General features: G+C 44.1%; 7 protein-coding genes and 2 long non-coding RNA genes across 20 annotated transcripts; 6 read left to right on the forward strand and 3 right to left on the reverse strand.

Moving 5' to 3' along the window:
• Positions 1 to 12209: 12209 nt before the first annotated feature.
• FAM210B (family with sequence similarity 210 member B) lies at positions 12210 to 17076 on the forward strand. Its single transcript, XM_052683389.1, has 3 exons — positions 12210 to 12424; positions 13632 to 13801; positions 14656 to 17076. Exons 1-3 carry the CDS (start codon positions 12251 to 12253, stop codon positions 14870 to 14872), a joined length of 561 nt encoding a protein of 186 aa, XP_052539349.1. The 5' UTR covers positions 12210 to 12250; the 3' UTR covers positions 14873 to 17076.
• An 803-nt stretch (positions 17077 to 17879) lies between these two features.
• Positions 17880 to 24429, reverse strand: AURKA (aurora kinase A). 2 transcript variants are annotated; one of them, XM_052683387.1, is made up of 9 exons: positions 24345 to 24429; positions 24061 to 24145; positions 22719 to 23004; positions 22052 to 22130; positions 21185 to 21376; positions 20495 to 20633; positions 19989 to 20137; positions 19195 to 19369; positions 17880 to 18597 (listed from the first exon to the last, which is right to left on the reverse strand). In XM_052683387.1, exons 2-9 carry the CDS (start codon positions 24112 to 24114, stop codon positions 18439 to 18441), a joined length of 1233 nt encoding a protein of 410 aa, XP_052539347.1. In that variant the 5' UTR covers positions 24115 to 24145; positions 24345 to 24429; the 3' UTR covers positions 17880 to 18438. The 2 variants fall into 2 exon arrangements, with proteins under 2 accessions (XP_052539347.1, XP_052539348.1); XM_052683388.1 differs by having other exon boundaries at positions 24061 to 24119; positions 24345 to 24410.
• A 165-nt stretch (positions 24430 to 24594) lies between these two features.
• Positions 24595 to 33798, forward strand: CSTF1 (cleavage stimulation factor subunit 1). Its single transcript, XM_052683386.1, has 7 exons — positions 24595 to 25585; positions 26131 to 26301; positions 26897 to 27092; positions 28339 to 28616; positions 29442 to 29639; positions 30184 to 30574; positions 31689 to 33798. Exons 1-7 carry the CDS (start codon positions 25466 to 25468, stop codon positions 31946 to 31948), a joined length of 1614 nt encoding a protein of 537 aa, XP_052539346.1. The 5' UTR covers positions 24595 to 25465; the 3' UTR covers positions 31949 to 33798.
• A 1969-nt stretch (positions 33799 to 35767) lies between these two features.
• CASS4 (Cas scaffold protein family member 4) lies at positions 35768 to 54399 on the forward strand. Of its 5 annotated transcripts, none has more exons than XM_052683391.1 (7): positions 35768 to 36832; positions 45354 to 45779; positions 48265 to 48369; positions 48769 to 48912; positions 49568 to 50899; positions 51706 to 51765; positions 52500 to 54399. In XM_052683391.1, exons 1-7 carry the CDS (start codon positions 36809 to 36811, stop codon positions 52911 to 52913), a joined length of 2505 nt encoding a protein of 834 aa, XP_052539351.1. In that variant the 5' UTR covers positions 35768 to 36808; the 3' UTR covers positions 52914 to 54399. The 5 variants fall into 5 exon arrangements, with proteins under 5 accessions (XP_052539351.1, XP_052539354.1, XP_052539352.1 ...); XM_052683392.1 differs by lacking the exon at positions 35768 to 36832 and adding an exon at positions 39375 to 39508; XM_052683394.1 differs by lacking the exon at positions 51706 to 51765.
• Positions 54255 to 77503, forward strand: RTF2 (replication termination factor 2). Of its 2 annotated transcripts, none has more exons than XM_052683401.1 (9): positions 54255 to 54395; positions 56064 to 56158; positions 56252 to 56345; positions 56536 to 56675; positions 57405 to 57483; positions 72513 to 72626; positions 74282 to 74336; positions 74415 to 74507; positions 77131 to 77503. In XM_052683401.1, the coding sequence occupies exons 1-9, from the start codon at positions 54327 to 54329 to the stop codon at positions 77313 to 77315; spliced, it is 924 nt and encodes a 307-aa protein (XP_052539361.1). In that variant the 5' UTR covers positions 54255 to 54326; the 3' UTR covers positions 77316 to 77503. The 2 variants fall into 2 exon arrangements, with proteins under 2 accessions (XP_052539361.1, XP_052539362.1); XM_052683402.1 differs by having other exon boundaries at positions 77134 to 77503.
• LOC128080787 (beta-1,3-galactosyl-O-glycosyl-glycoprotein beta-1,6-N-acetylglucosaminyltransferase 7-like) lies at positions 62075 to 69234 on the reverse strand. 5 transcript variants are annotated; one of them, XM_052683399.1, is made up of 6 exons: positions 68690 to 69234; positions 68319 to 68430; positions 66157 to 66284; positions 63922 to 64953; positions 63487 to 63582; positions 62075 to 62687 (listed from the first exon to the last, which is right to left on the reverse strand). In XM_052683399.1, exons 4-6 carry the CDS (start codon positions 64895 to 64897, stop codon positions 62461 to 62463), a joined length of 1299 nt encoding a protein of 432 aa, XP_052539359.1. In that variant the 5' UTR covers positions 64898 to 64953; positions 66157 to 66284; positions 68319 to 68430; positions 68690 to 69234; the 3' UTR covers positions 62075 to 62460. The 5 variants fall into 5 exon arrangements, with proteins under 5 accessions (XP_052539359.1, XP_052539357.1, XP_052539360.1 ...); XM_052683397.1 differs by having other exon boundaries at positions 66157 to 66289; XM_052683400.1 differs by lacking the exon at positions 68319 to 68430.
• An 18995-nt stretch (positions 77504 to 96498) lies between the features above and the next one.
• On the reverse strand, positions 96499 to 99714 carry LOC128081075 (uncharacterized). Its single transcript, XR_008206971.1, has 2 exons — positions 99488 to 99714; positions 96499 to 99410 (listed from the first exon to the last, which is right to left on the reverse strand). It is a non-coding gene; the product is annotated as an uncharacterized LOC128081075 (long non-coding RNA).
• A 254-nt stretch (positions 99715 to 99968) lies between these two features.
• On the forward strand, positions 99969 to 108841 carry TFAP2C (transcription factor AP-2 gamma). The gene is made up of 7 exons (XM_052683987.1): positions 99969 to 100188; positions 101312 to 101788; positions 101981 to 102032; positions 103225 to 103447; positions 104125 to 104243; positions 105569 to 105710; positions 107195 to 108841. Exons 1-7 carry the CDS (start codon positions 100141 to 100143, stop codon positions 107478 to 107480), a joined length of 1347 nt encoding a protein of 448 aa, XP_052539947.1. The 5' UTR covers positions 99969 to 100140; the 3' UTR covers positions 107481 to 108841.
• A 4047-nt stretch (positions 108842 to 112888) lies between these two features.
• On the forward strand, positions 112889 to 238211 carry LOC128080930 (uncharacterized). Of its 2 annotated transcripts, XR_008206926.1 has the most exons (4): positions 112889 to 112990; positions 120467 to 120542; positions 194115 to 194186; positions 237937 to 238211. It is a non-coding gene; the product is annotated as an uncharacterized LOC128080930 (long non-coding RNA). The 2 variants fall into 2 exon arrangements; XR_008206925.1 differs by lacking the exons at positions 194115 to 194186; positions 237937 to 238211 and adding an exon at positions 127113 to 128037.
• The last annotated feature ends 46416 nt before the right edge of the window (positions 238212 to 284627 follow it).

Consider the following 284627-nt stretch of genomic DNA (forward strand, 5'->3'; position numbering starts at 1 on the left):
AAGAATCCTCTGCCTCTGTTTGGTACAGGAGTAGCCACACAAAGAGCTAGTTCAAGATGTCATCAGTGGGAGAATTAGAGTTGAAGAGGAAAATGAACTGCAAGTGATATGAAGGGGAACTCTTCATTAATATTAAACTTCAGATTGAAATTGATTCAGATCCAGTACATACATATATTTGGGGGTTGGACTCGATGATCTCTGGAGGTCCCTTCCAACCCCCTATGATTCTGTGATATATATATATATATTACAGATTATATATATAATATAATATATATATTATATTATATATATATATAAGATTATACATATGTGTTATATGTTATATATAACATATATATATCATATATATATATCATATATATATATATCATATATATATATCATATATATATATAAAACATAGATGTCAAGTTACTGAAAAAAAAAACCCACTTTGTTACAGTTATCTCTGGCTCTCCCCAAAGCATACCATGTTTCTCATCAATGTGCTCTTTTTAAGATTATGGAATTTACCTTCAGCATATGTAAAGCCAGGAAACAGAAGCCATTTTGCAGGCGATTTCCAGACTGCATTCTTATCCGGATACATGAAGTGAGACACGAAACTTCTCTTCTATTACTGGCAGCTCTGTCAGAGGGAAACATGATTTATTCAGTAATGCTCTGCAAAACTCTGACATCTTCATGGGAAACTTGGGACTAAATATGAGCTCTGCCATAAAGAGTTGAGGATCTGAAGCTCAGCTTGTTTCTTCCCTCAAGATATTGTAGATGCACAGAATATCAATACTTGAAGCACTTTTTCTCCTTACTTAGCTCATTGTTGGAGGACTGGCCTTTTTATTTTTTGATTGCTGACAGGATGAAAAAAGCAAAACACTAAAAAAAATTAAACACAACATTTCTATTTAAAGACAAAAGCACTGCAAATTCTTCCTGATTTGTTTTCACAGCCCAAAGCTGACAGATTTTCATCAACAAATTTGACTTGGTGTTTTCTTAGGACAAATTCTATTCAAACTTATTTTTCATGTTAGTAAGACCAGACAAGTGAGGCAAACAAAGCATTACCTGAGAGCACATTGGAATTTTACACTATGGCTAATGAAAGAAAGAGAAGAATTCTGAATCTTTTGGAAATCATTAGCAGATCTTCTCCTGCAGTCACACACGTGCACACAAACCCAGCCACTGCAGACTGCTGGTCTACTTTTCAGATTACCAAGGACCTTACCCTTTGAGCACAGAAATGTGCAGCCTTTAAGTCCTTTCATATTAAGAAAGATAGAGGGATGGTAATGTTACCATTTCTGTAATACTGATTAAATTTACAACTACCACTGATTTTTAGAAGAGAAAAATATTCAGTTCTGTTCTGTGGTCCTCAACAAATTCCCAGGAAGCCATGGAGTTTCTCTGAAGGACATTCTGGTGCCCTTCTGATAACAAGCAGCACATCAAGCCGGGTGCCTGGCAGCCTACAGTAGGCAACAGCAAGTTGGACAAGGTCATTTTTTCAATTATCATCAGCTTTCCTAACAACAAAGATTTCTTCCTTCATTTGAAGCATTTCTATCTACAAAAAAAACAAGTGTACAATACATGTCCTTATTTGTGAGCACATATGGCTGCTTCAGAAATGCTATTCAGATGTCGATAACAAGCTCAACATAACATAAGTTCCAGAGGAAATGATTTCAATTTTTACCTCCAGTCTCATTTAGAAGATTTCATGTAGTGCTTCTAAAGTATTTTCTTTAGCTCTGGTGGCATATACGACAGCACCTATTTATCTAGATGGAAATCCTATTTCTAGCTAGCATTTTACATCATTTTAAAAAAGTTATTGTCAAGCACAAATGTACAGCTTAGAATTTCATTTTGATTGGTATTGTCCGCTGCAGCACACTCTGTGAACAGATCATCTCTTAATCCCTCTATATAAAAATCCAAAAAGCCCCAAGGTTTTTGAGGCATTTCTCACAGCACATGCTGTTTGCCACGAGGTCAGGCCCTAATTGCCCTGTTTGGCAACCCATGCTGAGCCGAATGTCAGCGTGTGCCTCCAGCAGCAGGTTTCTATATTTGCTCCACAGAAACGGGGTAGGTTATGAGTGGGCGAATTCCCACTCAGCCAATTCCACCATTCCCAGTGATAGTGGGCAATGCAGAGCTGCTTAAAGTAGCCAAGGCTGCAGCTCTGCAGAGGCTTTCCTACAAGTGCGACCTCTGCTGCCTGCTGGGAAGATCCTTTTCCAAGAGAACGGGCTGTCATAAAGATGACTTCTTTCCAATCTCACACATGCAAAGTTTCTTGTAGGTGGCTCAGAAAGTGTATCAGATAAGCTATTGATCTGGGGACTGTCAGCTCTGGAAAAAAAAAAGTCTGGCAATGGTGTGTGAGAAAATATGTTTATGTATCACAGCTGGAGAACACTGTCACCAATGCTAAAAGACAGCTGACCCAGTTCTTAATGAATGAGCCTGGTTGCTACTAGTTTCATCATATTCAGCACTGATGATGATACCCCAGCACTGGGCAACAGTGACCTGATGCAAAATGACACTGACGAGGTGTTTTCAGATCTCACTGAACTCACCATTTATATTCCCCCATCAGCCACCCTTCCCTGGCAGCCCATAACAAGATTCTGGCTCTTGAAGCAGTTCTTCCCACTGTTCCCAGCTTCTTTCCCTGCCTTGCTGCTCCCAGTTTATCTGCTGTAAAAGCAGAGCTGCTGGGAAGCATTGCACAGCCTGGTTTCATTCCTCATGTTTTATGTTGGTTTTTTATTCTAGGGTGTTATGAACACCCTAGAGTGCCCCAATTTGCTACTCTGATGATATCCATGATATCTCAGAGCTGCAAAAAGACCAAAGGTTTTATCTTCTATTTTCCTTCTAAATTCATCACTTGATTCTAATAACAAAAAGAAGGAAATAATAGAAGAGGTTTACATTTCAATACCCTACCTTAAAATACCTTCACCTGAGACAAGATCAGAAATTCACAGCCATCCTGGCAAAGAGATCTCACCACAGTGAAGACACAAGGGTTTTTTCCCCACAAGGTTGCCTGATTCAGAAACACTTTCTCTTCCTACATTCCCAGAGGGACTGCACAGCTGGCAGCATCTCCTCCTCTGCTGCCCCCAGGAGCAGCTCCAGGAAGAGGAGCAGACAAAGTCACTGCACAACAGCCGTTCCAGGCTCATATATATGCTCATGTTGCTAAAATGTGGAGCTTGGAAATGTCAGTCATCCCAGGGGTAATCACTGAGAAGCAAAGAGGATAGAAACATTTCTGCTCCCTCTGATCTAAGCTTGAGAATACCAATATTGAATACAGCTGCAAAGGGCTGCAGTGTTCATCATACAATTCATCCTCACACAGAGCGGATAGAGAGCAGAATTACAGATGTCTGTGCAACTTCTGCCTGTGCTGCTTTCCAGTCACAGGTACTTGTGAGCACTTCAACCCTAACAGAAGCAATATTAACCACCTCTGTGCACCATTTTGTCAGTGTGTGAAATGCTGCACACTAGCTTTCAGCATCAATTATTCTGGTATGAATAATTCCAAAAGACATGTTTGTTTTTCTTCCATTCTTCAGGTCTTTTATTACAATTCCCATGGAAACTGTGCTTACAACCCCATGCCTAATGTTTGTGGGCTCAAGCATTATCCAGCAACAACTCCAAACCCCAAAGGCTGCGTGGAAAGGATGAGCTCATGTAGACCATGATCAGTAATTGCTAAACACCAGTGTTTACTTGCTTTATGAATGAGAACAAAACAGAACTGTTTAACCCAGTGGAGTTCATAGCAAACATATATTGTTAGATCTGTTTCTCCTGTACAGTTCCTTTGCCTGCAGTCCTGTCAGAGGCAGCTGAAGGCTTCCCTATAACATAGGCAAAATTGGGTTTTGTAAGCTGAAATATGAGGACAAAGTATCTTACCTTCAGGTCAACAAAATCTCACTTTGGCAGCAGAGCAGCTTCCTCAGAATCATCCTTGCCTGGTTATTTGTGGTACATGTAGCATCCTCTAAAGATCTGACACTTCACAAAGAGCTAAGAACAAAGCAGGCAGTGCTAGGATGCCAATTAGCAAAACGCTCCCATTTCCTACAGCTCAGTAATTCTGAACCCTATTAAAAACAAAAGGGACTACCAATTTATGATTATTATTATCTCAAAGGTATTTCCAAAAGGCAAGTGACCAGCCAGTATGTGGAAGCTCATGAACCACAGAAACCACTTTGGGTTTCAGTACGAAACTATGTAGCATTTCAGAGGGGTAATGAAAAAAGCTGGAAACAGTGCAATCAAAGGCTTTTCTCCCTCTTTCTCTCTAGTGCTGAAGATATTTGGTGTGCCTTCCTTCCTCCAGTGATTCTGGAAAATGCATTTTGGCAGTTGAATGCACATCTAAAGGATGAAGAACAAACATTCTTGAGCAGTAAGAAACAGTCTGCAATTCAGTTGATATCTGTCCATATTCCCAACAGATACATGCATGCATCAGGCCTGAAATCGTAGTGCTTTTTTCTCAGCGGAGCTCATTATTCCAGCACAGAACTGTTACATGACTTCAGGTTATTTTGCAGCTCAAACAGGTTGAGCAGTAAAACGTGCCATAGGCCTTCTCAATTGAGGAAAAAAAATAAAAGCCAGCTGACTGTGTTGCCACTATGTTCACAGAATGAAGGGCAGCCAGCATTTCTGTAAGAAGAACCGGGGAGTGATGCATGAGAACTGCCTGGAGACTCAGTTACATTTCCCTTACAAGCTCCTTAACGGCCCACATCTACCCCACCTTCGGTCCAGATCAGTTAGCTGCATTGTTGCCATTGAAACAACCACTTTGTAACAGCAAGTTTTCAGACATGGTTTAAACTGAGCAGTGAGTCATAAACATTGCACAAGCCTGTTCCCAAAACAAGCCCAGCTGCGAAAAGCCAGCAGTGCCATCCATTGACTGAACTTCATAAAGCACGTTCTGGGCAGGGGAAAATATCTATCAATGAACTGATAACACTCCTGTATCCTGCCTCCTTGCAATTGCACATAGTTTGCCAATGTCTTTCTACATTGGTTTCTGGTTCCAAACAAGTTCTTACAATGCCTGCTCTCAAATAACAGCTGCCAGATATGTCAAACAACTTCACTCCTCCTGGCAGAATGTCTGCGTTCACATTTGTTGGCTCCTGATGGATGGGTGTTTGTGCCAGCTAACGAGTGTCACAAGAAGAACATGACAAGTCACAGGGTGATCACATGCCCCGAGCCAAAGAACAGGCTCTTTTCTTTTCTCTTTCTGAGATCACATAATGAGCAGCACCACAATGCATGAACAGATCCAGGTACAGTAACATGGCACTGGCAGTACAGTGAGTGCTGGGCACAAGAACAGGCTCCTTCTTTTCCTTCAGGATCTGAAGGCTGACAGCTCTATACAGCATCACTCTCTTATTGTGGTCCCACTTTACAGAACAGCACTTGAAAATGTGACATACATTACATAAATGTTTTCTAAGTGACAGGTTATAGGCTTTACAAGGATATTCCTTGTTTTGGGATTGTTAGACATCACAACAATGTTAGCTGTGGTTTGCAACCTTTAATGCCTCTCTAGCTCCCCATATGAACTACTTGCATCTATTCAATGCAAATAATATTTTTATTTAAGGTTTGGGCATTAAAAATAGTTACAAATTTGGGTGTATCCTAAATTCTCTACTGTTCCCCAGTGCTGGCTCTGTAGAGCTGGCAAGACTTACTGGCCATCTTAGCCCCATTAACAATGCTTCTGAGGAAGCGTACTCTTTTCCTTCCTTATGGTCAGTCATATCAGAACCTCTTCAGCAAAAAACAGAGATTTATATTTATATTCAGGAGCAAAAAGGTAAACTCACTTGCATGTATTAGAGCACAAACTGGTTGTGCCTCTCGCTTTGAAGGGCTGTGTCTCAGAGCAGCAATATATAACCAGTTGAAAGATGTGAGGAGAATTGCCAATAACCTCATACAAACAGGGACAAATGGCTGTGTTGGGTCATTCATATCAGCCTTTCCTGAGTACACTGCAGATTGAATATTGCATTGCACTGAGTTCTTTGGCCAGAATCTCATTATGGCATTATGAAGCGAGGGGTAGAAAAGAGGGTATCTGGCCTTGACTGTTACTTGTTTCATCTAAATAAGCTGACAATTTGCTTTATAGCAATACAGGTAAGGAGCAAAGGGCAGGAAATCTGCACTTGAGAATCGGAATCATGGGCTGCAACAGCAGAATGTTATCATCTATTCATATAGCTTTTAAGCCTGAAGTGGAATAGAACAACCTTTTTTTGTATGTGTGTGTCTGTGGAAACAATTTGATGTTGCTGAACATTTAGAAAAACAAAGACAAAACACACCTCTTGCATGATCTTTCCTAAGTTAAACCATGTTAATCTGTGAGTCAAATCCAAATGTAAACCTAAGTCTGTGCAAACCTGACGGTCTGCGGGAATCAGCAGGGCTGTAAAACAGCTTGAGGAGGAGTTAGCAAAGCAATTTAGATATTGGGCTTCCAAATTTGGCCCTACAGTTTCTGACCTCACAAAATATGATTTATCTCATTATAGCAGCAGCAAACACACAAAACATCACTAAACAGTAACATTTCACATTCCCCTGTGTTACATTCAGAAATAAACGCACTGTGCTTTTCCTGGGCTAAGTGACTTCATCTGCTTTATAAGTTTGAGGGCTCCATTCCAGAGATGTGGGTTGCATTGGTAAAATGATACAGTGACAAATTAAATAGCCATGGATACCCGATCCCAGCGCCACACCCCAGGTAGCTGAATTAATTGCTTACACCTAGCTGCAAAATAATACCAATCTAAGGGCAGAAGGTGGTAAGATTTCCACAGACAGTGCACTCCCCAGCAATAGAAATTTTGTGCCCATTTAGGGTCATCCAGATCAGGGATCAAGACCTGCCTCGCCTGTGAAACTCATCTTTGTGCAGAGATTTACACAAAAGCTGCCATGTACTCAAATCAGCTTGCAGTGAACTTTGGGCTGAAGATACGCTTTCCTTTGCCTGGATGATCAGTGCTCTGCTTTAAAGTGTCCCATGAATTTCCAGGGAACTGAAATGAAATGGGGCCACACAGCCACGTTCTTCAAGGATCTGCAGAGAAATCATTCCTTCTTTGCTTGCCTGTTTGGAGATGTTCTCACCCCACATCACCCCACTTTCCTGCCTCACAGGTAAACCTCCCTGGGCTGGCATCCTTTGCTGTAGCTGCCCCAGCAGTACAGTGTTCTCCCATTAGAATAGAAGACTACTGTCTTCAGTTTTAATGATTTTGCTTTTGAAAGATGGTGGCCTGTAGTATTCGTGGCATGAGAAATTTCATACTAAATGTCTCCATAAACTGTTTTCAGATTTCTCAAATAATATCCATTGTGCATATTTCACATACACACATTTTAGCCTTGATGAAACAAAATCTTGACTGATATTACTTAAACTCATGCTTATCTTATCATCTACCTATATTATCTCATTTTCATAATCTAAGATGATGTGAAAATGCCAGTGCATTAAAGAACTGAGCCTCTTAAAACTCAACTTCACATGCCGTGCCCTTCGTTTACTGAAATGGAACAAAATTTGCTTTAGCCTCTTTTCTGAATGAGGTTCGTGCTCAGTTCCCAACTTGTCTCATTATATTTATGACCCATGGCATTACTACATCTATAATAATACTAAATTATAAGCTTCCATCATGCATTAGCAGCTGTCTCCCACTCACACAGGAACCAATTCCTACTTGCCCATTAGAAGCCATTATACTTCGGAACTACCACATTCAAAATCCCTGAATTACAAATAGATAAAAAGATCTGAAAGACATATAATAAATTTGCCTCCAAACCATATATAAAACTTGGAAGACTTCTAAGGTTTCTTCATCACCATTTGACTGATCCATCATCAAAGGTTATCTGCTACTCAACTACTAATCACGTTTACCCTTACAACTGAGCTGAACTCCTGAACAAGCTCCCTTAAGTGCCCGTGGCACTGTTTACCTTATACTGTTGGAAAACCAAAGGTTGAGCAATGGATATTCAGCATAGATTCTTTTTTAGCATGAATTTCTAGTTACAGAAATTGCATACCACAGAATACTTCAATTCTGCCACTGCTTCTTTCTACAGCACCATAAAAACACCAAGAAGGATTTTTGCTTCAAAAAGTTAAATTGTGGGAGGGAAAGTATGAAGGTTCTTAAATAGATATCCTGATACAGGACATTCCTACATTACTTCATTATACATTTTCTGATAAAAGCATGACAACCAATTCTGAAACAAATCATGTGAGAATTACATAATGGAAAAATAAAGGCTCACTGACATTGAAATGTAACTTCTGGTGAGTGGAAAACTCGTGTTTTAGTTCATAGCTTCACTTCTCCTCATGACAAACAATGATGATGAAATAATAATGTGAATAACACAAAGCCAGTGCACCTGCTCATCAAATCATTACAAAAGGAATGTCATAGTAAATCTACAAAGCAAAAAGCTGAGAGAAGAAGCGTGTCACAAGTTGAGGCATGTCACAAATACAGTAGATCAATTAAGCTGTCAAATCAAGTCTAGTTTTCAGTGGCAGACCCCTAAGCTATCTCGATTTGGGGTTCACATCTTGGCACTCTGTGGCCTTACTTCTCACTGCTGTGTGTTCCTGTTAGTACCTCAAAGGGACCTGCACCTCCAGGATGGTGCAAGACATGCGCCTGTGCTGAAGTATATTCATGTTCATGAGCTGCCATTGAAAGTTCAGTTTCTCTTTTTCTTAGCTTCTCTGTGCTCATAGACTCCATTTATATTAAAATATCATAAGCTGGAGTGTTTGTTTGCTTGTTTTTCAAGGAACACGTAGGGTTTGATGTTTCTGGTGTTGTTGGTTCCTGCTTCTAAGAAAGTCTCTCACTAAGATTTTGGAGACAGTGCACATAAAGCTGCTAACTCATCTGCTTTTATTCCTCATTAACCAACCTATTGCTCTTTTCTCCACTTGCCCTGGGTTTCTAGACACCTAGCAGCAGCATGACACAGACACTGCAGGACAGTAACTCCATGCTCTACTCATGCAATGGCTCCAATGAGTCTGCCAGACAGAGGGCAGCATCTGTGCTTATAAGTACAAACAATAGGTGAACCAAGGTTAGGCTGAGGAGGATTATTGTGGTGGAAAGATAATAAACAAAAAACGCTCACCAACATTGTAGGCTCACAATAAACACCACAAGGAGTAATCTCAGTGGTAGTCAGCTCTTAAATGGGATCTAGGAGAGGTGCAGCCAGGCTCCAACCCTTCTGGTAGCAAAGGAGAATTGCCTTCACCTGTGCAGCTGCAGCTGACTCGTTGCTTACCTCAGGTGGTCAATCAGAGGTTCAGGCCGTGATCAACAGTTCCCATGCAATATGCCTTGGATTGGAAGAGAGCTGAAGGACCATCTAGTTGCACCTTCCTGCTGTGGGCAGACCACCTCCACGTTGCATGCACCAGCAATTCAGAACGTGTTGGACTATAACACCTTTTGTAGCAACTGCCTACGTATTTCTTACAGGAAAATCTCAGGTAGAAATATGGCTCTCAGAACCTTCTTCATGTGAAAAACTTGCAGCTATGACTCCAAGTTACTCAGCAGTTATTAGGTCTCTCTTGAAAGGAGCTGAGAGTTACTAACCCCAGGGGTAGTCCATACTGCAGGAACTTGAATGGCATCTCCTTTACTGGGTGAGATTACTCAGGATTTATTATAATTAGGGGGAAAAAGTTCAAAACTGATGCGCTGTGATGACAGCACTGCTGTGCTGGTGTCATCTGTCTGCTGGGATCATGGTGAGAGGGTATAAATAGTCACAGAAAACACAGTAGCAAACAAACTGCTTTGGAACAGTAACAGAACAACATACTAAATAAACAAAATTGCACTGGGAGAAACTACTCCCCTGCAAAGCATTCAGGTTGAAATTGAATCTATGAAGAAAGAACTAAGGAAAACACAAATCCCCAGAACTGGCAGCGCTCTTTGTTATGCTCCGGACAGACTCTGTTTTAATGCATGCAAAGCTCTCTCTCTTCCTGAAAGACTCTCCTCGAAACCCATCTGTTCCGCGGTGCATCCTACTTAACAAAGCCTCCCACCATGCTGTCTCAGCGTTGTACCGCTCAGTGCTGTCCTCTCCACTTTCAGCTTGTGCTCCCCACTGCACTCTCTTCCGGAGGGAAAACCTCCTATTTATGTCTCACAGTTCTCCTATTGTACTGCCCTGTATGCTTACGCCACTGTAACAGCCTGCCTGGAGAAGAGAGGCTCAGTGAGCAGGAAAAGAAACGCACTTTATTGCCGGAGCTCAGCATCCAGACGTGCCGTCTGTGCAGTGATAGGCTCACACAACACCTGCTGTCCCCTGGCAGTGTGCAGTGCACGCAGCCGCCATTTCGCATCGCTGCTGTGTGGTTGTGAAAAGCCCTGGCTCTGTGCAGGCTAATGCCAACCTGCAGGCACGAAACCACCTCTGTTAGCACTGACGTTACATGGCTGAAAAACCTCAGAAGGTCCAGAAATCACCACGGTGTGTGATGAAGATGAGCAAGGACCTTTCCTGTTAACCAAGGCCCTTCTGGTTAAAATAGAGGACAGTGGGGTCGCTGCCAGGAACATCGCTCCCCACCAACTACAGTTCTCCCTGGCACTCTCCTCTCTACTTTGATGGTACTTTTAATTCTTATTTTTCCTGTTAGATTAATGATGCAGAAATGAGGCTATGCATGAGACTTCAGCATTTGCTGGAAGGCCTCAGGAGGTCTCAGAGCTGCTGTGAACCCTCTGAGGTTGGAAGAGCTCTGCAGTTACACTCTGCCCCGCATGATGAGACTTGGCAAATGGCTGGGACTCATTAGCATAAAGTGAGTGATTAATTAAGTGATGGGCACTGCAAGCCCATACATCAGAACTGCAAAAGCAAGGCTTTAACCACATCCATGCCTGGATACATGCACAGACCTTGGGAGCATGGCAGCACTGTGAGGAATGAGAGAAATTACCTCAGCGTACAGCCTGGTGTGCTGGTTTCAGATGGGACTGAGGTGATCTCCTTCACAGTGCATGGAATGATGCTTTGTTTTGGCTTTAGGAGAAAAGCAGCACTGATAACACATCCATGTTCTAGCTGTTGCTGAGCAGTGCTGCACAAAGCCAAGGACATTTCAGTGTTCCAGCTTGTGGTACTGCCCTGCAGTTGGTGCTATGAGCGACTACTTTGTGCATGCCTTATTTTGTAAATATGTATACAAGTGCTGCTCCAAAAGTAATGCCTTACATTTTTTGATGTTTGCTCACAATGTCAAAGACAGATGTTGATGGTGTGGCAGTAGAACCTTCCTGCCAATATCCTGTTACATTTTGTTGCCATGTGGCAGCTGGCAGCAGATGGGCAGATTGACAGATTGGTGTCTGACATGGAAGTGCATACAAAGCAAAGGCATGGAATTGAATTCCTCCATGAGGAAAAAATAGTACCAACTGATATTAATCAACTCTTGCAGAACTCTTAAGGAAACCAAGCAGTGGGTGTGAGCACAATGAGGCAGTGGTGGTGTTACAGCAGTGCTAATACAGACAGTGGTCACCTCTGCAGGAGCACAGCATGCAGGCTCCTGTTCACTGCTGGTGAAAATGCACAGCTAATGACGGTGACTGTGTTGAAAAAATAGTGTTTTGTGGCCGAGAATTTGCTTTATCAAATGGTGTTATTGTGCTCTTTGTACCTGCCATAGTCTCCATGGAAATAAATAGGAGTCATTATTTTTGGAGCAACCTACATGAATGTGTGTACGCACGTATAATCATCACAACCATTATCCTGGGGGGGAACTGCAGCCACCTGAGGCAGGGCTCTCCCTCATGACATCCCAGGTGTGGACGCAGCACCCGCAGAGACATTTTTCTCCTTCAACCCAGGCCGCCCCTGCATCTCAGCGGTGAGCGCAGTGAGTGCAGTGCCCTACACCGCCCAGCGGGGGGCGCCCTCCCCCCTCACTGCGAAGGCGCCCTAGCTGGGCTGCTGTCCCTTTAAGGAGGAGGGCGCCCGCTGTCGGAGGCCGGGTTGTTCGCTCTGTCAGGTTCGTGCGCCCTCCCGCCCGCCCGGCTGTGCCGCGATGTTCCGCCTGCTGCGGCCGGGCCCGCTGCGGCCGCCGCTGCTGCCCCGCAGGTCTCTGCCCGCCGCCGCTTTCCGTCCTCCGGGCAGCGAGCAGCGCTTCGGTCGCCCTCTTCTCTCGCCAGCGCCGCCGTGCCGCGTAGCGCTGCGCGCCGCCACCGGCATCCCCGCTAAGGTAGGGGGCTGGGCTCGCAGCCGGAGGAGCCGCCCGCCCTGGGGCGCTGCGCGGAGCGGGGCTCGGCTCGGGGCGGCGGGGCTCGGCGCTGGCTGTGCGTGCTGTCCGGGACGGCCGGCTGCCGGTCGGTGCCGCTCCGTTCGGCACAGCGCTGAGCTTCGGGCTTCCGCGGCAGCCGGGAATCGCCGGCACGTGAGCGCGGAGCGCCGGGTTGCGGTGTGCAAACAGCGCTGTTCCTCGCATCCTTTCCTGTAATGAAACTGAAGAGTGGGAACGACTTTAGAAGTATTGCTGTATCAGGGCTGGAAATAATTGGATTGTCTAATTGTGAATGCTGGCTTTTGCTTAAAGAGCTTGCTTTAATATACATATATAGAATGAAAATTGTTTCCTCGCTTCCTTTTTAGCATTAAATCTGGTTTAAGCAGTGAAGGGCTTGGAGGTGTTTCTGTTTTTTTCCTGCTGGACGTTTTTTAACTTTCAGTTTCTGTTCAAACATTGCTTTGGTTCATGAGCCAAAGCCTAACAAAAGAATAATGATATTATTCCTTATGTTAGAATAAATAAGGTTGTGCTCCATAGTTCCTTAATACGTGTTTATGGATCTGTGTGACTTTTCTCGAGATGAGATAAAAAGTAATGTAAATTCCAATGAGGGGGGCAAGGCAAACATCATTTGTTTGCTTTGGGTAACGGGAAGGAGTGATTAAAATCGCTGGTTGAAGTGGGTTTGTCTCACCGTGAGCACTGTAAGATTGCACTGTGTGTTTTGTACCCTGGTGACAATCCTGCCAAGCGCAGGGATGAACCAAAAGCAGTGGATATGGACGGAAATCTCTTTGGCACCTCAACCTCATCTCCCCAAAACTATGTGGGTGAGCTTTGGCATTCTTTTGTATCAGATAGAGTGCTGGAACCATAGCAACTCCTTTTTTTATGATGAAACTTAGGTTGTGTAAGAATATGCACCAAGATCAGCACATCTGTTTAATGTGAATAGCTGGAAAATGAGAGCTTTTATGAGCTTTGTTATGGGCCTCAGCAATCCCAATGTAAAAAAGCAGAACAGTGTTGCTCTTTCCCAAAGCTTTCCAAGCATCACTACACATGCTAATTGTTTCATTCTTTCAAATCTGATTGGAATATTATATGGTACTTAATTCTAATTAATACTATTGTGTTTTGTTTTGTTGGCTTTTCTTTTTAGGATGCGGGATCCCCTGAAAAGACAGCCACAGATCTCAGTGGTGAGAACAAGAAACTCAACAAATCTCAGCAGCTGAAACAAGTTTTCAAACAGTATGGTGCTGTAGGAGTTTCGTTCCATGTTGGAATTTCGTTAATATCTCTAGGGATCTTCTACGTGGCTGTGTCAAGGTGTGCTTTGTACAGTGTCTGCAGACTGTAATGGTTTAGACAAGGGAAATATCTGACCATTGTGCTCGTTTCTAAGGAGGTATTCTCTAAGCTTGTTGGATTTATATACAGGAAACCTCTGCTTTTTGTGTATAAATGGATCTGTAAGTTGGTCTAATCTCCAGTCAGGCATGAGTGAAGATAGATATGGTGGGCTGATGAAAACAGAGCAGAGACTGCACCAAAGTGACTGACAAAACCAGACGAAAGAATTTACTTTTCTGCAGAGGTATCTTTTGTTCTCAAACAGGAGTGTGGCATGTAGAGATAGAGCCGTATGAAAGTGCTGGAGCTTAGAGATAAATCTGTTTTTCTGGGAGCTGAACACAGCTTAAACTGCAGAAGGCACCAGCAAAAAAAAAAAAAAGAGGATTAGACTATCCAGTATTTTCTGCTTTAACCTTACAGAAGAGGTGTAGGATATTGTGTATATGATTTCAGGGGGAAGGGCAGCAGCTTTAGATGCCTCTGTTTTGTGAGGAGGAACTGATGATTTCCTCCAGGAAGGTGGTGCACGGGGCTGAGCATTCTCTGTGCTGCAGTTGTGTGACCAATAAACTAAGAAGATATTTGACTTTGTAGGGATCTTGTCAATCAAAACCGAAATTTGTATCTGAAAATAAGCATGTGCTGTTGTCACAGAAGTAAATCGTGCTGTTAGTCCTGGAAGAACTCATTTATTATTTATCAAAACTTAATAGAAATTCCAGAGTTGGAAGTTATGCCATGTTAAATTCCCTGAGTAAATAGCACCTCCTATTCTTTAGTGTGCCATTTTAAAATAAACTGACAAGTCTTGTTTTCTTTTTCCCCAGCGGTGTGGATATGACTCCAGTTCTCATCAAACTTGGCTTCAGTGAATCATCCCTGCAGTCTAAGATGGCTGCTGGTACAAGCACGTTTGTGTTGGCATACGCCGTTCACAAGCTGTTTGCCCCGCTACGAATCAGCATCACTGTGGTTTCTGTGCCCTTTGTTGTCCGGTACTGCCGGAAGATTGGTTTCTTCAAACCTCCTGCTCCAAAGCCATGATAATTTCTTATTGTTTCTTATTATTATTTGTTAAATGTTTAATATTCATATCGCTCTTCAGATATTCCTTTGAATTCATGTTAATGCTGATCTTCTCTTGCATTCCTCTGGCTGATTCTTTCAGGTAGATGTGGCGGTAAAAAGTGCTGTCCTCATCTTTCCCTTTATAGAAAGCTCTTGAAACAGAGTCTGGTTTCCACTTCAAGTGCTCATATAAATGCTTGACAATGTGCCGTCTCTCACAAAAACCAGAAGTACAATTCTGGGTCTTTATTTTCTGGATTTTTGGATCATTAATGGTTCTCATGCCAAAATGCAGTTGCAGTTTATTACTGCGCAGTTGGGAAATAGAGTAAGATTCCTTTCCCAGTAGTGGAGTGCTATTTCTTCCATGGACCATGTAAACAGATCTGTTGGTAAGTAGGTGTACTGGGATCTAAGGTGCTACATGAGTGTTTCTTTTGTTGCAGAGGGCATTTTTATGATCCCACTCCTGCAATCCAACACACATGCCAAGCTAACTTTAATGAGAGTACCTGTATGCTTAATTATTGCAGTTATAATTGTTTTAGCTGGAAGAGGCAATGCACCTCTCTGAAATTATGGCTCCTTTGTGGTGCTTCCAAGATTTTGTTGTTTGTAACTATGTTTTCTGACCTTTCTAAGGTCTTTTTTCTTTTCCTTTCAGTTTTAAATGCTACAGACTCATACTGAGTCTAGTGAAATCATTATAACCAGAATTACCTCCTGTGTGAGTGAATGTGTTCCAAAGATAAAGTGAGAGGCAAAGTAACTGTGGTGTTGATACCTAGCTTTGTTACTGGGGACATCCTGTTGGTCTGTTTTGGGGCTTTGTTTTTGTATTTTAAGTTAGCTGTTAACATGGGGGCTCCTGTGGATGAATCTCTGATCCTCACCTGAAGTCCAGACGTTACAGTTTAGAACTTCTCAAAGCAATACATGTGCTCATCTGGTAGACTGTTGAGCATACCAACTCAAGGTGTAATTCACTTCCTTATTTGGGCAGTATTCCTATTAAATTGTATTTGCATATAACCACTTCTCAGTTAACCTAAAAAGCGGATTTCAAATCTAGGTATTCAGCTTAACATTCTGTGCTAAACCTGGGTTTCAGACTTAGGACTGTGCTTCTGTGAGATGACTGAAGCCACATCTGAGCCTTTTGGACCTGTTCTCCCTTCCTTGTCAGTTCTTGTGACATTGTCTGCCTCTGTGTTTGTGCTTATCACTTATGCCATGGTGGCTTTGACACAGATCTATGAATATACAGGAATCTGAACTAAACTGGCAGAAAACTACAGTGACCATCAATGTATTTTTTTATTTTATGTTTTGCTGAGTTGTCTTTCTGAAAATAAATACTGCTCAAGTGAAGAGGGAAAAACGAGGCATGTCTTTGTCCTGAGCAAGTTGTTAACACTGCTCAGACAATGTTAAATTACATCCTCAGTTAATCAGCACGAATATTATATTTGGTACTGGGATGGAAGCTTATTGCTGGCTATCCAAGAGCTAAAAACCTCCAGTGTCTACACAGCAAAGGAAGGGATACTGTGCAGTAACAACATGCAGCCTGCACTTCTATTGTTTTCTGATCTTCTGCAGTCTGGGGCTGGATACAGATAATTTATGCTGTCTGCCTCTTTGACAATTGAAGTCTTACTTGGGCTCTTCTTGCTTCATTTTCCAAGAAACGTTCTTTTCTACACGTTCTCTGGCTGTTCAGGTCATTGTTCTGTTATCCAAGGGTAACAAAAAGGATTCCATTATAATCAAATAATGACAGCCTTATTTTGTTTGATCAGTGATTTCTAGCAAGTAGGGCTTGTCGTGAAGTTGATAAAAGGAGTCAAACTTTTCCTTTCCTGTTCCTAGAGTGTTTCTATAAACCAAGACTCATTTAAAGCAAATGTACCTGAAGTTATTAAGAGGTACAAGCAGTATAGATTTTGTTGTGGTAATAGAAAATCCCTTCATTTTAAATTGTAACTGTAAGATAAAGATGGCTGTATGAACTACTGGCACTTTTAGATGAGTTTTTGCTAAATATTTTACAGTGATTTGAGAATATATTTTGAATCCTAGAATCCTTGCTTGTAAAAGATCTTTTTAAAATAGTTTGTAAGATAATAAGAGACCTTCCATGGCTCCTGATAATGAAGAAAATAAATTGCTTTCTCGTAGCATTTGCTTGCAGTGTTTTACTGGAAAATAATTGCTTTACATGTTTTGTTTCTCTGATTGCCTTGTCTAATTGGAGGAATGAGAAAGCACTTAATGACAAATTACAAGCAAGTTTTACCATGTTTCTAATTATTTGTAATTAATTAAAAAAACCAAACACCACTATCCTTCTTTTCAAAAACGCAGAAAACCTTGTGATTAAAACAATGAAGCTGGAACGAAGCATTTTAATACTTTGCCAACTATGTCTATGTTTGTAACTATGGAGCCTAGGCTCTAATCTATTGATTCTGATATTTTGTAAATAGGGGGAAAAAATTTAGAGCCTAGGGTATAAACACCAGAGAATTGGAAATGTAAACTGGTAAGCATGCTTTGTTTTTTTTCCTTGTTTCTGATGTGTGTGTATATATGTATAGACATGTATATATACAGATGTATATCCATCTCCTGCTTGATAATGACTTTCCAGGTCTTTCTTGAAGTACTTTCAAACCTTGCTTATGACTATTACACTTTAACTGCAAGGGAAGAAGCAGATTTAGTTTTTAAGTGACTGTGGAACTCTTGTAAGGTATTTTTGGTACTTAGCTGAAGAGTAATAGCTATATGTACTTACACAACACCAGCACTTAGAGGAAAACTTATTTTATATCAACTTATTTTTGGACAGAGCTAGTGAGCTTAGTCTGTGACCATAGATGAGCAGTCAAGATGTACTCTAGTAGTCTGACAGTAATGACAGGTGGTTGGAGGTGACCAGCATATAATATCATGTATTGTAAGGAACCTTCCCATGCTCTACAATATATAAGCAATCTTTATTTAGAAACTTGAGTGCTCACATTTAAGACAAAAACTAGAAACAAAAATGCACACACATCATTCATTTTTAGGACACAAATGCATTCACCTCAGTTTCAGATTACACCACAGGTATGATACCCTTTAGCAGCCCAGTGAGTTCATAGGCAGGTATCTCTGGGATATTGCACTGTTCAGTAAGATAGAACCACCACTGTCTCTTGTTATTGGAACAATGAGCTATAATTATGACAGACCATATCATAAAGGCCTTGAACAGACCTTGAATACTTACATCAATAGAGCTGGCCCACATGTAGTTATTTTTCAAGTACGTTAAGTATTCCACAACACCCAGCTAGAAGTCAAATAGATTTACGTTGCAATTCAAGATCAGTTCAAGATGATAACCAACCCAAAGGCTTTGTGTTCTTAATTGCCACTGGATTCCAAGACCTGCTCCTCCTTATTGTGTTACAGTAGTCACAGTACAAATCTCCTTGTTAGTCCAATGAGATTACCCTTGTTAAGACTGTATTCTGGATGGGGCAGCAACATCACTTTCTATCGTTGGGCAGCTTTGTAGAATTTGCTGTAATCCAGGGATGAACAAGAACATCCTTCAAGGGCAGCCGATGGAATGGGTTATGTTTCAGAAGCTTTGAAATTAAATCCCTTGCACCTTCTGTTACAAATAATGGATACTTGAATTCCACCTAAGAAAACAAGATAAAAGATGATGCAATATTCTTTGGCACTAATCAAAACTGGAGAGCAATAGGGTTCTGCCCCAAGGTACAGAGAGCAAAGAAAACTGTCAGCTCTGTGGGCTGTGTACCTTGTACCTAGTGAGTAATTTCATCACAATCCTGAATAAAACTGAAGGTTCTCACTGCTTGCCAAAATTCAGCCAGTGTGCTTTTCTCTGTGCTCCCAACACAAAACCACTTTGATGGAACCTCTCAAGTTTACAGAACACTTGTAATCTAGAAACATAATTTATGTTTTTCCTAATGCCTTGAATGATTAATATTTTATATACCAGAAACATGAAAGTAGTGAAGGATAGTGAAGAAGAATAGCTGCTATATGAAAAGGTAGGTGTTCAGATGCAGGTAGAAACAGGAGAGAACCAAGCAGCCAGGAAAGCCATCCTACTCTTCATTGTAATTCAACTGGAGTGACTTCAGGATAGCTTTAGGGATGTAGTTTTGCGTACATCTCATTATGTCTTTCCTTCCCTCAAGAGGAATATTAACCTTCAAGACAAGAAGTGAAACCAAAATTCACCTAGTTGAAGTTACAGCACATACCCTGGAAATAGCTCTGTAGGTTTCTTGATATGTTTCTGCTTCAAAAGGTGGCTTTCCTACAAGAAATTCATAGCACAGAACCCCCAAGCTCCAAATATCCACCTTCTCATCATGTGTTCTTCCCTCAATCATTTCAGGAGGCAAGTAGTCAAGTGTCCCACAGAGAGTTGATCTCCTGAAGAAAAGCACAGAGTACAGTGTATCATTTACCCTTTATGGCAGCTAAGATCTGTTTTAACTGCTAGTATTAGTATCTGGATTCAAGTGCTCTTATCTGTATCTCAGTGTAATCTGCCCCAGATAAACTCAGTATCACTGGAATTTCATCAGTCACTTTTCTAGCTTTGCTTTAAAGTATTCTTGTCACTACAGGCAGTCTTATTGTTCCTTTTCCTCTCTCCCACTGGCTTACAAGTCAGTGGGACTTTCTTTGTCAGGTACAAATCAGACTAAGGAAATATTCCAATTATAGTGCTAGTGTGAGCTATTTGGACAGAAGTTCTGATCTTCATCTCAGGGACCACCATAACCCTAAAACAGTGTGCTAACGCTCTTGTTTCAGGTTCAGCAAGTTTTTAAATACACAGAGAAGCAGGACACTCTCTCTACGCTACATCAGTCAACTATTAAGACCTTGACAGCAGTGGTCCAATCATTGAATGCTCCCTGCCAGTATTTCAGCAAGTGGACATTTACCTCCATTACTCACATTACTCACAACTGTGAGTTTGGCAAGAAAGCTAAAGTTTTCATTACAGAATAATTTCTGTATAAGGTATATACTGCACTCTCACCTAGAGGATGGAGCATGCACGGACCACCCAAAGTCTGCAATTTTTAATTCTCCATTTGAGCCAAGCAGCAGGTTTTCCGGCTTGATGTCCCGGTGAATCACACTCTTTGAATGACAGTATGACAGGGCATCTGCTAGTTCTGTAATGTACTGCAATTAGAAAGAAAACAAAACTATCAGGTATGAAGACACTGACGCTCAAGCTTTACTAGCACAATTCCCTAGGCATAATTAGCAGTTTGGAGTAGAAAAATTGTTCCTTACACTCTCAAGCAACAGGTGTTGCTTGAAGTGACCACACAAATTGCAGTGCTGGGCAATGCTGAACATTATCCGTTAACACTGCAGTAGTTTGTCCTCCCAGCATATTCCTAAATAGGTTACAAGTGCACAAGCAAACTAGCATCTAAGGAGTTGGTTTCATGCAACTGAAAATGACTTTTTCTTGAAGAGCTAGCTTTATACTTCAGGTATGCTACACAGCAGCAAGCAGTCAGAACAACCTACAGTTGCAGTTCTTTGTTCATCGAATTTGGTAAGCTTCTGTAGTTCCTTGAAGACTTCTCCACGAGGTGCATACTCTAGAATAAGGTAGACTCTTGTAACGTCATGGAAGTAGCCGTACAGCCTGAGTATGTTGGGATGCCTGCAAGAAAATTGAAATGCCTTCCTGAACAAGGTATGCGTACAACTAATTATACATATAGGGCCTATAATTTAACATTAATGCTACACAAGACAGCGCAGTTCCAACTGCCATGTCCATTTCTATGAGAGCTTCAGAGCAGACAAAGGGTATTTATCATAGAAGTATCAGACTTGCTAGTAGCAAAAACCTAGCCAAGAATTCAGCTCATTTGTATTTTCTCATAGATAGCTTTCTACACACAGAACAGATCACCATTCAACACGCAAATATCTACAGTTCTCTGAACTTAAGCTTAAATACTCCAATTATTTTCTGTGAAACAGAATACCAGGGACAAGCCTAGACTGAGAAATTGCAGTCATCCACTTGTAAGAACTGGCCAGGTGCTTGACTTCTGTTTGGGTTCTTTTGGCCCATGGGGTGGTGGGGCAGAATGACAAGAAGCAGTTTCAAGTTGTCACATACTACAGAATTGCTTTTCTTCAGGAAAGATTACTTTGTTTTTTAAATTGAGCACAAACTAAGCAAAGGTTAACTGCTCACATTACCTGAGATGAGACTGTATTTCAACTTCTCTTCGTAGTTGATGTTCCACACCAGCATCCTCAAGCTGTGCTTTAAACAGCACCTTCAGTGCAAGAATAAATTTACTCTGCTTTTCACGTGCCAGGTACACATTTCCAAATTTTCCTTTCCCCAGAGGACGACCAATTTCAAAATCATCCAGAGACCACTGTCTTCTGCAAAAGGTAGAATGTTACAGAAGCAGAGAATGTTACAGAAGCAATGCTTGGGTGTGACAGCAACGTTCCAGCTAAATACATAATTAGTGATCTCAGCTAGATTTTAGTCTTTAAAGGCACACCACCAAGAGGACAAAATATGCATTGAGATTTCTCTAAAGGCAGTTTTGAAAGCTTCTCTCTTGCTTCTAAAGCACATGCATTGAGGTACAGCTACTTATTACAACAAAACCAAAACTGTAAAACAAAGTACATTTCAATATACTTGATACAGACCTATTCTAGACTGTCAGAACTGTTTCAAAGCAGCCATACTACAAGTGAAACTTGACTCAAGCCTCCTGCACACATGAAGAACACATTTTTCCAAGTGAACATCATGTGATTACAGCAGTGATTATCAGAGTTCTCTCATGGGAAAAGTTGCTCCTTGTTGAGCCAAAAGCTTTTCTTCAGATTACAGTAATTTATTGTTTCTGAAGATTACCAAAGCAAAATAACCATTCCCAGAGTTTCATTAATAAATATTGTCACCATGAAGTGAGAAGGCCACTGTTCTTAGCAATTAAGAGACTAAAGACAGCAGCTTGGCTGCAACTTAGCTGTAGCATGAAGTGCTAAACACTGAAAGAATAACTAACTTGCTATAAGTTTTATAGGTGCACAACTTACTTTTTAGTCTCTTCCTTTTTCTTTTTAGTAGGCTCTTCGTTTTTCTGTTTAGAGGTGCTGTCTGCTTCAGAACTCTTTGCTGAACACAAACAAGTAGAACAACTTTATAAAACAGACCAGTGAACACAACACATTCACATGAAGAACAAGTCTGGGTTGTATCTACAGCAGTTTACAGTCCACCATCCATGATATTTAAAACTTAGTGTAGTTCACCATTGGCAAAGCAGCACAACAGTTAGGGCTACTTCATCAAAGCGTAACTTCAAATGGTTTTTTGAAATCAATGAAAACATTAAGAAAGCTTCCCCCCACCTCCTCATTCCTGCTCATACAGTATCCTTGTGTATCAGATTACCATAAACACTGGAAAAAAAATGTGCTGCAGGAACACCAACTCCATTTATCAAAGTTGACTAATGTGCATCTGTAAATTTTCAAGATTGGAGAAACACTTATATGGGCTCTAAATCCCTAATCCTAGCAACAAGGACAGTACAGTAACATCTAAGATGAACTATGTGCTGCTTTTCTGTTTCTGGGTGCAACCAGCTATTTCTCTACAGGACTGCCCAACATAGCATGAGCTTTACATTTTCTGCACTGCACTCTTGTTTGAAGTATCCCAAGTGTCACAAACACAGAAAGATGTCATCTTCAGAATTACCAGGTACAGGAGCTTGTTGAGGTTTTTCATTGTTCTTGCTTGCAACCTGAGGCCCAGCAGTTGGTTGGACTGGGAGTTTCGGCCGGGGCTGCTGTGTTGTCTGACTGTTGGACAGTTTTTGGTTTGACAGTGAAGAAGATTTTTGTGATTGTACAGGAACTCGCTGGGCAAAATTTGAAGGACACAGAACACGCTGTGGTTGAACTCCACTGTTCAGTGGCCGGCTCTGGGCAGAATTCTGAGACACAGGAACACGTTTTGGGCCATCTACAACAGGATTTGCTACCTTCAAAAAACAGTAATTGTACATTAGTAACAGAATAGCACACTATAACCTTTATGTCCCTGTACAATAGAATTAGATTTAGGTTGTGAAAAAAAGATAGGCAGGAGAAAAAAAAAAAACAAAACAGAGTATATTAAAAGGAGATCTTAAAATTACTCTGATCTTATATTTTAAGAATTCAATTGACCTGTAGAAAACTGCTGTCTTGTTAACAACGTACTTATTCATAATTAGTCATGGACCCAAAGTCCAGATATTGGTGGAAAGTTTAGACAGGTCTTTACTACAGGAATTCTATTCACATGCACTGCTTTGAGCCACTGCTCCCTTGAATGCTGTGCATTTTAAGATGCCTTGCACTGCAACAGGAGTTCATCAGACCAAAGCAAGTTTGGTAAGGTTCCTTTATCTGCTTTTAATCCCTTTCTTTCAGTTGAGGAAGGTAGTTTAAATTTATTTTTAAGCAATTCTTAGTTGTTCCAGAATACTTTGCTTAGAATTAAAAACAGGCATCGCTGTTAAGTGATGCCTTGACTCCCCTAAGAACACTCATGTTCTAGTTTTTTGATTCAATGCGTTGAAAGCCAATTTTAAATTATGCTTTACTTCTGCTACTCTAAAATCAGACCAGGACCTGTTCATACTGAAGTTGCAAGAATGAGAATGTCCCTGCTTCTGTATGCAAAGATATGCAGTCTTAGACACGTGAATAACAGCATGAAGGCAGCATTTCCTTTGGAAATCACAGCCAGTTCCCTGCACGCATTTGCTATCTAATTAAGGGATTATGGATAAAAACTGCACTATTAAGACTTGCCAATTAAAAAACTGCATGCTAATAACGGCAGTAAGAAGTTCAGACTTGGACATTGTCCTCTGCAACAGAGAGGCTGAAAGGCCATGTTGATAATTGCTCACTGTGCATAGAAAGCATCGCTCAGAGCTTCTTCCTCCTGCCTGCCACTTAGCAAAACCAGTCACCATCATCACACCTTGAGACTCACAGGTTTTGTACAGCCGCAAAAAATACACCCATAAACTCTGTCAGCCCCTTACCTTAGCAGCGCGAGACGGGTTTCCAGGACAGTTTTCTTTTATCTTCTTGTCCATAGCGCCTAAGAAAGGCAAGATGCAGTTTCGCCTACGGAGCGGACAGAGGACGGGGTGAGCCGCGCAGACAGCACCATTCCCCGGCTCCACTCTCCCTCTGCCCCCTACGCCATCCGCCATCCGCCACAGCCCCGTAACCTCCCGCACCTCCCGCCGGCCGGGCCGCCCCCGATGCAGGAAGGTCGCTCCACGCCGCAGCACCGCCCCGAACGCCACACGACCCCCCTCACCTCGGCCTCCGGCCGCTCCGACTGTTTGAATTCAAACCTCCCTCCCTTAAATACCCTTTAAACTACCGCCCCCTCGCCATTGGCCCCTCTCCCGGCGTCCGCGCCCGCCGATTGGCTGCTTTTCAGTCGACGCGCCCGCCGATTGGCTCTCCTAAAGCTCCGCTCGTCGCGAGGCCGAGACTTGTCGCCGTGAGCTGGCGGAGCGCATGCGCAACGGCAGCCTGCTGCGTACCCGCGTCAGCCCGACCCGCCCGCCCCGAGGGCGGTGTTTGCGCTACATGCGTATTTTACGTACCGTCTCTCCGCCGCTGGCTTCTTCCGTACTCCAACTGCGTGGATCGAGCCCCGCTTACACACTTTTCTCCGCAAGTCTCTGCCCGGCCGGGTCTCTCGTTACGCAAATCGCGTACGTCCAGACCACCCACCTGTGGCAACGCTACAACTACCGTTCCTTCCTCGCAGCCGCCGAGGCCTTGCAGCGCGCCGCCGGCGTCGGGGGGAAGGGCTCCAGGTTAGTCCCGCATCTCACCGGGCTCCGACCTCGTCCCTCTCAGCTACCCGCACGCCCACCCGTAGCCCGAGGCCGAGGGAGAGGCGGTGCCGCCGGCTCTCGTGAAGCCGAGCTCGAACGGGGGCTCGGGGCCATCGCGTCCTGCCGGCGAGGCAAGGTGCGACGGGTGGCAGCGCCGAGGAGCAGCGGGAGGGCTGCGGCAGGCCTCTGCCTCGCACCGGCGGCACTGTGTGGCACTGCTCCACGTGCCCTCGGCTCTTAAGGACAAGCGCGAAGGGGACGGCCGCCCGCCTCGGCACTAGGGGACGCCCGGCCGGAGCCCGACGTCGTGTAACGGCGCTGCCGGCTCGCAGCTGTCAGCGGTACGCGGCGCCCTGAGACGGGGCTGAGCGCTCGGTGCCGCTCGTGAAGCGCGAAGGAGCGCGGGGCGCTGCGCTGTCGCGTGGCCCCGCTCGCTGCGGTGCCGGGATCTCCGCCGCTCGGTGCGACACGTGCGGCCTCTGAAGAAGTGTGATTGAAGGCAACTTGGCTCTGCGTCCTTAACAACCAGCGCGAGGGCGGTCCCGGTGTGTTGGTGTTTGACAAGCGGGACACGATAGGTAAAAAGAAGATGTCGGGTCGTCGTGTGGCTGCCGCGTGTGACCGACGCCAGCTGCCGCGGGGCATGGGGAGCATGGCAGCCCCGCTCCTCGACCCGCGTCCACTTCGGCTGCCGTTTCTGGAGGCTGACGTGAGTAGGGCAGGGCTGCGGGGAGGGCGGCGGTGGGGCAGGAGCTCAGCCTGCGGGACCTGGAAGCAGGGCGGCCGGCCGTGCCGGCGGCCCGAACCGTTCGCGAGGCCTGCGGCACCGGGCGGCGGAGCCAAGCGCTCGTTTCGCAGCCCCGCGTCGGGTGTTGCGGTGTCCCGGCGGCACCGGGCGGGCGCCCCGCGGCCCAGACACAAAGACCCTCGGCACCCAGCCGCTGACGCTCGTAGCAGCCGGCCCCACACTCCGACGGGCGGCACGGGGCGGCCCTACACGCGGCCGCGGGCCGCTGTCCGCCCCGCCCGAGCCGCCGCTCCGCCGGCTGCAGCTGGGCCCGAGCCACGCGGGGAAGGGGCGGCGGACTCCCGGTAACCCCGCGGGGCGCCGCGCCCGCAGCCCGCCCCTTCCCCGCCGGGCGGGGGCTCACTTCGCGCGTCGCGCGTCACGTGACCGGGGAGGGGGCTTGCCAGCGGCGCGGCGCGCACGTTAGGCGTCACTGCTCACGTGACGCCGCCGTTCTCTCCCCCAAGAGTCGCCTCCAATCGATTTGCGGGCGCTCGATGCAGCAGCCTTCGCGGAGGAGCATTCTTCGGTCTCGGCCGCCGCCGCCGCCTCCTCCCTTACCGCCGCCGCCGATCGATGCGCTCAGAGCTCCGGTCGCCATTTTAGGGGGAGAGCGAGGGAGGCAGAAGGAAGGCTCGGTAGGTACCGGGCGGCCTCGCGCCGCTCTCCGCGTTCGGCTGCGCGGCCTCGGCAGCGCCGCGCCCTCCCTAACGGCCGCTCGGCGCCGCCCGCGCTCCCCTGCCCACGGCGCTCCCGCCGGGCGCCGTGCCCGCCCTCATTCGGCCCCGTTCCCACACGCCCCCTCCCGCTCCGGTCGTCGCTCCCCGGGCCGGGCGGGGTTGCCGCTGCCGCTCGGGCTTCGCACGTTGCTCGTGCCCCGCTCCGTCCCCCTGCTCCCCACCCACCTGCCTGCTGCCAGTGGGTCGCGATGGGCCCTACCGACCCGATAACCCCGCTCACCGGAGCTGCTTTTTTTTTTTCCTGCTTTTATTTTATTTCATTATTTCTCCATTGCTCCTTAATATAACTCACATTCTTTTTATTCGTCGGGTTTTCGTTTCTGCAATAAAGCCGCACCAGCTTTCTCCTGTTTTTTGTCTTTCGCTTCTTGGTCTCTGTCTTACCTAAACTTTCGGTGCTGTTAGCACTGATACCCTGCAGGATGCACTTCAATTAAAGGCTTTGTTTTGTGCAACTCTCTTGTGTGTGACTTTTCCCATTTGTTTATTTCAGGCCCCTCCAAGGCATTCCTTGCTCACAATGTATAGGACAAAAGTCAGCTTGAAAGACCGTCAGCAACTTTATAAACTAATCATTAGTCAGCTACTGTATGACGGATACATAAATATTGCCAATGGCTTAATAAATGAGATAAAACCACAATCAGTGTGTGCGCCATCTGAACAACTGCTGCATCTTATTAAATTAGGTAAGCTGACATTAAAAGCAAAATAATTCCTGTAAAGTTTGTGCTCCCGAATGTTTGGATTAAACATTTGTGAATAGTGTAGTATTACTGAGAATGCATCTCTTCTGTTTTCTACGCCTTTGTAGTAAATCACAAAGCTTTTATATCTTTAGTCTGTTCAGTGACTCGCAGGATCACTGCACATTTAATAGTGTTAGATCCATTACTAAGGCACAGCTCTCTCTGGTTGCTCCTGGACGTGTTGGAGGGGAGGGAATAAGTCCTTCTGTTGGCCCCATTCATTGGTCTTTATACCACTCTCAAGAAAACAAGTTTCACAGTCTATGATCTTGGCAAAGGCGTGTTTCCTGTTCCCTCTATGCATCTTTCTGAAAGTACATATGTGCTGCAGAAAGCCCAGAGTTCCTGGGCTGCTGTTGAAACAAGTCACCTGGATTACTGGAACAGTCCTAACCATGACAACGTGTTTTCCCTGTATTGTAACTGAACTGGTTCTGCTGCTTGAACTAGTTGATTTCTATGGGTATAAATGTGGAGCCTCCTCTGTCTGAAAGAAGAATACTGGGCTTTGCAGTCTGTAGATGAAAGCAGGAAAAAAACTTTTCTGTGAAAGTCGCTAACTGCAAGTAGGCACTTAGCTTAAAGCTTGTGTGCCTTGGTGCAGTTTGCAGTGCTAAATTGGCTTCGTCATGTAGATGCATGTTGCAGTCAAAATGATTCTTTAAGGTGGGTTTGAATTAATAATTTTTGTGAGTAGTGTTAGGATAGGAGTTTATGTGTTGTTCTTTCAGTTCAGTTAGAGAGTAATTCAGTTCAGTAAAGAGAGTAATTGTTAAATGCTTCTATTTTTTCCACTTTTAATCTCATGTAATAGCACTGAGTCTTCTTTCACCCTATTGTAACCTGATTATAGGCATGTCAGCGACTTCTGTATGTGATTGTTTAGCTGTTAATAAGTAATCAGTACTTAATACCATCCTATATTTACTGGTTATCTTGCCACAGTTACACCAGTGCTGAACACTAAACAGCTGTGTTTAGTCAAACTGCCTTTCACTCTTAAGGATAGATATTGCTGTACTACAACTAAATCTGTTCTGCTAGCTTAGCTTTGTTCAACGTGGGCTGTCTCTTAAATCCTGAACTTGAGAGCTGCCAAAGAAATCTGTAGGATAGGTGTGGGCATAGCCTGCCTGTCTAAAGAGGAGGTAAGCCTGGTTTAAGAATGTCAACTTTCTCTTTTCAGGGATGGAGAATGATGACAGTGCTGTTCAGTATGCAATTGGGCGGTCAGATACAGTAGCTCCAGGCACTGGAATCGACTTGGAATTTGATGCAGATGTACAGACCATGTCTCCTGAGGCCTCTGAGTATGAGACTTGTTACGTCACGTCTCATAAGGGGCCCTGTCGTGTAGCAACATATAGCAGAGATGGACAGCTAATAGCTACAGGATCTGCTGATGCCTCAATAAAAATTCTTGACACGGAGAGAATGCTGGCCAAAAGTGCTATGCCTATTGAGGTAAAATATGACTTGAATCACAGTCACTTTGTCAGTTCTTGGGCTGCTCTCTCTGTTTCGTGCCATGTCTGTGCCTTGTGGCTGGCTCAGTGGGTTAGACTAAATATCTGTCTCGACGTATTTCTTATTCCAGCAGTGGCTCATAAAGCACCCTTGAAGAAAAGGAAGAAAAAACAGGGCGAGTATACCAGTGTAACTCCTCACAGCATTCTAGAGAGCCGAGACAAAAATTGCTTCTAATAGTCGTTGATAATCTCTAAAACCATGCAGACAGTTTGGTTATGGACCTACCTTCACATCTGGCTATACAACGCATGGCTCTGCTTCAGTACTTTTTCACGGAGTTCATATTTGCTTCCTTTACTTTTTCTCTAATACACTTATCTGGCAACAGCTTAAGAGTTCTGGGTTTGTTGTTTTTTCCCCACTGAGTGCACACCAAATTCCCAGCAGTATGCAACATGAGTGAAAGCTGCAGTTTTCCCAGTTGGTACCTGCTTCCCTTCATTAGTGTGGCAATCATGTCTTTTGATTTGGACTGTTCACAAAGGTGATGCATGTTCAGGCATCAGTTCTCTGTGGCTGACAGTAGTTTGTCCTTGAGCAAATCCAGTAACCTTTGTAAAGACACAGGGACGTTATTTCATAAGAATTTGTAACTGTGTGAAGGTATCACATCTTCAGATAATTAAGATCAGTGATAATGTGCCAAGTCATATGTCAGAAAAGGTAGCGATACGATCACGGGTACGAGTGAAAATGGTAAATTTCCTGTCAAAGGAGTGTTCTGCCTTTTAACAGTGACTTGTTCAATGTTCTTTGTAGGTCATGATGAATGAGACAGCACAGCAGAACATGGAAAATCATCCTGTTATTCGGACTCTGTATGATCATGTGGATGAGGTTACATGTTTAGCTTTTCATCCTACAGAACAGATCCTAGCATCTGGTTCAAGGGACTACACGCTTAAATTGTTTGACTATTCAAAGCCTTCTGCCAAAAGAGCCTTCAAATACATACAGGTTAGATACAATAGTTCAATTCAGAGCAACCAAATCTTGCATGTGTGATTATTGAGGTATCAGTGAGCTGAATTGCATCTGGGTACATAAGTGTATGTAGTGTGCAGGAGTATGCAGCTACAAAATGTTCAGACCTGGTGATGCACTGTGAGTTTGTAATGGATAGCTATAGTCTTAGAATCTTGTGCCTGTTGGCTTTTTGTTAATTCAGACCTAATCTAAAATGGATGACTCTGAAGTCAGCTACATTTTCTTGGTTCTGGAGGCAAAGTTTGTGATTATGTGGTGGCTGACAAAACCTCCTGCTGCTGTTGTACAGTATCCAACAAATAGGCACAGCAAGCTGCTCTAGGAGAGAAACTGGTAGATTTCAGCATGGCCTGTCACTTAAATAATACACAGGGCATTTTCTATTCTGTGAAAATAGAACAGGTTGTGCTAATTGATAAGGCAGTTTTATTTTTTAGTGCCACCACGATTGACGCTTCGATTTTTGTGTTTTACTTTTAACCTTACACCAATTACGTCTTTTTTGCTCCAACAGGAAGCAGAGATGTTGCGCTCCATCTCTTTCCATCCCTCTGGAGATTTCATACTTGTGGGTACCCAGCACCCTACTTTGCGACTCTATGATATCAATACTTTCCAATGTTTTGTGTCTTGCAATCCTCAAGACCAGCACATCGATGCCATATGCTCAGTGAATTACAACGCAAGCGCAAACATGTATGTGACGGGAAGCAAGGATGGATGCATCAAACTGTGGGATGGTGTTTCGAACCGCTGCATCACTACTTTTGAGAAGGCACATGATGGAGCTGAAGTCTGTTCTGCTATTTTTTCCAAGAATTCAAAGTATATCTTGTCAAGTGGAAAAGACTCTGTAGCTAAACTGTGGGAGATATCTACTGGTCGGACGCTGGTCAAGTACACAGGTACGTGGCAGCTGAACTGCCAGGGACCACCTTTGTCGTGTGCTGATCAGTGAGCAGGTGGTGGTGTCTGTCTGAAGAGTAAGATCTGTCACTGCTGAATATTAACTCGTAAGGGGGGACTGCTTTTGTGAGGATAAATGGCCCCAAATTTGAAAATGTAAAATACTTCCAGAAGAAGAGCTATGTCAATGTCAATCTATTTACTCTAGCTAGAGCTTGGACGCGTAACTGACATCATTACACTTTTGGAGGGAAGTCATCACCAGACTAGAGAAAAAGTAAATAGGAATGTGGATCCCTTAAGGAATAGAATGCTTGTGGGAAGAATTTCATTTTCTAGTTTTTCTTGAACATTATTTTTTAAAAAAGCATAATTGCTTTTCTTGTTAATGTTCACTTTAGTTTGGGGGCTCACCAGTTTAAGCTGCACGCCTAGTCTAACCAAAAAATGGGAAAGTCAAAAGTACTGTGTAATCCTTTTGGAGTTAGAGGAGTTCACTTGCCTGGATTGTTGCCCAGACTGTAGGGGAATTGAACTCGTACCACTGGTTTGGATGTGTGCAGTCTGTGTGCACTGGCTGTGTTTGCTGCCAACCAGCAGGGTGCAGCACCTCCTCAGTAAACCCTTGCAGACACCAGGTAGGATGCAGCAATGTATTCCTTGCAAAATAAATGCATGAGTGGGTAACACGTCCCCTTTGAAGGGAGGAGGAGAGGTGTGGCTGAAGTACATGGCCTGCATATTAAAAGAAGAAGTTATTAATGTTAACAGGAATCTGTGTTTACCAATAACTGTGGTCTTCAGTTAGTTAGCTGTAAGCCTTGTACAAAAGATGTAAGGTTATACTGCTCTTAATGTTTGCATTCATACTGACTGGCTGAACTTCTTACAAGTGGAATGCTTAATCCTTCTATTCTCTAACATGTTCTGCCCTATACAGTGTATATAATTACAAGAGGATATCTGTAGTTGCTTTACATGTGTACTAACTGAGGAAATAAGGCTCGGTAATAGACTTCCCATAACTATCAATTGCTGTAGTTTACTTCTGGATCCTTGGGGAAGAAAAACCTAAAGATCTTACTTGGCTTGTATTTCACTGCATGTATTTAGGAGCTGGTTTGAGTGGACGTCAAGTGCACAGGACACAAGCAGTCTTCAACCACACAGAAGACTACGTGCTGCTGCCAGATGAAAGGACCATAAGTCTCTGCTGCTGGGATTCAAGAACTGCTGAGCGAAGAAATCTCCTTTCTCTTGGGCACAACAGCATCGTCCGCTGTATTGTCCATTCGCCCACCAACCCCGGCTTCATGACCTGCAGTGACGACTACAGGGCTAGATTTTGGTACAGGAGGTCAACGACGGACTGAGGGCATCCTGATAAAAGAATGGTTATCCAGATTCCTTACATCATCCTGTATTGATTGTACCGCCGACAGATGCCTAAAGGAGAGCTGTGTCTGTTTTTTGTTGTTTTGTGTTTTAATTCTGTCAGATGGCAGAAAAATATTGAGATACTGAAACTTCAGTTTTGCCCCACGCTAATTTTTTTTATTAGTGTGCGTGGCATTAATTTTTTTAAGTCATCTCTGATTTTACTCGAGGAGCTGGGGTGCGGAATAAAACAATCCTTGCAGGAAGGATTAAACTTACTCTCCTGTCTTTCTGAATCCTGCGAAAGATAATGTGACTAAATCTTGCTCAAACTGGGCAGTGTGAGCCAGTTTTGCTCTGCATTGTATCTGTGCAATCCCCCTAAAGTCTGTTTAAAGAATGGATTACACGAGCAACGGTAGAACTCAGTGAATGTTTTAGTGAAGCCTTAAGCCGTCTTCAGTTCTGATTCATGCTTTGAAGCTCTTTTATATCTTTCAGTCTCCTTCCCTCAGTTGGCCAAGCGGGCCTCTGATTCTGAGTCAGTTTGGTGCCATAAGAATTTAAAACGTGGTTTTAAATTGTTCAGATGAATTGAAGAAATGGTGTTCTAGTTCTGATATTAAAGTTCAGACTTGAAATCTTGTCTTCTTTACAATTTATCTTAAGTGTAATCTTAAAGTAAATTCAAGGAATATTCACACTGAAGCTATTAAATGTGGCAGTGCTGCAGCATATGAAAGTGAGAATAACCTGGCAATAGGAACTGTTTAGTAACTCCTCTGAGAAATGTCAATTTTCTTCGTATATCTACATCAGAAATGTCAGTTTGCTTCATTTAGTTCACATTCTGTCAGTGTGTCACACAGCAATTGAGATACTTTTTTGAATTTAAAAACAGACTCATTGTTTCTTCTGCCTGCTGTGTCTGATAGTCTGAGTTTCCCAGATCTTACTGTATTCATAGAAGTACAAATCAGCAAGAAATCTGTGGTTAAAACTTCTATACATTTGAAAATTCACTACATGTTCTTGTAGGTGAGGTTTGATATCCGGTCTTTGCAGTTTTAAGAGTGTTCATTCAGGCATTCTATCTGCAGCACAGTGGTGCAGTGCTGTTCAGATTCACTTTTGGGAATGAATTTCCCTTAGTCATAAGCTCAGCACTTGCTTTCATTAAATGTATGGTTGTTTATTAATGTTGGGTTAACTTTCCATTGCCACTGAGTGTCTTGTCAAGGGCTGATGAGGATGCAGGTTTTGTCTATATATAAATAAAGATGATCTTTTAAAAAATTATTTAATATATAAAGAAGGAAATGTATTAGTTTTCTATATAGAAGATAGTAAAAGTACCGGAAGGATTTGGGATGTATTACAGCCTGAATTGCTCTGTTGCACTGCATTCGAATCAGGCAGTTGCAGACCTGCAGTGTTGAATGTTTCAGTTTTGTTGTTCTAAATTTAATATTCTTCTTAAACAGTACAGCAGTACAGAACCAATTTATTAGACTCAGTGATTTTCTACATCAACTGTCTACAACTTCAGATGCACGGGAGGCAGGAGGTGGTGGGTTCTGCTGGCTGCTTTGGTGAAGGAACAAGGAGAGCCGGTGGGAGGGAGAAGGGAAATCATGACACAGCTATGAACACGCTGTCCTTGCTCAGCAGTCAGCCCTCTGGTACCAGCACCAGTGGGCTAAACTGGGAGCAGTGGGAGTTGTTTATTAAATTGAAGTGTTTCTGTAAAGCAGCTGTCTGTAAGTAACTCATTCGCTGTGCATCTTTGGGCTCTTCTATTTTCGAAGCAGTGTTTTGTATATTAAACCATTGCTGGAGTTGTTAAGTTAGCAGTGTTGTAGCTTTCACTTCAGACTTCCTTAATTCTGTACGAGGTTGGTTTCCTTGTTTTTCTCTTGAAACAGAAGTAGAGATGTAGGAGAAAACATCCTGAAATGAGCTCCTGTGCTGTTGTCTTTTAGCAGTACTGTAGTGAGAGATGATGCTCACAGAGAGAAAACTGGCATTTGGCTGCAGGATGTTCGTATTGATTTCATTAAAATAGTTTGATTTCCATAGGTATTTACAAAAAGTGGCCTTGCTTTTCCCAGTAAAAATAAGTTATTTACTAAGCTAGTTACTGTGTTTTGTTACTTAAGTAGATTACTTGAAAAATCCAAGAGCTATTGGAGTGAAGTGGCTCAGGGAGCAGCTTGGATCTAGCATGACAAAACATAAAGAAAAAGCAAAACCATTTTGGTTCAGGCTTCAGACTGAGTAAGATGTCTTCTACCTGAAGTAAAAATGTTTGTTGTATCCTGTATGCAGGATATAATTATATAAAAGGGCAAGTGGCCTGAATCAAACTTGAGTTTGGGGAGCTGAACCAAGAGCAGGGAAGTAAGATCTTCAGTCTGAATCAAAAGTTTAGAGTCAGCGAGGAGGCAGTCAAGGTTAGGATAGATAATCTCTAACTGCTTCTGTTCCCCTTCCATCATCCAAGGACAGGAATGTTTTTACTCAAGTTTCAGAGCACTGAAGTTGACCAGGCAAAGTGAGCTTGGGTCTTTCAGAACCAGTCCTGCCTGAAAGCAGGCAAGTTCACAAGTGTGTCCAGAGGAATGACCTTTGCACGGATGCTGTTTGTTGTTGCCTTGGTGCTCTTAAAATTCTCTATTAATGAAGTTGGGGACAAAAAGAAGCAACCCTGCTCCAATATTTGGAATGCTCTTAAAATGAGCTTTGTAAAGGAAAGCAATTTTTAGCACGTTACCTACTAAGTGTTAGGTAGTACGGGGCTTTTGCTGTACTCAGCACTGCTGAGAGTAGTCAGCTCAGTGGATCACAGTTCTTGCTAGCAGCTTCAGAACAGCTCTGTTTATTTTCAGAAGGGGAAGAAAGATTACAGCCCAGTTCTGCAGCTGTCTTTGACCTTGGGGGAACCTGTTTTGAAACTGCTTTTCCCTGATATGTTCAGACAAGTGTGAAGCAAGTCTCACACTTGTGGGTTAATGCAGTAGGTGCAGAGAGCATCCTTGCTGCTGATTTTCCTTGATAACAAAATGCAAGCTTGGTAAACTTGTTCGATTGGAGAAAGCATCTGTTTCTGACTCTCTTAGCCATGCATACTCTTCCACTTTTCTACTGTTTATCTGTTTTTTCCTTGAGCTGAGTGCAAATCCATGGGGGTAGCATGAGATACGGTGGGAGGGGACGTGGGTGTTATGGGAAAGCCCTCTGTGGTGTGCTGAGTGCTGCTGGTGCTCAGATAGCAGAGTGCTACAGCACACGGATGCCTGCCTGCTCCAGGTACGGGACATACCGTGTTACCAGCACAGTCATTACTAACCATCCTCCTGTGGTTTTCAGATATTCTTGTGAGACTAGCAAACTTTGCTATTGCCCCGTTTTTAAGCTCTTTGTTCCTCAGAGATTAAGGGCAGCTCTTCTTTCACCTGAAAGAGGAAGCAAATGTATAAGCAAGCTCTTGGCAACCAGAATTCCTGCCTGAGATTGTGAGCTGCCCTGGGTTCGAGCACTTGCCAGTGAGAAAGCAGTGACCTGCTGCCTTTCCGAGGAGAAGGGATCTTTCCTTGGGCAGATAACTTCTGCTGGAGGACATTGCTGACTGATGGATGTTGATTTCTTCTCTTGCTCTTGCAGTTTGGGCAGCCCTTCGTTTGACAAAGGAATGCTTTATTCCCATCTGTAGCTCTCAGTAACTATGTCCTGCCATGCTCTTCCACTCAGACCCAGCACTGGTTGTATCTCGCAGGAGAGCCTCCATCCCCTGCTGAAGGTCAATTTATCCACCTGCCCCTTCTGTCTGTCATGGACAAGTGCTGAGGTTGTACCACTGCACTCCTGAAAGCAGAGCAGATTTAGAGGCAAGCCACAGTTGTGGATTTGTACCTTTTGGGCTTTAGCACTGCTTGGGGTGCTGACTTGGCGACCAGCAGCTGACACACGGCTCTGGGAATGGCCTCTCCCACAGGGATGCTGCTGGAAATCTGGTTTGCCAAGCGTTGATGCTTCCCACTTAAAAGAGGGTAGTGGCCTGGGATGAGCGTTTCTCCTGCATGCTGTCTTTCTGCTAGAAGTACCCTATGAATTCCAGTAAAACTGGGTAAGTTTGGGGTAAACTATAGCTCAGGGTGGGAGGTTGTGTATGTGACTGAAAAAAATCCTCCAGTGCTGCCACAGAACAACTCTGCTCTGCCCAGCATGGTGCAGGACAGGATGCTGTTTGAATGCACCAGGCTCTGGGCAGTGAGGAGGAGTCATCGCCATAGAATTCACCCTCACGTAAGGTAATGCTTAAGGTTCTCTCAAAGCCACTTTTATATGACAACAAAAATTATAATGGGGTGCTTTAAATACAGAGACAGCCTTGAAAAGCATGAAAACATTGGCTTAGGAATCCTGAACTGGTACGATTGTGGCAGCCTTCCTTCTATCACGGGCTGTGCAGCCTCTTGTGGCGTGAAGTATTCTTGTGTTTGTTACACTTCTAAACAAAGAAATACGGGAACAGGCAGCAGAAAAGGAGGGTGACACTTCTGGCTGTGGTTAATTGCTGCAAGCTGGTGACAGTTCAAGGAAAATTCCGCTTGCAGACAGACTTTCTCTCAGTTCCTGGTGCTGGTCGACTTTTCCTGCTTTGTTTTGTTTTCTTTTCCACCTTATCTGCTGTCACAGAAACCGTATTTCATGAGAACTGCCTACACACATCATTGCTGGGTGCTGTAAGGGCAGGGCGGTCAGAGCTGCAGGTCCCACACGCAGTGACTGCACAGCGCCGGGGCTCCTCTGCACTGCGCTGAGAGCTGCTGCTGAGTGACAGCACCAGTGTGAGCATGAGAAGCAGCCAAACTGCAAAGGTACGTTGCTTTGGGTTGTCTGAGCAAGGAATAGAAGTGAAAAGATAGGGTCTAGTGCAAGGTTTGATGTTTGGTCTCAGCGTGAGGGTTGGTGATGTTGGAGGTGTTTGATGCTCTCATCTTGGGCAGAGCGCGTTGGGAGGTGTTGTGCTGGGTGTCTGTGCTTTCATTGTGTGACAAAAGCATTAATGGGAAAAAGGTTGTCATGGGGAGAGCTCCAAAAGAAGCAAGATTCCCAGTAACGACTGCCTGTGAATAAACTGTGGAACAATAGATTCCCCTGCTTTGCTGCTCTGTGATAAGTTGTGTACACTGTATGTTGTCATAGCTGTATGGGGAGCTCCAGACATCCTATTGCAGATCATTTCCCTATGTTACAACAAAACAGAAAAAGATTTGAAGTGCTCTCTTTGGGTTTGGTTTCTCGAAAGAAACAATCTACAAGGTTTTTCACGTGTCTCTGTGTATTCATGTTATCCTAATACGTTTTTAATAGACATGGATAAAAGTTTGCTGCTGTAAGGTCAGAGTGCTGAAGTCTTAATTCCTTATTTGGTGCTTTGATTGTCTGACAAGCGGTGTAACAGAAGGATCTTTCAACTCCTGACGATGGTCCCAGTGTTGACTCTAAATAAACTGCAGCCTGGTACAGAGAATAGCAAGGGAAGGAAGTTGGCGAGCAGCTCAGTGAGCCATGGGCTGCGCTCAGCATTTCCACTCAGACATGCAGCGGTGGCAGAACCATTTCTTATGTGAAGTCACCAGAGACTGCTGCATGACATCTATTCCAAGAGCGTTTATTTCTGGGTGAGTTATTTTGAGGTTTCCTACATGGCCTGTTGAAATCAATGTGATGGCAGCACAATGATTTCCAGTGCTGTTCAAACTCCTTGGACACAACCACAGCATACCCAGCCAAATCCAGGGGAAATAACAACTAGAAGTTAGATTTCTTTCTGCTATATCATTTATACACTATTTATAAGGGAGCATCAGGCAGAACTGTTCATTATAATATCTGAATGCCATTCTGAGTACAGAAGTGGTGTTTTTCCCACTCTCTAGACATGCTGAAGCACCAGCAGTAGTGTTCCTTTGCCTGGCAGCGCTCCATGCTTGTTCTGTGCCCTGGCTCTTCCACCTTCACATAGATGATCATTCCTGAAGATGGATTCAGGGTAGGATCACACCCAGAGGAATGTGGGATCTCTCTCTCGTTGCACCTGCAGCATCATCCACACAGGAAATATTGCACATCTTGGTGCAACTTACAACGCAGTTAGCATGGTAGGCTGTGCTTGGGAAATAGCTCTCTCACTGCTCGGCAACATTTTCTGTGCTTTTGCCAAAAGAAAACCAGCGGCATTTCTTAAACACGCATGAGGTTAATCTGAAATCTGCCCCTCCATCTGAAATGCTCAGCTCGTGTCTTCCTGTGTCATCCACAACCAGGTGCACGGAGATTGGGTTCTGGGAGCTCTGCCACTCAGGAATACAAAAACCCACAGCCACACATCCCCATTTCAAACCTGGGAGACCACCAGGCTCTGCTCACTGTCCTGGGGCTGCACTGGGCTCACTCATGGCCCCACTCCTGGGGGTGCCATGCTGACACCACACAGACCTACCTGGCATTGGCTCCAGGCAGTGTTCAGTTCTGTTTAATATTTTGTGGCTGCAAGTTGCAGCACTGCTCTGTGTATTTCTGGAACCCCAGGGCAGTAAACGAGCAGCTGCTCTTTATTGCCTGCACCGAGTATTCAGAGGAGGTACAGATGAGTTACTTTGTGCCAGGATTCCCTCTCCTTGGGATAACTGCAGCAACTGCTGCTCTGTTCCAAGCCCCGTCCAAAAGTGTAAATTTTGTTGATAAGGCATTTTCAATTCAACTTTTTCTATTTGAGATGTGTGGCTTTTCTAGTGAAGTCATTGTGGCTGTAGGAGTGACTGGTTTTATTTTGAAGCTGCTGTGGAAGGAGGAAGGAGAACTGCAGCCAAAGAAAAGCAGTGATGTGAATGAGCCTGCAGCAGTGAAACCTGTGTGTTTGCTTGGGCACAACTTGCTGAGTGAATGGCGGTGATGGATGATTCTAAACAACACTCCTGTTTGATAGCATTGAACAGCTTTTAATAATTAAAGAATCATGCCCTTTCACCCGCAGTTAATGGTTAGCTTTGATGGTTAGTTTTGCTCCTCGCCTTTTCTGCTTCTAAAGAAGCAGGTGATTATTTTGCAGCCGTTTCCCCAGTTGTAGAGGAGATCTCAGGTTTTGAGGAACACAAACTTGAAAATTACAAAGTAGATGGAGACATCTGGAAGTACACAAGAGCAGGAGGAAAAGATGACACTACAAAAACACCATGAAATCAAACAAATCCGTTTCTGGTTCATCCCCGCTGCCCCCGTCGACCAGTCAAGATTCAGCTGTAAGGCAGAAAGGCATTTCCCAGGGGATGAGGGACATCTGCGTGCCCTGTGCCAGGCCCCATTACAGCAGCAGCTGCAGGCCAATAGCACATGCTGATAATTGTGCTACGTAATTAGCTCCCTCCACTCCCAGCAGTGCTGTGCTCGGGGCTCCCAGTGGTGCAGAAGGAACAGAGCTGCTTCTGGGCTCAGCAGTTTCAGTCCTGCTTAGGGGATGGAGTAGTGGAGGTGCCAAAATGAAGGTCAATGTAAGTACTGGATTATCGTATTTCTGGGGCATTTAATTTAACTGTGTGGTTTGTCGTATTGGTGGTGGAAGTGCGTTTATCTGAGACCTGCATCTGGCTTCTGCTTCTCAGTGTGTGCTGCTGCTCCTGTTTCCAGGTTACTGTGGAAGTTTGTGGTTTGAACTCTTGAAACACAGTGTGAGTTGCCTGGTGCAGTGGTTGGCAATCCTGCTTGGGGCGGGGGTTGGAACCAAATGACCTTTGAGGTCCCTTTCAACCCAACCATTCTATGATTCCATGAGTTCAGCTGAAGAAATGCCTCTGAGCAGCAGTAAGGCTGATAAGAGTGAGGTTCTGTACCATGAATACTGGGCAGTAATGTGCCTTGCTGAAAGGTTACATGAGTAGGGGCTAGAGGGCTGTAAGGATGCCCTTTGCCCTCGTTGTTTCCTTGGAAATAATTAGCATGGGGAACTAAAAGTTGAGTATTACTTCAACAGAAGGAGGATGCTGCGATTCTTATGGTGATTACATGCTGATCACGAGGGTTCAGGTAACAGAAATGCTATAACAGCTTGAGTCACTCTGCTGAAGCAGTGTCAGCAGGGCTATGCTCTCTAGGATAGGGACTGACCAAGTTCTACACTGCTTCTGCAAAGAGAGCTGAAGCTCCAAAGCAGAAAGGAGCACTGGTGCTGTTTGCTTTTAAGAAATACTGCTCTGCTTTGAAACAGTGAATATTTGAAATGTTTGGATGAATGCACCGACACACCGGGTTTCATGTCAGTGTTTTGCCCCAGTGAATGAGCAGACGTGGCGTAGGAGCTTGTTTTGTGCTAAGCAAGGGCTGTCTGGCTGTGCACAGCAGTGAATCTCTGCATCCAACTGCACAGCTGAGCTCCGGCAGCTGCGGCTCCAGGCAGGAGCTGCAGTCACTGAGTGCCCCATGTTAAAAAGCACACAGTGCAGCATGTGGTAGGTGTTGGGGCGGGTGGGAGCAACATCTCTTTCATTTCCTAGAGAATATTTTAATTTTCAGTGGAGATCTTGTCCAAAATCTTATCTTACCACGTAATCATAGCAATATTTTTGAGCAGACGACTGCAGTGAGGGAGATGGAGGAAGCTGGAGTGCCTGGAAGCTGTGGTGCTGCTGTGGTTCATTCATTATGAATCAGAGAGAGCAGCCTCCCCTGGGCCTCTGCCATCCTCACAGCATCAATAAGAGCTCTGCTGCAAGGTGTGGGTGATGGACTGTCCACGTGTGCACCCGAGTGGAGAGCAGGCAGCAGTTGCTGCTTGTGGCTGTTCGTCCCACTGCGACCAGTGATTGGTGGTTGCTCCAGGCAGCTGCTCCCATAGGGACTTCTGTCCGTGCCCTAAACAGCTACTTTAGGTCCATGTGTGGAAATAAGTGCTGTGCTAAAATACTATTAACATGCTAAAAGATTTAGAAAAGGCTCAAAAATATAAATGAATCGGAACATACAGGCAAATCCTTTAGACAGCAACAGGAACCAAAGGCCAGAAATACATACATTCCTTCTTGAAATGTCAGGAAATGGCAGTTTATTTTTCCTCCAACTTGGCTTGGGAGTGTTATGCATGGGAATGAAATCCTGTTTGTGCACAGATGAGGGGGAGATGTGTGCTGGCTTAGATGTAGCCAGGCTTTGGTCAACAGCTAACATGGAGAAAAGAGGGCTTGGGGAGAATGAGCAGTGCTGCCTGTAATCCCTATCACTACACTGAGGTTTTGGGGCTTTGGGTGCGTTGTGTTTTTTTGTGTGTTGGGAGCAGTGCTGGGTAACCAACTATAAAGATGGGAATTACAGAGAGTGACTGCCTTGTATTAGACCAATTGGTCTAAAATTCAGTACAAGTGGGTACACAAGAAATTTGTTCACACCTAACTTAATTGAAGCTGTGCTTCCGGAGACCTTACAGTATAAAGCTGTTTGATATGGTTGATTGTGTACGACCAACTAACACTGCAGTGACGAGGTCACAAACTCCCATATGAGGGAGAGCAGCACCTTAGAAATAGGTTGTTGAGGATGCAGCCTCTGCCCTCCAGGTCTGTGCTCCATCATTGCTTCACTAAGTGAGCAGAGGGAGGGGGTAACTTCAGCAACCTCCAAAGTGCTTTCCCATGGGGTGATGAACAGCCCTTTAAGATGTGCTTCATCTCAGGATAGTTTTATAGGGCTGCTGATAGGGAAAAAGCAACAAATGCCAAAGAAAAACACTTTGATCTCATCTGCTTTGCTTTAGTGCTCGTTACGTGTTGGTCACTGTAAGGACACATTAATGAGGTGACACAAAAAAACAAAGAGCAATGCGCAGCATTCTGCAGATGATGGTGTCAGTCTGCTTCTGCTCTTCTGGTGATAAAGGAAACATTCAGATCCCAGTGGCCCCAAAGCGCAGCTTCCTCCCAGTGAAGTATCCCATCAAGTCTCTGCAACCCTGGGAATGCAAAGCTTGTTTAAGGTTAATGGAAGGTCAGGGATGCTTCTGCTTACAGGATGGGAAGGGGCTGCCACAGTAATTCTTTACACATGTCCTGGGCAGCTGAAAGCAGAGCTAGGGCCTGATGTGTGGCACACAGCCTGGTTAGGTGAGCTGAGCTGCACTGCAGGTGACCTTGAGCAGCACAGGAGAAAAGCAGCTAGCCCACAGAAAGCTCTTTGCTGACAGAAATACAGCACTTGCCAGTGCCAAAACTAGCTGGTTCAGTGCCTTGTATTTCCCATAAGATGAATTCATCAGTGCCTGTGATGTTAGGCACTGCTGTGAGTTTGCTGCATTTTCTTTTACTGATATTAGGCTGATCTTTAACAGCAATTTCATTATCCTGAGCTTTAACACATTGAAGCCATAGCTGGTGCTCCTGGAAACCAACAGAACTTACACTGTTTCCGCGCTGCCTTTGGTAGTAGCAATGCATGAAAGAAATGCTGCATGGGTCTGTCTTACAACAGAGGAGCAAAGAGAACACAGAACAAGATCCATTTGATCTTTCTTTCTTTCTTTTTTTTTTTACACGTTGTGAAAATGTTCCTTCTTCCGTGTTCTTAGAGATTTCAGCAGAAATTCAGAAATGATTTCAGCGGTGTGCCAGCACTTGGGTTGGTTTTGCAGTGAGTTGCTGCAAATTTATGCCTGGTTTTGGGCACTGAAAATGAACTGAAGAGAGTCCCTATGAGGATAGAAATTGATGGTTGTGCGTCTTGTGGTTTGGTTTTCTTGTTTTAGTTTCTGTGGTGTGATATAAGGATGCAAAAAGAGGATTGAGTTCAAGAGTTTTGCCTGAGACCTTCCTGTAGTTCAGTGGTTACAAATTAGGGATCTGTTATCTTACCTGTTTCTGCCTTCTGTAAAACTCTTCCTGAGATTAGTTTCAAGGAGAAAGGATAAGAAAGCTTCAGCAAAATACTTTCCTGAGTTTCTCTGCCCTCCTTCAAATATGCTGAAGAATGTCTCAAAGGGACAACACGGCCTTAAATGCAATCTTTCCCTGTCAGTAAGGTTGCTGCAGCAGCAAAGATGGGGTCAGCTGGAATAAATCCTCTCACCAATACCTGCTGAGGTCACGTTTGGGTGATGCTGAGTAGCACTGAGGGTCATTCAGTAACTGAGGCCAGATGTGCTGTGATGTGTGCAGGTCAAATTCCGACCTGGTGAAAATCAGCATATTTACTCAATAACAAGTGCAATTTGCTATTAGACTTCTGTGATTTTATAACTTTTATACGCTAGCTTGGGAAATGCTGGCACCGAGACACCCTTTACAACCCAAAGTTTCCTCCTCCTTCTTTTGCTGGAGCTAGAAAGAAAGTTTTGTTGTTCAGTGCAGCAGAGAAGGGCTCCGTTCCCAAGATCAGCTCTCCTGCATGAGCTCGGATAAGGCTCTGTACCTCAGCTGCCTGTTTGCATGATGAGGATGGTTCCTCTGTTCTTGTGCCCATCCCTTTGGAGTCTTGTGAGGAGGGCCTATCTTTCAGTGTGTAGAGTGCTCAGCAAAAAGGGAGCAAATGCCAAGAGAGTTGTAGAAATGTCTGTAACTAACAGCAGGAAAAGTTGGGTGAGGTGTTGGGGTTTTGGTTTAGTTGTCCATTTGAGATTTTGGGGGGTTGGTTGGCATTTGTTTTGTTTTTCCTCTTAGCTGTAACAATGTGTGAAGTGCAGGCACAGCCTGTGCTGCTCTCTGATGAGATTCGTGGCAGGCTGACTTCAGCACAGGTGGATCAGAGAGAGCATTTGGCAGTGCCCAAAGAGAAAGCGGGCTGCCGTGTCCAAGGCAAGAAGGCTGCTTTAATCAGAACATGCCATAAGGTAAATGGGACTGTTGTTGTCTGTCTCTGACAGCTGCTGATGGACAAGTCCATGCATCATAACAAGGCCATTGTTCACGGCCATTCTCCTGAAGGAGAGTGTGCTGCTAACAGCAGGCTGCTTCCATCAGCTGAGCTGACAAATGGGTTTGCTGCTGCTTCAAACCAGCTGTCACTTTGCAGCAAATGCTCTGCACAAAAATACAAGGCATCATGTTTCCTATTTGGGTGCTATCTCTGTGGACGTTACTTGCACTTTCCGCTAAGAAAGGGATGCTGGAACGTCCAGTGGGAAGCAGTCAGTCACATTGTAAGCTGAAAGCAAATGGTATTTGTGGAAGTACTGCAGCTACAATTCTTTTCACCCTCTGCAAAAATGCTTCATATGAATGAAGCTACCTGCTGCAGCTGCTTTTCATTCTTTCGCCCCATACGGAGTAAGCAAATATCCAAAATCAGTATGCTAAAAATAAAGTGTTATCACTCAAGATTGCCAGGCTATATATAAGCTCAGCTGAGGCAGGTAGAGCAGCCCTGTGGTGTTGAAGCTTGGAAAGTATGAATATTTGCTTTCCTATGGATTTCCTGTGATCTGTCAACTATTCTTCACTGGCTTTCTGTGTGTATGTATATATATATTTATTTATTTATTTTTTTTTTTAAAGAGAGAGAGGTGAGGTGATAAGAGCACTGTTGGAGTTGCTGAGAGATACTGAATGTTTCAGTGCACGCTGATGTCTGTGTCATGGAGAGGAACAAGGGCACTGTTCCAGTTGCTCTCACCTGAAGCTCAGTTCCTGGGTGCGCTGCCCAGCCAGCGGAAAGAGCAATGCATGTGGTGTCACTGTGCACAAGGCTGGGGGTTTCTCCCCAAGCTAAATGACACACGGTGTTGGCCTGGGATCTGTGATGCAATAGGAGGCAGCTCTCCAGCCTGATGGAGGGCTGAGGTGGGCACCACTGGAGCTGCTGCCTTCAGTGCTGCTGCCCCAGCACCACCAGGAGACTGAGCTCCTTGGCACTGCTGCTGGGTTTGCCTTCATGAGGCTTGGGGAGAAAAGAAGTGTTTAAGGGAAAATAAGTAGTGTGTTTATTTCTTTTTCTATTAAGAAACAATTAATTACTAATGTGCAGCTGAAGCCCTCAGATAAACGAGGCGGCAGACAGGGAGGACGAGGCGAGGTTTATTTTTGGCTGGGTGACACATTTCCTCTTACTTCTGACAAACAATTCACAGAATGCTCATGGGGAAAACCACCGATTTTTCATAGAACGATGCTCATGAAGTCCAGGTAATGAATGCCAAGAACCTCGGTGGGAGAGCAATGCAGAAACATACAGCAGAGTTATTACTTCTGTACAACATAGCAGACAAATGTTAGAGGCAGTTGATGCTCTGAATCCAGTGCTCCGAGATAGGGTCTTTAATTCAAGCCCATTTTGTATCAAATTGAGATGGCAGTGGAGGTGAGCGCCACGCCGGTGCCTTGCTCTGCTGTCGGTGTGATGCTGCTGTGTTCTCTCCTTCAGAACGCGCTGGCGAAGGCTCTGTATGACAACAAGGCAGAGTGCTCAGACGAGCTGGCCTTCCGTCGAGGGGACATCCTGACAGTGCTGGAGCAGCACGTCGTCGGCAGCGAGGGCTGGTGGAGGTGCTCACTGCATGGACGGCAAGGCCTGGCTCCTGCCAACCGCCTGCAGCTCCTGGCGGGCCCACAAGCCCTGCCGCCTCCTGCCATCCCCAGCGATGCTCCAGAGCCACCCGTGGCCCCGCAGAACATCTACCAGGTGCCATCTGTGCCCAAGGGCACTGCGTCATCCTCTACCTATGAGAAGATGGAGGGGTGGGTGACGCCGCCGGCTCGGGCTGCTACCCTGCCTGCTCAGGGGGTCTACCAGGTGCCGGCTTTGGCTGCACAGCTGCTCAGTGAGAGGACACGGAGCTCCAAGCAGCAGGTAGGGTGTGAGCAGCACGGGACCAAGAGCTGCCATTGAAGTGGCGACTGGGGGGCGAGGGGATCCGAACGGCTGCTGGGTGGAAAATTCCAGTGGAATTTGCAGCAAAGCCGACCAAATAAAGAGCGTTTAGGGAATGAGTTCCATCACAGCACAATGAGAGAAAGGCTGATCTGGGCAATGTATGATACTCCGTGTTCTGTAGTGTTTCACATTTTTTGACAGTTTACGAAGGCTGTAAAGCATGGCAGGAAGTATAGAATAAACCATTTGTTTGCAGAAATCTCAAAATGATTCGCAAACCCACCCCGAAGTCAAAATAAGAAGAGACAGCACCTTCCTGCTGCTCACCAGCATGCATCTATTCAGAGCCTCCTGGTGCACACTGGGGGTCTTTGCAGCCAACCGCACAGGAAGAAGATTTCTGACAAACAAAAGTTATCTTTTGCCAGGGCTGTCATTCAGCTGCTTTCTCAGAGAGCCATTGCTTTGTAGGCTGTCACTACGCTTGCACGAAGCAGCAGCTCTTCTTCAGGCGTGTGGGAGGACGCGGGGCTGTTCAGCTGTGAGCATGGCTTCAGCCAGATCCTTTCCAGATCTGTTCTTGCTGCTGCTCCTGAGACAGTGAGCAGAGTACGTGGAATGAGAGCAGTCACCAGTCTCCTTAGTGCTGTGGGATTATAAACCCTGTTTTGCAGGACTTCATTACTACTGCCAATGTGGTCTTTTCTTTCTTCCTGTTCCTTCCATTCGGGTGAAACATCTGAGCAGGAAATGTATAATTTGATGAAATGTCACAGTGAGTGTCATCAAAACCTTGTGCTTTCTTCAGCACGAGATTAATGAGGAATCTTTTATTATAAAAGATAAACAGAGCAGGTGTGGAGGGAGTTCCAAGTGCAAGCTTTCGTTCAGTCCCAGGAGCTCTTCAGCTCTGGGTAGCTCTTTATTCTGCGTACGAAAATCACATTCAAAATGTTAATTGGCATAGGAAAGAAGTCCAACCCCAAACCATACAGCCCTTTAGTCTGAATTAATGAGCATTTGATCTACAGGACGCAGCTGGCCGGCTTTCCTCCCGCTGTGCTACAGAATGAGGAGCTGGTTCCTCCTATGCAGCAAATAGGTGCTGGAAAACAGGCATGTTTGGTGAATTTCTGGTGACTGCAATTTCCACAATGTTTCCATAATGGCAAGCTCAAACTGGGCAGTAGCTGCCAAAGACCCTTGTGCACTTGCTGTGATCTGGTTTCTCTGCATTCTTAACCACAAAGTGGGCAAGGCACATGCAAACTGAAGTGAGATCAGCGCAATTTTCCACGTTGCGACAACGGATCAGGCCCTGGAAATGTCATTTATTTCTTCATTTGTGTGAGTGGCCCAACATTAGAGCTCATTGGCTTTTCCTGTCTCTGTAATTTCGTGAGTCTATGCCTTGCTTACTCTACCAGAGAAAGGGGGAAGGAAGAAAAAAAAGAGGAAAAAACAGAAGTCCTAGCTGCTTTTACTACTTCAACGTTCAGCTTTGCCTGAGCTGGCTCTTGCACAACATCCCAGCTGTTGCCACAACAACTGCATTGTGGTGGTCATGGGCTGCACACAGAGGCAATCAGAGCTGCCCTGCGTAGATCCTACCAGACAACTGGCAAAGCTGCCAACGCACTCAGCTGTTCCCCAAGCAGCTGAGTAAAGCCACTGGAAGTCTTTGAGGGAGATGACTGAAAGCAGTAAATCAAAGCCAGCCTGCTTTCACCCTGTGTACAAACGTTGTCGCTTCGCTTGTCGCCCAGGCTGTGTGCTGAATGAACAAAAGTCAGTATTTTCAAGGTTGATGAAAGGCCTTTCCCAACGTTCATCTTGGTGCCTTAACTACTGGTGCCACATCTCTGATCTCAGCTCTTACAACAATGTTTTATGCACATAGAATTAGTCTGTAATTAGCCTAAATACTGTAATTCCTATATAGGCTTCTCTGTTTAAGGAGCTGGATAGGACATTGAGGTAATTGTGTTTATTTCTTCCAAATGAGTAAATGCTTCACGACTACAGAGTAACACATCTCAGCCTGTATCTTTTTGCTGCTGTTATTACCAAGAATCATGGCTTGACCTGATGGCTCTGTGAGAGAGAAGTAGAAAATCCCCTGCTTTCTTTTTTTAACAGTTCTGCTTTGGAGAGGTCAAAAGATTTAAGTGATAATAGAAGCTGAATTTTCTTCAGATCTTTTCCCTCCCTGGTTAATAACACTGATTCCCTTTGATTCATATGCGCCCGTTCTTATCTGAAATAAAGCAGAAATGGTAGCAAAGGAGAAAATACCAAATTTATCACCATCAGTGAAAAAACTAAAGGTTGTGAATCACTGAAGAGTTCCTCCTCTAGCAGTGACCTGTTCAACAAGCTGAGCTTTCAAAGATGTCCTGAGCTTGTTGCCCACTGCGGTTTTCTCATCATTGTTTTGCTTTGTTTTCCCTTCTCCTCTAAGCACCTCTTTACTCTCCCGAGGGCGTGCCGGGCTTCAGTGCCAAACATCACCAGTGAGGTGTATGATGTCCCGTCCATGCAGAGCCGGGAGTCCCTGCTCACACAGGTACGTCTTCCCTCAGTCCATCAGACACCACTGGGCCCCCAGCCCGTCTCCCTCCCATAGAGCCTCAGAATACAGCTTAAGGTTTAGGGTTTTAATTCTAGCGTTTTCCTGTTTTTGTTTTTTTGTTGTTTTTTTTTTTTTAATTTGGCAGAAAACCATGTATTTTTGGGAAGTTCAAAACAAAGTAGTTCTGTTTTGAATTGGTTAGAAATTCAAAGAAATGTCATTTAAATCTGCTTATGTTTCTTACAAACACGTTCAGTTTAACTACCACGGTCCTGATCTAGACTGTGGAAATCAGGAGCTACGCAGTATGTGACCTGAACATCTCTGAATATCAAGGCAGCCTTCAGAGGGCTCTAAAGTGGGTTGAAACCTGATTCTTTTCCCTTTGGCCAGAGTGGTGCCACTCCACCTGCAGCACGAAAGGGCTCTGTGCTGATCAGATCTCCCAAGTGCTTCCAGGAAGAGCAGCAGCTGTACAGCGTCCCATCCAGCTCAGAGAAGGCTGGAGCTGTTATCCAGGATTCAGCAGTGGGCAACGTGAGTAAGACTTTTTGGTCATGAGAGAATAGTCTCCCATTAGTGCTCTGATGTTAGGCATGTGTGCTGAACACTCTCCGAGTGCATTTGCAAGCAAGGGTCACAGGGACAGCATCAGCACATCTTCAGTGCAGCACTTTGTGCTTCGTGCTAAAAAGAAAACACTGCCTGTGAATGTCTGCTTGTTTGCAGTATTCAAGCAGACAGAAGCAAACACTTCCCACTGCGTGCAGGCTACTCCTGCCACTCTTTGGGAGTACAGCACACCTGCCTTTGGGGGCAGTGCTGAGGGGTGAGGTGGGCTTCCCCACCTTCCAAAGATCATCCTTGGAGAAAGGGCTGATCTCAAACTTCACAACAAAGAAAGTACCTCAATGGAGACTCTTCATTAGTCGAGTGCCAAGCATCTCAAGTTTCCTAAACAGTTTATGGTCCAAGAGAACTTTGACATGGTTTAATCACCTGTGCCCAAAATATTTTAGCCTTCACATCTGCAGGTTGCGCGTTGTAGAAAGGTAGTAAAAAGTGTGGACTAAGCTTTTTGTGGCATCATTCTGTTGTTATTACTGCATACATGTGCACACTGAGAATTTAGTTTTGTTTCTTACTTCTTTTTTGAAAATACTGTTTCTAAATCCTATGTGCTTTGATGCAGTTGTATGATGTCCCTCCGAAAAGAGAAACTGATGCTTCAGAGAAGAAATCTCAGAAGAAGTTCTGGGGTCACTGTAACACCTTGCCAAATCCTCGGAAGTCAGAATGGATTTATGATATTCCAATATCACCTGAAAAAACAGGATTAAAACAAAACTCTTCTGTCCATTCCGTGGAGAACCAGGTGCTATATGATATACCCCCAGCCAGGTACAAGGCACTAACAACAAATGCTGAAGCCAACGTTGTAAATCCAGAGTTGTATGATATTCCACCAACACAACGGAAATTAACATTTCCAGATGTCCCTCTTTATGACGTTCCATCCTCAAAGGATGTTCTCTTGCAGCAGAATGGTAGCTGTGATGTACCCCCAAGTCTCCTGGCTCCAAATGCTGAGAATCAGATTTCTGGAGGAAATGTCTATGATATCCCAAAATGTTTGCCCACTGCTACACAATCCATGAAAGAGATGGAAAAAAACAGCAACTGTTCTGGAAACCAGGCATACCATGTTCCCCCACAGCTCTCGAGAGACACCAAACCAGAACACGACAGATTATCTGTTTCTAGTGTGGACAGCAGAAACAGCAGCCTTTCTACGTCCTCAAACTCTTCTTCTGAGTCTTCTTCTGTGTCATCATCAGAAGAGCCTGCCAAAGAAATTAAGCTGGACCTTGAGGTGGCCATAGAGACGCTGACTAGATTGCAGCACAGTGTATCCAGCTCAGTTGCAAGTTTAATGATCTTTGTGAGCAGTAAATGGAGATTACAAGAGCACCTAGAGAAAAACATTGAAGAAATCCATAGGGCCATTGATCACATAAAAGTGTCACTTGGAGAATTCTTGGCCTTTGCTCGAGCCTTAAAGGTAAATGCATCCTACCTCACTGATAATAACCTTCAGATCAGAATTAAAAAACAGCTAGAAATTCTGATGAACTCATTCCAGATCCTGACAGAAACAAGAGAAGCTCTAAACAACTGCAATTGGTCCTTAGAGGTTTTGGTCCTCAAGAAACCCTACAACAACCCAGATGACCTCGATCGCTTTGTTATGGTTGCCCGCACGATTCCAGATGATCTCAAGAGATTTGTATCCATCATCATTGCCAACGGAAAGCTTCTCTTCAGAAAGAATGAGCAGGAGCAAGAACTGAAGCAACAAAGAGTGAGCCCAGAATACAAAATGCCAAAACAAATCACGGCACCAAGAAGAACAGGAATAGATTCGCTTCCAGTAAATGCTCCTGATAAACCCAACTCAAGTCAAGGCAGTAATGAGACAACAAAAGAAAATGTCACTGAGGACTGTGAATACGTTCAGCTACAGGTTAGTAAAGTGGGATTCTATCATTACATTTGCAGGCATCTGCATCATTTGCAGACTTTGTCATTTTTCTTGTTCTATCTTTGTATCGATGCCAACTTCAGTTTGCACTGCTATCTATTTTCCAGACCTTATGTGGACTCAGAATTTCGATCACGAAGGTACAGTGATCAATAATTACAAGTAACAAAGAGAACTTGTGTTAGAGAGTTTGTCCACGCAGCCAGCCAAAACTGAGAAAGATTTGCAGCTTGCCCTTTTAAATTCATTTGGGAGACAGTTTTTGTCTGTAGGTTAGCTTTTTTTCTTAGCCTAGTAGAGCTCTCCTTGCCCATACGTTTCACTTGTTAACTCTGACATCATAATATGCATAATACTGATTTTCTGCTGTAAGATATACTGTGCTTCTGTAGACTTTTTTTTAATAACAGATTAAACTCTTACTCTGAATTTTAAATTTATTTGCTAGAATACCTTTGGAGTTTTGGTAGAATTATTATTTTTTTCTTATAATTACTGTAATGTCTGCTAAGAGCTCAGTCTCTTTGGCTTTGCAAAGGAATGCTGGATGTCCTTAGGATTTAGGAAATGTTGTATTTTGTTGATGTTTATTTCAGTCGTAGCTCTTACAGGATTGCACAAAAGTTTAAGTAGAAAACAAATGCAATTTACTTCAATACATGCATCGATGTGATCTGTAACACAACCTGGACAGCAAGCACTTCCCTTGACAGAAGTGCAAAGCACATTTATATTTAAATATTTTATGTAAACCACTTCAATTTTCCTTTCATTTTGATTTTTAACAGGCACAGAAAATAATTTCTGGCCAAGAAGTGTCAAAGAAGAGCACAGATTCAAAACCAAAGGTATTTCTGATTTTGAAATCTATGGCATACAAGGAGTCCCAGTCCTTCATTTCTGTGCCTGCTAAAATTCAAAATAATTTCTGTGTTTGAAAACCCACCTCTACACATAGAGTTGTATTCGTTTTCTCTGTTCATTTTCCCACAGCTGGAGGTTTTTTAGCTAGTGCTGTAGAGCTGTGCAAAAGATTTATTTCCCTAAATGTAATTAACCACTCTAAAGTCCTGTGGTTCTTCATCTTTTTGCTTTTGTGTCTTGTTTGGGGAAGGCTGTGACAGGTAATATTTCAAAGCAATGCACTGCTATAAGGACTGAATCTCATTATTGTGTAGTTTTAATTATTCATGCCCCTCGTGAAGTCATTACCATTAAAATCAAATCTAAATGCTTTCTGCTATCCAAAAGCTTGGAGCCCAGACTCCATAAAGGATTGATGTTTAACTACAGAACGTTGTCTGCTATCCATTATGACAATGGTGTTCAGTGAAGTTTTCTCAGGGAAAAGGTAAGTGAGTGAAAATACTGTTTTGAAGCCCAGTACTTTGTGGAAAGTAAATGATGGCAAAAAAAAAAAAAACCCATGCTGGGCTGTCTGGGGCAGCTTGGCATCTGTTAATCAATAAAACTCCCTGTAAGTGAGGAAACATGGTAAGAATGGAAGAATGTGCTGTAGAGCAAGTAGGAACAAACCCAGCATGCCAGAACCTGAATCCATTCTTTTGAACCCTCCTTCTAGGTGTTGCCATCTACAAAAAAGAATGCAGTTCGAAGCCAGCAAGATTCTGCCAAAAAAATTGTTGTTCCAGAGCAGTGCAGGCTGTGTTTCGGTGCCCTTCACAAAGCCATTGCTGTGTTTAATAACAGCCTGAGCAGTAACCAGCCGCCTGAAGTCTTCATATCCCACAGCAAATTGATCATTATGGTGGGGCAGAAGATAGTGGATTCTCTCTGCCAGGAAACACAACTGAGAGAGGCTCGGAGCGACATTCTCCACAGCAGCAGCCGGTTTTGCAGCCTCTTGAAGAACCTGGCTCTCGCCACCAAAAATGCTGCAATCCAATATCCCAATGCAGACGCAATGAGGGAACTTCAGAATAAAAATGATGAGCTGTATAAATACACACAGCAGTTTAGAGCAATGTTAGAATGAGAGTGACTTCAGTTCTTAGAACTGTTATTAGTGTTTTGAACAATGGTCAAAACTTGAATTTCTGTGTTGTTACAGTTCTTTCTTCACTCCCTTGGCAGCCAAAGGGCACCAGCAGCTCAGTGGTGCCGACCCTCAGCCCTCCCAAGCACCCCTGCCAAGCAGTTTCCCTTGGGCACTTCTGCATCTCTAGCAGGTTAAGACCCACACAACAGCAGATGCAGGAGGGATGTGTAGAATTAAATGTGTGCTTCCTTTCCTGCCGTTCAGACCTTGTCTAGAAATGTTGTCCTCTTTCTGTTTGGGTGGGATTTTTTTGCTGAGTATTTCAGCAAATTATTAACTGTTGTTTATTTTTTATTTTTTATTTTTTTAATTTCTACACAAGTCAAAAATATATTTCCCTGTTCTTTTTTTTACTGAGCATGTAAAGCCTTTCTTTATCTGCACACCTTTCTGTAAGCTGCGATATATTACTGTGTGTACCATCATCAGCAGATCCTGCAGCACTCGACTCGAATCTGTTTTTGATTTTTTTTCCCCAAGAGCCTTACCTTTGCAGCTGTTCGATGTTCAACGTAATGAACACATCACAGGACAAACCACGTCTCACTGCTGTTAATCAGAAATGCTCCGGCTGCTGTCTGAGCACGGATAGAAGGCGTGCAGAGTTCTGCTTCTCCATTCCCACAGCTCTGGGATTGCAGCTCCATCACTGCCCGAAGCCTCCAATGTATCCCACCGTCTCTCTAATGTCTGTCATCGTCTGTCACCTCCTCTGTCCCCAGACCTGCTGCTCTGAAGCAGCAGTGATGTGAGCCCCGTGAGCATCCATACGCGCTGTTCCTATTCCTGTGCTGCTTGTATTTATCTTGACTAATTTATTTAAAAGTTTTATCTGAATTTTTAAAGTCTGGCCTTTCTTGGTAGCTGTGTACCTGTGTATCTGTATTTTCACTCTGACACGGGCTGGGTAGATTTGTATTTGCTGCTATCATTTGTGTATGCGCAAAGAACAGCTCCATCGCTGTCACGCTGCAGTCGTGTTTTGTACGGTTATTTAAATGCCGGTACAGAACCGTGGGAGAGCTTGGGTTGGAGGGGGCACGTCTGGTGTGGCCGCGAATTCCCCGAAATGTGCGCCCAGATTTCTTCACGTAAATAAATAAACCGACGCGCAGCTCAATGAAGAAAAGCGGCTTCGGGCACGAAGGGGGCTGAGGGCGCCCCCTGCTGGGTGCGGCGATGCGCTCTGCGGGCGGCCCGCTGTGAGTCCCGCCCTCTGCTGCTGATTGGTGAGCGGCCGCTGTGACACTTTCGGGGTAGACCGGAAGTCTTCGGCCGGAAGTCCTCAACCGGAAGTCAAAAACCGGAAGCTTGTGGTCTATCGGGAAGAGAGCACGGAAGCGTAGCGAGATGGGATGCGATGGCGGCACCATCCCCAAGCGGCACGAGCTGGTCAAGGGGCCTCGCAAAGCCGTCAAGGTTGGGGGGTGCTGCGCGAGGGCGGCGGGGATGTCGGCGGGCGGCTTCCGGGCCGGTTTTGTAAGGCTGGGCCCTGAGCTCGGGCCCACGGCCTGTGGGAGGCAGGGCTGGTTCGCACCTGGGGGTCGGGTCTGGTGCTGGGAGCGGGGCGGGAGCGCCTTTCTGTACCTGGGGCGATAGTGGGTGCTGTGGTGAAAGCCGCTTTATATTCTGGGAGGGATTACAGGCATGCGCAGCCTTTTAATAGCACGGGGTTGGAGCGTGCTTCGTTAGGGATGCGGTATTTGCTGCATCTGGGGACGCATCTGGGGTGCCATGTGTAGTGGCACTAGGCAGCTGGTGTGGCTCGATTTCTGAACATGAGCCAGCAGTGCGCTCTGGCAGCTTGAAAGGCAAATGAGATCCTGGGCTCCATCAGGAGAGGGGTGGTCAGCAGGGAGAGGGAGGTGATTGTCCCTCTCTACTCGGCTCTTGTGAGGCCCCATCTGCAGTACTGTGTCCAGGTGTGGAGCCCTCAGTACAAGAAAGACATAGAGATTTTGGAAAGGGTCCAGAGGAGGTCCAGACTAAGATGATCAGGGGGCTGGAGCACCTCCCCTATGAGGACAGGCTGAGGGAGTTGGGCTTGTTCAGCCTGGAGAAGAGAAGGCTGCGGGGTGTCCTCATTGCAGCCTATCAATACCTGAAGGGAACCTACACCCAGGAGGGGAGTAAACTCTTCAAAAGGGCTGACAACAGCAGGACTAGGGGAAATGGATCCAAGTTGAAGGAGGGAAGATTTAGGTTGGATGTTAGGGGGAAGTTCTTTACAAGGAGAGTGGTTAGGCCCTGGAACGGGCTACCCAGGGAGGTTGTGGATGCCCCGTCCTTGGACGTGTTCAAGGCCAGGTTGGACGGGGTCCTGGGCAACCTGATCTGAATGTGTGTGTTTGGTGGCCCTGCTAGGCAGGGGGGTTGGAACTACATGATCCTTGAGGTCCCTTCCAACCTGGGTGATTCTGTGATTCTGTGATTTCATTCCATCTAATTGCATTCTTGCAGCATTGGACACGGTGCTGTCACCGGGATTAAAGTTAGGAAAAACATCACAGCAAACATCAGAGCAGTTATACAGATAACCTTTAATAATATAAGCAAATAAATAGCATTTCTGCTCCATGTCAGACTGTGGCCATACTGCTACGTTATGCCAACTGAAGTAGCTTCAAATCTCAGCTTTTCTCTGTGGTCAAATACTTAATAAATTTTTGCTTTAAAACTGAACTTTCAGCTATCATATCAATATCCCTAGATTTGTTTTTCTTGTTACTTTTGCTCCTTATGAGGACTGAAATTTGGATCAAGTGGGTCTGAAATGTGGTTCTGTGGAGATGCATCATAGATAACATGAAGTATAAAAAACAGTAAATGAGGGAAGTGTAGAGATGGAGGTGTCAGAAAGTGAGAAAACTGACTTAGAGTTAGCAAGCTGGCCCCAAGATGCAGAAACATTTTCAACAGCTCAAAAGTGATCACGAGTTTTTGCTAATACTTTATGGAGCAACAGAGGGAGTAGTTTTGGTGAGATGCCTGGGGATTTGATTAACGCTTCAAGTGTTATTTGAATTTAATGTATAACTTGTGAATAGAAAAGCTGTTTTAAAAGTATTATTATTTCTTTTTCTTTAGGTTGACAAAACTGCTGAATTGGTGGCAAGGTGGTATTACTGCACTCTGAGTCAGGAGAAGTTATGTCGCCCCATAGTGGCCTGTGAGCTGGGCAGGTATGATGTTCTCTGTGTTGAAAGGTGCTGATTTGTGAATAAAAGAGAATGTTATGGGCATTAAATAGGATTACTGAAAATTTTATTTTGTAGGTTGTATAATAAAGATGCTGTCATTGAATTTTTGTTGGACAAGTCAGCTGATAAAACTCCCATGGAAGCTGCATCACATATCAAGAGCATTAAGGTAAGAAGGTTTTACACTAAAGAGTGCCACAGAATTCAGAGTCCTGTGAGACCTCAATTGGCTTCTCATCTCACTACCAGCAAATTTGCTAAAGGAAAAAATTGCAGTGGAAAAAATCTCTGGGAATCTGGTCATGCCTGAAAAATCATCAGTAAAGCAGCTGAAGTCTTATTTGCTTTTTATCTTTCAGAATGTAACAGAACTAAACCTTGCAGATAATCCAGCTTGGAGTGGTGATAAAGAAAGTAAAAAAGGTGACACTTATGATGACATGCAGTCTGCACGCTTCATATGCCCTGTGGTGGGGTTGGAAATGAATGGAAGGCACAGGTCAGTAGTTTACATTTCTGAATGTAGGTTATAAAAGTGGCTGCAATGTAAAGTGGAATCTGTAGCAAGTAAAGAAGTGTAAATGATGTAGGTCGTGTATGTCTTTATGGGGAATAGATGTCCTGCATTCTTTTCATCTTTTCCCCTTTAAGGATGAAAAGTTATCCCTTTCTGGAGTCAAAGTATGTGTATGATAAAAGAGTTAAGAGTAATGTTTACAGTGAATGAGAGACTTCGAGGTTTGAGGGCTAAACCGTGGGTGACTGACATGGATAAGGGGAGAAAGGTTGAGTGAGACCCCCCTCCTCCCCCACTTGTAGTAGAGCAAATTGTATTGAAATGCTAGTATCAATTTTTTATTATTATTATTTGGCTGAAGAAAGGCTTTCCTTTGCATTCAGTTTGGGCACATTTGGAATTTCTTTTTCTGTGCGTTTTAACTCTGATAGATGAGAGGGGTTGGGTTCACAGCTTAACAGCTGCAAAGTGTTTCTTCCTTAAGTGAATAATTACAGTTATTCAGATGGAATTCAAGAGAGAACCTGAAAAGTAAACCCGTTTTCCTCAGGGCCACCATAGGACAGTTTTTCTTCGTGTGAGGATGATGGAGAGGATTAAGAGTAGCTCTCCCTAAAGAGTTTGAAATGAAAAGGGTGACATTGTGAGCTTGCAGATACGTATTTTAGACACACAGTTTATTAAAAATGATCTGTTGCCTTTTCTTTAAAGGTTTTGCTTCCTGAGGAACTGTGGCTGTGTGTTCTCTGAACGTGCTCTCAAAGAAATTAAAACAGAAGTTTGTCACAAGGTGGGTTTTTCTTAGCTTTAATAGCAATGGGGTTACAGTGACCCTCAGAGACAGACGGACGTGTGTGTGTACATATGTATTTATATGTATGCATGCAGAACTGTGTTCTTGTCTACTATTTTAAAGTGTTCTGGTTTTTTTCATTTCAATATGCAGATTAGTAGCTGCCAGTTTGTGTATATGTAGCCCTAATTACCTGAATTTCCCCAGCACATGCTGTCTTTATACGGCAATGCAGTAAAGTGAACTGGAAAAAAATCACAGAGGAAAAGTAGTGTTGTGTATTGTGCTAATGCTAGGATTACAAATTGCTTCTTAGCAAAGAAGTGTTGCTGTCAGGTAGGCATTCTTTCAAAATGCAAAAACTCTCTGAGGTGCAGGGTTTGAATATTGTGGTTGCTGGATGCAATGTTTCTCCTGCTGGCTTAAGAACGTTTAGTTTGGAACCAGAATGGATCCTGTGGGATCCATGTGGGCCATGGTGAGTCAGATGTGTGATTTGATGAGTGCTTCAGAAAGAGCAATCCTGTCTTTGTCTCTGCACTCTTAGCACCCAGGCTTTCTTTTCATATGTTAGAATCTGATCTTGCTTCATCTCGAGCTGAGATTTGTGGTATAAATGCAAACTGGGAAATCCAGATGGATAGCAGCTCTTTTTTTCTACTGCTGTGAAATTCAGGAAAGGGCTTTCAAAACAAGCTGTTCTTGTGCATTAATCTCACCTATAAGCCTGCAGACCAGGTTTGAAAGCCTGTTAACATGTAAACAACTGTTTCCTAGAGGACTTTGCGAAGAGATGCATCAATGATGCAGGAAAAACATTGCTGAACATCTCTTCTTCAGCGAGTGCCAGCAGGCAGTCTGCAGTCTGGTGTTCTGTCAGCAAGGTCACAAAGCTCATATATTCGTGTGCTACAAGGTGTCAGAAAATGCTGTGCTTTGTGGAACTGTGGGGAATTATTTTCCTTTGCTCAGAGCAGAGGGTTCCTTCCTTTCTGGATCTCCTAGCTTGGCTCATCAGAACCCAGAAAGTGATAAACCACTTTCCACTGGGAGATCCCACAGTCAGCTTCTCTCTGCTCACTTCTCCATATTTTTTCTTTTAATTATTTCTGTGGCAGCTCATAGATACAATGACACAGCAACGTGCTTATTGTGAAACAAGTGTTTAGAAGCAGGCCACTGCCTAACCCAAGGAACTAGAAAAACACCAGATTAAGAATTCAGTCTCCTTTGGTTTATCTTGGCAGTGTTTGCTGCTGTCCTGGATTTAGAAGGCTTTATAGAGCTTAGGTGCACGGGAGATGAAGCAGTCTTTTCATTTCAGTGATCAATAAAAATTCATTTCAAAATAAAAATAATTCCTCAGTAGGAGCTTTACACGAAGTGGTTGAACTGATGGTTTTACACAGACATGCATCTTTTCTAAGGCATTTTTTTGAAGTTTTATAGAGCAAAGGAAGGAGGTTGTAAACAGCAGTGGGAAGATGGGTGCTGAAATGTACAGGATGTGACTGTTAAGAGGAAGGAAGAGCAGCAACTTTGATGAAGGCATTTGTTGCTGATGAGTGCCGTGCAGCACGGAGCCCTGACTCAGCAGCTTTCTGCTCCGTCTGCTTCCTGCCTGCTGTTCTTCAGGAAGGACTGAATGTGACATAAAAAATACCAGGTTAAAATCTGCACTTTTAAGCGAGAGCTTTTCACTTGCTGTTTTGATTCTCCATCAGACTACTAAAATTAAATTAAAAGAACAACCATACTTGAAAATCATTCTTTCTATTTGAAGGTGTCTTGAACAAGGCTCTCAGTGCTAATCTGTGGCAGTCTATTTGTTGGCAGAGCAATGATTATTGAATTTGTGCTGAAACTTCCAGACTTCTGATCAATCTGTGTAATACAGGGATTATACAGATGAGATAATACAGCTGTTCCAGATGCCTTATCAAGGGAATCAGTGAATGTGTGGCATGTAGTAGGGCAGCTTGAGGAGGGAGAAGGGCTGGGAGCATGCAGTGGAGCCACCAAACATCTGTTTTACCATGTTCTGAATAGGCTCTCTGTGGCATTTGTGATGGGGCTGCTCTGATTCTGCTTCCTCTGTGCAGATTTCTGTCATTAACACAGGAATGATGACACTGATTGAAGTAAAGGGTGGAATTGTACAGGAGCTCTGTGCTCACTCAGTGCTGTAAATGCCGTGGTTCTGGCATAATCAGAAGGGGCATCCAGCTTCTGAGATTGATGAAACCTACTGCACAGAGGGGCCAGAAGGCAGTGAGAAGTACAGATGAATTGTTATAATATTCCCTGTACTTTGTTTAATTAGTTCCTTGCTTATGACCATTGTACAAACCTCTTTTTTAACCAGGTTTTTCAAGTGTAGTCTCTTGCTTCTCTTTACAGCTTCTTTTGGAAGCATTTCTACATTTAACAAGCTTTCATACATGCCAGAAGTATATCTTGCCTACTAAAATCTGTGCCATGTTAAACAATCAAATGTTTACCTTAGATATAGAGCTATTGAAAGTGTTCCACAGGCTTTTTGAAATAGAAATTGTGCATTCATCTCTCAGATGTGTGTTAATGTGTGTGCAGTGTGTTACAGAGCCCAGGGTCTCCTTGGAGCACAGCACGCTGCCACTCTGTGCTCAGTGCAGCAGTTACCAAAAATTAGTAAACATCAGGAGCTGTGTGAGAGCAGATTGATCATGTGAATGGTTTTGTAGGGCATTTTAAATGCTTTCAGCTTTCACTGGTTTATTACTTGATTTTTTTTTTTTAAGCTGTTGATAGAACTAAAAAAAAAAACAAACAAAAAAGCCACACTATGAGAAATTGATGATGTTGTGATTACTCAGCAATGGCTAAAATGATGTTTCTTAATAATTAAGAATGGGTGCATTAATCAGGGCTTTTATATGTATACAATTTTGTGATTTAAACAATAAAATCCTTTAGGGAAGGAGGTTTGCTCACTTGTACCTTTCTTCAGCTGATGTTGGTGAAGTTGTAATTTTTGTTTTCAAGAAGAAAGCTGCTTGTTGTTTTTTTTTCCTCAGATTGATGAGTTCCTGCAAGCTGAGCCAATCTGAAAGTAGTTCCTACTTTCCTCATTCATTTCAGAACACAATTGTTCTGCATGGCATGATGAACAGTGAAAGCTAGGTACTGCATTCTCTATAGAGACAGCAGTGAGGAATGTGACATTCGTGCTTTTAAAGCCAGCATGGAGTGGAGAAAGAAATGCTGGGAGCACCTTGCTGTGGATTGAGTGTTGTTTGGAGAGGAGTTGCTGTGCATTTTGTTCCCTCTAATATGTGTAGAGACCCAGCAGTGTCAGAGTTGGATTCAGAAGGCCGTTCAGCGTGCCGACTGACTTGTTCCTTTCCTTCCATCCATAAAGGAATGTCTTCAGCAATAGTCAGCTATGGGGTTGGCTGTGAGTAGGCTGAGTCCAGGCCTTTGGGTTGAGTTTGTAAGTTTCTGTAAATAAATAGGGACCAGATGGTCCTTCTTTAGGTTAAAGTTCATTGAAAAGCATTGTTTCCAAGAAACTTGTGTTGGAAAATGAGCATTACAGTTCCAGGAAATGTGTTTGTTCTGCTCTGGGGCATTTGTTAATTCAGTTTTGTGGGTTTTGTTTTGTTTTGTTTTTGAAAAATACTTAATATTTAAGTTTTCCTGCAAAATGAGTAATATCTGGGGTGTATATTGAAGCTTACATCTGAATTGCTCACAGACATTTCTTTACAATTTGTAGTTTCTAATCAAGTAAACTTACAAATAACAGGATGTTTTTTACTCTCTTCCATCGGAGTTAATACAGAAAATTGAAGCTTGTTTGGATTTAATGGAATGAACTTTTTGGCTGCATTTTTGCAAAAAAATAAAAACCTTTTAAAGGAGGAAAACCTGAGATGACTTCTCAGGATTCACCACCATGTCTGCTCTGTCCCCTGTCTATCTCCAGTCTCTTCTGTGGCACAGTTGAGAGGACTTGTTTAAGAGTCCTTAAGGGGAAGGGGGGAGCAGCTCCAACCTGGAGGAGGGCTGCATCCTCGATCTCTTTATATTCCTATTCCCTGTTTTGGCTTCGGTTGATATGAAAAGCCACTTTCTTTGTGCAGGCTGATTAGAACTGCAGTTGGTTGCAGAGGATCTGGGAAATAAGATCCTTATCCTGGATGCTTCTGGGTGTTATCTCCAGTTGTCAAGATTCAGGGAAGCTGTGGGGATTGAAAAACAGCTTTTCACTCTGCCTTTGTTCCCTGGCTTCCCATTTCCTATGTCTCCTAGCCCTAAATGCCTGCAGAGGATGAAAAACAAGGACTTGAAGTAAACACAGTGTTGCAGGACACCTACTACTGTTACTGATACAGACACCCTTTTTAGTAAGAGCAAAACATGAATAGTGCATGAGTGGTGTTGCCATGCTACACAATGAAGTTAGAAGTGCAGCTGGCCATGAATGGCGGTGAGATGGGCTGTGTGTGAAACTGGCTGTCATCTGCTTCTCTGCAAGCTCTGCAGCTTTAGTGACACGTTTGCCACTCAGAGCAATCTGTTTCATAAAGCATACACCAGACATGACTTTAGTTAGCTTGTACTCTTCGTATTTCACCTTTGTGCAGTCATTACTTCCATCTTGTTACTCTTATACCAGTTAGTCCTCTTTTTTTTTTTTTTCTTTTCAGCTACAGACATGGGGAATGTGTATTTTCCAGTTAAATGAGTCACTTAGAAGATTATGAACTTCCCCCTTCTTACAGACATCATTTTCTGTAGGAATTAATCCTTTAGCAGCCGTTGCTCTTTCTGTTACTGTAGTGAGTAACACTAACTGCCTATTTCACTGGTCAAACAGTAGTACAGCATCACAGCACGGGGGTAAGCAGTGCACCAAGCGAATGAAGCCTATGGGTGAAAACACTGATGGGTTCTCAGTATTCTGGATGTACATTTACATTTCAGTTAATCTCAAACATCCAGCTTCATGTTGAAAGAGTTCTCTTCCTGAAAACGCCAGTCATCTTCAATTGGGACCTCTGCCTGGTGCAGCACTTTCAGCCTGTGGCGTCTCTCTAGGCAGTCCATCACCAGTGGATACGTTGCAGGCTCAAATTTGTTGGCAAACAAGTGAGGCGATTCGATAATCCACTGTAAATCCCCCAGACCATAGACACAAATGTCTCTGATGTAATGACCTGCAAAGACAAATTGAAGTGTCTGAAAGCAGAGGAAAGCTGCAGGGAATCCTGAAAGAATATCTTCATGCTGTGGGGTTACTAACACCTGTTACCTCTTGACTTCACACGCTGAAATGGATCCAGAGCTTAGCCCTGGGTCTAAAATTTCCAGGCTGTTCTGATTTTGTGTTTTACATACATGGATGCGTGCTGTCTCCACCTGCTGCTCTGACAGTGCCTATCTCGTGGTGGAACAGCTGAAGTTCTCCTACCTCATTTGGATCCATTTTTAAGAAGGCAGCGCTTTCCTGGTTGAGTTTGCAGTTATGTATATTTAACTATCTTTTGCCTTTTATTCCACGTGTCAGCACTGTCCTGCTTCTGTAAATCAGATTGAAGAGATTTCATTCAGTTCTGCTGTATCTGACAAATGTGTTGCTCAGTAACCCCCTCACTTTGCACTAAAACTGAAAGTCTAACGAGGGCGTTGGTGAATGCAAACAGAGGAAGGTAATTGAGTACAAAGAAACTTGCAAAATAAGAAAACGTGCACACTTGCAGTTCTGTTGTTGGCCCATTGAATTGTGGAGCTGTTGTAAGTGGGGGGTTGGGAGAAGGGCGGTCAGCAGGTGGATACTGTGACGATCTGTGCAACAGTGTGTCAGAAGGTATTTGGGTTGGATACAGCAGAGCGGGATGGGCGGTTGTTTTATATGATAATTCCACAAAAGAAAGTGTTCCCACCGAGGCTATTTCAATGCATGATACATAACTAGCAGTGAATGCAATTGTAGCTCACGATAAAATCTCACGTTACCTTTGCAGCCTTTGTGTACGGTTCCTTCTTGATCTTTCCATTTAATGGCTCGTATGTTTCCTTCCCAGTCTGCGTGTGGTGTAGCACCTGGGGCATCTTTACAAGAGTAAAGTTCTGATGAGATTCCTTTCTACTTATTTGGGGGATAATTTTGAGAGCATGAGCTTTATCACAGTAAAAATTTACTTTTTTAATTAACTCTTCTTTAACTGATAGCTAATGGTCTGCACCATAAGTAGGACTTCTCTAGAATCAAGCTCCATTTCTCAGCCATCATAAGATAGGGTTTAAAGGAGCAGCATCAAGACTGAATGACCACATCCATGCAGTGTAACTCAGGGTGTTGTTAAGCTCTAGAACAGAACTCAGCTCTGTCCCATGCCCCAGTGCTGTTGGTGCAGATGTTGCTCTTAATAGAAATAACATAAATCTTACCCTGCAGACGGTTCAGTGTGACCCAGTAGTGCTCATCCGGACTGTACGTGTCTCTTGACCATTCAAGCAAGTCTTTTGCACGTGCATCAGTCAGTGTAAACTCTACAAATTCTTTAGTTAATATGTAATAGGCACTACCAAAATATATGGTCAAGTTGTATGGAGGTTTAGCTTTTGCATTCTTTGTGGGATACACATACGACACTCCAGAATGCACGTATTCTCTGTAACTAACCTGTGTCCTGTGCTTCATGTGAAGTGGTTGGACTACCCCGGGAGTCATATTTTTACCATTCCATTTACTTTTGATATATTTTATAATGTCTTTGTTTGTTTTAATAGGATAATCTTGGCCACACAGATTAATAACATAATTCCATTGGATTTTGGAATGAACCAGATCTCTCATGCAGTTAATATCAGCTTGTAGCCTTGAAAATCCTGCATAAACAACACTCTCCCTTTTTGAGGAAATAAAAATATTTTCAAAGCAATTTACAATGTTTTGTACAGCAGCTTTATAATCTGTTGGTGACTTCTCATCAACGTGTATGCAGTAAATATTCTGAGGTGTATAAATAGCTCTTAGCAGCTTTACAAACATCTCCAGCTCCTTGTGGATTGTGATAATGTACGCCAGTGAGAAATTTCCTTCTTCATCTGACAGTGGTCTCGTTATAAAGTGCAGAGCCTTGAGAACTGTGGAGCAGTTGCATGAGGTCCGAACACAGCTGAGTGCTGCAGGTCTGTAGGTGTTCTGACAAATGCTTCCAATTTTAAGGGCCGCAGTTTTCCCCACAAAAAGAGCTGGACAAAGTTCATCTGGATAAAATCCACACTCTGCTCTGTTTGTGCTAAATTTCTGTTGCTCTTGCTCTGCAGAAAGTGTGTCCTTCAGGTAGATGAAAGTGTAGATGAACATACAGACAGCAATGCACAGTAAAAATCCTGATTTTGTTGCATCGAGTGGGTTCATCTTCTATTATCCAGATACTGTCTTCTGATCATAGCTTAATTAGGCATGCAGATTATCTGAAAGGAAGATTGAGATAGAGACGGAGACAACCCTATTGACTCTCTTCTTTTAATTGATGACATAGTAGTAGTGCTTTTGTTAAGGCTGAGGTTACTCTTTCCAGTTACTAGGAAGGACTGTTTGTGTGCCCGTGCTCACGCTGCAGTGCACTGGAAACAGTACTTAGAGACCATGAGGTGCTCTTCCTATGACAAACAAAATTAGGCAAAGAATCCCAAATGGCTTTGTACACTAATTACCAAATGGCCAATAATATAGAAGTTAATCGTACAACCAGTGCAGGTTGGTCGGGGTCCAGCCCTCAGAGTTGGGGAGACTGTGAGCAATGCAACTAAGGGGCACTCATTGCTGGGATTTGCTTGAGGCCTGGCAACCTCACGTTCTGCTGGGGAGGACCAGGATTCAGTAAATCAGGTCAGCAGCAATTGTATGAAATAACCAAAAGGGGAACACTAAAATGCAATCCACAATATGCACTGTTCTTTATCCTATGAAGTGAGCAGGCATTTCTAACTTGTTGGAGACTTTTTTCCCCCTTCTCTTGACAACTTTGTTGAAGTGCTTTGGAAAGCACCTCATTTTTCCATTGTGATTTTTTTTCCCTGCATGCATCTTTCTTACTGAAACGTCACAAGTGCAGCAGTCCTGAGTCCTCCAGCTCCTACAGGAGGTCTGTATCCCTTTCCTAGAGAAAATTCCCTGCAGTGGAGGAAGGGTCATCAGCTGTCATTAAGCTTAATAATCAAGAAATACTTCATTTGTATTTTAAAGAGAATTCATCTGCTGTTGAATTCTACCTTATTTAGTGAACTTGTTTTTAACGAATTTTATAATTCAACCTATAAATATCCCATACATTGCATCATAACATATTTGTCATTATATAAGAATGGAGAACAAGCATCTTCTTGTAAATGTAGTTTTTCATCTGAATGCTGTTGTACTTCAAAGACTCTGGGTTTTCATTAGATAAAAGTGGGAAATAATTTTAAAAAAGAAAACACAGCTTAGGACTGTTTTAGAAGCTTGAAAATAAAGAGGGCATTGTAGTGAAAGTAAAGAGAAAAAAAGAGAGACTGAGAATTTTAAAAGCATTAAAAATACAGAATTCGTACCAAGAGAACAGATACTGTATAGTAGTAATATCTTAAGATCCATTAGGTTGTCAGGAAGAAATGTACTTATTTTGTTGTGCTTACCAGTATGCACTGCATTTCATGCTGGATGAATGCCTCTTTTCCACTGAGCATTCTGGAAAGTGGATTTGTGTGTTAGGTGGAGGATTCATCCATTTTGATTCTGTGTTCTGTCAGCGGAGCTCTTCAGTCTGCACTGAACGCAAAGGCCAAAGAAAAACAGGAGGAAATCAAGGCCCAGGGGAATATATTTTTTTTTTCCCTCAGCTGCTCCCAAGGGATAAATTTACTGTGTAAACAACCTTGATTGTCTTTCAGCCATTTGCATGGAAAAAAAACAAAAACTTCAGCAGCTCGAGTCCACTTCAATCTTTCAATATCACACAAAGAGGAAGGGAAAAGGAATGGCAGTCTAAGGTGGAAGTAAGGATTTCTGCAGTGGAAAGGACGAGGGTGGTGCTGCAGGCTGCTACCAGCTGACTGCCAGAGCCAAGCAGGGATTTGCATAAGGGCCATTAGCAAAAGCAGAAGTTGGGGAGGGAGTGTTACAGAAACACTGAACCTTTTTGGAGCCGAAGCTAGAAAAAACAGTTTGTTCTTAGTGAATAATTAAAGGAGAGACATTACAGTTACTTTGAAATAGTGAATGTGATGAGATCTCTGTGGAACTTCACATTCTGGACATAAAAATTTCACTGAAGGTACTGCACAGTTACAGAAATGTTTGGGACTTGCTTGGAAAACAGCATCTGTCTGTACAGCATGAGCATTCTGTCAGCTTTTCTGCTTTTCCATTGTTTATTACATGTTGGATTTTTTGTTTTGTTTTTTTTTTAGTTCATTACAGCTCTGCACAGTTTGTGAAGGTTAGCTCTCTGCAGATCCAAGCTGTAACCTGTTTGTTCCATCCTTGAAATTCTTACTGCCCATCACCTCATAGCTTCCAGGGATGTTTCAGATTAAGTATTTACTATGGATTTTTTCCTACTGAACTGTGTAGCATCTAGAAGCTGTGTTTTATATAGCAGCATAAGGGCATACAAACACTGCTGTCAGCCAAGAGGAAATAATTCCTTCCCCAATGCTTAAATGATTCTGGGGAATGACTTAATGATGAAGCCTTTCCAACAAGAGCAAAACTTGACATCTTTCAACCTCAGTATATATTACAGAATTCACAAACTAACTTTCTGCTTGTGTGTTAATGGTTCTGGGGCTGGAATTGTCTCTGTTAGTCTTGTTCTGAATGCAGTCTAGGAGACTTACAAGAGTCTCCTAGCCCCAGCTCTGTGACCTGCTGTGAAGAGCTGTGTTACCACAGTCCTGCCCTTGAAGAGCAAGATCATTTCTTACCATTAAGAACATCCACACTCCAGACTAACCAAGGCTGCCTTGTCTTTCAGTTTTCTTATGCTGGAATGCAACTGTAGGTATTGAAACTCAGCCTGTTCTGTACTATGGGTAGGTTTGCTAAACTCAGAGCATGAAGTTGTCTTAATTTTTAGAAGTGCTGAGAGTGGCATTCTTCAGAGAACAGCCCATTGTAGGGATGGTCACGAACCCTTGGGCTGCTGTCCTGATGGACAGTCACCTAATGGAGAGTTACTGTCTTAATTCAACTCCATTAAAAGGTAAACTCTGGAGAAAAATTCAATTATACCTGAAAGCAGGCCTGTGAAATATCACCTCAGTTTATAAAAGCCCCATTAACTGTATATGTTGCAGTGCATTTCACAGTTAGGATGGGATCATTTCACAGCTCACTGTTTCTTCCTGCTGTAGGGTTTCAGAGTGCAGCGTTGCCTCTCTGAACCTCCTGCTCTGTCTGTACCCTTTGAACTGGTTGATGTTAATGTAGGCTTAGGAATGCTTCATCTTCTAATAATTACACGGTGAAAAGGCTGTAGCTCTTGTATTTCCAAATATTTTTACGTCTGTCTGTCATCTGAAAGATGTTTACGCTAAGGCCTGCATAAGCAAGTGAATACTAATTTAGAACTCAATAAACTCATTTGTAAAATTGGTGTTTTTAACTGCTTTTTACTTAGCTTTTTCAGTCAGCCTGGGTGAGTATGCTGATTCTGCCTCTGCGTTGTGACACGTATCAAGTAAATGAAAATGTTCTTCAATCCCAAATTGTACCACCTTATACATTCTAGAGCATTCTTATTTGAATATTACATCAATATTTACCCATAAATGCAAACAGATCTTTGGAGACTTACCTTCCTATCTATGATTTTGTTGTTGGATGGTGTACTTGACCTTATTGCAATTTCAGTCAAATACTACAGGAGCTACTTCAACCCCTGAGGTACATGCTTGTGAGATGCTAAGCTGTTTGGAACAGAAGTAAACCACATATTTGTAAGCATTGAGACTTTTGATGTAAACAGTGCTTGTAGTAATGGCCAACCTGTCCTGCACATCAATGACAGAGTAAAAACAAACAGACCCCGACTGCAGGCTCGAGTATTCTGCTAAAGTGAAATGGCCTTTCTGAAGTGAATTTTTTTCATAAAAATTAGACTATTTTGTGCTTTATTTAAGAGAGTGAAAAACCTGAAGTCCAAGAATGTAATTTATTTCGTCTTACCTTGTCCAGAGTCAGCCAGGAGAAGGCAGCATAATAAAAATGAATAGGGTCCCGTTGTCCTTCAGCAACACTCAGGCAGTGTTCTTCATTCTGTTGCTTGTGTGGAAATTTCATAGAACTGAAAGGGGTTAAACATTAACACGACTTGATGTGGTTCCCTGCGATGCTTAGCATGTTTATTCTGCTGTTCAGCTTCAGAAGAAATGTCCTCTGCTTCACGATAATAAGAGAAAATGTGAGCTTCTCCAAATTTTTGGTGCTGCTGTTCAGAAACAGTCTTTAAAAGGCCTGAAATCAGACTTTCAGATACGTAGAGTGCATTGCTGATGATTGTAAATAGTTGTGGTTTACCTCCAAGGCTTTAACCCCAGTGCTGCTAGCAGAGTGTGCTGGATGATGAGAATGGGAGGGAAAGCTGCCCTTTCTCCTCCTCCTCCTCCTCCCTCTTCCTTCTTAACTGTTTGCCTGCTGAAACTTTCCAGATTGCAGCAAAGAAGCATAGGAAGGAAATGCCTCTGGTTGTTTCCACTGATGTCTGGCACTGAAGGGATAATGCATGAAATGTCATCCTCCTGAACTGTTCGCTGTTTGTGCTTTTATTAGGACTCTTGGTGGGGTTTTAATAAGTGAAAAATTAACAGTTCAGGTTTACTGGATTTGCAAAGCTGTTGCAGTAAGTGGGGTGGGAAGGCTGGCATATTTTGGATACTTACAGATAAAAATAGAATATTGCTCGGAAATAAAGAGAAAACCTCAAAGTAAATGAGGGCACAGCTGCAGGAACAGCAGATAGAAAACTCACTGACTTGAAGGGAAGCTGTGTGAATAGAGGCTGCAGCTCGGGCAGTCTGCTGTAGTGGATGCTGTGTAACTCCTGAGAGAAAGGACTCAGCACAGGACGTGCAGTGTGTGGGGGAGACTTTCCCACTCATCCCAGGTTGTCCATCAGTCTTTGTGCCATTGCTGCTCAGACACAGCGCCAGAAGTGCTGCTCACAGCTCCTGCAGTGCTGCCCTTCCAGTGAAGGAACTTCTGGAAAACTCTCTCATGTTTGTAGTTAACGATTACTGTCTCTTGTAGCTGTTAATTCGTCAAGCTTGTGTGGCTGGTAAATGAATGCTGGCTTGGTCCTTGGCTGAATAGCATGTCTGCTCAGTGCCATCTCTGCATGTTGCCCTGTCTAAAAAGGAATGGATGGGACGTGAGGATGCACATCCCCTGTTCTGGAGAGAAGTGGCTTTGGAAGAGTATCGACTCCTGCCTTGTTCATAGTCAGATCTGGGAGGGTGGCAGGAGTTAATTTGGTGTTCGTAGTTCAGGAAATGACTTTCAGGTTTCTGTAGGGCATTAGATTTTAATGCTGATGTAAATACCTAGATAATGGGAATGTATTTGCCTGTTATCTAATTGTATTATGAGGCTGCAGTAGTCGTGGATGGAACTAATCTGAAACACTGAACAAAATAATGGCTATCAGAAGTAATGAACAGCAAGGAATTGGGTACAAATGTTGTCTTCTAAGTTTCGGCCACAGAAGATGATTTTGTTATTACTGAAAACGAACAAACAAACAAAAAACCCCAGCACCTTTGTTCTCTAATGAAGACAACTATCCTACCCTATTAAAATAACCTTATTGTTCCCGTGATTTTAAGTCTTCAGGGTTTAAAGTTGATGGTGGGTGGGTGTGTTCACGTGTGTTATAGAATCGTAGGCTGTTTGTAGGATATATAGCATACATATAAATGTATAACATCAGCTTTTGAAGACTTCTTAATTGTATGTGCACAGCCTTTAAATAATTCCCTGATGTATGTTAGGCCATTTTGGTGCCACAAATGTACTTTTATGCTTTTGTGATTGGATCCTGAAAGGACATCTGGGCAAAACCTACACAGCCCATCCAGCACGTCCTTCAGTGTAAATCCCTTCAGCTTACAGCTCTTCAGTTACCCTGAGTCTCACCCACAGCTCTGCAAGCTGCTGTTCTGATGCCTTTGTCCATTTCAGAATAGTGTTCAAGTTCATTGGATTGTCTTCTGTTCAGAGTGCTGCAATAGCATCAAGGAACTGTGGAAGTACCTTCATACGTATTTAAAGTCCCAGTATAAACAAGGTACAGCAAGGAGACCTTGTGATATTGTCAGACAAACATCTGCCAGAGAACACCTTGACTGGAAGGAATAACCTTCCTGAATTTGCAAAGCTGAAATTCCTTTGTTTTTCACACAAACGTTTCAAGTACTTGAATTATTTTTTTTTTTTCATGAAGAAACAGTGATTGCTTCTAAAAAAAAAAAAAAAAAGCAGCCAGAATTAATACTACTATCTACTGTAAATAGGGAAACTGGAGAAGGGGGAGTCAGTGCAATTTCACTTTAGAAGAGTTCCATCTGTGTTTTCCAGATGAAAGCCCGGAATTTCTTTCCTTTATAAGAACATTTATGAAGGTTAGAGTGCTTTCACATGAACTTTCGCTGCAGGAAGCAACCTTGTGGTTTCATATGCTTGATAGGATGTGATTTTAAAAACTACTTCCTAAGTCATTAGTCTGTAGGTGGCTGTGTGCAGTTCCTGCTGCATTCAGAAGAACATCAACGAGAAGTGAGCATGGAGGGCTTCTTTGGAATCAGAACTGTTCCAGTCGTTCTGTCCTCAGGATAAAGACTGTGGTCTGTCCTGACTGGGAGACTTCTCACTCCCAAATGCCTGAGCTCAGACTGAGCTGCTATTTCCAACAGTAGCTCATTGAGCAGCGATGGAAAAACAGGCTGCTCTCCCACTTCTGACCCACTGCTCTGCCCAATGCACTGAATATTCATCTCTGCAACCCTTAATTCTCTGCCACAGTGGCTCACTATTCATTTTTCAAACTGTTCATCACTTGGGCTACCTGTGTTTGTTGTAATTGAACAAGTGAAAGGTATGTATGGTACCTTAATGCCTGCTACCAGTACATGAGTAACCTTTACAAACCTCAATGCAGAAAACAGAGGAGTGGTAACAGAGAGGAACATGAACCAATCCTGCAGATTTGCAGAAAGCCTCTGGATTTACCAAAATTAAAAAGAAATGTAAACGTAAAAAACTAATGAGATCTTAAAATGGCAAATGCCATAGTGGATGTGCTGGGTGTTTTCCAGATGATTAAAAATTGTGCAGACATCTGTGTACTCAATCAGGAAGCAAGTTACATGAAGCAGATTACTTATATAATCCAGATTAATTAATAAATGCTCTTTGAAAATGTAAAACTTGGTAGTGTTTAATAAATCAGGTGAAGTACAGTGAGATAACAGGGCTGGGTTAATGAATAATGCCATTTTCGGGGCTCCTTTGTTTAAATGAATTGCTGCTCTCAGGCATTGTTTTTTATATGACTGTCAGTGAGTGGAAAAATGCAGTGCTGTACTGCTTAGGTCTTAATCAAATGCATTCACAAGTGAAAAAAACCAATATTGTCATGGCTCTGGAATTCTTTTAGAGCGTGCTGTGCAGATTGGTGTGGGAGCTGCTGTTAGATGTGGTTGTCAGAAGTTCATGATTCACTACAGAGCTGAATGCTTTTCTTTCTGTGAGAACGAGGTACCAACGGTCGGTGCTGTTCTGCTCAGTAGTAGAACCTACCATGATTTTCCCTTTGGTGTTGTAAGTGCTGTATGAAACATGAGAAGAGAAGAAATATTGGAAAAGACAAGCAGCAAAAGGAAAGATTAGAGAACTCCTTAGAGAGAAGAGGGTAATCAGAGGGGTTAGTTCTAGCAAAGGTGCGCTGGGATGAAGATCCTGAAAAAGTAGTGATTTTTTTCCTCTTGCCTTGAAGTGTGGTGTTCCCTTTCAAGAGGAAGATGTGATTATCCTTAATGGTAATAAAGAAGATGTGGAAGTACTGAAGAAAAGAATGGAGGACAGAAGACTCAAAAGTAAATTAGAAAAGGTAATCTTATTGTATATTGAGTTATTTTGTGTGATGCAATCTTCTGTCAGATCACATAACTTTTTCTGCTGCTCTTTATACCCGCTGGAAGATGGACTTGGTGTGCTGTGTTGTACTTCAGTGCACTTCTAAAAGCAGAGCTTGTGAGATGCTGTGTCCATATTCCACTCACAGTATGCTCACCTTGTATCTGCTGGAATCTGTCTTGTGACTAGCAGGCACGGTGCTCTGAAAATCATGGAATTCAGTGATACAGGTATAATGAAGCCAAGAAGTGTGGTTGTGTTCTGCAGTTCTTAACAGTCCTGATTAATGACAGTGATTATTCTCACTGTCTTGGCATATTTTTTTTTTAATTTAAACAGGCAGAATGCCATCAAAATATCCCTACTGTGCACTCTCATGTATACTGCTGTTCTGTCAAGTAGCAGTTGCTGCATGGCACAGAATTGTCAAATGACAGCAGTGCAGTGAGCTGCCTGTCTTCCTGCCCATAAGACAAAGCATGAAGAAGAAGGAGCTAACACTCTTCTGTAGCAATCTTTTCAAGTTCTAATTTCTCATGTGTGCCCATGATGAAATATATATATGCTCACCTACATTCATACGTACTATACATAATGCTGCCAGATAATGGGAGGTAGCTTTTCTTTCTAGATCAGTAATAACAAAGACGAAAGCGCCCTGAAAATAAGGGTGGCTTTGTTTTGTGCATTTACAGTGAAGAGCTCCAGGAAAGCCTGGCCTGCTGTCAGCATTGTGCTGCTCTACCACCACCTTCTGGCCGTGCTCTGCAGCAACTTGTGGTGTGGCATCTTTTTCCCAAAGCGTTAACCATGTTCTTCACAGCATGGGTTCTCTTAATTCTCATAAAATATTTCAATAATTTATTTTCATTGTGTTTGTCTGACGTCGTTGAGTTATGTGCTCCATTCTGAGTGTATGCAGTCTGCTTTTATGATAATGACACCAGTGGCTGTTCTAATACATCTTTCTTTTTCACGTTGGCATTTTATGTAACCCAAGCCAGTAATGGGATACTTGTTGTTGCTGCTGTTTGTGGGGTTTTTTTTTTGTTTGTTCTCTTTTTTTCATCTGAACAATTATAAATTAGCTTGGAAAATCTGGTCCACAGATGCTTTTAAAATTTTTCAATTACTCCCACCTTTTCTTCCTGAGGAATTTGCAATAAAGGACCCAGTTAATGCAAGTTACCCGGAAGGGATTTTTCAATTAACTAAGTGAAAAGATGCGATATAAGATGTGGGATTATTCTGAATTTCTTAATGAAAAATATCTTTATCAATTACAGTTACTGTGTCCTGTTGGAAGTCCTTCCATTTCCTGTCCCACAAGTGGGTCCAGAGCATGAGTTTACATTGGTGATTATCCCTCCTGCTGCCCCACTGCAAAGTGCACAAACCAAAATAGCAAAGCTGGATGGTTTAGTTCTGGCCTGTATGGTTTTCTTCAGGATTCCTTTAAGGTTTCTGAGATTATTATTTTTGCCTTATATAAATAATGTAAAAGTATGGAGCGATATTGTGGAAGGAACAGTTTCAATGTGTGAGACATAAAAATGTGGCAAGCTGTGTGTCTATCAAATGCAAACTGAGAATCAGTACGTCATCAGATTTCTGCTTGTGTTGTTTCAGAAGTCAAAGAAATGTAAGTCAGCAGAATCAGCTGCCCTGCAAGTCACCACTGAAGGTAATTTCACAGCTGTGCATCAGCTGCACTCTTAGAAGCCATGAAACAGAAAGACAGTTCCACTTTTTTATTTCATAGATTCTGCAGGTCCCTCTAAAGTTAAGAACAGAAAGGACTGCATCGCCTCCAGCTCTGGGGAGAAGAGACACATCGTCTTCACCAAAAGCTCAGGTTGGTGGATGTGCTTTCATCTAAGTGTGAAAAAAGCACGCTAATAGATATGCTTGGAAAAATATTGTGATCCATGTCTGACAGTTTTGCACTGGAGTTTCCAGAAGCTGCCCTGTTACTTCGTTTATTTTTGAGTCTTTTTTTTAAAGACACGTTTAGGTTAAAGTCTGTCACTTTTCTCACCTCACCAGTCCTTGTGTATTCTTTTCTGCTTCATACTTTTTTATATTTTCAGTTCCCCCCGTTCTGACTTTTGAGCTTCTTCACAGCCTACCTAATGTATTATTTTTCTCAGCAATAAGAGGTCAGTTCCTGTCTCCATGTGAGCCATGATTTCATGGCTTGCTATTTCAAAGAATCCACTCTTTTCAAAGCATGTCCTAAAGGCTGTCTTTTCAAGCTGGAGTAGGAGGCTGCCTCATGAGCTCACAGAAGGCACAAAGCTCCTTGCTCAATAGGAACTGTACTCAGCTTTTTCTTAAAACAGAGTTTTGCAATACTGTCTGCAAAAAGTGTACACAACTACAGAACTGACTCTGCTGCAACTCTGTCACTTCTTCCTCATTCTGCCCAGTTTGTCTCATCTACTTCCATCATGTAGTGAATTTTGGTAAATATCAATATAGTGGGAATTGACTTCTTATTGTGGTTTCATAATACCTAAAACTACAGACTCTGCACATGCTTGTGAGTGATGAGTGTTGTGGTGAGAACTAATCAAGTAATAAACACTCTTGGCCAAATTGCATTTTTTTCAATTGGTCATGGCAGACCTGCTTATGTCATTTCAATGCTGCTAAGCTTTGAGTTGGTGGAAATCAACGTGAACAAATGAAATCAGAAATTCTTATTCACACAGCTATATAGACAAGGGTTTGGTGCATCTGTTTTATTGTTTTCCCAGAGTGCAAGTGGTCAAAAAAAAAATCTTCCATGACAGCTCAGTTCAGTGAAGTGTATTAAAACATCCCGAGCTGATGGCTTGACTTGTAGTCATTTATTTCAGCTGTTGGTTTGCTGTGTGCCTCTGGTAGCACTGGAATAGAATGTTAGGATGTATTGATGTATCTACAATTGCCATGAAACTACTAATAAATTTGCCTCTCTGTTAATCCGAAGGATAGTGGATTCTCTGTAGGAAACACATACTGTGTTTTTTGACATCTTCAATTAATACTGATGTCTTCGTACAGAAATTCAGGTGTGTTTTTCAAGTCAGTCTGAGGTTTCAAGGTGAAGAATTCAAGTACTGCAGCCACAGGAAAAGACAGTATAACCTGTTTAAAGAATCTAATAATAATTTATCTACAGTTTCATTTCTCTGTTTGAGAAATGGAATTTCCATTGGAAATGCTTCACCTGCCATTCACTGCTTTCATAAAGGTTAACCTTTTGAAAGCGTTTAATTTGAGATGTATTAAATTGCTCTAGGACGTTTAGGAACCTAATGGTTCTAATGATGTTTGATGTCTTTTTCTTTTGCAATAATGCAAAGGAGAAAGACATGTCTTTTGAAATGTCAGGTTGCTGGTTTGTTTCTGACAGCAGTTGTACTGACCAGAAGGGGAATAGAAGGAGAAGAGAGAAAAGAAAGAAAATTCTGTGGAGTGAGGAATGCCAGTCGCATAGGAATTAATTTGTGAACAAGGCACCCCAAGGTTTCTGGACTTGCAGCATACACATCCATTTTTTCAAATCCATTGTTTGGTAATTCTTTCCAGACAACTATTAGTGCCATTAAAAGCAGCATTCTCCAAATACATGAAAAGGATCTGATCAGTCATGTTTCAGAATTGCGTATAGAATTCTTGTGACTGCATGCTGAAATCAGATAAGTGCATTTTCAGGCTCCCCACCAGTTATTTACATGCAGTTGTGCCTAGGATGCACGAGATGTATGGAGTTTCTGCAGGCTGCAGTGTAGTAATTTCTTTGTGCAAGAGGTTTGTTACATGCTTTTTGAAACACTGTCTTCCTGCAACAGAGAAAGATACGCAGTCATTTAGAAAGAGCAAATTTCTTTTAGCTGGGTTTTGTTTGATTGGTTGGTTCTCTAGTGGTAGATAGAATACACTGAGAGAGATGGTATCAAAACCAGAGGGATGGGTGTTTTTCCTAACCCCCCCCAAAAAAAAAGAATGTGGACAATTGTTGTAAATGACTTTGCAAAGAATAAAGGGAGAAGATCGATTCCCTGGGGGCAGTATTTCACAAGTTTAGCTGTGGTCATTTGATAGCTGATTTTCAGACAATACTTCAGAGTAATGGAGTACTTTAATGTTTCTTTCTTAAAACTCAAGTTCTGAGCCATTTTTCACTGGGAGGAATAAATGTTGTCAGTACTGAGTTACAGCACAAGGGGGTTACATGAGTAGGAGAGAATTACTCTCCAGGATTTGTAAATGCATTTTCAGCATGAATTCTATGAGCCAGGAACGTGTTATGGTTGAGTTCAGTTACATTTTCTGTGTGTGTGGAGAAAATGCACGTGCTCCTTGTCTGTTCCTACAGTATTTTAAATAATTTGACCAGTATTAATGTAAAAACCTCTTTGTGTTGGTTTTTTGTTTTTTTTTTAATTGTGAGCTGTCACATATGTGTGATTCTATTCCTTTTTTTCTAGCAGATGACAGAAGTTCATCTGTCCCTGGAAAAGTCACTAAGGCTTCTACTGCCACTAAGAGATCCATTGCAGACAGCGAGGAGAAATCTGAGGCATACAAGTCTATTTTTACAACACACAGCTCAGCAAAACGCCCAAAGGAAGAGTGTTCCAATTGGGTTACTCACACAGCGTACTGCTTCTGAAACAGCGATGAGCCTGATTGTAACCTTCAGCACTGCTTTCCTTCCCTGAGGCTTCCTTGTACAACTCCAATGCAGAAAGTAACTGATGTTACCTGGAATTCAGTTGGCAAGTTGTTTGTAAGCTAACAGATAGCTAATGAATTTGTGTTAGTTGCAACTTCTGTTCAATAAAAAGTAGGTAACCAGAATCCGTGTTGTATCGGCGTGCTGAGATGATGGATTGTTCGCCCTGTGTGTCTTTTGTTGTTTCTCCAGTTGCTACAGTAACTAGTCTCAGAAGGAGAATGAGGATAGGAGGATCTGCCTGCTCTCCTGTTGATGTTTGCTGCAACTGTATTTGAAGTTTCCATTATATCAGCACAGAAATTCATCTTGGTTCAAGATTCTTTAGGCATTTTCAATGATACACATTTTGATGGAGCATATCAGAGCTGTGACCCTTTGTGTTCAGTTGCACAGACATATAAACTCTTATTTTGTTAGTGTTAGAACAGAATAACTTTCCATCATAGTGCATTGTCATGGGGTTTCCTTTAGCCCTTTTATTCTTAGCTTTTCTTCACATCCAGGAGTCCTATTAAAAAGTTGCTATTCCATAGCAATGATTTAGTAGCTGAATATTTGAATTCTGTAATACTTGCAATGAGCAGGAAGAGGCATGGAGGCTTTTCACCTTCTTCCTTTTTAAAAATTAAAATCTGCTTTAATGATCTTGGCTCAAACCAACCAGAATAGGAGTGCAGAAGGAGGGTGGCTTTTACAACCCCTGTGCATGTCACAGCGTTACTTTTGTGTGTGAAAATGATTAATTAATCCTCATCATTGCTTTTGAAAAGTGTCCCCATTTATAATTGGCAATGGTTAATTGGAAATGCAAATGTTGTGCTTATATTTGTGTAGGTGATCTTCATGGTTCAGGCGTGTTGAAGGAAACTGCTGGGATTTTGTTTTTATTTTGATAGGTGTAATTAAACACTGGCTCTCTGTAGAGTTTGTATGCATTCTTGTTGATGGATCTACATATCACAGCAAAATTTGGGGCTTGCTTGAGCTTCCAGGAGATGAGCAGCCACACTTTGTAAGCATGTCTCGTTATCAGCTTTCTTCTTTCTGCTTTGTGTTTGTTTGTTGTTTGTTACTTACAGATAGTGAAGTTTCTGCACAAGAAGACCACAGCAGTCCCTTTACTCGCAATCTGATTCTGTTTTGACAGTATGGGTTAAAGTCTTATTCATAGGATTGCATTTTTCTTTCATTTCAATCAGCTCTAAGGAGAATTACCTTCGTTCTTTTGATTTAGCTGTTACTTTGCTGAAGAATGTGAGAAAAGGCCATGTGCTGTACTGCTTCCCTTTTCCTGATAGCACGTTATGCAGAGGCCTACCTGCTGACTTGGTAATGAACCTTCCTGCTCATTGAGGCATTACAGAGGTTATTTCTTTTCCATCTGGCCTGCTCAGCTATTAAAATAAGTGTATGATTACCATGATTTGATTAATATACTCATGCTTTGTATACACTTGGGTTTATTTTCTGGAATTGATCGTTTGTGCTGCTCCCTTTCATCAGAAGGAATTCTGTTTTGGTAGTTTACCATCCTGACTGTGGATGGAGTTCTTAAAGTTTTGTTTATGGCCTATGGAAGCATTGTCAGTGACTGATGAGGTCTTTTCCTTCCCTTTACAAAAAACAGCTGTGAAGGAATGTGATATATTGCTGGCGTGTGATGCAATTCATGGCCACAATTGACTTTTGTTAATGTAAAAAAGAAGAGGAAAAAACGGACACTTCTGTTGCTGGCAGGCTGGGGTAGGCAGTTGAGACTGGAACGTTGACTTGGCAAGTTTTAATAGATTCAAGCAAATACTTTGCTGGAGGATGTTTGCTTTGTTGTGGTTTTCTTTTTGTGGGGGAGGGCAATTTAATTTTCTTTTAATGTAGGTGAATTTGAATGTTGGTGAAAGTTGAAGACTGCAGAAGTTTGAAAGCTCCTCTATTTCTGAGGTGCCATGTAAGTCCCCGCAGCATTGCATCCGTGTGCCTCTGTTCTGAGGAGTTCTGTTTCCTTGAAGTTCGAGTCTTGGTCTTTCTTTTGAAGAGCCTAAAAAGGCTCCAGTTAGTGTCAGCTGTATTACAGAGGAATACTTTGTATGTGTAGTGGAACCTGCCACCAAGAACTGGACTGAGATCAAACAGCTTCCTTCATGTAGTCCAGGAATCGTAGGCTGGTCGTGAAACCTGGCCCAGATTTGCACCACTGGGCAGGGGCTGTACGGCTTTCTGTCCTGTTGTGCAGTCTTGTGAGCTCTCTGCCTTTCTGCACACTGGCACAACATTCAGTACTTTCAATATTTATACTTCTAAAACTGAAAATCTGAGGCTGTCCATACATCTGAACTCCCTGGAGATCAGCCTGCTATCAGTTTCAGTGCCGTAGCTCTATTCCCTACCAAATCAGATGTGGCATTTCTCGCAGCCCCACGGCAGATCCTGTGAACTACCTGCTCCCCTTATCCCCAGAGATGAGCAGCATCAGGCCTCGTGATGCAGCCCAACATGCAGTACAGCAGCTGATGAACCAACCTGAGCTAAGAAGAGGCCCAGAGGTGCTGGCAGTGTGGCTTTGTCCCTTCTTGGAGGACCGTGAGCTTGGAGCTACAGAGGTGACTTTGGGCTGGCTTTCTGCCCTGCCATGTGAACATTGCAATGAAAGGTGACTTTTGTTTCCAAAGAGTTCCTTACACATCTCCTGAATGTGCTCCCAGTGCCATTCCTCTCTAACTGGCAGTCAGGCTGGGGGCCTCTGCAAGGGTGTTCTTTGGAGGTTTTGCCTCTCCAACCATCCTTTCATCAGGACTTCTTAAAGCTGCGTGTCTTCAGGGCTATTATATCTCTGTGAAGCTGAGCTCAGGTTCAGTAATGGTTTATAACCTTGCTGGGACAAGTGAGAGTGCAGCAGCTTAAAATCTAGAAAATGGGACTGATGTCCCTCAGAGAAGAAGCACACATGGATACGACCCCAACAGCCACAGGAGGACAGAACTGGAAGAGAAATTAGTAGATGTGCTGGAGGTAGTGGAATGTAGTGGCATCCTGCTGATAAAACTGGTTAGTGAGTAATGAGCTTCAGTGGACAGCACTCATTTTGTGAGAGTATTTTAAAATTTTATTTAAATGCTTTTTCTAGAAGTAAATGCAGAGTTATCCTCAATCCAGTGGGAATACAGGGCTGTATGGTGGGAAAATGCATGCTGTTTGCTAAGGCAGGTTTACTGCAGCCTCCAAACTTCTCTGCTTCAGCCTCCAGTTTCCACAGCATGAGATCATCACATGCCTATCAAATTGGCCAAGAAAAAGCTTTCAGTGTTCTTCCCTTTAAAACGATGTTTGTTAGATTAAAATATTTCTTATTAATGTCCTATTATTAGCTAAGCTGAACGAACACAATTGTCTTTAAGTGTCCCATCTCGCTTGCTTTGCAGCCCAGACGCCAGTTGCAGTTGGTATATTTTGTTCAAGATTTAAACTGTGGTGACCCTGCCAAGCAGATTCATAGCTGCGTTTAAAAATAAAAGGGCTGTGATTATATTACAATCCACAGAGGGTCTGAAATCAGGACGTCCTAAGATGAATACAAACCATAAACAAGAAGTGTTTTGTTGGAAGGCTTCACAAATATGGAGCTGATTACTGCTAGACAGCACAGATCTCCTTCTGTAAGACGGGACTGATAGAATTCCTTCCTGACAGCTAGAAATTACAATTGGGCTGGGTGTTTTTTTTTTTTTTTTTCCTGTGTTTTAAACTTTACCAGCCTTCAAAATGAAGAAGAAAGATGGAATCCTGATCCAACTGCAGTCAATGGGATTTCTGCCTGCGAGCCAGGATTTCAATCCAATATCCACCCAGCTGCCCAGGACTGGAGGTGCTGCTAACAGCTTCATAGCTGTGGTTTTGTCAAGCATTTAATTCCACGCGGATTGAAGTATCTCACACAGGTCAGTGACAGCATTCAATTTGCACACTGACCACAGAGCTTATCTGGGGGAAAGAACCGATTTCCCTGTGACACTGTGAAAATGGCATTCTCTCTCTGTATCCAAGTGCTGCCCTATCAGCTCTCTGTGCCGCACCCAGCAGCCACCCAGCCCTTGTGCAGTGCTTGTCAGCATCACTTCCCTAAGAGCTTTCATTAAAAGTTAAGGGCACACTTAGTGAAAAATGTCCCCTTTCTCTTGCAGAGGCATTCATCTGTCAGACTGCACCAGCATTCCTCCAACCAGTTTTCCTTCGTTTCTTCTGCTGACAGAAATCAGTGCAGTGTTTTGTGTAACAGCCATTGGTGGAGCAGGGAATGGTGGCATGGTGGGCTGTGTGTCCCTGTTTGCTCGTTGGGGCTGATTTGTGTTCGTTATGTGTCCGTCCCATTGGCAGAACCTTCTGCACCCTCCAGGCCACATCCTGACCCGGGCAGCAGCTAGAGGCATTACCCTGGGCTACAGCTCATCACCTCATAGGGTTGCCTTGGGACCTGGCAGGTGGTTTGTGAAGAGTGAGGTCCTGTTTGCAGCGCAGAACACAGCGCTTGGCCTGGCTTTCTGTCCCGTCCCATTGCCCTCTGCCTTCTCTGGCACCAGACAGACGTCCATCCGCTCTCTTTTGCAATGCAGTTATTCCCCTCTGTGTGAGGATGCCTTAATGATGGCACGAGGGGCACCAGGTGTCCGTGCTGCTGTGCGGTGTCATTTGTGAGCGAGGAAGGAATGCGTTCTGTGGGCTGAGCTGACTGGGGAAAGAAATTGGGTGTTGGATGAAAATAGCATCAATCTGGCATTCTGTGTTTCCCAAACAGTTATAAGCGTCACATTTTTATTCCATGAGTTTCCACCCCCTCCTCACCCCCCCCCCCCCTTTTTTTTTTAAATTAAAAGTAATTCAGTGGAGCCACTTAATATCCACTTTGCAGCAGTGAGTGCTTTCTGCCACGTTAGCTTTGAAAGGGCCGCACTGAACAGATGGGTGGAGCTGCCTCCAACTTGCCTACGAAGCTGCAGAAATGCAAAGCAGCTTATTGCTCAATTGTGCTGACTTTAGCAAACTCGGTGGGACAAATTAAAAAAAAAGAAAAAGGGAATATCTAGTCTCAACCTGGAGATTTAATGGGTCCCAAAATGTGCTGAACTCTTTAGTCTAAATGGGCTCTTTAGTGTGGTGTCAAATAAGTTAAAAAGCGAGGGAGCTTTATAAAGCGTGCTTCATTGTTTAAACTTGTTTAACTCATGTTAAGGCTAATGTACGTTTATTCACACTGACAAAGTGCTGAATTTACACAACGGGGATAGCAATAATTAGGTCAGATACTTTTTAAAAGGCAACGGGGGGGAAGTGGGGGAGAAATACTTGGGCACTTCCATGCTTGCGAATGGAAATGCCGATGAGCACCGACTGAGGCCGAGCGCTCCTCAGCCCCGAGGAGCTCAGCAGCGGAGCGTCCCTTGTGGAGCTGCTCGTGCTGTTCCCTGCTGAGACCGATAAGTGACGAAATCTCAGTCGTTAAGACAGCGTTGTCTGTTCAAGCCAGGGAAGTTCAACTTGAATCGTTGCAGGTGCCCGTTTTGCTCTCTAGGAACGGCGCGGTGCGGGCCGGGGCTGCTCTGCACAGCAGGGCTGCCTTCGTAGTAACGCGTTGGGCTCTTGTGTGTCTCGGTTTTCCTGGCGAGCCCTGCTGTTTTAACTCAGCGACCCATCACCTGCTTGCCTTACAGCTGTGGCCAGCAGCGGGCACGCCGGGCTGCTTGGATCTCTTTAGCCGTAGCCATTTATTTCCCCATTTAAGCTCTTCGTAGCTCACTCTGTTCGCGTGTTTCCATTCCGGCAGCAATCCCCGTGCCGTCGGACCGGCTGCAGCAGGGCCACAGCACAGCGTCCGCAGAGGGGAGCTGGAATTCGGCTGAATGGCCGAAAATTGGAGAAGGAGTGAACGCGTGCTGTGAATGTATACGAAGGTTCCCCGGGCATCCCCGGCTGGGAGATGCGGAGCTGCAGCATGCATCTGCTTCAAAGCCAGCAGCAGCCTCGCTGTGTATGGGCACTACAGTGCAGCTGCTCCCTCAGCGCGTACATTATCTTTCTCTCTGCGGCTTCTCTCCGAAGCCCGGCAGCGACGGAGCCCGAGCTGCGCTTGGCTGCGCTGCCCATGCGGTGGCAGCAGAGGCCGCGGCTCGGGCTGCGCTGCCCGAGGCTGGGAGCTGCGGCCGGGTGAGGAGCCGAGCTGCAAAAGCTGAGCTCCTTCCGACCCTCCCGGTTTGCTTACACATAAAGTCCCTCATTGGGCTGCAAGTCATCCCATCCCAAGTGGAGGTTACACTTTTCAAGTGTAATAATCTGCTCCGGGTTTCCTTTCTGTCGCCTCCCAAAGCTTGCGCTAATTACCTGTAACTCTAAGTGCCGCTCGGGAGATGGCATCGCACGGGGGCGCGGAGAAGCCTGCCCAAGTGTCTGCCCTGGAGAGTCTGTGATCACGGAGTAAATTGCTGGCTCTGGTGTCCTTTCCTTCTTTCTCCTCATTTGTTTTCATATGAATGCGGTTTTTAAGCTCTTAATTTCAGGCAACGCATCTTCATTATGAGTGGAGAAATACCGACAGTAATAAGGAGATGGACTGCAAGAACAGGGAAACATCTCTAGAGGGAGAAGGCAGTGGGGAAACCGTGCCTGCCTTTTAATAGGACGACTGGGGTGAAAGCAGCAGGATTGATTTGGCTGCTCAGCGTGCTGATTTTTCAAAGAGAGTTGGTCAGAAAATTGAGTATTTGCTCCACAGAAAATTCCAGTGCTGTGGAGATTGCTTCCATTCCAAATCAGAATGAAAAGCACAAACACACCGAAGTAATGTGCTGTACAACACTGACTTGGGATAAAGCAGCTCGGTCCGTTCCTTGTGTTGTTCCAGCTATGCTCAGTTATTTTTCTCTCTTAAAAACAAGCTGCTCACAGAATTCGCATTCATTTATCTCAGGGGTGAAATGCAATAAAATATTCGGCTCTCTCATCCCCTCAAAACACTGCAAACAGTGCTGTGTTCAGGATTTCAATCCTATCATCTGCCATCTTTGTTGCATTGCTCCCTCTGCAATGCCTGGTGCTTCACAACTCCTTTGGAGACATCCCCCAGTCAAGCTGCTCTAGCTGAAGTTTTGAAAACAAAAGAGGGAAAGAAAAACCCGTCTTCTATTTTAGGGTCTCGCAGTACTGGAAATGCAAACGCTGCACAGTGAATATTTAACAAGTGCATGAGAATCTAAAAAAAGCGTGAAGCAAATGCAATGCAGCAGGTCTATTTGCCTTGTTCAACTAGAGCAGCATTAAGACATTAAAAATAGATTTACAGATTTCATAATGCGATTGCAACATTCACACAGGTTGGGATTTTTAATTTAACTTTGAACTGGATAGTGCAGATTGCATGGGGACCAGAATGGACTATATTCTAATGGGAGAATTTGCCTTACGCAGAATTACCATATCAAAGGCAGAGAATGACTTTTTGAGAAGATGGCACAATGATCTGTCTTGCTTGCAGGGTTGACATCCATACTGCAGCTGTTGGCTCTGCAGTCTGGTTCCAGGCAGTGGGGCAGTAGGAAGGCACTTGGTCTGCTTCCACAGTGTTCCTCGGTGCCAACCCCATGGTAGCAGCGATGGTGACAGCACGGCAGACTGGTCATGGAGCTGGAAGGGCGGTGTGCTCCTGCAGTGCCTGCAGTCAGCAGCCTGTCCTTGTGCCACAACTGCCTGTGCCTCTTACAGATCCGCTTCCCTGCACATCACTGCCACCTGGTTTGCGTTCGCTCAAACTAAAGGCATTTGCATCTGCAAGCAGTGCTTGACGTGAACTCTCTCGCAGTGCAGTGTGCATTAGCCAGCTTGCTTTGGGAATGGGGCTGACTGTATCAGCCATGTATCAGTGCGTATCTGAGTGCTTCTGATCAGTGCCGTGCTGCTCTGGCCGTGCTGCTGGCTCACAGCAGGTGCCATCCCAGCTCTGTGGGGACTGCGAAGCACAGCCAGTGCCCCAGGCACAGGTACAGGACCAGGAATGTGGGAGTTTGTAGTTTGCTGTGAGCAGGAGAAGCTGCGCTGTGTCTGAGAGGTTCCAGCTCCCAACATGGGGTTACTTTGAGGAAAAATGATATTCAGAAAGTAAGACAAGTCAGTGTTTTAGCGCTGTCATCCTCATGTTTCTTCCCTGAGAGCTGCCGTCGTGTTCTGACAGAGGTGTAGCTGATGGAGTTGGTATCACTGCTAGTCAAATAGTATCTAGGAAAGGAATCGAAGGCCAGGATGTCTTAGGGGATCTGTCTATTGCTGACAAGGACTGATAGAAAGCAGCAGCAAGGACAGCAGTGGGTCCATAGGTTGCTGTGACAGCCCACACTGCTGCCCACCCAGTGCCTCTGTGCTGGGTGCTCCCTCAGGGACACCTGTGGCAGTGCTGGCAGTGGGCTCCTTCCACACAGCCCAACGACTGGGAAAATGGAACCCTGTGCTGTTTCACTTTGGAAAGATCAGTCTCACACCATCCGAATTTCAAGAGGCAAGCCCCATCCACATGCACATGTGCAGTTTTGAAGATGCTGTGTCTGCCCTCGCTACTTTGCAACTCTCACACAATGTCATCAGATAGGACTGCCACCAGCTCGTGGCAGCATACTCACTGACCAGCCCCTATCCACGTGGAGCTGTGTCTTACTGTGAACATCCCTGAGTCTCTGCAATAAAAGGCTCTCCATCATGTCTGAGCTCTCGGGATCACATTGTATAGTTGTTTTCTCTTAGAAGTGGAAGCAACATGTTTGGAAACGTCAGCAGCCTTATGTCCCTCTGCACAAACACATGGCAACCCTTTGCTGCTGTGGCAAGCTCTGCGTGCTTTTCTAGGATGTTGGTGTTTTGTGATCACAAAGATTGCCCTCGTTCTTCAGCAGTGCCATGAATGGTCCATATGAGAACTGGGTGACTGTATGAACAAAAGCAATGATGAAAACTATATAATTTGGTTGGAGAACTCAGATGCCTTCTGGGAAGTATCACATAATACCCAGCATGAAATACCCCATCAAACACAGACAGCACAGCAGCGTTGGGCAAGAAGTTTGACCGGAGAACTGATTATTGATTTCAAAACATCCCAGTGCAACATGGCCACAACAATCCCAGGCAAAACCGAAGTCCTTGAGAGAGAATCCGAGTGGTGCAGACATGCTGCTCGCAGGACTGCTGCTGTAGATCACTTCATGCAGATATGCAGCAGCTGCACCAAGTTTCATGCGGAAACATGCCTTTATGTTTCATGTAAGTGCGGGCATTGGCACTCACAGGGGAAGGAAGGAATGCTGTCTGAGAGCAATATGGAACCTTCTGCATCTGGAGCAAGAATTCCTACTGACTTGTATTGAAAGTGAAGGAGTGCAGAGCAGCCTAAGAGGTGCTTTTGTTGCAGTGACTTAGGGAAGCTGAGGATTAGCTGTGAGTTGGGCTACCTCCTTACATCTCCAGGGATGGAAAAGGAGGTTGTTTGTGAGCTTGTACTGCTGCTGTCTGCAAGGTAGTTGTCCTGAGGATAAGGATGCAGTGATTTGCCAGAGCACAAATTAAATTGTTCCTTTTACACCTGGCCTTTTTAAAAATCTCCACTGCTGCTTTCCAGCCAGCTGCAGGAGCCTCGGGGGCTTTGTGGGCGATTTCCCAATGCAAAGAAAAAACACGTTCACTACACAGTGATCCAGGCATCCTCTGGAAGATGTCTGGAGATCACCAAAACTAAGGAAGGATATTGAGAACTGACCTCCATTCATAGTCAGATACACCAAAACCAAAAACATTGGCTGCCCCGTCTCAATGAGATGCGAATGGCTGTTGCTCGAAGATCAGTGTTGGATTGTGATGGCACAACAAAAAAAATAAAGCCATGGATTTTGGCACGGGAGACCCCTGAAATGTCACTTTGAAAACGGTGGTGTTCCCATAAGGAGCCGGGCCTCATTTCTGCCAGCACAGCAGCCCTCTGGCTGAGCTGCCCACCCACCGCTGGGGAGAGCCCTCCCTGCAGCATTCACCGCCCAGAGCTGCTCCTCTTTTCAAGCTACATGCACTCACTGAGAGGTCTTCTTCTGAAACCGGGCTTTTAATTTATCTGAAACAAAGCAGCGAGTGTTTGGGAAATAGGTTAATTCCTTTCCATTTGCTCGGGATTCGAGATGTCGAGGTTGTTGAGCTCTTTTTGCTAGTTCAGCTCGGAGCGTTCCTGCGGTGTTTTCATCTCTGAGATTTCCTTTCATCAACAGGAGCCCGCGATGACTTTCTGCTTTTGGGCAAAAACTAAATAGAAATTTGTAAGGCGATCGCATTACTATTTAAGAAGTGCTGGAAAAACGAATCAATGTTGCTGTGATCTCACCTACCTCGAGACTGCAGGCAAATCACGCCTCGTTGGTGTAGTTAAATTTCCCAAAGCAAGCCTGGATGATACACGGAGCTCCCATGTATTGTTATTAAGCTTCTCTGAAACGATTTTCAAAGGACAAAAACCTCAGCCTGCTGGGGAGCTTAATGCAGCCAAACTCTCACCTATAGACTTTAAGAACGTGCTGCAACCCCTTTGCTAAACCATCTGCCCTGCTGTTACCAAGTTTTACCCAATATTCAAATGAAACTTATTCCTTTTCAACCTTTGCCAAGCTGAGGTTATTAAGAAAGAGATACAAATTAAAAGGATTAAAAATGCAGCTCTAATTAAACACATATGAGCAGTTAAGAGTCAGCTCTGCCCTGGTTATCTGCGCACAGAAGTATCGCACACAGCTTAAAGTAGCCATGGACTCCATCAAGCTGAAGGCACCACCAAAGGCTGTAATAACAGCTGTGTGCTTCTCTACAGCTTTTCCTGTGTAGCACACTGCTGCTGCTGCCATCCCCGGGGCCTTGGTGATGGTGTGGGGCAGCACAGCCCCATAGAGCCCTCCAGAACACAAAGTGTGACAGGAATGCATTGAGCCACTGTGCCTTCCTGTGACAGAAGTGAGTCAGAATCTCCTCGTATGTATCTGAACAAGCCTGGAAGAGCCATGATCACAAGCAGCGTGTGGGATCACAGCTGGGTATTTTAAGGGATTAGAGGGGGATTAGGGCGTTTGTAAATTCCTCACCAACCTTTTGCAGAGACAGGATGGAATAGTGTGTTTTTTTTCCAAGAATTCACAAGCAGGAACTGTCTGCTAAAAGCCTTTATTCCCCTCTGATTTGTGCTGGGTGTGGATCGCTTTGTGATTCTTCGTTAAAAGGCAGCATACCTCAGCTCATCAATCCGGGCTGCACATAAACCCTCCTCTGTACAATTTCTGATGTGTTTCAAGGGCTTTATGCTCCTCACCAGGAAAGGGAAAGCTTCCTGGTGACGGAGCATAGCAGGTCCTTTCATTGCCTTGCTGGTGCTGCTGCTTTAACACACCCACCCGGGGGAATGGTATCACCTGGGGGAAAAAGGAGTGAATTCCGGTCCTCGAGGAGTGTTCAAGAAAAGTCACTCATGTTCCAGTATTTCTGGGGCACACATCATGACTGGCTTCAGAAATCACAGCGAAGAACCAAGGCTCAGCAGACAGGCTAACAGGACTTACCTGCTTGTTGTGGGAATGAGATGAAGCTGGACAGGACAGGAGAGGAGAGGAGCAGCCTGCCTCATGCCTGCACCCAGCTGCACCCATCTGACACAACATTTGGATACAGTGCATGTTAAACAGCACAGCTCAGAGCATCCGTCGCTCATAGACAAATAGGAAACGCTATGTAAAAAAAAAACACCTTGCTTGAATGGGTCCATTTTTCAATATTCTATCTGGCTACCAGTTGAACTTTGTAGGGAGAATTGTCCCACGGGTAGGGAGCTGCTGCAGCACCCGGTGCCAACCTGCTTGCTTTGTGATGAAGGTGAGACTTCCTCTGCGCTCATCTCTCTTTCTTTGTCCAAGATCATCGCCTGGTTTGTGAGCATGGATCCAGCTCAGGATGCTGCAGGTGGTGCTCGAGGCCGAAGCTGATGCTGCAGGATCTGGGGGTGTCATCCTCTCCTTACAGTGCTGGGAGGGCTGTTCTCATCTGCCTGCAGCCCTGCTAGGGATGGGTAACCAAAAGCTGTGGGCAGCAGTCTGTGGTTAATGATTTCTCCTAGAAGAAGGGACATCCAAAGCTCTGAGCCTAACAATTCCCTCTCTGTGTATCTCATCACCATTTCTTTAGCCAAAAGCATGAACATTACTTTGGGTTAATGTGAACTTAAAACACCCAGGACCTGGGTGTTACCAGCCTGTGTGTGACCACTTACTGCACTGTGACTTCTGGGTTTGCCTGGAAAAACTCGAAGAAACGTATCTGGAGGAGGGAAGGAGTGGCTCTGGGTCAGCAGCTGTAGTGCTGGGCCTCCAGGCTGCTGGGGCTGTGACTCAGTGGCAGTAAAAGTGGCAGTGCCACCACGCAGCCCAGGAGCCCCATGGGGCAGGCAGCTTCTTCGCTCCCTTCTGGCTCTTTGTTCCTTTTTAAAGTACACTCGGAGTCGTGTTTATTTGCCAAACTCCACGAGGATAAGTAGGGCACAGCAATGTTAATTTTTGTTCCCGTTTGTCCTCTGGACTTGGCCTGTGAGCTGCAGCCCAAGGCAGGCATGGGGAGGATATCGGGCTGGAGCCGGGGACAGCCATCACCCCTCGGGAAATAGAGCAACTCATCTGCGTTTAATTAACCCGGAGAAGGCTTGGAGTGACACAACCACCTGTAAGGGTGAGCAGGGCAAGCGAATGGGAGAAGGGTCCCAGATTTAAGAGTCCTCCCTTCAGAAGCAGGGAGCAGTGGCTGCTTACGAGCCCGGCAGTAGCCCAGCTCATTGCTAACCCGCAATTACATGTGTCCACATTTTTGCCGTGTAATAGAAAATATATAATCCTGAATATGTGGTGGACTGCTTCTTCGTGATAGCAGAGGCGAATTGGGAAACGGAAGCCATTGGGGGCGTGGGGGTGATCTCCAAAGGGGCGGCGTCGGCTCTTCTCGGGCTGCTCCTCTCCGCCGTGTTTTAATAAATCCTGGGTGACTGAAACTGACCTTGAGGTCAGGAGCCTCCGATTAACAGCCAGGAAATGCCCTTCCCATTGGTCATTATTGCCTAATTAACAACTTGAAATATTTCACAATAAATCTCAACGACACAAGATGGCCATTTCGAGGGTGGGGGCTGCAGAGCACTTGGCGACATTTGCATTTAAAAGCCCCCAGTGAGATGCAGAGGGCCGCTGCATGCCTCAGCTCTTGCTCACGTCTCCATCCCCGTCTGGGCTCCAGACTCCCCGGCCCTCAAAAGGGTTTGGCGGAGACAATGGCGAGAAATGGCCGGCTGTAAGGCCAGGTATTAGCAGCCATCGCCACGACGTCTGAAAAGGCTTACGAAAGAAAGCTGCGAATGGCAAAGCAGGCTCAGGTCGGCCCATCCCTGCCTCAGACAGTGAATCCTTGCCTCGAATCCACACCTAGGGCTGGGTCCCCGAGCGCTCCGGGTGGCCCTGCGACAGATGGAGCGATTCCTGCTCCCTGGATCGCCTTCAACCAGCACAGTGCCCAGCTGTAGGGGTCCCTAAATATCACGCTGAGCTTTCACAAGCCTCGCAGCCCACGGCGCTGGTGGCACGGGGAGAGGTCCTCTGGAAGAGCAGCAGCCTCACTGATCTGAATGGCAGAGGGCACTGTGACCAGCGCAGCCCTTTGGGGGAGGATGATGATGTGAGTCGATGTTCCCCCATGTTAAGCTGCCAGATTGAATGGGTCAAGCCAAACGCAAACGCAGCTGAAAGAGCATTTGCTGCTGCAACTAACTAACGCTGAAACGCATACAGATGCAAGACAGGTGAATACCATTTTAACGCAGTTTGTGATTTTATTTTGTTCTTGTGCATACTTGGGCAGCAGTCAATGTTTCCTTTGGTTTCCTTTGGATAACGAGTGCACTTTTATTTGTATTAACCACTCATCTGCAACGAGGACAAAAATCAGAGAAGTAAAAGCAGCCTGTGACTGTGGCATGGCGAGGGGCAGGAAGAGCAGTGCAAAGCCAGTGAAGTTTTTCTGCTGAGAGCATCATTTCAAAAGGGCACAGAGCGATGGGTGAGGAGTAGACCTTGGGCATCCTGTACCTCCTGCTCTGCCCTGTCCATCCCTGTGCTCTGCCCTGAACAAAAACTCCTGGGTATTCCTGGGTCATGTTTGCTTTTTGCTCAGACTAGTTTCCCAGCTAATGCTTTTTGAAACAGCTTTGGAATTAAGATTTCCATATTTATGTTCCTATTAACATAGATATATTATAAAACCTAATGAGCTTATGTAACAAATTGCTACATTACCTTGTTAACAATTCAAGAGAGGATCTGTACTTAGGTAGATAAGAATGGCATTTGCAATGGCACCAGCTCCAGTAAAATTACAAGGAGCATCAATTGCATGCTTCAGGTCAGAGACTGGAGCCAGGAGGTCTCCGGCAAGGCCCAATCCTGCCGACAGGTGTGTGTGTGCTGTGTGCCACACCAGAGCTTCAGCAGGGCCATGCAGCCTGCACCGCAGCATCGCCATGCTGGGCCGTGCAGCCAGCAGCCCATGGCCAGGCCTTGCTGATGGATCCAAGGTGAAGCGGTGGTGGCAGACCCAGCAGCACCTCTGTGCCGTCACAGACTTCCTGTTTTGAGCAAGACCCTTTGGGCATGTCTGCAGAGAGCAGAGCTTTCTCTGTTCCTGCTCTGGGCTGGATGGATGTGTCAGAGGGCTTGGGAGGCTGCCAGCCATCTCTCTGCCGGAGCCGGTCAGCCTGCTCCAGTTGGGAATCGGTGTTCTGGGCACTGCGAGGGCTCCTGGAGCTCCCAGATCCCATCTGCCCAGCTCGGGGCAGGGGCAGGGTGAGCTGGAGGTGTTCATAGCTTGTAGATATGCTTTACATTTCCGTGTTTCCTGCTGCCTGGCTATAAACAAGGAAATACTGCATCCCTAAACTTTGGGAACAGGAGCACATCATGCTGCTTGCATGCACGGGTAGTGCAGATCTAGCAAAGGCCGTAGAGCACAGCTGATGTTCAGAGCCTGCACCAGGACACTCGTGTTCTCTGCTTGCTGCAGATATCCCCACTGCTGACCAGGTTTGTGGGCACAATACATGCTCCAGAGAAGATGGGAATGGCTTTTAGAACGCGAAGGCTCAAGAGTCTGAAGTGGCTCCTGAGCCCCTTCCTCCCCCAGTCAGCACAAGCAGTTTGGTACAGACAAACTCCTGCACTGCTGCTCTTCTGCCTGGTCTGCAGGCAGCTGTGCAGAAGCGGGGAACTCACCGCTCCCTGCCATGCTCTGCAAGGACTCCCTGTCACCATTTACAGGCCACCATAGCAGGGCCAGGTTTGGGTTCCAGAAGGCAGTGCAGGGCTGGCTGTGTTTTGCTGGCCACCATAGTGGCTCTGCTGGCATTATGGGCTGGCTGGGAAAGGGCAGATGACACCTGCCGTGCCAGAACGACACTGTCTTGGAAACCTAGGAGCAAACTTGAACTGCTGCAGAGATCTGCACTGCTTGTGATATTGCTCCGAGCTGCTCTTAACCACACTACAATAGATTTACAGTCTGGCTGAAACACAAGCAAGGATTCCTTTGGCAAAACTGTGCTGGGATAAGCTATGCTGACAGAAGAGCACTTAGCTGGTGTATTCTGTGTTTACACAAGAGGAGTGCTTTATCGGTCTAGCTATACTGGCAAATCTCCCCTCGGGCTAACTTGTCTTCTCTCTGCAGCTCTGCTGTGGAGCTGCACGGGCAGAGTCCCTGAGGAGGGGTGGGTTGCTGGGGGGCTGTGGGATCCTGGCGGTGCCTGGCAGGCACTTTGCCAGCCCTGACACATGGGCTGCAGCCCAGCCAGCCCAGCACCCCTCTCTGCAGACACAACGCGCTGCGGGGGAAGCCATCATTTGCGTGGGTGCAGCTTGACATGGTTGGAGCCCATGTCTGCCACTGGATTTGCATCCATTCAGCTGAGCTGGTTTTGTTTTCCAGCCATGATTGTTTTCAATTCTAATGCAGCCGAGCACAAGGAAGTGGCGGCCCTGCTCTTCTCTCAGCACTGGAGCTGGCTTTGCAGGGCGACCCGCCGTGCTGCAGCGATGCGACCTGCGACTGCAAGAACTCTTCCCCAACGTCAAAATTTCCTCCCATTCCTCGACAGGCTCTTGGCCCACTGCTCCCCAGAGCAAAATTCCCAGTGCCCAGACGGAGGGAGCAGCTCTCCTCACATCCCTTCCTCACCTTCCTTTGGCTGCAGTCCAAGGCTGTGCTCCTTAGGGCTGTTATCTCAGTGCTCGACCACCACGTCATCCCACGGGACAGATTTGATCTGGACAGACGTGGGCCCAGCGCTGCCTTCCTGCTGTGTTAGTCAATGCACGTGCTTATGGGCAGCTTTGGTGCTGCTGCTTTTCTGAGTTGGCTTTGGTGACAGTGTGATGGACCACATCTGAATGCAGTGATGTGGGCAAAAGGCATCTCATGCGGCATAAAGCTGCTGGTACCAAGTTAACATCAGCCTCTTTTTTTAATTGTACTGGTAGAGCAAATGTGTACTGTCTCAGTGCTTTCCAGTGGCAGATTTGTGTACTAGTGGTAAAAGATTTCAAGCTGGTTGAACTATTGCTCAGAGGCATCTGGACACTGGTTCCTATATCATTTGGGACAGGAACATGCAGCTCTTCCCTGAGACAGTTATGGCACAGATTGGAAATCCAGCAAACACTTTTCTTACAGCATTTAAGCTTCTGAGGACTGATCTGTGCCAGGCACTTTTCTCTGCTCCAGCAAGCAGAAATTGAGAACAGGCAGAGAGAGCTGGGAATCAAGCATGAGAGCCACAGCTGCCTGACCACAGTGGTGCTCCTGTGCATAACTGTAATGACAGCAGGCACACGAAGTCTTGGACAGTGGCTGCAGGTAGAGGGAAAAGGGATGATGGCAGAAAAAAAATTGCATTTCCAAATGTCCAAAGATGCCTGAAATGCTGCCTGAATTCAGACTTGAACAGATGAACCTGCGTAGTGTGGGCTCCATTTTATTACTGAATAGTGAAGGGTTTTAATGCAAATGCAGTCATTCAGGCAGCCCAAGTCTGTCCTTCTGTAATCATACCTGTATTCAATTAGGGGAACACAATTAAATGGTCCAAAGTGATGTGAATTCTTACACCTGGGAGTATCTCCCTCGTGTCTCTGCAGCAATAGTGCTGCATGAAGTTTTGCGAATCATTTTGCGTAGGAAAAGAAAGAAGCAAATCATGCCTTGCAAAGGTTTCCTGCAGTGACTGTAATGTCATCACAGAGCCTTGTCTGTGCAGATACACCAGCAACATCAGGTCCTACATTCCAACACCAGGAATGCAGCTCGGAGTGGGCTTGGAAGAATTTGGAGCTCATTTGCTGGCAGCCCCTCACTGCTGCATTATTGGTGTGACTACAGATGATGGAGTGCAATAGGGGTAGAGTTTTTATCAGCAGATCAATGCTTTCTGCCCAGAGCTCTGCCCCTCTCACCACATAGCAGTGCTGCAGCTCACCCAGCCCTGCCAGCACACCACCAAGGAGGAAATGTGGTGCCAGCAAAACCTCTGCATTTCCGATACGCTGCAATTAAGAGAACACCTGTGGTAATCTCTGAGCAGGGATGAGTACTAGAAAAGAGTGGCCTTTGTGTCTTCTTTGCTCCTCAGTGGTAAAAAAGAGCGAAAGGCTCTGGGGGTTTGTATTTGTCTCCAAATGATTTTTGCATTGCTTTTCTCCTGTATGGCATATCAGATATGTGTGTGATATCAGTGCATGCGAGTTCAGATTTCCTCTGCCCCAGTGCTGGGTGGAAGGCTCAGATGAAGACTATGGGGAGGGATTGCAGGTTTTCAAGAATCTGGACTACAGGAGTAAAAGAGAAAGCAAATTTGTTTTCTTCTTTAAATTGCCCTCAGGGAAAATCTTCAGCTTCAGCACACGTGACCCAATTTCTCCACATGGAGGTCATTCTGATTTCATTATCCCTTTGGGATGACTGAAGAGAGGCAGGTAAGTAGAAAAAAGGTGAATAGTTCTGTAAATTCCATTTGTACCATACAGGTACTGCCTGCATCTCTTCTAAACTCCCTAGGCATGTGTTTTGAAGCATCTCTGAAAGTAGAAGTTTAATAAATGTGTCTATCTGGATTTCTAACCTCACGTGTGTATACATACGTACATGGAGAAGTAGGCATGTGGTGAATGCCCTGCAGGATCCCCAGGGCTGGGACGAGAGCCCTTATATCCCATCCCACTGTCAGAGGAGGGACTGTCCCCAAACCATCCCCACTCTGCCTCAGCTGTTGCCTTCTGAAAGTGTGCTGCATCATTTAAGGCATCAGACTGTCTGCATATGCCCTGAAAGCAGAGGAAAGGATAAGGAGAGCATCTAGTGCCATGTTTTACCGTGTAAGTACAGCGCAGTGGCAGTGCCCGCTCCTTTTTCTGATAGGGCAAAAGGAATGGAAGGTTCACATTTTCACACTGAGGAATTTGTATTAGCTGCAGCCTGAACTGTGCTGAGCAATGGTTTTTCAGCTCATTTCTATGCCTGCATTTGAAATATTTGCTTTTCTGCTGTTTTGGCCTATTGGAATCCTTCTTTTTGTGGCACTGGCGCTTTAATTCCTATTGTAGTATAGGCAGTTAGCTGTAGGAATGCGTGATCCATCGAGGCTTTATTTTTTAAAGTATGAATTACGCATATCATGCCAAAAGCTGTTTCTCTTTTTGCTTTCAGAAGGGAGCTAGATGTGTGTATTCTGATTTCTCATTTAGCACTATGGTGGTCTGAACTTCACTTTTTTGATGTGGAGCCTTCTTGCAGCACTGACACACACAGCCTGCTGCTTCCTTTGGAGCAGCGCCGGCTCATAGCACCAAAGCTGATGCCGTTGCTGTTCCTGCTGGACGTAAAACAGAGGGAATAAAAAGGAAAAACGAAATCATCTCTCCAGCATGGACAGACACAGGCAAAATGTCACAGCCCTGAGGAGGAGCATCATGGGGTAGTCAAGCAGGGGTCTTGGGGAGCATAACCCCTTTCTCCCTCATTCCCACCTGCTGGAACCCAGCACTGCAAATGTTGCTTTCACTGAAAGGATGAGATGGAAGTAAATGCAGCTGCAGTGACATTCATGGTCATCGCCTGCCTCCGAGGCACGGCCAGGCTGAGAGCTGGGCTCTTGCTCGCCCTCCCCGTGCTGTGGCTCAGCCCCATCTCCTGCCGTGCACAAAACTTTGTGCGTGCAGCTCCGTGCAGGAGCCCCGGGCAGCCGTGCCTCGCTGCTAAGCCTCTGCCACATGCCATGCCACATCTAACCTAGGGCCCCGAAGTGCCGGGTGTCAAAGTCTGTCACTTCTGCCCATGCATTGCTAAGCACAGCCTCCTGGCGGGCAGCACGCTATGGCCGGGGGACTCTGCTCCTCTGGGAGAGAGCGGGGAGGAAGCAGAGCTGACTTCGCGTTTATTAAGCAAATTAATAGGTTGGGAAGAAGCAGCTGCGATGCGGGCACGCTTTCCCCTCGCCTCCTGCATTAGTGAGGGCTGGCAGAGAGGCAGGCAAAGGGCACCGACCGCACGTTCCCAGCCCACAGCTATGAGCTGGGGGCAAAGGATGCTCGCAGTTCCCTGTCCCGCCTCACCTCCGGCGCCGCTGTGGTTCTGATGGCCGGGGGTAAAACCCGCTGCCACCTCGCGGGGTGCGGGAGGGATCCCGGTGCGCCGCTGGCGCCGGAGCCAAAGCTGCCGGGCCGCCACGCGCGTAGAGAGACTCCCGCCGGTCAGGGATGCTCCCGGTGCCGGCAGCCACGGGGAAATCCCCCCCTGCACCTCCAGGGCGGGCGTTTTTGTTTGGTTGGTATCTCGGGGGGGGCTGCGCAGGCGCGCTGCTCTGCGCCCAGGTGCTCGTGACTCCTTCCCCCCGTAGACCTGCAGGACGGGTCCGAGCGGCAACGATGTGTTCTGAGCTTAGCCGGATCCCCGCCCAAGGAAGCCCCCCATAGAGCCCGGCCGGGCTGAAGTTCTGCTCTCCCAGCGCTCCCCACACGCGCCATGGAGTCACACGGAACGACTCCGGGGCCGTGGAAGTCTTTATGCTGCTCTGCGGGAGCCGAAGCGAAAAGCCGGGCAGGTTTCTGCGGCGTTAAGGACAGAGATACGTGCGCGTTTAAATAATTTTTTGAGGAAGGAGTATGTAACCAATTAGCATCCCCACGCTCTCCTATAATTGCTGCCAAATAGGAAAACTACCGAGTGGGACAGCGGGCTCTGCTGTGCTCCCCGAGAGAGCGCACACCTGGGGGTGCTTTACGGCCCCTCGGGAGGATGCAGCCTCGTAAAAAGAGAGCAGTGAGGGGGAGCTGAGCCTGCAAGCAGCCGGCAGCCCGCCCTCCTTGCAAGTAGGCGACGTCAGCAAATAAGGGTACTGGGTTTTTTTTTTTTCCTTTCCTTTCTCCCCCCCCCCCTTTTAATAAGTCAGGAAAGCTGCCACCTGCCAGCAGCCGCCTCTCCTCCCAGCTGCTCCATCGCCTCCCGCCCAGCCCGCTTCTCTCCGGGTTAGGTGTGAACGTGGGGGGGCTGCAGAAAGCCACGCTTCGCAGCGTTCCCTTCCCCCTCCCAACCTTGGGAAGAGGCCCGAGGTGCCCCGAGCATCCCTCGATAGCAGCACCGGCGCCGGGCCGGGCTCGGCAGCGCCGCTGCGGGGTCCGGGGATCTCTACGGGAGGGGCGGCTCGAGGGCTGCGCTCCACACCCCGTGCTCAGCCTCCTCTGCTCTCTTGGTTTTCTAGGAAGCCAAGGCGTCCTTTTGTTTTGGTAATTTCTTCTAAATCCCTCTTTCACGCCTCTACTTCTCTATATTATACATATAGGTATACGTAATCAAATAGTGAGCCGAATTAGTCTGCGTTCTTTGGTCCGCTGAAGTAAACAAAACGCAGGTGTTCAGATCTTGAAAACACCAAAAAAGAGGAAAACTGCGTCGCCCCTCAGTGTGACGTTTGCGAGCAGAAGGGAAACTGGTAAAAACGCCCACGTTGTTGCACCGCAGGATGCCTTCGGGAGAAAGGAGGGCGATCTTCCCAAACCTGGGGAGCTCGACGGTTCCCCTCCTCGTTTCTCTTTAAATCCATCTTGTCCCTTTAATACAAATGAACTTTAAGCTCCCCCTGTCTTTTATTATTTAGATTCCTAGTCTTAATGACGCCAGGAGCCGCGCGAGCACACTCGCTAATAATCGTCGTGAACTGCATTTCAAAGAAACATCCCTGGAAGAAAAACACCGTCGTTAAAAAAATAAATAGATACTCCACCAAAAATGATAATGCGAAGTCGCTGCTGCTGGGCTCAGCGCAACGCTGCAAATCAGCACCTGCGTGCCAGGTCGGGCTGATAACACCGCCAACGGTTACCTGCAGCAGCCCCGTCCGCCTCGGATTTATTTTTGGATCGTTCATTTAATCAGGGAGAGGTGCTGAGGGTGTTTGGTTTTAATTGTTATTGGCGGTGGTTTTATTATTATTATTATTATTATTATTATTATTATTATTATTATTATTATTTCTTCCCCGATCTTCAGGAAAAAAAAGTGGCGGAGGTTCGTTCAGGTCGGGATCCCGGCGTGGTTCCGCCCGCAGCCTTTCGGAGCAGCTGCCGGGCACGAGAGCTGCGCACTGACCGGACTCGGCTTTGTCCCGAGCACAGCAAACCCGCAGCCGCCGCTCTCGAGTAAACGAGCTGTGATCCGGACCTTCGAACACTGCGAGATGTCGCTGCTTTTGAGCACGACGTTCATTTTGTCCGAGGCGCAGCGCCGCAGGGATGGGGCTGTTGCGGGGGCAGAGCTCTGTGCCGTCGGATGGAAGCGCGCTGCCTGAAAGCCGCGGCACCGCCCGCACCGCCGCGCATCGGGGACGCTCCATCAGCGTTGTTTTACCTAGGAGGGATTGAGCCCGGCTGCAATAACCTTGTCGGATAATTAAGCAAATTATACCTTAACCATCGGTAGCTTACAAGTTGTAATCAGTAATTCAAACTCCCGACAATTATGCAAATCGAGTTCGGGCTGCGCTCGGACTTTTTCTCGCTTTTGCGGCGAGGGTTTTGCCGGCGTTCCGAGCAGCAGCCGCCGGAGCCGCGTGGGTTGGGAGTCCGGGCGCACTTCCACGCAGGGGGGGGCGGCCGAACAAACAGCGCGCCTCCCACCAAGAATAAACCACAGACACGGAGAAGGAACGCGGCACTTCAGGGGCTGCCCTCCTCGCAGCGCTCCCGCAGGCGGTGCCCACGCGTACCCCTTCCCGCGGGCCGGGGCCGCTCCGAAGGTGGGGGGGGGAGTCCGGCTCCGCGCAGCCTCCGCGGGCGCGCAAGGAGTGGCTTAGGGCCACGCCGCCTCCTGAGTGGCTGCCGGCCGCGGCTCCCGAGCCATCCCTGGGGAGGAGTTATGATAATCCTATTGCCATTAAGGGCGTCTGGGCAGGGAAAAAAACCCGAGTGACCATTAGCGCGGGGGTTTAGTCCGCCAGCAGCCTTCATGCCTGCCAACTGAGCTCCGTCCGGGGGGCAGCTCCTCTTCCCCAGCGCCGACGTGGATTTACCGCCCGTGGGGGGGGGCTGAGCTCTCGTCTGCTTTCGGTACCGCACACCTGGGTTGGACGCTGGACGCCATGTTGTGGAAACTGGCAGATAACGTCAAGTATGAGGAGGACTGCGAGGTGAGAGGCGCGGGGAGGGGGCGGCGGCGGGGGTCGGGTTGGCGGTGCGGGGCAGCGCCGCGTTGTGCGGCCGCGGGGCTCTGCCCGCTCGGTGGCGGCCGTAAGCGTCCTTCCGCCACACGGAGTCCCTCCGTTCCCCGAGTCTTTTCCTTTTGCTTTTTACTTCGTTTAGGATTTCTAATTTTTTTTATTATTTATTTATTTATTTCTCCACCAAAACTTCTGGATGTTAAAATAAAAAGGGGCATCCCCGTTTGTAAGGAGCCGGAGGCAGCGCCTTACGGCACGGGGTTTTGCCCCGTACAGTGAATCGGAGCAGTAAAAGTGGGGAGGACGGAGCGCGCAGCCCCGAGCACCGCAGCTGTCGGACCGCTCGAGGGGAACGGCCGTAAGGAAAGCCGCCCTGCGCCCTTCCCGCAGCCCCGCGGGGCGATCCCGGGCTGCGGTCTCAGTCTGCCCGGTTCTGCCGGTCATCGTCTGCCTGCCCGGTTGCAGCAGATTATCTGTAGCCCTCGCTTCACGCGCCATTAGGACCCTATTCATCTCCTATTAACCAGCGCTGTTATTTTAACGACCGTGAAGCCTGAAACTGCTAAATCTCGGGATCAGCTTCATGTAGACTTTTAAGCTTTGACTGCTGAGATTTTGAAGTGGGGGTTGGGGGGGGGAAAAGCGCGTCCAGTTCCGACCGGGCGCTGAGAAGCCGTCGGGGAGCGCCGTGCGGTGCTGGGAATGGAGCCTTTCCGCGGGCGCGGAGCCGCCTGTGCTGCGGGTCTGCGTGGAAGCGGGCCGGTGCCTTTTATTATTTTTTTTCTTTTTATTTTTAATGGTGGTTGTAAGATGTTGATAGGTTCTTGGAAGTGTAGGGGTTACTGCGGTGTATTTGTGATGAAAGTGGTGGGAGTTGGTTCTTAACCTCTTCCCTACAAGTTGGGTTGATTTCCTACGAAATGCCCGAAAATAGAGAAGGGCGGCTTTTGCCTCCCCCTCTCCTCACCCCCCGCTCCCTCCCAAATTGTTCCCTGTTGTCGTGCCTCGAGCGCCCGGCGCCTGCCGCCAGCGGCCCGGCAGCCCCTGACCGCCGCCTCCCTTCTCCTCCCTCCCCCTTCCGTGTGATTTCCAGGACCGCCACGATGGGAGCAGCAACGGCAACCCGCGGCTCCCGCACCTCTCGGCGGTCAGCCAGCACCTGTACAGCCCGGCCCCGCCGCTCTCCCACTCCGGAGCCTCCGACTTCCAGCCTCCTTACTTCCCCCCCCCTTACCAGCCGCTGCCTTACTCCCAATCCAGCGACCCCTACTCGCACCTCGGGGACCCGTTCTCCATCAACCCGCTGCACCAGCCGCCGCCGCCGCCCCCCAGCCAGCAGCAGAGCGCTTGGCCCAACCGCCAGAGCCAGGAGCCCGCCGGCCTCCCCCCGCACGGCCGGCCCGGCCTCGTCCCGCACCTCTCGGCGCTGGAGAGCGGCTCGGCCGGCGGCCGTCGGGAAACGTTCCGGCGCTCCGACCTCTTGTTGCCCCATGGGCACGGCCTGGATGCCTCGGCGCTGGCCGACAACCTGGGGCTCCACGACATGGCCCATCAGATAGAGGATGTACAGGTAACCACCCCTCACCCCGCAGCCTGCAGATGCCCGAGCGCTCAGCCCAGCTTCGCCGCCCCACCTTCGGAGCGAAAGTCGCTTTTTCTCTCCTCCCGGCCCCTCAATGGGGCGGGTGGGCTTCGCGACCCCCCTCAATTCATTCCTCCTCACGTCTCAAGATGCAAAACTTTCTCCCGTTTCTATTTGCAGAACGTGGAAGACCAACACTTACTAATGCACGACCAGACAGTCATTAGAAAAGGTGAGTACGGCGGCACGCTGCTTGCTTTCCCTTCTCAGTGCTCACGTTGGGTGACGCAGCGGCGCACGGATGCTCCATCATCTCCTAAAGCGGAGCTGGGGGTGGTTCTGTGTGTGCTGCCTCCGGAGCGGAGCTGGCGACAGGGGCAGCTCGTCCCCGCCTGCCGGTGGTCGTGCCCCCCCTCCCCCGTGTGCGCGGCGGGGCTGAGCGTGGTGCTGCAGCTGTTACCAGGGAGCTCAGCTCGGTAGTAGCTCTTTTTCTTTTATTTTTCTTTTAATCCCCCCCATTTCCCTTATTTGCCATCAGCTCGGTGCGGTGAGCCTGCTTAGCTTTACCTTAATCGAAGCGGTTTTGTAGCCGGGGAGCGAGAGCAGCAGTGACTCAGTGCAGGAGTTTGGTTGTAAGGCTTTGGGGAGTTCTTTTTTTTTCTTTTTTTTTTTTTTCCTCCTTTTGTTTTTAAACAAATTCGTGCTCAAAAAAAAAAAAAAATATATATATATATATATATATATATATATCTGTGGAGGTTTTGCTTTGAAGACTTCAAACGAACACCAAACTGAGGAAAAGCAGAAGTGCCGGGCAGGGCGCTGATTGCTGCCTTCAGCTCATGGGAGAGCGATTTCGCTGTCAGATGGAGCACGGCCGAATCCCTCCCGTCGGGGACTGCAGCCCTTTAACCCATTCGGAGCCGTGGGTCAGCGGGGAGTGCTGATCTGTGCTGCATTGGCCCCATTCAGCCACGCACAGCCGTGTTTTGCTTTCAGTTCTCCTTTGGGTTTAATCCCCCCAGTACTCCCTGCTATGAATTTGCTGGGGTTCCAGAGGCGTTCTCTAGTGTGTCTGTGGTGGAGGATGAGCCCGGTGGAGTCTTTCCCCTGTCCTGGCTGAAGGATGCTGGCACAGCCTACAGCTAGTTCAGCTTCTTAGAAGAAGGGATTTGCTAACTCGCACACTGCTTCGTAGCTTTTTGGGATAGGACTGAGAGATGTTGTGAAGGTTATGTGCCTTTTATTTATTGTTTGTAAGCCGTGTTCTCTCGGCAGCTCCTTGCGCTGTGGCAGACCACTGCTCTGTTCAGCAGTTCAGTGCAGAACGAAATCGCTCTCCTGCCCTCCCCCTGCACAAAGCAGACCCTCTTCTCGCTTTTCTCTCCGGTTCTAAAATACCCGCTGCCCTCCTCTTCCCACAGGTCCCATTTCCTTAACGAAGAACAGCGCTCTGAGCCTCCCGTGCCAGAAGGACGGACTGATCGGAGTGGTCATAAACCCCAACGAAGTGTTCTGCTCCGTGCCGGGGCGGCTGTCCCTCCTCAGCTCCACATCGAAGTACAAAGTGACGGTGGCGGAGGTGCAGAGGCGGCTCTCCCCCCCGGAGTGCCTCAATGCCTCTCTGCTGGGCGGTGTGCTCCGAAGGTACGCTGCAGCCCGGCCAGTATTTGTCACTTGTATGACAGTATTCTTATTTTCCCCCCATGTGCGTGTTGTGTGATTGCAGCCAGATGAGGACAATGAGGAGCTCAGAGCCCTTTACCAAACTTCGGCTTTTTAAGAAGCCCAGCAGCGCTGAATCCTAATGGGCTTTGGAAATCTGCTTTGCTCTTGTGCCTCGTATGGGGAGCAGTGCTGCTCACAGCCCTGACAGCAGCGCTCCTTCTCTGTGTAACAGTGGATTTTGTCTCTAAAACTGCTGCTGGTGGAGCTTTCCAGTTCCTGTAACAAACCGTCTCCTGTGGAACGATTTTTGGATTAAATCTCACGATCTCGTTTTGCCTTTACAAAGATGCTCTGTATGTCTGGGATTCTTTTTTGTTTTGTTTTTTAACACAATTTGGCTCCTGATTGTTCTACAGCTGCTGGTTTCAGCAGTGCAGTTTGACACGTTTTGATTTTGACCTCTGCTGTGTTTCATCCTGGCTGGTTTGTAGCAAAGCGTTTAAAAGTAGGTCATTGGGAAAGAGCCTGCTTTTTATCTTACCCCCAGTAGAACCCTATTGAATGTCAGTAAATGGAATTTCTCATCTTTATTTAAAAAAAAAAAAAAAAAGTATCTTGAAGATAAATAAGACTTTTTTTTTTTTTTCTAATTACAGAGCCAAATCTAAAAATGGTGGCAGATCATTAAGGGAAAAGCTGGATAAGATTGGTTTGAACCTTCCAGCTGGTAGAAGGAAAGCTGCAAATGTGACACTGTTGACATCTTTGGTGGAAGGTCAGTCCTGAACATGTCTTAAAAATAAACATTCTTTCCCCCGTGCGCAGCTTTTTATCCTCCTAAACAAAGCACGGGAAGGCCAAGTTGTCAATGGGCTGCTGGGGGGGTTATTTTGAAGTGAGTGCAACAGGGGGGCACCGCAGCGACTGCTGTGCTGCCTTGGGCTGTGCTCCCCTCTGCCCCCAGCCCACCTGCCTGCACAGGGCTGCGTGCCCCCACCATAGGGCAGGGTGCTGCAGGGAGATGCCATTCCTCCCGTGTGCATGCCAGGCTCTGCAGAACACCCCGTCTGTCCAGTCTGTGCTCCCTGTTTGGGGTTTTGTCTGAGGGTGTGTGCAGGGAGGGCAAAAGGGATGAAACTGGGTTTGGTTCCCCACTGGGAAACTGGAGAGATGTGGGGCAGCTGCTCCGGTGCCCGGCCCTCCCTCAGCAGCGTCCTCAGAAGCTTTGCTAATAAATGTAGGCGTATAAAGTGAGATTTATAGCTTCTGGCTTCCTGATGGGAAACTGGAGCCCCTTTAATCTGCAGCATGTTATGTGGACCCTCTTGGTTAAGTGGAGTTGAAGGGTGTGTGTATATATGGATGTGTGTGGCTGTGGGTTGTGTTTGTTGAAAGCAGCTCCTGGTAGTGGTACAACTTAAGGGGAGTGGAAGCAGTGACTGAAATATGAGGAATGGTCCAGCATTGCCTCACTGCTATTTCATTGCTGCACAAACTGGAGTAATACAGCAGCTTCCATGAAAAGCACTTGGAATTTGGATTTGAGAGCTTCTGTATGTATGCACACACACACACACAGGCATTACATGGAGCACCACTTTGTGCCAATCCATTTTTCTTAAGCCTGATGAAATTACCCTAATAAAAAAAAAAGCTGACTTATTTGCCTTTCAAAGGTGGTTATTATAAAACAGAGCTAGAAATGCATTAAAGGGAAAAATTTGTTACGTTGGTGGAATTTAGTTGCATGTTTTCTTATGTATCAGTGGGACATTAGTTGTAGAATAAATTCCAGTCTTTGCTCTGCAGTGAATCTGCATAGAGACAAAACCAAAGCTTTTCTTTCCAGTAAGACGACAAGGGAGTTCTATTTTGTAGCTGTCATCATGTCGGTTTTTCTTTCTTGATGCAAATTTACAAAGAAGCACTGATAATTGCTGATCAGAGGATGGTGATGGATGGTATGGTGAAAAAAACAGAAGCGTCCCTTTCCAAACGAGAATAACACTTCCAGCTCACCCTGCTTTAATTTACCTGATCTCCCAGCAATAAATAGGCAGTAACACATCTGTAACAAGCTCTCCCTTCTGCCTGATGCAGGTGAAGCTGTGCACCTTGCTCGTGACTTCGGCTACGTGTGTGAGACGGAGTTCCCCTCCAAGGCTGTGGCTGAGTACCTGACCCGGCCGCACATGGGCCGCAACGAGATGGCCAACAGGAAGAACATGCTGCTGGCTGCCAAGTGAGTGGGGGCTGGGGGTGTTGCAGGAAAACGTACCTTAAGGTGTGACAGAAATGAGTGCCTGGGGGCAGGTGTGGCTGGGAAAGCTGGGAGCGGAGGGCAGACCTGCCTGTGTGTGTATGTGCAGCTGCACGGAGCTGCTGGTGGGCACAGGGGAGCAAGGGCAGCTCAGACACGGGTCCTGGCTGCTGTCAGCAGTAATAGTGGGCAGGTGTCCATAGCAGGACTCCAGGAATCAGAAGCTGTGGATGGTCCCATTTCACTGTTGGAGATGAAGATCTTCAGTGAAAAAGGCAGCCTTTAGCAGATGGGAAGAGTCCCTGTTCTTTACTAAATTCTTAGAAATCTCAGGGAGGGGAAAGGTGAAGGAGATGCTCTATTAAAGCTCCTCTGCAGGACACCTGTATCCGAATTACCCACATGCTGAGCAGGGCAGTGGCTGGCAGCATCTGTTACTCCTGTTATAAACCAGGGGCTGGAGTGCTTGCTGTCCCCTGCCATGCTAAGGTTTAATCAAGCCCTCTGTCCTGGTCTGAGATGTTTTCTGGGTGGGGTTGGTGCAATTTCTTGCTTTTGAGAGCAGCAGTTCCATGCAGAGGATCTGAGAAAATCCTGTTTAACTGATGAGAAGAGTTGCCCTAGTTGTGTGCTCAGGTTAAGCAAGCAAAATCCTGTGCAGAGGTTCTACACTCCACCTGTTCTTGATTTAATCTGGCTTTCCCTGAGAAAGAGACTGCTTTTACAAGACTGTATTTCTTAGAAATAGATTATCTCTTTCCTATAGCTTGAACTTTATGCTTTCTATTGAACACTAATCCTTTGGCTCCTCAGTATTATTATTGGCATTGCTATTAACACCAGTAACAGTCATCTTTTGGGAGATGTTTGTGATTGAGAAATTCTGATAAAGTGATGATTCTGTGAAGATTGCTCATCTCATGTGAAATCACATCAAGGGGACAGATTTACAAGCAGCAAACAACATATGTTGGAGCGTTATTAACCATTCATGTTTTGCCAGGCATATGTGTTCGTGTTTGCAGGATCAGGGCCCGGGTCCCTATTAAACAGAGCATATACACATAATGTGCACAACTAGACTGAGTCTCCTGTTCAGCTGCTTCAGTCTTCTTAAATCACTGGGCTGCAGCTGCAGAAGTTCTCATAGAATCTGGCCCTAAACCTGTGCTCTGCCTTAAATCCAGAGCAAAGGCTGTAGAGCTCAGCCAGCAGCGGTGGGGTGCTGCTGTGCAGAGTGGATACGTGTTGGTGTGACCCAGATCAAACAGCAGGCTTGTCAGGAACTGATCCTAAGGAATAAGCATTAAGTTTAGCTTGTGAAGAACACCCCTATCTTGTTGTAATGAGTTTCTGAAACTCCGTTCCTACGTATGGCCAAATAGTTGACGGGGACTTGCTGGTTTTATTTGCTTTTGCACACATTTGCACCGTGGTGTAAAGCACACTCACTTTGTGTCTTGCAGGCAGATCTGTAAGGAATTCACAGACCTCCTCACTCAGGACAGAACTCCGCTGGGAAACACGAGGCCCAGTCCCATCCTGGACCCTGGCATCCAGGGCTGTTTGACTCATTTTAGCCTGATCACACATGGCTTTGGGAGCGCTGCCATCTGTGCTGCCATGACATCCGTCCAGAACTACCTAAATGAAGCATTAAAAATAGCAGACAAAACATACATGAACACTGGCGACCAGAGCCCCGCAGAAACCAACAAAACCATGGATAAAATGGACAAGCACAGGAAGTAAAGGAGAAAAAACAGACTTTAGACTCTTCCTCCTTAACGCAGGCTGGGATCTTCTTGCCGGGGGGAACGTAGCAATTTGGGTACTTTTTTTTTTTTCTTCTTTATTAAGAAAGGAGGGAAAAGGAAACAAGAACAACAGAATCATTCAGGATCTTCGCTCCTCCTGGATCCGGGAGACAAGTCTTTCCAAAAGCTGCAGTGTCCCTTGTCTGTGGAAGCAGTGACCTGAAGATAAGTACTTGGTACCCGTGTGCTGCCATCCTTTGCTGTAAAAGTGGTGCTATAAGGGTTTCTGTTGGAAATAGACAAAGAGATGAAATACATAAGATTGCTTTCCCACATCTCGGTACCTGGTGGCAACCAGCTTTGTGTGTAGTTCTTAAGAGACAGATTTTACATGGGAGGTTATTTGTTATCAGATAAATGTTCAGGGTTTTATTCTCTCTTAATGCAACAGCAGCAGTAAAGCAGTATTAAACAGTGCTATATAGATTGATGTACATTAAAAATTTTTTACAAACACCTGAAAACAGTAAGATTTTCTCTTTTTTCCTTTTTCCCTTTATTTTCAGATTACCATAAGAGAGTGCTAAAATCCTGGTGGATAAAGTTATCTGATGGCATTGGTCATACTTATTTTTATGGAAATGTTCAGGCTTTTAAACACTGCAGTAATGTTGGCTGCAGTGGAAATTATCTCGGTATTTTTTTAATGAGGATCAGTACAAAATGAAAACTCCTAGAAAATTCACTTTCTGTGTTTGAGGATATTGCAGCTTTATTCACCTATTTATATTGTCTTTTTGTTTTTTAATTGGGGGGGGAACTTGGAAAAATAGGCACATAACTTTTTTTTTTAAAACTTTTTTTTGCCTCGTAAGGCCAAAAAATAATTTCCAGGGAGGCTTTATGTGTATTAAGGGAAGCAGTGTGTTGAATGTAAATAGTAATTTATGTGTAATTTAATCGGATTTGTAAATAATGGTGAACTTTTTAATACTTTTTTTTTACAAATGGGTTTTCAGATTTTAATTTTGGTAAGTATTTCAAAGGTAATGGGTAAGCTAAACATATCTTTAGGTTTATGCACAGGTATGTTATACAGGGTATTTAAGACTTGTTTGTTTTTTTAATATTGCGATTCTTGCCACTGAAAATGGAATCTAATCTGAGGTGTGTGCTCACAAAGCAGCAACTTTGTGCATCATCCACCCGGCAACTGAGTAGACATGCAAAATGAGTGTGTGAGTTCGTGTGTATGTGAATAATGGAGGTTCTGAACTATCTTTACATATTTGTAAATGTTCCGCTATAATGCTGATGTATATGATAACCATATAATAAAAAATATTCTGGATAGAAGCATGGAATGTTTTGTTAACTGAGAACAGTTTTGGTTTTCTTTCTATACTTGGGGAATGTGGGGCGAGTAGCACTAGAGGACATTATGTATTGAGTCATAATTGCAGCACTTTGTTCAGATTAACAGAACAGAAATACGGAGCTGTTTGCCAGTAAAACTAATGGTTTCAATTAAACATGCTATGTATCTCCAAGAATCCTTTTTCTTTTTTTTTTCCCCCCCCTTCCTAAGCTGTCATGATCATGCTAGCTGCCTATTTAAATAGAACACAAACTGAAATCTAAACACAAACTGCAAGGCTTCCTCTAAATAAAAATCAATCTCCGCCAGCTTTGCCTTCCAGTGAATCTGCCTTTATTGGAATAATTTGTCTCTCTAATGATAAATATTTGCAGAATCCTGGCATGTGAAATGTGATAGATGTGCCATCTGGTTTCAGTGCTGTAAGGAATTTTGCAGAAAGTCCTCAAAGTGGTGAGGCTGCATCTGAGGCACTCGCCGTCGCAGATGCAACGCAGCCAAATAAAGCTTCCTGAAGGGGGACTTGCATGGCAGAGCTTCCTAAAGCAGGAGTGATGCCAGCTCTGCCTTTATGCTGCCCCTGAAATTACAGCACCTGACGGATGCAGCTGTTGTGGGGCTGGGGCAAATGTTGCAAATGATGGCACTGGACAAAACAGCAAGAGAATGCAATTCCAACTGCAGCAGAGCAGTGTGTTTTTACACAGTTCTGGATAATGAACAACAGATGAAACATTCAAAGTATAAATTCTTATTCTCACTGTTCTTCCTCTGAAATGTAAAGGCAAATTTCTGAAGGTGTACAGGGAGAAGGAAGGAGGGGGAAGCTCAAAGAAAGGAATGAATTTGCTGCTGGCAGTGGACTGGGGCAAAGCCTGTGTTGTAGTTTGAGTTGCAACTCAGCTCCCTGCATGAGAGAGCTGTGGAATTCCTGTTCATGTTGCTTGGGCCCATTGTAACACTGGAAGAACGAGCATTTTGGTCATCTGTAAACAAATGTACATTGACTTATATCTGTGTATTTCACCAGTTCTCTGTATTGTGTATCTACCCACGGAAATATGCTAGGTATGGTGAGAGCTAAAGGACAATTGCTCATCTGAGAATGTGATGCCAGGTTGATTTTTTTTTCCCCCTTTTTGCACTGTTCACTTATACAGTATATACAGTAAGATTTTAGCTGCCAGACAATGGAATCTTGCTTTTTATTAGTGCACAAAACCAGGCTCTGAAAATAATTGCCCCTTGGGATAGGAAATAAGGATCTTTCCATTTATTCTTGCATGCATTCAAACAAAGCCAGTCAATTGTCTAATGTACTGGCTCGGGTTCTATTTATATGTTTGGAACACTAGAAACATTGAGTTTCCATTACCTTAATGCTTTTCCTCTACTGTATGTTTTAGATGGTACATTATGTTGAGGCTCAGCTTCCTCATCTGCTCTGCAGGCACATGAAAGCACAGTGTCTTCTGCTCCATTCGCTGGGGAGAACAGTTAAACTGACCTGAACTTGTCTGTCAGCTGAACCGATTTTGGGAACATGCTTCGGTCAGTAACTTCTGGGGGAGGCTGAGAAGTAGTTACCCGAACAGGGGGGTTGGTTTGTTTCTTTATCCCTCTTCAAACTTTCACACTCAGTACTGCTTTTACACTATAGGGCTCTTCTGAGGTAGGAAGTCAAAACAGACCATTTTAAGTACTCTCATTGCCAGGGTAGGTGCTAATGTCAGCCTCTGCTCCTGAATCATTTGACCTGATGGCTGCCTCACTTTTATTTGAAGATTTTTTTCATGGCCTCAGAGAGAAATAGTGATGAAAAGCTACTAATATGTAAGAAGAAAAGGAAGCGTGGGTCTGACTTGCTGCAATATCCTGCTGTGTAGATTAGTTGCAATTTTTTTCCCCCCTGCATGTGATGTTAATGCATGTTGCAGATGGAACCATGCGAATGAGAATTTACTCCTAACCCCTGGCTGCAGCCAGCTGCATGGTGCCTTTGCAAACTGTGCAATATCTAAACCAGTTGTGGTTTCATAACATTTCTGTGACACACGGCTATTGCTGCTTTTCTCTGTCACGTTATCTGCAGAGCTGCATGGATGACTGGAACCATTTGCTGCGTTCTCTTTCATTTTCACTTTCACAGACTTATATAAACAAGATTTCTCTTGGTTTCTCATGCCACTTTTATTGGACGTCGTTGCTCGTCTCAATGTGGGTATCCCTACTTGTTTCCATGGGCCATTATTGTGTAAGGTCTGCCCACAGTAGCCTATTTTTCTTCTCTGATGGCTGAACAACCCTCTTTAACCCTCTGCTGAAGCCCTGGCTCCCAGGCTGCAACTGGTGCATGGCACATTCTCCGAATATTCCCCTTGATTTATATTTTTACCCAGGATTTTTAATTCAAACTATGTACAAACTCTCGCTTTCTATGCTGTGAAACTCAAAATTCCTGCTTTCTAACAGTGCGGAAAGTTCAGAGATGTACAATATACAAAACAATAGAATTAATCTTTTATCTGAACTTCAGAGTTTATATTTCCAGGTCAAACCACCACCAACTAAGGAAAAAGAGCAGCGTAAAATGTCTTCATACAGTCTGTCACTGAACAGTGGAATTCTTCAGCTGATCACTGCAATACAAAACTGTCTCCTAGTTAGTTGAAAGAGTTTATCAGTAGAAACAGAAAGCAGTTTAAAATGATGCTGCACCCCTGCTACAGGCAGGGTTGCTAAACAAAGAAGGGATAGGTTCCTACCAACCTCAAGGAAGAAGAAAAGAAACAGACAAAACCCCTGAGCCATGCAAGGCTTTGAGGCGTACTGAGTGGAGTGCCTTACTTTGCCTCTTGTAAGGCACTAAGATGTTGTTTCTTTAGTGTCAGGCTGTTGCACCTCTGCTTGTGGCTGGGAGACCTGAGACAGCCCAAAGGGGTGAAGGAAAAAACCTGCCCCCATCAGCCTTGCTGCCAGGGCTGCAGCTGTGGGCTAGCCTTCAGCCTCTGCTCCCTTGTCTGCTGGAGGACTGTGGGACAAAGGCTGAGCGAAGCCTTGGTGCAGCCTGGCAGCTGGGTGCTGCTGCGACTGAGCTGCGTGCTGGACGGGGAGCTGGAGCAGCTGGGATGGAGGCGCGCGTGGTTTTGGCTATGCAAGAGAAACAGTAATTAACCTCCAGCACAGGGGCAGGACAGGTAGCTGGGGCCAGTAATTTTCTCCAGCCTGTGCTGCAAAATTTACCTGAGCTCATTTGTCAAGCTTGGAATCCTTAAATCTATAACTCTAATTAATTAGGAATCTCTAATTACCCCAAAATGGCACTCTGTATTTAAGGCTAAGGTGTGGTGAAATCCAGAGAAAGAAAACATGAGAGAAGCTGGAGGATATTTAGAGCTGGAGATGCCTGAAAATGTGCGTTTTCAGAGCTCAAGGTGCACGTAGGTGCAAAGGAAGCCCTGTGGCTCTAAGTGTCAGTGGGACTGGGAGCAGGTCCTGAGCTGCTAGAAGCCACTGTCTGATATTTGGACATCTATCCTCGGGTGTCTTACAAGTTCCCTTTTTTCATGAAGTAATGACCACCAAACCTCCCAGCAGAAAGTTCCTGCATCACAGATACATAACCAAGTAACCTTTAGGGCTTAAGCCCAACTGTATTTTCTGTTCCAGAAACACACTGGATGAGGCTCTAGATCTTTACTACTTTGAACCCAGAAACCCCAGTGGGGATATTATTGAAAACACCAGTGCAGACAGGTTCTGGCCATAAGAGGAAAAAGCCCTTTCACAGTTGAGGTCTTATTATATTAAGTTGAAAATTTATAGTTTTTAACTAGGCTGTAACCAGTTGATGTGACTCAGGGAAGGCTGTAATGTGGATAGAGGCTTTACCACTTCGCCTCACTGCAGAGGTTACTGTTTTTCCAGACCTCACATGTGAGGTGCCCAGTGAAAGCAGGTTTAGCAATTAGGCTGTGAGGTCACCTGATTAACTGAGGGGCATCAGCTGGGTTTGGGGCTGATTGACTTTAGCAGAGCTGCAGCTAACAGCCTGAAACATTTCTTCCCCGGCGTTTGTGCTGGGCTGGGCTCCTCTTGGACTTACCTGCACCAGCATTTCAGCAAAGGTAATGCTTCTCCTCAGTCTGCTGTGTGCGTGTCTGGTGACAGGGTGTACATCTGTGTGTATGCAGCTGTTGTGATGACGTTAAAGGAGGAGAAAAATTATGCATGTTTGCATACAAATGGGAGGGTCTCCTGTTCAGAGCCTCAAGTCTTATTTTCTAGCTCCAATAGCATGAAATCTTTGTGTTGCCTTGGCAAATAAAAGCTGTAGTTAGTGGCTTTGTCTGGTGGGAGATAGAAGTGGATAAGATTCAGGTAAGGCTGTGTTGAGGTGTTCCACTGTAGAGGGTTTCCAGGCATTTGTTGCAGAAAAACTGCTCATCCAGAGGAGAAAACTACTATAACCATTAACAAAGATGACTGTAAAGTTAATCTGTGCTTAAGACTTCTGAGGACTTGAATGCTTGATGCTGGCATTAAGGAGCAATGCAGCCAAAATGCTGTTTGTTGGAAAGGTATGGGGTAATCAATTGCACCTGGAGGGCAAAGATGAGAATGAGTTGCTGGGTGCTGGTTAAAAGGAGAGTTTGAGTGTGGCAGAAATGTATTAAATCAGTTATGAGGCTTCCTTTTCATTCATTTATCTTATGTAATGCAAGTTGTGAGAGGAGGAAAAAAAAAACAAGAAAGAAAGAAAGAAAAGACAACCATCATCAGCTATTTGGATTGCTTCAGATAGTACTGTTTGCCTGGGCTATGGAGGGTATGGCAAACACCTTTTGGAAGCGCCTTGCCCCTGCCTCATGGTGTGCGGGGATGCTGCGAAGCTCCGTGGGGACCTGAGCTTTAGCTCGTGCCCACAGCCAGGCTGAACTTGGGCACCCATGGGTGCTGACTCACGATGGCGGGGCCACCTACCGGAGCACACTGGGCAGCACCTGGCTCACTCTGGAGGTCTCACAGCCAGTGCTGAGCAGGCCCTGGCCTGTTTGGGCTGGGAGATCTGACGAGATCACAGCCGGGGCCGGGGGTGATATGGCCACAGGCCATCATCTTACATAAAACCATAAATTTGCATAATGTGTTTTACAAGATTAAAACTGAGGAAACTTTTTTTTTTCTTTTTTTTTTTTCCTTTTTGCATAAAAGGGAAGAAAATAGGTGAAAGAGCTCTACAGAATAGGATATCGGAAGCCCAGGGCTCCCAAAATGACAGTGTCAGTATCTGGGCTTGAAATGATTTCAGGGGTGACAGTCTAAAGGTGGAATCTGTTGTGGAACGTGTCCTTGGACAAAAGAAAAACCCAGAGGTAGAGGGGTGCTCACAAAGTAAGAATCAGACCTGTGACCTGGGAACGCATCCCTCAGGATGAGCGCTTTCTCCCATCTGTTGGCTGCTGCATGCTGGAGGAAACCCTCCTTCTGCAGCAGGGCTGTTGCATGGGGAGGGCTGCCGAAGCTTGTCGAGTCACAAACCCGAGGTATTCTTGCTTTGCCCAATTACTGTGAGTGACTCGGATGCTAATGCAGAGGTCAATAAATGGTGTATGTTCCTCAGAAATGCACCTTACTTGCAGGCTCAGCCGGTGCTGGCTTGCTGTGAATGAGTGGATTTCAGGCAAAGGCTGCCCCACACAGCAGGCTGCTGAGGGCTTGTTGCAGGGCTGACTGCCCCTCCTGCACGTTAGGGGCTAATCTTTAGTGGAAAAATATATGGAGGTGAAGAGGAAAATTCCATGGGAAACTATAAATCTTGATGCATTAGGAAATGTTAGCTCGTGCTTATGAAAAGTATGATTATATATCCCTGAGTGTAGCTATGCACATTGTTAGCCATAACTGCAGCATTCAAAGGGAGTGCAGCAGGCAAATCTGAGCTTCAAAATGCCCCTCTTGGATGGCAGCACACCTGCTTCCCTACAAATGTGGTGAAGCATGGGTGGGCAAGTTCCTGGATGATGCTGGGGCAGGTGTCCAGTTCCCTTGCTGGAAACAGGGATGGCCAGCAGATATAGTTGGAAGTCATTTTTCAGTTGTTGCTTATTTGAAAGCCAACCAAACAGCTTCCAGTACAGCCCTGTACTTGTAAGTGATGAAGAGACTTGAATGAGAAGCAGTATTGAGTTTCCTGCGATGTTTGTTTCAGCAGGGCTGGGTTAACTAATCCCTCACTCAAACACTGTGCAGGACTCACAGAGTTGTGGTCTTCTGCTTTTCTCTAGGACTTAGCAGTGCTGTCCATGGCTATGTCCATGTACAAGAGCATGTCCTTCTGTTTGTACAGCAACAAAAGCAGGGCCAGCTGCTTGCACTGGATACAAGAGGTGTGAATTTGTGACTTGTCACAGTGAGTTATATCCCAAGTTATCTCTCATCCCCTCAGGCATATACTTAGGCCCCTAAGAATCACCTAAATAAATAGCAGCTAATTATTTGCGCACATTATTTGATCTGCAGATCGAAAGGGTGTATTTATTTCTGTCTTAAGCATATATATCTAAACAGGTACATGGCTTCTCACCATAGCAAAGCTGTCAGGGGTGTGAATGATCCTGGGGTGCGAAGTGCAGTGGATAGGGAATCCACACTGTGAGCCTAACATGCCCAGTATAAAGTGGTTGTGTAAGGAACTGGGCGTAGGTCTGGTGAGAAAATATAATACAAATACAGAACGTTTTATCTTTTCTCCTTCTCCCTTTCCATTCCTTCACATCTCTTATAAAATAAACCCCATAGTTTGTGGATGTGGGGAAATCTGTTGCTTTGTACTAGTGTGCAAACCTCGAAATGGGGGGGGAAAATGCACAAACACACTGAAAGAGGTCTGCATGCTCCATATCTGTGCTAGATATGGGTTACTTAATTTGCAAATGTGCTTTCTTCTCCAGGGTTTATATCCCTGTCTTTTAAAGTGTGCACAGATCCAGAATGAGTTGTATGATCACGCTGCCATTTTCAGAAGGACGCAAGAAAAGCTGAATCCTCTTGTGGTTCCTACACTTCCCTCAACCCTAAATACAGCCTGGATCGGTGTGTGTTTAGGGGGTGTCAAGAAGCCTTCTGCTTTGGAGGAAACATGGAAATGCTTATGTGATGTGCTGGTGCCAGGATGTTGTGGAATATTGTCTCAAGACTTTAATAAGCCACATTACAATAACCAGTCAAGCAAACCAGTCTGTGCTGCTGCTGCTGGGTGTGAGAGCTGAGTCCTGCAGCTGGTGACTTGATGTCTGGCTGCTGAAAATCTCTCAGGTGACTCTTGTGTTCTGCAATTATTTTTTGAGACTTGAAAGACCATCAGATGCAGGCAGCTTTGGGATGGTGTTTAAAGTAATTTGTATACAGCAAAATTTTTGATTTCCAGTTTATCCAAAAGAGCAGTTTGAAGAGAAGGAGGTAACTGAGTTTAAGGAAGAAACCTAAAAACAACTGAAGCCTGAACTGGGTGGCTAATGGAAAGAACTAAACCCTTCTCTCTTTCAAAGGAACATGTTCACTTGGCATGTGTTAGTTGACCTTATTACAAGGAAAGGGTGTCAAAGAATGTACATCCTCACAAAAAAAGGGAGGGTGGGGGGAGGGAAGCAACCATGTAACCCCCAGGCTCCTTCCATCAGGGTTAAAATCTACAGTTACTAGGGCAGGTAGGAAACTGCATCTACGGGGAGGGAAGATGATAGTAAAATGCACAACTGCTCTTGGCTTCGCCAACCTGCAGTGTGGCCCCAGAGGGGCTGCTGAAAGACTCTCTGAGGGGAGCCTTCCGTGGTGTTTCCAGCATGTGAGGAGCATGTGAGCAGTTATGGTGAGTCACTGCTGAGCTAAAACAGTGCCTAGCGATGCTGCTGGGTTGAACCATTTTGTAAGCCTCTATAGTACAGATGTTATTCTTCCTGCTACTTCTCCTGGCAGCACTAACATGTTGTGACAGTGATGTTGCTGGCTCCTGCTATTAATCCAGCCTTCTCAGAGATGTAAAAATCACGCTGTATCTGGGGCGAGATGGGCAGCCAGATTAGTCCTTGTGTTGTAGTTAGCTTTTCTGAGTCATGTCATAATACGATAGCTCTTGTCTGCAAGGGTTACAAACTGGGTGTGATGTGACTGGGAGCTCCTTTTCCATCTCACTCCAGTGCTGGACCACAACACCTTCTTATACAAGAGGGTCATTTGTCTCAGTACACCTCTGATATTTTCCATGCAGTCATGCATTTCTGATCCATGCTTCAACTTCCTGCCTCATCAATGCAGCCCTTATCCTACCCTGAGCATCTCTGCAGTTCCTAAAGCACAGCTGCTCATCCTGAGAGATGTACGCTGGGTGAAATGCTGGCTGTCTTGGGGCACATGTGCTAAAGGGTGGAAGGACCCAGCTGGGAGCTCTGCCTCATTCTTTCTCCCCAGGACTGATGGAGCCAGGACACCTGCTCTCTCAACCACGCTGTCCTGAGCTCAATTTAATTCCCCACCTTTGCTGGGAGGAAGTGGCCATATGTGAAGCAGGCAGGTGTCTTGCCTCCTCTTCTTGAGGCTGCAATGAAGCTTCTCATGTGCCACAACTGCAAGCTCATTAACAAAGGCCCCCTATGAGATCTGCAGATGAGGGGGGTGTGGATTGCCTTGCACAAATTGCTCCGCATACGATTGCTTCCCACCCCTCCGTCAGAACAGTCATGCTATCAGCGTGAGCTCTTCTTCCAGTGCTGAGATCAGAGGCATTCAGGTGGGCTTTGCTGCAGTCCTATGTGTGTGTACCTGTGTGTGTGCAGCCTGACCTTCTCAGAGAACAGAAGTGCTTATAATAGGTTTCAGCTGCTCATATGCCAATGCTTCTCTTTCAGTTTGAGAGATTCCTTCAACGGAGAGGCCCTAGCTTCGTTTGTGGCTTCTCAAAATCTGTCTTTTGCTCACATAATTGGCAGGCTGCAGCTCACCTCAGGGCACTGCGGGTCTGTCAGCAGCACTGGGGGTGCCTCGCAGGGACAGTGAGCCCAAATGTGATGTAAAAAGCCAACAGAAACAGCCCTACATTTGCCAGGGTCAGAGGGGAGGAGGTGCTGTGGGTGCTGCAGCAGGTATTGCTTGCCCTATGGGCACCGTGCAGGAGTGTGTGGGCATGAGAGGAGCCCCTGCCCTCCTGTGCCCCTTGGGTGGTGGTTGGAGGTCGAGGAGTTGAGGATGAAGCAGTGGAGTCTGGCTTGACTCCTGAGCTTTTTCAGGCCATAGGAAAAGGGAGGTTGGAGCGTGGCTGTGGGGCTGCAGCCTGGGTCAGCTTGCACACCTCTCCTGGTGCAGCTCTTGCCCATCCCTTATGCCATGTCCTTGGTTCTTTTCATCACAGTCTTCTGTTCCACCACGAAGCTGGTCTCAGGTTCAGCAGGACCTCACCAGCTCCATTCTTGTCAGTCAGCTGAGAGCACTGCAACTACACTGGGTCTGGTTTGGGGCTCTGCACTCTCTGGGCTGCAAGACCTACAAGAGCTGTGTAACTACAGATTTCTATTTATACCGTAAGCGATGTACTTGAACATTTTTTGGTAGTGAAAATGGTATGCTTAAAAATATTAATGTTATGTAGGAGCCATGTGCGAGCTTCTGATGGCTTTGTATGCAGCTGCAAAATCTGCGTGCAGCTGATGCATGCTGCACCCCCAGCTCTGTGTGCACCGGTCTGAATACTTGGATACATGGTTAAGATGTGCATAAAACTCCTTCCCCAGTGCCAAAGCAGCTTGACTCAAGCAGTTGTGAGAGGCATTTCAGAAATCTAATGCTTAATATTTCACTGTGGATTTTTGGCTTCAGAGTGATTTTGTTACGTCCCTAGAGCCTGGTTAAATCCTTAGTTATAATGACTGCACACTGAAGGGTGCTGTTACATAGAAATGCTGTCCCATAATGGCTTCGTTGCTGTGGAAAATCCGATGTTATTTGGTCATTCGCTACGAGTTCCCTAAGCCATCAAGACATTTGCCTCAAGGCTACAAACACAAAGCTACAGGCAAAACCCTCTGGACATAATGAGTGGGCATTTATGCAGAACTAAAAACTGGAACAGCTGAGCAGTAGATCTATGAATAGCAAGCATGCCTCGAAGCACAAAAGACATCATTCTGGAATAAAGGGGTTTAAAATGGTTCTGACATCTTGTATGTCAAGATCATCCTACGTTGTTGTAACTTTTTTTTTATGTTTGTTTGTTTGAACCATCTTCCTTAAGTAAGGTTTGAGTAATTAAAGGGTGTGAAGGAAACCCTGCAGCTTTACTAAGAATAAAAATTGGGCAACTGGCACTTCTGGCAAGATCCATCATTTTGATCATGCTTGCTAGGGAACAAGCTTATTGCTCCTGTGCTTTTTGCATCCCTGGTTCCACCCTTCAGGACTTTTTAGAATTTTTATTGTTTAAGTAGCTCTAAAAGACTTGATTCTAATATTAGCTGAGAAGTGTCTTCTGATGGAAACGGAAGGGTTGGGCTAACTGTAAACTATAGGGTCAGGTCAGGGAGTCAGGCAATACAAAGAAGGGTAATAAAATTCAGAGTGATTGGAATCAACAGGGTGCTGGAGGAGCTTAATGTTGGGAAACGTACTGCAGTGAGGTTGCAAGCATTTGCAATCATTTATGTGCACTTCTAACTACATGGCAAGAACAAGATGGAAAGGGATGTATGACAGTTACACCAGAAGCATAAAGAAAACCCACAGTAGAAATTAGTGTGGGAACTGGAACATGAAATAAGTTTAGAGGGAAAAAGACGGGGGGAAAAGAATGTCAGAACATACAAAGGTGATAAATTCAAGTTCTGTGTGTCTGTATCCATATCTGTCTGATCAGTTTCTGAGAAATTATTGACTTCCAGGGCAGGTTCAATATTTATTTATTTTCGCCATGTTTTCAGCCCTCTTGCCAACATGTTAGACTGGGGGAAGGATGAGCACTGGGAGAACTTACAAGTTCAAACAAGTTTTGCAATCCTTGCAAAGGAGCTTGGACCTTGCAAAACCATAGGTTGTAGAGATGAGCGAAGCCCAGATACTGTGAAGTTCCTACAGGGAAACATGGCCAAGGGATTAGGGGCTAATCTCTGACCTGAGAAGATGTGATGAATGTCTACAGTGCAGGCAGTACTGCAGCACAGAGATACCTGAGCTGGTTGTGACTGGTTTATTTGGCAGAATAACCTGGCTGTACTTTCTGCGGCATGGGAAGCAAGTGTCTCTTCCAGCAGTGGAGTAAGTTAACCCATGCAGAGATCAGTGCTAGAGAGTCCAGAAAGCAGAATGTATTTTAGCAAAAAATGACAGACTGTGATGTAGCTTCATGCTTCACTTCCTTGTGTCCAAACTTCTTGGCCACGAGCACATTGTCCTTTTGACAAGTACACTTAGAAGCTGAAAGCATGGTATCGTGCCCTCTTTGCATGCTTACCCAAAGAGAGGCACTACAGGATGTTCAGATACAGAAGGATATTGCTTAGGTGGCTTAGAAAAGCAAAGGGATTAATTCAGTTATCTCTCCATCTTCTTCCTCACAGCTATGAGTGGCAGCTCTTACTGCCTGGGAACAGACTCACATGGCCTAGTCAGGAGGATGACAGCTCTACGCCACTGGTAAGTGACAGCTCTGCAGCCACTCTTGAGAGACTAATTGATAGAGCAGTATGGAAGCACAGGGATGGAACTGTTCCCTTCGTAACAAGCTAAACTGAAGACAAGGGTTTATTCTGGTTGAAGTGCTACCTGCCGCTGTTGTACATGGTGTCAGAAATGCATCCCTGTAACCCATTGCACTGCATTCCTGCTGCAACAAGTATGTCACTGCAGTCATGGAGTTGAATGTTGTTTTGCTGTGTACCAATTGTATTTCAAGTAAAGTTTTCTTTTCATTGTTTTTTTCCCCTCTCCCAAGCATCTTTTTCTACTGCATATGTTACCAGTATTCCTCATTCTCTTTTCCTCCCCCTGCCTTCGGTAATAGTTCTGTCTACTTTTCTTTCTGCAGTGCTAGAACAGCACCTGTGATGGTGTGTGGCTCTCTGTGTTGCATTTCACTCCTCTTTGGGAAGGAGTCTGGCTTGGACAGAGTTCAGGAACTTTGTGTGTGTGGTGGATTTTTTTATTTATTTTATTGAGTGAGGAATTTATGACTGAGGGTTTGGTGGAGAAGATGCATTCTGGCAAAGGGGGGTCTTGGCTGATGGGAGACTGAAGTCTACTCTGGTTATTTGAATCTTCCATCTTTTTGTTTAAGTGGAGATGTAGATTTAACAGCCAAGAATATATGTTTGGCTTCAAAGGGGAAAACAAAAAGAGCATTAAAATACCTGTATTTTTGTGTACCAGGAAGTAAAAGCTAAAAAAGGACACAGCAGAGGCAGAACCAGAAAGACTGAGGTTCACGTGTGCCAGGGGCTCTTCCTCTTTGCCCATTGATCTCTTAGCACAGAGAAGAGAGTGAGGCTGGAAGGCATCTCATGCTCCATCACTGGAGGCCTCTTAGGAGCGACTGAGGAAAATACCAGAGGATGAGGAAATCCTTTTGTGTTTGTGTATGGAGAAGGGAGACTGTGGTCTGGTCTCCAGTCCCACATTTATTCCTGGTTTATCTTGACTTCCTGAGACCTGAACCTGCTCTTGCTCCTTCATGTGAGTTTGCCTTAAGTGCCCTTACAAGTTGCTGTCTTTATTTCTTGGAAAGGTAGGATTGCTGCCGCTTTCTAGCGAAAGGAAACTCTTCCAAGTAGTCAAAGATTACTCCTGCTCACAAAACAATTCCCTTATCAACTCTCTCGTGTACAAACTGCATAATAACAACACAGCCTGCACAGCGCTGCAAGCTTATTTGCTTTGTGATTTGTGGTCGGATCATTGCATTTCAGCATTTACTGATGAAAGGAAATTACTAACAAGACACTGGTATTTACATTAATTGTGGCTTTGGGGAGATAGTCCAAAGAAAATTATGTTAAAGCCAGTTATTATGTGTCTCCTTAACAATTAGAACGGAACCCAAACTTTATAAAACAGAAGTTGATTTCAATTGGATTTTAGCTGCTACTTGATATTTTCCCTTTCTAGGGGTCACGGGGGGAAAAGGGTTTTCAGTGGCAACCCCTTGTGTTGTTTTTTTAATCCATCTTCAAAAACAACATAAAGCACTTAGCTTGAAGGAGCGTGTATGCTAGTGCAACAAAAGCTCCTTATTTCCTTCCACTGAGCAGGATCAATCTCTGCTTCCATGGAGGCCTTGTGGAGCAGGTCAGCTTTCCGAAAACACATAGGAAATGGCAGGGTTTCCTCTGTTAAAGACAGAAGTTTTCATTGTTTTTGTTTCACCTCCGTGCAGCCTTGTGCAGCTCTGCAGGTTAAACAGATTTGGCACCCAAAATTCAAAAGTATACCAACCACTTTTCATGCGTGTCCCACTGGACAGTCTTGTGAGAGTCCTGAGAGCAAACTTCCACTTCAGTTTGAACTCTTTCTGGACACAGATTCAATGCCTTTTATAATGTTTGATGTATGATGAAAAGTAATTTAAGGTTTCTTAAGATGACTCATGTGCCAGCATAGTAGATCCAAGAAACAAACACAGATGTGAGATTCAAATTCTCCTTTGGCATAAAACGCTGCCAGGACTCTTCATGCTATAAACCACAAACTATACCCAGTGCAGACTAGACACACTTTTGTTTTCTAAAGTGTCATCTGATTGGCTATCTTCAGACTTCACAGATGACTGGGGGTATAAATATAAACACACCTTTCCTTTCACCAGATGTTGGTGTTGATTGTATGTCCCCTCTAGTGGAGATTTTTAATGAGACAAATCCCACCGTGTCCACTCAGGCTTCTTGTAGAGGTTCCCTTCATAGGGGAGAAATACAGGCACTTCTGAAGTACGATTGGTTCTGACCTCCTGTCAGCATCTATGTTAGGAATCTGTCTGAAGTGAGGCAGAATTAAATCCTTCCCCCAAAATTCTTCTGTAAGCAGGGGGATTTTGGATGCTGTGGGGAGGAGTTTTCAACTCTCTTTCCTTGGATGAACCCATTACCAGACATTACCTTTACGTCACAGCACGAGTCATGAGCGGATCCAGGCACAGGAATGTGTGTTCTGGCACGAGGCAGCACGGGGCAGGCATGTAGCTGTGCTCATGTTGGTCTTGCTTTGGGGTTATTCTGCTCACTCCTCTACTCGTCCAAGTCAAACTGGACAGCACTATTTGATATGTCTGACCATCAAAAGGCTGCAAGACTAAGAGTGTAACTGGTTTTAATTATTAAGGTGTAATTTAAATCTTCATGTTTATAGGATAATTGTTTCTTTTTTAATATAATTTAAATTTTGCAATACAAGAAACAGGCCTGAACCTGTGGATGGAGTGTTGGAAACCGTCTAAGAAGATTAAGGTCTCTTAATTGATTTCACATAAACAGGTGTGACTGAATTCATCAGAAGAAAGTTAAGACTAAACATATTCTTCTAATTATGCAAAAATTGCTAGAGTGGGTGCTCAGTTGAGCAATTGCCTTCCCTTTCCAACTGGGATCAGTTCTCAACTGTACATTAAGTGGGAAAATTGTCATTTCCGAAGCAAATGAACCGACCTGTTGCATGCTTTTATTTTGACAGTCTTGCTTTGCTCGTAGATACATTTGCAGTTGTTGATTTGGAAAGAGCACATGGGAATGTCCCTTGTGAGCTGTGCTGTGTCTAATGGTGTGGGAGGACAGGTGTCAAGGCAGGGCTGTGTCATTTTCTAAGCTTCAGGAATCGGCACTTATGGAAATCTCGTTTGAAGAGCTGAAGGACTAACTCTGAAACACTTGCCATTTGCTCTTAATGTTTTCTTATATGACCTAAGTTGTTATTTTCTTGTTTAAACTTAACTGTAGGTTTGGAGATGCATAACACGGTTACAGAACGTCCTTTGTGTTGTGTTTCAAAATAGCAAGTGGAGTATATAACTCTTCATGCAGCCAACAAACATGCTTATTTGTTCTGCTTACGCTGCACTCTTTACCTCTTGTCTTTCCTAATCTTACATCTCAAGAGAATGAGAAAGAATTGATGTGTTGACCATAGTTGTAGACAGGCTAAAAGCTCTGTTTTCTGAGATGTTCATCTCAAAGACCACCTGGGTGTGACAGTAAATTGCGTGAGAAGGCGCAGGTATCACAGAGCATCGTGGTGGAGGCCCTGCAATTACTCAGTGGTGCTCCTAACAAAACCATTTGCTGATGAAACAGTTCTTTGAGCCTCTAAATTGAAGGATGACTAGTACTTAAGGTGTGTTTTCAGAGACAAATTTGCACACAGATGGTGATCTAAAATTAGTTTAGTTACTTAAACCACTGTTTTGTAAGAGCGAAGATACTGTCTGTAACACTGCAGATTAATTTAGAAAATCATACCCCATTTGTATTACATTTTCTTTAAGTTTGAGAGCTAAATGTAGACTTGTATCAGCCAGCAGTGATTTAGCATCATGTGTTTTACTCAAGTTAAAGTGAATAACTATAGAGTAGTGGGGAACATGATGTTAATAGCTATGCTATATTTAAAACAAAACGAAAACCTAACTGAATTTCTACAGAACACCTGGAAATAATCTTCAGAGTGCAGATACGCAGTTTCACATTTACTAGTAAATTTACCTACTGTCCATCCAGACTTTTAGTTCAATTTTTGAAGACAAAATTCTCCAAAATATGAGTCTTTCTTAAAGGATCCTAGCAAGAAAATCTGTCTGTGTCAGAGTTCTGAAAAGATGTGAAGGCTGCTCTGGCTCACCTGTTGAAGGAGAATTGATGTTATGCTGTTGCCAAGAGAAAAAGCTAAAGAAGTTGATAAACACTGGTCTGGAATTAGGAAAAAAAGAGTGCTTTCTGTCTTAATAACTGCTGCAAGTACTCCCACACTGTGAGTTGGAATAAATAATCTTAAATGTAAAGGATTGTTGCTTCAGCTGCTGAAAAATCATTCGTTATTCCAAGCACTCCTGTTGGCTTAGTTCTCCTATCCTGAATCCCAGGCTTTCCTTTTAAAGAAGCACCTTCCTTTACATGAAATATTGTCCAAAATTTCTTCATCAGTAGCCTGTCAACTTACCAGAAAAATGCCTGTTGGTGAAGTAAAATCATGGAACAGAACATCCTGTTCAGGAGGGAAGGAGGGCTTAAATCATAATAAAAAATCTTCAACTATACTGATATAGGAAAGAATGATTCCTTCCTTAAAAAAATACAAAAACAAACAACAACAACAACACCAATAAAACAAAGCCAACAACAAAGAAACCCACAAAAATAAACAACCTGGCCATCTCTGTTTCAAACATCTCCTTCAGGCTGATTTCTGGCTGTTCTTCAGAGCAACTGCCATCTCCATCCATTCAGGCTTCATTACATCTCTGGAGGATACAAACGCCCCGATTCCTTTGCTGCTTTGAAATCCCAAGCTATGCATTAATCGAGACAGTCAAAGACTGCCTGAAAAGGCATTGGAACTGATAGGATTTAAGCATGTGCTTTCAAATATTTAGATAGCATATATTTAGATAAATTAAGTGCTTCATATTTATCTGCTGCCTCGCATGAAACTCGTTTGATTTGATCAAAACAAGATCACATAGGTTCCCAACTCCCTGCTTTTATGTTGACAATTAGCAAAACACTAAAATTAGAAGCTGCTATTTGATAGATTTAAGCAGGAAAACTGCTGTATGAAGCTTTAACTGGTAGGCATCTTTTGTTGAATTCAAGCATGCTGCTGCATGGCCTGTGTATGCAAAAGGAATATGTCCTTACTCATTTAAATGCAAACCAGTTGTAGGGAAAACATCTTCAGGGCATGGCTAAAAAGGGGGAAATGATTGATTGAAATTGGATTAGATAAATCACTTGGAAACTGATGTTATTTTCCACATCCTCTTCGATTGATTAAAAAGCAACGCAATAAAAACTGAAATCATTTTGGTCTGAAAGGTGTGAGGTTACACAGGAATTAGTGGTACGTTTCAGTGCTTGGAAATGCTGAGCTCCTGGCCCCCTGCCCCGTGATGCAGCCCAGGCTTCTACAAGCAGTTCTGTATAATTTTACTTCAGGTATAATTTTACTTCACTTGTTTTAATGATTAGGAGTCCCATAGTTCTGAAGTGATCTGTGGTGTACAATTATGTGTGTTTGGGTGGAAATACTTTTTTTTTTTTAATTAGTTTCATTCTCATGACGCTAGCTAGGCTGTTGTGTTAGTAAGCAAGAGCATTGCGTTGCATTCTTTCATCAGGCTGCTTAGCTTTCAAAATCCAACTTTGCTTCTGTGAAGAAACTGAATCAGAAATCATACAAAAACAAAGTTCCTCAACTTAGGAGAAACTAGATCCATAACCAATGGCTGGATAAATGTTTTCAAACATTTTTGTTTTTTTTTTAAACCAGAAGAGTGGATGTCTGAATCCAAGCTGTGTGTCTCCCTGTTTGTGTTGTGCCAGTGTGGCAGTGGCAAATAAAACTATCATCCTTTTTCCCCTTACGTGTGGCAGATGAGACTAGAAATAACAGCTTACAATTTGAGGTGAGATTGGATATTCAAGTCACCTTAAAAAGGATGAGCAACAAAAATCACGGAAACAACACCACCACCACACACAAAAAACTCCACTTTGATCAATTTCAAGGAGCCCAGGAGAGTGGGATAAACCAGGCTGTGTTCTGAATCTTTAGGATCGAAAATACTACTCCAGACTCTTCCTTTTTGTTGGAAGGAATAGGAAAACTATTGAGGTGATGTTGGTTTTTTTGTTTACTTTGGGGTGTTTTTTTTGGAGGGGGAGTGGAGGGGAGCTTGTCTAACAGCAGGAATTCCAGGGTTGAGTACATGTAAGTTGTTCCGTGGGAATGTTGCTGGCTGGCTCTGGAACTGCAGATTGAGATATTACTGTGTAAATGAAACATCAGGTATTTATTTTCCACGCGGGAGATGCAGTAATTACTGCACTCACACAGCAGATGACAGCTGTTATCATTCTGATGAAAAGAGTCCTAAATTAAAACCCTGTCCTTTTGCGTAGATTCCTGTCAGAAACAAATGTTAATTTCCTTGGTTGGTCAGCCTCCTTCCTTGGGTTCTCTGACAGGTACAAATAAGGACCAGACTTTTGTTCCTGTCTTTATTAGCGTTTCCTGGCACACCAAGAGCTTTGCAGTGGAGGGGAACAGACCCAAAGCGAATTCCTGCAGGCTGTGTGAATGCCCCTGGTGTTTGGGCTTCGGCTAACAGCAGGGTGTCCTGTGGGTGTTTGGAGGAGCCCTACTGATAGCCAAAACCGACCTAGATTTCATTTGTTTGTATAACGTGGTGCACTTGGAAAAGGAAAAAATAATTAGATGAAGAGGATCCACTTGTAGCACAGATGTCCGCTGCCCAGCTGATCTACCCAGACAACTTTGCCCTCCTTTCTGGCTGGAGGATGGAGTGGCTCCCACGGATTAACATGGTGACATCTGTTTGGGTAACGCACGGACGAGATGGGGAGATGCAATCCATACACCTCTGTTTTCTTTGGAAACCTTTCCCAATGATAGGAGATTAAAACCTTTAATGTGTCATTATTTTGGGCTGGATGTCAACTGCCAAGCACAACCATGCTCTTCAGATTACGAGTCAAGAAAAGAATGAATTTGTTAAAATGGCACGCTTGCCATGCGGAGTAGCTGCTGCCGGTTAGCCTTATGCAGGAAGGTTTTCAGGTCTATGGCAAAGCCAAGTGTTGGTCTCTGTAAAGGGGAAAGCAGGGCTGGAAGGAAGCCCTGACAATCTGTGCTGCAGGGAGTCGAGAAGCCAAACCCAGCACTTCTCTGCTGCTGTAACCAGGGATTGGTGAACCTCCTACCCATGCCTGAGACCCCAGAGTGCCCTGGAACTCAGTGCTTGGAAACTTTTCTCGTCATATCCTAGCAGTCACTCTTGATTTCTGTTACAATTAATAACCCAGTGATATGACTGAGAGCATAAGCTGCCTCTTTCTGTTACTTTTACTTGGAATAATCTCTTTTTAAAGAACCAAAGATCTATGTCCAAGAGCACTATTCTGCAGACTACTATTAAACAACATATTGTAGTCACTGCTGAGTGCTGAGTTCCATCAAAAGATAGAGGATAAAAAGAATTTGAAGGGAGAAGAAAATATAGATGAAGCTCTGGGATCTGAGGGCTCTTATTCTATGCAAACTAAGTAGAACACAGCTTGAAGGTCAGAAGAGAGGGCTGAGGGGCTTCCTGGAGAAAATTTGGATCTGCTTTGGGTTCAGAGCTCCATTCTTATACTGGAAATTGTCCCTAAAGCAGACCAAAAAAAAAAAAAAAAAATCACTGAATTATCCCCAGAAACAAAGCAATCAAATCAAGTTAAGAACAATATTGAAGGCAATGATAAATCATTTATTTACTAAAACACAACACATGTCCTAAAGCAGAACAGCAACAATAAAAACTCTCTTGAGCAAATATTGCAAAAGAAACTTTGAATGTAGCCAAGCCCTCTATCTGTGTAAGATGCTCTGCTGCAAACATTAACTTTCCAGCAGTCTCCTAGCAGTAAGTGAACCCGACCTCTGGTTTTCTGAGGCACAGAAAGTTCTCCCTCAAATTTTACAGATGTTTCGGTGCTTAACAGCGTTCTGATTTTTTTTTTTTCCATCTGATTAAAACACAAGGGTGGTGTGAATTTTGGCTGTGGGTGTCCTTATTATGAGCTCTGGGAACCTCATGCATCTCTCCAGGGAGGGAGACGCGATGGCGTGCTGCTGTGCCAGTGCCCTTCAGCTCGGGTCCGAAGCTAACTTAGGTTTCCAAGACTGAAAATTGCCAGGAGCCCTTTTTTTGGAGGAGGTGTTGGGGGGGTGTGGGTTGTTCTCCTTTGAGTGTGTGAAACGTGTCAGGGCTGCAGTGGGAGCTGGTGCGGGGAGGCAGGATGCGCTGCTGCGGCTCCCTGTGCTGAGGCGCCTCGGGCCCTGGTGTAAGCAGCTGCAATTTTGGGTTTGGGGAATATTCTGACTTCACAATTTCCTGACTATTCCTACCGTTTATTTATTCCTGCCTTTTATTTACGTTAGTAGAAGTGCAGGCAGTTGCAGAATTGAGGCTTAAAAAAAAAGTTCAAGCCAATACTTGCAGTTTTTTTTTTTTTTTTTCCTGAGATATTTTCACAGCTTTAATATTCAAACACTGCTTTTGCTAATTACGTTTTCTTAATTATATGATTTGCAAGATTAAAAGGCCACTGCCAATACAAACCGCATATTGCCCCTAAACTGTTAGATTATTAAATTGCATTTTTTAAATTAATTTTTACTTGCCATGATTTGTATTCTGTTTGTTCTGTGCTATTTTAGGCTTGGTTAATAAATATCATGTCAGTCTCATATTCGTTTGTGGACAATTCCAAGTTTTCAGTGCTACAGGGTAAGGGTTTGAAAGGCAACTGCACCATTTTTTGTTTTGTTTCACAGAATTGTTTTCTTAATTCTATTCATTTTATGCTTTACAGAAGACTTTTATTTTTAAACAAAATAGAAAACCGTGCTAAATATAATTTGACAGCATCTCTTGAAATGATATTCTTGTTTATGACAGTGTAGAGCAGAGGCACAAAAAGTCAGAGGTCATTTTTTATATGCAGTAGGTTCTCATATATTCAAGAATGTCTGGACGTGTAAAGTGTCTGCACAAGACTGAGTCATCTCTTCTATGATGGGATTTCTCAGGGCTATTGCTGTAAGAACTGCTTGTGATAAGAACCTCTCTCTGGTACTCTGTTCTGCCACCCCTCGCCTCCTATCTGAACCACGCAGCTACCTGGCAGTGGCCATGCCCATCACAGGGACTGCAGCTGGGTGAGTGAAAACAGCAAATGAGCAAAAGCAAGAGCCAAGCCACCACTGAGGGTTAGTGTGGGAGCGGAATCCTAGCAGTGTGGGAGCTGCATCCTCGTGGCTCATCCTGCTGCTGGGGACCCCTGCGCTGGGTGAGGACTGGGTGCTCCGTGGAACACGTGAATGGAAGCGATGAGATTATAACCACAGGTGTCTGACAGTGCAGAAGGCAGTTTGGTAATTCTGGTTCGGAGTGCTGGCTCTTAGGTGCAGAAGATTATACCCCTTCTTCCAGTGCAAGAGGTTCAGGATCCTGTTGTACTCGAAGATCCATTCACAGGGGGTGATCAGCCCCATAGGTGGCTTTTGTTGGTGTGGTTTGTGATGGCTGGGAGTGCTCACATCCCAGGGATCCCAGGAGTTGTGAAGGGCTGGGATGGCCCTGCAGGAGATGGAGTGGCTCAGGCCTGCCGTCCCTGCTCAGAATGGCAGCACCCTGTTGGTGTGACAGGGAAAGGAGAGCCTCAGTGGGCTGCTAAAGCAGGGGGAAAGCCAAGCATGATCCTGATATCCAGCCATTTCACGGATAATAATAAATCCTTGTCAAAAGCATTGGCAATCAGTACTGGGAGCTCAGCCTTTTAGGTGAGGAGCACAAGGAATTAACAGCATTTCAGTTTTGGCACCTCTGCGCTTGCTGTCTTAGGCAAACGGTAAGCAGCACACGGTGCTTCGCGGTGAGCAGGAGCTTGCGTAACTGCTTGCTGTGTTTGTTGTGTAATGGAGGAAGGCTGAAACTGTGCAGCAAAGTTCCTTATTACATTTTTTTGTTTAAAATGAAGCTGCGTTTTTAGGAGAGAGGAGGACTGGGGAGTGTTTAAGCAGTTTTTCTGTGGGGAAGAAGAGAGCAATTCCTAGCAGCACTTGATTTGGGGGGTGAGAGGGAGTGAGGCATGGCCACACAGCTATCTTTTTGAATGATGCAGTGTCAATTCTTCTTCTGCACAGAGTAAAACCGAATGTTTCAAAAAGAATGTGTTGAGCATATGAATGTGGTCTTAAATATTAGGAAGGAAGATTTTTCCTTGAAATAAAATGGTCAATTGTTTTGGCATCTGACAGAAACATGATGTATTTAACAAAGCATGAGATAGTGGGTTTGGGGGGCATGGAGAGAAGCTTTGTGTCAGTTCATGACTTCCTGAAAAATCACATTGAAAACACACACCATGTGTGAGCACATGCAGAGGGATGATGGTGCAGACATGCCATTGGCTTTAGACACTGTCTTGATAAGGACTTTTCTCAGAGCCAAGACTGAGCCCCTTTCAGAAGACTGCCTTCGTTATGCTGCTGTCCCAGTTTATGAGGGTTTTTTTTTTCCACTGCAAAAGATCTTGGATTGAGGGATTGTCCTGATGATCTGTTCAGTGTTCCAAAGGGGCTGATTAATCTGAAAAACCCAACAAGACAGCTGAAACCACTGCCAAAAACTGTCATCCGTTCTGCTTCCTCAACTGCCAGCTTTCTGTGCTTTTGCTGCAGAGACAGGTCAGCTCTTAAAGATGCAGCCTGACATCTAATGCAGAAACAACAGGATAGCTGATGAGAGAGTGATTAAGGGGTATCTTTTTTTTTTTTTTAACCCTCTTTTCTGTCACTTCTGAGTAGTGATGTATATCTCCCAAGATAGCACAAAGCTCAGAACTACTACTAATCCTTGAATGTTGAATGCAATTAATGCAGCTACAGAGAGGATGGAAACCTTGAGGAAGGGATGATGGCCCTCAAAGGTCAACATGATGGAGTTTTGCATGGCTTGTTGTCTGTGCATCACTGGTTCCTGGCAATAACAAAGGTGAATTACTCCTAAACTGGGTTTTCCATATGCACGTTTCCTTAAGGCAGTGAACAATTTATTTTTTTATTACTGAGAGTACATGGGAGTGAGAACGCTGATGCTAAGCAAGAGATGAAGAGGCTCCTTGGCCTTTTAAGGGAGAGATTTTTGGAGTTCTGGAAAGAACAGCGCGACCTTGCCAGACTCAGGGGATTTTTCTGTAGGGCAGGGTAAGCCTCTGTCCCCCTCTTGTGGCTGGTGCATAGGGATCAAGGGGCAGGGGGGTGGCTGCCAGCCCTACAGTGGCGGTGGGCACCTTGGCACGCAAAGCCTGGGCTTGGAGCTTTTCTGGGGGCTGACCTGAGTACCTGGCTGTCACTCCCTAAGGATACTCTTCAGCTATCGCGGGGACTTGGGGGGCAGAAAACTGGATAACTGCAATCGAAAGCTTGAGGGAGTGTTTAATGGGGCCGTTAATAAATGACTCTGGCAGCCAATGGGGCATAGCCTTTGGTCTCATGCCTTGCAATACTCCAGAGGCACACTGTAATGAACCCATAAAACCTGCCCCATCAAGTCGTAGCACTTTAGCACGAAACACTCCTGAATTTAATGCGTGGTGGATGGCCAAGTGGTGCCTAGGTAAACGCCTAGGATGGACGGTGCTGAGTAAACCTTATTCATTTTTTTAATGGGGAAACCTTCAACTATTTTTAGAATTTTAAAGAATACCAACGTATTCTGTGTAAAGAAGAGGAACAACCTTCTGAACTTCAATTTGCTGGGAAACCTCTGTGTTAACCCCAAACACATGCCAATGGTGAAAGGTGTAAATGTCTCCAAGAGCATTTTGCTGCGTTAGCAATACATTTTGATCCTGAAAGCAGCTAGGGAAAACAGCACATTAGAATAGCAATCTTCTCTGTTCTAGATCCTCAGATAGTATAGTGCAGGGTGCTAAAGAAGCCCCTAAATAAAGATAAAGTTTGATTAAATTCACTCCCAGCAAACTGGCTCAGTTGTGCCAATTAACTTGGAAACGCAGCAGTGTTTTATTGCTTTAGGAATGAATGGTACTTATTGGCTTCTTATATAACAGTTTGACTTCCTCATCCAGTCAGAAAATTGAGCATCTGTCAGACCATCAACCCATAAATGTCTTCATTAGATCTGATAAACAGACCATGGCAAGCCTGAAAGTTGGAAGGTACCACCCTTCTGCCTGGGGAGCTGGACTCACTTAACAAGCTGAAAACGAGGGATGTAAAACAGGGAGAGTGCTCAGGGTGAGCGATTCAGAAGGGCTGCTCTGAGACGTGCCAAGGTGCAGCACTGAAATAACTGCTTGTAGGGCCGGAAGGGATTCTGCCCCATCCCTGTTACAAACAAAACCTTGGCAAGTGACAGATTCAGGAAGCTGTCCCCAGACAAGAGTTGTTGGATGTCATCCCAGTGTGATTGGGCTTGAGTCTGCTGGCAACTGAGACCTCAGGTTGTCTTGGATTTGAAGGAGCACTGTGACCCAAAGAACGATTTGTGTCTCTGCCTGAGTGGTGTTTGCTGGAGATCTCAGTTTCTGAGCTCTCCTGTTGCCTTGCCTCAGCATGCTGCTCCTGCCTTTGGGACAGCACAAGGGATTTGTAAGACAAGCCAAAAGCATCGTCCACAGAAGGCTGCTGCTTCTGGCTGAGTTTTCAGGCTGTATCAGAGCAGCCCGCACGCGGAGCGGTGGTGTAGTTCTTCCACTTGACCTCAGTGCAATTAAGTCCACTGGCAGCAGACGTGTCGACAGTACTGCTGTAGAAGATGGAAGTCCTTATTCAGGAATGCATGGATGTTTTATTATTTTCACTGATGAGCTTTTACGTGCTGCACTACTGAGTCTTCCTTCAAAGTGAGAAATTCCTTTTCATCTTCCAAAAATTCCTGACTCTGGTTTCTGATAAATCTTTTCCCTTAAATGAAGTTACTGCTGTTGCACAACCTTTGGTCTTGCAAAATGCAAAGCCATCTGTTACAACCTCAATTACAGGTTAGGGGAGACAGAAACTTATTTGATGGTGTGTAACAGCAGGCTTTACCTTAGCTGTATGTCTGAGTGAAAAGAGCCAGCCTTTATGACAGAGGCCGGATGAAGAATGAAGGATTTTGTCTATTAATGAAAATTGAAGAGTAGGAAAATCCTACAAGACATAAAAACATATATATGTCTGTGTGTGTGTGCATGTGTGTGTGTGTAAGTTTGTTCGTTTTTAACCACCAATGTCTGCAAATTCTTGAGTGCTGCTCTGCATCTTAAGAATCCATGCAGTTGCGGAGTAAAACTTCAGTGGTTACAGCCTCTCCAGTGGCTGCATGTGTGTTGCCATTGAGACAAAATCATTTAGAGTCTGTTGAGTCTGTTTTTTGCAAACACAATCTAGGCAAAATGTCTGCGTTGCGTGAGATGGAATCAATAGCTTGTGAGCTTCTTTGACTTTTACTGGGAGATTGATATTGGTAGACTTTCCCCTTTACAGATGGAATTATATTATTATTAAGTTTTAATTAAATTCCTAAATGCATGAATAAAATGAACCAAGTAGAGAGAAAAAAGACTCTTAAGCAACCTCCAAATGTAGCTTAAAATATGCTGGTATTTTATTTTGCCACGGACAGTCCAGGGGACCTTCAGAATGCACAACCAAGATTAGTTTTGACACTGGAGCTGGTATTAGTGAGGCAGTCATGCTGCCAGTTAAATAGGTTGATTAGCTGCAGATATATATATATATATATATATATATATATATATTTAAATATTTTTGTGTTAGATCTCTTACTAGCAGTTTCCCTGGGGAGATGGTACCTGTGCTGGCTGTTGTGCAGGTGAGCACTTGGCTCGGAGGCCTCTTGCTTGCTGGGCTCTGGCTCTCTTGGGAATCCTATGGCTATGTGTCCTAGCTGGAGCAGTGCAGCCGTGGCTGGGATTCTCTCCCTATCAAAGTGAGGTGAAAACCCCAGGCCAGATCGCTAGTAGCATATATATCCCTTTCCCCATCCTGTCCAGCAGCCTCATACAGGTTTATTTTCTTGCTGCCCAAGTCTTTAAGAACAGAGCAAAGTTATTGCTCTGTACGCAGAAAAAAATCTCTGACAAACGTGAATGTGCTCAGGTTGTTTTTCTTCATCCATTTTAATACATAAAGCATGAAGGAGAGCAGTAAATACGGTAACGATGCCAATCTCGCCCAGTCCACTCTTCTGTTACATTCTTGTTATACAATAGTAAGAGGCACTGCAGTGAGTGCTGTTGAAAGATGGGGGATTTAAGAGAGAGCTGTGATGGTTGGGTTGGATGGTTGCCTATATTTGGACTGTATTTATTATTCTACTTCTATTAAGGTGCTTAAGTTATTCAGAGTTGGGTTTAGACAAGAAATAAATATCTAGCCAGTTGTGAGTACATGTCTGTTAGTTATTAGTCATCACTACAACTCTAAAGAGTTGGATTTAGCAGCAAATTGTTAAAATTCCCACAAATGGAGGATGGCATAGTAAAAAAGTCGAGTTTTATTTTGTTGCTTTTGGCTGGGAGTGTAACCTGAAGCTTTTCAACAGGCCAGGAGGGGAGAAATGCTCGTGTGACATATGGGAATGAGCTGTTTAGGACTCTTCTATCTTGTGGGTGCTGTTTCCTGTAGCTCACCTGTCAGGATCCAGGGAAAAATGCACAGATAATAATGGAGAAAGAATACATCAGTGGTATTTGTTAGAAAGAGAAAACAGAGCTGCTGAAGTCTTAGGAGGGGGGATTCCAGCGGCACTGCAGGCGCTGGGTCTAATTGTTGAGCATGTTTGGGGTTTGGCTGGCTGTCTGGAGAGGCGAGGAAGGATACAACACTGATTTCAGCTTCAGGCAAATACTGCAAAGGAGTCTTATCTGTATATATGGATTTATTTTTTTTTCTCCAAACATTAACAGAGAATCTCAGTTCTTTGTGTGTTTCTGACCAATGCAGTACATTACATTGCAAATGCAACTTCTGTCACTCTCCTCAACTTTTTTTTTTTTTAAAGCACAAAACAACAGTTTTTTCCCCTCTTCATAAGCATTCTAAAGAATGTTTACACAGCTCCAGAGGAAAAGATACCTGCTTTTTGTCCCCAAAAGTTTCAGTACGAAACACAATAAAACTGTTAGAATCTCTTCTGCTCACCCTCACTGAAGAGGATTATTTTTCTGCTTAAATCCTGCAGCATCTTTTTTTCTTTTTGCTCTAGCTCAGGCTGGAGAAGGGAGAAAACGCTGTAGCAAACTGATTCTTTATGTGCCAGCTCGTGGGGTGAAGAAAGCCTCCTCCCCAAGCACTTGAGCCAGGGAAGGCCCATCCAGTGAATAGATGCTAATTGTGAGTGTGGGGAAATCTAGGTTCCCTGCCCTGCCACACACACTCCAGGTAACCTGGGGCATTCTGCTTGCAGACGGAGCTCCTGGAGGCCTGTCCCTCCAATATTAAGGCTGGGGGCTATCAATCCTGTGCCGCTGTTGCTCCAGTGTCACTGAAGTTAGATGCCTGGAGGTCCTGATGGAGCTTTCCCTTCCCATTTCTCCTCCTCAGGCTCTCTTGTGCTGCATTTTCAGGAGTGTTTGAATACATCGCATGTAAAGTCCCTGGTGGTTTTGTATAAGGCTTTAAAATTGATGTGGGTAACATCCAGGTGTTTGTGTGACTGGTACTTACTGCGCAATGAGAAGTTGTTCTTTGGGAGAGTCTGCCCTTGTTAGAAATGCAGGGCCTGTTAGCCTGGAGGATTAGAGATTGGGTGACATGTCTGTAAGGTGCTTTTCTTGCTCCAGTTGTTGTGCTGTTTCTAATGATGCTGTGTGAAGGTTAGGAAACAATACAGCTGAAAACCCCATGGCCGTAATTTTGGCAGGTTTGAACTGATGGGATGAATTTCCTGTTACTGCCCTTCTGGATTAACCCATAAGCATGTTTCCAACCTTCTGACTGCCTCACTTGAGGCTCTTGGTTTCTCATTTGGGAACTGTTGTGTAGCCACAGCTCTGAGTGCAGCCTGGAGAACTGCTCACTGGATGAACTATAGGGCATGCAATTCCTGAATGTTCTTCTAAGTAAACTAATTAGGTTTTAGGTATTTCAAGTGGGGCAACCAAAAGTTGCTTATCATTGAGAATTTAAGTCTTTCTTTGTACTCCAGCTATTTAAACAAACAACCCCCCCATCTATCCTGTATGGACAAATAAACAAAACAACCCATCTGATCAAGGTCTTGTAAAGATAAAATCATTGAGGTCTAGGAGCTGGTCTGGTAGAACAATATTAAAGGCCATTTTAAAAGCTTAGGAAGAAACAACTCCATTTTGCCACTTTTCTAAATATGACAGGCATTAAACTAGTCTTGGGACATGCTAGGCATGGGTAGGATTCCTGTTCCACCTGCACTGGACAGTGAGGGCCCATGGGGATAAAATAACAATAATTAAGTGGACACGGGTGAATTTCATCACTCAAGCTTCTTAAAATTAAAAAGCATGATAATTCAGGCATCTCCAAGCTTCTGGAGTCCCGATTATGCAACTGCAGAACATCGTTTTCTTCCTCTTTTGGTGAGTAACTAAATATTTGCACTGTGGTAGTACTGAGGAGGCACAGGCGTTCCAAAGGCAAAGCAAGGAGCAGTTCCTGCCCTGACTTGTAGGAGTTTTTCTGATGAAATCCTTTGCTAACGATAAGACTTGTGTATTCACTTGGTTATTTTCGTTCTTACGATCCTTCTTAATACAACTCCTGTAATTAGTAAAAGAAAAAGTATATTTGAACCTTTGTGACGGGGCATTTCACCAGCCCAGGGACAAGCCCCTGGTTTACCTGTGTGCTTCCCCCAGTGCTGAGCAAGGTGCAGATGAATTCATTGCCCTCACAGCAATCCAGCCCAGCCTTTCCACAGGGAAAAATACGGCCAGACTGCATTTACTCTCACCTGAGCTGGTATGTCCTGGAATACTGAATGAATGTGGCTCATGACCAACCTCTCCAAAGGCAGAAAATGATGCTCGAGTTGGAAGTACCATCTCTAAATACCTTGTATTCCTTTAGGAATTGCTTCACTGGTTGAAGTGCACTTTCTCCAGCCCACGCAATGGGATGCCCCACGTTTGTTTGTTTTCCTTCGCTGCCATGCTTGGAATTATCTGGGTGCAGCATGAGTGGCTGTGGGTAAACTGCAGCCCTGTGATACTGCTTGAGGTGCAACACACACTGACACAGCAGTGACTTGTGCAGCTTGCCCTGCATCTTGATGAGTTCTTCTAAACTAAGCAGTGCCGTACCTTGAAAACTTGTGCAATCCTTCTCCTAATCCATGCATGAAGACGTCCTTGGTGTTTACATAACATTTACTGTGCAGCATGGAGAAGGCATGGTTCAGTTCCTGCTGTCATACAGATGAGTCACCTTTGAGTGACAGCCTTGCTTAGATGTGCAGTTTGATTCCAGCTGAGAAAACTCAACACAGGAGATCTCCATAGTTGATTGCATCTCCAGGTCTCTGTTTTCTCCCTTCTCCTGCTCTGGTCTAAACTAAATTTCATAGGACAGATGCCAGCAAAGGACTCTTTTGGTATGAAACACCCTTCTTTCAGCTTTACAGACCTGAAAATGAGGTGGTAGATTCAGATGACTCTTACTGACTGTGAATCTTTCCATTGATACTTTCAAGGACCTGTAATAAGCTCTGACTGTTGGAATATTTGCTTCCCTGCAGAAATGCTCTGCTGGAGCTGGAAAAATGCTCATAAACTCAGCCGCTGCCAAAGCCCTGAAATGGAGCCTGCCCCAGCTCACTGTGCATGGCATGAACTGGCATGAACAAATACAATGGTTCTCCAAGGAAGCGGCCAAATCACCATTGAGCTGTCTTTGTACAGTCCTGTTTTGGGCTTAGTAGGCTATTTTTCCTTTTATTTCAAAAGAACAACAACAACAAAGATATGATATGGTTGTTTTGCATCTTAGTACTTCAACAGATTCTCAACTCTGAAGTATTAAGAGTAAGAAATTTCCAATTTCTTCCTTGCTTAATACTGTGTGAAATAGCTTCCTGACAACGTGGTGCAAAACTGAATGAGCAGGCAAGGGCTCCTTGACCAGATGTTCTGATACATGGATGTTATTTCTGGCTGTGCAACTTTCTCTTTTGTATCTTTTTATGGTGATTTGGCATACAAAATTTTAGCAAGTTCAGTAATTTTGGTAGCTAGCAACCTCTGACTCTGTGGATGTTCACTATTGGAATTGGCCTTTTCATTTGCCTTACTCGTTCACAAGACTTAGGAAGTCAGTAGCGATGGCAGGAGCTGACTGCTAAATACATGTGAAATAAGCCTTGTGAGATCATAAGGAAAACTTTGTGCAAGCCAGAGGATTGCCAATATTCTTTGATCCTGAAGTCTATAGTGGTCCCCTGGATAATGTAAGCATTCAAATTTGTTACACTGAAAATTAAGGGAAAAAAGAGAACCTCCCTCTAACAAGGGATTTGTGGAGGGATGTAAGTCTTCCTGCTTCAGGACAGAAGTAATGCTCTCCTTAAATGAAGAATGAGAGAGATTTTTATTTTTCCTTCCAATGTGGAGAAGTAATTATATAATGTAATACTGCGTGGTGTCTTTCTGCACGTGGCCAGAGTTGGGCTTTGTAGGAGTCAGGATGCAGGACTGTTGTCAGCTGACCTTACCCAGCAGTCTCTGTGTTGGCCAAGTTTTGCAGTGAAATCACCAAACACTGAGAAGGGAAAGTTCTGTCTGATTTTTTATTTTATTTTTTTTTTTAAGTCTCACCAGTTAAATACAGAGTTTAGTAGTGCATGAGTTCTCATGCTCAAATTAAGACTGAAGTCTTGCAAGCAAAAATATTTTTCCAGCACCCTCTATAAAGCAAATGAACTTTCACAAGACTGCATGACTTCAGGCTATGCAGAAGGTATACATACAGCCCTGAGAATGGAATTTGAGAACGCTGTGGCAAACGGATGAAAAATCTGTTGGACGTTGGGCATCACATAGGATTGTGGCGAAGCAATGGCAGAGTGGTTGGGGTTGACAACTAACAACATTACAAAGCTTTGACAGAACAAGACCTTACATGAGGTGTCAATCATCCTTCCCATGCCACTTCCAATTTGTCTTCCTCTTGGAGGACATCCGTCCCTGCTGGCATCTGCAATGCAGCTATCAATGTCACTGAGCCAAGGGCAGACGGCACCAAAGGAGCAGAGCGTGGTGGTGCACACAGTTGTTCTGATGGTGCCTGTGGAAGGTGCAAGGATGAAACAGGGGAGAAGTGCTGCAAGATGTCCTCTGATCTGAAGGAAAACCTTCAGAGAAGTGGACTGAGGTGCAGAGCAGTAGGTGGGGATATGGCTGGAGCTGTGGCTTTCTTGGATTGGATATGCCAGACTTTTTGGCTGGCATATTTTCCTGACAACTTCTAATCCAAGGGCTCTTCTAAAGTGTTGTGGCCCCTGATTTCTTGGTCATGCTAAACTAATTAACAAATTATGGGCAATTTGATTCCTTGGATTACACGTGCAGAGTTTGTGAGGGAGACCTGACGTCCTATTTAGGAGGGAGGAAAATGATGTCGCCAAACCTGCCTGAGATACCAGCAAAACTCAAGAGCTCAACTCCCCAGTCTGAGGCTGCTGTGACTGTGTTCCCTCCAGCTGCAGTGACTCCATGATTGTTTGCACAATTGTCCTCAGCGTATGCAAAGTCCTACCTTGTAAGGCTTCAGGAATGGCAGTGGTGAGTTGTGTGCTTGTGCTGTCTGCACGTATGTGCTCTCAGCAGCATCTGACTGAAAAGGCTGCAGGTGGAAGGGAAGGACGGAATGCTATTTTTTGCAAGTCTTCTTTGGTTATATTTAATTTCATCAATTTTAATTATCTTAAGAAGCAAATATGCCAATATCTGACTGCCACTGCAGTCCAGACTGATTCTCTGCCCTCTTTCTTTGCTCCACAATCCGCTCCTGTGGGTGTTGTTCACCACATTTGTACTGGGGGGAACGCAAGTTGTTCTGCATCTGTCAGAGGTAAGAAAGCAACACTATCTGTGCCCTGGAGCAATGTCTGAGCGTGTGTAGCAGTGACAACTGGCAGTGGAAAAAGTGGCTGTGCCTGTGCACGTGGGGCTGGCATGTCATGATGCAGGAGGCTGAGCTCCTGCATGGCTCTCACAAGTGCAGCAGGTGATCAGAGAAACGAGGGAGGAATGCGCAGGCCAGATCTGTAAGTAAATTCAGTATAGTTTTGGAGCACTGTAAGAGAAAGACCTTGGCATGCACACGTGCTAATCCATCCCCCCTCTCTTAATAAAGAGAAAAATCTGTTATAAATTCAGTGCTTACTTATGATCCTGTTCTGCTGAATGAATTAGAAGAGGACATCTAGGGTGCCGGCACATACAAAGCTGCAGCTTTATTTTACATGCTCTTAATGTCAAATTACTTGAGAGGCAGATTGGTGGGTGCAAACTGTGTGAGACAGCCAAGTGTGTGTCCCAGTGAATCTCCTGAGTTGGCTGCTTGTTGCTATGCCCTCACTTACGCTCTGCAAACAGCAATAGTAAGAATGTGTGCAAGCTGTGTCATCCTCAAGCATGTATGTGCACAACTGCAAATACACACCTGTGTAGGTTTGATATTTTGGTTCTTTTTACTTTGTTTTGAATACTTAGTGATGCAACCAAAGCCCTCTTGTTGTACAGGCAAAGCTCCAAAGAGTGATTGTCTAGCTTGCTGTTTTTATTTGGAGTTTTACAAACTATAATAAAAGAGCTCCCAGACAATGCTCTGGGCACTGTGGATGATCTTACTTAAAAAAATACACCAGTAAACAAATGTCTTCATCAACTACCTCAGATCAGATCAAGCTATATTTACCGCTGTTGCTATGTTAAGAGCATTCTGTTGGTATCTATTAACAGACTATTTACATATATACAGATCCTGAGTACTCCAGTACCAGGAATTGTCTCTATTAGAATCCCTCATTGTTCAGGAGCTTTTTTACACTCCAGATCCACACGGTGAAATGTGGAAAGAAGCTCTGAGGTGAGCTAGGAGTGCTAAACCCCAGGCTGTGTTGACTCAATGGACAGATACTCCAGAGGTTGAAGCTCTAAGGGAGTTTGTTATGAAAGTATGGTTTCCAGGGAGAGAGCCGTGTGCTGGGCCAGAATAGATTGTGTTAAATCTATGGAAATAACAAACTGCTTTTTTGTTTTGTTTACGGAACAGTAGAGTGAAAAGCTGTATGAAGAATAGGCACAAGAGCTGTAATTGTTCTTCTGAGATTTCTTAGGAAATTAAGGCTGCTTAAGAAACAGCATTCAACCACAGCGTTAAACCTGGTCACCCAGAGATGCACCAAACCTATGTGTGCAACTCCAGCTTACTTTCTTGTTGCTCTCTGTCAGTAGATTTGCTGTCATGGCATCTGTCTTATGCAGAGAATTTCTGGGAGACTCAACTTTTCAACCTGGAAAGTGCTAAGATAAAATGTACTAAAATAAGTCACAAGTGGGGTGCAGTTCATCTGCGCTGCAGTGCTGACAAACGTCAGATGTCTGCTTTGCAGTAGTTTAATAACGCTGGGGGAACCTAATGTATTCAGCTACAAGTTAAAAAATTGAAAACAAAAACCAATATCTGGAGTGATTCCTTATAAAATCTTTTTCCAGACACGGACATGGTAAATAGAGGGTAAGGGTGATTTGCTGTTAGATCTGGTTTCTGCTTTTACATCATCTGCTCCTAAGCATCTAGCTTAGTATTTTGCTTAAATGATGAGATTTTGCAGACTGAAGGTTCAGTATTAAAATGATCATATATTTTAAAGGGGGAAAATAATGAGAAATACACTTTTTAAACTGAATTATGGAAGAGGGTATGAAGACTTCCAAGGAGTACGCTTGCATGCTGTGGAATACACGACTGTTCTTAGGCCATGATTTCCATCAAGTTAGCTGGGACAGTAGTAACTTCTCATGGCATTAAGGAGCTAGAGAACTCTTGGGACTGCTTGGCCAGAATGTCACTGCAGTCTTTTGCTCACACAGGTAAAGCAGAGCCAGGATATACAGCTAGTGCTGCTTCCAGTCCCAGAAGGCGCATTGCCTTGCAGGGTCCCGGCCTCTGAGCAGGTGTGTGAGCACAGAGCTGCACCCTGACAGGTTACAGTAGCTGCCATTGCTTTCATTCTTTTTTTCTAAAGTGTTTGCAAAATGTGGAAAAATGCAGTAGGTCCAGAAAAACTGGAACAGTGCAGTGCAGTTATTCAGAGCACCCGCTTAGCACAGCAAAACCTACCATAGTAAAGCCTCTGCCTAGAAAGTGCTGCAAATTGAGCAACAGAATCGTAAGAGACATTGAGCATTTTCATCACTGTCATCCGCTTTTAAGATGGTTTTAAGAAACCAGAGCTCAAATGTAAGTCCTATTTAAAACAAATGTAGCACATAGTTTGCAAAAACTGCCGACCTGTAAAGAACATCATTCTATGGAATGCAGAGAAAGCAGGAGATGATCTAAGCAAGGTGCTCCCTCTGAATCACCTGTGTTGTCTGGAAGAATTCTAATCGTGCCCTGTAAAGCAGACTTAGATGTTTGTGTTCTTACAGTTCAGCTCAGGGCAGTGCAGCACAATTTTGTACAACAGACCAAGTGTACAATGCTCCATTCTCAAACTGTCTACAAAATCTTGACTGGCGCAGTTACCAACTTCTCAGTTACTTTTGGTTTGGTGACTTGTGTGTGCCTTCCATGTGTAACACAACGGGCTGATATTCAAAGAACTGGTCAGGCAATAGTCCATACACCAGAAAGATGCACAGGTACTGCTGCTGTGGTGGAAAAGCACTGATACCACATGAAAATCTGCTATTTGCATGTGTAGATGATCAGACAGAAGCACAAGTGCCTCCTGCACTTGGAAACCACTTTGACTTTCTGCAAATTCAGAATTTCCTGTCTCCTCCTTGGCTGGACAAAGTGCCTCAATGCCATGTGCAGTATTGGGGGAACCAGCTATAATCTGTCAGCCTATAGTAGAAAATTGTGTGCATGTGTGTGCACACTTTATTAACAATCCTCATAATGTCTTTCAAGGTTCTTCTTAGCAAGGGCAACTGCCTCTGGCGTTTTGGCTCTCCTTCAAACCAGTCTTGTCAGCAAGAAAAACCATATGAACTTGGAGATTGAAATCAGTTGCCCCAGGGTACCGGGTCCGGTTTCGTTTTAACAATAAAAGAATCTGATGCCTTTTAGCAGGCAGGTAGTTATTGCCTAGATGAAGGAAGAGTTGTAATAGTAAATCTAGAATTGCATTCATATGTGACATCAGCTGATACACAAATACTTTGTGTCTTGCCATATCCACCTACTCTTTCTATATGCAGGGAAATCTGAACCAAGGGAAAAGCCAAATGTTGGGCTGGCTCCCCCAACTCCACAATTATGTGCTGGTAATCCTGAATTTCCTCTACATTTGCAGGTAGCTAGAGGGGCCTGAATCCTAATGCTGTGCTCAATTTCATACACTGTTTACGTTAATCTACAAAAGCTTGTGTGCGCCTGTGTTTCCAGACACAGAAGACTTGAGGACAAAATAAATATTTGAAAGTTCCTGGGAAATTACTGTGGCAGCAGTGCTGTCCTTTGTAGGCTGCGTTGCAGTTCTGCCCTGATCTCCCATGGTCAAAGCGTTCATTCAGCCAGCTGGTTCCTGCTGAAGCTGAGATGGGAGGTGGAACTAAGTACTGATGAATGGGTGTGCATTACCTTCCACTTCTGTGCATACAGTGTAAGCTAACTTTGTCCCCAGCCCATGATTGAATCGTGGATTATTTAGTATGTGAACATCTTATTACGTGTCAGTTATACCACCACCAGTGTAATGACTTTGTGACTTTTATCCAGATAGCTCCTTAATGTTGTCACCACTGATAGCTGTATGTGAACCATCACGGGATGCATGAAAGCAGTTCTTTGTGAAATACGTGTTGTTTGGGCTTGCTGCAAGTTATCTTTGTGGCTGTGAAAATGAACCTGTCCAGCGTTGTTTTCTGAGCGTGCTCATAGTGCATTAGTCTGGAAGAGAGCTGTTAGAGGTGTGTTAATTGCGATCCCAAAGCCATTTCAGAGCCCCGGCAGGATGGAAGCTTCTCAATGGTACGGGAGCAGCTGTTGATGGTGACTGTAATTGCTGCCCTGTGCTCTTGATTAGAGCTGGGGGGGTGGGGAGGGGGAAGCCCTGCTGGGCTACAGCTTAACAGCTCCCCATACGAATAATCTTCCCAAAGGTGCCTCTCATTCTTCTGGTTGAGCACAGTGGAATTATTCTCACCCGTGCAGGTTAATCAGCAAGAAGTGCATTCGGCATATTGTCTGGGAGAAAGCTGCTCTCTGCCGCTGAGTGCTGGCTGAGGTGTAAATGCCGAGATAAATAAGCTGTTAGGTTTGTAGACTTGGGCATCTCACTGGATTGCTGTTTGTGTCCAGGATTTAATGCCCAAAAGCACTGGAGTTCTTTCTTACTTGGTTCTCACCACCTTCAACGATGGGAAGTTCCATTTTTCAACCAAGAAGGCTGGCTGAAAACTCTGGGCACCAACTTTGTGGCTGAGATGCTGCACCTGAATCCATGGGAAGGCTTTCTGCTTTCTGGGTAGTTTTTTTTAGAGGTGCACATGGCCCTTCCTCAGTGGGCACAGAGTTAAGATGGTGATGCTTGTGCCTGCCTGCACCATCTGTGTGTTTAGTGCGGGCTGTGCAGGAGAACTAAATTAGGTTCTGGGGTTTTTTTTGTTTGTTTGTTTGTTTTCAATTGGAGGAAAAGTGGGCAGTCATTCTGATAGAATTGAAAACGTTTCAATTTAAACTGTTGCAAACTCCATCATTTAAGAAACTTCAGACACAAAATCTGTTAGAAAACAAAAAGCTGTAAAAGTTTGGGTCTGGGAACTGCAAACGGTGCACTCTAATATGGAAATGTTTTCACTGGGATGAAAAGTTGTCAGAATAAACTCTGAGATTTCATTATATAGGCAATTTACCTCTTTGATGGAATAGTATTATCAATATATCTCGAAACAGTTTCGCCATTTACCTCTTATCTATGAGAGTTAATTTTTCGTGATGAAACGGCTTTGTCTGTCTTGTGTCTTCAAATTGATAGCGAGTTTCTCCTTTATTCAGCCTACTCCCTTTTGATCTGCTGTTCCATTTGTCTCAGTCATAGAAAATGTTGCTCAACAGGATGTCAGTCCCTTTGACCTTCTCCTGGGATCCACAGTCCCATGCGATGCGATACCACACGTGCCTTAAAGTAGGAGTTTGCAGTTGTGCGGATTGAGCAAGGTAGAACTGCGCTGCTTTAATCTTTGTACAGCTTTGAGCAATCTAGAGATGACATTACTTCAGCACTGTGTTGCGTGTGCTTGCTTCATTGTGGTTGGTAGGATCAATTAAAAAATGGCAAGTATTTGTTCAGTGGAAAATCTTCGCATGGAAAAATCAGTCTTAGAAAGAGCGTTTTCTTCATGACATGAGAACCTTCGCTTTGTATCCAAATAAGAAAAAATAAATCCGATAGAAAAATAGGTAAAAGGAAGAGTGAGGACAGAACCAAAATGGGACAACTCTATTTTTTATTTTTTTTAAACTCATCTATTTTGATATGCATGATTTTGACTGCTTGCTCAGCTAGTTTTCAGTTCCTTTGGGAATTTTCTTCTGAACAGGGTATGAAAGTTTTGTTCTGATGCTTGAGGAATCGGGAAAATGCCCAGTTTGCTGAGGATTGGAGCCACCAGATCTTGCTGATTTGTGACAGGCTCTTGGAATGAAACAGAGCCCCAAAACTGGTAGGGAAGGAACAGTTTGTCCACTTCTCAGTGTAACAGGAATTTCATGTGGTCAAAACTTTTCATTTCTACGATAACCAAGCATTCAGCAATGTTTTCAACTTTTGTCACATGGTTCAAGCGAAGCTGTTGCCTCTTCAACTGATGTTAAACTGCATTGACAGGCAGGATCTTCCAGTCTGACCAATGGTGTGCTGAAATCTGGACTCAAAACATATTAAATTCAGTGTGTGACACTGCCTTTGGAGGCTTTGAGGGCACTTTTTTTAGAGGCACTTCAAATTTTCCCCTCAGTACAGTTTCAGCTGCAGGAAGTAATTTAGTATTGGATACTAGAAGTCCAGGCTGAGAACCCAGCTGAATGTACCTGACAGTTTTTTTTCCTTTAACTCGTTTATCAACCTAAAAGCTAAAGCAAATACGGATGCAACCTGTAAAGTTGTTGAATAATTTTAGTGAGCTTAACCACATGTTTAGCCTCAGGAAGAAAAAGTAGTTAATTTTATATCTTTTTTTTTTTTTTTTTTGCATCCAAATCAAAGGACCCTCCTTTTTCCTGAAGGCAATTTCAAGCTGTTATCCAAGAATGAAAATTGATAATTGTTATAGCTGTACTCAGTTGATCTTAATTTTAGAGAAGCTTCAGGCTAGCAAATATGAAAATATCATCTTCCTGGCTGACAAACTGGTTAAATGCATTGGTGCAGGATTTTGATGAAGTAGCAATAGTTAATATTTTTTGCCTAGTAAAGAGTGGTTATAATCATAGCTTTGGAACTAACCCAAATAGGGAGGGGGAGAAGAGTCATTCAGCAGCAGCATGAAGTGTTTTTATATACACAGACATTCGCAAATGTTGTTAGACAGCATAAAATGTTCCCTTTCCAAACTGTTTGCTCTTCCTGCTGATGAACACAAGGAGATTTCAGCACCCGTGCCCTGTTTAAGCGCTGGGTGATAGACTTTCCCACTCAGAAGACTTTTTAGCACATGTCAATACAATGCTTGCAGAAATTTGTGTAGAAAGTACCTTTTTCTCACCTGTACCAAGAGCACGTAGCTATATGGAAAAATTGTCAATATGGATGAGTTGCCCTCTTCTTGAAACAAATACCTGCTGCCTTGAGGTCTGTGCCTAGTAGAGGTTGTGGGGAAAAAAGGCTCCATCTATAAAATCAAGGTCACGTTGCCTACCTGCACCCCAGAGTTTTACAGGTCTCTAGTTACGTTTGTAAAAGTTGGTGTATTCTTCCCCCTGGATGTAGCTGTAACAATGCAGGTTGTGGGACCAGTTTGGACAACTGATTTCTCCCAGCCCAAGTATTAAAGCTTATTTTTTGATTGTTGGTGTCTCGTTTTCAGAAAGGTACTTCTCTTTCTCGTGTTTTCTATGGACAGAATGACGTTATCTGGGATATCTCAGGAAGCACTGGGTTTCAATCATGTTTCAATCAAAGAATCTGGGCTTTGGACTTCCAAAAGACACCTTCCTGATTTTCATTAGTTGTCATTTCTGGTACTCAGTGCCATCTGCACTCCACTGGTTGGGGTAAATAGAGCAAGGACTTAGACACTGCTGGGAAGTTGGAGGCTGCTGTAGGAGGCTTAGTTCAGGAGAAGATACATGACTGGGCTGCATCTTCCTATTTCTGATTATACAGTTCTGGTACAGCTTTATATTTTCCTGTAGTGTTGGGTTTTGCTGCATGTAAAGTTAGAGCAGTTAGTAATATGCAGATCCAACCAAATAGATGCTGTCTTGTTGGACTGGAAAGGCATCACAGATCGTTGCGTTCAGTCCTCTGATCTTGAACACGATATGACATGTGGGTCTTCCCTGGAAAATGTCGCTTTAAAATGAATTAGGGCTTTTTTCCCCCTCCACATGACTCACTGCTACTTCCATCAGAAATGTTGAGAAGATACCAGCAATTCTGCTTCATCACAGGATTGGCCAAATGGAAGCTGAGGTTTTCAATTAATATTCTGAAATTTAATCAAGCAGAGTAAGGGTTCCTTTGCCAGGAGCCTTTAACCTTAAAAGTTATTTCTCCAGTATTTCTGCTTCTGATATATCCTTGATATATAGATAGATCAACTTGAATACTGCTATGATGGAAGAAACAAGTTATGATGGATTCCTTCTGGGGCATGAAGATATTTAAGAAGTAATGCACGTTTTAAAACATCTGCTGTGCAGGCTATACATGCAAGTTTTATTTGAATGTATTATAACACTATTGCTAACAAAGATTGCAATCAAAAGTGAACATTGAAATTCAGCACAAGGTTCTCCAGAATGTTCAGATAGTAAGTAGAGAGAGATCCACTTATAACACATACAGTCCACAGCTCAGCCTCCAGGAAGCAAAAGAAGAAAATTAAGGACATGTTGAGATAAAATGGTGATGACTGGATAGAGAGGCAAAGGTGCCAGTTCAGCAGAATCACACTTTGATTGCAATTATGCATAATTATGCAAGCTCATGGGACTGGAAGACATACTCATAGAAGAGGAGCAGGTGAGAAGATAAAATAAGGCCCTTAGAGGCAAAGCAATACAGGTTTCTTCTGATGACATTGCGATACAGGAACAAAATCAAATGCTAGAAGCAAGAGCTGATCCTTCATTCATTTAATGTCAATCCAAGCTTTATCATTCCATTCCTCAGTCTTCTTTCTTCTAAACTGTAAACCAGAGATGCTTTTACTATGCTTAGTGCTGGTCCCTATTTAACTTCCAAAAGTGTCTCATTATTATATCTCTTTCCTTAATGTTTTTAAGTACTCAGAGAGACAGGAAAGATAAGGAACTTGCCAAAGGCCAAACAGAACACCTGAGGTGGAGTCAGGCACAGCACCCTGCTCTCCAGCCTCCTTTGCTTAACTGGTTTTCCTATTTTCCACCTCCTTTCTGTTCCCTGTCAATCTCTCTAGTCTTGTTTGAAGTGCAGGGGTCTTTATAACCCTGTATTTCTTGCAACTGTTTGAAAGCTCTACAAGAGTGCAGCACTCGGGATTGTTTTTGTTCAAAGATGGGGGCGTTTTGAGATGTGTCATATCTGAGAAGTGACTTTTGGCATGTAGTCCTTAGTTTTCAGACACGGGGGGCACACGCAAGGAATATAAAACACCGCTGAAGCCAAACTGCGCGTCTCTAAGCACACAATGTTTCATTCTATACCGAAGGCCTAAAATGGGGTTTTTCTTTGCCCATGTAGACAAGGGAGCCTCCTGTTAGGTATTATCTGCTATACAAATATTGGCCTACTCCTTAAAGCTAGTTTCATAGAAAGTTGAAGACAGTCTAAGAAGGAGAACATATCCTTTTATATGCATTGGATAAGGTAAATGATATCAAATAAAATGAAGGATTAAGGCATGCTTGAGCTTGAGTTAATAGATATAAAAAGGACAGGAATTACTGTTTACTTACATTTTTCAGCTGGGTGTGTGCAGTCACTTTTGCTGGGGATTTATGTATCTCACTGGTTAATTTACAGACTGTGCCAACTCCCATAACATGCTCTGCACCAACAGCCTCCACCATGAGCCACCCTGCAGCCACTTGCCTGTCCAGGATCCTGCCCAGCTCATGCCACCTTCTCTCTGTATGCATTTCTTCTTACACTCTTCCCATCCCATTCCCCTGTGTCCCCTTCCTCCCTCTCACCATTCACCATTTCCCCTGATTACCCTAATTGATCTCTACTATCTCCCACATTCAGTAAGGAATGAACTCTTGGAGAGGGTCAGTTTTCTGCCACATGAAAACCCGTAGAGTGTACCCCACAGTGCTGCAGCTCTAGGCATGGATCAACCCTGCTTTGCAGTTAATGTCCACCTGGATATACTTTCTTTGTTTTTTTTTTTGTTTTTTTTTTTTTTAATTTTTTATTTAGAAGCTTTATTTTCCATTTATTGTGATGTCTCAAAGCATAACAGTGCTAAGGTCTCTTCTAGAAATCACATGGAAGGAGCTAAGCTGAACTGTGGTTTACATCCTTAGTGAAAACTCAAGTACAGATTGCAGTGATTTAATACACACAACACATTTTATACTTCACATTGCTTATGAGCAGCACAGCAGGGTCAAAAACAGTCTTAGCAGTATAACAACAAAAGGAATGGCAAAAAATTAGGAGGGGTTAAGGACAGTTATAATTTTTTATGAATGTATTAAAAAAAAAAAGCAAAAAAAAATCCAACCAACTCTAACACATAGAGCTTACCCAAAACATTAGAGGAGCAGTGGAACACTGATAGCAACAGTTGGAAATGCACATATATTTACAACAGTTTAACCACAAATATTTGAAGCTATGTAAGAATTTCTATAAAGAGTTTAAGCAAACAGGAAAGATTTCGATTTATACTTGCACTCTGCTATGATGTAAGCTGATTCAACAATAGAGTTGTTCACCTGCAATAAATCAAACCATTGCAAAGTGATTTCTGTACAACAGTTTATTTCTAGTGGCCTATAGACAGGAATAACTACCAGGTCAGATTTTTCTCTTTTATCAGTGAAGTCAGTAGTCACGTTTGGCTCTTTGTGTTTTGTATGTGATGGTTGGAAACTTTAGGTTAGTTGCTGACATAACGGGGATGACATTCAGGTTTCCATAGAGAAATCAGACCTCAGTGCTTTGTTTTTCAGACTCCTTTTCAATTCTGACAGCAGCTGCTGAGCAGAGGTTGGGCTGGGGTAGGATTAAGGGTACGGCTGGGGTGCAGGCAAGGGTCCAGATCAACCAGGCCAGAGAATGGAGATCTCTGGGAATACTTGCCTGGTCTCAGTATGGATTTGCTTGCCATTAGCTAATAGTAGTAGTATGGCAGCCTGAGCATGCAGAGGCTAATGAGCAATTATTAACACTAGAATTGAGGCTTTCTGAGACATCACAATACAGGTTTTTGCTTTTGAAATCGTTTCTGGTGTTCCCTAGAGTATCAACTGGCCTTACAAAAAATAAGCATCCTTGTTTTACATTGATATTCCTAGAACAGCAAGGCCGGCTCACGACAGCCAGCAAGTACCTGCAGATGAGTTCATGGAACCTTCATACTGCCAATGCAAGCAGCTGGCACGCTCCTCCTGTCCCACACTGGGGCAGTGCCTGGTGGCTGCAGCACTTGGTGGTGGAGCTTGGCCCTGCCAGAACAGCCACAGCATAATGTCCCGAAGCAAAGGCATGCTGCAAGCATTCATTTTGCTTTGTTTCACAAACACCATTCTTCCTCTGAATGAGATCAAACTTTAACAAGCATTATGTGGAGGGCTGATGCACAGAAAAATTCTTTCAGAGCGATAAATCTATTTGCTGGTAGGAAGAGGGTAACGTAGCAACTCGTGTGTACTTTGGTTTAAAAAAGAGAAAAGCGATGTATTAAAAAGCTGACTCTCTTTATGTTTCTCTGGGTGATTCAGGCTGGCTGGGTGTGGCAGCTAGGGAAATGTGATCCACCAACTATTTACATAAACCAAAAAGTGTTTGTCTAAGCACTGGGAAACTAAGGGCCTGGTTGGATAAAGTGCTGCAAAGAATTCTTTTCGCAGAACGATCCCCACTTGCCATTGGGAAGGCAGCTGCGCAGTTACATAGCAGGATGTGCATTTGAGAGGGCTGGTTAAAGCCCTTTAGCTGTAGCGTGGTCTTTCCATCTTCCTCTGCTCCCTGGTTGCTGTGCGATGACTGGATAGAAGGAGGAGGCACAGTGCCCACCATCCATGGCCCTGTTAGGTGCTCCAAAAAGAGAAAGTACCAATATGCGACAAGGTAAAAAGAGAAATGACTTGTAAACGTGGCTTCCATTTCTGTAGTGTTTACAAGAGCAACTGCAGAAATTTCATAATCACATAATTAACTATTCTGCCTGTCAAATGGGCCTAGTCTCAGCTAATACTAGCCATAGAAAGCTCTAATATGTAAATGAACTGACAGCAAGGTATTCAGAATTTAACAGTAGGTGCTGATTTCAGTACTGATAAATTGCTTTGATCCATTGAGTCATGCCTAGTTGTCTTTCCAAATGAATGTGAGTACCTCGTGAATGTGAGTCACCCCACGAGATGGGGCCAGCCTGGCCTCGCTCTTGTCCATGTGCAGGATGAACAGGCTCATCCATGACTGCCATGCTGGGGTGGTCTGCCACTTGTGAGTTACTGAGTCCCATGGTACTGCCGTGTGGTGCAGAAGTACTCTTGGTTCCACTTTACAGTAGCAGAGCTGAGGCTTCCACAGCTTCAGCCTGACATTTTGAAATGTGAAACAGCAAAGTCTTGAAATTAATGGGAGCTGGGATGCCCATCTTACACGGATTTCATCCAGAGTTCGATGTCCAAGATCATAAAGAAAGACTTGGATGGAGAGTAGAGCTCATCCCAGATTTGTAACACTTGCTTTAGATGGAATTGAGTTTTCAGTTGTTATTTTAAAATTTTATGTTCTAATGGACATGTATTTATATTGTTGAGTTTATGCTTGCTGCAAATGAATTTAGTGCATTTGCAAGGAGTTCAATGTAGAAGTTTATTTCTGAAGTTCCTGGTACAGGAAAGAAAACCTGGCAGCAAGTGTAACAATCTTTTCATGTTCCCCTTGCGCATGGAAATCAGCTTCTCTTGAGCACTCACCTGCTCTTTGACTGGTACTTTTGGGTGGGTGGGAACAAGACTAAGGATGATTATTCACAGTGAAAACAGGTTATTTTTAGCAAGGGAGGATCCACCTCTGCAAGGCAGAGTAGTGATGTCGGTGCTTCAGGTCTGTAATGGTAGATCTTAGGCTGTAGTGTCTCACAGAATGGCTCGTGTCTTGGTTTGTGCTTGCCCTCCAGAACAGGCACAGGGCAAAGGCACATCTCACCATGCAGCTTGGCTGCAAGAGGCTTCTCATTAAAGGCTTATTATGTTGAAATGTCTAGAAGAAATACTTAAAAAGCGGTGATGGAGCAGAGGTCTGCCTGTGAGGGGCCTGGCATGAAAGGTCAGTGCGCTCAGTGCAGCCACACGTGGCTTCCCACAGGTGAGTCTGGGAAAGGATAGAGCACATTTTCCCTAGGACAGCTCCATGCATTTTCTATTCCTGATCAAGATCTATTCATTGGGCAAGTGCTGTTTAATCAAGCAGCAGGAAAAGGGTGTGTGCTGTCTTCAGAAGTACAAAGAAATCTCATTCAAAGACGGTCCCGTTTTTAAAAGGCTGGTGTTTAAATTAGACCTGCCCAGACAGGTCTGGCATGTTTCGTGTGACCCCCTTTTACTGTGGATGTTCCGGTTATAACTATCTTACTGCTTCCATTTAAAATCAAAACATGCTGCCATAGAAAACAGATCAAACCGAGCTCCAAACAGTTGTCAGCCCCTGTTGCGAGCAATGTTTCACGATAAACCACTTCTGCTGAAATGTACCTACAACCAAAAATGTTAGGAAAGTACATACAAGATCAAAATTCAGCAGAGAAATCAAATTTAAGAGACGGTGTACTAATTACCAAGGGCAGCATGGGGAAAAAATGACAGCTTTTTGTATTTTGCCAGTATTTGGACATTGTTATTTTTGATGCAATTTGCACCTAAATGTGCAAAGACACCGTGACTCTTTGGCCCTACAAACCAATTGGAGCGTGTCTTTTTCAGCTGTAGTGAAACATAGTTTTAATAGGGGAAGCGGTGCCCCGTCTTTGATGGTCAGAGGAGTTGGATCCTCGGCTTCGCAGGATGAGCAGCCTTTCATTTTAGTATAAAGGCAGACCTCCCTGATAGTAGCACCTGTACGGTTTGTTTGTTTGTTTGTTTTTAATTCCCTGGAAGAAGTGTTGGTGGGTTACAGTCTGCCTGTCTTCTTGAATCTACAGACAGAGGTAGCTGATGCTTAGCACGGGTCCTGCCGTGAGTCATCTGTGGACAATGAGCGATCCATGTGTGCACGGATGGATGCATGCCGGGAGAGGTGAGCTCACACTGAGGCTCTCCAGAAGCCACTCCCAGGCTGTGTAAGGTCCAGTTCTTGAGGATTTGCCAGTCCAGTTCTCCCCAGTTTTACCTTCACTGTTCCACTCCAGTGCTGCAGTGAAAAAGTGTTCATGGCATGGTGATACTGCCGGGGTTCCCTTCTGGAGGAAGCCTTGCAAAGATTAAGACTTATCTTTTGGTTGAGGAAGTCAAGGAAGATGTAATATACACAAATGCACCTTACCTGTATTTACAAAGCATCAGAGAAAAGGTTTTTCTTTTGATTTTGTGTGTGAGGAGGGATGGGGCAGAAATACATGTGTATCATGCTTTCCAGTGAAGCGCTGTTGGCCAACATAGTAAAATAGGAGGCATTACTTTCAGAGCAGCTCTCACAGATTTTTTTTGAGGAGAAATCAGGGACTGCTCCAAAATAGTAATCTCTCACAGGCAGGAAATGGTTGATCCTGCTTTACTGTTCAAGAAAGTAGGAAGCTTCTCTTCAACTGCTGAGGGGAAAAGAAAAAAAGCCACTCTGCTGTATGCGGGATACTGCACAGTGCAGGTAAAATCCTGTATTTATAAACGGTAGCCTGGGTTTACATCTAGAGACTTCAGAACCACGGTGGAAGAGGTTGTAGATTTATCTTTCCTTACTTATGTGAACTTGATGTTGAAATCCTTTGCCAAGCGTAGAAATCGCTGCCTCGTGGTTAGATCTTTCTAGATTGGTGCACTGCATTTGCATTATGGGCCATAGACGTGTGTCTGAGGACACCTGATTGCTGGGGAACGTCTTTGTAATAATTTTTAATTTGTGGCTGTCTCTGCCAGCTTTGAGAGCAAGGAAGGAGATGGGAAATCTGCATGACAGGTGGAGCTTTCTGGAGTTGTGTTGGTTCCAGCAGGAACACCAAAAGAAACCTCTTAGGAAGAATTGCTTAGTCTACAGTAATTTGAAGTTTTGCCGCTGTAACTCCTTCCATTGAATCCTCTTCAAAAGCTGTATTTGAAGTAGATCAGGCCCAAGACCAGACGGTTTCTCTGTTTCTATGTCTTCCTTGCTGTTAAAAGTAGTGCATGTAGTACTTCGGTATGCATAAAAATGTTGTGTCTGTTTGACATCCTCAGCTAGCAAAGGCTTGTACCATATACATCGCATTACGCACAGGACCATGCTGATTCTGAATGGATTCTGGCAAGCTGATACGTAGCATTTCTTCTCTCAAGCACATGTGATTGGAGTTGAGGTCTCACTGTCAGTTCTCAGTCAGATCAGAGTCTTTTGAAGCCAGCTGTGGTGCTGCTCAGAGATCAAACTTGACTCTAAGAACTAAGTTACACCTCGGTACAATTCCTTAATGGCTGCAATTTGTGTGTGTGTGAATGTAGATTTTTACTTAGCCATCTTTTATGATTTGTAAAAGATGGAAAGGGATTGCAGCATAGCACAGCTCGGGGAGGGGAGGAGGGGGTTGTTTGTTTGCTACGTGAGAGTCCCAGCTGTGAAGTGCAGCAGTGCCTCCTCCTTACTCAGACATGAGGCCATTCATGTCTTTCCACTGTGGTAGTGCTGTTAGCAGCAGAGGTTGTGGGTCTTCCAGAGCAAAGTTGTGAAAAGAGCTGATTATAGCTGTGTGGGGAATCTAAGACCTTGCATAAATATTATATAAGACTTCAAGCCTTTGCAAAGCATGAATGACTTCCTTGATACAGAGGAATGGCTAGTAGTTGTTTTTGTGTTGCCTAAAAATGTGTTAACAATGTTTCTCGATGCTAAGACTTGTTCACTTCCGAAGGAGCTGTAAAGCAGATACATTTACAAGTATGAGTAATGGAAAACAGCAAATTTCTGCACAATGCAGACAATCCTTTCATGTTACATCATTCAAAGCAGTGTATTCACATGGGGATGTATTCACGCAAAACTCTGCGGCCAGAAGACCAGGCTCCTCCACTTGGCTCTGCTTTTAAAGTAGGAAACTTTTGGTTAAGATCTGTGGGTATCTTTCATACAATGCATCAAAGAGCTGAAAAGTTGAGGATAATCATTCCCACACTTGAATCTACGTGGGCTAAACTGCAAGCCCTTCTGCAACTGCAGTTTAAGCATTATCCCGTTTGCCTTGAGCCAATGTAGGCAGTTCAGCAGAGACTGCCCTGAGATTATTGAGCCATCAAGCCAAGGGAGAGCTCTGACATCCTACAATTTGTAAAATGAAATGTAGTAGAGAAGTGTGTTAGGCACTAAGTTTATTTCCACTACATGAATCCCCGAACCACTGAAGTGAAAACATTCCTTTGTAACAGATTTCCAGTAGCCACCGATGTGGCCATCTAGCTTTGCTGTTTGCACACAGAAGTGAAATCCAATGACTGATCACTGAACTACATGTCATGAAGAGAAGGAAGTCAGACTTTGTCATGATAAATCTTTAATTGGAGATGGAAGGAAGAAAAACATAAATTTCAAGACTCCTTACTCCATTGGTTTTTATTTGGCAGTTGTGCAGTTTTCAGTCAGGTGTCTTGTTCTGAAATGTTACTGAGTCTCTTTGATGAGTGAAGTCCCAACTCCAGTGATTATAGTTTTTAGATACCCGCAGCACCATGTGAATATACAAAAATCTGGCACCACAAAGGAATGCATAAATAGACACAAGGCTTAGTTCTTCATGCAAACACCTAGGTGTAGACCCAGCTTGTGCATGGTGTGTAGGCAGAGGTGAACGTGACTGAAAACTCAGCCCTGTACCTATCTCTGCCCTGTTTGCTTGCAAGGTGTCTCCATCCTGACGTGCAGCAATCTCTGCATTCCTGTCCAACCTGAAGCGGGAGAGAATTTAATTAGGAAAACTTTATGCTAATGCTAAACTATCCCGCCTCAACACTTGTGTGCTGAGAGTGAGCTTCAGCTTGACTGGATCCTAGGCAGAGAACAGCAGGATTACAGAAAGCACGCTTGGCGAAAAGCTGATCTCTTTCCTATCCCGTTGAGAATGAAAGGGTTAATGACAAGCAGAGGCTTTTTGGTGCTAAGCAGGGACAGACTGACCCACCAGACCTGCAGCAGCTCAGCAGCGCCAGCCAGAATGAGCCACAGACCCCACTGAGTGCCAGGCGAGCAGCTAGCAATGCAACCAGATGCCTCTGCTGGCAAGGGCGAGGATAAAAAAGCATCCAGACTTTTGGCACTTGGGCCTTGCATCTGCCAGACTTTTCCCCCGTAGATGGCCATGCACATCACCCCAGATAAGGGAATGTGTAAAGGAAGCAGCCAAGGGGAAGGAGGCCCGTATGGCCAGGAAAGGGGGGCTGCGTGGGGCACCTGAATCAGCCCTCACTTGTTGGGTTTCCTTTCCAACCCTGCCATAGTTCAGGGGTTCCTGGCTTTACACTCCTTTAGTTTCATTTTTGAAAGCATAATTGTTTGGGGAAATTAAGCATTTCAGTGATATGATTTTGAATTGTTCACTGCTTCCCTGACATCTGGGTCCCATCTTGCTTAAATGTTCCCAGCCATCTGGGGCAGTCAGTCCCTACTTGCCAATGCCGACTGATAGGGCAGCCCATCCCCTAACAGGAACGCTGTGCCAATCCAGTTGGCAATCCATTTCTTAGCAAACAGTTAATGTTTATGTATTTTTTCAGAGGTGCTGATGGTTTCCAGGGATGGAGAGTGTGGCTGAAATTCCTTTTCTCAGTGAGCTTAATGTGAGCTGCATCTAAATACACCTAATCCTGATGACAGAAAGTGAATTGCCAGCATTCGGTTTCATGCGTGTAGCTGTGAACAAATGCTCCTTTGCAACAATACAAAGGAGCAGATCACCTGAATTTTGAGCAACTACCGAAGGCTAATAGTAGGCCATGTATTTTAATTTGAATTTTCAGGCGTTGGCCCAACATAAAGCAGAATCACAATATTGTCTTTGCCTTGCTGGACCAAAGCCCATGCCAACCTTTTGAAATAATAGATGCTTGTCCAGGCTTTTAGGGACAGGTACTGGTGCATAGGAGATACGTACCCTACAACTTCCCTTGTATTTCAATCTGTCTTTACCATATTTGTAAATCTACATATAAATAAATTACCATATTTGTATATCTACCTGCTGTAGATAGCAGGTGATTGACTTGCAGAGGAGCTTTGCAGTAGTTTGTCTTCCATCCTGTGCAGAAATGGTGGGGCATTATCAATTATTTCCTTTCTCTATTCTTTGCAGAAGTTTTATGAGTAAAAATATCAAGAATATTAATTCTGTGCTGAAAACATATTGGAAGAATCTAATGGAAAAAATGGGATGCCAGAACTCTAACAAAGGCCTTTTTTCTCCCCTCTGTCTGTTTAATCAGGTATTTGAGCATAGAAGGTGTTTTAACAAAAGGTTGTGCAGATGGTGGGGAAAATGCTCAGCTGTTTGACTGAAAATCACTTTCTCTCTCAAAGAGGGAAGACTTTCACAGGTCTCATTAGTTCAATTGTTGTAACTTCCAGGAGGTGCATGGGGTGCAGAGTGCCTTAGTTCACAGTGGCAAAAACTCAGATGCAAGATAAAAGAAGTGAATGCCTAAATAGCTTTAGTTTTAGTGTATGTCTCCAAAGGAATTACACACCTGTTTTCCTTAATAGAAATCATGTATTCCCGTATTTGCCCCACCATATTAATTCCAGCATTGTTTTGCTACCTCTCTTGAGCAAATGGGATGCTATCTGCAGTGAGTGTTGTGGCAGTGCAGGGAGCAAGCACTGGGTTCCAGAGCTGTGACCTGCTGCTGGCTATGGGCTGCCTCGTCACCACGTTATTTCCCAGTGGTGGGATCAGCTCTGCGGTGGGACCCGGCGCTGTGCAAGACAGTCTCAGCCTGCAGCCTCAGTCTGTCTCCCACCAAGCTGTAACGTCTGTCTGATTTTGCTGAGTGAGTCGCAAGGTTTTGTTTTGCCGTATCCAGATGACACCTCCTGCTCTTAGTGAAAACATGCTGGAATCGCCTGGCAGCGTAACCGAACAACAAAAGAGTGCTGCTGACAGCTGACAGATCTGACAGGTGCTTTTTAAACTGGATTCAGTTTTTGTCATCACGCATATAAAGGAGCACTGACAGTGGAAAAATGAGTAGATTTCTTTAAAGGTGATTTTGTAACTTTGCCAAACACAGCTTGGTTAAGAACTCCAAACACTGCGATCTTCCAGAGTGATTCAAATACAGATCTGTTTGCTCTGCAATGGCACTTAAATGTTTAATTCTGGGCAGAGTTTGCCCAGAACTTATCATGGCTGGTGGGCAAGCGTTGCCCATTCTGGTTTGAGGAGAGCTGCATGGCTCTGTGCTTCTTCAGCTCTTTGAGCACTTCTGTCCCATCCCTGGAGTTTCTCACCAGGAGCTGCCCCAGCTGGTTCAGTGATCTTTGTCACCGTGCAGGTCAGTGCTGCTCAGCCGTAATCCAGAGCAGGATGCTCCTGTTGAGGCTTCGTGTTTGTGCTTTGGAAGGAAAACAGGAATCTCAGAGCCTAGCTAAAAGCAAATCTTAGGTGCCATTTGTTCTATTTTGTTCCTTTTGTCATAGCCTCTGTGTTCAAAAGCAGCAGGGCAAGCACAGCTGGTCACACCAGGGAAATGCCCCAGCTGTAAAGGATTCGGATATTTTGTATCCAGGATCTCTTTTCAGCAGTCAGGAAAGATTTGGTTTGTGAGGAAATCTTACAAGAACTTTAAGGTCTCGAGATTGACCAAGACACAGCACACTGAGAGACCATCTTTAAAAGATGCATGTGGAAAAAAAATCACGAGTGGAAGAAGGCTGACAGAGGGATTTCATTCATAGTTTGGAGAGGTGGATACATCTAGAACACACAGTGACTACAGAATGGTCTGGCTGCTGAATGCTTGATACACTGAGGAAACATCACATTTTTGACACTAATGTTATCATATTAGCTTGACAATTACTTGATTGACTTTTATTCCTCCTGCAATCACATGTACAAGTCCAGGATCAGTAAGGTAGCTGGATCCCAAATTTCCTGCTGCTGCTATCTTTGTATTAAGGGCAGTAGCATCAATGCATAGCATTGATTATCATTTTAGGGTGATGTTTTGAAGGGCGCTTCCCTCCTCCTTGAAGTTACAGCCCTCCACGTTCTGGGTGTGGAACAGGATTTTATACAGATACAAAAATAAGAAATATATGTGCAATGTTCCCCCCTTCCTTTTTTTCTCCCCTATGTGCGAGTATCTTCTGAGCATGCAAACTTCTGAGTTAGGTTCTTGAGGCAGGGACCATATTTTTGTTTAGAAAATTACCCCTAGTCGTTTGTAACACTGGCTTCGTGTTTAAAGAAGTCTGTGTATATTTTTACATGCACAATTCACATCTGCAGACAGGCCTAACTAGCGTTTGGACTTGACTTTCTTCTTGAAAAAATCTGACTCTCAAATGCATTCTTTTCTTGTGAGGCTTAGGAATATTGATTTTATAAAATGACTTGCATGTCAGACACCCTTCACTTCCAGTACTGAAATGATGTGACAGTCCGTGGATGGCTGTGGAATAAGTGATGTCTTGGTCACGGCCCAACACAGATTTCAGGCGCAGCACTTCTGCCTCCCTTGCCAACCTCTGAGGCTAAAAGTCTGCCTCTGTCCCAGCATCTCATCTGCTTTCTCACTCGGACTCCAACAAAGGTCAAGTCTCGACTTTACAGGTCAGTGCAATGAGTGGCAACAAACTGAAGACTGATGGTGAAAGTGTCAAAAGAAGAAAGCTTTGATATTTGTGTCTTCTGGTCAATACCCAGAAAAGAGTTTCAGGTTTGTCCTTGCTGCTCTCAGCACAGCATCTCTTTTCCTCCTTGCTTTTCGCCTGAGGAGGAGCCAGGCACCTTTTGCACCCATGGACTTCTCTGGAGCTGACCTCCAGCAGCTCGCCCATTATTTCCTTGCCAAAAATCCCACCCTGTGGAGCAACAGAGACCTGTGTGACAGGGCTGCGTGTAAAGAAGTTCACTGCAAAATGGGATGTGGTATTTTATGACCTAGGCATCAGCTTCACTGCTTGCTTTACAAAAGCTGTGTGGCGTTGTTTTACAGTGATTTCTGTTTGCTTGAAATCCTCCTACTTAGATCTCCAAACACATACATACCTGTGTACTTTCTAAAAACCATTATACATACTATGTCAACATATGAAATTCTCATTTCTGTATTTTTAAACTCAGTAAAATATAAAAACAGCTTAAAACTGAACAGAGACGAACACTTCATCTGAGCCTGAAAGTGCTTGCAGACACTGTTACACCCTTCATTCTGCTTTCCTAGAGCTCAGGAAGCTGAGGCACAGCCATGCTGAGTGCAGGCTGAAAGTTCCATGAAAGTGCCCTGAAAGTTTTGTGTGACAGAACCGTCTTTGGTGTTTTAAAATGAAGAAGATCTTTTGAAAAACAAAACAAAACAGGACCAAAAACCAACCAAACAAACAAAAAGCCTACCTCAAACCAGCAAAGATACAGGAGAACAAACCCAACATTTAAAGCGTGTTATGCAAAGGCACATTACGAGTTATGTATAAGAAAGCATAGTGTGTTTCTGGTATTTGTCTGGGGAGTAATTCTGAAGCTTTTGTGCTTCTTTCAGGCTTTGCATGTTTGGAAGCTTGGCGCTGTCAAGTAAGTAGAAAGGAAAAAGATCAAATGTGGGGTGAGATGTAAGGAAATAGCAAAGATGGCAGAGCTTTGGCAGATTCTTCTAGCCTGAAGATTATTTCTCCCAAAAATAAGAGGAAGAGAGAAGCAGGTGTTACAAAGCACCGTCTGATGGCTGTTGTATTTGGACAAGCAACTAATGGAGACTTGTGAGCGGTTTGCTGTTACACAACCTTGGCATTAGAGATCAGTCATGCCCGGCGTTTAACATCAGCAGAGAAGGGCTGTTCCCCATGGCCTGCTGCAGCCATGTGGCTGCTGGGAGCAGGGCTCAGAACCTGCCCTGTGCAGGGATGGCACTTGGAATGGCACTGGTGGCCATGGGTGAGGCAGCGCTCGCGGGAGTCTGGATACTGCCCCAAATGCTGGGGGAAAAATACATCACAAATCTTGGTCCTCCATTTGTGTCTGTTTGTCTGCTGGTTGTGCGCCTGAGCTCTCAGCGCAGTTATAAGGAAAATGGGAGTTATGAGAGGAGTTTCCCCTATGATAGGTGAAAAACTTTGAGAGAAATAGAAGTTCGGGTGGCAAGCAGAAAGGAAGGACATCAGGAGTTAGGTTTGTCACATTATAATTAAGCCAATTTCAATCATGTCGTGGCCTGATACCAGAAATCAGTGGTGTCCTCATTTCCCAGGAGTTAATTCATATTTTGGTGGAGTTCAGGAGGACTTGTAGGACTAGCAAAGCAGCTCTTTGTTAAGCTTATGAAAAATCAGACTTATGCTGTGTTTTGAGTCACAACATCTGTACACTGGATCCAAATTTCAGACACGCCATCAAAACTCATACAATCCAGCAGTAAGGCAGACTGCAGTGACTTCCTAGCGACCAGCACAGGGCAGGATGTTTCAGAAATTCTTTATCCACACTTGTAGTTCTGGAAAAGGAACTGGATGTGTAATGAAACTTTTTTTTTTCTCTAGTAAAATGTCTACGTACTGAAATTTGAAGGGAATCCAAAATCAGCACAAATTGAATGTATGCTTGGCAGATGTGTCCTCCAAATTAGGAGAGGGATTTGCAGGGCACTGAAGTGTTTTCTTGTTTTTAAAGTCATTGATTTGCAAAGTGACAATTTCCTTGGCTCAATAATTGGCATAAATCAAAGAAATATTTCCTTCTGGGTAAAAAGAATTTGGTTTGAATCAGTTATACCTCTGTGTACACAGTTGTTCTGTCACTGAACCAAAAGTTGCAATAGTTAGAGAGCTCTGTCCAAGAGGCTGTTGGTCTTAAAAGATAAATAACAACATTTTGACTTCTTATATGTGTTTCTTCATGCTGTTTAAAACCCAGTAACAGGGAAAATAATTTTCTGGGGGAAAAAAAGGAAGCAGCTCATGAGAAAGTAGTGGAGTTGGTTTTTTTAGTTCAGGAAGAAAAGCATCCTAGGCAGACGTGCAGGTGTTCCTCCAGCTCTTTTTTTGGGAGTGAGCTTTTGTTGCTCCAAATATCTCCCAAATGAGTAAGTAGGATTTTTTTTTCCCTTTTGTGTAAATTACCTGTGAGCACATAATTACCTCTCACAGCAATTACTTTCTTTCTGCATGGAGGTAGCAACTATATGCAAATGAAGCACAGAAATACCTGAATATTTTGGTATTTGTTTCATGTGCATGAAAATGTGTCACAATTTCTATGTAAAGGTACCTGATGATCATCTCATTTCTAGTGAAATGCAAACAAGTTCTGAATGGCGTATCTCAAGATCTAAATTCAATTAGACTCGTGTAATGATCTGTCAAGAGGGTATTAGAAGCAAGGTTTTCTTGATATCAAGTCCTTTGTATCTTGTATCAAATGCTTGAACAAAAAATTTGTGAATTAGGAGTATTAAATTAAGTAAAGCCTGTCTCAGAGCTGTGGGATTTCCTCTCAAGGGTGCTCCCACAGTTACTACAAAAGAATATTTATCATCCTACCAGTGATTCCTTCCCTGCCTAAGGATTAAACAAGGACAGGCTTCAAATTCACCCCGGGCAAGCGTCCGTGCTTGAATGGTGTTCTCACTGATCTGGGTTACTTCGGTCCTCAGTGCTGAACAGTCAGGTCAGCCTTCTGCTGCATTTTTAGAGCAGTTTCCTTCTCACCTCTTACGACCCAGACACTGCAGAATGCCACAGCGATTCGGAAGCTCTGCAAGTCTTGGAGTACTTTGTGCCATTTGGTCCAGGTTAAACGGGACAAAGAGGCCTCAGCCCTAACTGGTGTCACTGGAAGTGGTTAGCTGCTTAGGGTTATTCCTTTTATCCTGAAAGTGATGAAATCTCCCCAGAACGAAGACGTGGCATCAATATTGGAAAGATAATACACGTCAGATTCAGTCGAGATTGTTTATCTTTTAAACACCATTAACCACAAATTAGCTGGTTCTTCTACAGCCAGAAATTAATAGATTCCATTAGTGAGCAGTCAATTACAGGATGATTATTTTCCCCCTGTTTGTGTTTGTGGTGTTTGTCTCATGTCTGCAGGGCTGAGGTGTGGGCAGCCGGGCAGTGTGGCTGTGCTGATCCCAGCCGGGGCAGCTGCCTGCATCTCTGTCCATGTGAGAGCATTTGATGAAATCAGCCAGGTCCCCATCCTTGCATTTATTGGTTTCTGTGGTTATTCTGTTGTTTCCTCTGTGTGTTTTCTTGTAAACGCATCTTGTGCAGTCACCTGTTTAAAATACCAAGCCCCACAAGCCTCTGTACTGGCACGTAGAGGTCTCCATCTCTGCTGAGACCTCTGTGTTCTGTGCAAACAGGCTTCTCTCAGTGCCTGCCATCTCCTGGGCTGGTACTGGTCCCAGCAGCAGAGCCCTCTGCTTCCACCATTGCCCTCCTCAGTTCATCACCCCACAGCATGGCACCATGCACCTCTCTTTAGATCTCCAGATAGCAGACTATGGCAGAACTGTCCAGTTCTTCCTGCAGGACAGTTCTCTTGTGGTGCTTTTCCTACCTACCTCTGTCTTGTCCAGGCTCAGAGCTCACTGTGTTGCAAAGCCCTTAGGCAAAGAAGCTGTGGCTGTTAGGAAGCCTGGGCAGGATGCTTTTGCCAAGTGCATTGCTCTGACCACAGCAGCTCTTTTTAGGCATACTCCACTGCTTTCCTTTGTAAGGTATCCCTTACCAATCCCTTACCTGCCATTGTTTCAATTTATTGCTTCTTATGATGCATACTTTTTAGAGGAAAGAGTACTTTTTTTTACCCCTGCAATTATATGGCATCCAATCCACTGAGGAGTAGATCGTGAAATTGGATTCCCAAATGATCTCTGGAAGTACAAATAGTAACAGGGAGAATTAAATTCATTCTGGATTTGCAAATTAAAGTTTTCCTTACACTGCATAGCATATGAGATATATCAGCATGAAATTGCTGTGTAATTAGATATAGAGAATATTTTGTCTATTATGAAGTGTCCTAGACAGGAACAGGAAGTATTAGTCTGTTCCCCTAAACCAAAGTTATTGCAGTCCTTTAATCCCTCCTTAATGATTTCCTAAATGAAATTCATAAAAGCTGTGGGAGGGGGAAAAATAAAAAAAAAAAAAGGCATTGATTTTATTCCTTTTTTTTTTTTCCTCATTCTTTGAAAGGTCTGCTATTGGACATATAAATGAAAAGACAGTAGAAAATCTTCTCATATAGATGAAAAGCTAGGTAGTAGATAGATTGTTAGATATAAGAAGCTGTGCTTTGGGTCTTCTTGCAGTAGCTCAGCATTGCTCGATAGCTGAATTGTGCTGCGTTGGCCCAAAGGTGCCCTGGGAACCTTTATGGGAGCGATGCAAAACTGGGGGCAATGCAGGTGAGGGAAGAGTTTCTTGCAGGCTCCCAGCCTCACTCCCCATTGCAAACTGGTCCAACGGGAGGAATGGATGCTTCAAAACACCCCGTTTCTGGGAGGACTCGTCCCCTAGAGCACCTGCTCTTAGCAGTGCCTTTGAAGAATGCTTTGCAAGCTTTGAGCACAATCTTATTTCTGTTCAAACTGCAGATTAGACTGAGAACCAGATTGGTTGTTTGGTGGCAGCCTTTGAAAGAAATGATTTATAAACACAAACTGTAACTAAATTTTGAAGGAAACTGGATCTCCAGACATCAATGGCACGATTAGAAGCACTGTGGGGAGTGCATGCATAAAGCTTCTTTTAATTCTCTGCTTTTCAAGCATTTAATAGCTTGACAGCAACATTTTAATAACAGCCGACTAGGCCCAGTTTTGGCATGCAGAGCATACGGAAGCAGCTCCTGGAAGCTGTCCACAGAGCAGTGAATTCCGTTTCCTTGGGCTAAGCTCACTGGGAGATAGAGCTGTGAGATACAGCCCTCGGAGTTCGGGACGCCCTTCCAGCGCTCGGCGCTTGGGAACGCTGCGCGTGCTTCGTGCAGTGCTGGCCCTCAGCAGGGGGTTGTGCTGCATTAATTTTTCAGTGCACGGCTTTTTACAAAGCTGACTTCACTGAGCAGTGCTGAGAAGGCTGTCTTTGAGCAATGGAGTTTCAGTTCTGGAATTTCATGTGGCGTTCCCTGGGCCTCCGTCAGTGACAGGGCGGAATGGGGACCGTGGACGGAGAGCCTTTGAATAGAGCTCCTGAATGCTGGAGCTCCTGGCAGCATTACTGCTTTTATTTTATTTTATTAAAAATGTGACCTTTCTGAACCTTCACTTCAAACTTCTAGAAGGTTTCTTTAAAAATAACTTCAGCCAAGTTATATTGAAAAAGGCAATAAAAGATATAGCTCCTGCTAATCGCACATCTGTGATGCTCTGTTGTGTTGTCTTGTACCTGCAGTAGAAAAGTATGAATATGCTTATGGCTATACTGATTGCTGCTGAAACAGAATGTACCACAAAATAGTTTATTCAAGGAAGTGGAAAATCAGGGATGCTTAGACTATTAAAATTGTACTGCTGCTTAGGACCTGGCTGACAATTAGAATTAATCTTTCATCTGAATTGAGATGTGGGTTGAGACCAAACTGAGTGTCCTCACAACACTTTGCTCCTTCCTTTGGTGGTTGTTCATCTTTGCCATTTCTCTGTAAGACACTGCTTTTTCTGGAATAGAAAATAGTGGAAACTGACTCTTACATATATTTTTCCAGTGGATATTTTTTTTTAAAAGAAATGTCCAGGGCTTTTTTGCTTTTATAAGTTCAGAATTTGGATGAAATTTGATTTGCTGCATCCTTTTTAAAGAGGAGGACAAAGGCTGAGGAGTGACGAAATCACTGCAATGGGGGTTGGATTTGTAACCTCTTTCCCAGCTTTACAACTTTTTTTTTTCTATTATAAAATAGGAAAGCAATAAACTCCTCTCATTCATTGTTTATGTCGCAGCAGAAATTGCAAACAACTTTCTCAAATTTATCTGCTGACCTTGTTAAATATGTGTGGGCTCTTGCAGGGAAGTGCCCTAAATATAGAAGTGGATTGCACATGTTGTTTGACCAAATGGTCTGACCAATGGTTGGCTGGGAAATCGTGCTCTTGCAGGATGCACACACATGCTGGAAAACAAATTAATTTACCTGTCATTTAAGCATTTTAGCTCCTAATGTGAAGCAATACATGCAAGCAGAAGTACCCAGAGATGTTTCTTAATTAATTCAAGTTTAGTCTGACCTATTCCATGGCGGCAGTTGTGTACTTGAATTTTGGTGTGTACGGGTTTCTCCTTTTGGCTCCTTTCCTGCTGCCTGAGCCCTGGCTGCAGCTCATCTGCTTCCCAGGGCTGCTCTGGCTCAGGGCAGCAGCAGCTGCTGCAGGCAATGTCGCACCCTGGCAGCGATTGGGCTCCAGCTCCAGGGACTCGCATGGCATTCCCTCAGCAAGCTCAGTCACCAGGTCAGGCATCTTTAAAATAATAATAATAAAAAAAAATATATCAGAGCAGCTACAGACAGAACGACACCATCCCTGTGACCTCGTGGTGCTTCTCAAAGCAGGCAAAGCAAATTGTTCGGTAAACTTGAAAAATGATGGACACTGTGAATGGCTGTATGATAATCTGGCAGGGGAAGGAAGAGGCTCCTTTATTGAGGTTAGATGTTTTCTGAGCTGAATTTTAAGGAGGGTGTTTCCCCTTTGGGTCCTGTATTTCTGGGTAATAGAGGGTACACATCCTCTGAACCCCTGTGCAAGTAAGCAGCCATGTTATTTTCAATACCAACAAATTTGAAAGGTGCAGTCATTTATGTATGTGCTTATTTTTAAACGTGAATAATCTCGTTGCCATCAAATACAGATTTGCGTTGGAGATTTATGTCTGGATGTAGAAGTCTATTAGAAGCATATGCTTTGGTAGAAGAGGTGATGCTGAGAATGAGGCAGATGTGGAGGAATTGCTTTTCTTTTTGACCTTAAGTAAGACATCAGAAACACTCATCTATGAGAACCTAGCTTATGTCTCATGGCATTTTGGCCAAAATAAGCCATAAAACAAAAAAATGTATTGAAACTTAAATCAGTTGAATTAAAGATTTCAAAACTTTGGCCTCAAAACTCATGTGCAAAGAGCTGCATCATTACATCAGGTGATGCTCTTGCAAATGAGCTACGGTTTTGCTCTTAATATCAGCATCACTCTCAGGATCAACTGTAAACCCAATTGCTCTGTTGCATGCACAGGACACCCCCAGCATTGGTGGATGGGCAGTTCTGCTCCTCGGAGGAGCAGCTGGAGATGCAGAAAGGTCCAGAGCCACTGTCACTGCAGAGCAGGCGCCCAGGGGAGCAGCCATGCTGTGCTCATTGCCCCATCAGTGCTGTTGGGCCGTCTGACCGTGGCCTGCTGCTTAGCCATGGTCTTCCTCTGTCAGGTGACAACACTGAATGGGAATTGCCCAAGAGTATTCAGAAGGTGCTAAGTATTTATCTTCTTTAAATACTAGGTTTGGAAAGGCTTCTTTAATTTATATCAGGTAAAGGGATATTAATGTCTTTTCAAGGAACGCTTGCATTGCAGTGACAACAGCACATTTAAATATATAGCTAGGTTTAAAGAAAACAAATTCAAACTCTTCTATTTTGATTTCTCCTGTGAGTAAATGCATTAAATTGCTACTCTGATGACTGCAAAATTTAGATTAGCGATCTTGGTAGCGATCTTTGAGACAAAAACATGTATGAAAGCAGCTTTTAGCTTTGTGCTTCATTCCTTTGAAGGCAGTGAAAACCCTCATTTCAGTGTAATGGTGTTTCCTGCAAAAAAGCCCCAACGAAACAAAACAAAACCAACACGTATGATTTGAACAAAACCCATCACTCAACAGCATCTATATGACCCACAGTCTTTAATCTCTGTTCCTAGCAGATCTTCCCTGAGTTCAGTGGCATCCTGTTTATTTTACTTCCCTAAAAAAAGCACATGATGGGAAGAGGTATGTTGATAATAATGTGCTGTGAATAGCATGAAGGCATTCAGTGCACAGCGTATCATATCATCTATCATTAAGTTTTTCTTCTTTTGCTTTTGCTAATGGCAGTGAATCAAATATTTAAATGTGTTTGCTAGTCCTACGTGCAGCTATAGGAGCGTGTTGAACGGGAAAGAAACAGATTGTGTACTACAAAATTGGGTTATAAAGTGTATTTTAAGCTGGAGATTTTGTAATAGACACAGAGCAAATGAACTCCAAAAATTAACATTGGAATTTGCACTTAAAATGCTCCCTAATTGGCACCTCTTGGGATATGTTTTGAACTCACCCAACGTGATTTTTTCATTTTACTGAAAACAGTCAGTTTGGGCTGACAGCACCTGGGTCATAGTGAATGAGAGATGATGATGTATTTGGCAGCTCTTCTAGTTGAGCACTGACAAGTCTTGTTCTCTAAAGAAAAAAATCAAAACGTATCAATCCACATGCTCACTGTACTGAGGAACTTCGTTGTCATATCTTTCAAATTGTTTTAATGTTTCAGCACTGCAGAATTGAATGCATAACAGAAGGAGACAACTATATGCAGTTTCACTTTGTTGAAAAAACTACATAAGGAAAGCAGAACATAACTAGCAGAGTCCTGATAAGGTCATGTCAGACAAATTAATAGGAGGTAGAAAAGAAAAGCTGAAAAATCATTCTTTTATGATACTCGTCCTGTTGGCTTGGAGAGCTCGTTGAGCCAGTCAGTCCAGTCCTTCACTGACTTACAGCCTTCTGTGTCCCCAGGATCCTGAGTTCCTTTGCTAATCCCTTTCTGGGGTGTTTTTGTGTGTGCTGATCTGGTCTGCTATCCAGACCTCATTAGAGCTGTTTACTGACTGATCCAAAAAGCCACCTCCTGCCCCTTCTTCCAGATGGGAGAAAGACAGGAAAAGGAAAATGTTGTATTGGCTTAAAATTATGTTTGAATGCGAAATCCCTGTGCTTCCAGCCTGAGCTCTGGGTGTGCACCATTTCCAGCGGCTCTGCATAGGCTTTAACAGCTGGAAACCTGCCTCATCTCTGGCTGGATGTGCTGAGACATCAGACGACCTCAGGCTGATTCGTGGTAGTGGTTTTTGCATCACAGTGCTGTGATACTGCTTAGCTGTTCATCACCACAGCCTGGAATGGGCTTTGTGTGATGCTGTCACAGGGTGACTCAAACCTGTGAGTAGAAGACTGAGGATACACAGGAGGGAATCTTGCCCTTCCTGCTGGGAGCCTACTTAAGAAACACATGCTGACAACACATAATGATGTTTTATTTTATTTCTCAGGGAACTGCAAGGCCACTTGTGCTCTCACTGCTGGTCTGTCTGCAATGACAGCCTGGAGTACTTGCTAGAACCCCCCCCCCACTGAAATGTGGGACTGATCTGAGCAGTTCTGCTTTTCATTCTGGTTTCTAGATTGGATCACCCAGTAACTATACAGGAATTTTGTATTTTTTGTACAGCAGAACTTACAATTACTTTTTTGTGAATATTTTAACTCTGTTAGAGTGAAGGAAAATAGTTTTGAACACAAATATGTGGCGTTGTTCTCACTGTTTCAATTACAGAGCTCCAAATCTTCCACTGCAAGAGGCATTCATTAATACAGTTGAGCTTTATAGAAAGACTTCATTAAATAAAGAACAAGAAGCTTTGGCTGACTTTTATCACTGATGTTTATTGTAAGTCAAGTAAATTGAGAATCAAGAGGAAAAAGAGGATGCATGAGTAAATGTGAGTCTGTCCTGACAAAAGGACTAGTTATCTTGAGTCCTTTCATTCAATTAGATCGCCCATGGATTATTCAGAAGTATATGAGCATTTTTAGAAATTGAGCATTTCTTTTCTACACTGAAAATCAACTAGTCAATAAATTTGTGTTTAGATTTAGCCTTGTCTGCTCCCTGTAACCTGCTGCTTAGTTGTGCAGAATGCCTTGAGGCAAAGTCTTCTCATCCTTTTGTAAGTGGAGTCTACTTAATTATTCACCTTAGAGCAAAGATGTTACAATTATAGCCCTGCCTTTGTGTAAGTAACCATGCATCTCTTTGACTGTTATTTAACTGTTTAAGAATTAAAATATCTGCGTGTAAATCTGACACCTTTATTCATCTGAATTCATGGGGTTGCATTGCTTAGCTGAGAAGCGGTGATTTTATCTGATAACTGCTGTTTTAAAGATCACATAGGGTGAATCTAAAATTCTGATTAAAGGAGTGTGGGAAAGCATCTACGCATTTGTTTTTTCAAAGGATTTCTGCAGGCTTGAGATCTGGAGCTCTCATTTTCTTCCATAATGATTTGCAATGATCTCCCTTCTATTCTTAACCATCTGTGCGAACAGAGGAGCTGCTTCTAACAGTTCCTGGCCCTGAAAGTTTCCTGCAGGTTTCTCTGCGTTTCCCAGGCCTTTCCCTTCCAGCAGAGAAGGAACTGGAGTGTGTTTCCCATTGGTTGTGGCATATGTTTGTTCACGCAGGGAGGGGACACGGCAGAGATCGTGCTGAGTGCTGTAAGCAGCCCCCATGGAGTGAATTACTGATAGAAATCATCGCTGCTTTTCTATCAGTCTGAGCTTTTGGCAGTCAGTGATTTCGAGTGTGTGTGGGAATGAATGAACGAAAACAAAGTTTTCAGCTTTTTCTGTAAAAGATGAACAAGTGTGATAAAGCATTTGAAACCGGGAACTCTCGAAGTAAGTGTTCTTTAAGTGGCGGAAGATTGTAAACGTCTCATTTTCTGATTTTAATTGGGACAACAGCTTTCAGGCACTACAAACTACAGCCTGAGACTGCAGGAAATGAGGAGTCAGCACCTTGGGAGGACTGGTCCCTGATCAAACAGTGCTGGCTTCATTGAAATCATTCTCTGTGCTCATGACATCATGCCATGCTTTTCAATCTCAAGATTGTTTTTTCTACTTAGCATAAAGGTCATGTTAGGATTAAAAACAATGAGCAGCTCACAATGTGTCTAGTGAGCCTGTGAGAGAAATGGTAGCGTATCTCACAGAAAAATATACTTGTGCTAAGTGAAGTGCTGCGTCCAAGAAGTGGAATTTTCTAATTATGTAGTCATTTTGAGAAGGAATGCGCCTGTTAGAAGCAGACCAGGTGTGCACTTGTGATGGGAGTTTGAAATGCTGTGTAATTACACACCTTGCATAATATAAAGTTTACAATAGCCATACAATTGATGCAGCAAGACGTAAATACAACAAGTTGGTGTCTGAAAGGACACCTGTAATCTAGCCTGCAGCTGTTACGATTATCTTGGAAACACCGTCTTGCATTAAGATTTATTACCGTGTTAAAATTGCCACTATACTGAAACAGACAAATATTAGAAATGCTTTGAACAATGATCTCAATCACGTGTTATCAATGAGAAATGAAAGTTACTTGAGGAGCCTTGCGTAGTTCCCTGAGGGGAGAAGTCACAGTAAAAGCACCTCTAAGTATTATTCAGTAATTATGTGCAAGCTTTCAGTAAATTGGCTTTATGCTTTCACATTTGAAAGAACTTGTGTAGTGTGTGTCTGCCCAAAAGATCACCCGAGCTTTCCCACATCACAAAAACAAAAACCATCAGCATAGATGTAAAAAGAGGAGAAGGAAGAGAAGATTTCTGCCAGATCCCCTGCGTAAGCGGACGCTGTTTTCCAAGCACTTTGCTCTCAGGGTGTGGAGACCTCTGTTGACAGATGACCAAGACGGCTTCTCTGGTTTCTTAGAAAGGTGCCATTCTCACCTTGCTGTTCACAGCCATTCCTGTCACAAGAGGACTGTGCTGAGCTCTACTATGATGCAGAAGGGTACAAGACCTCCCGGTTCTGCTGTCACCCTTTGCCTGATTCACCCGGGCTGTGCATCATCTCTGTGATGTCGCTGGGCGCCCAGCAAAGGTACGTGGTCTCCTTGCAGCTGAGCCTCGCTCTGCAAAGCCACCCCTAAGGCAGACATGGCCCCGGGAGCCAGGGAGCTCCAGGATGCCTGCAGTAGGGGCCTGCAGGGCGCAGCCCGCCGTGACTCAAAGCTGGGCAGTGTGCTGGGATGTGCCGAGACCTGTGTGGGCACTGCCTGCTGGGTGCCCTGCTGAGGGGCTGTGCTGGGCAAGTGCTGGCAGAGGGGCTGGACAGCCTCAGCCTTGCCCAGGCAGGTCAGCTGCTGCTCTGGGCCACTCCACACCCACAAGTTGAGTGTAAGTGCATGCAGGTGTGAGCACAGCAACAAGGGCTCTGTGCGAGGGCAAGTGCTGTCCTGGCTCCTAGGGCAGCTTTACTCTACAGCCCTGGTTCTGCATTAAGCTGTCTTTCTGTCCATTCACTTCTGGTCCTTTTCCCTCATTGTGCTGAGTTCACTGTGAGCTCTCTTCATTTTGGTCCTCTTATTGTTTAAGGATATTACAGAATCACAGAATGGCAGGATTTGGAATGGAACTTTGGAGATCGAGTCCAACCCCCTGCTAAAGCAGTTCCATATGGTAGATTGCACAGGAAAGCATCCAGGTGTGTTGTAGCTCCAGAGGAGGAAACTCCACAATCTCTGAGCAGCTGTTTTGGTGCTTTTTCATGTTGCTGTGTTTCAGTTTGTGCCCATTGCCCCTTGCCCTGTCACTGCACACCACGGAAGGAGCCTGGTCCTATCCCTTGACACCTGTCCTTTAGATACTGATAAGCACTGATAAGATCCCTGTCAGCCTTCTCTCCTCCAGGCTGAACAGCCCCAAGGCTTGAAGCCTTTCCTCCTAAGGGAGATGCTCCAGGCCCCAGTCATCTTGCTGGCCCTCTGCTGAACTCTCTTCAGCAGTTCCCTTTCTTAAGCTGGGAGATCCAGAACTGGACACAGTTCTCCAGATGTGGCTTCACCAGGGCAGAGTAGAGGTGATCCTCTACTCCCTCGACCTGCTGGTCATACTCTTTTTAAAACACCCCAGGGTACAATTGGCCACTGTGGCTACCAGGACACACTGCTGGCTCTTGGCCAACCTCTTTTTTCCACCAGAACACCCACGTCCTTCTCTGCAGAGCTCTTCTCCAGCAGGTTAGCCCCTAACCTGTACTGATGTGTGCGGTTATTCAATCCAAACCTGTCCCCCTCAGTCATAAATTAGGATATGCTAACCATACTAAAAGAGAAGACAAATTTATTTGTCTGACTGAGGTGGGAGGTTATTGTTTAGTTTTCCTGATTTATTTGCTGTTGCTCTGTGAATAATAGAACAAGCCTTCAGGACAGGAACTTAGATCAAGCACTGCTCGTAGCATTATTTCCTTCCCTGGCTCTTTAAACCACCCACCACCTTTCCATGCCTTGAGGTAGGAAAAAGGAGCATGCTGCTGGTGACCGACGTTCCTCACGCTGCCGTTGCAAACATGCAATTGCTGGTGATGATATAAAGTGCTCATGAAGAAGGCACATGCCAGAGGGGTGAAGTAATACAAATAAACGCTCTGTATGTTAAAGGCAGTGCTGACAGGTAACAGGTGGTGTGTAGAAGAAGAAAAGGCACGTATCCTTGCATAGCCCTCTCTCTGAAATACAACGTAGAGTGACGGTAGCCAGTACCAGGTGTCTTCTGTTCTCAGAGATACAGCCAGGATCAATGAGTGACCAGCATTTATTGCTGAACTGTTCAGTTCCCTCAGGCACTGCTGGATGATTTAGCAGCAGCAGCAGGCAGTGTGGTGAGCAGCACAGAGCTGGGAAGGCTGGGATACCACCCAACGGGCTGGGAAACCAGGTGCCATAAGCTAGTGACTGGGGATGTTTTGTACCTCCAGCCGATGCTGCTCAGAGCTGGAGATGGGAACTTAACTGTGTTGTCTGGCAATGATTCATATCCGTCAGAGGGGAAAAATGGCACACAAAGAGTTCTTTTTTATTTATGATTTCGAAGGAAGACTGAAATCTGGTGTGACAGGTTTAGTAAAATAAAGGCACTCAATAATGTTTGCATGCATCCCATAAAAAGAAACAGCTCTTCTTGACCCTTACCACTTGCCTTGTAAATTTAGAAGGAAAAACCCCCATGATCTATTCTTTGAATCTTCCCTTGTCCAGTTTTTAATCTATCAATGCAAGATAGGAGTGACTTTATACTGGAAATGCAGAGACCTGTTTGAGAAGTGGATAGGAAAGTGGCGTGGTGGGAACTCTGCTCATTTGATCTGCACTAAACACTGCTCCACAACAGCTGTCATCATTTTGGCTCTGTTTTACAAGTCTGTGATTGAAAATCGAAGCTGAGAGATTGGCACCATGTAACAATTGCTTTGCTTGAACTGGGAGATGGTGCCCTGCCACAAACTGAGCCCGTGCTGAAAATCATGGCTGCTTTTATCTGAACTTCTTTGCCTGCAGGGGAAGCATCTTAGTTGTGTTGTGTTGTGGATATAAGAAAAGAAAAGTGAAATCTTTTTGGAGAAGAGGAAAAAAGCTCACAAGTATTACTGTTTCTTTGAGGAGAACATTCCTCACTGTGAAAGCTATGGAGGTCAATCTGTTAGCATTTTCAAAAACAGAGGTGACCTGATTGCAATGTAAAAGTGCCTCTAAGGATGAGGGATTGAATATATGTTTCTAATCTAGCCAAGAAAGGCCGGAAGAACCAAAGACTGGAAATGAAGTCAGACAAGTTCACCCCAGAAGTAAAGCATTAAGTAAAAAGACATTTAGCCTCAAAGAAAAAAAATTACTCAGTGAAATGATTGCTTCTCATCTTGGTCGAGAGAATGTCATTCTACAAGGAACCTTTTACTCAAACACAACTGATTGGACTTAAAACAGATTTCAACAGATAAGAGGAATATCTGAAAGCCCAAGGGCGGCCCAATGGTTCAGTGTAGTTATCTGTGGCTTTCCTAAATTGTGTATGGTCTTAAATAAATTATACGGACATGCCAAATTGGAATTGCAGACCTCAGACCCTCTGTCTTTGTCTGCTTTGACTCATGCATCCTCTGAAAAGTCATCTACATTTTGGGGACGTGCCTTTAGTTTACCAAACATGTCTCACCAAATGTTACACTTTCCTGTATATTGTAAGAATTCTAAATCTAGCATTTGTGGCCAGATTCCACTCCCTTTACATCACTTAGGAGATAATTTGTTCCACTATATGTTTTTCTTGTCAGCTGTACTCTCTTTGAAGCCTTTAGCTACTGGATTGGGAAGGTAAATTACGGCCTTTCTCATCCCTGAATTGTTTTGATTTTGGAAATCATATAATTGATCAATTGCAGGATAGCCCTGCGTTCACCTGGTGAAATAGCTGGAACTCCTTTTCACAGGAGCTGCTGCCTGAAAAATGTTACTATAATTGAGCATGATCTTTTGGTGCTTCTTTTCTTGGGACTGCAGGAGAAGCAATGTTTTCTCTGTGACAAGAAGTGCAAAAATGGTAATTGCTCAGTTTTTAACTGAGTCACCTGCAGTCACTGTCTTGGTGCTGCTGCTTTGGTGCATATTGGATTCTAAGGCTTATTGTTTCCTTATGCAGATATATGTACAGGGCTGTGCCCAGACAGAATTTGGCCCTCAGTGCTTGGTTTGGAGAAATAGCAATCTGCCTGCATCAGGGAAATAACCTTGTTACATCCAGACTGGCAGTGTGCAACTTTTTTTAGCTGGACTTTTGGACTCTGTTTTGTTTGTTTCATAATGTACACAGTCAGATCTCACCTAGTTTTGAAGCATCTGGAATCTTGCAAAGGTAAGTGGTTGGCTCCTAGAGGAGGGATATGATGGGGATTTTCATTCCTGTGAACTGCACAGTTTAAGTACACAGTTAACCCTTATTTGTTGCCACTGGCCAGTTGTAGTTTTGGAATATGGTGTGGCAAAGCTTTTCATCCATCAGACACCTCTGAGATACCCATAGAAATGCAGGGATGAGAGCTGATCTTTCTGATATTTTAAGAGAGGAAGAACAGGAAAATCTTCCTCTTTCTGGAAGTGAGCTGGAGGGATAAAACCCTCTTGGGCTTTCCTGTAAAAGAAAGTATTTTATACAGGTCACCCTTGTATGAACACTGGGAGCTGCGAAGTTTTTCTCATCTCCTCAGTGTGAAAGTCTGTTTCCTGCTAATTAATCTCTGTTTGTGATAGACACTTGCAAACCAAAGTCTGGATTTTGTATTCTGCAGTATCCTTCTATCCACGTACATTTCTAATGAGCTGCTATGGGCAGATTTATGCTATTCATGCATTTTGTATCATGCACTTATTTAGATTCTTCTGTCCTAAACATAAACATATTTAGAAGAAATAAACATGCAAATGAATTACTGGTTTGTGTTTGGTTAGCAAACAGAGCAGGAAGTGTGGATGTGCAAATGCCCAGCAGGCTCTGGGGTTAAACCTCCTCCCTATAATTTTTACAATGGGTTCTCAACATCTAGTATAAACAAAACTCAGCAAATTACTCCTTGTGCTGTGCTCAGTTGTCCAATCAGCCCTCCTTGTTATATACATATTGTTTGAACAGTAATTTAGGCAACTGGGAAAGTGCCATGTGAGATGCAGAGGAAGTCTTAACCACCAGGAATTAACTTAAAATGTAAAGCTCTATGGTATACGAGTCACATAACCAGCAGGTTATTATTTTAATTATTTTTAATCAATTCAATAAACTGGCCAAGACCTGTAGAGGATGGCTAATTTAAGAGTTGTAAGAGAAGCTTCTCAAAACGATTACTGGGAGAGAAATGAAAGTAATAATGAAGAATTTAATCTGTAGTGGAATTTGGTTTGTTCAAATTGCCAGTGTACTCCTGAGTATTGATCATATCCTGACAGCTCCTGCACATCTGAAGGGAGATGAATACCTGCTAAGCAAGCTACCCATGAAAGACTGTCTCTGTGGGAAGAGTTTGCTGGCAAAATGCTGTGCTGAGTTTTCAAAAGAGACCAAAGTGCTGCTGTTGCTCAGTGGAGATGCTCTTTCCTTTCATTCGTACCCAGATCTCTGAACATAACAGTTCCCAAACTATCCGTGATAGGATTTAGGGCACAGCAGGAATCAGTTTAATATATATTTATTTATTTTAATAAGAGGTTTTTAAGAGAAAAAAAACACACCAAACATCTGAGATACCTTCTGTACCATTTTGATGCACCCTCTGCTTGCTTCTGAAGTTGATATTACCATTTTAAGTTTAGATGTTGTTATCCATGTCTGAGGTCAGGCGCATCTCACAGAGCCTTGAGGGAAGTGTGATGGGCATCAAAATAGGCCTTGGAGGACCTCGTGCAACCCTAGGGTGACTCATTGTGCATCCATGCTTTAACAGGAAGCTTTCTTTGTTCTGAAATTTACATTTTGTTTTCCACATCAGGATTTATTTCTGCTTGAAGAATTCTTCTCCTGATGGTTAAAAAGTCTCTTCCTGCTTGCTGCTGGCTGTGCAGTGCCCACTCAATGAGTTTTGATAATTTCTGTTAGGATTAATTAATTAATTGCAAATGTCTTCAGGCTAAATTGTGTGTTTGCATGTCAGGATGCTGTTCAGAATCAACAAAATCACTTAAGGGCTTGACATTATGGATGTTATGGAGATTGTGAGAGGAGTCCATTCAATCTGTGTTAGTCAAAACTTTCTTTTCATTATTTATAAACTTGTTCCTATTTTATGAATTCTCCATTATAAACAAAGGGTCAGACGAAAAGTGAGGAGATAAGAACAGAAGCAGGAAGATAATTCCAGTAACCAAGCCTTATTGGTGAAATTATGTAGTATTTGAATAAGATGACTCTAAAATGTAATTGGGAAGTAAGAATGTGGAGGAAATAAAGAACCATAGTGATGTTTTATATTGGGCGGAACACTGCTATCCCAAATGAATGAGCACTAATGAGGTGTTGTGTGAAATTCCAGAGGCTGGCAGCCAGCAAAGTGAGGGATGCACAATACATTGGTAAAGGCAGAGGAAGACTTTTAATCTGGGTGCTGTTGTCACCATCTGACTCATGAGAAGAAACTGTGAGGTACATAAAAAACGAATGTTTTCCTTTATAAACCTGAAAGTTGGCTTCTGATTCTAGATTACTGTTGTGTTTTTTTAAACTGACATGTTCCATCTCATAAGAAGCTCAGAAAACTCATGCTCCAGCAGAGGTGATGCAAACTCTGCTACGCAAAAACATTCTGGTCTGTGAGACAAGAGGCAGGCTTTCTGAATGTCTTACATTACATTTTGAATCATCTGCTTTGATTCCCTTTGCAGTGAAACTGTTTCAGATTCTGCTGAAATCACTCCTTAAAGAGCTCTCATCTTGTTGCTTCAAGTAAATGCATGTGATTTTGATCTGTAGTACCTTGCCATCTCTATTTGTGAATGCCACGCACTGGAGCTATTACTTGCACAACAGGTATAGACCCAGCGAGTCTCCAGTCAGCCACCAGTTCTTGGTAGCTCTTGGAAGGAATACCCAGCAAGCTGGCTGCCTTTCCTAAGGAACAAAACCATGTTTATAGTGTTTTTATTTCCCAAGAAAATAATCTGAATCAAAAGCAAAAGAGAGGAAATTTGCAAGAGAGACACTTGTGCTTGTTGCAGTCTCTGCAGTTTGTCACTAGAGCTGCTAAATTGCAAAATGGAGTTCTTGTATAGACTGCTCAAACGCCCCCTTACCTTTCACTGCAGATCACGAGAATCTTCATTGCACGATGATTTATTTAAGAGCTCATCAAAACAGATTAATAACTTACCCTTTTCATGCTCAACGACATGGTTTAAATGAGATTCAGGCTGGATATTTTGGTTGTACAACCTGGTGCACATGGAAATCTGATGTGCAGCAAAAAGGTATCAGCATGTGTGAAAATACAACGTATGGCTATTGAGATTGAAGAGGTTATCTCTGTTAATATTTAAGACTTCTGATAATGTTGTCACAATAACAGCAAAACCAAAGTTTACGTGATTGATGTAGTATCTGTAGCCCTGTAAACAGCCTTATCTTGTTTTTTGATAATTGTGTTTTGTTGCAAAGGATGTGAATTAGCACTGCAGTAGTGTTCTTTTGTTCAGTCTGTGAAGGTTCTCTTGTTCCAAGCACTTGATATAGGCTTTCAAGAGCATTATAGAAAGAAACTAGGTGGAAAAAATGCAGCTGTCATAGAAACTGCTTGTATGTCACTGACTAGAATTGAGAGGTTGTGCCTGCAGTTATTTGATTTATATGCATATTTTTCTTTTATATATGTGGAATTATGGAATGTTGGAACATATACTTCACTAAATGAAAAGTATGTAAATAGATGCCATAGTAAAGTTTGCTATTAAAATTCAGGGTTGTGACGGTATTCCTAGATGTTCTCCAGAGATAGGAGAGCTCTGGTATGCAGCATCAGGGCTTGACCTCCCTCCCGGCTCTCTAAAACTTGTTTTCCAACTGTCAGGGCTCAGACAGGCAGTAATGGGAGGAACAAACTGCTTCTTTACTGACGTGGCATTAAAGGGCTGGGGTGGTATAAAGGACTCAGCAAGAGGAGGATGCTTGCAGCACAAGTGTGGCAGAAGATAGGCAATAAACCTGCATCAAGTTGGCTTGTGTTACACACCCACACATCTTAGCAGAGGTGATGTGCAGCTGATGGCCGTACTGATGCAGGGGCTGATGGGCTTGGCCAGTGCGAAGAGGTGTGAAAGCTCAGCTGGTACTGCAGCTGTCCAAAACCACAGGACAGAAGTGCTAGCTGAGACAGCTTTTGCCCACCCTGTGTCACTGTGGGCTCTATTCTTTGTAAATGGTGCACAAAATTTTCTCAACAGGGCTCGTTTTGTGAGGACACAGTGGGAGAGGGAGCGTCCTTTGAGCATCCCTTGAACAACTTTTGAAATCAGTCATCTGGAGGAACACCAATCTCTTATTAGAATTTTGGGAGCACAGTGTTTTGCTTTTCCGGATTCTTTCACTTTTTTACTGTTGCCCACAGTAACTTGGGCTCCTCCTCCATGCTTGAGGAGTGGAAAGGTGATCTTTCAGTCTGAACTTGATTCACAGTTAGGCTTTCACTCTTCAATCAGACTCCATTTGCAAAATCCCATCTTTCACAGGGTTTCTTGTTTATTTTGGCCTTTTTAAAATCCTTTCTTCTTCTTCTTTCTCTTCTTCTTCTTTTTTTTTTTTTTTAATTGTTGGACTTCATCTGGTACAGAGGTTTAAACTACAGAAGTAATTTAAAATATTGTGGCATTTCCTTTCTTAATTAATCCCAACTGTTTTCCTTGGTAGTACAGAAAGTATCAGTATTTGATGAGGACATTATGCCTTCATCACTGGGGCAGTGGATTCTTCCTGCCGAGTCTGTAAACAGCAGACAAGCCGCAGAGTTCAGCTTCATGTTCTGGTTTTCATTAAGCCCAGACTAGAGGAGCACCCAGCTGTGTCTTCCTGTAAGGTCTGTCAGTCTTCCAAAGCTTGTTAACATGCTAATATAAAAGGAAATAGGGCTGACTTCAAGGAATTTACAACTAGTCTTAAACTTCAAAGACTGGAGCTACATCTCTTCAATTCAACAGCAACAACAAAAATCCTATAATAAAAGTTCCCTTACCCTACAAGAAGCGTTCAATGCATACAGATCTGTTAAGCCATAATGCATGATGTGACATTTTTTTTGTTGCAAGTTGCAACACAAAGCCTCCTGCAGTTGTGAAACTTGGTTCGTAGCTGGTAGGTTTGATCAGAGACAAGATAAATTGTTGTCCGGCCCACAAACAGAATATCAGGAATGATGCTGTCAATCTCTCCTTCCCTAAACCTGTTTTCTATGCAGATGTTTGCAGCAGGAAGGTGAATCAGATTTGAACAGTAGGCAGCATTCTCAGGGGCTGGAAATTGGATGAACTCTGATGACTTCAAGGGAGTTACTCCTGTTTGTAACATCTGAGGATGTGGGCCATCTGCAGCGTGCTTACCTCATCATCTGTAGGTATTCGAACCAGGTTGGACACATTTGGTTGCTTTTCGTGGAAAAGGAGAGCGCTTGTTTGAAGCAGGGTGAGACATCTTTTCCATCTGAAGAGTGACTCACCATTCTCCTTGGGTACAGACAAGTGGAAGCGCAGGAAGGTTTATATAAACATATAGTGGCACTTCTCCAGGCTCCAGTGATTTGAGGATCAGGGGCTTCCTAAATCAGAACTGCCATTGTTTTTGTAGTAGAATCCCCATCTCCATACTGGAGCTGTTCTGTAGCTAAAGGGCTGGCATAGAGAGTAATTGCAAATGCTTCTTTCGCTCCTTGTGAGTGCTCTCTGCTCCTGTTGGAGCCTAAAGGAGCCTGCAGGTCTTGCAGGAGCACAGCAGGATGAGGTCGCAGCCCCAGATTCTCAGAGAGGAAGGTGCCATTTTTACCATGTGTGGATTGAATCTCTGGTAAAGGAAAAACCCCTCTGAGATCCAATTACATACCATTATTTCGATGCTAGAAAAAATATTCCCATTGCAATTATTCTGGAGAATATGAAGAATTGAAATGCTTAGAAGTAAAGGTTGTTGCATAACTGAGATAATTACATCTTGAGTTGTTCCAGTAGGGAACCTGGGCAATAAACGTGTTGGATGACACAGCCCTCTGTCATGGGAGATCTTTTCATGGCCTTATTTTTTATGGAGACCAAACTCTGTGTCAGAGATGTGTGAGAGCTGCTCGGTTGACCTCAAAATCAGTCTTTTTGGTCACCCAAAAATATTCAAAGGAACTCAGTGCAAATAATGAAGAAATGAGACAAAGTAGCGTATTAAACTCAGCTGTTATTCACACTGTTCCTTCTCTGACAGCTTGTTAAAAATGTTGGTAGAATAGGTGCTACTGTTAGACTTTTGTTATTCGGTGCTAATTAGAACAAACTTAAGCAGAATCAAAAGCGGTTTCTAAAGGGAGCTGATTGTTTTCATGGGAATTAATTGAAAATCCGGAGGGCAGCAGTGAGGAAAGGCCACAGGGAGCAATGGCACACATTTAGATTCGCTTACCAGCAGTGCTACGGGGGCTGCAGGGGTGCAGGTTGAGCAGAGGGCAGCACAGGGATGGCTGGGCTGGTGCCAGCAGCGAGCGGGCAGCTGTGGCAGGGCTGCATTTCCCACTGCAGTTGTCCTTGGGAGAGAGAAAACAGGCCTGAAAGCTAACTGGTTGTGTATCTCCTCTGCTGCTCCTTCTAGAAATCTCGTGTCTGCAAAGTGGCAGCAAGTGGATATCCGACATGGTGCCCTTTGCTGGCTGTTTCCTCTGTGCCACACAAGACTGCAGTTTCTATCGCCTGCTTAATGGGCTGAGTCCTCCCACGCGTAGGAATTTCTGTTCTTTCTACTGGCTTGTGTTGATCTAATTTAGGGCGCTGGAAAAGTGAAACCCCAAAAAGCAAATGCAAAAGTTTCTAACTAAATAAATTGCCTCATCGAGGATATACTGGAGAGTAAAGCAAGGCTTTCATGACTGTATTCTCCACAGTAATGCTGTGGGCATTTAGGCAGTGATGTGCCATTTTTTCCCATGTTGTTGAAATTCTCGTTTTAAGAGGAAAAATGACAGGAAAGGCTGCATCAGTCTTGTTAAATTTCTAGGAATAGAGCTAAATATGATATGGTGTGTATCTATTGCCTTCTGCCAAAAACACCTCAATTTTGTCAGAGAAAAATAGTAGGAGACACTGTGCTATGAGCTGATAAGGTCATATTAAATCAGCTGTCTGTTGAGTCTCACATATTTTATATATAGTCATCCCCTGAGGGGCTGTGTGTATTCAGACCCTTGGAGAACTAATAGCACATAGGTGATGGCTGACAAGCACAGCAAATCAGCTAGAAAGAAACTATGTTTTTTATTTTTAAAAAAAAGTGCCAAATCTGAAAAAATGCAGGAAGACAGCTTTGAAGGGCCGTTTAATTGCTGCACTTATTTTCTGTGTTAAGACTAGCTTTTGATATTTTATCAATGGTATGAGTTAATGCCCTGTCTTAACCAGCATCAGAGCGCACTTGAGAAGCTCAATCTATGCACCTCACAAGTATCATTACCTCTAAAGATTACAGGGGAGTTCTGCTGGTGTAGCACGTGGAGTGCATTGTCCATTTGTTTGTGGGCTTTGGAGTCAGAAAGCACAAACCAGGTGTGGGATCACTGCAGTGCAGTGCTGTGTGGTTAACTTGCAAAACTCCCAGGTGCTCGAGGCATCCCAGCACTTACTGAACATGCACAGCACGAGTGTGATGGACCATATGTATCCTTAAGATGTCAGATCATCTCGCTCAGTGTATGTTTTATACGGGCTGCTCTTGAGCTGTTGTTCAGGAAGGACTGAGATCATCACCCAAAAGTCCCAGGAAAAAATACTCCCCTGTCCAGGCAGATAAAGAAGATATCAACAAGGAAATCCAAACCTGTGACTGATTATCTCGAGTAAAACAAAGCAATTGGACACCATTCAGAAGAAAACAATGAACATTGGGGTTACGATCGTGAGTGTTTGTAAGAGGGGAGAACTTTGGACCAAAGCCTTTGAGGTTAGGAGTCCATATCCAAGACTGGAGAGCTGACGCTACTTTGGGAACAGCCCCTCTGCCTGCAGGAGTAGTGATGAGGAACAGCAGGAAAATAGGAAATGAGCGTTAAAAGGGAAATCAAGTTCCATGGTAAACTTATTCAAATGATTGTAGAATTTGCTTTGGAAAAAAAAAAAAATGTTGCTTAATATAGCCTTAAGAATCTGGCACATTCTTGATGATGTTAATCCATCTGCTGACATTTCATCTTACTCTTATTGGTTTTGCTTCCAGTTTTTTGATACCTCAAGCATTTTAGATGTTATGTTATTGAAGTCATGGGTCTTGTAGAAAACAAATTACTCCATAGAGTTAATTGCACCCATCTCACGTGTTATCTTGTTGAGGTGAACTTCTTATCTGTGTTTCATTGTGAAAGAAAAAAATCTTTTATAAGAAAGAAACAAACATACAAAACAGGAGCAGAAGTTGATCACCTCTTGCTGTTTTCCCAAGAGCAAAATTAACAAGATAAGCCATTATTACTTGCCAAGTATTATTTGAACCCCAAATAAACTATGACCTGGATAGACCTGAGGAAATCTGTGGAAAAGTTTGTAAAAATTTCCTTAGCTGTATCATTTATGGTAGGGTGCTGCTTGAGAGTCCTTTAGCCTGGCAGCCACCCAAAGGAAGATGATACTAGAACAATCATGGCATGTTTGTCATGCTGAAATGCAGAGCTAGTGAAGGAGGACACCTCATCAAGTCATCTCAGGTTCTGGACTCACTTTGAAAGTTTGACTGAAAACAACTCAGTTTCCCAGTTGTTTTTTTTTTCTTTTCTTTTTTGTCAGTAATCTCTGTGCTAGAAGTTGTGTAGGATTTCCTGATTTATTGTTCTGTCACAATGCTTTACATGTTTGGAGTTCTGTTGTTGTTGTTTGTTTGCTTGTTTCCCTCTTTATTTTTTTTTATTTTAATGTAATTGCTGCATTGTTGTGGACAGAGTAATTCCAGGAACCAGAAGATTAACGGAGTGTGCTGTATGCATTTCTCAAGGTGGATCAGATCCCCTCCTTAAAACAAGCATATGCTTGCGTGCAGTTACACTCATGGAGCTTTGTGGTTAACGTCTTTATGTTATTTCACTTGATTGTGAATGTATAGATTCACTGTTGGAATTAGTGGAGTGTGTGGATTGGGGAAGTCAATGCAGTAGGGGAATCTGTGGGGAAAACCCAATTGACTGGCTTACATGAGACTTCTGAAGACTTTTTCCTCAATTTCTTTGTGTTTTCTCTTTTGCTTCAAGGTTTTTCTTTGTTTGTACGTGTTTAATTAATATCTCAAAAACATATGCAAACTAGCTGTCTGGCTAACGATTTTGAAGCGCACGGGAGTGGATGAAAGTGGTTGAAGAATACAAAGGAGCAGCTACAGGGAAAACGTGCTTTTGCCTCCTGTCCCTCGGTTGCCAACAAGACAAACCAGAAGTCTGGGTCTGTTGAAGCCAAGTGCAAAACTTCTCTCACTCTCACTGTGGCCAGGATTTCACCTCAGGTGAAAATGTGCATCTGCAAAGGCTGACTCCTCTGTTGGCTTTAGGGGTGTCCCGCATAGATTGCTGCGCTGCGTGGTGGGACGCAGCCGTAGCCTGGGTTATGATCTGCATTGGTTTTCAGCAGCAGGGTGGCCAAGAGGCATTGCTAAATCTGAGCCAAAGAAAGACTGACCCTTTGCATGTTTCACATGGGTTTTCCTTCTCCCTTACTGTCAGAAAACACTAAATTAGAATGCTATTCAAAGATCCAGCTTTGTTAGAGAAACGTATTCAGATAAGGAGGAATTCAGTGATTTATTCACCGGATGATAGTGAATGAATGGTGTCTGTTTTCTGTGCATGAATCATAATTGACTTTATTATGATGTTCTCAATGTATTCGTTATTTGAACTGATTTCCTGATTCATTCTTTGTCAGTAGATGGGTTGCCAGCAGTTCGTTGTGGGTTTCCAGTGTTTAAAGTTTAAGCCCTTTGTAATAGATACCCAGGTCTCGTGATGTGCTGCTTTTTCCTGACTGGAAAAGTGGATGGGGGAAGGGTTGGTGCAAGTGAAGGTTGGTGTAAATCCACATCTGGAGTTAAAGTTCACTCCACTATACTTGGAGACGCTTATTTCAAATACATTCTTTCTAAGCAAAATTCACCCTTGTGCGACTATCTCAAACCTGTGCCCTTCCCATGTCCTGATGAAGCAACATACCAAAGTCTTACGTGACAGAGGTTTTTGCTCTGGTATTTGCAGAGATTGATGTGTAGGAACTCACTTGAAGAATCAGGTTGGAAAACAACTTGAATGCAATGAAACAGAACATTCACAGGCTTATTTACAGCTTTCTCTCGGTTCTAATAATAAGTGTAAGTGTGGATCACTTGAGCTGTTCGCTCTGTTTTTAGCTCTCTGCAAATGCTTCAGGGTTTTATTTCTTTCTCTGTAGGGCTGTGTATTGGAAAACAGGACACTATCAGGCTAAACTCACCTTGCACATGTACAGTGTTGATCTCGTACCATGTAATTAAGTTGTGACTCAAGAGACTAGCTGCAACCTACGCACCAGTTATTTGACCCTCTGGAATTTTTCCTTCCTCTGAACACAGTTATGTGGGCTGACAACATGTTAGGTGTTTCTAGGATATTCTCTTTGGCTCGGGTTTCTGTTCTGTTTACCATATAGATGGATGCATGGGTAGGATTTTTAGAGCATAGGCTATTTCATATGACTGTGATATATAATGTGATCCTTTCTTGAGATCCCGAGCCTCAGCTTTGCTTTTCTGTGATGCACCATGTTCATCCTTTAGGCTTTACTTATTCACATTAATTCTGGGATCTCACATACCCACTGGTAATTAGTGGAAAGTCAGCATGTCCTATGAGGCACGGATTAACGTTACGCTTAGGTAAAGTAATGACTAAATATAGCCAAGTTGTTGTGCATGCATTTTGCGAGGGGTTAGCCACTGTCATTAACAGTCAAAACTTTTATTAACAGTGTTAAGCAAGTTTTGATTAGAAAAATTGTTACGGGATAAAAAAGAATAAGTTAAAAAAGCAATTAAGAATATATGTTCAAGAGGGTGTTCCCTTGGCAAGTTGGAACAATCATTGCTATTTTTGTCTTGGGATCCAAGAAGCTGCAAAGGAAGGGAAGAGGTGGGGAGGATGGAGCCACTAACAACGGCACCCAGCAGCGTGGAGTAGCAGAGTGTACCCCATCCTTAGACATGCTGCCTCAGTGGTGGTTCTGGAAGGACTGGGGATGCTGTTAGACAGAGCCAGGCTCCTAATCATAAGATTCCACCACGACTGGTATAATTGGAATGTATTTATTCCATATACAGATGACTGTGATCCACACCTCAGTCAGCATCCCAGGTACAGGATTTCCACTGTTGGGTATTTTCTTCTCTTCCTATTATAACTGATCCTTTTTGTCTTTGCTTACATCTTAACCTGAACTTTTTATACAAATGAAGGAAAGAAACCCATGTCGAAGCTCTCAGTGCTCTTTTTAATAACAGCACGGTTAGCTATCTTTAAAATCTGCTGAATACTTAAAGGCGTTCACAGAAGCAGCGAAGGCATTCATCCAGCCCTGTAGTTACCTGCAGCAGTGCTTTATGTGCTAACCCTGCTCCCCAGGGTGGGCTCCACCTGGGTCAATAGGATGAAGTCCCACAGGTAACCATGTTCTGCTGTCATGGCCTTCTAAGCAATTTCAGAGAGCAGACCGCTTGTTAAAATAGCTTGTGAACTGGCTTTCAAATAGGAGGAAATCTCTTCATTTGTGAGGTGAAGCAAGGACTAATTCTCTGCAGATGGAGAAACTGAGGCACGAGAGAGGCAGCAGCACCAGGCTGAGCTGCTGGCAGTGCAGGAGCCCCATGTGCCATCATCATCTGCAGCAGTGCTTCAGCTGGGAAGAGTCGGTTTTGTGACCGCCTTCTATAATACTTAGAGAAAAGGTGTATATTTATGTGTACAACTTTAAAGCAGGTGAATATTTTTTTTCACGTTAAATTTGCAGGTAATTTACATAACTAATTTGTAAGCCAAAGTGTAAATGACGTTCAGCTGAAGTGACCGTTCTGACAAGCAAGTGCAAACATTGTCAGAACATTGGCAGATCTGCTTTGGACAAGACTGAGTTTGACAGCTTTTTCTGTGTGCATCTGGGTTTTCTTGGGGGGAGCAGCAAGGGGAATTGTTTTTCCTTTTTTATGAGCTGCTTAAGTAAATTGCATTATAATAATGTGATTTTTAAATTATCTATTTGGCTCCGTAGTTGAAGATGCTAAAAACCCAGCATGCTAACCAGAAAGCCATCTTTTTTGTTCCTGTTGTGCCCAACACCATTCAAACAAATGCAAAGCTGTTATGAAATATGCAGTGCTCTCAATGACCTCACACCATAATTCAGCTTGAGTTAAAGGTGGTGACTTAAGGGAAGGTTGCAAGATGCCTCCCACCAGCCTTAGGTACGGATTGGGAGTGAACAATTTAAAATTAAAGGAATAAGCAAGGTCATTTTTATTTCACCTTTGAATACTAAAATAGAGCATTTATGTGGGTTGACTTTTGGAGATTTCAAATGCCCAAAACTTGGAATAAAACCTACAGTCCTTCATTTTAATGTTTTTCTAGGCCTGTGTATCCTTTCCTTTGCTTCCATCCTTCCCACATCACTTGGACAGAATCTGTTCAGCCTTGCGGTGGGCTCTTGTGGAGCCCAGTGCTCCTGGGGGCAGTGGGAATCTCTTCTGAAGCTGTTAAGTGAACTCTGGGAAGCTGGAATTTCAGAGTATGAATTCCAACACACATCAGCTTGTACTGATGTATAAAGAAGTACTGACGTATAAAGAAGCCTCAGAGAAATATTACTTTGTTTCTAAAGACAGAGAGATCATTTTAAAATCAAATCCAACTCAGGATGGGACATTTAATGGTAACAGTTGGGTAACAGAAGGTCAGAAAAACACAATTTTCCCATTCTGGCACTGCATGATCTGTGTGATGTCCCCAGATCTGGAGGCTTTCAGACCAAAATGCACAAAATGAGTGCAGGAGCAGATTTTCTACAGACTTATGTAGTAATTTTGCCTGTGGACCATTATTTATCATTACTTGTCTTGATGATCTGCATCTGCTTTAATAAAGAGAACATTGAAGAAACTGTAGGGAAAGCTAACCCAATTCTCCTTTAATGCATTATGTAATTAAATCTGATTGAGATTTGAGAGCCGTGCAACCACAGAAAAATTAAAAACAAAAACACGAGGGATCATATCTTTGTATCTTGAAGCATATTTGGGATAAATGTGCATGCAGGAAGAAATGAGTTCAGGTACAGAAAGTATGGCTGTCCCCAAGGCCTGTCCTGCAAATATTAACAGGTGGATAGGATTACAGAAGTGAATAGTTCCCTTACATACAATAAGATTTCTTTGCTGCAGAGTTTAGACACACACACCTGCAGCATTAAAGCCTGAACATTCCGACTTTCCTTTAGCCTCAGTAAGAATGAGAACAGAAAAAGAATGGAGCTAAATTTTGTTTGGATAACCTGGTACTCTTTCAGGGCGTGAAATATAGAGTGGATGTGACCTGACTGATTGGATGAGCTTTTCCTAACTTATTTCTTAATGATGTGTTTTGGGGGCAGCTGTGCTGTGGTTCAGGAATTCATGTGACAGCAGAGTGTGAGCAGCCCCAGCCCACAGCACAACTGGGACTCCGCAGCTCCAACTGCCTCTGCCCCAGTGCTGCAGTTTCTGCCCCACAGACATCTCAGAGGTGGGTCAGGCTCAGAATGAGTGGCTTTCATATCCTGATGCTGGGTTTTACTGGCACACAGATGTGAATGTGCCCTGTTGGCTGGTGCGCACTTAGAGACAGGTGGCATCTCACCACCAGCACTGTTTATTTGCACCAAGCTGTGAAGACTGTCCTTCTTCTTCATTCAAAATAAGGTATCCAGAACTGAAAAAGACTGATTGGTCAGTTGTCTCACAGAGCTGATTCCTAAGAGATGGTTTACGTAATAGATCTGTGTTTCAGTACGTGGAGACCATGTTTGAATTTTCAGTAAGAATTTTTTCCATGTGTGGAATACGGAGAAGAACAGTTTTCCTCTTCCTGAGAATTCATTGAGAAATGAGGGGAACCCCCACCATCCTGAGCACAAGTTATCTTGTATTTTTGCTAAGGTATATAATTATTGCTGTGGGTGTTCCCACATCTTAGAATGGAAAAAGTGCTTGCCAAGATTGAAAAAACGTAGTAAGCAATATAAATGATTTCTCTCACACACCAGCATTTCTTGCTGAGACAAGTGAACTGGAACTGCATTTGAAACCGTATAATTATACTTCTATATATCATTTATGAAATCAGATTCCCCCACCCTCTCTTTTTTCAGGTTGCTTCTGAAAATGCTTTTCTTCCAAGAGACCTTCTCGTGGGGTCCTCTCCTTTTAAGAAATCTTTCCAAACAGTGAAAGCAAACGAAAATCTGAGCAGCACATCCAGACTCGTGTGACGCGTCCCTGCACCATCAGTGCGCTTTGCTTTCCTTTGCCCCAGATCCACTTCCCGTGGCATCTCCTCGGTCCAGCCCAGAGCTCTCACCTGCCCAGCTCTGCCCCAGGCACCCAAGGGCTGCACAGTGTTGTGCTCCTTCAGCCTGGCCCTCTCCATCACTTAGGCCAGATAATTTCAACTTGCTGTTCCTCAGTCAGGGTCAGAACTGCCAGTTCATGTAGTCTGCGTGCTGTAGAAAGATGTTTGTGGATTTCCTTATTTCACACTCATTTCTATACTGTTTAAAACATAAAGAAGCTGACCCAGGGTTTTCACACCTGTGAAATAGAAGGACTAATGAACAATTTTCCAAAGCACACAGACTGTATATGCAAAGGTCCAGTATGCAAATCCTGACTTGTTTATGCCTTGGGTTGTGCATACAAAAAGCTGTTTAACTGTGAGCCAATATATCTTTCTTTCCAGCACCCACACCTCACTCAACCCACCTCCTCCAAAAAAGCCCAGGGAAAAGGCTCCTTGCTGTGCTCAGAAGGGCTGGGGAGGACAGCAGTGTTGGACAAAGGGACTGTCTGAATATGCAGTGGTGGCTGCAATGAAATCCCCTTGCAATCATAATCAAAGTAGAGGTTCCAGCTGTTGGCTTACTGGGTGAATCCTGCTCACCATGCAGCTTGTAGTTGGTGCAAGAGTGTGAGGATTGGGACGGCTGCTGTTGAAGTTGTGGTGGAGGTGGGATTGTTCGTGCTCTTAACCACCTTTCCCCAGTTCATCTTAAGCTGAGGTGGCATCTGTCAGGAATTCCACTGTGTAGTTTGAAAGTCTAAGGACTTCTGAGGCTTGTTCTTACCTTGCCAAACACAGGGCTGTGTTCTGGGACCCACAGCAGACCATGGATGGCAGACAGGTTTTTTGGAGGGGTTTAAATACTAATTCACGTGAGCAAAATTTGCTGCTTTTTTCTCTTAGAGTTGTTTTTATTTCGGTCATTGTTAGTAACTGTCACTGAGAAAGGAAAACTGTATATTGAATGCTCAGTATATAAAGGGAAAAAATTCCTTTACAACTCACCGATATCCCCATGATAAAGATGCTTTAGATTTCAGTCTAATTCTCCCATGTGCTTTTTGTTGTTGTTGTTATTGCTTTATCTGCTCTTCAGTCCATTTTGCTGCTGGTTTTTGACACCCTTTCCTTTCACTCCTTTTCTGTCCAATATTTCCAAAGTGTTGTCCAGCAGTGTTCTTGTTCCAGTCAAACTCTCCACTCCTGTACTGTAATAGAGCCCCATCAGTTCTCATGTGCTGCTGCTGTATCCAAGATGCCTAGCTTCTAACACAAGCATTTAAGAAGATGTATTTTATAATGGTTTCCTTGGGATTGAATGAAATTTCTTAATGATTCTTTTTTCTACTGGCCAAGTTACCATGTGTTTTAAGAACATGCAGTATGAAATAGAACAAAAACCCATTATTTGAAAGATGCTGAGAAATACGGGAGTTATTTATGCTGATTGTTGGTTAGCAAATACATGGATGCTTGAACACTGTCACGTTCAGGTCTGTCCTTTGTAAGAAACTCTTCATTCTTGGGAAAAGGTATGAGCCATGCAAAATAGAAAGAAAACAAACCCAGCTGTAAGAAAAACAAACATGCTACGTACTGGAATCAGAAATCTACTGAATTTACAGCGGTGTCTGTCATAGGAGAAGTTATAACATATTGTTCTTTTATTGTGTTTTATGCCTTTTATTAGCTCGCAAATCTAATTAGGAAACCAACTGGCACACAGTATGCAATGACGGAAGCAGTACCACCTATTCTTGTGGCAGCTTTGGTTTTGCTTTATGGGTGGTCTTTGTTCTTCAAGACTCATATGAATACCACATATTAGCTGAGCTGGTTCTCCCTTGATGTCTGTGTTGTATTGTACACATGTTGTCACTGTTTGACACTTAAACAATCCAGATTCTTACCCAGCCCATATTTAGTGCCATAATAAACTTCTGAGCATATGTTTTTGAGAGCAACAGTAACATTCATCACTGCAATGTGACATATAAATAAGCACTACTGGAGAGCCGGCGTGCCTTCAGAGGGCAGAGCTGGACTGGAAGGTGAAGGGATGTGGTCATCATCTGTGCTGCTCTTACTGGGCTCTTTTCTTCCTCGCCTCGTCTCAGTAAATCAAAGCAGTTGTTGAAGTGACCTACAAAATTCACCCCGTACATGTGAAAAACACACACTGTTACAAAACTTTTTTAGTGAAACATTTCCTGTTTGGGGCTTTGGCTTGACAAACCAGGGATGCATAAACCATCGCTCCTCTCTTCATCTCTCTCATTCTCTCTTTCAGCAGGGCGTTCCTCTGGGGCCCAGTCCGAAGCACCGGTCTGGCAGCTGCGACGTACCAATGCTTCCCGCTCCCGTGAGTCTCCTTCTGTTGTTTTTGCAAAATTCCTGTGCTTGAATGGCTTTGTTTTGGCAGAGGATTTTTTCTGTTTTCTTTTTTTTTTTGTTGGTTTCTTTCTTTCTTTTTTTTTTTTTTTTTTTTTTGAGGTGGCTTTGGGAGAAATGAAGAGGGAATTGCAGATGAAGGGCTTCAGGATTTGACTTGTCCCTTGTTCTCTCTGAGCAAGACCAGAGGCTTACAAAGACTAAGGGTAGTACAACAGATTTAAAGTGTAGTCATATCCTGTCTTAGTTGGGTAAACACATTCTGATTCAACGAGAGCTTTGTCTGAACAAGGACAGAAAAGTTGGGTCCTGAACAAGGAAATAATTTATATAAGTCTTAGCGAATATTTAATATGGAGCATTAATTAAAAAGAGTGTGTTTTGATGTCCTGCCTTGGAGTGACAGATCACTGGGTGACTTCTTGGCCTGAGGAGAGCCACCACCTGGTGATTGCTCATGTCTGGCAGTCCAGTGAGAGCATCCTATGGTAGCAGTACCCCTTTAAAGAAACAGCTATAGATGAAAAAGAGATGTGTTTGAGGCGAATTATTGCTTTGGTTAATACTTGGATTTTCTATTTATCAACATTGCCGAGCCATAGGAAAAGATAGATACTAAGTAAACAGAGCAGTAAGTAGAGGTTTCCAAGTGTTTGTCATATAAACACAACTGTTAAGATAATATAACTACATGTAAATGCAAAAATCTTGAACATTTCTAGCACTGGAGTGACATTCATTTGAGGGGAAGTGGTTTTGCTGAGGTGCTGCTCTAAGTCCTCCACCCTCCTGCGCCGTTCCCATCTCCCATACGGGGCCAACAGAGCAGCTGTGCAGTGCAGGGGCAGCACATGCAGCATGTTCCAGCCTCAAAAACATCTCATTCTATGAACTGACACAGAAACAAAGGTTCCTGGGTGCTGTCATAATACCAGCAATGAATATGTTTTAAACTGACTTTTCTTCTAGCAAAATACACATGCGCTTCAGCACTGGGCACTGCAAGATTCATTCATATCTGACCTGGGTTTGAGTTTTACCCACTGTCCTCGCTAGGAAAACGAAGTTTGGTACCATCCACCCTTTTGTCATCCCCAAAGCATGCACATTTTGAAAGTCCATCTAGACCTGGACTGCCTGCCCTGAATTTGTGCTCTGCGTGTGTGTACAGCGTGTGAGAGAGCAGCGAAAGCATTTGAGAATAAACCACATCAGCTTTCAAGGAGAGTTTTTAAAGTTTTAATATTATGGTTGTCTAGTTTGATCTAGTATCTGGTCATTGAATTGTATCATTGCAAGAAACATGAGAACAGCAGCATGACCATGAGGTATATTACATTACAGAATGAGGTTACATAGCACCAAAGCACCACCATATTTCAGTAACAAATGCAGCTTCTGGGGCGTTTTGTTATCATTGCATAAGCTTCACTGCTCCCTAGAAGATGACACTGATTCAGACAGAAAACACTAATTCAGTTCTTGCCAGCAGAGCCAATTGTCTCTTTGATTACATTAGACTGACAACTGGTTTTCAATGTCATTGTCAGCCGCGACTTCTCCTACGTGGTGCACTGGAGCATGAACTGGCCTCCCTTTATTTAATTATTTCTGCCTATTTCTGTGCTTGTAAATAAGACAAATGTGAATCTCCCATCCAACAGATAAAAAAAATGTCAGGTATTTAGATTAAAAAACTCAGGCTTCAGCTGGCATCCTCTTTTAAGGCAGATCCTGAACGTTTGCGTCACCCCAGAGAACTTGACACTATCGTTTGTTCTGTCAGTCAGTTAGGAGTAGAAGTGACACAGGGTTCTCTTAATTAAATGTTTGTTACACTGAGTTATTTGCTGATTTTCTGTACTTGTTGTTGGAAATAAGCTGCCCACTGCAGGTGCTTGGTGGGACGGCGCTGCAGAGCAGGCGGTGCGGGAGCTGTCGCAGGAAGGCAGGCATGGTGCAGGTTTTGTTTTACAGTTTTCTTACCTGTGTGGTTCTAAATTTTTATTTATTTATTTATTTTTGTTAATTACAGCTGGATTTTTTTCACCATGCATTGTTTCTCGAGGAGTTGTGGGCAATAAAATCAAGAGATATATCAGCAGTGGGGGTTGTTCTGTCAAGTAATGTGGTGTCAAAATTGTATTTTTGCATAAGTTTTATGATACGTAGGTTAGAAATACCTCAGAAGTCTTAGAAAAGGAGAGATGGTGGTCAAGGAAGGAGCTCCAGAAGCTCACAGCAGCTTTCTGAAATGTAGCCCCATGAAAAGGTTTCTGCCAAATCTGTGTGATTCTTCCATGCCTGCAGTATAGGAGATTTATGTTCTTCATAAACATGTATCCTTCTGATCCTGGATCCTCTTCTACTGCTCCCATTGCCCAAAAGCCAAACAAAGCTAACCTCCTCCAGGTCCCAGAGTGAAAAAATGCAAACACACTGCATTTAAAAGTAGATTTAGCAACTCTAAAGTGGGCGATTTGGTTCCACCCATCAAACCTGAGTTCTCTGATCTAAAGTCAGATGGGTGCTACTCCTAGCGAGATGTGTGCCAAATCTAATTAAGCTTTGCATAATGTGCATCTTGGGTGATTTGATTTATTAGCTTTGTTTGAAGAAAGTAATAATAAAAAAAAAAAGAAAATGGCTTTGCTAATAAGCTGTTTGAATTCCCTGTGCAAGTAGGCACAGTCCCTCCTGGATCTCCCTGCAGTGTTGTTGTGTTACCCGTCAGCAGCCTGACAAAGGCTGGGGTCCTGCCTCCTTTACTCTCCTGGCTTTTGCCTTGCTGTGGGTATTTAGACAGTCTTCTCTGCACCCAATGGCTTCCATTCTTGGAGCCACTGTACAGAGCAGGAAAAGATCATGTACACTTGTTTGTACCAGAGGAACTAGTGCAGAGAGAAATTAGAGATGGATATAGTGTGGTGCAGCACGAATACCTGCATGAGCACGAAATGCAGAGATCTGCAGCTGGCAAAGTAGTACCACACTGTGCTAGTGCAGAAAGGCTGCTTTGGATCCCTAACCTAGCTCTTAGGTATCTCTTCATTAGGTTGAGGTGCACTGTGCAGGCATGTCCTGTGGCTTAGATTCTCAACACCTCCAGTCCTATTGATTCTGATGCGCCAAGTTACAGTGGTTGGCACTGGCACTCTCTCATATCCTGTAGCATTCCTGAAGCTGGCTTTCAGTTGCTGTCCTAACAGTGGCCTGTCTTTCTTGTCTTTGATGTCTTGTGCTCCGTGGGTTGCAGAGGAGAATTTCCTGCAGGGCTCCTGATAGGGCTGGCAAAGAGAGGCTTGAGGAGACCTTCCAGTCCCTTTGCTTCCTTCACCCCCCAGAGCATCAACTTGTGGGTTTATTGCAGCATGACCTGCCATTAGTCTGTTTGTACACACCAGCATTGCAGTGCTGGTGTTAATTGCATGACATGGAAAGATTGACTGGAAAGGAGCATGCACTGCAAATAGAAGATGCTGTTTGACTATCTGCAGTAACTGCCCTGGCATCAGATGGTAATGCATTTGCATTCAGATCAGTCAGGGATATTTTAGCACAGATCTTTCAGTAATCTAGATGTGAATAAGGGGCAAGGAGGTCTGGGCATCTGAATAGTAGAACTTCTTACTCCTTAGCTGCAGCAGGGACAAGAACACGACTGAGCTGTGAGTGTCTGCAGTTTGTATTTAGTGGCTATTAATCATTTTGGGGGAAAATGTATGAAATTTTAATTTTGCACTGACAGTGCAAACAAGCCTCAAGGACCAGTAGCTCACAGTGCAGTTGTGTTATGTGGGGTAGAACAATGAACTTAAGACATCCTGTTCTAGAGACGTTCCAATTACGCCATGAAGGGAAGGATTGTCTGTTCATCTTCAGCAGTTCATGATGAGCTCTTCTAAAACCTTGCAGGATTATTACTGTTTACAACCTGAGGAGTGGGAATTTGATGTAAGGCCAGATGTGATCTTAGCTGGTCACAGAATCTCCTGCTACTTGACGTGGACATTGGAGGTTGCTGGGATAATTCAACTTGCACTTAAGTGCCACTGCATTTTTCAGCACTATTTCATGCTACTGAAGTGAGGCAGATGACAAAAACACAGCTGTGTGATTTGAGGAAATATCACTTTTTTTTCCATTTGTTAAATGAATTTGACAAATCATTTTGTAAAATGTTCATAGAGTAGAACCAATTGAATGCAAATTCCTTTTGTAGTTCTGTTAGAAAAAATCAGACGTTCTGAAAAATCAAGCTGTGAAATGTTTTTACCAGCTTTAATGAGAACATTCTCTTTTCTTTTACTTCCTAAAAAAACCCCAATTTCTTCCCAGTAGAATAATAAAGTGAATGAAATGCATGGATTAACACCCATTTTTTGGACACAGTTTGAGTTCCCCCAAGGTGCTCCCAGATTTTTAATCATATTTGCCTTGTGAGCTGTTTCATGCTTTTACTTTTACTCTAAGCTTTGCTGTAGAAACTTTCACATGAAATACTGATATTCAGTAAATATTGCTAATAACATTGACGTTCCCAGCAGGTTATACTGCTGGGTGTATTTCTCAGCAGGTTATACACTGTTATAATTATAACATTATTATAATCAACGTGGCTCAGATTTTACATACATGTTCAAAATGTACTTAAAAACTGCTATTACCACCAGCATGGATCTGGCAATTAATTTTGAAACATTGCAGCTGCTGAAGGGACAGAGAGGAATTGGCAGAGGGTTATTAGTTACCAGTAATTTTTTGACAGGAGATGCAGAATGGATCGAAGTGACGTTTCATTACAAAAAGTTCCCATTTCCATGTGGTTAGACCCGACGTGGAAATGTGACAAATGGAAATAATGCTCTGTGTCTGCAATGGCGCTGGCATATGGGAGAGGTGGGCTCTAGGGGAGTGAGAAAGTTTCCTGTGGTTGTGATGAGCAGAAGGGCGTCCCAACAGCTATCTGTGCAGCTATGAGTTCTGCTCTGTCCTTAGAAAGCGCAGCGACAAGGTGAAAGCTCCTGTCCTCAGCTCCTCAATTTAACCCCAAAACAGAGGCTGGGAATTCCAGAGGCACCTGAGAGCGTGAGCGCTTCACTCCCATTGAATGTTAATAGGTTTTGAATGCTCACCTCCTGCAGGCTTCTCCAAAAACCTCGGCTTTGGTTCATCTGCCTGCTTCGGGGCTGGACTAATGCGGTTCTGACACAAGGGGCCAAAGCACTTTCGTGCAGGTCAGGTGCTCTCTCCCAAACGCTGTGTGTGTGCTGGGAATCCGCAGTGCTCGTGCATGTGCACAGGGGCCTATGGAGGGGCTGAGGGAAGAGGAGTTTGTTTTTAAACTGGTTTTACTGAATTACAGACACAGTGCAGCACGCTGCCTCTGCTGACTCTGCAGACTTCCTGTGCTGGGCTCTGTCTGACAGTGACTCAGAGGCAGCAAGAGAGCGATTACGGCTCCTGGCTCTAACACTGAGTCTGCTGGGAGGAGGAGAATTCATTAATTTATTTGGGACACTGGATGTTTTCCTCACTGTCTGCAACAACTGGGTGTAAGCAACCCCAGCTCCAGCTGCTGGCAGACAGGTTTAGCAGAAGCCAGCGCTCCCTCCCAGCACCATCAGCAGTCAGCATCCGCAGAGCCAGCACGGCAGCCCAGGAGAGCCTGGGATTGGTGGTGGTTGTGTTCTGCAGGGAGATGGCTCTCGAAGCCTGCTGGGGGAGTTGTCGCTTCTTGGCAGTGTCTTTAGGTAGGGCAGGGGCTGGTTTGGGAGCAGGGAGGCAAAAGGTGCTAATGTTACGCCTGGACTTTCCCAGCCTTATAGCAAGTTGGTTCTATTGAAGCCAATGTGTATGTGCCTGAGACTTAGGGATTAATTGATGAGTCAAATGCTCTCTGCAAACTGTAGGCCTGCGTTTCTTCTGCTAGTGCAAATCAGGAGCAGCTCTGTTGAAGAACACGCAGTGGGATTATTGCAGAGTGGTGCTTACTGTTATTTTTCCAATTAGTAAGATTTCCCTGAGTGCCAAGTGCAACCAATTACTAAAAATGTTTCAAAGAATCCATTTCTGGTAATTGCATCTCAAAAAGCTGAGCCTCCACCCTGCCCATGGTTTAATCTTTGCACACTGTGAGGGGGCTGCATGGCCACGAAGGCAGTGCCACAGGGGAAGGGCTGCCCTGCAGTTCTGTGTCTGCAACTGCAGAAGCAGCATTACGTTTCTTGCTCTATGAGCTGCAATTACCATTAATTGAAATCTACCTGTGCATTATTTAAAGGTGAACGTCACAGGGTCGCTATCCTGACAGGGGATTTTGCATGCTGCCATAAAAAAAACATTGAGTAGTAACAACAGTAATAACAAATTACTCTTCTGTTTGGTTTCTGTTTGCTCTAATAAAACACAAAAAACAAAACCTGTAAAATCGTTCCTCTGAGGTGAAAGGACAGAATATGAAATATGCACTCCAAATGTGGTGTGTTTAAGTTAGCAAATGATGCTTTGCTTGAGTATTAGGAGATGTATTTTCAAAAATAGCTACAGTTCATTTTGCCGTCAGTCTTAATCTCTATGGGATGTGGTAAAGAACAGTTTTGGCAGTTTAACGCTTCCAAAGAAAGTTTTTTGCAAAATCTATTACAAATAGACAAGTTCTTCAGGTATTTCATTTACCATCCTTTCGAACATGGCCAGTGTTTTTTACAACACAGACTTTCCAAAGCACTCTGCAGCCCCAGCTCAGAGCGGCAGTTTGGGTCACACGTTAATATTTGGGGTGTGATTGTAACACTGCAGCCTTGTGTGACAGCAGGGAAACCAGCTGCCAGAAGCTGCAGATCCAGAGATATTTGTTGGCTCCAAAGTCCATTTCTTAAACTCAATTTCAAGTACTGAATGGAAAAACTCTTCAGGGCTATGTGCTTTCAGTGTTTGGCTACCAAGTAGGAATTTTTAAAAGCATCAATTAACTTCTGAGTGTAACCCCCCTCACTTTTAGATGGGTTCAGTCCTGAGAATTTTGGAGAAACAGATTTCAAACAACTTTTGCTGATCAAATTAACTTTCTTATATCTTACGGAGTAAGACATTTGACATTAACAAGCTAGCATGATGGATTGATGGTAATTACTCCCGTTAAGTGGAAGATTTCAGCATCCAAGCAAAGAATTGGATTCTGTTAGCCCATCACTGAGTGGGATTTACTTGTGGAACAAGCTCCTAATGAAGGTGGGTTCAAGACCTGTCTATTATTTGTGAATCACCTTGAATGGAGCTTGGGAGAGGCATTATGGCTAATGCAGGTGGCTGCAGCCCTGAGGCCGCCTCTCATCCACAACTACATCCTTGGAAGTTTCACCAGCTTATCCCACAGCTGATTTTTAGGTTTGCAGTGTGAAAACAGGAATGCAACCCAGTGCCTTATCATGACTTGTCTCGGACAGAAATGGTATAATTGCACTATTTGCTTGGAGAAACTGTTTTGAAATGATAATGGTTTTCTTGAAGAGACACTGTGAAGATATGCATCAAATGCTTATTTCCTTAAAAAACAATCCATCCTCAGCCATGAGATGAGCGCCACCTTCAATTATTAATACTGAAAGTGTCTCAGTAATATGATTGACTAATGAGCTGTATGAACCTGCAAAGGAAATATGGCAGCTACTCCCCAACTACTCTGTAATTACAGTCTGGGAAGAGGGATTTGATCTTGTACTCATGCAAAGGGAATTTTATTGTGTGTCATCAAGATGGAGCTAAAGCTAGGATGATTTGTCAGCTGTAGGATGACATTTTGTCTCTTTTAAGCTATAAACTGGCAATTAACGTATCTGACTGTAGATACAAACCTGTAAATGGATTTAGATTCTGGTTCCTGACTCTGGGTTTCCAACAATTTTTCAGTGATTTTTCAAGAACGAGAGGCCTTTTGTTCTAGATCAGTTTACATCATTCACACATTAATTGTGGCACTTGTTCTTATCTCAGAAAACCAGCATATTTCACAAGTGTGAAGGACCGTAGTGTCCCTCCACCCTGCACTGCCAGTGGCCCTGCCTTCTCCATCCTTTGATGGCTCATTACTTTATTCTGCTTTAGCTACTGTCTGAAATCTGACTTTGTGATGCAGTCTGTCTTCAGAGGGTGACAGTGAGATATCCATGTATCTAACAATTAATCACAAGTGAAGTTTTGACTACAAGCATGCCTAAATAATTTGTGCATTGCTGTCATCAGATACATGCCATACCATTCATGGCTGTTAAGGAGGAGTTCTGAGCTCCACTCTAAAAACATAAAGATCTCCCACAGATTTGAACGAATTTTCCTCTGTATTGGTAATTTTCAACCTCTTCCAGTGGGCCGAGTGCACTTCTTTATAAAATATTTAAGGCATCTCCTTATAGGCTTGCTTTTTTTAAAAAAAAGTAGGTTCTGCAATCCTTTAGGATTTTAGACCACAATCTGAAGACCAGTGGTGGGGACAGCTTCTCTGCAGAGCTTTATAGTCCTGCATGCTATATGTGAGCCTGTCCTTTCAGCATCCACCTATCCAGGGATGGCAGCAGTATGCAAACTGCAGTGGCTCCAAGCTAGCTCTCACGTCCTTGGCACTGGGGGTTGGAGGAAGCATCATATTTCACTTTTCTGTTCCATAGCAAGAGAGCTCTTTTCATTTCCAAAGATCTGTATCAGGAAAATTGTCTTCTGAGGAGCACTGCTCATTACTGCAGCCACTTGGAAGATGTGCCCCATTTCAGGTAAAGCCACAGCTCAGCAAAAGCTAAAGAAAACACAACAATTATTTCTGAAGTTGAATTTATAATGATACTCAAATCGGGGTTTTGTTTTGTTTTGTTTTTTTTCATCCATTGCACAGTTTGGGACCATCAGCTGCCTTGTGGCCGTCGCTGGTTTCATTACTGCCAGACAGTTTTGAGTTTAGCAAAACAATTAGACCTGGTAAATTCAGAACATTTCTGCAACGTTTTTATCAGCTGAAAAGGTATGCAGAAGTTGGAAGAACCATTTGGTTTGAACCAAAGTGAAACAGTTTATTTTTGAACATTTAAGATATGCGTATATGAAACTGTGGGAAATACGAGCACGAGCAACTGCTTAGAAACAGAAATCAGTGATTTCTGCAAAAGCTGAAATGAGCAATTCTGGTTTTCAGGAAAGCACTTCTGTTTGCTTTGGTCTCTGAAGGGAACGTTTGGCTGAAACTGGGACAGAGATGAGGAAGGATTGAGGATCGCTGAAATGGCCGTTCTGGGCTGAGCGCTGGGTTGGATCTCAGTTGCTATAGCAGAGCTGTAGAAAGCCCAGGAGAACTTTCATGTATGTTCATGCAAACACCTTACCACTTTATTTTCGCTTGTCCCCTCAGATAGAATACTTTCACTCCTTTACCAAACCAAATCGTTTACACATCAAAACAATAATTCATTTTCAGCTTCAGCCCTTCGTTAAAAAGATAAGTAGCACTTAATTGGTATTTAGTGCCTGAGCAGCTACTCTGTGCTAGAGAGGAGTTAAGTGGGGTTTCTCAGACAAGGGCCTTGGGCAAGCCCTCTGTCTGGGATGAATTTCTCCCCAATTAAACTCATTTGTTTTCATATTCACATAATGGCACCTGAGATACGGAACGTCTCAACCACTTCCTTCAGCTTTTCTGAGGGTGGGGAATTGTTTAAATCTGAGCTGCAAACTCATTACTGCTGAATATATCGTGCAAATAAATGTCCAATGTGCTGGAGGATTATCTGATTAAAGAGGTTAAATTATCCTCTTATTACTTTAATAGTTTATCTTTTCTGAGGTTCAGGTAGAATGATGTTTTATTGAAGATGTGCCAAGAGGTGGAGTTTTGCCCTGGATTACATTTGGGATAGAAGCTGAGTTTGAGGCTGAATCAGAGGTGCCAGATCTTACGACCTGCTCGTGCCAGAGTAGGATTTAGGGTGGTGGGAACTGGGAAGGGTTTGCCATCTCAGATGGCTGTGAGGAATGTTCCCTTTGCAGAGAGCTCAGCTGCATCTGAGCTGCAGATGGTCTGACCCCAAAAAAAGCCCATGAGCATGGCTGAGGTTCTGTAACAGAACTACAAAGAAATCTCACCACATTGCCCAGAAACAAGCAAAAAGCATCTCTGTCATCTTATGTGGAATTTTAACCATCATCTTTTCCGTATTTTGGATTCCTGTAGTTAAAAAGGAAAGGAGGAGAAGCTGAGCTATCTCCATCACAGCAGTTATGAGTTCTCTGTTTCATCAGTGGACACTTGGGGCCACGTTTTCACAGGCACGAGTGTTGCAAACAGATGCCCACAGGTGTCATCATCCTGTTGGAAGCACAGTAGTACTGGAAATCCCAGGGAGAGGTTGGGTGGAAATCAAACATCTTTTCCAGTTCTTTATTCTGCACTTCCTTTACAGCCAGCTGCCTCCTGGCTGAGCTGAGCAGGGCCGCTCAGTGGAGGATGGCAGTTCCTGGCCTCCCTCTGTTACCCATGAAGTCCACCTTCATGGTTGGGCGATCCTGTGGGTCTTTTCCAACATTGGTGATTCTGTGATTCAGCAGTTGCCTGAGCAGACTGAGGCTAGTCTGGAGCATGGCAAGAGGAGAGGAGACCCCTCCCCTGCTACTCAGTTCTTGTGGGGCATCAGGGTGCCAGGACAGCACCCAGGTCCTTCTCATGTCTGCTTGGTTTTTCTTTCATAGCCAAAACAAAAAGGGTCATCCACAGTCATGCTCGCGTTGTCCTTTGAGGCTTCTGTCTGGAAAAGATGGAAGGATTTATATTATTGACCTCATAAATAAATACATTCCTGGGACTCAGGATCTTCTTTCCCTCTTCTCTTGAAAGCGTGCACATCAGGAAGCTTCAAGCAAAGCCTCTGTGCCATTGGGACACAGCTATGCAGATGGAACCAGAGGAATGACTAGATGTACTTCAGTACTGTCAAGAAGTTCATCTTTCTTCCAGCTTGGCATTCCTCTGCATGTTAATAACCACAAGAATCAGAGATGGAAAGATCTAATGTTGCAAGAGCAGAAACATGGAGAGCTGTGGAAAATTGCCTCTGTCTGGCACTGGTGAGAAGCAAAGAGGGCACAGCACAGCAGAGACTGAGCTTGCAGCTTTGGTGAGCAGAGCTGATAACCAGTGCATTTTCTGCGTGCCTTTGAAACACTCTGGTTGTGCAGAGAACAATGTGTGTTTAAAGCAACTGCTGGATTCGTGTGGTCTAAATCTGTGATCCAGCAAACTGAATTAGGAGTGGTGTCTTCTCTGTGGCGTTGCATCTCCAATGGCTGCAACTTAATGTCTTATAACAAACTGCACCTTAAAAAAATATATGAAAAAGAGCAACCATGCAGGCAAGAAGAAGCATCTGCATTTGCTTTGCTGGATCTTTTTGTCAGGCATTGTGATCAGGCTGACAGTTAGCCCTGAGGAAAGTTATAAATTCTGCGCTGAATTGCGGTACAATCTTTCACCATGGCATTTCTGCCCTCTGGCCACGCTCTGGTTATCCATAATTGTGGCAGATAATGGTTTTTTATGGCTGGAAACATTCTTTGCAGGCACAGGGACAATAACCAGGGCTGAAAATGTAATTAAAGTGAATGGATGAACTTTCTTAAAGAAACAGTGTAGATTATTACTGGAGCTTAACACCCAAAAAGCCCGGGGCAAAATGGCAGCATCTGAAAAAACTTGTATAAATTTTAAATGTAGGCCAAGCTTGATGGTGAATATTAGATTACAGAAGGAAAACTGAGACATTTGATGTAACAGATAACTAAAGGCTTAGATCATCTCCAGAAATATAAACTAATGCAGCACATCTTTCTCTGTCAGTTGGAATGCGTTGTTTGCGCTCAGCACTTGGTTCTCTCACATCTATGGAGCTTCGCTGCAGATTTTGACTTGTGCAACTGTGGGAGAATCTTCCCTAAAGAAAAAAGTGTAGGATAAAGATGTGGTATCGCTTCTAGTCGTAATTCCTACTTCATGTGATAGAGTGCACCAGGTTTGTTTTGCATAGCACCATTAAGGATCGGGAAGTCTACTTTTTATTGAATGGTTCCAAAAAGCCACAAATGAATAGGTAACAGCACACCTCTGTTTGTTACAACACTTCTGCAACTCTAAAAGCCAAATAAATCTTAACAGCACATTATCTATTTCTCTTTTAGCCTCCTGGAGCTATGTCAGTTACCTACAGGTAATCCCTTTACCCTTAGTGAATGGAGACATTTCCTGGTGAGGTTGAAAGCTTCCCAGCTTCTTCAAAAAATCATTGTCCTATATCTACTGATGGACAAAATGAGACATGTGTTAACTCATTAACAAGGCGTTAATATTTCTGATAGTACTAATTTAACCACTAATGAGCTGATACTTAATGCACAACCCAAATACATACGAGAGGCTGCTCCTACCTGTGCCTGCTCTGCCCGCAGCAGGGACTTGCTGCTTCGCCTCTCTGCATGCACAGAAATTAGCTGCAAAACTTAGGAGCACCCTGGTTTTTGTATCCTCTTCTGGTTACAGTACCCAACTTTATTCCCACGGAAGAGTTCCTCCAGACACAGCAGGGCTGAGGAGCACAAGCAGAGCATGGCTGCTCATGGCACAGGTTTAGCAGCCGACTTCCCCACAGCTGCAAACAAGGGCAGCTTGCTGTGTGGGATAAAATGAGAACTGGCAGAGCTGCTCCGTGTGTTCTAAATAAGCTTCATGGTTAAGGATAAGTTATGTTAATCTAGAACCACAAGCAGTGCAGGCATCTGAACCCTGCATGCTTTATAGCTGGTGAGCGAGCTTCCTCTTAGCGTGATGGTCCATGGGATGTAGCTGGATTTTGGAGCCATGAGCGTGGGTTTGGCTTTTCTCAGTACATTATTTTCTGCTTGTTTGAGTTCATTGTGAAAAGCTCATCTTGTGAAACGCATCATGGACCAAAGGGGGATGGTCTCATCAGGAGTCATCAGGTCTCTGCGGATGGTCTCATCAGAACAAGTGAAAACTGTAGTGTGGTGGAAGTGGCATAGGAAGGAGACTGTGTTTGTTTGAAGCTCTGCTAGAATGTGTTCGTGGCAGTCATATTTCCTCTGCCAGTCATATTTCCTACCATCCAACAGGACAGACCAGCATCATGAGGTGCATTTTCTAAAGAACAAAAAGTGACTTCTGCATGACAACTGAGAAATGGATGTTTTGTAGCACAGTCTTGGTGGGCCTTTTCCTTCTTACAGCGCCGCCCCTCTTAGTAAATAGCGGCCAGATGCCATGCAGATTACAGCTTTGGGGTGATATTAGTGCATGTGTGCTGAGGTCTGTGTCTGAGCCCTTTAGCAGAGAGAGTGGATGGGAGTGGAAGCAGAGTTTGGCCCTGAGCCCTTCCTCAGGCACAGCACTGTTGGTGCTGCCCAGGCAGCTTCCCTTTGCTCCCAGTGTGTGCGTTGGGCTGTCAGGAGGCTTGTTGCTTGTCCAGGACACTGTGAAAGAACCCGTGTGTTTTCATGTTATTTTTCCTAGTCTCCAGGTGAAGGATGATATTGGTGATGTTCCTCTTGCTCTGTTCCAGTGATAAAATAAAGAGGTAACATTAGTTAGAGAGATTTGCACAAACTGAGGTCTGAAATTTGTAGAAGAAAAACAGTTGAGCCCAAAGAAAATAGTAGGAAAGCTCACTTTCATTTTCATCTAATGGCTTTCCTGTTATTGGTGCTCTGATCCACCCACACAAAATACAGGATCAGGAATTTGGGCTTGGTTGAAGATTCTCAGGGATTTAGCTACTGCTTGTACCTCACAAAACCTTCTTCTTTAAAAGAACGTAAGAAAAGGGGAAAGTCAGCTTAAGGTACTGCCAAAAAAAACTTGTGTTCTTTTTCTGTATGAATGTACCCAATTTATATATGGCTGACTCATGTGATGGCATAAATCACTGACGTGATCCCACCTGACAAGATCATGTGATACGCCAAATTAAACTTAACGAAATAAATCTTTTAGATCAGATGTCCTCCATCAATATCAATTTCAGAGCAGCATAGCTTAAAGAACGTGTTGTCTGAAAGAAATTCTGGTGTCTGCTGAGAGTAGACAGCTTCATGTGTGGTAGCTGTTGCTCAGGCTGGGGATCAGAAAATTCATTACAAAATGTGCAACTTTTCTGTAAGGGATTTCAATAAGCGTGGGGTTTCATTTTTTCATACTAACTGCAAACCAATGCAACAGGCACACCAGAACAAGCAAAGCGCTGAGCAGGACGTTTCTCTCAATTAACCAGCCTGTTTATCTACATGGATAGCATGTTGCTGCATGTTTTTGATTAATACAAACACACAGTGCTTAGTATGAATTTCTGTGCTGAATGTACTGTATAAGTCTGTGCTGAAGGTACTGCGTAAATCCTCTTAGGTCAGGAGAAAAAAAAAGGGCTTCAAAATCAAGAAGATGGGAAAATCATATACTGCTCATCTAACAATACTGAGGCTAGAGAATATGAGTGGGTATGCTTTTGTCTTGCACAGTATGCAGAAAGAAGATGGGAACGGTCAGCTGTACATAGTAGTGTATTGCAAACAACAGTGCTGTTCCCTTGTCTGTTATCAGAAATGGGAGGGAAAGCCAGAAACAGTCTAATAGTCTTCAGGAGATGGAAAAACCTTGGCTTAGAGGAGTGGATACATGTGGAATACTTTCCTGGATAGAGAGATTTGACGTATTTTTGAGGGTGCTCACTGGATTCTTTTCCTTGTGTGTGTCCTTGATTAGTTACATCAGGCTTTGAATATAAAGAAATGAGTCCTATTTGCTGATGAGAAAAAAGGACTCCTAAATACAAACTTAGAGGAAATAGATTGTTTGGTATTCTTTAATATTTCTTCATATACACTAAAGGTAAATTTGCCCTTTATTTAGAAGTTTCTTTGTTTCTTGGCCACCGTTCCTAACGACAGCATGCAGATGCTGCTCTGGCTGCTCTCTCCCAGCTCTCCATGTTATACCCATCTCTGGGACTGGGTTTCTTTGCAAGAGCAGAACTTTTGACTGCAAAGTTCTTTCTGACTGCAAAATTTTCTCTTTAAAAATGGTGTCTTTGAGTGCTAATGAACTCTTTTCCGCATGAAAGAGTTAAAAAACAAAACAAAACAATCTTGCTAGATTTCTTTTTGTTTGTGCTCTGATAATTCATTTGCAGTCAGTGAATTAACCCCTGTGTTGCATACATATGTCTTAAAAATTACACAACAGATACTAACCCACAAGTTCATCTCTACAAAAGTCTGGATTCAGCCCATATGTTCCGTAGCCGTGCTGCTGGGAAATGTGTGCAGCTGGCGTTTCCCACCGCAGTGGGAGCAGTGTGGTCTTTGCCTCCATGACACCAATGCCTACAGAACAAACATGGAGGTGTGAAAAACCCCAGCACGGCAAGGAAGAGCCCACACCAGAATGCTGAAACCACTGAAATGAAGTGTTGCCTGCCGCTCCTGTCTGCTTTTCCATCTTTCTCAAAGCTGCTCCTGCAGCTGGAACAGTGTGCTGGGAGAGGCAGGGGAGCAAAGAGGGACTTGTGTGAGGGAGTTTGGGGCAGCACAGGGGTCCTGGTGCAAAGTGCTGCTGCAGGAATGCTGTGTAGGTTGGTGAAGGGGATCTGCCACCTGCAGCCTTGCTGTGCCTCAGTGCCTTGTGAGGAGCTGGGACACCCTCGCTGCCGAGGCTGCTGCTCTGCCTTTCCAGCCCGAGGAAATGCACTGCACAGCTGCTGAAATTGAGAGTGACAGACGAAAGGGGGAAAAGGGGATAATAGTGAAATTAATGGAAGGGAAAAGAATCCCAACAGGTACAGCGTAAGCACCTCTGAGAACCAAGTTATCGATGGGTTCTGGGCCGTGCTGCTGGAGAGGCAGCGATCCATGACACGATAGAGACACTTAAAAAGATACATGATTATCAACATTGGCATTAACCACAAGCGAAATATAAACCCTTCATTTAGCTTGGGGGTAAAGAAAGAAACAAAACTGTTTCTTGATGTCATGTCACAAGCGATCACATCCAAGTCTGATGTGCTACAAAAGAAATTTTGCATGTGATAGAGCCCACAGTTCCTCCATGTCCTTCATGCCTTTTAGGCACAGAGGAGGCCAGACAGCTGAATTTAGTATATTGCCATGATGATGCTAGACATGTAGGGAGAGAGAGGAAAGTTCTTTTGCTCTGGGCAGCTAGAAAGAAAACTCAACTTTGTACAGATTGGGTTCACGTTTGTGCTGTGGTTGGCAGCTGGATGATTGTTCAGACGAGCATTATTTGCACAAAAAGCCCAGGAGTTTGGTTCAGGGCTCTTGGCAGACCATGGATGAAACCACACTTTTCAAAAGAAAGAAAATAGCATGTGTAGAAGTTCAGAAAGCAAAATGTGTAAGCCTGTATATTTGTAGATGAAATGGGAGTGGAAATTGGACTTGCTACTCAACAACAGCAATGAGAATATCTTCTGTATCTTTTGCATTAGTTGTTTTTGAAACCATCACTGAACAAGGCTTTGTTCACTCATTCACTCTCCAGGTGTACTATCTGTGGCTTCACTCCCCTCTCTGTGGTTTAGAGGACAGTAACAACTTACTGCCCCAGAAAGATGCTGCAAAATGGACTTTGGGAAGTGCAGGGGTTTGTGTTTTGAAGGTGCTGAATAGGTAACAAAAATTTGCTGTGCACTTATCTGACTACGTTTCTATCTCCTCTGGCATTTCCTCTAGAGAGGGAAAGCTCACAACCAAAAGAGTTAAATGCTGAAAGTAACATGTACTTCAGCTTTGCATGCCTTAATTTCACCACTGAAAGTTTCTTTGATCTTTTATTTCAGTTTAGCATTAGTAGTAAAAACTTGTGCTTAACGACAACGTTGAAGCACAGCCAAGTCTCCAGGTAATTTGTTCAGAGTTGGAAAGCAATGAGCAAGTGTGTACAAATAACCAATAGGATTTGATCCAAAGCATATTGACATCATGGAAAAGTTTCTATTTGTTTAAATTGATTTGGGGTTGGAGAAATATCAGCTTCAGCAGAATCTTCCCAGAAACGTGCAGTCTGTGGGTATTTCAGCTGTAGGAAGTGCTGAATTTGTGGATAAAGTATATCTGATTTCATACAAAATATGAGTGAATGATTTTAATAGCAGCAATCATGAGTGAATGGTCACGACAAAAGTTATTTTGAACCAGGCTCATTTCAATCAGCCATCCATTAGAAGAATGTTTGCATTTATCATTTCAGCTAGCTGTGCAATCCTTACAGTAATTTCTAGGGAAAAAAAACCCAAAACTTTAATATTTGTTTTTAATGATACTTAATAGTCCTTATTTCGATTGACTTAATTGTTGCATTTGATAGATGAAGAATTGGTTCAAGCAATATTTGTGGTACGAAACCACTTCTTCCTGATACAAATTCAAGACATTCCCAAGGAAGGGAGAACTGTGCATGTCAGTACTTCAGCTCATCATTGTTTTGATTTGTCGACTTTTGGGGAAAGTTATAGGGCAAAAGAGGAGAGAATAAGTAAAAGGAAGCTGTCAGAAGCATTCCTAGAAGTTTTGTATATCATTAGAAAAATTAACTGTCGCTTTCCTACATTTGGAGTCGGGCATCCAGATGCCGGCACTCAGCGCTGGGAGAGCCGAAGTAACAAGGCTGATGCATGCTGACATCCAGCAGATCTCATTCCCTCACTTCCACAAAATCAAAGGAAAAAGCTGAGAAGTCCACAGGGGATTATCAGCAAGCACGAAGCATGGAAGTAAGGCAAGAAACATCCTGTATGGGGTACTGTAATTTTGGATACTTAGGTCGTATTTACATCTCGGTTAATGCAAAAATATTTGTCACCGGTGTGCAAGCTTTATGAGCGCCGGGCACTTGCAAAACTGCTAAATTAAACAGTTGGGTAATTTCAGTGCTGTATTTCTTGGCTGAGAGGAGTAGTGCTGTGTGCCTGCTGTCTGAGGGTATCCTCTGAGCAGCTGCTACAGGGCTGAAACAGCATGTGAGGGAGGAGGAGCTCTGGCAGGTGATGATCTGTGATACCCCTGCTGCTTCAGATTGCACCCAGAGCACCTACAGTGAGTGGGGAGCAGGAAATGGTGCTTTCAGGCTACCTTATATCACTGGTAGGAAGCCAGTATATGACACAAATGAAAGCCTCAATTCCACTGGGTTTGAAGGGCCTGTACCTTTTTCAAATAAAAATTGAGCATGAAGAATCAATATTTAAAACAATCCAGTATTTTCCAGTGCTACATCTACCAAAAAGGAGGCTTAGATCTTTTGAGATAAAGATGTTTGACTGTGAAAAAAGGCAGAAAGGAAAATTTTACAGCAGCCTTCCCTCTTCTTCCGAACAGCACGGGAAAAGAAAAAATGTGCTACAGTATTAATAAAAATAAAAACAAAAGTTAAAAAAGGTCTCTAAAACAAAAGCAAAAATTTGGATGCAGATCAGTTCTCCTGGAGTTATAACAATAAGTGCTACAGAACTGAGGTGAATTAAAAGATTTGTAAACCTCTTTGCCATCCTTTATATATTGGATATTAGAGTTCATTCCTGGTTTCCTGGTCCAGTCCTCTCACGTGTCGAAGGACAAAGTGGTGTTGAAGTCTGGATGCTAGGCAAGGTGGGCTGACGATTCATTCACTCCTGCATAGCAATTCCTGCTTGTCTATGGTAAAGAAGCATCTGAAACCAAACATAGACTTCAAACTGGTGTCTCAGTGCTCCACAGTCCACCAAAGAACTTCCAGTATTGTTAAAATCCCAACTCTTTTATTCTATAAAGCATAGAAGTAGCAGTACAATTGAACAGAATTCAATAAAAGCTGATAATGTCATATGAAAGTGCCTATAACCAAAACCAAAATAGTCATGTTCCCTCTTATAATTGAACACTGCTCCTGAAGTATTGGAGAAAATCAGCAATGGCACTGCCGTAGTTTCCAAATGGTGTGTGAAATTCAACTATTGCTCCATGCAAATTGCATACAATTGTGATTTGACTAATTAGTTGAACTGTGCAATTTCCCATTTTTAATAGAAAGAGCCTACAAAGCAATCATGAAAAAGGGTACAAGCAGAAAGGAGAAGGCAAAAAACAACAGCTGAAAGAAAAGTCTTTAAGTTCTATGTGATTTTAAAAGTCCTTAATTGGATTCTATTAAGGGAAAAGCCTCGAGATTGAAATATTTCACTGTTACAATGGTAACAGCAGGAATTGAAAGCAGTGAGAAGCCTGTGTCTCAGTCCCACTCCTTGTAAGATTTGCTTTTTTACACGTTTGGTACCATCAAATGACCTGCTCCATTTTTACACTTGCTGGAGAATTACATCTCAGTGTGAACTGGTCTTTGTTACTTAGACTTTCTGTGTGCTACAGAAAGGAAAGCTTTGTTTACTTTGCACTTGGATATCTGCAGTATTTAGGTGAAACCTTCACATATTCATAGCAGTAGGTGGAATAGAAATGATTTCTGAACTCAAAGACAAGGGGGAAAATGGGTTCTGAAATAGTTTTTCTTTTCTCCTTCTCATTTCCTTTACTTTGCAATGCTTTTCCTATTGAAACAAAACGAGAAAGCCCAGAAGATAGAACAGGAAAAAGAAAAAAAAAAAAGAAAAGAAAAGCCAGTACAAACAGTATGTTGCAATGAATGAAAAACCTTGCTTAGCCTAAATGAAAGGCTTTGCTGCATGAATCTTAATTAAAGTTTTTTAATTTGGCTTAATTTCAAGATGAAACATCATTTGGAAAAGTCAAAACATTTCAAAACTCAAAGCAAAATGTTTCACTTGATAGAAACTGTTGTATTTTTTCCTTGACAACTTGTAGCTGTGTTTTTTTCCAGCAATAAGCTGACAGAAAATGTAGGTTTTGCTAAAAGCAAATCTCATATTCTACCATGAAGGTCTTTGTGGAAATAGAATGAGTAAAATCAGATTAACGGTGAAAAAATATGGAAGATACCATGTTAGAATTGCTTTGTGTCAAGTGGGGATTAAATCTGCAGTATGTTTGATTGACTGCAGGGCACCAATAAACCAGCTGAAGGAATCTACCGAATAGTTTGCTGAAAAGTACCAGTGACATCAGTTACTAACTGAATTGCAGACATTTTGACCCAAATGCTCAGGTACTGCAGAGAAGATGTAATTGCCCACACATCATGAGAAGTGCAGGACTGCTCTGGCACTGCGGGGCAGTAGAGCTGCTCTTCCCAGAGAGCCCTGGAGATGGATTTTGGCAGCATCTGCCCAGGGTGGCTCGGAGCAATGCCTCCAGCCCCTCAGAGCCCAGCTCGCAGAACAGACCTTGCACTTCTTACATTGTTTTTCAAGCAGGTTTCTGTTGTTCCCACCTACAATTGCTGATAGAAAAGCAGAGCAGCTTCCCATGGCGGCTGCAGTGCTGCCCTTGCCATTTCCACAGGCACTGCCAACGAGGACCAAGACCTCTGTGGACAGACAGGCGTGCCGTGTTCTCTGCTTTGCAGGTCCGTGTGCCCTGTCAGTACTCGGCTTACACCAAACGTTTGTCCTGCAAGGTGCTGGTGCCCTCCACTGCCACTGATTTCTCTGATAACCAGAGGAGTCCAGGCATTGTAAAATGGTCATTGAATATCAAAGGCCCCACAGCACTGCTCAGTCAATTAGGAATTGTGTCTACAAGCCTGGCAGGTAAAAAGATGTCTGGATTAAATCTTAATTCTCTCTAACCAGACTCAGCGGGGGCTGGATTTTGCTGGTGGAGACAAATGAAGAGGATTACACTGAAGCAATGCTGCGAGCTCAAAGTGTTCCCTCCCCCAGCAAAATTAAAAGTCTCTAGAAAGGTTTCTAGGCACTGAACAGAAAACTGTCGGTAGTTTCAAGCAAATAAGCCTTCACCTGTAGTACCCAAATACTGCACAGCGCAGCTGCTGTCTGAGAACTGGAAAGAATTAGAAAGGACTCTGGTAAAGCAAAGAGCTGCTTTTCTTGTTAGACTGGAAGAGACCTAAAAGCGCAGAGGGAAGAAATTAAAAGGAGATTACTTTTGCTTATGATTACCTAAAGTGTTCTTTTTCTCAGGGAATCCAACATCTCGTTAGCAATGTCTCCCTAATGACGGCGATGGCAGCTCTCCCCCTGGGCAGGTGGTGGGCGCGGGCAGGGAGCGGGCAGCTCCGGTGTTTGGGAGCTGCTGCCTTTCACTCCCTGCCAGTTTAATGGAAAATAGTGGTTATACTTATTGTCTAAGGTGTGGCTTCGAGGATTTCTGCTTTCAGGCTCCTTATAGAAATCCACTGAACCGTGCTGTCTTGTCTTTCACTTATGGTTTTTATTATGCTTGCAATACGAGGTCTTGTCATAAAGCGTAGTTGCCAGGAGGCAAGTTGTATATGAAAAATGCTCTGGTTATTTTATTTGAATAGCAGAGTGTGTGTAGGATTCTAGAATTTGATAGGCTGCTTAGCCATATTTAAGTAAGTTTTGAGTGTTTAAGTGATCTGGGGAGGGAGCTGTGCTGCTGAATGTACAGCAGAGCTTGTGCAGCAGGGTCCTGTGCTGTGACTGGAGCTATGAAATAGCGCCGAGATGCAAAACCCAGCTGACTGCTTGGGATTTAAGGTCCAGAAAGCATGAACAGGTTTGGTGGATCAACATTCAGCTCATTTGATTTTATGCAAGGGGTAATTCAGGCACAAATTTTGCCTGTGCAAAACCTGTGAGTAAAACCTGTGCATAGGGACTACCCCAAACCATCAGCTCCTTCCTTGCCTGGGCACATCTCTGAGATAGAGTCTTCCTGGTATTTACCTTATCTGCTAAAAGTGGGTTTTCATTTGCAGAAAGAAAACAGTGAATTGATCTGATGCCCATCACCTTCCCTAGAGGAAGGCTGGGAGGCTGTGGAATAGATGGTATGCCCTCCTCTCCTCTGTTGAAAATCTGCTTCTACTCGAGGTGGATCCAGCGCTAGGTATTATCTCAGTGCTGCTCCTGATCCTGCCAGGAACTACAAGTGTCCCCGAGTCTTTATTTTCTTTCTCAGTGTTGTCACCCAGTTACATGTAAACCTCTTCATGATGCCAGCTCTATTTACTCACAGAACTGGGTAGTGGGTGCTTTCAGACTAAGAGTTGGGTGAGTAGCCCAAGTTTATTATATGCAGACATTAATTCTCACCTGCGTTCTGAGTGTATAAACACCAGCATGTAACAGTCTGATTCAAGCTCCTGGCCCAGGTCTATCTTTGTTAGAACTTCTGATTATAAAGACCTTTGTGATATCCATGCAGTTCAGAGCTATTGGAAGCCTTGACCCCACTACCAGCTTCAAGAAAATCCATTCCTTTAAGGGCCAGTTTTTTGGAAATATATTTGAGGGAATGGGGAAGAGAATAATACAATTCTCTCTGAATGAAGTGAGGAACTCTGTAGTACATAAAGAAACTGGCAGAGTTCCATGAAAATTAACATGAGAGATAAAAGGAATCTAACCATTGCTATGCTGGGAGAGTACAGCAAAACCCTGATGTTAGGCTTTTGGCAGGTCTAGGCATAAGACCAATGCTTATTGATGCACAGTACAGGCAGACCTGGCATCATCTCCACTGGAGCTGCCCTGCCAACTGCCTCAGCCATAAATGGGATCCCACAGACATGTACAGTCAAGGATGAACAATGAAAAAGATGAAATATGTTAGAAGGGTTATGGAAGAAGAGTAAGATTGGGAAGCCTTACTTTTAATCTCTTTTTGGTACTGGCCCTTCTGTGTTAGGTCTACAATGCAGTGGAGATGAGTAAGGGAGATATCCTGAGAGAAATGAGAGATGCTACATGTTGGCCATGCTATCGGCAGATAGCCAGATAACCTCTGCTCAAACTGTGCTCCCTGCTTAGCAGTGCTGATCTCAGACTATCTGCCAGCACATGAGGAGATCCAGCCCACAGCAGACAGCAGATGAGAACGTAGAAAGGTTCTCACTCTGCACAACAGCTCTGGGGGACGCGGGCTCCTGGGGCTGTGCGGTATGCGGGGTGCACGGCTTAGTCTTGAGGGCATATCTGGATTTGCTCCTGTAGTGCACACACTGACGTAGATAGACTGATGTGTGACAATGGGCAAGTGTGCGGTAATTAATCTGTAATACCTCCAGGAACACTTTAGACATGAAAAGTGTCACCTCAGATTTATTGTAAAATAAGGTGACAAATCACTTGAGCAAATGTTGGGTACCTGTCATAAGACATCCTCTCATAAGAGCAAAAGTCTTCTAATAATCATTAGCAGCTTATTTGCATGAATTTTTCCTGCATTTGATGTGAAATCTTGTTTGGCTAGATGCAAGGAAGGCTAAGTATGTGCTGAAAGCCAGTAATTTGATTATCTACACTCTCTCTGTCTAGTTATATGATCCTTGCAAAGTTCTTTGGTAAAACCCATTTAGAAAGAGTTGCTAAACCTTGGTGGAATGCCAACCATGCTAATACAATCTGACCAGCGAAGAAGGGTAGATATTTATTGAAAAGAAAACGTTAATCTTGTTAGGACTGGATACAAGGGGAAATGGTAATAAGCGGGTTGTGCTGAAACTGCTGCTCAGACAATGAAGGTGGCACCTCCATTGTGGTGTGGACACACCTGTCCTTTTTCATACTGGAAAATTCTTCTTTCATGTAGGCTAATCCTAAGGTATAGGATTCCAAAAGAGCTTTTCACAGGTCATAATTATCCTCCATGACAGCAGTTCCTGAATGGGCTTCTTGGTCACTTCATTTGCATGCTCTGTGACAACCACAACCACTTGTTCTTCCAAGGGGAGTGATCTCTTCCAGGTAAGTTTGGTGTAGCAGTTTCTGTGTATCACTCACTTTTGAACATCGGTAGATACTGCAGAAACTCACAGATAGTGATAATTGAATCAGGATGCGCTCCTGGCATTTTGTCTCCATGTGTTAGAGTACAATTGATGAGACCTCGTAATTAGAAGATGTTTGAAGAAGTGGAGCAGGTGTATGGCACAGCACATTGCAAAGGGTTCCCTGTAGGGAACTTTCAATCCCAGAAGTAAAAATTGTGGGTGGGGACTTGTATCTCCAGAACTGGACTGCATTCCTTTTAGGGCTGTACAGTATTTACAGAAATACTCAAAATCCACATAAAAATAGCCGGAAAGAGATTTGCTGAAAACTAGAGTTGGTTCAGGAAAAGGTTTAGTTAGGGTGATGAATCTGAGCCAAGTAGTTGCATGACAATGCTGAGAAAAAGTTGGAGATTTGCTATTCTACTTCGAGATTTATTTAAAGACTGAGTCAGGGCAAACAGCACAGCTTGAAGTGGTACATGCAGGAGGGAGGCAGGAAAAGCAAGCACTGCACCTGCATGAATCCCACTAGAAGAGCACGCTGAGTTTGCACAGTTACGCTTTCAGTTATTTCCCTAACGCAGCCCTGAGAGGTGTTTTCCCCTGGTGTTTACAGTATCACTGCCTGAACCGACTGGGGAGCTGGACGGACTCGTTTCCCAGTGGTAAAGCTGTCTGACATGGGATCACACTCCTGTAGGGCCCGGAGGAGCCTTATTCCCCATTATCACTGTGGCTTCCGTCAGTCTTAACATTCATGTAGTTTGTACTGTTTTAGATAAGACCAAGACCATATTGACTGTGCTTTCTGGGTCATGTGTACTGCCAGTGTCTCTCCATTGCAGGTTCTGGTGACCATGTGAGTTGCTATGGCTCTGCCTTTGCTCCTCCAATGGTTAGGTCCTGTTTGAATATGGGCTGTTATAATTATATTAGACATCAGTAAAACTACAGACTCTTGTTCAGCAGCAAAGATGGGCTTTTTCTGTGCAATGGGGAAATGCTTACAGTTGTCTATAAATACCTTGAAGTAGTAGAAGATTTGATAGAAACCTAATTGTTGAGGAATTAAACTCCTCCGGTGCGTTTTCTGGCGTAGTTTTACAGTTATGTGCATTGACATCTGTTATATCTGTTATTGCTAATTACTCCTTCAAACTTCGTCAATGATCTCTTGCACTTCCTGTAAGAAACGCTGAAAGCTTTTAACAGACAAATTAATTATGTATAGTGTTTGATGCAAATTAGCCCAATTAGTTGTAGCATTGATACCTCCTTCATGTAAAAAAGAAGTAGAGAAAGAAATATCATATACATATTTATGAGTACCTTTTTGACAGATGATGGTAGGTCATGATGAGGAATTCATTTAGGTTTATAGAATGACTTTGAAAATGACAAACAGAAGTAAAATTTTTGTGAGATATTGTGTTTACTTCATCACAAAATCCTTGAATATTTAAAGGCAGTGCTTTGGGGGAAAAACTGCTACTCTTGCTACCTGACTTTTTTTTCTAATGCACTTCCAAATCAGGGGATTCCCAAGCTGAATGTATTGCTGTAACCTGAATGATTCATAGCCTGAGCAGTTCAGAAATCCCTACCTGCAAGCTCAGCTGCTCTTTCCTATTGTCTGATGAACAGTAAATCATCCCCTATGATCTGCTCTTCAGGAGCAGAAAAACTCATGCAAGGAGGATGGACATACATTGTTCGGAGGTTAGAATCAATGGTAGTGCAGGCACTTCGTAGGGACCAGCTCCTCTGTATGGCAGCCTTTGTACTGTACTGAATCCTTCAAATCCTATCTCAGACCTTATCTTTCCTCTCTAAGAAGTTCCCTCTCCTAATAAAACAATTAAAATGTCCTCTGAGGCTCAAGGTTCTCATGCTCAATCATTTCCCCGAAACTTTGCATTTCAACATCCTTCAGTGCAGCACATCTGCATGCACTATCGCAGCAATCTTCAAGCAACATACCTGACTTGTAGTGTCACACATAGGAGAATCAGTGTAATGATTGTTATTCTTTGGCCTAAATGGCACCCAGAACAAAATAGTAGTGAACTGTGCCATGCTAACCTGTAAGGAATGTTATGGAATGAGTGTTCTTTTTTCAGAATTTCATCCAAAATGTATGTTTTTCATTCTACAATAGACTTAAATTGTTGACTAACAAAAGCTATGACTGTAGAAGCAGAGGAGAGGTTTGCTTAATCCCCGAAAATATTTAAGTTTATAATCTTAACATTCTTAAAGAAACACTGTTCTTGTAGTTCTCTGAATGCAGTTTGGTTTGGATGGCTCTTCAGTGGACAAATTAATTGCAGCATTGAGATTACAGACCAAATCCAAAATATATCACTTGTGCTTTGCTATGAAGGAACTTAATGGAGATGTTTCAGACTCTGCTACTTCACAATGGGATGAAAACTGCTTGCAGGACTGTGTAGTCAACCTGTGAGATTTTACCAAACCTGATACCTGGCTGTGATTCTTATGCCTAGCTCAAAGCCTGATTTCTAAAACTAAGCACAGCTGCTCTGAGCTGCCATTAACCACTGATGGACACCAAGAGAAACAGGATGAAAGGCAAAAACCTGAGGTTTTGTGGATCACTTGCATTAGAGCCCTGCTCCTGGCTTTCCAGCATCCATCCCATACCATTTCACACTGAAGGTCTCATGAGTGAGCTATGCTGGATTGATTTTCAGACAGTTTGTGGCATTTCAGACACCAAACTGCCTGGCTTCTGAGCAGATTCACTTTGTGTCCATGGACATTCAGCTTCATCTTCTGCTAGGAAGAATATTTGTTGTGCAGTCAATATAGGTTTGAGTTGGATTGCTCCATTACAGCTTTCCCCTCTGAACACATGCAACTTATTGACTGGTGCCTATTCTTTTTTGTTGTTGGTGGTGGTCTTGTTTTGTTTTCTTTGTTGTTTTGTTGTTGTTGTTGTTGCATGAGAGGAAATGGGAATGACAAATTTTCTGTGGTTGTTTTTCGAGAGCAAGCAATTGTCAAGAAAAAGGGTGCAGTGATTGTCACTGCTGGTATGTGCTGGGGACTTAATTCCTCTGCTGACTACCATACCCAGGTATTTCATTAATTCTTACTAGTGCAGATTGTGGAGAGTTACAAAATTGGGACTGCAATATTTGGGCAATATTAATTCCAGGAATTAGCTGCATTTTTTCCAATTGGCAGCTTCCAGAATGACAGCACTGACCAAGTAGGAGAGAGGAAAACTTTCAGAATATTTCATTTCAGAGATGAGGTTAGAGAATGATTGATTACTTGTCTGCTGTAGAGCTGTTTGAAGCCTGCCATCTTTTCTTTGAATACATCAAAAGGAAATAAGAATGCAGTTCCTTATGAAGTGAGGGCATTGCGAATGTTCCTCTTTAGAAATAACAAAAACTCGACTCATGAATATCGATATTTGCTTTTTCACAGCACTGAGATATTATGAAATGTTGTAAACTTCACTTTTGTAGCCATCAAAACTTGGCTGCAATAAACTGAAGTCTACTTACTGTCCAGTATTAGAGGAAGTACTAATTTTAAAAAGAGTTTATGAAGAGAGTGATATGAATTTAAGATATTGTTCTGCATTTTATTAGATCATCAAGCCTAATAAAATGAAGTAAACATAACTGAGTGTGCCATTGGTTTCTGGTAAGCCCCAGTAATGCATGCTTGCGTACCCGCTGGATCTGTGTGAAGTATCTTGGTACACAGTGTGTTGGGTTTTTGTTTTTTTATAAATTGGGGCTCTAATGTTCCCAGTGCTTACACAGCTCTCGCAGGGCCTGTGCAGGGATCCTCCTTTACAGCACCTTTTGCTAACCCTGGGAGTGTGAGTGACACAAGCCTGTCACCAGAGCAAGCTTCAGCCTCTGACTTGTGGCTTGTCCTTGCCCGGGCTCTCCTTTTATTCTCTGCTTCTGTGAGTGAGCATCCAGGACCTTGCAGTCTGGGACTAGGCTCAGATTCCTGTTTGGAAGCAGCTGTTTCTTTGTAAGCTTGCAGGAGCATCATCCCTTTTGCTGAGCATATTTCTCAGCACTGAACCTTTAGATGAGAGTTGTACTCCAGGGCAGTCCTATAGCAATTACCAGTGATACAGGAATTGCAGCTAAAAGGGCCAGACAGAGCCAGCTGAGGGAACAGGGCACAGCAGGGAGGAAATGGGGCTTCGGGCTCGAGAGGACTTGACCATGGCTGCCTCAGGTAACAAAAGGACCTCGAAGTCCTCAAGTCCTAACTGCACAACCCATGGCCTTTTCTCCCCAGTTGGATTGTTTTTTCTCGGAATTATGCCTGATGTTTTCCTAATTATTCCAGTCAACCCAGTAGTTATGTGAGGAAGCCGATCGCAGTGATTTAAACACTTCTACAAGAGACAGATTAGCAGATTAGTAGTTCTTCTGGAAAATATGCTGCTGTGCTTGAAAATGAATCCTGCTCTTAATGTAGAGACAAATGCAAAAACAAGCAGGTCTGTTATTAGTATTTCCTATTTAAAATAGACTTCAATTTCTGATATTAAAATTGCAAATGCTATAAAAATATGGTGAAGTATGTGTTCTAAAGAAACCTCTTGGGGTTTCCTGTAACTAATTATTTACAGTATGAAGATCTGGCATAACAGGTATAGGCATCCTGGCGATTATGCATGAACATAATCATGGCCTGTCAGATGTTTTTAATTAAGCTTTCTCTAGTCTGAGTGCTCTGAATGGTGATGAGCATCAACATCCTTCAGCTGAGCAGTGCACATCCTATGTGCAGACTGTGGTCATGTGCAGTGTTCAGTTTTAGGTTTCAAAGTACAGACTAAGCTTGAACCTGGGTGACGGGGGGTCTTACATTTGTGCTTTGGTGATGTCTTCTCCCAGCTGCTCTGTGTGCAGCTAAAGAGATCTTTGAGTCTCATTCTTTGGCGTAGACTAAGCTAGGTATAAGGAGCTTTTCTGCAGCATGCAACTCATGATCTCATGGAGGGATCTAAAAGGCAGCCTGGATACTTTCCCAAAGTACACTCCATTATCAGGTTCTGCAAGGTCAACTATACTGCTGAGTCCTATCCCTTGTTCTCAGGACAGCTGCACAAGTATGACTGACACGTTACCTGATGTCCGTGTAATTGGACAGTAATACTGGAAAGCTGGGAATTTGGCCTGATGAGTACTCCAGGTTGAGGGAAGTGATTCTTCTCCTCCATCCGTCTGTGGTATGGACATCTGGAGTTCTGTGTCCCTTGCAGAGCTCCCCAGGGCAAGGAAGAGGTAAACCCCAGAGCAGTATGACAGATTGGCCTCAGGCTGGTCAGGCTCAGGACATCCAGGGAGTCCCTGAGCCTACTGGGGCTGAGCAGCCTCAAGCAGAGAAGGATAAAGGCAGGGAGGATGACACAGTCTTTGGGTTCCTGGTGGATGGTTATAGAGAAAGCAGAGCCTAACTGTTTCCCAGAAGGGCTGAAGAAGTAAGAGAGGAAATGGGGACATGCTGCAGCAGGGGAGATTCTAGCCAGATTGAAGGGAAAGAAATGTGGAGAGAGTGGAGAGAGATCAACCAGAGCACCAGAGCGGTGGTGAGATCCCATCCCTGGAGATGTTCAGAGGTCCCCTGGAAAAGGCCCTGAGCAACAAGAAGCAGAGGTCAGCCCTGATCTGAGCAGCGGGTGAGATGAGATGGAATCCAGAGATCCCTTCCAGCCTCATCTGTTCCGTGGCACTATCAAATCTCACAGTAGTGACACGCTTCCAGTATAGTCCTAGTTTTTACAGTGCTTAGAGCCAAATTGTTTGGATTTAGCTGTCCCCTCAAGCAATGTATTCGTGTCTGTTCATGGGAGGAAATATGTGTTTTGGTGTAAGGTGACTGGGGACAGCATCCACACACCTGCACATAGGTACACGGAAATGTCTTGGGTCTGCTTAGGGAGAAAGAGTAAATATTTGTAATTTAACTTACAGTCAATTGGACTTCACTTCCTATATTATCAAAAATTCTGTCCTAGGAAAGCAAAAGAATTTTGGGGACTCCAACATCTAGCTAAAAAATCAGTATGTTTAAGAAAAAAAAGTTTAATACCTTCAGAAAATATAAACTTATTAGAGTGGAATTGCTTGCTAAAGGATGTAGTGGAAAGGCTATTTCATCTCCACAACAATCCACAGGTAGTTGATCACTGCATTTTTGGTGTAAGGAGAGACACTAAGCAAAAGTGCTCACTGGGGCTAACAGGGTAAGCCAAGGGACTTGTTTTCCCCAGTAGAATTTCCCATTACTCCCAGAGGGTCCACTGATCAAAACTGTCACAGTGTTTTAAGATTTATACAAAGGAGCTCATTCTGCATGGAGGATGCCCAGCTGATTTGCAGTATAGAGCTTTTAACTTCTTTGAATCTTCCTATGGGATCTAAATAGATCCAGATTCACTAAGCTGTACAAATCAGCACACCGAGCTGGAGCTGCACAAGCTGTCCTGCACCCAGTATTGGACTGTGTTCTCTTTGTTTTCATTTTCTCTCTCTTTTGTTTTTTCTTTCTTTTTCTTTTTTAGGGTGGGGAAAAGAGGGGAGAGGGGCTGTTGGAGGAGGTAGTGGCAGTCCTGCTTTATAAAGAGGGAAACTGCCGGCCATCTGCATGTAAAACAGGTTGTTGCTTGCATGAATACCTATGCACGGTCCTTTAGGAGTGCTCATGCATTCCCCAGTTTTGTGTACAAAACTGTGTGAATTGCATGCAATTTAGGGAAACGAGTGTGATCATAAAGAATTACTATGCAAAGTATAGTGGCTCAGCTTTTGTCAAAAAGTAAGCTATGTAAATAAAGCTAATGCCGGTGAAGATGATGAAATTAAGATTAGCAAGTAATGAGTAAAATGATTTACTTGACTACAAAGAGAAAGCGTATGAGAATCTTATCTGGAAAACAAACGTGAATGCTCAGATTCCATTGAAGATGCACGGACTGGTGGCAGCTCCAGATCCATGATAGATCCATTATATAGAGATCCATTATATATCCACACGAGGGCCGCGTTAGCAGGGGGAGCCGTGCAGGCTGCTTACAGCACGTCCTCACGGTTACAATGAAAACGCTCCTGTTACTCAGCCGCTTCCTGCAATCATCGTCCATGACTGTAACAGCTTGAAATCAGCTGAACAGGATCCTCTTTCTGTTCATTTGCTTATGATTGTAATTGAGGTAAAGCCATCGTTTTTAAAAATTAGTTAGCTTTTAAGTTCAGACCCTAGGCTTTCTATTACTCAAATGAAAGAGGAGAGATAAAGCGGTTTGTGTTTTAATCAGTATCAACTTCTTAAGTGTCCTCTTTTTTCTTTTAACAAATGTTTGAAAACATAAGCCATGCAAATTTGTGATGATGTGCATAGCGATTTGTAACATCAGTTTTTTGGAAAATGATTATTTGCATTCATGATAAAGTAAATGCTGTCTGTTATTATACATAGCTGCTAGATGGAAATCACAGCGCCTAAACAAACTGTGTTATGAAAAACATGTGTTTTAAGAACCTGTTCTCTAAAGACATTTAATTTCCATTTAGAATACCAGTTTTAAAATTAATGACTCTGCTTCAAAACGAAAATTCCCCTTCTCTGAACTTCATCGACTCCTGAAATTTCGCTACTTTGTCCCAAGAAAGCGCTGTCTTTTTAAATCTCTGCTCTAATTCCTCTTTGATTTTGCATCAACACCTTAATGGGGAAAAAATTTGCCACAAATCAGCATCTGATTAGCCCAAATCATCCCTCCTAATCCCCCTCCAAAAAAACACAATTTGCAAAATACTGCTCTGTGCCCATGTAACATCTCTGTGCATTTAAAACCCCAGGTGTATTGATGAGAATAAATAGAACATTTTAATTAAAACTCATAAAATTGTTGGACATCTGCTCCAAATTGTTCGACATTTTAGTGGTTAACAGATTTTGTGCACCTAGATAATGAATTACTCGTTATTATTGGCATAAATAGTAGCTGAGGGGCTTTTTATAGCAAGATCAGAAGCCTCTTTGTGAAAGCTCTGGCTTACTTTATAGTCTTTTGGCAGATGCCTATTAGAACCAATAAGTTTAGCTAAAAAAAGGGAGGCAGAGTTAAACACAGGAAACAAGAGTTGAATGTCCGCCAATAAAAATGATCACAAATCAGGGCTGCTGATGTCATAACCCTTGGGGTCAGAGGTTGGGCACGGAATAAATGGCTCTGAAAGGGGCAGCCTGTCTGCGGGGCTGAGCTGTTGTTGGCAGGCGGGCCCGGCCATGAGTAAATGGGAGGCACAATGCCGCCAGTAGGGCTCATTAGCGGCCGGCCGGGCGAGGAGAAGTGTTTGATGAGTCCTACACGTCCCACTGTGGCCCTGTGTGATGTAAATGGAATAATTACTATGATCTAATGGGCGTCTCTTTTGCATGCGGGCCCCCGGTGAATGGAGCCCCTCTTTTATGGCATTCAGCCTGGGTTGTGTAAACTGTGGGGTGCCGTTGGGGATGGGAGCCCGCGAGGCCGGCGGCAGGTCCGCGCCGAGCCGCTCGCATTCAGCGCCGACAGAAAGAGGAGGCCGAGTAATTTGCTTCCCTGCCTTTCACCGCGAGCGCGGCAGATTGAAGGTCACACTCCGCTTGGCAGCGCTTGAGTTGCGCCCGCTGCTGACGCCGGCTTGGACAGATGCGGCGTCCATTTGCGGGGCTGCCGAGGCCGGCCGTGTAATGGCCCCGCGCGCTGCCAGCCCGGGCGGGCGCCGGCCGTCTGCCCTTCTGTTCGGCGCTCCTCCGTCGGAGCTCCGCTGTCCGCGTGCACCCGGCTCTGCTCCGCCGTGCCGGATCGAACCCCGCTCCAGACATAACAAACAGCCCGTTGTGGGCTTCGTATAGAGCGTTAGAAGCCTGAATTACAGTAATTGCGTTTGTGCAGACGTACCGCTTCTTCAAGCCGAAAAGATGCGATTTTGTCTCTATATAAAGACTGTTAGGAATGTCCCGTTAATAACATTATATTGATTGTGTAATACTATCTTCCTCGTTTGGATCCAGGCTAATGCAATCCTGACATAACGAGATTTCGTTGTGGCTGATTTCAGATGCCCGTATTAACAATCAGCGTTATTTCCTTATTAATTACATGCTTTGTGCATCCATATGGTTTAAATTAAATCTCTCAGACTTAATTTTTTTTTTCAACTGGTACAGTATTCTTCACAAACTTGCTCCAAAATGTTTTGTGCATTTTTTGCTCAGTGTTCCCCGTGGGCACGCTCTTTAGGGAACTCTAGAATGACTTTTATTTTTGATGTTTGTTTTTATGATATGCTCAGTGCGTGGGTAATTAGGGCCAAACCATGGACATGTAGAAGTCAATGGAAAAACTCTCTGTGAGTTCAGCAGGACCAGGATTAAAGTGTGTGGTCTACATGAAGTTTGATGGAATCCAGTCTGCTGGAAAATATTTTTCCACGGGATATTTTATAAGGTCATTTTAATTATGACCTGTACAGTATTCTGTTGTTTGTGGTCACACGGAATCCGCGTTCATCTTTTGTGAAGACAACAAGATCTTTCCTTTAGGGAACTTTTTTTGTTGGTTTTTTTTTTTTTAATTTTTAAAGAAGGAATAGATTGTGGATACTTGGGAAGGTCAGATCTAGGTCAGCATCAGTGCTCTAAGCAGTACTCTAAACACATGTTTACATCATTTGGAACCCATTATTCATGGTTTTATATTCCTTATTGTGAAATAATGCATCAACAGTTTTGTTTTGTTTTGTATTTAACTGGTAATATTTGAGCGCTAAACTTCACATCAGCGGAGTGTGGGAGAAACAAACACGTGAAATTACTAGACAAAATAGATTGGAAGTTGATGATCTTCTGTTGCCTGTGGATTCATGGAAGTAGTGATGTGGTTTTCTTGGCTACTTCAAAGGAATCCACAAAAAAAGCACCTAATAAAAGCAAAACCTATTGTCAAAGTGTAGATTCTTTATACTGGGGTCATTCTGTTATGTCTTTCTAACAATTTAGAAAATTGTTGGAAGTCCACAACTTGAAAAAGGCTTGAAACCCCTGATGATCTGTCTTTCAATGTGTTATTAGTTACTTGCCATGATTCCTTGGTTCCTTTGCTTTGCTTCTGACTGCTATGGACACCAAATTTGGCTAAAATCAGATAAACCTGGCAGAAAACATTGAAATCTGCCCAGGGCTTGGTCACTGAACCAACAGACAGCAACTATGTGCTTTTCTTTGCCAAGTGTCTTAAATTGTTTGGTTTCACAAGCACATTTTGCAGATGCAAATGAAGCCAGTGGAGATGAGCTTACTGCCCAGGGATGAGGAGCAGGCTCAGCATTTCACACCGCCCCAGTTGCAAGTTCAGAGCACTCGAGCGGCCAGATCTCCCTGATTTCACTTCTGCTTCACAGAGCCCTTTGGTCTGCTGTTGACAACCCTGCAGAGTCAACTGGTGTTTTTTCCTTGGCAGACAGACCCCCAGGAGGGTCAAATAGGACTTTCTGACCCCTGCTAAACGCAAAGGAATGGCATACAGCTCAGTGTGACGTGCTGGTGAGTGCAGGTTTTCAAGACCCTTCCTTGTCCCTGGGTGAGGACATGCCACGTCCTGATGTCTGGGTCCAGCTTCGCTTTCTGTTGCTCTGTGAATCAGAGCGCCCGTAAGCGGGCAGGCAGCACGCTGAGCCCTTCCCAAACCTCCTCTGCTTTTCTACTGCCCCGTGTGTACGGCTGTTGCCTGTGGGCAGCACCGTGCAAGGCAGCAGGCGTTGGTGTGAGGCAGCCCTTGGTGTGGCTGGAGCTGGCAGCTCCCGGTGCCCTGGGCACGGCGAGCAGGATTTGTGCCAGGGAGTTCAAAGAGCACCAGAAATGAAAGACACTTTCAAACTAGATTTCCCAAATTGCTCCGCACTCAGCAGTTCCCTTGCTGAGTCTGCACCTGAATAAGTGACTCGATTTCTCAGAGGTGTTCACCAGCCTGTAACTCTTGCTGTTCCTTATGATAAATAAGGTTTCAGTGGGAGCTGCTGCCCATTAAATACCTGGGAAACCTTCCCCAGTATAGATACTGTTATTAACATTATTATTCCTTTATTTGTTGGAGCTGTTGCTTGTTCCTGTAAATATTCTGTGGTGAACTAATCCCTCATCAGGCGGTGCAGTGGGTTGACTCTGTCATTTACTGCACTTGAAGGTAAACATTACTGATAGAAATCTGTCAGAGGATGTAAACCACGAAAGCCAGTTCAGAGTTTCAAGCACATTTCTGTCCATACTTATTCTCCTGAAACTGTTTTTCGAGACAAAACCGAATAACTGCAAGTCCCGTCCGCTGCCAGCCGCTCTGCAAAAGGGTTAAATTTAAATAATAATTTCTTGAGCTGTTCCTGTTGTAGGTGGGGTTTGGAATGCAGAGCACAACAGACCCTCGCATTTTTCACTGATTATCTTTAATTACTTGTGAGGGCTGAGCAGCTCGCGTTACCCCCAGGCACCGCAGACTGACAAGGAATCTTCTTTCAAACCATTTATAGTGCATCGCATTATCGAGTAACGAACAGAGCAAAACCGACACGAAAAAAAAAGTTAATTATTACTTTCATTATTGTCATTATTTACTTCTGAAGCTACTTTTAAACACCCATTCTGTTCTGCAAGTGTTGCCAGCATGGGGCTTCTCCACTGCCCCTCTCAAACAGAATCGGTTGCTCTTAGGGACCGGCTGCACCTGCGGGTTGAAGGCTGGGGGTATTTATTTTGCCATGCCTTAACGTGGCATAGGGAGAATGGAGAATCATCTGTGCTAGAAGGCTTTACCCTACCGTCCTTCTTTCCTTTATTTTTTCCTTCCCATTCCATGCATTTTTCAGGGAGATGGAGCTGAGTGACTTGAAGCTCAGTGGTGAGAGCTTTGCTGCTGCTGTCACAGTACCTTGTGGGAAGGCTGCAGGACTGGGGGCATCCCAAGATGACAGATTTCTGCCAAAGTGTCAGCTTTGGATACTCGACATTTCAGGATCTTTGTTACGAACCTCATTTGATGTTCTGAAGGCAGAACAGAATAATGTCTTACAGGGCAGCAGGAAGGCACTGAGGTTTAATATGCAAAAAAGTATGACATAGCGCCTCACTTCTAGGAACCTCCAGCCGTGATTTAATCACAAAACATCCCAACGTAGCACACAGGGGCAGTGAGGAGCTGGGGCAGGGAGGTTGGCAAGAATTGGGCCTGTGGGAGTGCAGGTTGAGCGAGGGACTGACTGTCCTGAATCAGGGCAGTGCTGAGCAGAGCTCGCGGGCTGAGACAGCAGTGTGGAGGTCAGCACCTGGAATGGCACTAATAGCAGAACCGTGACACCACGTGCCTGCTGTGCCCAAGCTGTGGCTCAGCACACAGGGTTACTGGTGGGTGCCACCATTGGCAAAAATCTAGTCTCAGTGTGTTCTCTTGGATGATGGAAGTTTGAACCAGTGTTTCTCACTTTGCTTCATTCATTCATGCAAGTTGTAAAATACATCTGCAGTTCACAGCATGTAATTCATACAGTTGAATTAGTCTGAGAAAATGTGGCTGGAGAAACATTTGATAAGCAGGCACTGGGATACCCACAAAGTTCTGAATTTTAACCCCTCCGTGCTTTACAGATGTAATTTAAATTACTAGCAAAATATCTAGTGGCCAGAAGTGCAGACATTGCTGCTGTACAAGTAATTGCTTATTAATCTGGGCATGTGCTTGTCTCGCTGTAGCAGTGCCAGATTCCATATGTAATTTGTTTGACCTATTTGCTTTTAAAACTGGATATTTTTACTACATCTGTGGGAATGCTAATCGAGCCCTAATAGGCAAATGGAAGTATTTGCAAACCATCTTATTTGTCTTATTTTCAGTACTGTGGTTTATCAAGTAGTTCGTGAGCAAATTGAAAGCCAATGTGTGCATGCAGATCCTTCGAATCGCAATGCTGCTGAACGCATCAGGCAGTGGGATCATGTGTTACATCAGTGCCTTGGATTGTCTGATGGCTGTGTTTGCAGGCAAGAAGAGTGTAAGCATGTCCAGATATACTGTAGGTAAAATCTGACTGTGCTTATGCCCATGCTATAATGTCGGCAGTAGCGCCAGCCTCAGCACTCTTTTGGGTGAGTCATTTCTCCTCTGTGTGTCATAAATTCATGGTTAGTGGTGGTTGTTTGTTTTGGTTTGTTTTTTTCCCTCTCTGCAAAAAGAAGATCCAGGTCAGGATCTAGCAGTCAGGTGGAGCCGTGGACTTCGTGGATCATTTTCTGGCAAACTCACTTAAAAAATAGAGATTTGACATAGTTATTAAATTTCTGTCTCTCACAATATTTCTACCAATTGTTACCTCCATGTTTATGGCAATCTAAAAGTCACAGCAACTTCTGCAGCTCTCCTTTTTGAGAGCAATTTGGTCCATAAAGTTCTTCTTGTGCTCTTGTGAATTTTGTTATTGATTTGATGCCAGAAAGCTAAAATCCTGCAAGTCCCACTGACGGGGGTGAAGGAGCACGATTATAGTCTAAATGAACAAGCTATATCACAGCTACTCTGGGGAAGGCAGGATACATTATGCAGGTTGAAGGTGCATCTTTTATTACAATGATCTTGAAATGCCAATATAAATAAATTAAGCAGGGCTGCCAAAAGACAATTTTCTCCTTTATTATTCTAGCTTTTCAATTCTAATTAACTTTTTTTTTTAAATAAGGCTAATGGCCTATAGCTATGGGAGGGGAAGATAGAGCAGAGATAATGGGAACATCATCACAAAAAGAAAAACGCTGTGTAAAAGAGTAAGATAGCAAAGGTGAAGCACATTTAGCACAGGTACTTTACAGTACCCACTAGCTTCGAGCTAGTGAGATGGGTCTTGACTGGTTCTCCCAGAAGCTTTGGCAACTTTCTTCTTTTCTGTTTGGAGAGAAACAAGAGCCTGTACTGAGTGAGCTGGGCTGGGCTGGGTTGCAAGCAGCAGTTTGCCACAACCACACTGCAGAGAGGGCTGGCTGTCAGGACATGGTGGCCCCGGTGACATCTCAGGCAGTACAGGAATTTCTCTACAGGTCAGGTCAAACTGCATGTGCAGTAGGAGCCTAGGAATCTCCAGGCTGTGCTGCCGACCTCTGATAATTGCTGGCTGCTGAGAGTTGCTCCAAAGGGAGCAGGTTTCGTCCCAGCACAGCTGGGCAGCTTGGGAATATCCCCAAGAGCTGTAAACAAGTTAAACTGCATGCTCCAAGTGCTCATCATAGGCATCAGGGCACTCCTAGCGGGTTCATTCGCCTTTTGAAACTACACGACGGCTGTGCACAGCTCCAAACTGTGAGACTGCATTGCCTCCACTTACCGGCCTGACCTTGAGCACTTAAAAGCCACCTGACATCAAAACTGTTAATAACTATGGGGACCAAAGAAAGCTTTGACTCCTTTTTAAGCCTGTTTTACTTCTCCATCAGCTGCCAGGAGGGCATCCTTTGAGTAGAGAGAACACATGTAGCTCAACTCCCTCACTTTCTGAAATCCTCGTTCCGTGGTCTCACCTCAGGAAGTTGCAGATAATGCTGGGCAGAGAAGAAACATTTATTAGTCCCTCTGTGAAGGACAGGGCAAATCTAGAGGTGGCTATGTCCTCATGCTGCAGAATGCTTTGTTCTGCCTGGAGCCTTCGCTTGCCTGCCCTGCCCTCTGCGCCCAGCTAGCTCTGCCTGCAGCGACAGCGGTGCTCAACAACCTTGCTCAAGCTGAGCTTTAAACCAGTCTGTTTTCTGTCCCAGGGCTGCCAACATGAAATGCTGGATATGTTTGCAAGATTCTGCCTGCAGAAATTCCCTTCTGAGAGGGCTACTCCCAGATAAGGCCAAGAGGAAACCTTTGGTTAGGTTGCACCTGGCTGAATGTGGACACAGTGCTGGTGGTGCTGGAGGATAACGTTTGTTTCTTCATTTCATGAGGGATCTTGCCCATACCTGAGATACCTGGACACTTCTCTGGTGATTTGGCACATTTGAGAAATACAAAACGAACAAACAAGGTTCGTGTAACGGAAGCAAACAGCTGGTGGCGTGTGTGATTGCTCGAGAGTGTGCAATTAGAAGAAAGGAACCTAAATAACTGTTACATTCCCAACAGCGTAGTCTTGTGAATAACCAGAAGGACCTATTCATTATTTGCCTCCAAATATATCTCCACTCAAATGATTCTTCTGTTTGGGGGAATCTCTATTAATAGAGACCGAGGAAAATAATGTCATCTTTGTCTCTTTCTAAGACATGTCCTTATTTTGTTTTGGACAATGGGGTCATTTATGATGATGAGGTAACTTGTTCTGAATCCTGAAAATGTAATTTCAGATGAACTGTGAGTAGTTTTACTAGCTGTTGAAACGTCTTTGCGACCTCATTTCCAGTTTACAATAGGCAGCATTCTAACACTGGTGTAAACAGCAGCTTGGGCATCTGTGTGCTGCCTTGAATGAAAAGAGAAAAAAAAAGGAATTTAAAACAACACGGCAGGTCTGTGAATATTGCTCTCTTTCCTACCTTCCTGCCATGTGCTCATCTCAGAGGCACTGCCCACCACCGTGGCCCAGCACGGGGGCTCACGGGGCGCTGAGCTGCAGCAGTGCAGCCTGCACTGGTGGTACAGAGCAGCCAACAGCTGCTCCACATACAGCAGGCAGCAGCTGAAATGCAGCCCTTTGCCTTTTCCTTGTCTTCCAGCAGCTGCTCATCATGCACGGTGAGCTGCTGATTCTGATCTGAGCACTGGGGAGCATCTCTGCCCTTCCAGTTTCTCTTATTTTGGAAAAGTCAAAGATCAGGATTTACAACAGAAGCCATTACAGAGGGCTCGTAAACCTCTCAGCCCGCAGATTGTAAGCAGGTAGTTAAAGTTAAGCACCTGCTGCAGTGTTTCGCTGACACGCAGCGCTGTGCCCATGCAGTCTGGGGGATGCAGCACTGTGGGATGAGGCCCGTGTCCCTTCCAGAGGTGCACTGCCCCATCCTCTCTGCCTGGGCAGAGGGCAGTGATGCTCTGCAGTGAGGCATTGCGACTTCATGGCATCTGCCACACGTTACATTTGTGATTGATCTTTGCACAGATGCAAAACCCTTTAATTTATTGAATGAGTTTCGTCTGAGGGAAGCAGAGCAAGTCAGTGCTGTAGTTTCTTTCTTGTTCAGACCATACAGGGGCAGATTCTGCAGTAACATCCTCAGTACTTATATTCGAATGTCAGAGCAGATAAGGGAAAAAAGATTCAGTTTCAGATGGTGTCCAAGTATCCTGGCTTGTTTATGTCACGAAGTACCTGTATTTAGCAGATGTTACTTACATTTTTACAACAGGGCTAGAAAAACTAAGGAGATGAAGAGAGGCGGGTGCAAGAACTTGCCAGCGTAGATACTGCTGTGGTTTCAGACTCCATTTAAACTAAGCTCATGTAAGCTGTTGTGCTGATACAAGAAGTATGGGGAATGCTGCTGCCACAATTTATGGTTGCATTGTAAATTAACCAGGGCAGCTCAGCTGCTGTAAACTAGTTCAAGTTTATTTCAAGAGTATTTTCACATAAAGCGGTATTGCTTTAATTATCTATTTTAAAACCACATCATTTTGTTAATCCACTGTAACTTTTTATATGCAAAGTAGCTTTCAGAAAATTGATGAGGTGCCAAATTCTGCACTGCCTGTGTTTCTGCTTCACTGAAGGTTTGGACTTCAGTTACTTTTAAGGACAGAACTCAACCTCTTCTGCCCTGTTAGAGTGTGGAGGGAACAACTCTTGATCTCATTAATTTGTGTGATTGCAACGGGTCATGTGAAGTATGAGAAATGCTTTCTTATCTGGCCAATAAAACAGACATCATCTTCCAAGGAAAAACATCTTGGCTTTTTCTTATCAGTCTGCTTAGCAAAACAACAACCAAAACCAACAGAAAACCACACACTAACTTCCATACTATGCTAAGATTAAAAGCTTTGAGCAGAGAGGGTTTCACCCAAGCACAATAAAGGCGTTAAGCTGTTCTTTTTGTACACTTTGCTCTGTGAATGAAGTTCAGTTCCTCGTGCCTTCTTTACCCTGTGATTTATTTTCCCTCTCTTCTCTACCCAGATAACCATGGTCAAGAGCATCACTAAGAGCAGCTGCTGTAGCAAAAACTCCAGTCTGGAGGACAGCTGGGAGTTTCACAGAGACTGTCCTGGCAGCAGAAAACACACCTAAAATTGCTCAGAGCTGCTGACTGCTACCCCACTGTGCCCCACTGGCAAACAGTGCAGATCCTTGCAGCCACGCTGGGCATCTGCAGGTGAAAGCCTCCTCAGTGTGACTGGGAGTGCTTGGGAAGAGGCTCAGCAGGTGGGCTGCTTCTTTAGCCAGTGCAGATGAGGGTATTTCCACCAGTACATTGGAGTGGCAGTGACTTTGTACTGCTTTGAGGCCTGGCCCGTTGGAGTCTCATATCAGCTTTAGCTAAGCAGCGCTGGATGGCTGTCTTCGTACTATTACGCTATTTACAAAATGATTGTAATTAACTAGATGATGACTTAATAAACGTGTAAGATAAATTCTTGGCTGGAGAGCAAAAATGGTTGGCAGCTTCTGCTTTCTTAAATTAAAACAAGAAGTTGCTTCGACATTACATTTCCAAACAGGCAAAAACTTGCATTGCCATTTGCAGTGGTAAAACAAAACGATGACAGTAGTGTTGTTCAAGTGGGTTGTGCTGGAAATTGTTTGACTTCAAAACTCCCATTTATTTGTGCACAAAACCCGTTGCTTTCTTTCCAGCTCACGAGGGGTAACACGGCTATCTATACATGATTATTTACTGTACTAACTCAGAATATTTGCTTTTCCTGTGATGTGTACTTACGTGAATTTAGATTAATTGAGTGAATGCTTCCTCTCTAATTCTCCCTTTCTCCAACTGCTAGTGTTGCTGCATTTGCATGCATGCCAATTGGGTCTCTTTAAAAGAAGCAATAATGTGGTTTAAAAAAGCGACACAATTATTTTAAGCATTTTCTTTCTGAAGTTTTCATCCAGCTGTAGTTAATTTCGGTGTGATTAGCCTGACCTTTCACCCCTTAAGGAAGTAGTTTAGCAAAAGGCATAAATGTGGTCACTGCATATGTGTGTGTGTGTTTTGTGTGTATATATGTAATCATAATCTTTCTGTTGGTTTATGTTCAGCATGGAGAAGTTTGAATACAAATAGTTGTGCACACTTTTATCTGTGCTGAACGTGGACATTGAAATTATGCATTTTTCCCCTTACAGAAGATTTTGATGAATGCAGTATTGCAAGAAAAGCCCTGGTTTGTTTTTCTTAAGTCTTACTGGACTGAGTCGAACCACACTGAACACTGTTTGACTTTCCTTCTGAGTTCCTGCCTGCATTTTAAGTACATCCATTTACTGGTCAGAGATTCAGGACTCTAAAACGTTGCTTGTGTTTATTAAAAGGGTACAAATTTGCACGAAATAAGTTCAAACTGCAGCATGGATTTGCAGTGCAGGCACAAGAGAGAATGAGAGCTGAGGGAGAAAACAACCTCTGGGTATCTATCAGCAGGCAGAGGGCCTGATCTTGGTTTTTCTCTCTCAAGCATGGGTTCCTGCCTCTGTTAGCCCTTGTGGAGGGGAAGCTCTTGTGGATTCGCGTGTTACATGAAAAGGATTCATTAATTGTATTGTTGCCTTTTGCTCCTGTTTGAGCCTGCAGTGATTTGAGAATAACTCGCCTAGGGATCTGCCTCTGGGTCTCTGCTGAACATTTTACATACTTGTGTTTGAAAGCCTGGGGCATTTATCCTTGTCCTGCTCCAGAGAGGCTGCCCAGGGGGTGCTGCACGCTTGGATCCAGAGCTGAGCTCCCATCATTTGTGGGTCATAAGAACCAGTGCTAAGGCAGCAACTCAGATTAAATTTGGAGCTGCTTTTCAAATGTCACACGTTACAGGAAATGACTGATGGAGAGATGACTCAGCTCTTTGTTTCCTCTTGGTCTGATTTGAGGTGTGCGGTGCTACAAACTCAGCAAGAACAATTTTTGAGGGATTTATAACTGCAAAATTCTTTGGGGATTTAATCCAGTATTGCTGCGATGCCCTTATGGCACTCCCAGCTGTAACTGATGAGCCTTAAACAGCATCTTTTAGGTGCTGTGTCTTGACACTAGGTCAGGCATTTGAAAAATAAATCCAGTCTGTGATTCTCTAAGCCCTGATGGAAGGGTGGCTCAGAAGGCCAGTGCTCAGCTCCAAGCCCAGTGCTGCTGCCTGCTGAGCCCTGCCACTGCCAGCGGTTGCCTGTGTGACAGTCCAGGTGGATTCTTAAAATCTCTCCCTTTCCTTTGTTTCTTTAAAATATGTATTTTTCTCAGCCTGGTTTCATTGGCTGGGGAGTTTTATTTCTTAGGAACCTTGGACAGTGTGTTTTCCTGCTCAGCTAGCAGGAATAATAGTGACGTAATGCTATAGATGTATGGCTGTTGTCATTTGATGCTAATAACGAGTAAAGCTAAGTTACCTGAATGTCCTTTATTCCTCACATGGCCCTTTTCAGTTAAATGCTTCAAATCTGGATGTGTTCAATACCTTGAGATATGCCTTGTGGCAGCGCTGCCTTACAGACAGAAGAGTAGCCGATCTGAACTTCCACCAGAATGACTTCTGAGTACGATCTCCCATCTTTTAATTTTGCAGTGACCTTTTCATTTGGGAAGCAACTTTCCCTGTCTGCGTGCTGCCAGTCTGGAGACGAGCCCTGTACCTGTGCTGTGTGCACGTTGGCGCGTGGCTGTCACCGCGGGAGGATGATGCATTGTGAGAATGTTGCCTAAAGCACAGCAGCAAAGTTTGCGTTCGCAATCCGCTGAAATTAAAGCAGAGCTTGGCACGCTCAGCAACAGTTCAAAATCCGATCTTGTGTTGTCACAAATTTTCTGTCATTTGCTTAATGATAGCTTGAATTGTGTACGCTATCAGCTTTCCCTTCCTTACTGTAGAGAAATTTGTGTTCCCATTACATCGAGAGCTCTGGAGTTGAAAGCTGCTAGCAGTTGTGCTGCTATGCTCCTGATTTGCCAGAACGGAAAGAGCTGCTCACCAAATAGTCTAATTTCAGCATCTGTCAAAGAAATGAGTCCGATCAACAGTAGAGTTCATTTGATTGCTTTGAAAAAAATTAAGTGCTGCCTTATGACACACAAGGCATAAATTAAATCATAACTAGATCAAGATTACTGACAAGAAGTGATGACAGGTGTTGTGAATAAGATGACACAGGGCTGCTGCCCTGTGTAACAACTGTCAGTCATCGGCCAGTTCTGAGGTTCTGTGGAGAATGGGGAACAGTTCCTAGAAATGCGTAGGAACTGTTATTAACAATCACATCATCAAAAAAATAATTTATGGTACAAACATTTGCTTCTTGAGCAGCTGCAGACACATCTCATACAGCAGCATTCGTCGCAGCCGGGGGTGTAATACTGCAGGCAGATTTCGTAGAGTGGTTAGGACAAAGTCTAATGAGGATACTGGACGGGGGAGGCTGGGCTCGCTCTCTGGCACAGCCCTCTCTGTGACCCATGGTGAAGCACATCATGTGAGCACAGCAAGCAGTGTGCTCTGTGCCTGGCCCACGTGGCTGCTGGCTGCCAGGTGAACCCCTGGATCCTCTGCACACCCAACTTTCAGTCATGAAACGTCATGAAAATACAGCAGCAGGGAGGAAGGCTCGGCCTTTGCTCCGGAGAATTACACACAGTACCAACAGTGACTGCTGCTGGGATTGCAGTGGTCCTCCACGTGTAGCCAGATCATCCCCACATGCTGTTATTTAGTGGATGCAGACTGAGCACAAATATGTAGATGAAATTATATCATCTTTGACATGTTTGACGCTTACATTCCCCTAGTTAGATTCTGCGGTCTCTGCTGCAGTTTAGAATGAGTAAAAGGAGAGGATCTTTGTGGACAGAGAAATGGATGGGTGGGAAATGTCTGATAGGCAGGCCCTGTGCATCAGCATCCTTCTTCAGAGAAATGCATCATTATGTCTGAACTGTGCTGTTTATGAAGTATCATTAGCATTATTCAGTTACTGACTTCAGATGTCTTCTTCTCTGGTCAGAGCAATCATTATAGGTTTATCCAAGAGGAGCTGTGACAGATGTCATGGTTTGTTACAGTCACTGTATGCCAGATTTAGCCTCCAGTTATGTACTGCTTGAGTACTTTCTCTAAAAGCATCTTGTGAGTACCCTGCAGTAGAAACAAGTGACAAGGACTTCAGATATATTTGTGACATTGAATGGACGCATTTTTAGGATGAGATTATGATGTGGTAAGCAGGCAAACAAAGAAGCAGGAGATCCTTTGCACAAAGCCAGCTCCCTGCCTTTTCTTAACTCTGTCTTTTCATTTAGATGACATACTAATAGTAGTCAAGTGAACTAAATTGTCCTGCAAATCTGAGGCTATGTTTTTTTTTTGTCCTCCTGTTGCAAAACTATTACACTTGTTTAATATGACCTGTATTTTTCTTAAAGCTCAAACTACTGTATTAAGTGTTGTGGCAAATTTTTAAGAAGATGAAAAAGGAAGGAGTAAATGAGTGTGGCTTCTTGTGACACAGGGATGTGGGTCCAGGCTCAGTGATTGACTGGGATTGGTCTTCAGCTCCAAAATGCACAAAATGCTGTTGTTTGGGCCAGCATGTACGTAGAGGCAGTAAGTTACAGCTCTGTCTGGCTAACTGTGAAGACAGGATCCAGTGCCGTCATGTGCGCTTGAACGCAGACTTTGTGTGTCATTAGAGACAAGTTACAGCCTTCTGCATCAGGGGCCTTCTGCCCTCCCTGTGCGTGTTGGGGTTGAGCTCTGGCTTTGTAGGCTGGGTGAGGAACTGCGTTTTAAGCTGACACGGTACCGCTTGTTCCATATGTACGTGGGGAGTTACAAGCTGGCAGCAGTCACTGAGTGCTGTGTTCCAGGTCAGCTATCAAGTGCTCGTGAAGAGGACATGTAAATACCATATGTTAAGTTTGACTGATGAAAACAAATACACAAAACCCTGGAGAACTCACTGGTGTCATCATAACCCTCAGAAATTCTTTCCTGCCCGCTAGAGAGAGAAGTGAGAAAATGAGTGGCAGAGCATGGATTACCAATCACAGCTGATGCTTCAGTATTTAATTGATGCTCCAAAAGTTGAGAGTAAGGATGTAACAATGTCCTCTGTAACAGTCTGTAAAAAAGAAGATTCTTGTGAAGGTTTCTATCAGAAGTAGTGCTTCTGTCTCTAAGGAGGAATCGGGATCTGTATCCATCTCACCAAACCATCAATAGGATGCTTCCAGAATAACCGCATTCTTCTGCATAGGCCGCTTGTCCCATTGATGCTTTCTTAGGGACACTGCTGCCATTTGCTCCTTAATTAGGAGATTAGGAGAATTCTTTGACTGAAAATTAAGAATCACTACGGCTTATTTTTATCACTAAAAGATCGCTCCAGCAACTTCCTCCAGGAAATTGCAAAGGGAAGTCATTATGAGAGGGGGGCTGGGGAGGCAAACGCCAGCTAGATTGTGCATATGAACCCCAGATGAAATGCATCCCCTGTCTGTGAGGGGGGCAGAAGTGGTGTTTACTAGGTCATTTACCATGTTCTTGTTTTTAAAGTTTCCTTTTCCACGATTACTTGTTGACCTTAATTGTTTCCATGCCCATGAGATAAGTCTTTGTACTTCCTATGGAGGCTTAACAGAGAGGTCTGGGGATTGCTTTTGCTAATTGCCCTGTATTCCTTCATTTCCCCTGAGTATCTGTGGCAAGCCTATTCCCACATATGCTACCAAAATCCATTTTAATAGAAGGGGCAGCAATGCACAGCTGACGACATATGTTTAGCTGCATTCAGTGCTCGCTGAAGCATGCCTATCATGTTACATAAAAGGAGAAGGTCAGTACAAAACAAACAGCTTTTTACAAGCTACAGCTTAAGGATCCCGTCCTAAAGAACGCTTACGTTTCAGAGAGAGGCAAATAAGCTTGTCCTTGAGCTCTGTTCTGTGTCATGGCTTTTTTTTCCCTTCTTTTGCATAGATTAGAAATGCTGCTCGTCTCCCAGGACAACCTGTGTTAAAACATTCTCTTCTGGCAGAAATAAAGCTGTCCTGGACCCGAACCTCAGCTCCCCCCAGCCACCCCAGCAGGATGGAGCTGCCTGCCCACACCCCACACACCTGCTGCTGCTCCTGCAGTACCTGGTGCTGGGCTGTGGGATGGGTTGGCTCTGCGTGGGGCAAAGTGCAGAACAGCCACAGAACAAGATACTCAAGGAAAACTTGGCCTGATGTCAGTGGAACTATTTATTTCCTTTCAATTTTTTTTTTTTCCCCCCCATAAACTGGCCTGGTACAAGGTATGAAGTGACTCAGAGGAGATTTCTTAATGAAAATCCCTTTACCTTTAATGGGAGTGGTGCACACCAGTCCCTTCTGTGCCCATGCTTACCTCTGGCATAAGACAAGGTCTCTTCACTGGGGGCTGGAGGAGAGAATTGAAAGCTTGCTCCATGCCTGGGCCAACAGCCTCTCCTGTCGCAGATGGGCACGGCTTTGGGCTGAGGAATCCATGTCTGCTGGGTGTGCTGGGGCACACAAGCCCGAGGCAGGTTGGGGGAGAGGGCTGTGGCCTGCAAATCCACTGAGACAGAAAGATGTTGCTTCCTGAGCTCAGTCCTCATGTGATGTCGCTTGAAGCAGCTGAGTGGCACTGTCTGTAAGGGCATCCTCCTATTCTCAGCCTTTCCGCATTTTTTGGAGCCTTTGCAAAATGCACCTCCCCTGGGAAGCACTGCTGATTCAGCAGATTCCTGCAGACAAGGACTGTTTGTGGCACTGATTCATTCACTTCTGTTATTTATACCACTGCGTTAGGTGCTGTGTGAAGCAAGAGCAAAGCACTGCTCGTGGCCCTGGGGCATCTGAAGTCAAGAAAAAGGCAGAGTACAGGAGCATGTCACTCGTGAGAGGGTTGAAGGAGCAGCACTCCTTCAGATGTAGTCAGATGGGTGAAGAAGAACTGTGCTTCACACCTGAACAAAATCTTAGCTCCTCCACTTCATTTCTTTCTTTTTTACATGAGGATGGACTGCTCCAGGTGTCTGTGCTGAGCTGCAGCCTTCCAGCCCACTGGGTGCACTCCGTTCTGCTGCAGCAGGAGGGCTGCAGGACCCTGTGCCCAGCTCAGTGCAGACAGGTACTGCTGCCCATTGCTATTGCTGGGATGTTGTTTGTTACAGATAGCCAGATACCTGCAGCTAGCAGGACCTGATGCATCTCAGGAAGCATGTTTCTTCCCCTCTCACACAAATGTTTCTTCTGTTGTTAAATGATGTCTCACGTAAGCAGTATCTCATCTAAGAGGATCATGATTTCTTCCAGACTTCCAAGTGAGTATGTAAGTGTCCAGGTCTGCCAGCTGTGGGCTTTGTGCTCATCTCAGGATGCTTTTGTGATCTTACAAACTGTCAGGGTACAGCAGGAGCAAATATGCTGCCAACATGGGTGCAGGTGCAGATTTGCCAGGGGGAAAGTAAACTTCTTTCAGTTATTTGATTTTGCAGTGGATTTCCCTCCTATTCTTATTTTCTTTTCTTTACTGTAGGCATTAAAATGATGCCAATGGTTTCAGCGTTCTTTGGGGGAGAAGTTTACAGATCAGTTCTTGGTGTGGGCTGCTGAAATCCCAGTGCCTGGCTGTGCAATCTGGGGGTGCAGGCTCTGGGGCAGCTGCTGCTGCTTCAGGCTTGGTGGGACGCTGGGGGATGGGCCATCCATTGATCAGTTTGTCTCCCTTGTGCTTCCCAGTGTTAATGCATTCCGCGAATCCTAAATTCGCACTTGTTTGCAGCATGAGGAAACCAATCAGAGACAAAAGTTCATTTATAGGGGATACGCTGCTGCCTGTTCGTAGCTGAGGACCAAAGTTCCTGTATTTAAGCAGTTATTTCAGGCCATAAACACATCTGACACTGCTGACAGCAGATGCACCTGCCCAAATTGACACGATTAATTGCTGCCAAGTATATTAAGCGAAACCCAAGCTCCGAGGGGGATTTTCAGCACGTTCAGCCATGTCCAGGGCTTGGACAACAACCCCAAGTTTTTTCAAGCCTAAGGATGCCCTGAGCCTCTGTGTAGAGCACGATGAGATCGCAGCCCTTGTGTACACACAGCTCCTGCAGCCCTGCTGGCTTCTCCACCCTGAATTTGCTGATTTGATGGCACAGGTTGCATCTTTACAGCCCAGCGCGTGCTCTGGGAGCTGCCCAGGAGCCCACGTGCTCCCACCATAGCAGAGGTGGCGGGGTTCCCTCGTGGAGCTGTGGCTGTTGGCGATGGGGCAGCAGCACTCACTTCTCAGCAGGTGCAGAAGTCCTGCAGTAGGAATGTGTGCAGCCTCATAGCAAAATAGACATCAGTTAATCTCTCATGCCTAGATGATTTTACCGTGACGTTCTGCCAAGCAGCCTGAGGCTGTGAAAAATAAACTGCTAGCATTATAGTATCATTACATTTCTGATTCTCCAAAGAAGCCAATATTTGTTTGCTTTTCTCTGAAGTGTTTCATGTCACCATGAAGACACTCTCCCCTTCTTTTCAGGGGTAGGAAGAAAAGCCTGGCAATGATTGCACAGCCTGGGTTCTGTCCTGCTGGGTGCTCTAGATGGTTTGCTTCTCCTCTCCCTCTCCTTCCCTCTCCCTTTCCTTCTCTCTCTCCTCATTTTTTTCTTCTTTTTGCTTTATCCTTGGGATAGCACTGATTTTGGAAGTAGCTGTAGGGTGGCTCTCATCACAGATGTGACTTGAAGTGCATTTCCAGAAGTCAGGCTTTTTCTCAGCACAAAGCACAAGATGTGAGCAACCCATACAAAGCACCTCATTTTCTCTCTTCTTTGATATCTTTGCAGTTGATTTCTGTTGATAAACATCCTTATGCTACTTGAGTGACTGCTGCAGAGATCATAAAAGCTCTCAACAAGTAAAGTTTATAAACGAGTCATTGAACCGATGGTCTCACCTAGAGATGGCTCTCCCCTGTTGTTCAGAAGGTAGAAAGTTAACTTGTTTTTTCTTTGAAGGCTTTCATAGATACATTTACGATGAGAATCAGCAAATTACAGTGACTTGGCATCCTGGAATCCAGTGTTCCTGCTGGGCATCTCATTGAAAGCTGCCTTTTACTATTGCAGATGGCAGAAAACTGCGAAGGAAATCATTACATTGTTGGTTTTTTGCTCTGTTTAACAGCAAGTGCTGAATCTTCATGAGATGTTAAAACGTGCAGCATTTCAGCTGTGCTCAGAATTTGTGTGAAAGCTGAAAAGAATCAGGGAATTATGGCCACCTGTTTCCATTAGAAATGTGCCAGGGAAGAAGCCTTAGCTGCAGTGCTAACCTGTGATACACAGCCTTAACATTTTTTGATTATCAAAACCTAAAATGTGAAAAATTACTTTCTCTGAATCTTACAGTACAGAACAGGATTTCAGTCACAAATGTCAGAGGTACAACGATAAGGAAACAAAAGATGTAATGAAAAAAAAGCAAAACAACACCTTGAAAATTGTCCAGCTGTGTTTCAGCACAACTTTTTTTCTGTATTTCCTACATCAACTTTTGCCTGCAGGGGAGGGAAGGAAAGCGATGACAGGGCAATGTTACAACAGGAGAAAGACGATTAAGGATGGCATTTAAAAACAGAAGTAATAGTGAATGGTGTTGTGAATAGCAGTGCTGATTTGTAGGGGGCTGTAATTCCATAATTTGAAGGTTACATGGACTGGCTGTTATTTATAGGATTTCTTATAAACATTAGAAAAGCATTTCAGAACCAGTACTCTTAATTTCTGAGGAGAAATTAGCATGTCTGTATGGCAAATGGCAAATACTGAACAGCGAGAATCGGGATGCAGTGCATACCAAGACATCTTCTCAAACTATTTGTTAAACCCAAAGAGACAGAATGAGCATGCATTGCAAGTCCTTGAGTGGGCTGTTCTCTCCAGAAGAGAGAATTTCTGTTTAGGACTTATTGAATTTTTACATAGCACTTTATGCTGTAGACTTTGATTTTTTGGGTGAAGTGATTCACATCTGTCATCCTTTTTTGCTTTTCGTGTTTGCGTAAAGAGAATCAGTGTCCAAGCCTTCAAAGTATTTTACAAAAGAAAAAACCATTTAAAATTGGCATAGAAATGAAGGGATTGATTTCCTTAGGATTTACACCAGGGCAGGATCTGGCTCCTGTGCTGGCACATAGAATGCAGAGCACTGAGCGATTCCCATGTGCTGAACTGTGAGTCATTGCCTCACGTTTGGAAAGGAGATTTCTTAGCCCCACTGGAAATGTTGGGTTAGCAGCACTTTGCCTGCTTGGCTCTGGCAGTTGTCTTTCATTTTCTTTTTTGGAACACAAAATATATGGCAAGGAAGAGCTGTCAGGATTCCCCAGATCCTTCTTTCCTTCAAAGACATCTCCAGCATCTTTCTGTAGTAATACAAGTTTCCCTAGGCCTCTTGTTTTTCTTGGCTAAAGGAGGACCCGCTGCCTGCTTTCTGCAGTAAAATAGGACCCTGCACTTAGGGGAAAATTAGGGAGGAAAAAAAGGAAAAAGAAAAGGAAAAAGAGAAAGAAAAGCAATTTTGGGGGAGGAAAACCAAATCATTATCCCCTACTTTGTAGCTGTTACAGCCTTTCTGAGTATTGGGACCATCACGTTCCTAATGCTGATTAGCTCTGTTTCAGACTATCTCAGAAATGTGGGATGTCCTTGGAAGGAGCTGGGCTGCACTCACCTTCTCGAGAGCCGTTGGGATGTGGGGCCACAGCCTGGCTCCTGCTGCTCATCCTGCTGCTCATCCTGCTCCTCATCCTGCTCTTGCTCCTGGCTCCATGCAGCCCTAGGATCACAGTGCCACCAAACCCTGCTGGGATGGCCCGGCTGTGGGGAGCCCTGGGCTGGGGTTCCCAGTGTGCCTCACCTGGCACGGGGTGTGGGAACACGGCTACTAATGTGGGTGCTTTATTACTGCTCACGGGGAAAGCAGCAGAACTACAAGGACGTGCTCGTAATATTCTGCTGCTTGTCTATCTGTAACCCTGTATTCAGAGTAATGCTAGTTAATGCCACGTGTATGTGAAGGGAAAGGGTGAATACTACTAAGGCGGAGGTTGTCATCACCAGGCCCTTCTGCCAGAGTTACACAGTAGGCGAAAATGAACTAAAATTGCATCAGGAATGAGTTTGGCTTGTAGGATAGCTCCTGACTGAAGGCTACTTTTTGGTCCACTTTGATGTGTTGAAGAACAAGAACTTCCAGTACCAATTCTGCTTATGTGCATAAATCGTGGGGGTTGGAGAGAGAGAAAAGTGACTTAATGGTTCTTTTCCTTTATTAACGCAGGCTGTAGTCCACTGCAATGCCTATAAAGTGTGACAGATAACAAATGCTCAGCACTGAGCATACAGTCCAGCAGTGCCTGCAGTGTTTATACCCCCGTGGTTGAATAGCTGGGTAGTGAATGACAAACCTTTCTCTTGCATTCATGTTTTTCTTTTCCCATCTCTGAGCCTCCTGCCCTTTGCATTGTTTATACCTTGTCAAACCTGTTTTGAATAAAGCTGCTGCTGCTTTCTTGCTCTTGTCAGGGAAATTGCTGCCCTCTTCTGGCTCACAGCAGTTTTCCACCATCGGAAGGCATCTCCAAATGCCAGTTTCAACGCGATAATACAACCCAATATGAAATTAATTAAGGCTAAACAATAGTTTCTTTAAGACTAAATCAGAAACAAGGGCAAGCAGCCCTATCTAGGACAATAGGATTGGATCCAAATGCAGTTCTAAAGACGTGTCCCGCCTCCCCTGATCAGAGTGCATTTAATGAGATTCATGCAATTTCTTTCCGAAAACAATAGCTTTAACCATTGGTTGCATAACCCAGGATATCCAGCTGAGGCCCCCCAAGTACAGACTGTTCCACAAAAAGGAATGAGAAAAACTCTTCTAGCTCAACTTAAGTAATTAAAACAAGATCTGGAGAAATAGCCGGCCCGGTGAGATGTGTTCCTGGGGGTCAGGGAGTAGAGAAGGCAAGATAAAACTCCTGAGGGCTGAGTTACATTTGCCCACGGCTATCCTCTCTTTTTTCTACTGAAATAGGACTGAGCAGCTCCAAATGTTGAGCCCCTGAGTGCCCCCGGCCCCCTCTGCCCTTCGAGGCTTTCAGCACCTTGCCAGGATCAGGCCCTGCTGCTGTAATTTGGAAATGCTATCTATTGTCTGCATGCTGAGTGACTCTGGAGCATAAGCAGGCTGAGATGAATTTGAATGTGAACTGTGATTTGTGGCTGTCATTTTATATGGAATTTAAAGAGTTTCTTGGTTGCTGGAGCTACTGCCCTGAACTGAAGGATCTTATGCCATGCAACTGGATGGGAACAAGACGTGGCAATGCAGACAGTGCTATAGACAATGCTTATTTAGGATTGTGGAAGCATTACAAACAAAGGAAAAAATTCCTCTTTCCCCTCCAGCTACAATAGCTTCGTGAAGCATTCAGAGCAACAAATGTCATTTTCTAAGAAGTTAGCACCAGCAGTCTGAGGAGAGCATAACCCTAACAGGGCTGTGTGGAGAGCTAATAGCCATGGCCTCTAATAGGCCATGTTAATGGCAGGCACTATTGCAGAAACTAAGCACTTCATGCATAGCAAAACGCTTCAGTTAGCTTCCAACCAGCCCTCTTTTAAGACTAAATCTGTTTAAGCCGTGCTTTGAAGATCTAGCTTTTGAATCCCATTCTGATAGCATATAGCAGTCTTGTTTGTCAGGTGATTTTGAAAGCCATGTAGCAAATACAATCTCCTGTTCCCAAGGCAGGAGTGAAGGCAAATGAGAGGTGCTTCTCTGATGTCTGTTTAGAACTTGCAGGCACGATGTGTGTGCATGAAGCTGAAACAGGACTTTTATCTGGATATTTTAAAGGCTGTATTTCCTCTGAGGCTGAGGCAGGACACAATTAAAGCTGCATTACTGGTGCCTTTCACATAATTACTTATGATAAGGCCAAGTGTGGCCATTGTTCACAATTAAACATTTGAGCATCCAACAGATGTGCTTTGATTTGGCAGAGTTCTCCAGCATCCAGCCTTTTATCGGCATTTGTAGCAGCATTTATTTCTATATAACTGTTTAAATAAGTAAGATAAAAGATCGACTATGAATGATCATAGAATCATAGAACGGCCTGGGTTGCAAAGGAGCACAATGCTCGTCTGGTTCCAACCTCCTGCTGTGTGCAGGTCACCAACCAGCAGCCCAGGCTGCCCAGAGCCACATCCAGCTTAGCCTTGAATGCCTGCAGGGATGGGGCATCCACAGCCTCCTTGGGCAACCTGTTCCAGTGCCTCACCGCCCTCTGGGTGAAAAACTTCCACCTAATATCCAACCTAAACTCCCCTGTCTCAGTTTCAAACCATTCCTCCTCATCCTATCACTATCCACTCTCATAAACAGCCTCCTGTTCATACGCTCCCTTCAAGTACTGGAAAGCCACAATGAGGTCTCCCCAGAGCCTCCTCTAAGCTAAACAAGCCCAGTTCTCTCAACCTTTCTTCATAAAGTGATAGCACAAGGGTTTCTTTATTTTACAATCATTATCCTACACCCAAATTTGTTCTGGTCTGTTTACGTTGTGGTCTGGATGAAAGTGCTCCCAACCTGTGCTTTAAAGCAAAACAAGGAGAAGAACCAGGCTGGGGTGGTCAGAATGGGACATCCCAATTGCTGCTTTCAGCTCAGGATGAAACCCAGTGGGGGTTTGCCACCTTTTGGAGGTGTTCCTCGTTCAGCTCTGCCTGGCAGGGTTAAATACAGTTGAGTTTGTTTCTCACGAGTTTGCTGCAAGTCTGATTCCAGCTCTGTGGTCACATTAAGGGTTGAACAAATCCACTTGCTGCCCACATAGGCTTCTGTAAATACTGTTTATCTGTGATGGAGTTGTCTGCTTGCAGAAACCCAGAGGAGAATCACTGTGAGCACTCCCTGTATGTTTTTCTCTAAAGGTATGCAAGCACACCCAAAGCTAGTTCCGTGTGTGCCGCACTGAAGGAGAATTCACATGGCCACAGGGCTTGAAGCAGGTCCGTATAGGAGCTCAGCTCCTTTCTGGGACTGGAGAACAGAGTTGGGGCCACTCTGCAGGAAACTTCCTCTATCTCGTTGTGGTTGGGCTGGTCATGCCATGGGACCGTTCCCATGCCACTCTGTCACTGCTGCTTCCAATCCCAAGACAGATTTTCTGTTCAAACAGAAGGGTTGGGACAAGCCTTTCAACAGCTCCTTGTGGTGTTGGGGATATTTCAAGTTGAGCTGTGTAAAATGCTTTCCGGTCCTTAAAAACGATCTGAAATTTGGGTGAAAACCCAACCCAGCTGTTGTTCCGTGGGCTGGCACATGCTGCTATTATCAGCTGTCCCCACCTGGGTTATATTTATGTCTGACTCAACGTTTGTTAATATTTGAAACAAGGTATGAAAAAAACAAACAAATAATAATAAAAAAAAACAACCAACAGAGCAAAACCCAACGACAGCGTGGCTCTGCATGTTACCAGATGCCACTGTGGTGATTTCGAGCATAAGCTGTAGAATTTTATCTTTTAAATGGAGCCATCCCTTGGGCACAGCCACTGCCCCTGTCCACAGCTATCCTTGTCACCCGGCCGGCCGCCGCGCTCGGCGCTGCGAGGCTCACACCATCCAGCTGTGAGGGCTGTGTGAGGAGTATCGCAGCGGACAAGGGCAGGGATCGAGGTCTGTGGTCCTGGGGACATTGTGGTTTAAAGGGACTGGCGTCTGGGTGTGTGCAGTCATCCTTCAGAAGGGCGAGACCACGATGGAAAGCAGCTAGGGCTCAAGGCCTCTGTATGCTTTTATTTGCATTTATTGCTTGCGATGGGAGACATTCATCCTCAGATATTTCTAGAATTAGGAGGAAATGAGAAAAGACAACAAAAGAGTCTAACGCTAACAGCAGGAGGCTGGGAATAGTGCATGGTGCTGCAGGACACGAAGCAGCTCCATCGCCCTGTTCTGCTCCAGTGGCTGCAGCTCTGGAGAGTCCCAGTGCCGGTGCATCCACACCTCAGCCTTCACAGCATGGCCTGAGCGAGGCTCAGCCTGTGAGCCCAGGGGAAGCTCTTAGTCTGTTGTTCCTCATCCCTCATTTTGGTACGGCCTTACGTGGTATTGCGAACTCACATGGTTTTGGTGCCCATCTGGATTTGCCATTTCTCCTCGCACCAGCCGTGAGACAGAGCCACCTCCATTAGTGCAGTGGATGTAAAAAGGAATGGCCCCTTTTGGGGAGTCTGCTCCCCATCTCACATTAGCTTTGTCCTCCCCCTACACTCTCTGTTCTTGTACAAGACAATTCTCATCTGCAGATGTTTTCCTGGAGCAGCCCAGTTCTCCTCCATCCCCTCTCCTTCTGACGAGGACAGAAAAATACATCCTCAAGTTTGTATTTTAATAAATGTTTGTTTGGTAGAAAGTGATGGGCGTTAGCTAAATGAGTAATCTGCAGTGTTTAATTCTGTAACTCTTTAAATCTGTCTTTAAAACTTTATGGGATGTTGCCTGCGAGAAAAATAGTAATAGCTCTATTTTGTACTTCAGTCACAAGTGGTTGCAAAAAGAACAAGAGAACAAGGCAGATTCATAGAAAACCAGATAATGTGAGTACAAAGTCACCACAGCATCTGTGAAGGACTCTCCAAGATACACCTTTCCAGGGATTTCTAGCATGGCTTTTGAGCAGCTTGTATGCCTTTGTAAGGCAGAGCAGCTCCAGCTGTGACCACGCACAGCCCCAAATCTTCTGAGCTTTAGCATTTATCAAATGACAGTCCTAAAGTTGACAAAAGCAGAATCCTCGTGGGAGGTGACATCCCTGCACATTGCCAGGTGCTCAGCTCAGCTGGGGACATAGGGCTGGGGGCTCAGAGAGGTGACCAAGTAGTAAGGGAGGGCTAAACTGAGTTCCAGGGCCTTGCTTTCACAACAAACTTGCTGCTGTTTTACAAATCAGTATGAAGGTAGAGAAGTTAATACTGCAAACTGTAGCAAACCTTTCAAAATTTCCTGCGCAGGTGGGTGTACACCAGGCAACTTTGGCAGCATTGGCTGTAGCCACATCTAAGTGATGCAATCTTATGTAGAAGAAAGTTGTAGGAGTGCCATATTTCTTCATTTTAAGGTAAACTTTTGAAACTTCTTTGCACAGCTTCTTCTGCTTGGCACTGCACAGCACTGCACAGCACCAGCAATGTCTCTGCTGGCTGATAGGGGCTCAGGGGTCTCTGTCTTTTAGAAACGTGCAGTCTCATGCAAGGAAATGTAAAAGTTTACTTGGAAAGACTGCTTACAGCTATCAATTTATTTCAGAATAAAGAAGGAAAATTATGATAATTGTTTCATCTCAAAAATAGATTACAAAAAAGCCCAAGACCCTATAGTGATGCTAATGCAAGTTTCCATTTTTCGGTCCCATTTTGCTAAATAAGTTTTATGAAAAACAATTTGCAAACTCTGAAAGGTGTTGAAATGGGCATTTCTGAGATTTGAAAATATTGGAGGAGTACGTGCAAATGAACCAAGGTTGGTCAAAATTTGGGTCAGCTCAGCCTGTAGTAAGCACTGTGAGCTGGGATGATGGTACACGAGGGCTGCGCTGTGCACGATCATCCTCAGGGCATGGGGTGGATTAGGTGACCTCTGCAGAGTCATTCCAGCCCAGTGATTCTTTGAGAAGGCAAACACACTGGAAGATGCAAATCTTATCTGAAAAGTGTAATGTGAGGCCTGCTGGTGGGATCCCACAAATAATCTGGATTTTGTATGGCTGTGGGAGAAGGTTCAGTGAGTAACTGCTGATTGTTGGTGTTTAGCAGATGGGAAGGAAAGGCAAAGGAATGGTGTGCACAGGGTGTCTGCTAAGTCAGGAGGTTGCATTTTAGTATCGCCCACCTGAGCTGCACGGTGCTCTGAAAAATGGGCAGCTCTTTCAGTTGCTGCAATCTCAGAGAGAATAAAACCCTGCTTGGATGTCTCTTATAAAGAAATCCTTCTGGACATGGCTGTGCAAAACATTGGAGGAGATTAAAGCATAGCATTCCAGTGACTTGTTTAAACATATCTCATTCTATCTCTTTGCAGCAATCCTTAAGCCCCAACCACCAAAGACTATCTCCTCACAGCAGTGACAAATTCCAATCCCAAACAAACCACCTGGGGCACGCTGAATTGCTAAACACAAATGTCAGGGGTCTATATTATTTCCAATATTCTTTGACATTGCTCATGATGTGGCCTCTGGCACATTCCCAGCAGAAGAAAGTTCAGTTATATTTCTTTCAATTAAAGAATCCGATTCAGTCAACTAATCATGTCAAAAAATGTCTGGAGGAGGGGAAGGGAAAGGAAGAGGAGAGCGTGAGTGTGCGGCGGTGTATGGGATGGGCTGGCTCATGCTGCCTGCAGGAGGCACGCTCACTGTGGGTTCTGGCTGGCAAAAGGGCTGACGAACAGAAAAGTGCCACATGTGGCAAAAAGTTTATTGATTTGATAAAATTATAGAAGTCCTGCTATTGCACGGGCTGCTGCTGTGAAAATTGTGTTCCTAGGTCTCAGTTTTCCAGAGAATGGTAGGAAAGTTTGCGGATGGTGAGGATCAGGGTAGCAGTGAGATGGTGGCCTGGAACAGCTGGGGCTGCTTCACCTGTTTCAGTGTGCTGCTGGTCTTTGGTGGAAAAAAAGCAAAGGTTCCCAAACCTCAAAAAAAGTCCAGGATTTTAAGAGTATTTGCATTTGAAATGTTTTGCCAGGTTACACAACAGGATGCAATCCTTGGGATATTTCTGCTTAGGCTTTCCAAACCTCCTTCTCTGATGTCCTCTGATGATAACACTGCTGAAATGGAAGCAGATGGACCTCTGCATCCTATCACCTTGGCAAGTCTCAGGGGTTTTTTGGGCTGGGGTCTCTTTAGGCACTGTGAGGCAGCAGCCAGATTTCCATATGCAGAGCAGCTGTGGCATTTCTCATTTCTTCTGTACACCCGTGTGGCAATATGTCCTAAAACCCACCCCAAGCTGATGCTTCTCTTGGGTGCATGCAGCGAGATGCAGCACAGATGTGCAGCCTGCTCCTCTCTTGCACCACTGCATGGTCTTATGACTAGAGACATTTGTGAAAATATTCCAGCACATTTCAGTTACCAAGTCAAGCAGTGTTGATCTGAGGGATCTACATGGCCATATGAGCGTGCATGTTTTTGGAACATCAGTTTTAAAATCAGGAAAGCATTGCATTTTTCTCAACACCAAATGCAGTCTCACTACTGGAGAGAAGCACTGCGTGCCTGCTGTGCCTAGACCTCAAGGTATGCTCTGGTCAGGGATCAGCACTGCTGGTAACCTCACACTGCAAAAGCTGACATCCCCGGGGAGGGAAATATTGAGGACAGATGTATGAGCTATCGGACTCTGCCCGTTTGTTGCAAATTCTGTGTCATGCTGCACATCTTACATACATTAAGGAGCAAATGGGCTCATTCCCGTGGCAGCAAATATCACAGATCAGAACAGAAATTATTTATGGTGACAGGCAGGTGGTACTGCAGACAGAGATTTCTCTTAACCTCGTGGAAATATGGTCACAGTGGACCCATGGAGGCTGATTTTTTTTCTTCCTGCTGGCTTCAGAGAAATGCTCTGGTTTCAGTCAGTAGTATTTTAAAATAGTGATGTCTCAGGCATGTGGACTTTGTACAATCCTTGTTTCTTTTCACCCAAAGCAGTACGGATAACACAAGTTCATAGCATAAATCATGTTTTTATCGGAAATTTACCTGTGTGTGTTTGCCATCACGTCTCTTAGACTGGGATAAGGAGACACAATCCAAATCCCCACATCTCTGTGGAATGGGAGATAAATCTGTGCAGGGAAGATGCTGAAAGGCCGTGTTTAACATCTCTACAGCTGCAGCTCAGAGCTGGGAGCTGTATGCAGTGGCTGCTGCCCAGCTGAGGCTGCAGATGGAGGCAGAGCCTGACTGGGTCCTGGCTGTGAGCTGTGGGGAGGGGTGGGTGGGCAGCTTGCACCTCTTGTACCTTTTGCTCTGTGATGTGGGGGAGATAAGTTTAGAGTGGATCAGGGATACTCATAGGATGCGAAAGCTCTTCCTCCACCAGAAGGAACTGAAGAGCTCGGTGTTTCTTATAGCACTGCAAGAAGGGAGATGGGTTTGTTCTTTCTGTATGACTGGGGAATGTGAAAGGAGGAGGGAAGATAAACTGAACAGCAAACGTTGGTGCAGGAACTACTGAGCAAGAGATGCCCCTGAACACTTCTGTGCTGGAAATGAAGAGGTGTAACAGCCATCCCGGCGGTGAGGCTTACTTAGAATCATAGAGTTCTCCCAGTTGGAAAACTCCCCTGTGGATCATTGAGCCCAACTCCTGGATCCACACAGGACAACCTAAAAATCAGGGTCACGTTATGGGACGTTATGGAACTGAGACAGGAGCAGCAGGCCAGTGTCAGGACGTCCTTAGTACCACGGGAAGGAATAGAAATGTGTTCTAATACATTTGGTGCCATTCTCATATGTAGCAGTGTCCAGTGAACAGATGCAGAAATCCCCCTTTGGAAGGAGTGCACTGCTCAGCACTGCAGTGCCTGCTGTGGGCACTGTGCAGTCACTGCTGTCCATGCAGCAGCACTGGGCTCAGAAATCTATGCCAGCACTGCTTTGCTCCTCCAAGTCATGGTGCTTTTATGGCACTGTTTGAGTGGGCGCTTTGTGTAAATATGGAATGGCACTGGGGCCAGAGATAAAACAAAAAACAAGAAAACAAATGGAGAGTTTAGGGGTGATGATGTGCATTTACAGATTATTTTTGCTTAGTGGCCAAAATATCCTCGAACCGGGGGTGCTGCAGGGGAGGGGGGAGTCCATAAAGTGTTGTGGAATGAATACACTGCTGAACTAATGAATAGAAACAAGATGTTGGAACCACCACCTAGAGAGGCTGCTGAGTGGCCATAATCAGAGCTCCCTAGGAGGTGGCCAAAATGTCTCCTTGCTATTCATGAGGTCAGAATAGCTTTCGTTTTATAATGTGATCTTTCTTCCTGACCTCCTCTCTGCTCTTAAATGACCTCAGGACTATAAATTCCCTCCTAGAAATAGAATTATTTACTTAACTGTCCTCTGTTTGTTTTAGTCAGTTGTGATCGTTCTTTCGGAGATGTCATTTTGAATCTAAACGGAATTTAGTGGCAGCAGACTCTGGTGTCACTGAGTTTTTGTACTAAAACATGCCTTATATGCACTCACTATGGTTAATTTGCTTGTAGAATGTACCTGCCTCCTATAACCTCCCTATGAGAAATGTTTTGGATGTATTAAAGCTGATCCTACCAATATTTCAGGACTAATTTGCTGCTGCTTTAAATATCAAGGATAGATTTCCAATGGATCCTAAGGCTTAAAACATTTATGTATGGACAGTAGTTCATATATACTTATGCTTGAGCTGAAGTGCTGTATATACAGCTTGCTGGAGAACGTGTGTACTTTTTGTGAGTATGGCAGATTGCTCTCTAAAGACCACTATGACAGCATAAAACTCTATTATTTTCCATTGAGTTCCAGCAGCACATTTGTCTGCATTATCATTCTAATCGTTTATGGTAATTCTGCCAAAAAGAAAAAACATCTTTTTGAAGCAGGAGGATGGCTTAAATAAGCAATATTTATAGCTTTGGAAATGGTGTGTTCTGGATGTTAATAATTAGATTGAAGGTTCAAAACCAAAGCAGTGGCATAAAGTTACTGAACTTGAGATCAGTTTTGTTATTTTGATGCAAGAGTAGCGAATGAGTGAATGAATGAATAAATAAATAAAAGAACTAGGTCAACCTGCAGACCAACAGAAATTTGATGTTTTATTTTGCTCTTTGTTTATGGGGTTCACAAAAGTTCAGTTTATGTTGTACCGAGTCTGAGCCTCACATGCTTCCAACTTCAGGGCCAGATGTGGAAAGTACCTCAGTGCTGTAAAAAGCAGTTTAAAAGATTGTCTGAGTCAGATGGAGCTCGGAAACCACAGAGATCTCAGAGAGGCTCTTGGGAAACCTCCAGCCGAGATTCCCAGATAAACTGTGATTGACTTTGAGTTGGTGTGATCCAGAAGGAGGACACTCGGACTCGAAAGGTCTCCAACAAAAGGTCCAAAGCTCTCAGAAGTGCTCCCAAGGTTAAGTGTGGGGGAAGAGGAATTGTGATTGTCAAATAAATCGTCGAAAGTAATGCTTTGTTTGTAGCTTGTGAGTTCAACAAGCATGTCCGCTTTGAAGATCGGCGCTGCTCTGTCAAATCACTTAAGGTTTGGTTTGGAGCCCGTTTGTATTAATGGAGCAGCTTCCTCTGCCTCAGTGAACTGAGCTGCTTGGTATCAGTTCATAGGAGCTCACCAGCCTTCTGCTGCTGCTGGGATAGCTGGGGGCACTCAGTTGGTGCCAGCACTCTCACACAGACGTGGTCCATGTGTTGAAGGAGCCATTGCTAATCTACACCTGCCCTGGTCAGCTGAACGGCTGCTGGATGTCGCTGGGTGAGTTAGGAGTGTGCACAACCACAGCTTGCTCCCCCCTCAGCATGAAAGCTCCCCTGGCTCCAGTTGCTACTCCAGTTGCCATGCCTGGGGTCTGCTAATGTCTGCTGGGGCCTCAGCGTCTTTTCATACCATGGGTATGAAACCCTCTCTAACAGCTCAGGAATTAGGTGTTTTCCTATCTCTGCTTCCAGGGAGGTATTTGGGAGCATTTTCCAGCACAAAACACGCTGACTAAAAAATGCAGCTTCATTCTCCTCAGCACAAGCAGAGGAGTCAGTGGTGACGCAACAGCAGGGTGAGGCCAGCAGATCAGTTAAGGCCAGATTTTGAAAGCTAAGTAGTCAGCCAGCAAGAACTGCGGAAATATGTAAGCAGTGTGTAACCAGATTCTGTCTGATTACAGCAAACTGGGTGCTTGCTTACATGTGAAACTGTCCTTTAATCACTGTGAACCTGAATCTGAGAGTTGCCCTCCCTGTTGTACTTCGATGCTTACACACCTCTTCCAGCATTATTTTGCCTCTCCTGTCCTCCAAATTAGTGCATTCCTTTTATCTGCTTTCTAATTCAAGGTTTTTTTTAAATGAAAGTGACAGAAAGGATGGCAATCAGAATTACTCGGCAGAGCACAGCTGATGATAACCACTTAACCAAAAGTGTCTCTGGCAGATAGATTTAGTTTACCTAAGAGTTAATGGAAAGCAGTGTCCAATTCCAAGTGTTGACATGATTTGTCAAGTTTGCCATTGTATATGTTTGAAGTTTCCTTTGAGGGGAACTGACCCAAAATTGTAACACTAAATAAACACACTCTTCAAATAACCAATGGCAGTTTCCTAAATTGCCAATCAAATCCATAAATAACGACACAAACTCTGAGTGTATTGAAGTCCTGTTTAACAGAACAGAATTCAACAATAACATTCCTATTAAAATGTATTTTCATTCCAAAGCAGTCTCCCCATGAACATTCAAAATGTAAACAGCCCTACAAGATTTGTAAATTATCTTTACCCCTTGGGTGGGTGAGGGGAATGAATCTGAAGCTGCATTAGAAACCCTAAAGTTGGATATGAAAGTCGCAGAGACACAATGCTGCATATTGTCGTAATTAGCACTTCTTGCTTAAAGAAATGAAAGCAAAGCCCAGTTGTCTTGGGTTATGAGGGCTCCAGAGTCTAAGCAGCATTTAAAGCAGTCTTATTTTGTGAAAGAAAAGGAAATGTCTTTGCATTTTGTTCCCAGCAAATGCCATATCGCTGTGGCAGTATTCACCCCAGTTCCGCACAGATGCCCAGGACTGGCACCTATCTCTCCCAAGTCCTTTGGTGAAATCAAAGGAAAGAGAAATTCTGCTACAAATTACTCTCTAGAGTCAGGAGTAAGAAGAAAAGAGAGTGTGAAAGCAAGCTGGAGAGGGAATGGAGTTCAGCTCATTTTTGCTTCAAGTTCTACCTTTTTGCTCTGTCCACCCAACTGGGCTTCCATCACCCAGCTTGGCAACTCTGTTCCTTCTCTGCTGTGTGGCATGAACCTGCCTCCTCCCTGCTTTGATGTTGTGCAATTTGTATGTTTCCTTGTTTAAGGGCACTGAGGAAAAAGGAGAAATCTGTCAAGGAAGCCATCTGCTTCTGAAATCCCCTTCTCTTCCAGTTGGGTTCAGTACTTTCCTGGGATGCCCAGCGTTGTAGCTCCTTTCACAATGGGATGATTCGAGGCCCACTGAAGTCAGCAGACTCTAACAGACCACAGTGAGCTGTGGCTTGAGATCTTATCTTGCACAGACATTTCATTTTTTCTCATTCAGTCTGTATTCAGATGACTGCTGGAAGCTGTTGGGAATCCTAGCAAATCAGCATCCCCTAGAAGGGGTGTTCCTGTGCCAAAAGGGTGCCCTGAGCTGCACTCATCATTCCTGGTAAGGACAGCAGGGCTGAGCGATGGGGGCCACCTCTCCAGAAAGGACAGTGTGGGTACATGTTGTGGAAATATTGAAGAACATCCTGAAGGATAAATAAAGTGGTGTGAGGTGCAGATATCACTGCAAGCAGGAGAGCCCGCTGCAGGTTGTGGCACTGTGCAAATGAGTCTCTGAGCACCCTGTAAATCGGTGCCTGCTCTTCCTGTGCCCCCATTTTACCACAGCTGCTATAAATTTGGATGGGCATTGCCAAAAATTCAGTGCCAGGAACAGCCATGCAAAAGGTGAGCTTGTTTGCTGAGAAGGCTGACATTTTGGAACTGCTGTGATCAGCCCTGTCTTGGCCCATCTCTGAACTGACCCCTGGCTCCATTCTCACTATAGCTAGTTGGGCACATTTTGGTGGTTGAAATAAAAGGAGGTTAAGAGCCAGGAGAAATCCATCTTGTATTGCAGTACTCTTATATAGCCCCCAACGATAATTAAGCGTGGCAGTAACGGAACCGAAGGCGCTGGTTTAGCATAGGTTCTGCCCATGACCTTCATTAATACCCTTTCTTAATTTTAGACCCACATGGATTTTTTTGCCCCTGTTCCCAGAGCCGAGGGGATTAGTGTCAGCAGGCTGGAGGAGATGTCAGCCTGGAGTTCAGAGAGTTAATTTCCCCTTTGCGTGAATCAATAGCTCTCATCACATGAAACCTCGAATCTGTGCCAAAGTGCTCTGCATTACACACACCTCTGTTTTGCCCCCGGGTGCAATACGCAGTTTAGTGAGAGCAAAGATGCCAGTTTCTGTGCAGGTATTTCGCATTATCACTTAGATTTGCCCCAGGGTGAAAAGGAGGAGGGAATCCTCAGTTTCAAAAGGATATTTTAGTCTATGGGGCCACTGGGAATGTGTTTTGCTAAGTGCTATCTACTAGCAGCAAGAGACAAAAGGCTCAAGAAAGACTCAAGCCGCTCTTTGTCACACACAGAGAGCATCACAAAGAGCACATTTATTTTTAGTCTGGTATTAAACCACAATATTCAAACAACATTTAAGCAGTTAAATAACATAAAGCTCACTTTTTTCAAAGTGCCTCACACAGCCATTTGCGGGGACGGTGAAAACGGTATCTGGGGAAAAGCTGCCTTTTGGTATTCCTTCAGAAGGAACTGGGGGCTGAGAATTTCTGCTGCATTTCGGGTTCAGGCAGGGCCAATTTGTGACAGTCAGAATTCCCTGGAAAGTACAGTTCTGCATCCCCCACGGCTCCGAAAGCTCAGAAATTGGCCATGATGGGAAGACTGTGAGGAGTCAGCAGTGAGGAGAGAAGGTGGGGAGATGAGAACTTTGTATTTTCACCTTGCTTTGCCTAATGAGCATTCCTTGCAATTGCAAAGCAGTCTAAACTTTGGTGCTTGGGCACGTGAGCCCACGATAGCCAAAGCAGGGAGAGATGGACAAGGGCAGGGCATCCCCACATTTCCTGCTGTTACCATGGGGCAGGAGCAGGCATGTGGGCAATACTGCAGAGCAGCTGTGGTGCTAAGAGAACCCCTTTTGAACCAATAGGAAAATGCTGGTGGCTGGTTACAACCAACATCAAATTTGAACTAGAGTGAATATTTTCAAGGAGATCTTTCAAGGAGAGATCTTCTTCCAGGGTAATCTTTTGCGTAGATTGAAAGGAAACTTCTGACAGCTGAGAAAGAAGAGTTGGCAGAAAATTATGTATCACAGCAGTAAATCTTCTAAAATGTATTTTTCTAGTACCTTTTATCTGATACCTAAATTCTGCGAGGCAGAAAAATGACATTATTCCACAAGAGCTCCCAGAGGAGAAATGATTAACCACAAATCACACTGATTCTAATTTTATACTCAGAGTTGTAAATCTGGAGACGTGTCTTTCAAGTAGAGAAGACCTCGAATTTAAACCAGGTCAGCATCTGGCCAGTGTCCTAAATGGAGCCGGGGCCCTCCTTCCCTGTTTGGCTTTGGACAGCATTCTCTGTCCACAAGAAAAACATCGCAGTGATGACATGCTTAGAAGCAAATTCTTGCTTTTGTGAGTGGTGCCACTTGGTTTTGCAGTACTTATGGGGAGTTGAATTCTGGCTGAGAGAAGCAGTCTGGGTGCGAGGTTTGGGGAGCCACGTGCTGGTACAGAACTTCTCCATTATCTGATAGATTTGGCTCCAGGTTTTGGTCTGACATCCCCACTGATGCCTTCACCAAGAGCAGAGTAGTTCAGCTATTTGAAAAGTATGGTTCAGCTGGTGGAAGTTGGACCTCTAATTCAGCCTTCCCATTTAGGGAGATGTCTGAAGTTCTGTTTCCTTCCTCCCTTCCTTCCCAGTGCTGCTCTCCAAAGATCTCTGTCTGGTCACTCCAGTTCCTACATATTCTGTGTCTTTGTGTGGAAAATGGCACGAAAGATATTGATGCAATTCCATGGGAAACTGGGAATTTCTTTGTTTGTGTTTTGGTTTGGGAAAGGCTACAAAGTCTGCCTGATTCCCAGGCAGGACTGGGGGCTGCTTGTCAATTACATCGTTTTGTAGATAGTTTCACTAAGTTTGTACTGGGTGTCAAAGAGGTAACGAGAAGCTTGAATATTGCAGAAATAATAAATCATCATGTGAAATTCAATAGGAATTGTTTCTTTACCTGTGTGATATGTGAAAACTGTGCTGGAGGCTACATCTCTCAGAGCTGCCCATTACCTACATTCCCTTCAGCTCAAATGTAAATCCTTTAAAGAGGCTGAGGGTGCTTTGAAGTTGAAGTGAGTAGCTCCCAATGACAAACTTATATTTTTTCTAGATGTTGTTAGCCCCAGACTGGTGTTTCTTCCTCTCAGGTTCTGTAAGGCACAGCTTAACTGTCATGCAGAAGCCTGCAGTTATTGACCTTTTAGAAACTGCCCACTCCTGGTCTCTGCTGAGGTTGTGCTGGTTGTTGTTGTCCTTACTTTGTGTTTCTGATGTTATTTTGCTTCTCTGGCAGAATCTGTTTACAGCTATTGATGACTTCTTCTAAAAGCTGACTTCCATGATTTTTCTTCATTAAAAAAATATATATGTTCATGGGGAAATTAAAATAATTGTAAAGGTTTAATTGAGTTTTTGGATGAAAAATATTGACTGTGTTGCCGAATGATTTGATGGAGTAGATGTTTTAGAGGGAAAGAATCCAAAGGAGAGCAGTTTTGAAACGACCGCTGTGAGATTCCTCAAAACACATAAACACAAACAGCCCCGTGTGAGAAAATGTGGACAAACAGTTCCCACTTGATGATGAATAGGAGCTGTTTGTCTGAAACTTGGGCATTTTTAGCTGTATGGAGACAGACTTCCTGGAGGACAACAGCACTCAGACAGCAGAGGAGCTGCAGCAAAGCGTGAGGGCGCAATCACAGACATGTCAGCAAGCAGCATTCATGTTGCTGCATTAATTTTGCAAGTGGAGACGCTTATCTAAATGAGCTTTTGATCAGAAAAGAGTAGCACTATTTCCCTATGTTTTTTTCTTTACGGACCTTAGGTAGCTTTGCTTTCTCTCCTTGCAGCTGCCTTTAGGTTCTGGTTCCACTGGGAATTAGGGGTGAAGCTCTCCAGGAGAGGAGAGCTGTGGTGTCAGGGATGGGGTAACACTGCTGTGCTGTGTGCTGCTGCCCGGGGTGCCACCAGGGGGGCTGCAACCTTCAGGTCTGAAGTTTGCCTCAGTTCAGGGCTTTGGGTCTTTTGCTGATTGTTTCCTTCTCAAAAGCCAACCTGGTCAGACCCATGCTGAGCTTAATGAGGTTCAGGATCTCAGTTCATGCAAACCACAAAGTCAGTAGTGCTTGGACACCCTTCTGTCTTAAAGGGGGATTTAAAAATGCCAGGTAATTTTTCTTTAGGGAGATGAGTTGCTAAAAACAGAAAATACAGAGTTTAGGATGGATTTTCTTGTTGTTTTCTTTTTCCTTCCTGGGGCTGGAGGTCACCATGACTAACCAAAAAGGTATTCCCAGGTCTCGATTCTGTTTTGCAAACTGTTCTATATTAAATATCATCCCTCTACTGAAAGCTGTCAAAACACTTTCATTTCACCGTCACCAGTAGAGAAATCTCAGTGATGCCACGTAACAAGCATTATACAAATAGCTGTCAGGGTTCATTACATCTTCTTTGAAAAAAATATTTTCTCTGGTGCTTTGAGTGCTTTAATTTTTTAAGGTGTCATTCCCAAGCACTCACGTGCTGACTTGCTCCTTGAACTTTTGGAACTCCTTATCATTATGTTTAATGGAAACTCTGAACTGTGGAATACTGGAGAGAGTTTCTGTGCCTTGGTGGCAGGTCAGTGACATGGAAAGGGCCAGCTGCTGTTCCGGGTGGAGGACAGGAGTGGTAGGAGCTGCACATGGGCTGTGGGCAGCTCCAGTTACTGGAGGTGGTGACAGTGGAGCTGCGTGACCGCAGCCCGGCTCAGGGATGCTATGGCCCATGTGAGGGTCAAGATTCTATATGAATTAATCTGGATCACTTGATTACAAATCTTTGAGAAGTGAGAACAGCACATGCAGCCCAGTGACTGTCCTGAACCAGGGGCAGGTTCCAGACGTCAGGCAAATGAAGGCAGAAAATTGCTAGGAAAAAATGAGGCCCTGTTGATCTGCAGCATCAACAGGTGGCAGTTCCTTCTTTTCTGTCATATTTTCTGTAAGGGTAGAACTAAGCAATTTCACACACATTCGCACAGCTCAGTATGGAAACTATGTAGAGGAAAACCTTCTGCTATCAGCTCAAGTCTTGTCCAGGTGCTGAGCAAGCAGGTGTGATTACAGCTCTGGTGACCAGCACTGCAGGGTGGGCAGTGCCTGCAGTGCAGGCTGGGGATGCTGGTGCTGGTTTGCTGGGCTCTGAGTGCACACATCTGTGAGACCAGATTAGAAAATGACACAGACAGTTCCCAGAGATCTGAAAGCAGAAACATGTGTTGGAATATGAGCACAGGCTTTTTCTTCTTAACTAAATTGAGCGGTAGGAGATAGGAGTTGGGGTGACCCTTCCTCTCAGTGGGTGTTATGCAGACGCAGGCTTTAAGCACTTCCTTACGGACTGTCAAGAGTCAGATATGATACAGTCAAACAGGCAGCGCAAGTAACAATGTCAAGGGAAGGATCTGATGTTTCAATTTAAGTGAATCCATTTGTTTTCTTTTTAATGGGAACGGCACTGCAAGTCTGTAAGAGCTAGAAATGAGCTCAGCGGCTGGAAACTACAAAGCAGAAGCCCTCCTGCTCCCTGAGCTCTGCACAGTGTTATTTGGGTGACCGAGGGCAGGCTGTGCTCAGCCCTGCCTTGCCATCCTTGTTCCTGCACAAATCATTTTGAATCCATCACCCAAGTATTGCCTATCCTTAAGGAAATGTGATGCTGCTTGCCTTCATCTCTGAGATTACTTGAAATGTGGCCTCTGCAGCTGAAGCCAAGCAGGCTCACCGCCCCTCCACCTCTCCTGGCAGGAATTTGCAGACTTGCTGTGAGCCAGTGAGTAGCTTTAGTAGCTGCATATTTCCACCTTGAAACTCTACAGCAACCCTCAAGGGTAAAGGGATCTCCACTGACAAAGGGTCTCCAACATGCCAGGTTTCATACGGAGCAATGCAGGGGGCCCTGGTTTCGTGTGATATGTTTGTGTCATTAATTTTTCCTCTTTTCATCTCTGTGAATTTCTAGAGTTTTGCCTTTTAGAAAAAGTGCTCCTCCTTTTATTCTAAGACATATATAGTTTCATTGTTTTCCTCTTCAGTCTCTGTATCCTGTGGTGGCAAATCTTGGAGAGCCAGCTAACCAAGCTGGGAGAACTTTCCAGAGTACTGTCGGCCAGATTATTTATGTCCATTATAAAAATAACTGGGTTTTCTAAGTAACTATCTTGTGGGGCACTCAGTGTAACATTTTCATCACGAATTACCAATTAAAACACTCATCCTTGCAAAGCTGTGTTGAAATGCCCGTTTGGGGAAACTGCAGGCAGTAGCACGGAAGTGGAGCTGTTGGCAAAATGCACCCCCCAAAAAAACCCACTTTTTAATATATTTCAGAAAGTCCTATATTTTAATGCATTCTAAGTTGCACTGCTTATTATCCAGACCCATTCCAGTTTTTGATTTACCTTCAAATTCTTAGCAGAGGTGCCAGTGCAAATGTTACCCCACGTTCATCTTGGCTGTCTCATATAAAGCTGTCCAGGGCTGGGGCCCCAGATGTGTCTCCATTGCCACATGAGGACAGAACAGTCTGACCTTTCTCAAGGCCCTCGCTGCAAATCTGTGGGACAGGAAGGTCCCTCCCCATGGGAATGAAGAGATGGGATTTGACACCTGCCTGCTGCTGTACAGGTTTGTGCAGACTGGTGAAGAGCACTTCCCGTTTGTGCTGAAGGGGTGAAGGCACTTCAGTTGCCCAACACCTATAAAAGTCAGGCTGTTTCTTTTGCTTCTCTGTGCTGGAATCGATGTAGGCTTTTAAGGTCACGAAACAGCATGGATTTCAATGAGGAAGATTTATTTCCCTTAAAAGTCATATGGGTTTGAACTTAGGATTTAATTCAAAGACTGGAAATACAAGGCATGGGACCAGTTTCTCTTTTAACAGATGTTTGGCCCTTTCTGATCCCTCTGCCCACCCCGGGCACTGAAGAGGTGCACCAGTGGGGATAGGGGATGCTGAGCCCTGGCTCAGCACGGGGGTCAGCCCCTTCCACAGCACCTCCTGGTGCTGCTCCGCAAAGAGTCCTTTGGGGGAGGTCTTGCTTCCAAAGAGCCCTGAAGAGCCTCTTTTCTGAGTAATTCCTGTTATTGAGAGACTCAGGAGTTTAAATAAAGCTCAGAATCACATGGGGTGTTCCAGTCAACACATTTTTGTTTTCCCTTTTTAATACTAGTCTTAAAAGTGCTCTGTATTCAGCTGTGCAGCAGCCAGCAGCCATTGCTTCCTTCCACATCAGAACATTTAGGAGCATCTATTTTAGTTGGGAGAAAACAAAAAAATCCCACTAATTTGATTTTCCCTTTGATCCCTTATATTTCCTACATGCTTTCCTCTCTGTTTATAGCATCTGACATAATTCCTTTGGTCAGATTTTATGCCTGAAGTCATTTAGGCCAGTTTTAGCTTTGGTTTTTTTTGCTTTTTTTTTTTTTTTTTTTTCAGGGCTTTGACATCTCAAGCAACTTAATCTAGGTCAGTAAAGTACCTGCTGTTGAAAGGAATTTTCTTGAGTAATGTTTTGATGTCAGAAGGGCCGTCCTCGGTATGCACGTGTCAGAGGTCACCAAGCCGTTACTGTACAGAAAGGGCAAGCCACTGTGTATTAAATATTGGTCATAACACCCGTCTGCAGTGATCTAGATACAGACTTCAAATCCTTTCAAACGTGGGGCTTTGTGATTTTTCCCTGGCTGAAGTGTTGTTTTGTACAAATCCCACCAAGGTTTTCTTTGAGGAAGATGGTGCTGTGAGGCTGTTGGGCTCGGGATCACAGGAGCAGCGATTGCCCTGATTTCACAGAACTCCCAGACCAAGTTTAATTGCCCAGTTTGCCACTGTGTGAACACAGTGAGCTCATTCATGGGAACAACCACAAGATCTGGCCGCGTGGATTACCATGAACTGATGGCAGCTCACAGCAGGAGCAAACCTGGTGGAGCTAACATCCGCACTGCCAACATTTGCATCAAGTTCATGGTTCCATTTCCTGCTTGTAGACTGTTCAATGGTGTGTGTTTGAGAACCCTTATCATAACTACCAAAAGCTGGACCATTCCTGCCCAGCAAAGGCTGTAATGCAGTCCTTCGTCCTGGTGTCTCACAGCTCTGCCTCTTGCAAATGGGGCCACGTAATGAGCTCTGCAGCCAAGGTGGAAATAGCAGCCCCTGTGACAGGGAGAAAATCAGGGATAAAACTGTGTTGTGTGCGCACCAGAACTGACAAAGATTCTTTTCTAAGTTCATATCTCGTGATCGATTCAGTTTTGTGTCTCAGAAGGGGAAGCTCCAGATGAAGCTTTTCCTGTCGCTGCCTTCAGGCATTTGCAGGGACTCTCCTGTTCCTGCCACCTGTCCTCACAAACGCTGCAGGGGTGTAAATGACCACTTCTGTCCTTCTGGCAGATTTCAGTAGGGAGGATTCAGACATAACTGAGGTAAGTCACAGGTTTGGAGGCAAAAACTCTGCAAAATGTGTAATTGCAGTTCCCTTCCAAATAACCAAAAATGGATTTTGCCCAACCTTTTCCCTAAAGTTCTAGAAAAAACTACTGAGAATTCATTTCTCTATTTGTTCAGTCATTTCAAAAGAGGAAGTGCCAGCCAGCATTTCAGCACTGGTTTAGGATATCCACAAAATACCTAATTTGAATGACATTACTGGAAACTGAAGTGGTTATGTATGTGCTCCTTTAGCTCATCACTGAGCAGTCTATCAGTGGTATACTGACACGTCGTGGTATTTTTGCCCTTTTAAATTAACTTGCCTTAATTTGTTACATTTGGTTAGCTGGTTTCTAGTGGATTAAAGTATGACACAATGGTTCTCAAATTGTGCTCTTCAGAGCATATTTTGATGGGCTCGCTATAACCCATGGTCATGAGATGCTGTTTTTCCTCATTTCCAGTTGAGAAGTTGTATTATGAGACTCTAAAAATACATTCACATGTTTTCATTAAACTGTTTCTCCGTGGTAGCAATTGTTATAGCTGCTGTGCTCGGGTCTTTGATCGCTACTGGGAGAAGGGGTGGCTTTTGGGATTGGAAATGGATGGAGAAAGAGCTGATCCAAATACATGTCTGCATGGGGGATGTATTTTTTGCAGGGCAGAAAAATGGAGAGCACGGCTCACAAGTGGTTTTTGCCTTTTCTTCCTTCCGTGAACTTTGGAAGTAGAAACATTGCCTTTAATGTGTCAGTTGTAAAACTTACAAAGTGAAAGGTGTGTGATTCACTTCTTGGAAATTCTTAGTTATGCACAAAATGTGACAGGCAAAGAGTAACTTTTCAGTTGTGACCATTGTGTTTTAGCAAAGAGCTCTTTTATTCAGACATTACTTGGGGCAGCTGAGTTTTGTTGGAGGTTGCCAGAAGGCAGTTGTGAATGCCTTGACTCAAACAGCCTTTCTCCTGGTTGCTCAGCCTTCATCTTCTTAGAAGGGAGCTATGAGAGGTGACTGTGCAGTGAGATTCTCAGTTACCATTGTCTAGATGGAAATAAAAAATCGAATACATAAATGTAAGGAAAATGCACATTAAATTGGTCACCCGAGCCCAAGTCTTCCCAAGCAAAGAAAAAGCAGTGTTCTCTCAGACTTATTTATTAGCACTGTTCTTTTCCAGGGGTTAAAATTGAACATTCCTCCTCCTTGCAGCTCTAAACATTACAGTCCACTCCATCTGTTTGAAAGTGGCTGAATAGAGTCAAGAAGGTAAATTAGAATCATCTGCTTTCCAAAGCCTTTCTTGTCTCCATAAAACAATGCCCTCTCCTGCCTCCCAGGCTGTGACTAATTCTCCAGCAGCCCTTTCGTTCCAAGTAAAACTTTCATGTAGGCTGACCGTGTTTTAATGAACAAATGCACAAAACGACTTTGCGGGATTCATTTTTCCCCTCTTTATTTCAGTGGCATTAAATGAGCGAAGGACACAGAGCAGAGAATAACACTCCAAATGTGGGTCCTAAAGGACAGTCAGGTTTTTTTTTTTGCTGCTGTGTGATTTTGACGTAGCTGAAGGTCATGGCATGTGTACAGTCAATTGGGGCTCATGATGAGGATTGCTTAGTACCAACGTATCCATCAGGGGCCTCCACAAGGATGTTCCTTAGGAAACCACCATGGCCCTGCTTTGGGGACAGGAAGATGCTGGCTGCGGGGACAGGTTGTGGGAGGTAGCAGCACGGTTCCCCGGGACACGGAGCTGACATGGGTGGGAGCAGAAAGGCAGAGGCTGCCCTGAGCAGCTCAGAACCAGACAGATTGCTACCTGGCTGCAACAGCCAGAGGAAAGGGTTAAAGTGAGGAGAGTGTGGTCAAACCCGCAAAGAATTGATGTGGTTTAAATCCTTACTATAAAAATCTTGATGTCTTTGCATAGCTTAATGGAGAGCTTTACTTTGATGTGAGAAGATGCTGGTCTGCCCTTGGAAATGACCATCAGACACTCACAGGCCCTTCTTCCAGACCGTTTTCAGATGGAAACCAGCTCTTGTGGCACTCCAACCTCTTGCTGAGAGGGAAGTAACGTTTAGTTGAAAGAACAAGGCATGTTGGCCACTTCGAAGCTCACACATTTGACATCTGTTCAAGCTGATTTAACCCTAAGGAACTGAACGTGCTTCCCTTGTACCTCTGCTTGCAGCCCTGGGCTCTGTGCTTCAATCTGCCTTCCTGATAATCAGGGAGCCCCACCAATCATGCATGGTGGTGAAGATGTGTCTTCCCTCTGCTTGGCATCATTTACCACTAAAACCCTTAAGCCAATTGTAAGTTGAGCAACAGGAATACATCTGGAAGAACTCCTTGGATTTCAGCAGTCACCTAAAATTCTGTAAGAATGAGAAGGAGCAAAAAATGCCACCTTTTTTTTTTTTTAAACCTTCTTCCTGAGGTTTAAATTTGAGACCTTTCTAGTCAATGCTTGTGCTAAAGCATTGTGCACAGCCTTCTAGCCTGATCTGGGCACCTGACGGTAACTAGCAGGAAAACCCAAGTCTGTGCTCCTGCCACTTTCCTTGTTTGGATCCAGTGCATTTGGTGTCTGCCTTTTAGGGATGCTTTCTTTCAGGTTTTTTCTCTTGTTCCCAGCAGCTGGTGACTCAGGCAGATAAAATACTGCTTGAAAATGGCGAACAATTAACTTTAAAAAAAATAGTTAATTGAAAATAATGTCGTATTTTTACATTCTACAGTTGTCTCTGTAGAGGCAGTAATTGCTGTTTATTGTAGTGGTTAATATCTGTGTTTACAGCGATTTTTTTCACATTACAAGTAGGACACCGCTTACACCAAAGTTGCTTGTCTTACTTTTCAGACAAATAAAACTCCCACAGATGAAAGCTTGTCTCACGTGAAAGAACTGCTGAAAAACTGTTTCTATGGACATAAAATCTGACACGATGATAATCTGAAGCTGCTCACTCCCCAAGGATGACAAAACTCCAGAAACTTCAAAGCAAAGAAGGAATTGCCAGAGGGGAAATTGTGATTAAAATTAGATAACCTGTATGAAAAGCATCCAATTTGTAGTCTATAAAGGCATTTTAGAACCACAGCTCTTCAGCCCCAGGACCGTAGCTGTAATAATTATCTCAGGACTTTCACAGTGGAATCAAAACATATTAATTTGTTAATGAGTCAGTTTGTAGCAGTAAGGAAAAGATTCTAAGCAGGGAATACAAACATTAACACTGCATTTCTATTTTTAACCAAATGAACTGTTAAAGTCAAAGCTTTGGTTCCTGTGAAAGTGCCTGGAATGGAACTAAAGATTATACGGAGTGCTTCTGGTTTGAGTGTCTGTGAGATGTCAAAAGACAAAGAGAAACCTTGAACCCAGATGAGAATTTCTTCTTGTTTCCACACTTCCCAGCAGAGTTTTTTCATCCACCCCCTGGTTTGCAGCAGCTCATCCATAGAGCTGGCGCTCCTCCAGCCCGACTGCTCCGCTGGTGGCTGCCATCCCAGCAAGGCAGAGATGGAGGCTTCCCTGTGACTGTGCCAATACAGACAGCAAATATGTTATTTCCAGCTAATTACTGTATGCTTTGGATTAGGAGAGGATTAAGGACTTCTTTGAGAGTTTGGGTTATTGTGGGGTTGGAGTGCAGAAGTGTGATGGCAGTGGAAAGGAAAGTGCAAAGAGAAATACGAAAAGGAAGGAGAAAAGGGGCAAGGAGGATGGTGGAGAGGAGGAAGCAAGGAAGGGAAAAATAGTATGTGAAGCAGGGGAGTGAAGAAATCAGCACACTTATGGAATTGAAATGGATTGGAGCTTCTTAATACAAAAGAACTTCAGGCTCAGATCAAATAAAACTTATTTCTTGACTCCCCCGCTGCACTATGGCAGTTGTCTTTAATGTAAGAGGAATTTAAAGCCTGATGATATTAATACTATCAGGTAGGGCAGGTCTCAGGGAAGTTCTAAGGCCAGGATAGCCCTTCCTATCCCTCAGCTGCTCAGCACCCTATCGCTAGATCTGGAACAACTGGTAGCATTTCCAGGAGAATGTCTCCTCAGCTGGTGTATAACCTACAGCTTTGTAGCCCCAAGGAGACCCTGCACTGTGATGGTGGAATGGCTTAGCTGGAAATGAGGGGCTCAGGGAGAACAACCTCATTTATCAGTGCCCAAAAGCACTAGAGTCCCTTTCATGCTATTTGTTTTCAGGTCTTCTCTCTTTGCTGTGGTCAGTAAAATCTGAGATCCAGTGGTGTATCCCAAAGTACCTGCATCATCTCCCTCATCTTTACTCTTTCAAAGTATGTTGTTTAAATGTATGGTCAAATTCCATTTGGTGCCCTGCCCTCATTCATCGATTTGTAAAGGCAGCCACTCAATCACCTCCCTTTGCTAAGGAGTCAATGGACAAGAAAGGGAAAGAGATGACATAGGGCTGTAGGGAAAAATAAGATTAACAGGAGAGTAAGAAGTTATCTTCTGGGCCTGAATCTCATAATTAGTCATGGAAGAGTCCTCTTTGTTTTGGGATTCAGGAAAAAAAAATGAAAAAAAGAAACAGAAGAATAATCTGCTAGGTTACTCTGAGCGAGCTGTTTCATTGCCTTTAGTAACTTTACAGTATGTTAACAGCCAGGAGGAATAGATTGGATCTTTTCCAGATAAGAAATCAGGGAAGAGGTTGATGTTTTCTCTGTGCCTGCCTCCACGTGACATGGTAATCCAGTGTGTTGTACCTGACAGTGGGGAAAAGCTGCACGTCTTCCTATGCTCTTACAGACGGCCTATGCTTGCAAACACCTATAATGATAAAATAGTCATTATATCATTTTTGCCTAGGGCAAAAATATTCTGATGATCTGATTTACGTGTGCGGAGTTATCTCATGCTGGTCTCTATTTATGGGAGCAGTGACTGCAGGTCCTGCTATTATTAGCTCTGTTATGAGTGCTACTTGTGTTTTGTTGCAACATTTTCCATTTTATCTAATGTCCCAAGGCATTTTCATATCAGTAGTGCCAGACGTAAGTAAACATTCCTCCAGCCAGGGCTTTACCGTCGCCTGGGAGCTGCAGGCTGCTGGCTATCGGGATCAGATCTGGAGCCCATTTGTACTTGTAGCATAAAAACTTTCTCTGTTGGATCAAAGGTTGTCCAGTGGTTAAAATCACGGGAGAATAGGGAAATGGTGAAGCAAAGGAGTCAACTGCCAGGTTCTTTTCCCTTCTGAATCTTTTTGTATGAGTTTCCATGTGTCCTGCTTTCCAAATAAAGGAATTACAGACATGCAGGCCAAGTGGGAGGTCAGGGCACAGGACCTGGTGCATTTTCGATGGAGACAACAGCATCATGTGTGTGCATCTGGTTGTTATTGATATACCCACGCAGTATTATAGGATATAGAAGTAAGGACACCGCATGCTGGAAGATTTCCATCTGTCAGACTCCCTCTTAGGAATGCATGCTGGTTTTGTGAGTTTGATTCACAAGGAAAAGGCCATGCAGTACCACTGTCAGTGCATAAGTTGCCGAGGAGCCATGAGAACAGAGGCCATCGAGTGAGTCTCACACGTAGTAAATGCCATAGATAAGTATAATCAATTTTAACACTATGTGCTGGAAGCTTAACCATCTCAGTGAGGACTTTCAATCAGGAAGCAGGGACAGCAATGCATACCTGCTTTAAAGAGGGAGATTTTAATTATGCCTAACTAGGGACGAATGTGCCTCTTACGTCTGTTATTTGCCATTCTAGTCTGGCTGGGAAAGAGCAACTCCACTGGGTTTCATTATTAGCCTTTCTGCTACTAGACATAAAATGTGGAGGGTCGTACCAATCCCCTGAATCATCCTCTCGGCAATATTGTTTGGGTTTGGTTTAGGATGTTTCTCAAATTCAAGTTGAGGCTGGTTTGATGTTTCGCTCTTCAAAGTTATTCAACACCCAGCCCTTTTGTGGCTCCATTGAGTTCAGAAGTTGGCAGTAGAGCCATGTGCTGTATCTGTGCTTTCACAATAGCTGCCAAACAAATTAATCTTTTCCAAAGATGCAACATGGAAGACTATTGCATCTTCTATTTTTATGGCCATGATTTTGCTTTATTTCATACTCAGACTCTAAGTTTAATTTGGCCTTGAGTACTGAGTAACTGCTTATGCACTGGAGATAAAATGTGATGCTTCCCACTTCTACTCCTATAAACCAGGGCAATATGCCAGTCAAATATTTCCTATGAACAAATCTGAACTGACCTACAACCCTGGCAGCATTCTTGTTTCATGGTACCTTTCATTTGAAGGTCAGAGCACAGGTTAGCAACCTTTTCATTAAGAGAATGGAAATAGAAGCATGGAGCTATCTCATATCCCAGACTGTTGGCGTCAGCTGATCTGTGTTACACAACACAAACCATTGGACTGTCAGAATTACAATGCTGATAAATAACATCGAGCTCGCTTATGGTATTGTCCATTTGAGAACGCTCATTAAGCATGCTCAATTTCCAAGTCAAATTAAAAGTTAAATGACATTAATACCTTCTTTAAACCCCTGCTCTTGGCCTGGACAACGTGGAGCACCACCAGCAGGAGGTCTGGCTCTTCATCTTATGTGAATCCTCCCTGCAGCAGGGATGTGTGCAGGAGGAGGTGGTGTAAGGCCAGGGAAGGTTGGGTTGGGCCAGGATCCTCACAGCTCCCACCGTGGCACTGGAGGTGCCTGGCCCTGCTGCTCCCACTGCCCAGCACAGCCCCTCCTGGTGACTCCAGCAAGGCAAATAGCAGGGGAATCTCGCCCCTCATGAATCACTCAAAATGGAAAATAAGTGTCTTAAATTAAAGATACGATCTGTCTGCAACCAGCAAGACTTTGTCAGCACAAGAATAAGACGTTCTCCATAATCCCATTCTTGCTGAAAGAAGTTTATTCAAGTATTTATCTAACCTTGTATTTAACCAGGAAATCCAGCTCAGCTAATCACTTTGTGCCAAAGAAGTATTTGGGTGCACATCTGCCATGACATTTTTGTGTTTTTGTACACCCTGGCCATTCTTTTAATGGTTTAATCACACCCAGAAAGAGCTATGCATTTTTCAATCAAGTTTCCCTCAAAAATCAAAGAGTGTCGTCTTAAGACTTAAGAAAATGTTTTCATTATTTGTAGAGGTGACGCCTTGGGGTGAGCAAGGCCGAGGGGTTCTGCCTCACATGCTTTGTCTGGTCCCTTTCTTCCTCCATCAAACTTCATGCACTTCCATCCTGTGCTTTATGTCTGTACTCTGCACCAATGCTCTCTCCTTCTGAAATTCCAAACAAGAGGCTCATTTTTTTTCCATAATCCCTAACAGTCTGGTAGCTCAGTTACCTCTAGCAATATCTCACCTTAGTAACAATATTGCAGTGTTCTTTGCTGTCTGTCTTCTCATAAAGTGCAAGAGATGCCCTGTACACAGATGCAGACGTGTACAGCTTATGATGAATTTCTAGGTAGAAAGGCATAGGAGAGAATTCCGAAGTTGTACTTTATATGCAGTTAATGAGGATACTGTATGGAAATTGTATGCTAACAGTAGATTTGCAGCACTCTGGGCAGAGCCTCACACAGAGTCCCAAGGAAAGTGGCTTGGGGAACTGCACACCCCTGTCCCTATCACCATTCTGGGCATCGCGTGCCTCAGTTTCCCTGCAGGAACAGTGGTGGTGATTGGCCTGACCTCATGCAAGGCGTGCAGATCAGCAGTGCTGTGTGCATCTGCTGAGTGCTGTGTCCCCTACCCTGGCTTTTGCAACTAGAGTGAGTGGAAGACCACCCCCAAGCAGCATTGGATGTCACTGCCTCATCTCACCTCTGCCCGTGCAAGACTCATGTGTGAGCATCATCAAAAAAGCAAAAAGAATTTAAAAAGGAAAAAGTCAGGCTCTAAAGGCTCATCTCCCTCCTTGTCCTTTGAAAACAATATCCAACAATAATGATTGTCAAATAATTAGCTGCCACCACTCCTCCATTGTCCCTGTGCTGAGTCAGGCTGTGCACTCGGGGTGCCCCATCGCCTGGGGAGCTCAGCGAGGGGCTGGGAGCGGTCCGAGCCCCCCACCACCCACGTGGGGACACACAGCAGCCTCAGGATCCCCTTTGCCACCAGCGGGATGCAGTGACGTGCGGTGAAGCATCTCATGGGGTCGGACCACCAGGCAAACAGGGAGCTGCTGAGCGCTGCAGCTGGGCACGTTGTCCTCAGCTGGGCCTGGGAGAATTAAAACCACGCTTGTGATCTGAGCCCACCGACACGACCCCCGTGTGAGATCCGAGGGAGCTCTCCCCTGAGCAGGGAGAGCAGGATCGGACTGTTAGCGTTTTATAAAGTGTGGCCAGTGTTTTAACAAAGTGTGGCCAGTATATTATCCAACATGCTTTTACAATTACTGCAGGAACAAGGACAAGAACTTCATTAACACTTTACAGGGGAAAGAAAGCTGTGCTACGGGCATGTGATATATTGCTATTGTGACTGTAGGTGTCCTGCATTTAAGAAAACAAGGAAAAATCCTGGGGAAGGGAGCAATTACACTGTCAGCAAATGTGTTTGGTTAGCGAGGAGCGATTCCCTTCCAAGCCCTGCAGCTGCCAGCAGCCTGCGTCGCAGCGCGGCTAATTTCTGGGACAGAAGGTGACTCCATAAACGCAGCGAGAGCTGTAATGGGGGAGACAAAACTCCTGAAGGGGCGAAAGCAACACATGCAGAACCGTTTACAGTGTGTTTTCCAGCAGCTGCAGCAACTGCTGGCAGGCTGAGGCTGTGAGGGCCTTTAAAGCAGAGGTGAAGGGCTTTGATAGAGCGGGTGAGGTGCATCTCCTGGGCTGCGTGTCAGGCAGGATTAGCTGCTTGGCAAATTATCAAAGCTGACTGATAGCGAAACAAGTTGGGACTCTCCTACAGTGGCAGTTTAAAACTAGGTGTAACTTCACCCAAAACAAATGATTCCAGCGGGGGTGTGAGGGGACTACCTAACTAATTAACCCTTCATTAACTCCCCGGGTGATGACAGTGTTGTGTAGAATTCAAGGTGGTCTCAAGGCAGTCGAAGAGCGGTGGGTGACTGAGAGCACACATCTGGGTGAGTCGTTCCCATGCAGTGTGGGGATGCAGCCCAAGGTGGGGAGTGGTGTGCTGGGGCTTCCAATGGGTTCCCACTGCCATGTGTTCCCCTATGGAACATCTGGGTTCCCAGGAGCAGCACTCAGTCACACACACGGTGTTCCTCCAAGCGTGGTGAGGCAGCTCTGCTCTTTGGGAAACGCCTCCAAGTATCTGCTGAGATGTAAAACCACCTGAAGTGCAGATTTTTATGCTGCTTTAAATTAAAGGAGACGAGCAGGAGAAATCTGCATCTTAATTCCTCCAAACGGTGCAGCGGGTATCTGTGAGGTCTGTAACTGCACAGAGAGTCATGCAAACGCTCAGCTGTCTTCAAACAACTGATTTTGCATTTTTGTCCCTCTGTACCAGGAAATACAAAGTATTTCATATGCTCGCAGTGAACACACGTCTTCATTTGGCATCCCCAGCTCCCCTACAAGATCATGCACTTCATGGAAACTCAGAGAGCAACCCGTTTTGTAGCATATGGAAAGAGCAGGCATGCGAATGAGCTGCTGGGCCACAACTGTGGTGTGCTGGGGGTAACGAGAGAGACGGGAGGCAATTAAATGAGGGAAAAGTGACAATCTGACAACAGGCTCAATTAATGTAATCAGATCTCACGTTCGCTGTGTGGATGTAGTAAATCAAAGCATAAGTGGGAATGATATGAACTTTTTAATATTAAAACTATTCCCATAGTATGCAAAGTCAGGGAATACCAGTAAATTTCTGCCTGTCTGTTGCCAATCAGTAACTGATTTAGAATAGACTTTGTTGAGTAATTACGTTTAATAAGAGCTTGTCCATACAAGCTGCTATCAGATGTCATTTTATACAGTTTCAATCCAGATATAATGGCTGAGCTGCACGCATTAACTTTCCGTAATACTGCACTGCCTTTTTATGGGAGGGGGTGGGAAAATTCAAAAATGATCATTGTGTGGCTTCCTCTCAGACAGTTATATTTGATCTAATGTGATTTATTGCTGCACATCTTGAATGAGCAGAAATGTCTTGAGGGGAAACGAGAGACTTGTTGCAGTAACTGTTGCGTTGATGTATTTTCACCTGCTTGCTTGGTGGGCTCCACAGTTGGCTGCATTCATTGCTGTTTGGGAGCCTTCTGTATTCAAAAGCAACTCTGTATCTGTTTGCTCTCTCTTGTAAGGATGTAATAGCTTCCCACACCCTCAACAAGAGGCGATTGTGTAACTAATCCATGCTGGCACAACAAAGTCTTCACCTAGATCACTAATATTGCTAAACATAAATGCAGGACAAAGGCAGACCTTTCGTATTTTGAGTAAAGCACAGGGAAGTTTTCCAGGTAGTCCTAGAGGATAGAAGTAAAGGAGAAGTGAATATGGAGGGCAGAGGCTCCGCTTCATTTGAGAGAAGTTTGGGTGCTCGTGTTGCTTGCAGACACAAAACCACAAGCAGTTTTCCTGGTTGCTTAAGGGCTTCTGGGTCCCCACATAACGCAGCTTCTTCTTTAATGCATTGCCACTGTTTGTCATCAGCAAAAAGATGTGGGGAGAAGAACCAGAGGCTTTTCTATCATACTCTTTCTAAGAAAGGCATCAGACATGATGAGGACGCAAGGCTCTTCTGCAGTTTAAATACAGAATGAGAAATTTGGAATGTGGTCGGAGTTTTGCCACCAATGTTTTGCATGACGGTTGGGAAGAGCCATATCTTTATAGATTGCTCCATCAATGGTTCACTTCAGGAATTTATAATTTCTTGGCATTTGCACTCCTCAGGCCTGGTTGCAGTCAGACAGGCCCACACAGAGCAGCAGCCCTGAGCAGGTGAGCTGCCTGCTGGGCAGGATGGTGCGCACTGCTTCCACAAGGGCTTGCACTGCTTCTGTGCTGCATGCTGGTGGCTGCTGCTTTGTCTTCCCTTGGGAGATGGCCTTGCTGATGGCTCTGAGGACGTTATGTATTGGCCAGGAGGTAATTTGTTCTGCTGACACTGATTTGGATCTTTTTCTTGTGTTCCTATTGACTGTGAATTCTTCGTGAGCAAAAAAGTGCAATTTCCACAAAACAATAAGAATAGGCATTTATTTCAAAATAAATCTTATTCATTTGACCTGTTTGCTAAGGTTTCTGTTAAAATGTCTCACGCTGCAGCAGAACTTTGCACTGAATTTCGGGATGCCCTGGGTGTATCTCTAGAACGGTCTGAACCAGAATGCATCTATGGGAACTTCAGATTTCAATCTCCATCTAGATGTGAGGTTTAATTTTCTTAACTCTATTTACATTCTGAGATATACAGACAAACTGGTGCCATTTGCATCCTCATCTCTAGCGACTGCACGCCCAGCTGGGCCATGCCCAGCATGGTGACAGCTTCCCAAATCACGTATCCCGCGGAGCAGCGCTGCCTTTTCTCACATGCATGCTCGTTAGGGAATTTCTCTTATTACCTGGGCCGTAATCCCTGCCTGAGGGGTGCCTTGTGCATGGAATTAATTTTATTTGGCCGCAGAAACTCCCTGTACCTTTGGCGTGTAAGTCTTTGTATGTAGAGGAGAAACTCCTAAAGCAAAGCGACTTTGCTTTGCCTGACTGAAGGCCCAATTGAAAACCTGTCACCAGGTCTGACTGGGATCAGCCTTACTGGCTGAGTGGAGTGGTGTGCAGAAAGGATGGGCTGGGTGGGTTGGAGGTGGGCTGAGGCAGACCAGCACCTGGCATTGGCTCTGTGATGTACCCAGCAGCTCCTGCCAAGTGAAAGCTTTCCATATTTCATGAGTTTTTAGTATTTCCTTCCTTTCCTTTCTCTCTTCCTCTCGTCTGCCTTTGTCCCCTTCAGAAAGGTAATTATTTCCATCCTTGGCAGAGGTAAATGCTGTTCCTGCAACTTCAACGGTTCTGCAGGAAGCATCGTGGTTATTTTTCACAGCAAAAGTGAAAATTAAAACGATTCGGCTGAAAATACAAATAAGATTGAGCCCAAAAGCTCCTGAGCTTTCAGTGTGACTGCAGATCTCTGAGTGGTTGAAATTCCTGCAGAGGTTGGAGGGAAAAAGCAAACATTTCCACCATTTCCAGATGCAGATGAAATCATTTTCATCAATGATAACAGAAAAACTTTGTGTGGGTTTTCTTTTTAATGAGAGCACTTTGGAGGAGAGCAGGAAGCAAACCAAAAGCTGTACTCGAGCATTTCTTAACTGGAGTGTGGATTCATGCGCTTCACATTTCATCAGCATGCTTAATGAGCTTGAGGTGCCTCTAGTAAATCTCAGCCTGTTTAATGAATTCTTTATAGCTCTTAACTGCTTCAGATAGAGGCTGACGAGTGTAACCGGTAGCGCAAAATCTTGGCGTGCAATAAGACGAACAGCCCCATCCTTTCCCTCTGGCATCCCATCTGAATTTCTGCAGCAGAGATAACCAAGAATCTGTCACTGCTATGAAGTTTGAAATTTAATTAGGAAACTAATAAAACAGCTCTCATATAGTACTGCCGTTACCGTGGAGATGTTGTGCGTTGCTTAAGAGCTTCTACCAATGGAGAGGGATTGCATGTGTCAGAGATCTCTTGTTTGAGTGAAGGGAGTTTAAGATTGACTGCTTCTCTTTAGTAAATAATTTCCTAGCAGAGTTAATAATTTACTAGGAAGACATATTACTACTCCTTGAAAGAGCCATTTACACAGCTCTGAGGAGCAGAGGCTAGGTAGGATATTAGGTTCAAACACCACTCTCATTGGAAAAATAATTCGGGCTTTCTTTTTTCCCTTACAGTTTCCATTCTTGGTCAGATTCTCAGTGAAAGAGACAGCTTTTTTATTTCTAACTCCAGTGCTCTAAGAATAAGCCTGGCACATCGAGAACTCCCTTCTGTGGGTGTTTTTAGAGCCAAAACCTGGGACAAGTGGTCTCAGCTGGAGCAGCCACAGGTGATTGTGAGAGGGTCAGATAAGATTCTTCAGCATGGATCTGGCTACAAGATCTGCTCCTGAGTGGATGCTCAGTGTGGTGTATCCAGAGCAGCCCTTCTTGACCTAGTGGAAGTCTTGGCACTAATTTCAAGCAAGTTTTGGTTAAGGCAAGTCATTTCAATGCATATCATAGTGAGTAGATAATATTTTATTTTCTTAGTGTGCTGTATAAAACAGTCCTGTTCGCTAATCTGTAAATATGCCAATAGTATTAGAATTCACCAGAAACTGGTTTAATCCTACCTTTAAGACCTTTTAAGATTTCAAATATTTTTCCCATACCACATCAGAAAACAGCTGTACTTTGTGTTCTGAATTTTTTTTTTTTTTTTTGAGATAAGCCAGCTTACATTTCAAAACGAAGAGCTACTTCAAATCAAAAACATTTTTTTGGTTCTCAAAATGCCAAAGAAATCTTCTTTGACCATTTCAAAACCATTGTTTTTGGAAGACGAATTGAAATGAAAAAAAATCGACTGAAGCCGTCCCACCCCTCCAAACTGTATCTGTTTGGGCAAAGCAGCATAAGCCCGCAATAAAAGGAAACCACATTAAAAAGTATTGACCAAGCCTATTTAATATTTATTGCTCTTTGATAACTGAAGAGAATAGGAAAATCTTCTCAGCAGGGCGCCAAGCAGGAGTTTCTTGGAGAGCAGTTTTACTGAGAGCATCGTGGCTCCATTATGATTTTCTCAGCTGAAAACCTGGCCTTTTGGTGTGTCAGTAAATGAACATTAAGGATTCTTTTTGCACTTCCTGGAAGGCCGTGGTAAGGGAACGTCATTGTTTGAGGCTGTGGACAGCACACCAAGCTGAAATGGAGGCAGTTGTTTTCCCAAAGTGCTGGGATTGCAGTAGGCTGCAGAGAGGGTGGTATATGGGTTTGTGCAATAGCATGATTGCTGGAGCCTTCCAGTGACAGATGTACTTAAACTGATTTATTATCAACATAAAGGATGCTCAATAATAATAAAACAATGATGAATCCTCACTTTCTGCTGAAAGACAGCAGCTCATGGCCTGTGGCAGGCGGATGACTGAGTTTGTAAGATGAATTCTACAGATCTCAGCTCAACAAAGTCAAGATGTTTATCCTTTAAAAATAAAAGAGCTCTTTAGCCTACTTCTAGTCCTCCAGAATAAAATACTCCGAAGTGAATTGTACTTTCACAACAGCTCACAGCCTTGTCTCAGTGATGGGTAACAAGCTGCTCAGCTGTAGCATGTCTTCATCCGGCTGCAGCTCAGGGTAGGACTCAGCTCTGTTGGTAGAACTCCTGTTGTCTCTGCAGAAGTGTCAAGCAAGTCATTTTTATCTCAAACAGCAGTGAGCTCCGTGGGGTTTTGTGAGCAGTGTGACTAATGAAGCCACCTTTTTAGCCATAGCCACATCAGAAGTGGCACTGAGCCCTTCTGCAAGGCAGCAAGGACCCCTGAGCCAAGAAGCTGGTGGGACTGTGCTCATGGGCACTGCAGACTTTGTGCTGAATGGATGATGGTGTCCAACCAGCAACACCTAAAGACTTTATCGTGATTAGGATTGAACTGCATGGACTGAAACGATTTTCTTGCAAGCTGAAAGTCTCTTGGGAATGTTACTGGATTAAGGATCTTGCTGCATCTCAGTTGTGGGTTCAAATCCAACCTTATTTAGGTGTTGTAAAATTACTTCCCTGAGTTACAACTCGTCCCTTTTGAAGGGTCTGTGCTCCAAAAGGGATTTCATGACATGACTGAAAGTCATCCTTCTATAAGGAGTGTGGGATGCAGCCATTTAGAAGACAGGATGAATATGAGTATGCCACAAGCATTACCTAGAAGGGCAACGAGGATGAACGAGGATCTTGAAGCGAGGATGGGGTTAAACTTCCATCTCCATGCTATAATTACTGGGAGAAGTGGGCTGTTTGTAATTATCATGATATTAAACCTAATAATTTTGTCGGGCCAGAATTTTTCCTCGTTTATACTGCTATGAATCAGGAGACTGTGAGAGGAGATCTTGGCCAAGGGGAGTTCTTCAGATAAGCTTCAGGCTGAAAGAGATTGAAATCTTCCACTTCCATCATACCCCTCCAAACAACTCTTTCCTTCTTCTGTTAGAGGCCAGGTATACTTGTGGTGCAGACCATATAAGGATCACCACTGTGAATTAGCCGTGCTCTGAAGTTCACAATCTCATCCTTTTCAGGGGCACTAAAATACTTTACATACCAGAACAATAGTGTTGACAAAGTTTCCATCTGTTTTCCATCTTTTCCAAGAAATCTTTAGATGTTGGCTTTGCTCCCAGGAGATCATCTCCCCGAGGAAGCATCTCCTGACCAACGTGCCTTCTCAGACGGCGCTAATTGAGGCGCTTCTATGTGAGTCACAGGGACTTTCCTCTTTCAGCAGATATGAATGATGCTCTTTGAAGTTAAAAAAAAAATAAAAATCCAAACTGTGTTACCATTGTGGAGGAAGCATGATTTTGGTTGATACAGACAGGACTGTGTAAGGGCTAGACTGTCAGATGATGTAAATAGCATAACTTCATTGACTTGCTGATGAGCTGTCCTTAAAAATTCTAGGTATAAAGTCAGCATCTGACATCAGTAGATCTGGTATAGCGACATGGCTTTGGATGCAAACCATTCCCAACACTGAGCAGATCCAAAATGAAAAGATATTTATGAAAGAATTATAAGCAAAATGTAAATAAAAATGTGTTTATTTGCAATGCATAATTTCAGCAGTTTTATTTATAACAATTCCTCAGTTCTGTTACAGATAAAAGATGTGATGCACTACGTTACCTCAGTGGTTATCTAGCAATCAGTCTTGATTTTATTTGCATAAAAACTTGCAAGTTTTCTTAGGACGCAGAGCTACAAAGTGATGAGAAAATTCTGAATGCTAAATGAAATTTCTCTCAGCCATTGCTCTCATAGCAGAAGTTCCAAAGAAGAAAGGCAAACGGGAAAAGAAAGGCAGCAGCCTTGTGTCCCATGCTTGGGATGCTGCACGCCTCTGCAGCGTGGCAGGACAAAGGCCTGCTGAGTCCCAGCAATGTGCAGCTCAAGCTTCCCACCATAAGCTGCTATCAACTTTTTCTTTGGTTTTGGGGTTTTTTTTGCAATTAGGAAGCAATTGCTGCCTGGGAAGCAGTGATGTATGTAGGAGCAGCAGAAACAGGAGGGGTCTGCATGCATATTCTGCTCTCTTTACTTCAGCCAGTTTTATACTACTGGGTGCAAAAATAGAGCTGTGTGTGACACGGCAGGAACCCATTCTATCACGTGTAAGAATGGTTTGGTTTGGTTGACTCTGTTTGATCTCTGTTGGATCTGATAGGACATGGAGAAACGGTTTCAGACTAAAAAAGAGATTTATATTGGATACAAGGAAAAAGTCTTTTACATGAAGGGAGGTGAAGCTCTGCACAGGTTGCCCAGAGAAGCGGTGCCCCATCCCAGAGACACTCGAGGTCAGGGAATGGGGCTCTGAGCACCGATGGAGCTGTGGGTGTCCCTGCGCACTGCAGGGCAGTGGGAGCAGATGGCCCGGCACTGCAGGCACTGAGGGCCCTGGGCAATGGCGTGTCCCCATCCTCCACCTGAGCTGAGGTGAGCAGACAGGACAGTGCCAGGAGGGAGAGGGCTCCATCTCTGCCTCCACCCGAGCTGGCAGCTCGTGTCGCCCCGCTCTGTTCACACAAAGGGTATTTGGTAATTCTGAACTCTGCAACAATGAGCCTGGTATTTCCGTAGTGATGCATATTGTTATAATCTCTCTCTGCTTTGTTTCCTCGACATATTTTTTTATTAAAAAGCCTTCCTAGCCTTAAATAAGTGCAGAATAAGTGTGGTCATTCTGGGAACATGAGAGGCCTGATATCTGACCATCAAAGCTTGTGCTGTAAACAGGATACTAGTAAACAGGAACCGAGCCCCATATGGAGAGCTTGTGGTTTTCTTCAGCCTCTGTTTGTTATGTCTTACATCCTGTTAATTATAGAAAAAGAGCTGGAAAGTTGGAAATAATCTTTTCTCCAGATTATTTCCAGCTTCCCTCAGATAGAAGAGAATGCAGGGCAGCACTGTCTTACCTTGCTTCCTTCAGATGTAAAGCATTAAGACAATTCATTCCAAGGGGATCGTTTTTCAAGGGGATTACAAGTAGATTTTTTTTTTTAATTGCAGAATGAAAATTAAAATCTTAAAACATCTTTTTCAGGGAATCCTTTTAGTTTTAACTCAGCTTTCTTTCTGTAGGGTTTGGAATAGGTCTGACATCTTTTGCAACCTTTTGAAAGACAATTTATATGATGGGTGCAATTCATCTCTGGGTAGGTGTGTTCTTACAGCAAAGCTTTTGTTGCACAAAAGCACATGTTGGAGTTTACTTATAGCTGTAG

This window comes from Tympanuchus pallidicinctus, unplaced genomic scaffold, assembly GCF_026119805.1.
Source record: "Tympanuchus pallidicinctus isolate F22 unplaced genomic scaffold, pur_lepc_1.0 scaffold20, whole genome shotgun sequence".
Lineage (NCBI taxonomy): Eukaryota > Metazoa > Chordata > Aves > Galliformes > Phasianidae > Tympanuchus > Tympanuchus pallidicinctus.

What these genes read in the sequence shown, in the direction of transcription:
- CASS4 (XM_052683390.1), top strand. Translation starts at nt 45,279, where the DNA reads ATGGCAGTGGAGGTGAGCGCCACGCCGGTGCCTTGCTCTGCTGTCGGT. An exon ending in GGGAGTCCCTGCTCACACAG is followed by an intron (nt 48,370 to 48,768) that starts GTACGTCTTCCC and finishes CCCTTTGGCCAG; the next exon opens with AGTGGTGCCACTCCACCTGC. An exon ending in GTGAATACGTTCAGCTACAG is followed by an intron (nt 50,900 to 51,705) that starts GTTAGTAAAGTG and finishes GATTTTTAACAG; the next exon opens with GCACAGAAAATAATTTCTGG.
- AURKA (XM_052683387.1), bottom strand. Translation starts at nt 24,114, where the DNA reads ATGGACAAGAAGATAAAAGAAAACTGTCCTGGAAACCCGTCTCGCGCT. An exon ending in GTGCATGCTCCATCCTCTAG is followed by an intron (nt 19,370 to 19,988) that starts GTGAGAGTGCAG and finishes GCTTTTCTTCAG; the next exon opens with GAGATCAACTCTCTGTGGGA. An exon ending in CCTACAGAGCTATTTCCAGG is followed by an intron (nt 18,598 to 19,194) that starts GTATGTGCTGTA and finishes TTGTTTTCTTAG; the next exon opens with GTGGAATTCAAGTATCCATT.
- LOC128080787 (XM_052683400.1), bottom strand. Translation starts at nt 64,897, where the DNA reads ATGAACCCACTCGATGCAACAAAATCAGGATTTTTACTGTGCATTGCT. An exon ending in CACACTGAACCGTCTGCAGG is followed by an intron (nt 63,583 to 63,921) that starts GTAAGATTTATG and finishes ACTCTTGTAAAG; the next exon opens with ATGCCCCAGGTGCTACACCA. An exon ending in CGTACACAAAGGCTGCAAAG is followed by an intron (nt 62,688 to 63,486) that starts GTAACGTGAGAT and finishes TTGTCTTTGCAG; the next exon opens with GTCATTACATCAGAGACATT.
- CSTF1 (XM_052683386.1), top strand. Translation starts at nt 25,466, where the DNA reads ATGTCGGGTCGTCGTGTGGCTGCCGCGTGTGACCGACGCCAGCTGCCG. An exon ending in GCTGCATCTTATTAAATTAG is followed by an intron (nt 27,093 to 28,338) that starts GTAAGCTGACAT and finishes TTCTCTTTTCAG; the next exon opens with GGATGGAGAATGATGACAGT. An exon ending in AAAGTGCTATGCCTATTGAG is followed by an intron (nt 28,617 to 29,441) that starts GTAAAATATGAC and finishes TGTTCTTTGTAG; the next exon opens with GTCATGATGAATGAGACAGC.
- TFAP2C (XM_052683987.1), top strand. Translation starts at nt 100,141, where the DNA reads ATGTTGTGGAAACTGGCAGATAACGTCAAGTATGAGGAGGACTGCGAG. An exon ending in CCAGACAGTCATTAGAAAAG is followed by an intron (nt 102,033 to 103,224) that starts GTGAGTACGGCG and finishes CTCTTCCCACAG; the next exon opens with GTCCCATTTCCTTAACGAAG. An exon ending in AACATGCTGCTGGCTGCCAA is followed by an intron (nt 105,711 to 107,194) that starts GTGAGTGGGGGC and finishes TGTGTCTTGCAG; the next exon opens with GCAGATCTGTAAGGAATTCA.
- RTF2 (XM_052683401.1), top strand. Translation starts at nt 54,327, where the DNA reads ATGGGATGCGATGGCGGCACCATCCCCAAGCGGCACGAGCTGGTCAAG. An exon ending in TCAAAAGTAAATTAGAAAAG is followed by an intron (nt 72,627 to 74,281) that starts GTAATCTTATTG and finishes GTGTTGTTTCAG; the next exon opens with AAGTCAAAGAAATGTAAGTC. An exon ending in CGTCTTCACCAAAAGCTCAG is followed by an intron (nt 74,508 to 77,130) that starts GTTGGTGGATGT and finishes CTTTTTTTCTAG; the next exon opens with CAGATGACAGAAGTTCATCT.
- FAM210B (XM_052683389.1), top strand. Translation starts at nt 12,251, where the DNA reads ATGTTCCGCCTGCTGCGGCCGGGCCCGCTGCGGCCGCCGCTGCTGCCC. An exon ending in CCACCGGCATCCCCGCTAAG is followed by an intron (nt 12,425 to 13,631) that starts GTAGGGGGCTGG and finishes TTTTCTTTTTAG; the next exon opens with GATGCGGGATCCCCTGAAAA. An exon ending in TTCTACGTGGCTGTGTCAAG is followed by an intron (nt 13,802 to 14,655) that starts GTGTGCTTTGTA and finishes CTTTTTCCCCAG; the next exon opens with CGGTGTGGATATGACTCCAG.